Here is a 288358-nt window from a genome sequence, read left to right on the forward strand (position 1 = left end):
AAAGTGAACAGAGGGTCTATTCCCAAAATCTGCATGCAAGAGATAACATAAAGCTTACTACCACTGGACATGGTGGAGCACACAGGTGATAAAAATGAAGGAATGGAGTAACAAATAGAATAAATCGGTGAGCATGAACAAGCCTAAGCTGCCGTGATGGAACAGAAAATTAGCCTTTCTGTGAAATGCGACTCCACTGGCACCACAAGATCAACATCTCTTGCTAGAGTAGGCACTTTATGTTAGTCAGCCGCTTTACAAATGTTCACGATTATAGCATAGCTTCTCTTCTTCAGCCATTGTTGTGGTTTAATCTTTGCTCAATCGCATGGGAGGCTGAGAGGGCCTTTACATGTACTCACACTGCTGTGATTCATATATCTGACATTTATTTACAGCACACATAAAATACTGTTATATACGGTATATATTACCCATATAATCATGCTCTGTATGTATTTATATACTAGTATATATACACTGCACATACGTTATGTATGCACATATATATATATATATATATATATACACACACACATACATACTCAATATTTGTACACACATGCATACATATACTCAGTAAACCAATATACACAGCTATGCATATATAACATTATATACACACACACGTATATTATATATATATCTACAAAAAAACCAAAAACACGACTAATAACAGAACGTGTGTTTATGTAGGTGGTGTGTATATATATACACACAAACACACATTCTGTTATTAGTCGTGTTTTTGGTTTTTTTTTTGCAGTCTTCAATATCCTGTGTGCTCCACTCCTCTCCTGTAATGCAGACATTCTGCATGTATGTCTCAAGTTCTCCAAGATCACAAAATGCCACCAGACAGGCTAAGATATTCTTTGGCGATTTCTTTTTTTTACTCTCTACTGTACCTCTTTAATCTGTTTTGGACTCAGAAACCAAAATGAGGAGTTGCAAGCATCCCTTAAAATTATACTGTAGTTGTGAAAAAACACTTAGAATAAAGCCCTTCAAAATTGGTGAAAAATTATAAAACACACCTACTGTATGTATGCTTTATCATCAAGTCATACCAAAATGCAACATTTTAAAGGAATGCATGCTTGTGAAATCGCCAGTTTTTGAGTTGGTTGGATAAAACATTCATATTCAACATTTTATAGTCTAAAAGAACAGGAGATGGGTCATCTACACAGGCAACACATATTCCTAGATCCAAAAATAAAAAGTGCTGTAAAATCCTCCTATACAACTAGTAAAGATATGTGATCATGATTCAAAGCATATGTTAAATACAACAACACTTGTTTTACCTGACCTCTACAGGTAGGTACAGGTGGAAAAGATGCAGAGAAACAAAGTTCATGAGCAAAACTGATAGTCCTGCAGGATGAGGTTATTACCCAAAATGCATGATATCATACGACAGTATTATAAGCTCAAGAGAGAACTGTATTGCATGAATTGAAAAACAGTGGGAAACTACAACCATCCATTACGGTGTAAGAAAGCAGCATCAAAATGTGCTTTGGCATGGTGTTTATCAAAAGGTCCTACATATAGTGAAGCAGAATTGAGAAATGCAATAAAACAAGCCTCTCTGTAGTAAACTTGAGTGCTGCCCTGAGGACTGAAAAGTGCTAATTTTTAATAAAAAAGCTACTATAAAACAATGTCATGGTGGGGGTGTCACAAGTGACTGCGGCTCCAATGGCAACTGGGCCATTGCAATGGAAATGCAAAGGACAATAAAGTCTGCAAAAAAAAAAAAAAAGGGAAAACGAAGGACCTTAGTCTGTTGAACATGTTGCTATAAATGTCTTGCTCTGTTGCTCAGAGGTTTTGGACAACATATCCTCACCACATCCAAAGACAGCGAAAGGTTTCTGCATCCAGTTCTCATTCCAGTAGTTGTTGATCATGCTTGACACTGGGCAGCTGAAGTCATGCCATCTTGGAATAGAATACAGGATATTAAGTAGTAAAGAAAGAGAACATTTAAATAAACTGACAGCAGGATGTGACTAGACAGAACCTTTCTGCTTTGTTGAAAGTGCACAGGTTTTTGTCCATAAATTGTTTGGTTTTGTACTTACTGTAATACAACAAAATTAGATGGTAAATGGCTCTTTTTTTTTGCAAACAAGCAGGAAGGCCAATTAGAGTTTACTACTAATATCATTATTAGTGGTACAAGTCTTTTTATGGAGATGAGAAGAGAGTGACAAAATCCAATTTTTAAACTTCTAGAATGCCATTGAGGAGGTTGTGAAAGGACTGCTCAATAAACAGAGGCGGGTGTCCATGTCAGTCAGATGCTTATTTCATTATGAATCTTTCATATCAACTCAGGTTGCCTCAATCTCCTTCGACATCCTGTGGGGCAGAAACAAAGCTATAAACCAAAAGGGGAACATAATGTTTGAAAACAATTTAGTTGAAACTTGAAAAAATTCATGAGGTCACTAGCATATACAGTGCATCCGGAAAGTATTCACAGCGCATCACTTTTTACACATTTTGTTATGTTACAGCCTTATTCCAAAATGGATTAAATTCATTTTTTTCCTCAGAATTCTACACACAACACCCCATAATGACAACGTGAAAAAGTTTACTTGAGGTTTTTGCAAATTTATTAAAAATAAAAAAATTGAGAAAGCACATGTACATACGGTAAGTATTCACAGCCTTTGCCATGAAGCTCCAAATTGAGCTCAGGTGCATCCTGTTTCCCCTGATCATCCTTGAGATGTTTCTGCAGCTTCATTGGAGTCCACCTGTGGAAAATTCAGTGGATTGGACATGATTTGGAAAGGCACACACCAGGCCAATACCATCCCTACAGTGAAGCATGGTGATGGCAGCATCATGCTGTGGGGATGTTTTTCAGCGGCAGGAACTGGGAGACTAGTCAGGATAAAGGGAAAGATGACTGGAGCAATCTGATTGAACATCTCTGGAGAGATCTTAAAATGGCTGTGCACCGACGCTTCCCATCCAACCTGATGGAGCTTGAGAGGTGCTGCAAAGAGGAATGGGCAAAACTGGCCAAGGATAGATGTGCCAAGCTTGTGGCATCATATTCAAAAAGACTTGAGGCTGTAATTGCTGCCAAAGGTGCATCGACAAAGTATTGAGCAAAGGCTGTGAATACTTATGTAAATGTGATTTCTCAGTTTTTTATTTTTAATAAATTTGCAAAAACCTCAAGTAAATTTTTTTCACATTGTCATTATGGGGTGTTGTGTGTAGAATTCTGAGGAAAAAAATGAATTTAATCCATTTTGGAATAAGGCTGTAACATAACAAAATGTGGAAAAAGTGATGCGCTGTGAATACTTTCTGGATGCACTGTACAATGAAATAATAATCCAACATATTAACCTAAATTAAAAAAAAAACTGCCAGCAGTACGAGTAAAGAGAATTAGTGTGTCACATCTAAACATTCTCAAACGTACTTCAGTTCAGGGTTATGGAAGGCCTGGGAGCCATTCCTGGCAGCACAAGGCACAAGGCAGGAGCCAGCCCAGGATAAGGTACCACTCATTCACAAACCCACAAAAACACATGGGCCAATTTGGAGTTGACAATCAACCTCACCAGGACATCTTTGGGAACATGTGAGTAAAAACTATGCAAACATGAAGAGCGTGCAAGCGTCACACAGACAAATGACTAAGGAAGAGACTGAAAGCTAGGGTGCTGTACACGTGAGGTAGCAGCAATAAAGACTGCATCACCAGGCTACTCTACTCTTCAACACAGAGATCAAAATATCCTAGATGAGTATTGTTAATTCAGCAAAAAAACACAGAAATGTCTATTATTACTAATATTACAGAATACTTCAGAAACTCACTTTCTAAACATATTGTACATTCATATAAAAGTAAAAAGCATTTTATCAGTTTCCTCATGGCAAGTGTATCAGTTTCATTACCTGGAGAACAACAATGGCTGCAAGTTTCCAGAAAGTAAGGTTTTACAGTAAGTAATTTATTAACACACAAGAAGGGGAATAAGCCTGTTAATCCGGTATACTGGATGAAATTCTTCTGGTGGTAATGACTTGGAAAAAAAGGGGCAAAGGAAATGTGAAAATCTGTCAGTGTGTTAATGTCTTAAATGTCTTTGTGTGTGGATTTGAGAATGAAGTAAGCCTACCCTTGTAAGAATATTACCCTTAGTGATGGGTCCTAGGGGACTTGGGAGTGTTAGCTTTCATGGCATGATGTGTGGAGTCAGAGGAGGTTTTGCTTAAACTTTGTAACACACAAGTGAGGCCTCACCTCTAGCACTGTGTACATTTCTGGTCTTCACAGTACAAAAAACACACAAGGCTAGAAAAAATTCAGAGAAGAGCAACTAGGCTGATTCCAGGACTAAGAGGTGCAAGCTGAGAGATGAGACTGAAGGAATGGAACATTTTCAGTTAAAGTAAATGAAGATTAGGAGGGGACACAATTGAACTACGAACATAATAAACAAAATGCCAAATAGTTTGGTAGATCACAGGACTTAAGAAACCTTTGATTCTCAATTTTGTTATTTTGGAGTATCAAAGTGAACAGGATTGGTGAACCTGTTGGGCTAAATGGCCTGTTCTTATAAAAACTGTTCGCACGTTCAAGTGGGTTCATGAAATGACGCAAAAAGGGAAGGGAGGACAGGAAAAAGTCAATTTCTTGTGTGATGTTTGCTTGGCAGCGATGGCATGAGTGAGTTAGTGAGAAAGAAGGTGTTCTTTAATCAGTTCAAGAAATAGGTGAACACCTGTTATTGAATCCATTAATAACAGTAGTGCCTGTGCATTCATAAATTTATAATTTGTTAAGAAATATGTTTCAATCTAAAAATTGCAGTATATACAGTCATAGCCAAAAGTTTTGCGAATAACACAAGTATTGGTTTTCACAAAGTTTGCTGCTTCAGTGTTTTTAGATCTTTTTGTCAGATGTTTCTATGTTATACTTTAGTACAATTACAAGCATTTCAAAGTTTCAAAGGCTTTTATTGACAATTACATTAAGTTTATGAAAATAGTCAAATATTTGCAGTGTTGGCCCTTCTCTTTCAAGACCTCTGCAATTCACCCTGGCTGGCTTCACTCTGGGCCAAATCCTCACTGGCAGCAGCCCATTCTTGCATAATCAATCCTTGGCGTTTGTCAGAATTTGTGGGTTTTTGTTTGTCCACCCACCTCTTGAGGATTGACAACAAGTTCTCAATGAGATTAAGCTCGGCCATGGACCCAAAATTTCGATGTTTTGCTCCCTGAGCCACTTAGTTATGACTTTTGCCTTATGACATGGTGCTCCATCATGCTGGAAAAGGCATTGTTCATCACCAAACTGTTCAAATATTTGACTCTTTGTATAAACTTAATGTAATTGTCAATAAAAACCTTTGAAACTTATGAAATGCTTGTAATTATACTTCAGTATACCATAGAAGCATTTGACAAAAAGATCTAAAAACACAACCTGCAAACTTTTTGAAAACCAATACATGGGTCATTCTTAAAACCTTTGGCCACAACTGTACAAATGCGTGTCTACTAAAAAGTCATCATATTCATTATTAAGCACTAATAAATTTATAATCTGTTAAAAATGTTTCAATCTAAAAAGTGCAGTATACAAATTTGTATCAAATATCGCCTGAAAAAAGTGGGTAGTGAAACAGCCTTGAGCAGCAAAAGGTCAAACAATAACCACTATAAAAAAGAAAATATGTGGAAATAGTATACAAACTGAAATGTCACCTTTGCACAATTATTGGCACCCTACTGAACGATTGAATTCATTTTGGGAAGTAGATTCTCATTTCAATGACATGAATTCATCAATGAATGATGGCTTTAATACTTAAAAAGTCATCTTCATTCCCCATTCCTTACTGGCAATGCCAAAGACAAGAGAGTTGTCTGAGGCTATTAGATAGACTTACTGTATTCCCTAACATTAAAATGAAATAGGTACAAATCCTAATATGTATTGTGGTTACTGTGAATTATACAGGCCTGGACTAACATTATTAAACATTAAAACACTGTAGGCTTGTTTACTAAGAAAGAAATTTTGAAGGCCGAAAATAACATATTAGGAGTTTGGCTAGTTTGCTTATAATAAAAACTTGCAGACATGAATGTCATTTTTGAACGACTTTCTCCATAATTGTGCTCATCATACTTAAATTGCCCCTAGCTTTAAAATGATGTATTGAAATGTAAAATTTTCATTTTTATAGATGGGGGTAGAGGAAATAAAAATTAATAAGTTGCCCATAGCCTACTACCCACATGAGAAATATTACCTGAATTTTTACAGGGGATTCATGTTTTGATCTCTGAGACTCAGCTTCAGAAAGGTCTTCAGAAGTTTCATTTGGTCCATGCTGTTGCAAAGATTCTTCCATTTGTTCTCTGTGTTGAGCTAAGTCTTGCTCAGAATAGTTTGTTACTTCAGTTTCAGCAGCTTCTTCTCTTTCCAAATTTGGTTCTTCTATAGCAACTTCTTCTTCAGCACCTTCTACATTAGTCTCAGCTTGCAGTTCAGGCTCAGTCACTTCCAAATTAGCACCAGTCTCTGCCTCTTCTGCATTAACTACAGACTCTGCTGTTTCTGTGCTACCCTCAGTCTCAGGTTCTGCCTTAACTTCATTACCTTCATGCTCAGGCATGGCCCCATCTTCATTAGCCTCTGCTTCAGGCTCCTCTGTGTTTGCCTCAACATCGGGCTCAGGCTCAGCTTCCTCTTTGCTGTCAGGCTCAACCTCTTCTGTGTTAGTCTCAGACTCTTCTAAGTTAGCTTCAGACTCATCTACATTAACCTCAGATTCAGGCTCAGCCTCTGCCTCATCTGTAGTAGCCTCAGGTTCAGGCTCATCTACCTTAGCTTCAGACTCAGCTTCCTCTATGTTAGCCTCAGAATCTGGCTCCTCTATGTGAGCTTCAGCCTCGGGTTCATCTACGTGATCCTCGGCTTCATCTACATGAGCCACTGGTTTGGTCTCAGCCTCATCTATGTGAGCCTCTTCTGTATTAGTGTGGGTCTCGGGCTCATTTTCATCTAGATTAGCATCCGGCTCGTCCGCATCGGGCTCGGGCTCAGGCTCGGCCTCATCCACATTGGCCTCGGGCTCAGGCTCGGGCTCGGGATCAGCCTCGACCTCAGCCACATCAGCCTTGGGCTCAGGCTCGACCTCGTCCGCATTAGCCTCGGGCTCAGGCTCGGCCTCATCCACGTTGGCCTCGGGCTCAGGCTCGGCCTCGTCCGCATTAGCCTCGGGCTCAGGCTCGGCCTCGTCCGCAACAGCCTCAGGCTCGGCCTCGTCCGCAATAGCCTCGGGCTCAGGCTCGGCCTCGTCCGCATTAGCCTCGGGCTCAGGCTCGGCCTCGTCCGCATTAGCCTCGGGCTCAGGCTCGGCCTCGTCCGCATTAGCCTCGGGCTCAGGCTCGGCCTCGTCCGCATTAGCCTCGGCTCAGGCTCGGCCTGCGTCCGCATTAGCCTCAGGCTCGGCCTCGTCCGCATTAGCCTCAGGCTCGGGCTGGCGCATTAGCCTCGTCCGCATTAGCCTCGGGCTCAGGCTCGGCCTCGTCCGCATTAGCCTCGGGCTCATCCGCATTAGCCTCGGGCTCAGGCTCGGCCTCGTCCGCATTAGCCTCGGGCTCAGGCTCGGCCTCGTCCGCATTAGCCTCGCGTTCATCAGCATTAGCCTCAGGCTCGTCCGCATTACCATCGCATTCATCTGCATCAGCCTCGGGCTCAGCTTCAGGCTCAGCCTTAGCCACATCAGCCTCAGGATCAGCCTTGGGCTTGGCCTCATCTACCTCTGCCTGGTCTACACCCGCCTCGGGCTCAGGCTCATCCTCATTTGCAATACGCTCAGGCTCAGCCTCAACTATATTAGCCTCTGGCTCAGCCTCATTTACATCAGGGTCAGGCTGGACCTCATCTACATTTGCCTCGGACTCTGGCTCTGCCTCATTCAACTCCTCAATGTTAGCCTCAGGTTCAGCTGCTTCTAAAATAGCTTCGGCTTCTGGCTCAGCCTCATCTATGTTAACTTCAGTCTCAGCCTCTGCAACATCTTCATTAGATTCTGGCTCTGCCTCATCCACATCAGCTTCAAGTTCAGGCACAGCCATGTCTATGTTAGTTTCAAGCTCATTCTCAGCATCATGCTCTTTGGCCTGAGGTGCAGTCTCAGTCTCCTCCTCTATGTTGGCTTCATGTTCTGTCCCAGGCAGATTAGCATTTGACTGTGTTACTGGTTCAGCTTCATCTGCGTTAACCTCAGCCTCTGCCTCATGTTCACCATCTTCTACATTAGCCTCGTTCTCTGTCTCTGGCTCACCCTGTTCCACATTTGTTTCAGCATCTGCCTCAGTATTACCCTCAACCTGTGTCTCATCAATGTTAGCCTCAGGTTCTGTCTCAAGTTCTGCCTCTTCTACAGCCTCCTCTGCAACAACCTCAGGGTCACCCTCTTCTGTGTTAGCCTCAGTCTCAGCCTCTTCAATGTCAGTTTCTAATTTGTCAGCCTCAACATCATCTGAATTAGCATCAGTCCCTGCCTCTGTAGGCTCTGAACTTGCCTCAGTCTCTGCCACTATTTCATCTGTCTTAGCATTAATCTCTAATTCACCCATATCATTTTCCATCTTACCCTCAGACCCTACTTCTACTTGAGCCTCACCTTCTCCTTGAGCCTCTATCCCTGTCTTATCTTCACCAGCTTCGTTCACTTCAGAATCACCATCATCTTCAAAACTTGCATCTATTATGTATGCTTCAACCTCTGTATTCTCAAGTTGCGCTGCTTCAGACTGAGATTCCTCAGCAGTATTAGCTTCAAAATGTGCTGCCTCTGTTATAGATTCAGGTCGTTCATTTCTGTTATTACTTGGGATTTCATTCTCAGCCTGCTCTACCTCTCTCTCACACTCATGATCTGGTAGGGCATAAGCTTTAATGTCTTCATGATCTTCATCTGGCTCAGACTTCAAGCATTTGCTTTCAGAGTGTGTTTGAAGATCGGTTTCCTCCATTTTACTTTCCATGTTTGACTCCTTGTTAGTGCTTTTTGCTGACTCTGTACACACTTCAGGTTCTGCACCTATAATAAAGAGGGTGGGTGATACACTCATTGTTCTATGTTTGCTAGTATACATCTACCATGTTTTCCATAATCAAATGCGAAAATGGATAGCTGGAAACTGTACTTGGAAATATTTCTATAAACTGGCTCATAATTAAATCATGAAACATGATGTGTGACTAAATTCTGTCTCAGTTCCAAATGTTAATGCTAAAATGCTGGAATATATAATCTAAGTAATATGGTGAATTCAAATAACTATCCTAAATTTTTGAGCTCAGCATACACAATTCCAAATCAAACCCATACCATTAAACCTTTCTTCAGATGGTCTTCGCCTATTAGTGGCACTTGAATTGTCATCATCGTCATCAGAACTGGAGTCACTAGGTTCTGGCTCAGAATTGCATCTTGACTCACATAAAATAGCCTCTGAAATTTTCTCTTGAATAGATTTGGCTTAAGTAAGTGTGGAGAACATGAAAATAAACAGCAGACACAATACATCATCATTCTGAGTAAATATTTTAAACTCAATTTTTGCCTGAATTATCACTGTATTCTACAGAATATGGTGCAATGCTGCCTTTATCTTTCATTATTGGTCAAGCAGTGAAACTTCAGTATGCTGCAAAATGTTTATTGCATTTAGGCAGAGATAAAACAGAAAAAAAAAGAAAAAAAAAAAAACACCTGACCTATGAGAGCATGGAAATCCAGTACTCTGATTTTAAATTAAATTAGGATTGGGTACACAGACTATACAATTCCCTTATAGAAAAAGCATTGTAGAAATTAAGTAAATTTCTGGATGTATATGTCCATGTTATTAAAAATGGGAGACTGAGATTATAAAAAAGTCATCAATTTAAAGGCAATTTTTAATCAACTTTGTGTGACCTAACAGAAAAAAGTATTCAACTTAAAACCAAAATGTTTCCAGTTTATTCCAACTGCTCACTCATTATGTAACCCTGGCAAAGTCAATTACATGCCTGTGCACCAACATAAAAAGAATCCATGTTTCTATAAATGCAGGGAGGTTTGGGAAATTTCCAGTATGAAATGTATTTTTAAGTGTGTTTTTATTTTACTTTAAACTATGGCTAGAATATGCCTTTAGTTTAGCAATCCTGTATAAAGACTAGAAAAATCTTTGGCTCAGTTTATTTTTATACTGAACCTTTCAAAACAAATTTGGAGGGCAAAACTAAGAATTAAAAACATGTCAATGTCAATAATAATGTTAAAATAAAAATTCCATGCACAAAGAAGTTCAGTTGTTGCATTTGCTTGAACTTAGTATACTGTAAACAGTACTTCTGTATAATGCAAACAGTTCATTATAATATCTAGTATGTTTTCTCTTCTGGCACTGGAGTATAGCACTTCATGTTGTACACCTTATTTCAAACCCAAATTATGTACCACATTAAAGGGACAATTAATCTTGTTTTTTATGACATATTAAATTACATGAGAAAAATATTTCAAGATAAAAAGGGACAAAAAAACAAACATAGCAAAAAATAGAACATAATCTTTATTTGTGATTTGTGGATTGAACAACAATGACAATAACCATAAACCATTGAAATATGATTTTTTTCTTTGACAGTAAAATTTCACTATGGAGAAATATTTTTTAAAATAATTTGATAACCTTACACCCCAAACATTTGTCTTATATCAAAACAGTGGAAATATACAGCAGATTAACCTGAAGCCTAGTTTTTACTGTGGCTATGGAATCTCAGTTTAAAAATTATTTTTCTGAATAGAAAGAAAGTGAAAGCTTTACACTGAATTTTATATTTGCACTTCTCTATGTGTCCATGAAGGTTACCATTTAGCTACTTTTTTCTTAATTTACTTTGCTGTTGGCTGATGTCTACTGCCTTTGTCTATTTTTTATATGTTTTACTTTCAGCATGATTAGTGTGATCCAAGTTATTCCTGTACTTTTGCCTTAATTCATTATAAAAATCTCTATATTCGCTTATTGGCTTTCACAATCATCACTCCAAATGTATAGGCACTCTACTGATCTCTTCTATATTTTTTCTTCTGGGCCTTACTGTAAGCTATAGTTATGCAAAGTATAGCATACTGAGTGGTATTATGTAAGCTACTTTTGCAATCTCACCGCCTTAGAATCCATTTTCAAACATCCATTTCCGAGCCTGCTCAGTATTATTCAGGAGTCTCAAAACTGAAATCTATAGTATTACTAAATTAATGTAAAGTTGAAACAAGCTTCTCACTGGGAAATATTGTGGAATTACCCTATTTGATATGTTTTTCAAATGATGCTATCCTAATTATTCAAAAGAAACTGAAAAAGTATATTTATTTTGTTAAAAAACTTTTTTTTATTTAATGTTATTTCTGCATTTACTTTTTATATTATAATTTCCACATCCCTCTACTGCATTGTGAAAGAAATAAATTGAGATATTTTTGTGATTATTATAAAAAAAAATGAATAATCACACAACTACATAGAACAAGGATATAAAATTCTAATTCAGAACTCAAATGTTTAGGGAATTGTGGAAATGTATGCTGTGAAACATAACTAATCCTGGTCACTTCATATTGTTTATATACTCTACAACGTAGGGTTCCTTTGAATTTCCCATGTGGCAAGTATGCAGCCATAAAAGAAATGTCCTTAAGCTATATGGGAAGCAGATGTAAATCTATACACCCACGATAACTGTGCTACATTTCAATTATACATCGACTTTACCTGTTACATTTGACCTATAGCATGTTTTAAAACTTTTCTTTACAAGTCTGAATTTTTATTTCCTACTTTTGTGTTCCTTGTTTTCACTACTGGAGTACTTTTCCCCCCAGTGTGATTTCCATTTGTTTGTCACAGAAATGCTGGTAAGTTTGAAAGTATTGATGCACTGCAAAATATAAAAGCTATTAAAAATGCTACAGAGACAGGAGCAGAGGAAAACAATTTTAGACTAACACTGTGTGAAATTTAAAAATAAAATATTGACACATTGACTTTAAAACAAAAGATAAAGTTAGCATTGCATTTCACATTAGGCTGTCAGAAAATGCACATTTGATTTAACAGCAAAGCAGACTTATAAAAAAGTTGAAACTGGGACTTTCTATTGATTTACTAAATTCCTTCTTACTTGTTTTCTAGTTGGTAATCTGGAATGAGAATAATTTCAACTAAAATGTAAATTAAGATTTATTTCATTTAAAGAAATCAAAATCTTATTAAATTATATAGGAGTAGGGTTTTTAAGAAAAGTGACTTGCGATGATAGTCTTTAGTTGACAAGTGTGTGTTACACAGCCTAAAAAGGCACTTGGCCTTTAGTGCTACAGTCAGTGGAAAGAGAGGGTTGTGTTATTTGCTGTCTAATTAATCTGAACTTCAAAAATTAGAAATAAAGCAGCTGTATTTTACTCAGATTTATCATTTGACTATGAAACAACATCTTACTCACCTGTAATTGAGTATGGCACGAGAGGTATTATATATATATATATATATATATATATATATATATATATATATATATATATATATATATATACATATATATACACACACACATACACACACACATACACAGGGTGAGTGAAAATTATGTTAACATTTAAATGGCGGCAAAAACAAATTCACAAAACATACTTCATAAGTGAAATTTGATTTACAGGAATGTCTCAACCAGTTTGCCATCATGTTCAACACATTTAAAATACATAAATTGTCCAAAAAAATTTTATATAAGAATATACAAAGCAGCCCTGTATATATAATGACACATACATATACACACTCACAAACACATACTTTTCTATTATGTTTTTGATATTTATAATAATGTTACACAATAATGTAATATACAGTAATAAAGTAAAATTTTACAATGGGTATAATTACTCCTGTGACATATACATATATATGTGTATATATATATACATATATATATATATGTATATATATATATATATATATATATATATATATATATATATATAAATATATGTATGTATATATAAATATATATGTATGTGTATATATATAAATATATATGTATGTGTATAATAAATATATATGTATGTGTAAAATATATATGTATGTGTAAATATAAATAAAATATATATATATATATATATATAATTATATATATATAGTATTATTTACAAATGTAAGAAAGTAGTGGATATTAAATGTCTGGATTCACCTGCAAAACAAATCCCTGACAAAAAATGTAAAATACAAAAGTAATAATAAACTTGCTAATAAAAAGCTGAAATTATTTATAAATACAGTTCAGCTATTTTAAGAAGGTAAAAACAGCAATGTCTCAATTACTGGTTACAATCAAAAGAAAAAGACCACAATGTAAATATTTTTTTTTTTTTTTACAAAAATTAAAAAAATTGATTGCAATTACATGACTTGTGCAAAATTTACAATGCATAGGAAGAAATAAAACCCCCAAATTACAGCAACATTAAAAGAAACAAAAAGAAAACAAACAAAAAAGCAAGCAAGCAAGAAAATGCATAAACAAACTACATTTTTAGATGCAAGGATGATTTTACTTTTCATAGCCAGATATCAATTTCAAACAGTATGTTATTTGCACAAAACAAGCAAAAAGAAATAAAATGCCTATTGAAAGTAAAAGAAAAAATCATTTTGCGTGTCAAACAGCATGCAAGAGTCACTGCAGACCTTGGGCTTACTCACCACTACATTCAGGAGGTTCAGTTTCTTGTTGGGGCTGTGATTCTGCAGTGTCATTTTCTAATGCTGATTCCAAAGTGAATGACTCAGAATAAGCATTTTCAGGTCCTGCATCTTCAGTGTTTTCGGGTCCTGCTTCTTCAGGTGTCAGTCGGACACTTTCCAGTGTGTCAGTCGCAGCGCCCCCCTCAGTAAGTTCTTCATCAATGTCAGATACCGTTTCATGTGCTTTGTCTTCACTTAAGCCTTGATCACTACTCTGAAGATTCTCAGCCTGTTCTGGTTGTGGTGTTCCTGCTTTGTGATGTTCAGAATTTTCAGTTATTCCCTCTTCATCACATTCATGATCTTTAACTTCACTAGCAGATTCCAGGTCCCCTCCTGATGAACTGTAGGAGGCTTTGAGAGTCTCTTCCTGAACTGTATCTTTTACATCCTCGGTTTGACTCTCTGTGCCATCTTTGCTGCTACTTAATGAGTACATGGATGACATAGAAGACCTTGAACCTCTGTCACCTGTAAAAACAGAAAACAGTAATAATACAAGCAAATAATCAGTCAACATGGACCAGCAAAATATTCAGAAACATGATAAGAAAGTCTACCACTAGAATTTGTTGAAAAGTCTGTACTTGTCTGACACATGACTGCATTTACCTAACTGTTAAATTTTTTTCAAGTTATACTGAAAAGAGACTGATGCAAAAGAGACCTTATAAAAAAAAGTGATTGATGTACCAACATCACCTGACTTACTAGCAACATGCATTTCCAGATTACCTTTATTGTTAAGCACTTGTTGACTGATTATATAACTGCAAAACATTTACAAAACAAAAGGATGTGAAAATAAATCAAGACACAAAGTTTTGCTTATAATATATAGAAATCAGAGGTACATATTGTATTATTTGATCTAACACCTGGACATCCATGAATTGCACTCCCGTTTTTCAGGTAAAATAGTCTGCCTTTGTCCACTCACCTCCATTCTAAAATGAAATATAGAAATGGTTTTCAAACATTTTGTTATTGGCATAAAACTTTTTCCTTCTGACCTCCCCAGCCAAGTCCTTTATTTCCTTCAAAAGAATGTTCTTGAAAAGCCTTGGTGTTTTATCTCCTTTCCTTATTTGTAAAGAATGGTTTGTGTTAGCCCTTACAAATGTAAGATATGGCAAAGTACCACATTTATAAACTAGATGTTTTTATTCTGAGGTGACCATGTGAAATTTTATTAACAGTTTTACTTACCATTGACTGGACAGAGTATTGAGGGGTCAGAGATTTAAAAGGGTCATAACACTCTCTCCACTGTTAAATATGTGAGAAAAGCAAGCCAAAGTTGACTGATACTACAGGGTCATGTTTAAGTCATCTTTGTGACTTGTAGCCCAGCAGAATCTGTCGAATGGTATGCTTCCCCTTTTGTAATCCTGTTGATGGTGTTTTTCCTTTGGACCAAACAGACTTCTGACAGACCTGCTTTAGCACACTGTGACTTCTGCCAGAATGTTTCCCTGGGTAAGGATTCCCGTAGCATTGACAGCCCAAATGCTTATATCTACTGCAACTCTGGATCATTTCTCCTTAGCGAGCCATCCTTTTTTCCAAACAGAAACCTCACTTCCCTCCCGACCAGATCATACAAAAAAAAATAAATAAAAATTCACCAGTCCTATCAGTTACTTTTGTATACTTACTCATGTTTAAACTAGTTCCATATTGCAGTTAACACACAACTTTAAAATTTTCTCATCTCCAAAAACATGTATGAGAAAGCAGAACATACAGTTAGGTCTGGTTATTTAGCTTTTAAGTGTTGTATGAACTGAGCTGCCCTAACAATGAAAGCAAATAGCTCTATAAATAAGATGGTAAATCTGCCAAACAAATATCATGATAACAGTAATGCATCCAAATCACATATCACCTCCAGACCTGACACTTACAAATTTAAAACAGATGGAAAAAAAATTACTAAGATTCACACTATTTTGCCTCGAATGGTTTTGATTACATTAGTGCATGAGCTTGCATTTTAAAGGAACCAACACAACCATTATACTTATCAAGATGCCTATTCCTCAAATTCAAAAACATACAACAACTATCTCAAGATAGGCCCCCGGTGTGAGGAACAACAGAAACACTAAATCCTGCATGCTTCAAAACAGAGTTAAATGTAGAATTAATTTAATTTCAGAAAATTATGTAAACTATTAAGGAAATGCATTTATACAATCATTCTTATGTCTATTTCAGTAAACACTTGCAAAAAGTCAGAGCCTCAGCTATTATAAATCTTAATGGGTATTAAAAATCAAGAGTGATTACCTCCTCTATCTAAACGGCACTGCAAAATGAGAAAATTTACCTTGCATCCAAAAGAAAAAGAAACTAGAAAGTTCTCCACATATATTTAATCTTCAGCAAACAAAGCTTCGAGTTGTCACACTTTACTGGTATGCTGGCGAGAAGGTAAAACGGCTGCCAAAAAAGACAAGGGCAGAGACAAAGACAAAAAACACACAGTGCCAAGGCACAGGCATAAACTTCATCTTGTCACTAGCCTACACTTTTCAATGAAGTTCAATGTGATGCTGTTCATCTTAGTACTGGAAGCCAGCTGACAGTCCTGAGAAGTCATTTAACAATGGTGCACTGTTTTTGATTTGTCACACCAATGCAGCTGAACAGTACAGCTTATGCAAAAAGGCTATGAAAGCAGCTTAGCTGTTTTTGGAACCACTCTAGTCTGCCCCTATAGTGTTTATCATAAGGAGTGAGCCAGGAAGGCTCACTAGAAGCCATGTTCACTCATACCAGTCCAAAACCAGTACCCAAAGGAAAAAGCATACAAGTAGAGTATTAAAACTTCTAAAAGAAAGCATTCAGATAGTGATCAAGATGAACTTTATAATTAAAGAAGTGGTAATTACTGTACTACCCTCTTACAGTTTAACAAAAAACAGACCTGCAAATCATGCTAGGAGCTCATATCTTAAAAACAACATAATATGATCTAACATTAATGAGAAAATATGGACAATTAATATAACATTCTCAAACCCACTTAATCTAATGCATGGCTTTAGTGGGGCAGAGCTTATCTCGGGAGGAAACAGCCCTGCATGAGGCACACTGATACTGAATCTAGCCAGCATGTTTTTTTGGAGTCCCTTGAGGAAAACTCGCACAAACACATGAAGAATGTGCAAACTCTACAGAGAGTGTGACAGGGCATGGGATTCGAACTCAGGACATTAATTTTGTTGTACAGCTTACAAGGAGATTTGTCCATTCTGTCTGTTGAGTGTTGAACTAGGTTTGTTGGATTTTACTATTAAAGGTTTTACAGTCCCAATTCACAAATTATTGAAAATCAAACAATTAGAAATGTATGTCAGGATTCAAGAAACTGATTGTGAAATTCTCATTTTGGTTATCGCCTCTCAAAAGGAGGTTATTGTAAATTAAATGTTGGGAAAAAAATCATGTTATTACCTTATTTCTAAACATCATTGCAAAAAAATGAGAAAGTTCATCTTACATCTTTAAGAAAAGTAAACCAGAAAGTCATCCATGCACATTTCATCTTCAGCAAATACACAAGACTTCACCTTATTAATGTATTGGTGTGGAGATAAAGAACTACTAAAAAGACAAGGCTACAGACAAGCTAGACACAGGAAGAAACCTTGCCTTCTAACTAGTCTACACTCTCTAAAAGTTCAATAAGCTGCTGCTTAGCTTAGCACCGGAAGCCAGTAGACAGTCCAGGGAATTCATCCATCAAAGGGGCTGTGCTTCTGAGTTTTCACTGCAGTGCAGCTAAAACAGTACAGCTTAGGCAACAGGACTATGAAAGCAGCTTAGCTGGTTCGTGGAACAGCTCCAGAATCCAGCAGGTTCAATGTGATCCCCTTTCTGGAAAAGGGCAGTGGCACATCAGATGTTTGGGCACATTTGAAGAATTTTAAGACAGCACAGGTTTTGAGCTAGGAAGACCAGAGAAATAGATAGGAAGAAGTGTTTGCCACATGATTATCAAGTCATGCAAGAAAAAAGTGAATATAAACAGGCATTGACAAACACATTAGACTGAAGCTTTTGAATCTGTCCAAAATATTTCTAGACAGAACCTTTCATGGAGATTTGCTGTGGTGAAGCAGACGACGGCTTCATTTTTCACAGCAATAATCTATGCTTCTATTCATGTTTTTAAAATTGTCATAATAAAATTATAAAATAATTCTATTACTGTGATTTTCCTAGTCATCGGTATATTACATTTTATGATTCTTTTTAAGAAGCCATACAGATAATTTTATAAATAAAATGTACATTTCAACATAAATTAAAACATGACTAGGTAGGAGCTGAGGGAAGCATATCATTTTTTAACCACTGATTTATATTTCACTTCACAAAATCCATCTTACTAATGAGGAAACATCAGATACTGCTAAGGACATGTTTACAAATGTAAACTGGCCCTTGGGAGGAGGACAAAGCTCTGTTTGGCATTTAGTATGTGGGTTTAGAAATTAGGGTAGGCAGTGGAGTATGGGGAAAGAATAAGAGTAATTAAAAAGATTATTATAATTACATAGGTAGATTTTTCCTTCAAGATAATTAGAGGAGACTGTGGTATTATATTATTGACCTGGCATGTAATTTTATAAATCAAAAAAGATTTGTCTCACAATAAATATGTTTTGGGTTATATATATATGTACATAGGGCGATCCTGCTCAAAAGTGGGATATCACAAAAACATTTATGGTTTTTCATTATGGAAAAGAAATAGTACTATTCTATCTATACTGAAAAGTATTGACTTACGACGTAAAAACTCTTTGAAAATACTTTTTTCTGAACATGCATTAGTCACCAGAACAAAAAAATGTACATTTAAAACTTCTTATCAACTGTAAACATAAAAACTAAGCTATAATGGACGGCCAATAATTATCATTATCTGTTACTGAATTGTAAATATGAGAGAACAGATTAAAAAAGGAAACAAACCTGATTTGTCATCATACTCTGACTCAGAACCAGAATAGCTTGCCTTCTCTTCATCGCTCATTGTCTTTCCTTTATCTGAACCTGACTCATTGCTTTCAATATCCGATTCCTTTTTCACTTTGACTTCTGCATCCCCTTCAAAATCCTCTTCATATTCTAAACAATCAAGGTAGACAATAAAAGTTAGTCTAGTTTTTTTTGTATATTACTTTGTAAATATTACTATCATGCATGCTAGTCATGATTGTTACTACTGTGCACACTGTTACAAAGTTATCATTAAAAGGTTAATTTTCTTTAAGCTTTGTCTCTCACCGTCATCTTTTTGTGTCTTCTCGTCGCTCTCTTCCTTCATTCTTTTAGGAGGAGTTGGCTTTTTATCTAATCCCATTGAAATAATACACCTAAAGATATAAAATATCTTTCACAAATGGCTTTTAAAACCAAATAACTCTTTGTATGACAGATATTCATCAATGCTAAACTGTGTCATCATCAAGAAATCATAAAAAAGCACTGCTATGAGAAACAGTGTAGAATTTGAAGAAAAAAAAAAAAACAAACAAAAAAGGCATTTAAAGTCAGTGCATTTATAACTGAAACCAGACATTGAGGTACTTTGAAAGAAGCACTCATACCCATACTGCTCAATACAGTGTCCATTTTAGGACACTTATTTCTCACTTTCTTCATCAGTCATCAGGTACACATGTTACTTATCAACTTGTATTTTCCTCACCACTAATTTGACTAGAGAATCTTTCACTACTCCTGATTTATTTTTAATATCTTAAAACTTACAGCTGTTATCAAGAATTGCTGTTTATACCTTAAATTATTTTCAATTACCGGTAGGTACTTTAAGATAATTTATAAAGTGCCTACATTTTTAAATACATCTAACTACTCACAAATCACTCACTTTTCTCTCTAATCTTGGCAATTATGTTCATTTTATCAAAGAAAGATGATTTTTATTTAAAAAAAAAAAAACAGTACAGTAATAGAGGCTCAGGAGAGCTAAATAATGTTTCAAAACAAATGCTTGGATTTGGAATGCTATCCATCCAAATATGGCTACCAAATGACTATTTACTTAACAGTCACACAACAAAAGTATTATAAGGCAGGTGAAAAAACTTTTTTGTCATATTTGTTGAATCTGATTATTTATACTGTAGAAACAGAAAAAGAGATTATCTATAAATATTTCATTCAAATATATAATCTGTTCGTGAACAGTGTAATAATTATGCAGTAATTACTACGACTGCCACAAAGCTTTTTAGCCTTGAGCTTGCTTCTTGGCCTAGAGTTTGCACATTTTTCTTGTCTCTATGCGTCAATTCTAGGGGATTCTAGTTTACTTCCATATTCCAGTTATATAAAGGTCAGGTTAGGTTAGGTTTACATGCATTGATGAGTCCAGCAATAGCCTTGGGTCCCACCCCGATTCCTACTATGCATTCATAGTCATGTGAATAGATAGACTATTAAATATTTCATGAAACTTATCACTACTAAAATTTGATCATCACAATACTTCAATCTGTTTCATTTAACACTAGAATTACCAGAGCCTACGAAAAAACTCGTAAATCCGTCCCACCTTAAATCGCTTCTTAAAATCGTTCACAGCTCTCCGCCAGCATCTTTTGTCATCTAAATGTGCTGATAAAAATCAGGCTGCAAGCAGCCGGCTATTCCATCCCCCCACCGACTTTGAACGTGCACAAACTTCTCCCAGCTCATGCCTTGATTGATTTTCTGGGAGTGGAGTGGAGTTTTAGAGTGGAAATAATAGATCGTTGTTTGGAACACACTCATTTCATGTCTGTTCCGTTTCTACAGTAATCTGTGTAAACACATTGTTAAAACAAAATTTTTTATATTCTACTAGTAGATGACAAAATGTAGGCATAAACTATATAATGTATGAAGTCTGAAGTATCAATGAAATATTTTCACAAAAGATACAAATCTAACAACAACAACATCTAACAATTGCGCTTTTAATTTAAAAATATAACTGCAGAAACAAAAAGCTGCCTTAACATGCGACATTGACACCTGTTTATTATGACAGCCTCCATGGCGCAATAGAATCAGCTGCTGACTGGGAACTAAAAGGTCGCGAGTTTGATCCTGCACCACTCCGTTTTGAGAAGTAAACTGCTCTTCATCTTACTGTTTTAGAATAAAAACATACATTTGATTTCAGTCTGTAACAGCCGGTGTAATTTATGATACTTGTAAAGGTTAGCTTTGTTTTTTTTTTAAGTCAGTTTTATTATCTCAGCCGTGTTCACAAGCCCAAACACACCCCACCCCCGCATCCAACACTGCTGTTTTCAAATAGACGCGCTGTAACCATGGTAAACTCAGCTCCCTTCTACATCGGAGCAAGAATGCACATACCATTGCTTGCATACTAAAGTGTCAGCAGGCACTTTTCGTGGCATTACACACATTTTTGAGGATGCCCTCTGCACACTTTGTGACTTTTCGTGTGCCACGAAACCTGCTGACACTTTAGTATGCAAGCAATGGTATGTGCATTCTTGCTACGATGTAGAAGGGAAAAAAAAAAGCTAACCTTTACAAGTATCATAAATTACACTGGCTGTTACAGACTGAAATCAAATGTATGTTTTATTCTAAAAGAGTAGAGTGGTGCAGGATCGAACTTGCGACCTTTTGGTTCCCAATCGGCAGCTGATTCTATTGCGCCACGGAGGCTGTCATAATAAACGGGTGTCAATGTCGCATGTAAAGGCGGCTTTTTGTTTCTGCAGTTATACTTTTGAATAAAAGCGCAATTGTTGTGTTAGATTTGTATCTTTTGTGAAAATATTTCTTTGATACTTCAGGCTTCATACATTATATAGTTTATGCCTACATTTTGTCATCTACTAGTAGAATATAAAAAACGTTTCTGTTTTAACAATGTGTTTACACAGATTACTGTAGAAACGGAACAGACATGAAATGCGTGTTTTCCAAACAATGATCTACTATTTCCACTCTAAAACTCAATTTCACTCCCAGAAAATCAATCAAGGCATGAGCTGGGAGAAGTTTGTGCACGCTCTAAGTCGGTGGGGATGGAATAGCCGCTGCTTGCAGCCTGATTTTTATCAGCACATTTAGATGACAAAAGACGCTGGTGGAGAGCTATGAACAATTTTAAGAAGCAATTTAAGGTGGGACAGATTTACAAGTTTTTTCGTAGGCTCTGGTAATTCTAATGTTAAACAAAGCAATGCATACATATAAGCTATACAGTGACACAATATGAAACAATATGCTTTAACATTTATAAATTTATTATTTTATTATTTGAAACTGGCATATCCCAAATTCTATGTGTCTACACTGAAAAAATGCTGCCACTCTTCAAATGTTGAACAAAGCATTGGCTTGTCATGAAACCCCACTTGACCTTATTGCTAGAACAAATATGATCTGTTTTGTTTTGTCTTCGCAAATAGTTTGATACCTAATGTATAATTAAAATAAAACCAAAAATAATATTAGGTGCACAATCAGCAATTTCTGACCAAAGCTGTAGGTTAAAACTGTTGGCAAAATTAAATAGGGAATATTAAGTAAATATAAAACCAGAAGGTTTGGTTTAGAAACAAGGTGATGACTGCGACACACAATATGTGCTTATGCATGTGACATACTATATTTCAACCTGCTATGTAAATATTTCATCTGCATTTGTATAGTAAATTTGGGTAACACAAAAGGTAGAATGTATCTAATGCTTAAATCAGAAATGATGATAAATGTTCTTTACAAATGCTGAATGCAGTAGTCTATATTTTCAGTACATAATGTTATTTGTACTTTATAGTATGTTTTACACCAAACATAATAAAAAAAACACACTGAAGTTACAAAAAGATTGTGATATGCATCATTTTTACACATAATTGAAACTTAGCAATCTCCTACTTGTAACAGGGTGTAGCTCCTTCAATGTTGAGAAAGCCAAAAGGGCCATTTTTCCCACCAAGCCTAGATCCTCTTCGATGTTTAAATTCACAGCAAGAACTGAGCCTATCAACTAGTAACCCATCGACGTAAAAACTAAGGCTGAATGGAAAGCCATGATGTCTCTTTGAGATAAACTGAAATGTTTCTGTAATTAAAAAAAAACATTTATTTTTCAGCACAATCATTACACACAAAACAGGCAAGAATATACACTTCTCTTGAAAAGTTGAATATTGCCTTCAGGTCTTAATGCAGTCATAATGTCTATCTTAATTTCCATTGCAATGATGTAAACTATATACAAGAGTGATTGTCAGTTATTTGTCTAGTTTTTGTTTTTGATATCATGTTAGTTTACACTTTATACAGAGTGAATATTAGCACACTTTATAACCAATATATAACAGATTTCCAAAAACATCAATAAAATCCCATGCCAGCCAAGGAAATAAAAGAATTTTGATCTATCTACTGTACTCTGAAATGAAATCAATGTCCCCACATAGTTAAAATGGCAGATTATACACCATAAAGGTGCCATTTTAGTCTTCATCACACACGCACCACGTGTCTCTGCATGTGTCTTTTAACCGGTCTCTTTTCTTTTAGCATAAAAATACAAATATTTAACACACATATACCAATAACAAACAGCAAAGCACAATTTAACCCCTGCAGAGATGAATGCCTAGAAGCTGAAGAGCAGTCATTGCTTTATTATTTTGCATTGCTTGCTTTATTTATATTACGTACAGGCTGTCTATAAAAACTGACCCCTGTAAGAGATTTTGACTACTAGAGAACTAGTCTTACTCTTAAGCAGCATGATCCTTAATAAAGACAGGGAAAATACGTATACACTAGACAAAATACATGTAAATAAAAACACTCACTAAAATACATCTACAGAGAAAAACTATTGATAATTATGAGATACATTTTTCTGTCTACATGATTACTTATAAAAATGAAATATATAAATTATCCTCTTTAATAAAAGCCCTGTGTGTGTCCAGGTGTCCGTGTGTGTGTGTCTTCTGGTGAAGTGCATGCTGCGTGGCGCGCACATCACACCGTGCCCCGCCCATGCGCACGACAACTTGGGACACACACACACTGAAGCTGGGCACACAGTGAATGGCCTATCCGCGGCAGCGCATAATAAGCAAATAAAGCACACACACTGGAAGCTGGGCACACAGTGAATGGCCTTGCCGCGGCAGCGCATGATAAGCAAATAAAAGACATCATTGCTGGGGAGAGTGCTGATTAGGTAGTCGCGGCTGCGCACATAAAATCCGTTGCTGGGGAGACGCTACACATACAATAATCAGCTACACGCCAGCATAGATTAAAATACTTGCTGGGGAACTGCACAGTACTTGCTGGGGAGATGACACAGTCACAATTATCAACTGCATGCCACACATTACATCAGGTGCTGGAGACACTATGCCGATTGCCCACTGTTGTGACAGAAAATTAAAGTCATATTACGGACATCAAAGACAGTATTACTGTCAGAGAAAATTACAGGCATTTTACGGAAATACAAACCAGTATTACTGCGAGAGAAATTTAAAGGCACACAATACACTGACACATATTACAGCCACATACAAGCCAGTATTACTGTAAGAGAAAATATTACGGACATATCTACTAACAACATGCCACCCAAAAAAAAAGGACATGTCAAGTAGGACAAAAGACACAGACAATCAAATCCTATATAAGCAACATCTCCTGGAAGAACGGTCAGCTCAACAAGTAAACATCAACAAAAGAAAGGCTGAAAGACAAAGAAAAATACAAGCAAATAGATCGATTGAAGAAAAAGAAAATGAGCGTCAGAAAAACGCTAAAAGAGAAAGACTCAGAAGAGCAAACCTTACAAAAAGTTGGCATTTACTTGCCAGAACCAGTATTCAGCCATGGTCAGTTATATGTTGCATTATCAAGAGTTAGAAGTTTTCCAGATGTTGTTGTCAAGGTTGTAGATGGTCCTGAACAAGGCAAACTCTTGCCAAACTCAGACAGAATATTTACAAGAAATGTTGTCTATAATGAAATTTTATAGAAAAATTTCATGAGGTAAAAAAATAGAAAATTTTTCCTAAATATCTCCTTCAGATATTGTGTATTACAGATTGTTACAAAGTTTTACACTAAGGCAATATTAATTATACTTACTGTATTGTCATATACGTTTCTATTTTATTTTTATTATTATTTTACTTTAGGCTTCTTGCAAAAATATTTTTGACAAAAAAAAATTAAGACAAGAAACAGAATGAGGTCAAGGTCCCTTGCCATTTAATATAGACTGTTCCTACTAATGTTTATGCACTACTGTTCTAGCGCCCGTTATTGTAACGGGCTTAATGTCTAGTGAATATATAAAGCACCTATATGTTTCAGTAATTGAAATGACTGAAATCAAATCAGAATTCATTATTTATGTTCTCTTTAACCATTACTGTACTCTAAATGTTGGGATCTTTTTAACCATATGGAAATTCCTTTGCAACTCTTAAAGATTCTGCACAACAGCATCCGTTTTATATATTTAAAAGTACAAAATAACAGTTATTCTTTTTAGTGGATCTGTGGTCCAGGATATTTTCTCTCAACATCATAAATTAAACACCATTTCATTTCATTACAAACAGTTAATTAGATATCTAACAACATCTGCTGGTTCATGGCACTGGTTTATACTTGAAAGTTGACTGTTCAGTCCTCAACTCTCGTCTCACCAAGCGATCCTCACCAAGTGATTCAGGTATAAATATAGTCAAGGCCGGTGCATAGGAAAATATTGCAGGGTTCATCTGAAATTCTGAATGGGCAGTGATATTTCATTTGAAACTAAGCCACTGCAATAATCCAGGTGACTAACTCCTAGTATCAATGAGCAGAAAACTAACAAAGATTACTCACTGACAAAACTCTGTGTTGTAAAAATACAGACTAATGATGAAAGTAAAATTATTAGTACTGCAATGCACTTTACTCTATAACAAATACACATACATTGAGAAATTGCTGTAAATCATTTTGTTTGAAATGCATGTAAACTGCTTTTTTACTTCATTTTTTCATTTTACTTTTTTATTTAGTTTGTGGTGTTTTAATACAGCATGGAGTCTCATTTAATATGCATTGGACAGATGAGGAACTGCGTTGTGCTGCCATGTTGCTTTCTGAGTGAACCTTAAGTTGGTGTAGCTATCTAACCACTTATAAATTATATTTCTCTGAGTGCAAATTAAGTAAGTAATACTAGTGTTCGAAAATTATTTCATAAAAAATAAGTATTTTGACCCAAACCCCTTCACTCCCCAGCATGGTGCCAGGCCCTTAATGATTGCATCAAAAATGGAAAATTTTAAAAAACTTTTTCTATCACTGAAAGAAATATGAGCTCACTGAAAAACTGATTTTTACAAATAAAGCTTAGGACTTTTTAGCAATTCTATTAAACACAGGTATTATTTAGTTATTTGACACTGTAAGACATTAGCTTTTACCATGTTCTTAGTAGCTTTATAAAATATTAAGATTACTCAACTGATTAGACAAAAGGGCAGCATGAATCTAGTTGCAATCTTTCTGAACATTGCTTTTTTAAGATTTGATTTAGGGCACTAACCTCCTACTGATAGGTTTCCATGGTAAATGCATAGATTTTCTCCACCACAGTGCTGTTGTAGAATTTTCACTTCTTCTTTAATTAGCCCTAGAGCCTCAAACGTCAAATGGACAGTTCTTCCAAAATACACCATAGTTAATACTACATTACTGTGAATTACGTTTTTGTGATATTTGGTAGACTCCTGAAAGGCACAAAATACCCTTGTTTCTATTATGAAAGCATTTTCTTTATTATTTACTTCTATTTTTCATTAACAGCACAGACAATTAAAAAACGTCTACCTTTGTTACACCCAGCAAATTTGGTGCAGTTGTGGGCCGCAGCCTTCTACCCCCGACTGTTCCCTTTGGTTTTCCCTTTGAATTCTTTTCTTTTCTAGAAGGAGGTGGAACTGGGACCACATAATTATTTATAACTGGAAGTAGATAGGGGGAAACTTCACAGGCAAAATCCTTAGTAGAATATTTTTGATCTTCTTTGCCAAACTAAAAAAGACAAATTGTTAGAGAACAAATATTTTTTAATTCAAATTCCAGAAAAAGAAGTGACATTCAAAAACAATTAGCAGGCTTAATTTAATATTAATTTTTTATACCTTATTTTCACCTAAAATAAAAAATTGCACAAGTTTTGAACAGCAATATATAAATAAAAAATTGCACATGTTTTGAACAGCAATATATATATACTTCAAGAATTACAGTTTTCAGCTATGACCTGACTGCAGAAATAGACAACTCCATGTTATGTTTGGAACATGTGCTCATCTATAATTACATCTCTCTATTATAAAAGAAAATCTCAAGATAAGACTATTGCCAAGAGATTTTTTCAAGTCCCACCCTCTTCCCAACCATTTCAGGTTAACGGTCCACACCCACAGTCCTCTCACTCTCATTTGTGTGAATACTTTTGTCAGACACAGTTCCTGCTCTCTCAGCTCTTGTAAATTTTTAAGCTTTCCTCACTTTAAGTTCCCAATTAAAAAAATGATTTCCAAATCTTATTGAAGACTTTCATCCCCAAGTGTTATCAACAGAAGAAATGAGTAATACTAGCACAGAGAAACGATGAAGTCAAACGAATTCACGCAAAAATTGTTGCTCAGTTACACGGCATATTGGTTAAATGCATATCAATAGATTATACTGAAACAGTTGGTGGTGATGATGCAGAAAATGAAAACATCAACTTACAATATCCCGTAGGATATCTACAAATGTTAACACTGTCTGGTCTTGCGCCAGCCAAATTACTGTTGAAAGAAGGATGTATCTTAATGTTACCGTGTAATTTATGTATGAGTGATGAGCTATGCAATAGGTCAAGATTAGTTGTATTCAAAATTGGTCGAACAATTTTGACATGTACAATTTTAACAGGCGATAAGAAAAGGTAATGTAGTACATCTTCCGTGGATAACATTAGACACCAAAGGAGATCTTGAATGCTATTCGTATTAAAATGTTTACAGTTTCCCATTAGAATAGCTTTTGCTATGACAATTAACAAATCACAGGGACAAACATTTCAAAAAGTCGGTTTATTTATTAGAGAGAAAGAAACGATATTCACTCACGGGCAGTTATACGTTGTGTTACAGTGCATTGTCATGATGTAAGTCCAAACACGGAATCAAAATTCAGTGCGATATTGACAAAAAGTTAATTCCAAATATTGTTTTTGCTGAAATTTTACCGTAAAAGTGTAAGTTTAAAAAGTATTTGCATGTTAATTTCAAAGTCAAACAGAATGAAAACATATAACGCAGTGAATACCTCTAATGCAACATGAAACATTATTTTCTTTTAATTTATTACGTTTTACTATTTTTTAATTAATGTAAAATAGTTAGGTCTATTATGCATATGTAACAATTCCCATGAAAATCGCATATTTAACAATTCCCATGAAAATAACAATCTGTTTAAATTGTACATTTGCATCCCCATACGCGAGTGGCAGAGCCACAAAGTGGCTAGCGTGTAGTACCCACCTGGGGGTTGGTGAGCGATGCGAGCAGGGGGCAGAGCCCCCTAGTTTCCTAGAAAATATACATTACATATATGTACAGATATGTTTATTATTTTAAAAATTTTGTAACAGTGATTACTTTCCACAAATAAAACCCAAGTGCTATTTTTTTCTACCTGAATAATCTTAACCAATTGATTATTTAAAAATTTTAATTTATTACACAGCTATGCTTTTCTTTCATGTGATCCTGATACTCTCATTCTTTACTAAAAATAAATCTGTGGATCTGTCAACCTCTTACAAAATTAATAAGGCATTTGTATAATACTACCTGAATTTTGTGTTTTCTGTTTAAAAAAATCATTCAAGTAATCAATGCCAGAAACATCCGGCAATTCAAACACTCTCATCAAAGGCTTTAAATGAAATTCTGATTTTCACTGTTAAATCAATAGTAAATTACCAGTTCACTTTTAATTTACTTGTTAAAAGAGATTACCAACTAATCCATCATTTACTTATTAACAGAACTAAAGACAAAAACATATAAATAAAATATTTTAAACAAAATGCTATAGAGACCTCTCTGGGTGTATGTTGAGCTTCTTCGCTTTGATACTTCTTTCTTACACCTGACACAGTCCTTTTTTGAGAAGGTGCAGTGTCCTTAGTGATTGGCTCTAGACGAACCGGTCGTTGCATTTTCCCAGGTGCTGTGTATGGGCGGGGAGTAAGTAACTATGCACAGGAAAAAATATTTACTTAGACAAGCAAAATCATTGATCTCTATTAATTATTTTTATCTTTAAAAACAGCTATTTTGGCTCCCTATGAAAATCTAAAATACTGTCAACATAATGTATTACAGTATTATAAGTTTACTTCATTCCTTCTGGAAAAAAAGCAGTTCCTGGGCTGTGACATTAGCTTTTTTGGCAATAGCAATAATTTAAAGAAAATGATTTTAATTTCACTGTGGCAAAAACATTATCATAATACTTTTTTATATACAAGAACTTTTTATACTAAAGAATGGTTTATCATAATAACAATTCTTTGCATTTATATAGGGCTTTTCGCACTACTCAAAGCGCTCAGCGATTGCAGGTTAAGGGCCTTGCTTAAGGGCCCAACAGTGCAGAGTCCCTTTTGGCATTTACGGGATTCGAACTGGCAACCGGGTGCAGATCCCTAGCCTCAGAGCCACCACTCCACCATACAATCTTTTGGTTGCAGACTGGGGAAACTAAATGATCTCAAACATTAAGCAATTGACATTCACTAAATAATAATTTTTACAGATCATCAATAGTTTAGTGGCAGGTTTTCTGAATAAAAACTGTTTTCAGGAGTAAATATATATTTATGCTATCTCAATTTAAAAACACAATTAAGCAAATATTTTAACTGTACAAATCATGTAACTTCAGAACACAAAAAATGAATTCTAAGAGTGTTTTAACACCCATATACTCCAACGCATGCCAGGCTAACTTTTGAAAGTAATTGGCAGTTTATTGGTTCTCAAACTTTTTTGCATGAAGTTTTTATGGGATTTGGCATATAACCGTTCTTGCAAAAAAATAAATATTTAAAGGTTTAACAATGGACTGGGCTGTCTGTTCCCTTAAACTGCACTCTATAGTCGGTAAGAGGATTGGCAATGGTATCCTTGCATGGACAACCTCCTCTTGCATTCACTATATCAATGGCGTAATAATTAAGACTCCTATCTCTTCAGTGAAAAATCATCTTCAGGTTTTTACAGTTTCATCCAACTCCTCCATGGTACAGAGGAAAGTGAAATGCTTATATCTGCCTGTAAACTGTGAAGGCTAGCCCCAATCCCTCCCATCCTACTCACATAAATGTTAAACTTCCTTCTAAGCCATAAGAAGTCATCTTATTATACCCTTAAAACTGACAGTTTACAGCCGAGTAGTTTTATATGAAACTGATACAGTAGAAAGACAACTAGAAAAATTGTGGATTTTCACTTTAGGAAAAAAAAAATACTTCACAAGGGCTAAAATAAATCAGTCATCCTTACACCATAATAGCCATAAACATATTAGCGAAACATTAGGAATGACTAAACAGCAACTGCTTACTTATAAGATTTTATGTATAAAGTGTGCAATAAGATAAAAAGTAAACAGGCATGCCACAAAAATTCACAAAATTCATGAACATTTTATTTTATTCACAAAATTCTATACTGTAATTTTTAAATATCAAGGAAAAAGATACAAGTATGGATCAAGTCTATAAGACTTACAGAATCTGATCCCTCAGAAGGCTCTCTATCTTCCTCTGGCACTTGTGCATGTTGACTCCTTGGATAAGTTGGTGGATGTGGAGACAGCATAGGCAGTGAATCATCATGTTTCCTTAACCTCTTTGCCTTTAAATAAAAAGATATTCCATAAAGGTTTTTTGGAAGAAACGGAGAAGAATGTGAATTCCGTGTATTAACTATTTATTACTTAATGTGGGGCCTTTCATACACTTTCTCTAACCAGAAATTAAAATATTGTAATTCAATAAATAGCTCACTGCTTAGAAACTGATTACATTGGCATTGTTTGGAATGGAAAACAACAAACATGTTACGTTTTACAGCCTTATTTAAATAAACATTTACAGTTAGGTATTGGGAAAATAATTATAATTTTAAACATTCATCCATCCATCCATTTTCCAACCCGCTGAATCCGAACACAGGGTCACGGGGGTCCGCTGAAGCCAATCCCAGGGCACAAGGCAGGAACCAATCCCGGGCAGGGTGCCAACTCACCGCAGGACACACACAAACACATCCACACCCCAAGCACACACTAGGGCCAATTTACAATCGCCAATCCACCTAACCCACATGTCTTTGGACTGTGGGAGGAAACCGAAGCGCCCGGAAGAAACCCACACAGACACGGGGAGAACATACAAAGTCCACGCAGGGAGGACCCGGGAAGTGAACCCGGGACTCCTAACTGCGAGGCTGCAGTGCTACCACTGCGCCACCGTGCTGCCCAATTTTAAACATACAAGGAATTTAAATAACTTCATTTCATCTGCAAAATTTACCTTTACCTATGTTAAATTTGCTTTTTTGATGCTGTTTGTGCCTCACTGTAATTAATTACTAAAATTTTCTTCAATTTTCCAATTCTGACTGATAACTGCTAAATATTTCTTTACTAGAATCAGAGTCTTCCACAAATACAAGAAAGGCCATATTATAGAATGTGCATGTCAGCTTTATAAGGAAGTAATGTTTTATAACTTTCGTGAGAAAAAATTGATGCGAGTTCAAATTAAGCTTTCTACTTAGTCTAAAATAAACGCAAAGCAATTTGTGTATGTAATGTTATTTTACTTAATATTTTATTCAAGAAGCCTAAAAAGGAAACATGGAGGAAAAAATAAGGCTTGTAATTTTACCTTGATCTTGGAAGTTCGTCTTTTAAGTGTAATTTCTTCTAATTTCTTTCTTATTTCCAGTTTATGATGGCGCTTAATGAATGTAAGAATCAAAATATTAACAAAAACTCAATGTTGTTTCATTATTCAAATACAATATTTATATTTAAATGTTGTCATTTTTCAAACCCACTCTACATAGGAAATCAGAAATCTGAGCTTATCCTGATAGAAATGGGCAGAAGCCAACTCCAGGTGTCGGTCTATTACTGGCACTCTCATGTGCAACTCTATACTCATTTACACTGGGCATACTTATAGATTTTGTGCAAGTCCACATTCACTAACTGACTACTTACTGTATCTCACTACTCAAGTCACTATCAGTTAACCTAAAACAGGGGCTGAGAATTACTCGTCCATTTTAGCCTTCAAATCATTTGCATGATAGAAAGGGAAAGAAAATCTAGGATATGAGAATGACCTGACATAGCAGAGTTAATTTAATTTCATAGCTTGTTAGTGCTTTATTGGCAAGAATTGCTTTCTAATTAAGCAACCAGGTCAGAACAAAAACCTGCAGCCACTGCGGCTCTCCAGGACTGGGATTGAGGACCCTGACCTAAAAACATCTCTCTGGGATGTGAGAGAAACGCGAGTGAGACAAATATAAATACAAACTAAATAGCATTATAGCATTATACAGATTTATAACAACTACACTGAAAAAAGTTATTAAATGCAATATTAGAAGCAGTTTAAATGAAATCACATTCTCTGCATACAGAAAAATACAAAGAAAAGGAGAGATCAAAAATTTTGATTAAAAAGTTGTATTTTACAAACTCCTTACCTCTAAATCTAGTACTTTCTGAAAAACTGCTTGTGCAATACTTTCCCGTAAGTATCTTTCATGGTCCTTTTGCAGAAGGTTATTTTTATATTCTTTCTCTGGTACGATTCTGCCATTTTTGGTAACCTTAGGGTAAAATACAGATGAACAATTATATAAAAATTGATTAATTAAAGTGTATTTTCACAATCAGGTTGGATAATGTTGAACAATTAAAGAAAATGGGTATCACATTAACTTGAATATTTAATTTTTTTAATTTATCAGAAAAAATTGAAATTGAAGGCTTAATCAGAAAATAACACTACTTGTATAGTGATTATAGTCTTCACTTAAAGTGATAATTAACCATTCATCATTTCCACTCTCTTATTTTTTCTGAAAATGTTTGGGAGTTGAGGATTGGTGTTGAAGAATTATTATAAGAATTCAAGTAAATATCAATGAATAAAAATTACTTATCTAAAACAAATCTACTACTATACATTAGGAAAGACAGCAGTTTGTTAAGAGTAACTTGTTAATTCATTTTTAAACCTGCCAATCCAACTCTGCTAGCTACCTACATAAAAATGATCTTCATTTCAACAAGGTGAGATAATGCTCAATGAAATACAATACGTTTATTGCATGAGAATTCATACCAGTCCTGCTCTTCTTAGATGCCGTCGTACTCTTGTGTTGTTAAAGTATCCAATTAGATGCCTATCGGTTAGACTGTTGTAGGCTGCTATTAGTCTGAATTTGAAGAAAACAGAAATAAATTGTGACTATCATCCAATGATATTATCTTTTGTTTTCTTATCTAAGACTTCCTTCATTGTATTGTTCACTATTGTATACCATACATATTGATTTATAGTTCGATGAGAAAGGACATTTGTCATGCAATTCTCCATACTTTTTTCAAACAAACCTCTAACACCATCTGATTACTTTTTTATTTTTCTGGTGTTGTGCTTGATTTCAAAAGGAAATCAAATTGATTTTTATTGTTAAAAGATACTTTACACTCACCTGAAGCCTTAAAGAGTATTTTTCATAAAACAGTTTTACTCACCTGTATATTGGATTTTTATTGCACCTTCCCACACCCCGGCCCAGTGACAGGTTGATTTTCGGAACTGCTAACAACTGGTAAGAGGGGTAATGCATGTAGTGGATGGATGGACCCACGTACAAAGGAACACGCGACATAGTGCAAAGAGAAGAACTCTGAAGATGCAAATTCGTGCTCACTCTCTGCTGCAAGCTGACTCTGAGAGCCAGGGAGTACAACTGATGTGAGGTTCACAAAAGTGTTTACTAAAAAGATGCCACCACGGAATCAATACAAGGTCAATGGATTCTGGGGGCCAAAAGAAAAAAAAACAAAAAACAAAAAAACAACAAACAAAAATAATCACTCAGAACAAAAGAATATGGGCACCCCAAAGTGAAACTCAGACTCAGTTACTGAGAATGCTGCCTTGAACTGAAGCACATTTTAATAATGAAAGATTACCTTCCCTAATAGTGATGGGGAGTTAAAAGTAAAACGTGTTTTGATAATAAAATGTTTTGTTTTTATAACTAAATTAAAAAATACGAATATTGTTTGTATAAAAAATAAGCAAAGTATATAGTATAAACATGATGATAAGCTGGTCTACTTTATTTTTGGGCTGTGATTTCGAATACTGCAAGGTGCCGAATACAAATCTAACTTAAAAGCTAATACACAATTCTTTAATAAAAAAAAATTAAACCTTTATAGACATGCATAACTGGCAAAATAAGAATCAATTCAGAAGTTGAAAAAAAGAATGGATTTTATGAAAACCAGCAGCTATTAGTGAATTCCAACAATGGCAGACTGAGGTGCGACCAAAAGTACATTAAATTTTGCACTGCTCATGCAAATCAATGAAAATAAATGATAATTTTACTCAACCAACCAGCATTCTCCACAAAATTCTGGCCATGTAATGTGTGTTCTGAAAGGACAGTTTTTAAATACTCTGCATTGTCTCATGAGTTGTCAAGATGAGGCAAAAACCAACTAGATTTTTTTCACTTAAGGGGATATGTCTGCAAAGCTACAATCAGACAAGTGAAATCACCATTATGAGGACCAAAACTTGTGATAGGTACTTATCCAATATTTAAAATCCGTTCTCTTCTGGTCTATAGGACTGCTCAACTCAATGCTATCTAAAATTAATGCTCATCAATTTCTTTTGCTTCACAAGTTCTCTCAAACAATTTTCTAACGTGTTAGCAATACTTCAAATTTTTTAAGTCAAATTTGATTAGAAAAATGAACTGAAAGACAATCCTTCAATTTTTTGTTTTTAAAGTTTTTATGATGGATAAACAAAATGATACATTAATTTAATGATGCCCACACTTCCATGTTGAAAATTACATTTCTCAGTAAAACTCACCAGGCAATGTAATGTTTTTATACCTTTAAAACATCATGTCAGAGCAATTGGTGTGATAAATAATGGTTATTATTTGCTGTGGGACTTGATTGTTACATTGGATAAGTACTGCAATGTAGTTGTTGAATTCCTGAAAACGATATTCTACTATACACCAAATGATCAAATTCATTCTAGCAATAAAATGAATCTTGATTGCTCCATTAGTATATGATTTGCAAAAGAAAGGCATGTACCTGCATTGAACAGAGCAATGTGGATATATACAGTTATTAGTAAATTCTTTCAGGTATACCGCATTATTCTAATTTAATTAAAAGTATTGCAGTATTTTTAAAAGATTTTTGAAAAGTGCTTTGCAGTAAGTTGCTCCCTCTCTGAGATCTGAACACTCAACCTTGTGCTAATAAAGCTTTTGTCCCATTCTAAAAGGAAGCATTCATCCACCAAACTAAAGCAACATCTATTTTGACTCTAAAACATATAAACACGTTTGACTGTAATGCCTGTGGTTTTACTTGTTACACATAGTCATGGTATGGAATGCCCTTTAGATCTCTCAATAACACTAGTCAAAGTTTTTCAAGTATTGCTCTTTCTTATAATCATGGCAACATTTTGAATTCATGCAAAACTACATTTTACTGCTGTTAATTTAATGCATTGTCGAGCAACCGTGCGCCACGCCGTGGAATTTTCTAGGGTGCCGTGAAAACTTTTGTAAAATATTTAAAATTGCTAGTGTTTTTGAACTTTTGGTTGATTAAAAGATAACGTTTAAAAATATATACATTTTATGTTGGAAAACAGATAACGGAACACTTACAGAATGGAAATGAAGTCTAAGAAATGCGAGAGACCTCAAATGATCGACAAGGAAATGTGCGTCTGGCTTTCAAAATTGATCCTCGCATCAATCTCATATGTGCTGAAAAACAATCTCAACGTTCACATTAATTAAATTTAAGATTTATCCTTTGATTCCTTTATTAATAAAATGTCTTTCAAACTTGTAAAATTAACTGTTTTATTGGCAATTGTCCATAGACTGTGTTGTCACGACTTTATTTATGGGCAGTCCCTTAGGTGCACCAAAAGAAAATTTTTGGACTTAGTGCGCGCAACTCGAAAAAGGTTGCCTTCACAGATTTAATGCATGCTTATGTGCAGTCATTGGGGTTTAGTACTCAGCAGTCACTACGATGCAACATTAACTGTGCATTTGACTTGCATGATGATATTTTGCAATGTGACTGGACAAAATGCATGCTTATGTAGCAGTATAGCATGTCTATTTGAAGAAAAAATACTTAACATATGTTCTCTGAAACATGCATGATCCCATAAACTATTAATGCATGCATAAATATCAAGACGTGTGTTAAAATTTGTATTATATATTAGATCATCAGATATACAGTATGAATGCCAGTAAATCAGAACTCACATAAAGAAGGGTTTTCTTTTAAAATTCTTACACATTCCCCAATTTGGATGTCATCATTATTTCTTGGTATCTACTTTTATTTCCTTCATATTAACTCTTCAATTCTTTTACTTTGTGTCTACTTTCAATTACACTAAATCTATTCCATTCCCTCCCTCACTTTCCTCATCCTATCCCTTTGAATGTCTTTCACTTCTAATTAGTTTTCCTTTCATAGAGAATAAACACAGAGAGACATTTGCAATAAACACAATATTCCTATGACACAAAAAGCATTACTACAGCACAGTTTAAAATGTGTATTCTTTATGGACAGACTTTCTTGACACTTCACTTTGATAGCTAATTAGGTCTACTACAATTATGTACATTTGAGATCAAGTCAGTCAAAGTACTGATTTGAAGTGCTAGTTTATTTACTATTTTCCTCTTTATACATCCCACTCCTTTCCTTTAATGTCTTTTGATCTTTTGCTTTTGTTTTAAATATAGTATTTAAAATCTTAATTACAGAAGTAAATGTTTCTTTAAAATGTGCTAACTGATCTTTAATGGAGGCAGTTGTTCTTTCCAACATTAGCAGTTCAGTAAGAAGCTTTAACCATTCTTCAATATTATGTTTTCTCACAGTTTCTTGTTTAATAAGATAATAATATCCAGACCAATAAAAATAATTAGTGAGCTAGAGTTTAGCAAGTTAAATAATGAAAGATTAACAAAAAGGCACAGTCATTGAGAAAAATTATCCATCACTGAACATTACAAATTTCACTGGCTGCAATAGATAAGATATATACATAATGATTTTAGCATGCGCAGATTGTACATTTTAATATGTAAATTTCACTTCATGAAAATAGCATGCATTCTCAGGAACATTTGCTCATATACTGTAGTCATAGTGAAATAAAAGCAAGGAGTGGAGGTGTGTAAAAAAAAGTCTAATGTAAATAATAAAACTATGAAGATTTTTTAAAATGTATTTCCTAGCTAGCTCCCCTTCTATTAGCAACATTCAGAGAAGCTAGAAACAATAAAATTTTACCTCAAACTTTTTGTCAAACATTAATCACCGTCTTTCCTAAACAAAATAAGGACGTATTACAATGTGCATCATACAGACCAATTTCACTTCTGAATAATGATGTTAAGATACTCTCCAATGCCCTAGCTAGAAGGATGGAGAAAGTGCTGCCTTTAGTAATATCACAAGATCAAACTAGATTTAATAAAGGCCGACATTTAGCATCCAGTCTTCAAGTACTGTTTAATATAATATACTCATCCACAAAGTCAAACATCCAAGAGATTTTATTATCCTTGGATGCAGAAAAACCATTTCATATGACTGAATGGAACTACCTTTTCACTAGATTGGTGAAATTTGGGTTTGGTCCGAACATTTGTGCAGGGATCAAACTACTGTATACCAACCCAGAAGCTTCAGTTTGTATTAACAACATTAATTCAGTCTACTTTAAACTAGAATGTGGTACCAGACAAGGATGCCCCTTGTCACCACTACTTTTTGCAATTGCCATTGAGCCACAAGCAGTTCACTGTTGAAATGCTTATGAGATAAAGGGGATTATCAGAGAAGGACTTGAACAGAAATATGCAGATGATATGGTACTATATATATCAGACCCACAAAATACTGTGCCTGCAGTCCTAACAGCACTAACAGAATTTCAAAAGATTTCTGGTTTCAGAATTAATTTGACTAAAAGTGTGCTCTTTCCAGTGAATTCTCAAGCACACCATATTAGATTCGGACACCTTCCCTTTTATCATCACAGATCGGAAGCATAAAGCTCTTTATCAACAAAATTTCGCTGTCTGTATGGAAAAAATCAAGCAGGACTTAAATAGATGGTCAACCCTTCATCTCACTTTAGCTAGAAGAATTAACATTGCTAAGATGAATATCCTCCCTAAGCTTCTCTTTTTATTTCAAAATATTCCAATATACATAAATAAATCATTCTTCAAGAAATTAGATTCAACCATAAACACATTTATTTGGAATTCAAAACATCCACATATCAAAAGAGCGACCCTACAAACTCCAAAGACAGAAGGTGGAATTGCTCTACCTAACTTTCTATTTTACTACTGGGCAGCAAACATACAACATATAAAAACCTGAACATTGACACAAATAGATGAACATATACAGGCTGCAATAGAAATAAAATCCTGCTGTTCCTCTTTATATTCCATTCTTTGCGCCCCAATACACGCAAATTATCACCAATATACTAATAATCCAATAGTGCTTCACTCACTCAGAATATGGAACCAATGAAGGAAGCATTTTAAGATTGAGAATCTTTTATCGGTGGTACCTCTGCACGTTAACCACCTTTTTCAACCCTTGTAAACATATGCAGTTTTTAATGTCTGGAAAACATTTGTGATTAAATCACTTAGAATTCTGTACATAGACAACGTCGTTGCATCCTACAAACAATTACATTCTAAATTTAACTTTCCAGCAACACATTTCTTCAAATTAGAAACTTTGCTAAACAGAACCTGTCCAATTTTCCTCACCTCCCACCTCCCTCTATGCTGGAAAATATATTGATCAGTTTCAAGGACTTAGACAGCATCTCTGCAATTTATAAAACCATTTTACAGTCCCTCCCTTTCAAAGATCCAAGAGGACAATGGGAAAAGGATCTTTCCTCAACCTATCAGAAAAGGAGTGGAAGGAAGAAATGCAGAGAATTCACTCGAGCTCCATATGCGCAAAACATACAATTATTAAAATCAAAATTATATATTAAGCATATCTGTCTCGCTTAAAATTGTCCAAAATGTTTCCAGGGCAAGATCCAACCTGTGAACACTGCAATCAAGTTCCAGCCTCACTACGTCACATGTTTTGGGCCTGTACCAAATTAACATCATTCTGGACCAACATTTTTAAATGCCTTTCAGGCAGCCTTGGTGTCACAATACCTCCTAACCCAGGGGTGCCCAAGACGTCGATTGGAAAGGTAGTGCAGGTAGATTGCGTTGCATTCAAAAATAATTTTTTTTTAAACGTTAGTCTATCATGTATCCTCCCTATGGCATTTGCCACTTGATTGACATACAGGGCAGCCAGTCTGAGATCTTTTTTCTTCTAACACACTGGTCATCCCGCACGCACGATCAAACGCGCGAGCTACTGCAAAACTCTGGCTATCTAAGTGATCTAGTTAGCCTTCCAATTTATATCGACTAAAGAAGAGATTTTAAAAAAATGTGTTTGGGGAGGGTGTGGGCTGGATGTAGAATTGGAAGAGGATTTATTTTGTCACAATGTCACAATCAAAGTGCATTTGTCTGATCTGTCAATCTATCATTGCTATTCCAAAGAAGGAAAATGTGGAAAGGCACTTTCTAACTGTTCATAAAAACTACGAAACCGACGTCCTTCAAAAAAGCGATCTGAGAAACAGAAAGGAGGGGAAACTAAAATCGCAGTTAATCGGACAGCCGTCATTTTTCACTTGGCTGAATTCAAAAGTAAAGGCACACACACAGAAGCATCGTTCCAGGTGAGTCACTCGATCATTAAGCATAAGAAGTCCTTCCAAGAGCTACCTCCTTGACTGCATTATTCAGCTCTGCTTATTTATGCAAGTCAGCCTTTTCCCACATGAAGTTTATTAAATCCAAATACTGTAGTGACCATAAATGTATTGAATTGTTATTGTGCCATAAAGGTTATTCAGTTATGCAAGATATGACAATATATATTTTATGTATAAAGTATACTCAGTATATATATATACACAGTAAACCCTTGTTTATCACGGTTAATCCATTCCAGACTCTACCGCGATAAATGAATTTTCGCTAAGTAGGATTCTTTATTTATAAGTCGAATATTTTCGCAGTTAGAGCATAGAAAACCTGTTTACGACCTTCTAAATGTTTTTTTAACATTATTAGAGCCCTCTAGACATGAAATAACACCCTTTGGTCAAAAGTTTAAACTGTGCTCCATGACAAGACAGAGATGACAGTTCCGTCTCACAATTAACAGAATGCAAACATATCTTCCTCTTCAAAGGAGTGCGCGTCAGGAGCAGAGAATGTCAGAGAGAGAGAAAAGCAAACAATCAAAAATCAATACGTTCGGCTGTTCGGACAAAGGCTTTCAAGTATCAGCATTTTTTGAGGGGCGCTGTATCCTCTAGGCCGGAAGCATATGTCAGAGAGAGTATATCATTGAGGAGTTTTAATTGAGGAGTTTTATTTAATACGTACGCTCTGATTGGGTAGCTTCTTAGCCATCTGCCAAGAGCGTCCCTTGTATGAAATCAACTGGGCAAACCAACTGAGGAAGCATGTACCATAAATTAAAAGACCCACTATCCGCAGAAATCCGCAAACCACTGAAAAATCTGTGATATATATTTAGATATGCTTACATTTAAGATGAAAGAGGGGAGAAAAGGCAAAACAGGAGTGATTTTAAAAGAGAGAAGCACACACTGGCATTTGGAGAGCTTTTCTAGAATCCATACTTCAGAATTTAGGGAATTTGTAAGGTAAGAAGGAAGCCCATGGTATTGCACAGGGACAATACAATGAGGCTACTGATATCAGTAGAGTCCAAGCACACCAGATCTTGTTTGGAGATCTACTCTTTTAAACAAATAATAGTTCAAGGGTATAATTCCACCATGGATTTGTCCAGGTCACTGAGCACAAAAGGGCCTCTACGCATCAAAGGAAGGTTGGAGTCAGGCTTCAATCTAAAAGTAAAGACTGGTGTAGAAAATTAGTGCATACACCAGAATCGGAAAGGCAATTGGGAATGTGAGAATGGGCATGTTTTTGAGATACAACTAGTTAGGGAGGAAACGCTTCAATGTCAGATCAGTTACAGACTGATCCATAATAAAGGTAGGCTCAATAGGATATTTGTTTTCTGTTTATTTGAAGTTGCATTCTCTCAGTTTATTCAATGCTTCCTTTTCATACTGAAACTCTCATTTTTTTCCAAGTGGGACAACTCTTGGAATTTTTTTATTTTGTGCCAACAAAATCTTAGCAGCATGTCAATAGTGTTTCACACAGCAGATCCATTCTGAATCCACTCATTCTATACAGATGCAGTAAACAGCACAACCTACATTAATAGAAGATGTCTAAAAAGCAACATACTTTATATGCCCATTCATTTACAACATAAATATGCATCCATACAAAGATTGTATCCTATGGTATGAGTTTTACTATGAACAGCACTCTAATTAATGATGTCAATTTGTTTATGGCAATCATATTCTATAAAGATATATAATGCTAATAATTAAAACTTTTTCTAACTTGCACATTGTCCATACATCCTGTTTTAATGAGTTATAATTTACATTTAAGTCTGAAAACACATTAAATGAACATTTCTTAAGGTATATTTTCAGAACTGTTCGTCCATTTGTAGGATTACAAATGTCAGTCTGTTTATACATTTTCTGAACCCTCTTTTTTTTTAGTCACAGGATTACAAACATCCATATTCTTAGTTCACTAGCGGAGTAGTAGAGTAGCAAAATGCAAATAAAGTATCTGCCTCTGTGCAAGATGAAAATCCATTACAGGACATACTCATACAGAGCCAATTTAGAGTTGTCAGTTAACCTTAAATACTCATCTTTGAAGACACTGGAGAAAACTGGGACTCAACATTGGAAGAATGTGTGTGCTTTCCTCCACATGCTAAACATGTGCTGGCTACACTAAATACTGACTCAATATTAGTTAACATGGATGTGTGGGTTTGAGTCTGCCGTGCAAACGACAACAATGATGGTTACAAATTATCTTTGTGTTGTTCTCAGTTCTACTCAAGTAGGTTTGGGCTTCTTACAGGATTACTTTGGATAAAGCAGATTAATAAAACACATGTCTGAATGCTTAATTATGCTTAAGATGTTTTAATTTTGTTTAATAAACACCATATAAGTTATTTTGGGTAACATTAATTTTTAAGCAAACTGTATTCATTATGTGCAAAACATCTTAACAGTTTAACAATAAAAATTGTACAAGAACTCATATAATGACCTTATGATTAATTTTGTGTTCATAAGAGCAACAGAATGCAAGCACTCCAACAACAAATATCTACATAATTTAAAAAAACAGGCACACATATGATATCCCACAAAACATTGCAGTACTTTTTATATTATGTATTAAATGGATTTATAAATGGTCTTAAAATTCTAGACTAGTGCACTCCCACTTTGGATTTGCACATTCACTTATACAGTATATGGAGTCAATGTTGTGTTAATTTAAGAAACCTGACAGCAATAATTATTTCATTACTGACACACACACATGCATTGCAACATCTAAAGAGCACCACAAACTGCAAAGTCAAATGGTTCTTAGAAACCCTAGCAACAATCTCTTTTATACACCTGTAACTATTTATTTTGTTCATGATATTAAGGAGTGTCTTCCTTGAAGCTGGCTGACTCAGTGGTGTTTTGTTTCACAATAAGCAATCTTCTAACATGATTACTGGGTGAAGAACATGAGATGCAGAACATTCAAACCCATGAATCCATACATTCTTTTTGTGAACAAATTAGTACTTCATCACTACTGCACAATCCACTATTGTACAAGTTCATTGATTGTACTTTTAAACCAACTTATAGAACTGTATAATTTTTTTTTTTTTTTTATTAATTTTATTATAATCAATACATAGTAATCAAGTTTTTACAAAAAAAAAAGAATTATGCTAAGAAGAGATCGATCCCCACCCTTGAGAGAGAGAGCAAGCCAAATGGTGTAAAATTTAGAACTGTATAATTTTTGGGAATATTTTTGCAATGTTTTGGAAAAAAAATATTTTCTCACATTTTTTTCTGCTCCTTTCAGCTTAACAATTGATCATTTAAAAAAAAAAAGAGTACAGTTTTATATAGAGTTAAATACTGAAGATAAAGTTGCAAGCAGAAAATGAAAGCATTTTAATCAATTGTTTAAAAATGTATTAGAACTGATTAAAATGAGTAATCTACTGTGCTTTGATTCTAACTATAAACTTGATTATCAACAAAATTGTGACATATAGAAGTCTAGTTCTACTGTGTCCATATTTTTAATATTTGTAGAAGTTAAAATCTAAGGATGACGATTGCCCATTTTCGTAATTAGGAAAAAAAATGGCAAATAGACTTCAGCATATTTCAACCACTAAATTATTAAAAGATTTTTCATTTTCATTATAAACACTAATATACTGAAAAATACCAGCCTGGTATATATAACCTACATTTATAGTACTATACTGAGGAAGAGGGAATCTACAAAACAATTATGTCAAGGATAAGATTACTGTATCAGATAACTTGTACTGTATTAGTGAAGATAGAAGAGACACTTAACCCAACTCAACCCTGTGGGGCTTACATGTTTTTGTGTGGCAGTATTTTATCCTAACTACAAGCAACACATACCCAGGTCATATTATTGGTTTTGCAGACTCACAATGAATTGTGATTCATAGTGTACACTTCCTAAAACTGAGAAATTAATTATAATAATGTGAAAAAAATGTATTCTTATTTCCAATAACAACAATGCAGCTTACTGCAATGCTTCATACAGCACACTGTGACAACTCAAATTAAAAAAGTTGCATTATTTATTGTAAAACAAATATCTAAACACTCATTATAATGAAGGTCCACAGTTAACAAACCTGGGTTATAAAACAAACTCTAGTGTATAAACATGTCTGGACAAGCTGACACAAATCTATAAATACAGTATGTAAAAGACAACAAGAATCCATGGAAACACATGTCACAGAATCAATGTCTTGAATAGGCTGCTGGTTTAAATAGTGGTGAAAAACAAATAAGCCACTGTGATGACACAAGCTCCTAATCCATGTGGTTCATAGCACATAATCACTAAACACAAATATTTAAAATATTCATTAAACTGAACCTATGTGTATAATGTTCTCTTCATATTAATATTTGAAACTGGTTATTTTTATTGCATAGTGGCTTAGTCTGTATTAACAGAAATAACTAATTCACAAAATGTCTTTACTTTAGTAAATGAAAATTATGCTTATGCAGTTGGCTCATTATTTTATCATAAGAATTCAGATTTTTACTTCTGCCACTTACAAGGTCTCCAAATTTTACTGCAAAATGGTTAAAATGTTCCAGGCATATAAATGTGTAAATGAAAAATCATTATTGGAATTGCATTCCCTGTGAAAACCTCAATATTAAACTAGGTTTATTACCTAACTGCAAACTCTAAACTGCATTAAATTAAAAAAAAAATCATAGAAGATATTTAAATACACATTGTACCTAAGATAGCTAACAATTTTGCCTGCTACAGTGTCTTAGGTTGAAATCCCAGCTTGGGCACTGTCAAGGTGTTGATTTTACTTTCTTTCCATTTATATGTTAGTTTTTCTCCAGGTACTAGGGTTTCCTTCCACATTCCAAATATGTGTGTGTTAGGTCAAGTGGCAGTTCTAAATTTGCCAAGTTTTGTGTAGTTATTGTCTCTGTCAATGCTGCTGAGTTAGACTTCCAGCCCATGCCAGCTCTTAACTTAAATTAAAAGGGAAGGAAATGGACAGAAGTAGGATATATATACACACACATTTAAAGAAATTAATGTTTTTGCAATAGGTTTTGACTTATGTATATATTATTTACAGATTTCAAGCAGTCTGTATAAATCTATATTTCATTATTATAATATATTGATATAAGTTTGTAACTTATGCATACATTAATTACAGATCTAAAACAATTTATTCAAATCTATACCGTATGCCGATCTAAACAGTTTACTCAGAAAATACCACCAGTTTGTTAAGGTCTGTATGGAATATTATTAACATTAATTAGCCAGTCATAAAAAAATGTATTAACTGAAAAAACAAACCTCAATGACCCTCTTGGTACGTTTAAAAATGTAATCGGCAGAAGACACTGATAAACTGGTGACCATAAACACCACATACACATGTATTTTTAACAGTTACTTATATAAAGTTACTTTTATAAAGCCTTGCATAGTGAGAAATATTAGTGTAAAAAATAAAAATAAGAATTATAATAAAATGCAAAAAAACTGTAACCTACTGTTATTTAAAACGTTACTTTAAAGCTACACTTTACATAAACCAGTGGAAGCAGTGGTGTATATTTATAGAAAATAATTAGCAAAATGCTTATGTGCGTTGTTCTGATTAAAGGTTCAAGGCATATATATAGATTAAATGGTTTTACTGCCTTGTGAAAATCTTAAATTGTGGTCTGTAATTCGTGTCGCTTACCCGGAATGTGGGTGATGGCTCATTTTTCAGAAGACACAGCTTTGTCCTTCAGATTCTGATTTAAAGTCCTGAAGTATTACTTTTCCAGCTTTCCTGGTGGAGGGGAGGGGTGGCTAACATAGGGAGCACAGCGCAGCACATGTATCCATTCAGAACCCTATGCGTTCTGTACGTTCTCTGCATCTGCCGTTTTCCTATTGCTCCTGCTTACGGAGTGAAGCTAGCAACAATCGGCTGCAGAGTGAAGCTAGCAACCAGGAGCAAAGCAAGATAACTACTTCCTGTCACCGCGGCAATTCAGTGTATCAAAATAAAAGTCTCAAGAAATCAACTCTTCTGGACGCGCTTAATCCTGTTTTAGCGTTCACCTTAACGGAATTGTCCATATGTACACGTACGTGTGTTTACCCGTCATATTAGACTTTTCATGCTGTATTGTGCTAAAATTTACAACCTTAAATACATCTATTTATATATTATTATATAAGTTGTTATGATTTTTAATGTTTCAGATTTAAGAAAAAGAAAATCAATTCTTATTCCCACATTTTCGCACTTTTCGTTGCGCAGGTTGGTAAATTATTAATTTGAAAAAGAAACAAGGTGACAAAGTGCATTCATTTCAAAAATAAACAAGGTGTCAAAGTGCAATTACATGACAAATAAAATATTATAAATCACTTGAAAAGCCTACGAATGACCAGAGAAAGAAAATACATTGACAGAAATTCTTAAGCGGACAAGAATAGATAAAAATAACTGCATCAGTATTGCAGACAGTAATGGTTGATGTTTTAGATGTGCTATTTGTCTGAAATTACTTACAATTTATTATGTACATATTTAGCACTCTATACTCCAACCCATCCATCTTCCTAAACCCCTTATCCAGAGTTTACCAGACTAAAATGACGTTGTTTTGGCAGCTCGTGTATTGAACTCTTCATTACAATGTCACAGTTTCGAGCTCAAGAAGGGCTAACTCATGCAGATAAGCCATACATTGACCGGAGAGAGACAGGACGTCGACACATGTGCCATTGATTCTACTTTGGATAAAAACCAGACAAAACATTAATGCTTTGTATTTGATGGACATTAGTTGGGTACCCACAGAAAACAATTAACATTTAATAAGAATTAAGATAATACTTAATTTGTTCACAAGTATAACTAAGCAAAAGATTACTTCGCAACGGTATAAAACAAAGGCTGAAGCGTAACCTCGTTACCTGCCACGTGATACGAGACTTTTATTCTTGCGAGTAAGTAGTTCATATAAAGTAGGCGTGTCTGTTTTCTGTTGCTAGGCTAAGTTGCTACCTTAACACAACTCGAATGTTTTTACTGACTGCAGTGTTGTCAAGGAAACTTCGTGACGTACAAGTTATTGTCCAATGAGAAAGAGCTATGCGACTTATCAATATTGTATTGGCTGTACGTCGACGTCAATAATATTCTGGTTGACCAATGGAGTTTTGCATCGCTTGTTAAAGGCGTATAAATTTTGCGCAAAGACGCGCATTTGTAACCAGCCACGTGTAGTAGTCATCATTTTGGCTCCTATCAGTTTCGTTGCCTATTTCTTTTGTTTCTTATTTTTCACTGTGTAACCACAGAAAATCGAACATGATTAATTTTTACTTAAAATATAATTTTGCCTGTCATTGTTATGCTCTTGAAAATGCTATTTCTAGTTAAAGAAGACATTTTCACATATTGTAAAATCCTTTTAAAGGAGTTCTGAAGTCAAGAGAGGCTGAGTCAGAACTGTGTCCCCCACTTCGCTTCAAACTGACATAACAAATGCTGACACTGGATTATTACAATATAAATTAACACTGAATTAAAATCACACAACGTTAAAACATGAAATGTCGACGGCACATGTTGAAAGGAGACTGGGAAATCCTCGGAGAAGATACAACCTTGGAGACCGCTCTTTCATGCCTCAGTCAATACTGGCTAGCACAGATGACTTGTATACCCCGACTATAGGAAGAACAACTACTGTGAAGGGGTGGATGGCATAATGTGCTTCCTCCCTATCATTCTCTTAAGTACCAAAAGGTCAGGGAGCGGTATCCCCAAAATACTACCGCTCTATTTGGGATTCATTCATGTGGGATAAAAATCATAAATTGAATTTCTGAACTCTTCAGTCTCATGGGGCACAAGACAGGAAACATCGCCTGGAGAAATGCCATTCCATGGACTGAGCAGTTAATCCTAGGCTGTCATTTATACTTAAGTGCATGTTTTTTAAATGTGTGACTATTTCGGAAACGTACAGGCAGTTAATGCAAAATTCGCATTTTTTTTTTATTTGCTACTTGCATTCTACCATTTTTAAAAATAAAGCTTCTTTCCATAAGACTTTTAAGTCAAATGGTTGGTAAATTGTCCTGGTCTTCGCTGTTTTCCAAAACAGGGATTTAATAAAGATGTGTGTGAGGTGCAAATGACAGTATTGCAGAAGTCACACTGCATATTGTCATCACACCTGTTATTACCATGAACACCCTTTTGGTTTTAAGGAACCATTGGAGGCTGTAATACATGCGCAGCTTGCTTAGCTTTTTATGAAAATTACATTTCTTATAAAATTCCAAGAGTGCTTTCCTTTTTATAGAATTTGTAGAAATTATTTTGTAATACTTGTAAGAAAGCACATATTCTACCAAGTCAAGTTTAAAAGGATAATTCTGCTCAACTAATTTGCAGTACTGTATTCATAATGTACATTGTGCTGTACTCCCATTTCATCTTTCCTGTGCCTCAGGCACTCAGATACCATCTCTACTCATAAGAGAAGCCTTTTTTATTATATAATCAGGACCATTCATTGGGGTTAACCATCCAGCTTCCACTTCTGCAAACTGCAGAACCACTCACACGCTCAGTACTGTTCTCCTGAGAAATGAAGAACATATGTTGTCAGTACTTCCTAATGAGGAGGTTGGGAGCATGCACTGATAGAGTGCATTGCCGCAGCCGCCACATGACGAACCTCCTCAAGGATCCCAAATTAGGACCCGAATGTAGCTTTGCAACAGGTGACAATTCAGCACCACACAATGAATGGAAAGGAACAGGGTGAGTTTTTGTTTATAGTGGAGCACCAATCCTCCCACCAACCCCCCAGTTTTCCCTGCAAGTTGGAGGACCTGTTTGCAGAGCTGGGTGCAGGTTAACATTATACCCAGGACAGAGCAGTTGCAGGTTAAGGACATTGCTCAAGGGCCCAACGGAGTGGAATTACTTCTGGCATTTATAGGATTTGAACCTTCAACATGATTTTTGTTCAATTATTTATTATGTGATCGGCGGAGTTTTATGGGGGACAGGAGTGTTTTGTGGTTTTACAGAGCTTTATTACCAGGACTGGGTTCTGACTAGATGTACAGTATTTAGTATGTTCTCCATTTGTTTGTGTGAGAATCTCATATTCTCCTACATGATGTTAATTGTTTACTATAAATACATTTTTTTGTGACTTTTTGTTTGCTCTGATTTAGTGGTATGCTATCCCATTAAAAAGAGTTGCTGATGACACTGAATTTCCTTTTAGTTAGTCAATAAATTGTGTCATTTTTCTTGACTTTTTATTAAGCTTGAAAAGAAATTGAAAGATGTGTGATTTAATAGTTGCTAATATAAATGTCTGATTACACTGATGCAAAGTGACAGTGAACCTTTAAAGAGTGTCAAGGACCAGCAATGAAGTCAGAGTATCATAGATAGATAGATAGATAGATAGATAGATAGATAGATAGATAGATAGATAGATAGATAGATAGAAAGTAAATGGCACTATTAGATAGATAGATAGATAGATAGATAGATAGATAGATAGATAGATACTACTCCTCCACATTGAGAGGAGTCAGATGAAGTGATCAGGATGCCTCCTGGATGCCTCCCTGGTGAGGTGTTCTGGGCATTTCTAACCAGGAGGAGGCCCCGGGGAAGACCCATGACACGCTGGAGGGACTATGTCTCCCGGCTGGCCTAGGAACGCCTTGGGATTGTCCCGGAAGAGCTGGAAGAAGTGACAAGGGAGAGGGAAGTCTGGGCCTCTCTGCTCAAGCTGCTGCCCCCGCAACCCAAACCTGGATAAGTGGAAGAGGATGGATAGATAGATAGATAGATAGATAGATAGATAGATAGATAGATAGATAGATAGATAGATAGATAGATAGATAGATAGATAGATAGATGTTTATAAATTTTGTAAACTTTTTTTCCATTAAGGTATTATTGTAAAAGCACATCCTACATGGACTAGGCAAAAAAGTACCAAAGTTGATTGGGAAAGCACTGTCGCTATTTTGTGTCAGTTTTGAGAAGATGCCCAATCAGATTGGACCATTCTTATAATGGATGTCCCTGGAAGGAGGCATCGCAACTGGAGCCAAAACTGTTAGAATGAAAGCAGCCAGTTGTTTAAGACCTGTTTGTTTTTGTTTTTTGCAGTGCTATCAATCACTTGTATTTTTGTTTAATATTAAATGGAGTGGCCCGGTTGACTCCCCAGCTATGTCTTTGGATTCCTTTGACTTACTTGGACAATTAAATTGCTAACACCACACACATTGGGGCTGGCAATTAAAGCTAGGTGAATCACTGACACAAAATATTTTGCTTTAGGAAACCCTGCAGTATAACATTAATGATTTAAAAAAAAATTGCTTCACTTTTTATTGCAATCTAATATTACACAGGAGACTAAAATAATACAGAAAGTAAACTATACCCACAGAACCAAGGCACAATATAATTGTTTTGATTTTTTCAGGCAGGTCTTGTGAAAACCTATAAAGTTATTGTTTCTAAAATATTTGGAGGATAGCTAAAAGATCTCATGGCACACTGCACTACAAGATAGGCCTACTGGTTTAGTTGTTGATGTGAGTATATTAGTAAATGAGTAAAACTGCAGAAAACTGATTTCCCAAGAGTACTGTGTGACCCATGTCACAATTCAACTTGAAAATGCTAACAAATAATGAAAAACATATTTTGAACCAGTTAAATTTGTAAAATTTTGTCAACTTAAAAACATATATTTCTAACCAGCAAAAGAAACTGACATTGGGCCAATGTAGGCCCAGTTTTTGCAAACACATTGGCTATATGTGTGCAACCAACAATGGCCCAAACTGGATTTGCATATTGGAGGTAATGTTGGCTTGAAAACACTGGGCCAGTGTGGACAAACAAAAATGGAGCCAAATTTTGGTTATGAATCTGAAAAACGTCCATACCTTACTAGTCCATTCATCCATTTTCTATACCCGTTTATCCAGGGTAGAGTTGCTGGGTACCTGGAGCCTATTCCAGCATGCACTGGGCACACCCAAGAACAACCCCTGGACAGTGCGTTAGCCCATCAAAGGGTGAACACACTAACACACACAGCATAGGATAAATTTAGCACCACTAGCACACCTAACCTGCATAATATTGGACTGGTCCTTTCCTTGAAACATTTTTTGGTGTTAAATTGTTTTTTTTTTATCAAATAAATTATATGTGATTATGAAGATTTAGAATTGGTTAATCAATAGGAAAATGAATGAAAAAAACACAATACTATTGTGGCTTTAAACTATTTATTCTTAAAAAGCACAAAATGACTTTGTGTTTATTGGTACTATTCCAGCTTCTACTCTATTCTTTTTCTTTTTTTTTTTTGCAATGGTACAACTTTGGAAACATCACAAATATATAGAAATTGTTTATTTTTGGCCAATATAAAAATTATACAAGTTGGAAGTCATTCAAATTGTTATTTATTCTTCTACAATCAAAATCTAAAACTCACTGAAAATACTAATTCACTGCGTTTCCTATTCGGTGACAGCATTAAAAAGTGGAAAACTTTGGCCAGCATTACCAAACCGTCACTGGGGCAATGGAGGACTCATTGAACTTGCACTACCAGGAATTAACGTATCTTGGGCCACGAAGGGAACTTTGCTAAGGAGCCACTCTCTGGATGTTTGCTACGGCCCCTTGTAGTAGCCCAAATTGGGCCAGTGCTGTATTTAATTGGGTTTTCTCAAGTCCATTTTGCCCATGGTCTACCCACAGGGGGGCACTGTGTGCAGATTTGCTGAGTATTTATACTTACTAAAATCATGACATGTAAAGGAGTGGCATTGTACCCAGGTGGTAGCACTGCTGCCTCGCAATACTGAGACCAGGGCTCATGTCCATGTCCAGATGCTCCCCACGTGGACCTTGCATGTTCTCCCCATGTCTTCTGGGGTCTTTTCTTACTGAATTGTTGCTAAATTGGGTTTAGTGTGTGCATGTGAGTATGTTTGGGTGTGTGTGGTGATAATTATTAAGTATATTGTAATTAAAAATACTTTTAAATGTAAAGGAAAAGCTAATTCACCTTACTCATTGAAGTATGTTGCATCTACTTAATTTACATAACTCAAAAAGCTAGTTGCAAACTGTTGCGTAAATGTTTCTGCTGACCTAAAACATTTGTTTTTAGTGTGTACAGGGGTGAAGCCACAAGAAACGCAGAAGAAATGGGTAGTGTTGAGGAGTGGCTCATGAAAGAGTTAGCATGTTTGGCCAGCTAACATGAGTTTTGCAAAGAGTGTAAAGTCCATTCTTGCTTCTCTTGCACCCCCTGGTTCATTACAGTATGTTCAACAAGTTTGTGGTGGATATTAAAATTGGATAGCAGAAGATACTTAGCACACAGCAAAAACAATAAAAAAAAAAACCTGGACAAACTTCAGAACTGGGAGAATACTAGGAAAATGCAGTTTAATGTAAATGTGTAAAGTGATACACATGTACAAAAGGAACATCAGTTATGCTGTAAATACAAGTTGAGAGACGCTGTTCTAAAAAAAAACCTCTGAAAAGGATTTTGTAACTTATGTTGACACATTAATTTTAATAACATGTTAGGTTACATGGTTAAATAAAAATTGAAGGACATTATGCTTAGTCTATAAATTGCACTAGTGTGACTGACTCTGGAATTCTACGTGCAATTCTAGTCACCACGCTACAAGAAAGATACTGCTTCTGGCATACACCCAGAAATGTTCATATTTTTGATAGAAATTGATACTTTTAATCAAAAAAACGTTAAACTAATTTAAAATTATAGTTAAGAAATTTCTAATATTGCTAATAGCTACTACTGCTTGAAATGACAGGTTTTTAATTTGTTATTCACACTAGCTACATTACCTCTGATATCTACCTTAGATATCTCTTGCCTTAAGTGTACCCTCAGTGTTCCACCTACTGCTTTCCCTGGTATTATTGTGTGCTGCAACCTCTTTTGTCTGGCACTATTTTCAGCAGCCATTCCTCCAGTGACCTAATGGTAAATTCCCTTAGCGTATCCTTAATTAATCACGTTTAAATGTTAAATGGTTATTAGAGAAACCTTTGTAACTGCATTAGCACTGCTAAAAATGTTTATTCTGTTTACTTGGATTACAAGGTTACCGGCGTTACTAAAATTCAGTTCTTGGCTCAAAAATAGCCAAAATGAACAGCTTTCTCAAGAAACATATCGGCCTATTATTTTTTCAAAGTATTATTCCATGTGACAGACTGCCAATAAACTGACATTTTCATACAAAGGTGTATAAATGCTGCCTTGAGAGAAGAGGAAACTGGATCAAACCAGAACAGAAAAAGAAAGTGGAGGCCCAGATGCACAGATGTGTAAGAGGATAAACAAGCCAGAGTGTGTAGCTTTAGAAACATATGCCTTGCATGTTCTCAGTTAACTTTTTTCCTTAAATACATGCCAAGTACTAGTGTGTCTGCAACAGAGATAAGACGACTCCAGGTTGCTGACCATAATACACTTTTGCAGTCATCTTTCTTAAAATGTCTGTGTTCCTTTGCCCATTTTAATTTTTTATTTATATTGGCCAGGTCCAGATATGGCTTTTTCTGTTAAACTCTGACACTAAAGCCAGCATCCCAGAATGAAGCAGAGCCAGAGAGTATTGATGAGTTTAGACAGAAGTAGTCTGAAAAATCATTTAAAAAAAAGTGAAACTGAGGAGCAATAGATAACATTGTAGTAATGCATACTTCACTTGCTATTCAGACGGATAATTCAGAATACAACAGATTCAGATAAACCTAAGGAACCATTTTCCTGAGGTAATTACTGCAGCATGTGTTAATCCTGTATTTTGGAGATATTTTCTTATTGCAGACTCTTAAAGCTGGGTTGCTTGTCAACATTTAATGAAAATGTTGCTTTACATCACTATTTAATAATTTTAGAAAATATGCTAAAAACTAATCAGGCAATGCACAAAGTTAAAGTTTGTCAATAGCTTTCCACTCCAAAGTTTCACCAGTTTATACGTATGTAACTTAATTTTTCATGATAATCATTCTTGTATTGGTCATACCTGCAATTGAGTTGTTTTCACAATACAATTCACACTTGAGAAATAGAAAATACCACCTTAAATGTAATACTGGATAATACTTATTGAAACGGATAATACAGTACTTATCTTTTAAGTATTAACAGCAATCAATCTAGAAAGAATGCAAAAAAGCAAAATGTTTTAAAAAGTCACACTATTCTCTATTGACGATAATCAATAAAATATAGACATTACAATAAGATCTTGTAGAGTTAAAATCACAATATATTCAAATGTAACATAGAAGCTTCATATTTTTTGCTTAGTCATATCCATGAGTGCTGTAGTGTCTTCAGATTTGCAGTATTAGCATTCCGTTAATGGGGGAAAAACACCACAATTAAGCATTTTTACTAAATTGTATGCAACAGCGTAAGAGGTTCTGGTGTAAATGAGACCAGTAATTTTGCTCTGGAAAATGTTGGTTTGGTTACATAAACTGGGAATGGTAGTGCTAGTGGATTGGACAAAGGTGAAACATACACCATAGTAGTACAAGAAAACCTCACTTGCCCTGAGGTTGTAGGACTCATTGGGGATCATGTAAAGAAGCATTCAAGGCAAATTGCTAAGTGTAAGATAGAACCTGAGCAGGTGTCGTCTTCAGGGCATGTCGGCTTTAACACTCGGTTTGTACAGCATGCAAATGATCTGGTTACCTGGCAGCAAGTTGTGCAGCGAAAATAGGAAGCTGGATACTGTGGCTGCCGTCCTAGGCGCCAGGCTGTATGCCCAGGCAGTTTTTAAAAAAATGTCTGTTTGTCCGTGTTTTTCACACTGCGGCCCTTCGTTCCGAACCTAGTTTGCTTTTTTTCAACTCACGTCCTTATTTCAAGTTTTACCTACCATATAATTTTTAACAAACATCGGACGAATCTGCAATGGCGATTTCGTAGATCAGTGATTATCAAACAGTGGGCAGCAGCACAAAGTCCGCCGCGAACATTATGGAATTAATAACCCTCGAAGTCCAACACCCCGAACTTACATGAAGAGAAACCCCAAATCCCCGAGAAGGTCGTTATTCTATTTATGTGCTCCCTGTTTTGGCTCACAAAATACAGTAACTTTACTGTATCCCAGGGGCTGACCGACTGTAGCAGCTGCTTCGGGGAACCGTGCTCGTGAGTCTCCAGGTAGCCCCGCCCCTTCTGACACCTGAAGGGCGTGTCCCTCTTCGGTCCGGACCCAGGACGCTACAATACATTTTCTATTTCAGGGCCGTGGCAAGAGCGAAGTATATCACTCAGCTAAACAAGTGACTGTTTATATATACCTTTATAAATAGTAAAACGAAATCTAAAGATTGCATTATCCGTTTAACAAGATTAACCGGGCTTGTCACAAGAGGTCGTCAGAGCCATCCGCCAATGACAAGAAAAGATAACGGAACCAATTAAGAAGAGCCGTGTTACCTGCGGACTAGTGTAGGTGACACACGCTCAAAGTCCGAAACAGGCTTCCAAGTGTATACAGTAATTGGTTTCATGCGGCTTTTGGTGCTGTCTTTGTAGCAGGCTTATCTACAGGTGTATAAACATCAAAGCAGGTAATTATCAAGTTAAGAAATCTCGAGTAAAGAGTCGCAAAAAGTATTAGTGCAACGCGATTTATGTGCTCTCTATTGAAAAACAGGATTTACAATGTTACACTTTTAGGCGACAGTCATATTCTTGCAGTTTATTTTTGCACGTTCTTGTTAACAGCCCTTCCTTTTAGTTTGGTCAATGCTCAGTCCTCCATTACTAATTTGTATTAGATTACTAAAGAAAAGTCGACAGTGCATTTTTTTACAGCGCAAGATGACGTACTCCCTCAGTAAGTTAACAATTTAAGACTACTGTTTTATGAACATTAACTTTAAACCGTCTCTTTTGAATTTAGATTAAATTATGGCGACAGGTAGATTAATGAGAGCCATCAGAGTGTCAGAGTTTGGAGGACCGTCTGTTCTCAAGTTGCAGTCTCACATACCAATACGAGACCCAGCAGCCAATGAGGTAAAATGAATACAGAGCACACAGTTTGTTGTCATGTTCTGCCTTTAAGACGTATAATCAAGGAAACTGGACGTCTGCTTGATTGCTATTTATTGTGTTGGCATGTGTTTGCTATTGGAAAAGCAAACTAGAAACCTATTATTCAAATTGTGGCTGAGAGCTTGTGACATATGGGGCTGCTCAAAATATTTTCCATACGTATCTATTCAGGAGTAAACCCTCAAAAAATGAAGAACCTTTTTGTCAACAAACTCTGCAGAAACATTTGCAAATGGGGATTCAGTTTCTTCATTGCATATATGCAATGTAAGTTATATGTGCCACATGTGTAAACATAGAAAAATACACCATCAAAAAGTAATTGTCATCCTTTAATGTACACTGAGAATAGATTTAGAGCACTTGAATAGGTTTACAAGTACAAATTAACAACAGAAACACAAATAACCATGCGACATTTACATTCATAAGCACACACATAATTTTAATTCAGCTCTTATCGTTGGATCCACTTACTTTCACTTAACTGTTTACAGAAGGTCTAAGCAGCTTGGAATTAAGGAGAGGAAAACAAACTATGGTTAGCAACATTTGTTACAAAAAATAAATGGTGATTCTGAGTTTCTTTAAAATAAACAAAGTTGAAGTTAAAGGAGTACTCTACCCAAAATTATATATTTTTTATATGTTGCCTACCTCATGTACTTTGCAGTAGTGGCTGAGAAAAAGTTTAAAATCTCATGTTTTCATGGAGAAAGGACAAAGTTTTTGATAGAATGTGACCCAGTGGTGACCAAAACTGGAAAATGGGAAACAATATCAAAAATGTCCATGAAAAGATCTCGTGTTACTCATGTTGCATAATCCACATTTCAAGTCATCCAGTCGCATGCTCACAACATGGAAAATGCATGTATTTTTTTTACCACAATATTGTTAAATAAATGCCTCTGGAAAATGAAAACAGTGCATAAACAGGAAGCCCTTCCACACATGGTCATGCTTTTAAATTGAAGACCCACCTTTTCCTCCTCATTCATTGGCCAAGAGTCCTGTCTTCAATTCAGAAGCGCAGACTCATGTGAAAGGTCTTCCTGTTTGTGCACTTTTGTTTTCCAGAGGCATTTATTTAACAATATTTTAGCAAGAAAATACATGTGTTTTCCATTTTGAGAGCATACAACTGGATGACATGACATGTGTATTGTGCAATACAAATAATGCAAGGGTTTTTCTTCATGGAAAATTTTTTGATATTGTTTACTGTTGTTGGGCGCTGGTTGCCATTGGGTCCTGTTGTAACAGAAGCTTTATGTCTTTTCTCTATGAAATCATAAGAATAAAAATTTTTCTCGACTACCACAACAAACTACATGGGTATAAAAAATAAAAATTTTGGGGGGATAGTGTTCCTTTAAGCCAGTGCTTCTCAATTATTTTCTGTCATGCCCCCCCTAGGAAGAAGAAAACATTTCGCGCGACTATAAATAGTATCATTTATACTGTATGTATACTTTGTACTGTGTGCAAAGCACGCATGCTCAGTGCAAACAAAACCTCTACACCACCGCGAATGCTCCCTGCACACTCTGCCAATGAGGCGCCACTGCCCCTTAATGTAGGGAGTGGTATTGCACTTTATTCTAGAACAGTAAAAAATCAAAATAGAAAAATAAAAAGCATGTTCCCGAGGTCAAGCCAACATTGAGCACTGCTTTAAGCCAACATTGACAAAGCCACTACTGTCCCTTCCAAGACATCTCACAATATATTAAGCTATATGCCTGAGTCTATAAATGCAATTAATTTGATAGTTTTGTCCTGTGAGTACACAGCAGTGATGCCATAGGTTCCCAGTCACTCTCAACTCTTATTCTGTAATAGGAGTAGCAACATGGCAACAGTGCTACAGCAGGGTACCAAAGCACAGTGAGAATGGAGAAAGATTAATAACAGCTCATGGTGATTAACACAGCTCATCATTTAAGGAAAATAGTTAACAGATTTTGTTTTTTCAGATATGAACAACAACATAATCAACATCAGGGATAAGAACAACCTGTGTTGAAATAATGAGGCTTTTTGCCTGAATCTAAATACTGTGTCCAATACAATACCCCTGAACTGGCAGGCAGATCATTTTAAAGTTAAGGGTTTTGTATCTAAAAGCTGTACTTCCTACAAAAGTCCTGTGTGTCCATGGATTTTCATGGAGGTCAGCATCTTTTGATCAGAATATACACACTTAGAAGTTGTGTTAGAAGGAGGATTTTGCCATTGGCACTAAATTTAACTTGTAAGGCATTTATTTATTTTTTTGTATTTCCTAATGCAGCACAATTTGAATTGCCTGCCGGCTGTTAATACACTGCTCTCAGTGACCTACAAAAAAACATTGCTGTAGTCAGTTTTACTTGGAGTAAAAGAATAAACAAACTAGTCTGTGTTCTACATAATGAGAAAACACCTTAAATTTCCAATATTGCTTAACTGGAAGTGGAAAAAATGTATTAAATAATGCAAATACTAAAGAATTTAACGTTGTACAAAATAATGATTAAATTACATGAAAATTCAAGAAAACTAATATTCAGGCCCTCACATTTAAAAATCAACAGTATCTTTCTACCATCATCTGACCTTCATCATACTTGTAGAATGCAGAACATATGTTTTTTGTGGTTAAAAGTACACCACTGCTGAATTCAAAAACATGAGCTATGTTGCACTGAATGTCATTTTTGCCTATTTTATGTTGATCTAATTTTTTGACTTAATGTGGGAATTAAGTCTTTCAACTTGAATATTAAATTAAGTCTGAGTACTGATAAGTACATCTTGAGTGTCATCTAATTGTGAAGGTCAGGATAGCAATGCTGCTAAGCCTAGTTTCCTTTTAGTTTTCACTTCCTTTTTTCCTCAAAGGTTTGTAGAACCACATTTGATATTTTGTGTTTTTCTGGATTTGCCTTTTGTCGCACAACACGTCCTGATGAGAATATCTTTAACAGACAATACCTGTTACAAAATAGGTATTAATTCGAGTTTATGCCTGTGGAGTGAACCCAGTTGAAACATACATCCGGTCAGGAACCTATGCAAGAAAGCCAGCTCTGCCCTACACACCTGGTACAGATGTGGCTGGAGTCATTGAAGGTGTTGGGGATCGTGTAAAAATATTCAAGGTAAGTGACTTCTTATCAAGTAGTGCCTGGGCTACCTCAGTAGTGTTGAATGACCATGTTTCTAGTTTTGCGTGAAATTATATACATTCCATTTGACACTGCTCCAATTTTAGAAAGGAGAGGACACACTTGGTCAAAGTGGCATTAGCAAACAAACCAGAGAACCAGGTAAACTAAAAGAGCTACAGTTGTCTCAGACAGATAATGTAAATATGTAAGTCACTGACTGAGGTGATGGTTTTGTAACATAGCTGTACTACAATAAGGTAGAGGTAGCCTTATTAGTGTTTTCAGGTGTGTAAAAGAGGAAAATACTGTACAAAATTTTCAAGTTGGAATAACCTATTCTCAAGATAAATCTGAAACAAACCTGTATTTATCTATTTTAAGGATTGGTGACGTGCAAGTGAGAGTTTCATTGGGCAGGACAGATTAGAGCAGGGGTACTCGGCTGTGGTCCTGTGGAGTGCCACTCTCTACCCGTTGCAAGACGTTCCCTGAATAGACCTCTTACCTTCCTTGACAATGAGCTAAATGAACATTGTGGGGATGATTATGCAGCTGCATCACTTGAACCTTGTTATACCTGCACTGTTTGATGTGTTGGATGGGCATTCTGAATATTTAAAAATAAAGGCTCAATTTTGCAGATAGGCATTTTTTGTGGATCTTGTCTATAGTCCAAATATTAATTCTAAGTTAATCAAAATTATTAAAACTGTTGGTATGTATAAGACTTCTCTAGCATTTCCTCTTACGCCTTTACAATCCTACCCGTGTTTCACTTTTGACAAATATTCTCAGAGATCAAAGCCCCTTGATTATTTTGCCATATATGCCTTCTAATTAGACCCTAATTTTGTACTTATTCGTGTGTTTTAATGAAAGGATTGCTAAACATGGTGCCTATCGGATTAACGTAATGGCAAACTTGTGTGATGCAGCCTGACTGATAATCTTAAAAATAAAGTTATCTCTGTGGATTGTTATAATGAAATATGTTTTCTAAAGTACAAAATATTATTGATTTTTTTTAAACTGCATCTGCTGTCTTTCACTTTTACCTTGAAAATACAATATGCAATATTAAGTACTAGCCAACCCGCGGCGTACCATACACCGCATAATCAGGCTGGTTTTTAATGATTTTTAAGCACAGGGAGAAAATTAACATTTGAAAAATCGGTAATGTAATAAATCAGCAAGAAAAGCAACATTATAACAATGCACGGAACGAACCAACACAGTAAAACAGTTTGCTATGGTGCACGCGTCGTGCGTCGTAACCGAAAACTCGGTTTTTAAAGACTGCTTACTTCATTGTGTTTTAACCTCAGTTGTAAAGGATTGTTTTGAGGATCCCATGGGATACCCCTCGCAAACCGTTTAACACGCTGCATATGGCGATTCACCTCCGCGAGAAACATGCCTCTATGAACAGTCAACGTGGCTCGGAGGGGCCAGGAGTTGGTGGGCGTGGCTCCTTCTGCATGCGCCATAGGTGTCTTACTTGTCGATGGCTCAGTGAGTCCACGCCCCTTCCGGCGTGCTCTCCATGGTTGCCTTGCCTTATTGAATTATATATATAGATGAAGTTACTTGTTGAATTGTTATCTTTTTTCTGTTCACATTTCTTTTGGTGATTTTTTTTGTAAGTCAGGTGATCGAGTCTTTACTACTGGCACAATTACGGGAGGCTATGCTGATTACACAATTGCTTCTGAGGAATCTGTTCATCCACTACCTGATAATTTGAGCTACAAGCAAGGATGTGCCATTGGGATCCCATATTTCACGGCATATCGGGCTTTAGTCCATAAGTAAGATTAATATGTGTTACTAATCAAAAGTACGTTTAGTAGTTATTTCTTTTTACATCTTCATATGACCAAAGCATTGATGAAGGTTGTGGTGTAATTGTAGATTAAATCTTAATGTGTGTTTACCTCTAAGGTTCAATTAAGACAGGTTACAATTGAAAAGATTTTAATTAAAGTAACAGTAATATGCATTATTGAAATTCTTCAAAAATGTAGTAGTGAATCATATCCTATTAACAAATATTTAGGCAGCTTATTTTTCATGTTTGTTTGGGTTAATTAATAAGCAATGATTAAAGTTATCCATAGCATGATTAATTAAATTGTATCATGAGAATAATTCTGTAAAGACAAACTATTAAAACACAAATGTTACAGTAGTGCATCCTAAATTTAGATTTGATACGTTTTTTTGTTGCACTGTTTTATGTACTTTATTTTCTTGTTTTAGAAAGCATAATTTTTGTTGGTGGTTTTAGTAATTTAAAGATTTTTTCTTTAGAGCACATACTAAGGCAGGAGAGAGAGTGCTTATTCATGGTGGAAGTGGTGGGGTAAGTGTATGCTTGATATAACATGTATGATGGGCTAAGAAATCTCCTTCCAAATGTCAAACTTGTTATTTTATCATGTGTGTTGTCAAATCACAAAAACAAATTTTGATTAATTTGTTGTTAAATGCAAAGTAAATTATTTTTCATTATAAGATACACTCAAGTTGAGCAACAATGACCACAAAGTAATGCTTGATATTTTTAGCCATTATAGCACTGTCAATATTTCTGACTATTCTTTATAGCACAGTATGTGTTATACATGATAGCTTCTTCAAAGTCAGTCTTCCAGTTCTGTGTTAACCACAATATTGTCTGAAAGATAAATAAATACAAGTCTTAAAAAACTGAGCACACATCTCCAGTTATTTAAATCAATAATGTGCATTAGCTTTGTTCCATAACCAATATTTGATTTAAATGCAAGGATGTAACATTCATGTGTAACATTCTGTAATGATTTATTGTACTTTTTCAGGTTATATGCCAGAAAAACAAGTCTGTAAGCTTAGTTTTTATTATAGCCCATGGCACGTTGCAGTGAACAACCCATTTTTCAGAAATATTACTTGTTAGGTTGCTTGTCAATGAAACCTAAAGTCACAAATGTTTTTGTCACTTTAAATATTTTAGCCCTGCCACCTTTGCTATTGTATACAGTTAGGTCCATAAGTATTTGGACAGTGATACAATTTTCATAAATACGCCACCACAGTGGATTTGAAATGAAGCAATCAAGATGTTCCTGGCTGATGTAACTTGTCCAATGGCGTTGCAGTAGCAAGGTGCATGCAGTTGACTGCTCCGATTACATTTGGAAAACTGGACGTTGCTGCGAATTGCGCTCTGATGTTTGCCAGTTGAACAACAGTGTACGGAAATCATATAAATATGGGTGACAAGCGGATAATACCATACCATACAGCTGGCACAGTGCAACTCAGTGATGATTGTGTAATACCTGATCATCAGCAAGTTCACATTGAAAAGTTCCTATAGCTAAAAACCAGAGGGTGGACAGAAATTGCATAGGAGCAGGTAGAGTACAATTCCTCAAAGTCTGCCTTTGTAAAGCCGACAGCAGTTCAGCACACAGGTTCAAGAGGATAGCTCCTGGAAATCGAAATTGACTTAGAAGCCAGTCATTATCATCCAAAAATATGCGCTGTCTTGTATGGAATAGTTTGGCCATTCTGTGCACCATTATGTTGTTACAGAACCATTACAATGAAGTGAATTCCATTTGTAAATGATATGCAGTTAATTTTGGTGAATTTGATAAATCCCGAGTTATGGATTCAAATCTTAAATAGAAAAGGACACCGCACAGAAAAAGTAGCACTGCTTTGACACTGGGAGCGCCCGTTTACAAAACTGAGCAGAAACTTGCGTACGTACAGTACAAAGCTGCAAGGAAAATGTGTGTGGCTTTATGCCAAGTTTAGTTTTCATACATCTCGAAGTGAGCATGGAAACAGGCATACTGTTACTGCTGTCTCTCAGGTGGGTTTGTTTGTTTTCTCTGCACAATGATGGTCTGTTTTTACTTACATGGACAGCTCTTTGGACCTTATACTGAGAGTTAGCACTGATGGCCATGATGCACTAACCAGTGTGTTTCTTTTTGCTGGCCCCAAGTCCAGATAAATGGGGAGGGTTACATCAGGAAGGGCATTGATTGTAAAATTTTGTCAGTAGGAGAGTAGAAGTGAGGGTAGGAACTTTGAATGTTAGCAGTATGACTGGTAAATGGAGAGAGTTAACCAATATGATGGAGAGGAGGAAGGCTGATATATTGTGCATTCAAGAGACCAGATGGAATTCTTCTATCAGGGTATGGAGGGGAGGAAAAATTGGGTAGGGGTTATCCTGAAGGAACTAGATGTCAAGAGTGTTTTGGAGGTGAAAAGAGTGTTGGACAAAGTGATGATTATGAAGCCGGAAATTGAAGGTGTGATAATGAATGTTGTTAGTGCATATGCCCCATAAGTTGGGTGTGCAAAGGATGAGAAAGACGATTTCTGGATTGCAGTGTTGGAGAGTGTATTCAAGGGAGAGAGAGTGGTGATAGAAGCGGATTTCAATGGACATGTTGGTGATGGGAATAGAGGGGATGAGGTGGTGATGGGCATGTATGGTGTCAAGGAGAGAAATGCAGAAGGTCAGGTGATAGTGGATTTTGTGAAAAGGATGGCCATGGATGTGGTAAATATGTATTATAAGAAGAGGGAAAAATACAGTGACATACAAGAGTGGAGGAAGATACACACAGGTAGATTATATCATATGCAAGTGGGTCAATCTGAAGGAGACTGGAGACTGCAAAGTGGTGACAGGGGAAAGCGTAGTTAGGCAGCATAGGATGGTGGTCTGTAGGATGATGTTGGAGGTCACGAAGAGGAGGAGAGTGAGGACAGAGCCAAGGATCAAATGGTCGAAGTTCAAAAAGAAGGACTGTAAGCTAGAGTTCAGGGGTGAGGTAAGACAGACACTGGGTGGCAATGAAGAGTTACCAGACAGCTGGGCAACTACAGCAGAAGTAGTGAATGAGACAGCTAAAAGGGTGCTTGGTGTGATTTCTGGACAGAGGAAGAAGGACAAGAAAACATAGTAGTAGAAGGGGGAAGCACAGGAGTATATAGAGGAAGAGGTTGGCAAAGAAGTAGTGGGATAAATGGAGAGATGAAGACAGGAATACAAGGGGATAAGTGGTAAAGTGTAGAGAGAGGTGGCGAAGGCTAAAGAAAAGGCGTATGATGAGTTGTATGAGAGGTTGGACACTAAGGAGGGTGAAAGGACTTGTACCGATTAGCTGGGCAGAGGGACCGAGCTGGGAAAGATGAGTAGCAGGTTAGGGTGATAAAGGATAATGATGGAAACATACAAGTAAGGAGAGTGTGTTGAATAGATGGAAAGAGTACTTTGAGAGGTTGGTGAATAAAGAGAAAGAGAGAGAGAAGGCCGGATGATGTGCATATAGTGAACTAGGAAGTGCAATGGATTAGCAAGGAGGTAATAAGGACAGCTATGAAGAATGGGAAGGTTGTTGGTCCAAGTGGAATTTTTAACAAGATTGTTTAATGTAACCTTGGAAAAGTGAGAGGATACCAGAGCAGTGGAGAAGAAGTGTACTGGTACCAATTTTTAAGAATAAGGATGATATGCAGAGCTCTAGTAACTACAGAGGGATAAATATTGATGAGCCACAGCATGAAGTTATGGGAAAGAGTAGTGGAAGCTAGGTTAAGAAGTGAGATGATGATTAGTGAGCAGCAGTATGGTTTCATGCCAAGAAAGAGCATCAGAGATGCAATGTTTGCTCTGAAGAGTGTTGATGAAGAAGTAATACAGTCATGGCCGAAATTATCGGCACCCCTGGAACTTTCCCAGAAAATTGTTGCAATTACAAATGTTTCTGGTATACACATGTTTATTTCCTTTATGTTCATTGGAACAACACAAAAAACAGAGAAAAAAAGCCAAATCTGACATCATTTCACACAAAACTCTAAAACTGGGCTGGACAAATTTATTGGCACCCTCAACTTAATATTTGGTTGCACGCCCTTTGGAAAAAATAACTGAAATCAAGCGCTTCCTATAACCATCAACAAGCTTGTTACACCTCTCAACTGTAATTTCCAACCACTCTTCTTTTGCAGACTGCTCATGTTCTCTGATTTGAAGGGCACCAACAGCAATTTTGAGATCTCTCCATAAGTGTTCAATCGGATTTAGATCCGGACTCATTGCTGGCCACTTCAGAACTCTCCAGCGCTTTGTCTTCAACCATTTCTGGGTGCTTTTAGAGGTATGTTTGGGGTCATTGTCCTGCTGGAACACCCATGACCTCTGACGCAGACCCAGCTTTCTGACACTGGGCCCTACATTGTGCCCCAATATCTTTTGGTAGTCTTCAGATTTCATGATGCCTTGCACACAGTCAAGGCATCCAGTGCCAGAGGCAGCAAAACATCTTACAACCTCCACCATGTTTGACTGTAGGTACTGTGTTCTTTTCTTCATAGGTCTCATTCTGTTTTTTGTAAACAGTAGAATGATGAGCTTTACCAAAAAGCTCTACCTTGGTCTCATCTGTCCACAAGACGTTTGCCCAGAAGGATTTTGGCTTCCTCAAGTACATTTTGGCAAACTCCAGTCTGGCTTTTTTATGTTTCTGTGTCAGCAGTGGGGTCCTCCTGGCTCTCCTGCCATAGCGTTTCATTTCGTTCAGATGTCGACGGATAGTTCGAGCTGACACTGTTGCACCCTGAGTCTGCAGAACAGCTTGAATATGTTTTGAAGTTGATTGGGGCTGTTTATCCACCATTCGGACTATCCTTGTTGCAGTCTTTTATCAATTTTTCCAATTTTTCTTCCATCCACGTCCAGGGAGATTAGCTACAGTGCCATGTGTTGTGAACTTCTTGATTATGTTGTGCACAGTGGACAAAGGAACATGAAGATCTCTGGAGATGGACTTGTAGCCTTGAGATTGTTGATATTTTTCCACAATTTTTGTTCTCAAGTCCTCAGACAATTCTCTGCTCTTCTTTCTGTTCTCCATGCTTAGTGTGGCACACTCAGACACACAACAGAAAGGTTGAGTCAACTTTCTCCATTTTAACTGGCTTCAGGTGTGATTGCTATATTGCCAGCACCTGTTTCTTGCCACAGGTGAGTTCAAACGAGCATCATATGCTTGAAATAAAATGATTTTCCCACAATTTTGAAAAGGTGCCAATAATTTTGTCTGGCCCATTTTTGGAGTTCTGTATGACATGATGTCAGATTTGGCTTTTTTTCTCTGTTTTTAAGTGTTGTTCCAATGCACATAAAGGAAATAAACATGTGTATATCAAAACATTTGTAATTGCAACAATTTTCTGGGAGAAATGGTGCATTTTCTGGGAAAATTCCAGGGGTGCCGATAATTTTGGCCATGACTGTAGAGAAGGCAAGAAGGAGTTGCATTGTGTCTTTGTCAACTTGTAGAAAGCATATCACAGGCTGCCTAGAGAGGAGTTGTGGTATTGTATGAAGAAGTCGGGAGTGGCAGAGAAGTATGCAAGAGTGGTACAGGGTATGTACCAGGGAAGTGTGACAGAGGTGAGATCTACAGTAGAAGTGATGGATGCGTTCAAGATGTTGGTGGGGATTCACATCCGGGTTTTACTGTGAGCCCTTTCTTATTTGCAGTGATGATGGTTTAAGTTAACAGACAAAATTATACAGAAGTCTCCATGGAATATGATGATTGTGGATGGCATTGTGATCTGTAATAATATTAGGGACCTGGTTGAGGAGACCCTAGAGAGGTGGAGATATACTCTAAAGAGCAAAAAAAATGAAGGTCAGTAGGACCAAGACAGAATACATGTGTTTGAATAAGAGAGAGATCAGAGGAATGTTCAGGATACAGGGAGTAGAGTTGGTGAAGGTGGATGAGTTTAAATATTTGGAATAAACAGTATAGAGTAATGGGGACTGTGAAAGAGAGGTGAAGAAGAGGGTGCAGGCAGGATGAAATGGGTAGAGAAGAGTATCAGTGATTTGTGGCAGACAGGTACCAGCAAGAGTGAAAAGGAGGGTCTACAAGACAGTAGTGAGACCAACTATGTTATATGGGTTGGAAAGGATGGCACTAAAGAAAAGACAGGAGACAGAGCTGGAGGTGGCTGAGTTAAACATATTAAGATTTGCATTTGGTGTGACGAGGACGGACAGGATTAGAAATGAGTACATAAGAGGGTCAGCTCAGGAGGGACGGTTCGGAGACAAGGCTAGAGAAGCAAGATTGTGTTGGTTTGAACATGTGCAAAGGAGAAATGCTGAGTATATTGGGAGAAGAAAGCTAAGGACAGAGCTGCCAGGCAAGAGGAAGAGAGGAAGGTTTATGGATGTGGTGAGAGAGGACATTCAGGTGGTGGGTGTGACAGATCAAGATGCAGAGGACAGGAAAATATGGAAACAGATGATCTGCTGTGAAGACCCCTTATAGGAGCAGCCGAAAGATGAAGAACATGTTTAAAAATGGCTGTCATTCCTAAATGGCTCATACAATATTTCTGTTAAAGCCCTTGAATTAATGGTGAAAGCCTACACTTCAGTCATGTAATTATTTCTTCATTTTAAAATTCAAGATTTTTTTCAAGCATTTACTACCTTGAGTCCCACTTGGCTATACACTCTGAACATTTGACTACATTGCTACTTTCTTCCAATTTTATGATGAAACACATGCTACTGTTTAAGGAAAACATGCCACCTTTGCCAATACTGGCATGTCTCATTCTTCATATTGCTTTCTTCTAGGTTGGTGTGGCAGCTTGTCAAATAGCACGAGCCCTTGGAATGAAAGTTTTTGGCACAGCAGGAACTCAAGAAGGCATGGACCTAGTAGTAAAGAATGGTGCTCACAAGGTCTTCAACCACAGTGAAAATGGTTACACTGAGAAAATAAAGGTAAAATTTAGTATTAATTAATGTAACTATTTATTATGCTGTTTCAAAATATCAGTAAAAATGAGTTATACAAAGCTAAAATGAATATAATATTTACCATGTTTGATTGTATCTTAACATAGTGCAAAAGATGAAAAGTTACTTTTCTGTTTTATAAATATAAAAGGCATGCTTTTTTATTACAACTTTGATGCACTTTATTTTGGTTTGTTTCACAAATATTTGAAGCTATAAATGGAGCTTTTTACAGTAATTGGCAAGAAATTTGCAAAAACACAAGTGTGTTCCAAGTTACCCGAGATATTAGTGCAAACGAAATGCAGAAACAAAAGAAAAATAACTCAGAAACATACGTAATATCTAAGAAGGATCTTCTAACCCTGCACAACTTCTGTTTTTCCAATATAAGCATTTATATATTTTAAAAACAAATACTAAACATACGTGTGTTATATTCTAAAGGCTGTCTCATTCGCGACTTTCATGTGATATATATAGTCTAAAAAAGCTCAGTGCTTTTGAGAGTAAGGCATATTTTATTTTTCAGGATTCTAAATTATTATCAAACTGTTGATTATACTGAATATATGGTATTCCTAACTTCACAAGTGCATTTTACATGCCTGGCCCAACCATTCATGCAGAATTATTTTACATGTATTTAAATGCTTATTAGATATTGCTGTAATTTTTGAGACAATCTTGAAAGACCCTGAGGATAACTATTTTTTAACTCTAAAACTAAGTTTGTAGTAACTTAGGTTCCCCTTTTAGTGATTCATGAAGTTATAGTGAAGCAAAACCCAGTTTAAATAAAAAAGCACTGACAGGCACAAATCAGTGGATAAAAATAAGTCCTCATCACCTGCTAAAAAGTATAGGCATAGATACAATCTTGAGAAATAGCTGGTTAAAAAGAAAAATAATTTGACATGGTTTCACATCTATCGATAATGATTGGGCAGACTACTGAAGACTATAAAACTGCAAACAATTAGTCAAAACGGGGCATGCCATTTTCCTTGCATCGGAATACAAGGTATAAGCAGATTGAATGCAGCATAGCAAGGGAACAGATTCTACGCTGCAGACATACATCAACAGAAGAACACAATTATGAATTTGAACTGTGATACTCGCTGGATTATTGTAAAAAGATTGCAATCTTCAACAATGCCACATTGTCTCAAATTTATTAGGTCAGATTCAGTTTAATGGTAAACCTAAACATTATCTTATCCTCAGCATTGATACAAAAAATAATGTCTCTCAGGAATAATAACAACAGAAGACATGGCTATGCTCAGGACAAAGGGTTTATTGCATGTTTAATGATGACTTTTTGTTTTTTAATTTTTTGATTTTCAGTTTTTGAGATTTATTTTCTTTATAATGGTAATTGTTCTAATAAAATGATACAGTTAGACATTACAGAAATTTTGAAAAGAATATATTAGTTTACTGAGATTATATTTTTCCTACAACTTTTACCCAGAAGCACAAAAACTTTTCTGTGGATGTATATTAGCAAATGAAGTGAAGTTGACTAAACAAAACATGAAATATATTGGGTTCATAGAGTCTGCAAAGAAATAAATATTTTTTTAGCCTGCATTTTCCATACCATCCCAACTTTTTCTGATTTGGGATTATAGGTTACAGATCAGTCTATCATAAGTTACAATTTACGTCAACTTTTAATTGCCGTTTTTGTTGTGGGGTTATTGTGCAGATGTTTGACTTTTATGGAATATACCATGTCCAAAGTAGTGTCCATTGTGCAAAATGTGTGAGCTATTCTCCATATGTCCTGCCATTTGCTATAATCTGACAGTTTCCATGTCTGTTACCGACTGACAGTGCAATATTGACATACATAAAATTATAAGTGTCAGTATTTATTTGGGCATGTAAAAAAGTGTATGAAAATGCTTAAAGTTTTTTCTTTAAGTTTTACAACCTTACAGTATTTCTTCCTTTCATTGTTTGCTTCCATTTTAAGTGGTAAGTTATGATGCCCCAGGACAGGGTGATAGGGGGTGATTAATTTTCTGAGTCTAAAAATTATCCTTACCCAATCAGATGTTACCCAGACTCACCCCTTTGCAGATTCTGGCCTAACTCATGACTTATTTTATTTACAACAGTGTTTTGTTGATTAAAAAAATTAACTAAACTGAAATGAATAAATAAGATATAATAAGCAAGCAGAAGGTAAGAAACATTGAATATGGTTGAAATTACTGATACATTAACATTAAACATTGTATTCTCCTGTTTTAGCTTTTTCCACTATTAATGATTTTTGTTACATTTACTGGAAACACTGACAAGCACCTTAGACTTCACAGATTTGTGAAATGTGTATCATATATCAGTGAGATGGATGTGACTTTTTTTTCCTTTTGTATTGTCATGAATGGACTATACTAATTCTAGCTTCTGTCAACCAAAATCACATATAGCAATGTTTTTATCTTCTCTTTCAGGAAGCTACCAGTGGGGAAGGTGTGGATGTGATTATCGAAATGCTTTCTAATAAGAATCTGAATGCTGATTTACAACTCTTGAGACAAGAAGGCAGAGTGATTGTGAGTTTCTAAAAGTAAACGATAAAACAGACTTTATTGCCTCAGTTTTCATTTAATTCTTGTCAATAATATTGTCTACAGATTGTGGGATCTAGAGGGCCAATAGAAATTAACCCAAGAGATACCATGGCCAAGGAAAGCAGCATCGTTGGTGTTTCTCTTTTCAATGCAACAAATGTAAGAATTTCTAATTATTTATTCACTGGACAGTCTGACATCCCCAATGCTTTTCCCCCCTAACAGTCAATTTTCTGCAAGGATAATATAAAAACCAGATGAAGTAGAAACAATAATCTTCTAAGTACTGATTATCTTCAGATAATGGTTATACAGCCTATGTGTACCTGTTTTATTTATTGAGTATTGTTTGAATGATGGTTAACAAGTGATATTTTAACCATTTGTAGCAAAAAATAGTGATAGAAAAATAACAGTTGAAAATTAACAAAGTAATTGACACTTCTTTGAACGAAATCAACTCATTATTGCAGTAAGTGTATTAGACCTTCTTTATCCAGTTTCTGTTACTTAGAGCCATTACAAACCAAAAATCTATTCCAGTACCACCAAATCAAAAAATAATCCAGTCCTGGAGGAGAAAACGGTCCATTACAGGACATACTTAAACAATCACTGAGCCATTTAAGTTAATAGCATGTCTGAGGATTGTGGGAAAATAAATCAGAGACCCTGAAAGGAAACCCCCGAGAACAAGGGGAGAGCATGCAAAATTCTACAAGTGACTCCCCAACTAGATGTCTGTGTCAGAAATAATGCCCACTGTGTCAATGTGCAACTCACTAGCTGCTCATATATTTTACAGTATATGAAGAATTGAAATGGAACATACTATGTTATGCTATTTTAACCTGTCTTAATTAGTAAACTGTAAATATAGGAATTATTATGGTTTTGAAACCCCACTTGAGGAATTAACATTTAATTTGCCTGCCTTGTTGCTGGACAGCACTAGCTTCCTTTTCCTCCCCCAGGCACCACATGCTATTCTGGAATGATTTTTTAAGCCCAAAATATGCATAATATTTGTAACATTGCTTACAGCAATCTCATTATTTAGTGGATGAAGCCACAGTGATGTCCGGCCTTATTTGTATATCCTTTCTTCTAACAATGAAAATATATTTTAAATTCTTAGAATTGTATAAGGTGCCAGTGAAAAAAGTTTATTAAATATGAATGTATGCCTGTGCATGTAATATGGATAAATACAGAATGTGTATGAAATGTACTTAGACAAAAATGAAAACCTTTTATTATATAAAATAAGAATATAAATATTCAACTTTTCTGTAGTGTTGTTAATTTTTGAGAAATTATTTTTATGCACAAGTGTACAACAATGCCTATAAAAAAGTCACCCTTTGTTATACAACATTAAATCATGTTGGATTTAATTTATCTTTTTGATACTGATCAACAGAAAAAGACACATTAATGTCAAAAGTGAAAACAGATCTGTACAAAGTGGTTTAAATTAATCACATATTTAAAACGCAGAACAACGTATTGCATAAGTATTCACCTTCTTCAGGTCAATATTAAATAGAGGTACCTTTGGCAGTCATGACAGTCTTCAGGTCACTATCAGCTTTGTTCATCTGGACACTGCAGTTTTTCCCGATTCTTCTTTGCAAAAATGCTCAAGCTCTGGCAGGTTGCATGGGGATCACGAGTGAACAGTCTGGACTTGGACTTGGCCACTCCAGGACATTAGCATTGTTGCTAGCCATTTCTGAGTACCTTTGGCTTTATGCTTGAGATTGTTGGAAAACAAATCTTCCAAGATTCAGGTTTCTTGCTGACTGCATCAAAATTTCCTCAAGGAATCCCCCTCCCATTTTTTTCTGCTTTCTTTACACCCACCACCCTCACAAGACTTTAAGTACCAGCTGCAGTGAAATGGCCCTGCAGCATTATGTTGCCAAAACAATACTTCATGGTGGGGGTGGTGGTGGGTTTTTGATAATGTGCAGTATTTAGCTTAAGCCAAACATGGCATTTAGTCTGATGACTAGAAAGCTCAATTTTGGTCTCATCAGACCATAGAACCTTCCAGCTGATTTGAGATTATCCCACAAGTCTTCTGGCAAACTCTATCTGAGATTTCATGCGTGTGTGTTTTTTGCCATAAAGCTGTGACTGGAGCAATTGTTGTAAGGTAGTCTCCAGTCTTAGAATCTCCTTCAAAGTGTTCACAGGTCTCTTGGTTGCTTCTCTCACTTGTCTTTTTCTTGCGTGATCACTCATTGTGAAAACACCTACTCTAGACAGATTTACAGCAGTGCCATATTCTTTCCATTTCCTAATAACCAATTTATCTGGACTCCCAAGGGATATCTTCTTGATTGCATCCCTTGACTTATGCTCTTCAATCATCTTCTCACAGAGTTGCATGGAGTGGTCTTTTGTCTTCATTGTGTAGTTTAGTCCACAACATTGAGTCACCTCAAGTTGGACCTTTCAGATAAGGTGCATTTATATTACAATCAATCGAATCTCCAGACAGGTAATCTCCACTGAACTAATTCTAAAACCAGGTAGCTTCACCAGTTCGACTTAGGTTTATCATACTAATTGGAGAAAACAGGTAAAATAGTTGATCAAATATGAGTTATATTTGTAATTAAGTTAGACCACTTTGCAGAGATTTCTCTTTGATACTAAAGTCTTTTTTGTGTCAGTGTCAAAAAGTCAAATCAAATCCACTGTGATTTAAATGCAGTATAACAGTAAATTGTAAAAACTTCCTAAGGGTGAATACTTTTTATAGGTACTGTATGTCGAAATTTACTAAGTGGTGCTATCCTTGCTTTAAAAAAAGGTATTCCTTGATGGTGTATAATACACATTAACAAATTTGTTCTGCTAGTATTAGTGTAAAAGAAGTATTAAAATATATTCTGTAAAAGCTGTAAGGATGATCCATAATCTGTAACAACCTGGTATGGTTTATAATTGTTGTTTGATTTAAATAATTCCTGGAATTGATTATGACCATTATTCTGAGTCAATGTATTAGTAACTTGTTTACAAAGTAGACATCATTAGCAAAACAGTAAACTACCTCCTTAAATAAATACTTGTATTTTAGTAATTTGCTTCATTTATATAAACTTAGCTAAAATGACTGCTTAACATGTGTTCTTCATTTTTACAGAATGACAGAGCTGAGTGTGCAGCCTTCTTGTTTGCAGGAATGGAAGCTGGCTGGTTAACCCCAGTGACTGGTCCTGAATATCCACTGGAAAAGGCTGCCCAAGCACATGAAGATATTATCAACACCCCTGGGGCAACAGGAAAGATGGTGCTGATAATGTGATTCAGATTTTTTTTTTTTTTGTAGTGCAGATGGTTTAAAACAAATAAAAACCTCAATTATCTGAGTAAATTGTCATTAATAATTTTACATTGCTGATGTTTTTCCTCTGTAGCTTCTGTAAGAGCATGACCATTCTTTTTGTCTGCTGCTATCCACTGTCCTGTGCCTCTTGTTGCCATAAATGACCAAAAAAGTGAGTATAAAAATTGACTAACAGTATATAAATAATCTGTGTGGTTTTTTGGTTTGCACATTTAAAAAGTGTATGAAATTCAAACTTGGTTTCTAAAGTATTTATTGCTTCAGACTTTTATTGGTAAAGAGTTAAATGTTTGACATCTGCATACCAGTACAGCAATATGGTAACTTTAGATTTCTCAAATAGTACACCTTGGCATCCTAACCATGATAATGAAGAAGTGAGACACCGCCTTGGTGGAGATCTGTTACAACATTAATAAACTCGACACCAAATATGTGAAAATAGCTCTTACTCCACAGATGCATTAATCAAGTGGCAAAAAACCGCAGCTCCTAAACATTTTTGGAGCACTTTCCACAAAATATAATTATAAGTTCTTCCCAATCCTGTAAACAGGACTGTCAGACTCCCACAATTCTTCAGATATAAGTGCTAAGACAAAGAGGTGGTTGTCTTTTCCATGGACAGGATGTGGGCTACAGCAGTCAGATAGAGTTTCTGTTTCAGCATCTTGTCATAGACCAGGTAATGTACTTCCTCAGTACGGTTGGTAATTTGAATAATGATGGGCTTCAGAAATCTGTTGGCCTCATCACCTTGCAACTGCTTCTATTGCTAAGATCTTAAAATAAGAGTTTAATGTCCATGGACTCACCAGAGATGTAGGACAAGCTCATCTGAAGGTGACCATTTATTTTTTCTGAAAAGAGGCACCTTGCCAGTCCCTTTGAAAAGAATCTCACTGCCCATTCAAATGCTCTAGGTTTGTCCAGCTGACTCTCTGCCTATTCGAACCAACTTGGAAAACCTCTAAAATATTAACCTCAATTGTATGATTATACTTGCTTAATAATTTATCTGATTAGTGTTACTGCTTGGTTTAGGAACAGCACACAGCAAACCACAAAATTGCAGAGAGTGATATGGTCAGCTGAATGCATCACTGGGTGTGGATTCTCAAAAATTCCAGGACATCTACACCAAGCAATGTCAGACCAGGGCGAATAAAATCACCCATAACACCAGTCATTCCAACAGTGGCCTCTTTTCTGTACTGCTGTCAGGGAAACGCTACCACTGCCTGAAGAACAACAATTTTATTTTTTTGTATAGCCCAAAATCACACAAGAAATTCTGCAATGGGCTTTAACAGACCCTAGTTTTTGAAAGCCCCCCCAGCCTTGACTTCCTAAGAAGACAAGGAAAAAACTCCCAAAAATAAAAACGTTGCAGGGAAAAATAAATTAGAAGAAAACTTGGGAAAGGCAATTCAAAGAGAGACCACTGGTAGGGTGTGCAATGGATGTCAAAAAACGGGGTCAGTACAATACACAAAACAACATCTTCACAGATCTAGACGGCCAATCTATCATTGCCACCTCAGGAATACGATACAAGATTACAACAGTAATAACAATTCAGACACACTGAGGAGGAGCTTCTTTCCACAGTCCACCTGCATCTTGAATAAGAAGTGTCTAGAGCTATATGATGCCCTATTGTTAAATCTCTTACATGTTTTTTTAAGTTATTTATTTAGTTATCATTTACTACATATTTATAACTCAGTTAATGATTTGTAATATTTATAAAGTCATGTATACTTGTTATTGCCCTTTTATATTCTTATAGTCATTAGAGCTGAGTAACTAAGCATTTCGCTACTTATTGTAATGGAGGTATAATTTCTTTTAAATTTTAACTTTGATTAAAATTTGCTAACTGCTGTTTCATACTGACAACACCTAGAATGCGGAGGTTTATAAATTGCTGACCTCATTCCAAATGTTCAAGCATATGAATTGTACCTCTTCCTATTTTAATAAAAGCATGAAAGTGTTACAAATGATACCCATTAATTACATTAAACATTAAATTCTCTTTTAATGACAACAATACAATTACATCCTTTTACATTTTAAATGTATGTGTTCTCATTGTGTGCCACAATATGTGCTTGTGCATTTTACAGTTGTGACCATGTCTCCGTGGGACAAAATATATTTATATAAACAACCTTTATTTTACATATCACCTTTCTACAAAAAACACCATCCCAAGACACAATAGCTTGATATCAAATTTAGATCTGTGCTTTATCATTTTAAAACTTTTAAAACTTTTTTTTTAACTTAAGTAGAATACATACAGTAATTTTCTTTTAAACCTTCCTCATAATTTATATCATTCAGTTCTGGAATAAATGAGGTAAAACTCCTGTAGATCATTTCTTGTACTGATAAACTGTATCCACTTTGTGATGTATTACTGCACTAGCCAAAACCTGATTGCTTCAACTAAGAAGTAGGAAGTTTAAAGTGCTTTCTTGCTTGCTTTACATGACACACACAAATTAGCTTATGCATTATTTAATGCCAATGGACTACTGCACTGTTTTTTACTATGTTATATTTTAAGTTAACCAAATAAAAACAATTTTCCTTTGTTAATTGTTCATGGTAGCAGACTAAAGATCTTAATCAATAAGTGTTCTTTCCCAGACTAGTACACAGAATTTTAGGTGGCCTTAAGTGTCACTTTTGTATACTACAGCAAGTAACAATGTTTTTAAACTACTCATTAATTTACTTAACAGAGAAATAAACATACATAGATAGATAGATAGATACTTTATTAATCCATTATGCCTCTATAGTGTGCATCAAAATAATAAATATTTCACGGGGCACTGTTTTCTTCAGCGAAAAATGTTTGTCTTCTCATTGTTTCAGAATCAGTTGTATTCCTCATTCCATAAGGGCACTCATACTGACAACTGCCTGACTGTTTCTTTAACATACTGTATATCATCTGATGTTGTATTTAATGCACTATCATGGATTTATGGTCTGTTTTTGGTTTTGTATTCGTGACACAATTCTTTGAGAGACTGTAAGCAGCAGTGAAAATTCGTAATATTAAGTACATTACTGTGGCCAATGTATTTAACACATTTTGCACTCATATAAATAGCCTTCTTATGAAATACTAGCTGTGTTTTTCGAAGAAAATGGGTCTTGATTATAATGCTGTTGTTTTATTGGATGCATCAGATCAGATTTACTAGGGGCTAATATTAATAGTTCACTGGAGCTGATTACTCTTGAACATGCAACATACAAGTGCCAAAGAGTAAAACAGTAGTACAATTAATACAAATTTTAATAAAATTTGATATACAGTGGTGTGAAAAACTATTTGCCCCTTCCTGATTTCTTATTCTTTTGCATGTTTGTCACACAAAAGATCAGTTCTTGCTTTTCCTACTTGGCTTTTGTTGATGACCACTGGAAACAGTATTCTTTAGAAACCAAATAGGCAAGTAGTACAATTAATACAAATTTTAATAAAATTTGATATACCTGGTTAATCCCCCAAGGTGAAATTATCTTTTCACATGAACTTTAAAGGGTCAAAGGGCAGGGTCAACCATTGCACAGCAACCCCGGAGCAATTTTATGGTTAAGGGCATTGCTCAAGGGCCCAACGGAGTAGGATCTCTTCTGTAAGTAATGATATTTGAAACAGCAACCTTCCAATGCAGATCCTTAGCCACAGGGGTATAAATGTAATTTCACCCCGTTCCACATCCTGTAAAAAATGGTTGCTCCAATCAGAATGGAATGGAATCCTTTGATCTGTAATCTTTAAAGTTTTGGAGAGTTTAGAACAAAAGCAATATACACTGAGTTGTGGTTTGCTTTAACTTATACAGCATTGATGTTCACAGGCTGCACATTTATGTGGCCTATGCAATGTACAGAACATTATAAGCGTTGTACAGGCAACAACAGGTGAAAAGAAATAATATTGAGAACTTTGTAGAAATGTCCACCTCCTCTATGTTCAGTCCATGAAGTACTCGCTTACTGCGCTTCGCAAGCATTTAAACTGACCAGGGCATGCTGTTGCTCACAGCTCATGTTGATATGTTGTACTATCGTTTCCCCTTGAAGGATACTGATTTGTAAACCAGAGTGAAGCTGCACATTATGGCCTAATCCTTCAAGAGGATACCCCAGTTCTCCGCAATACTGCATGTATTTTACCACCAAGGGAGAAACCCCACCCAGTCTGTCCTTCAAAGTATATGCATTTTAACTTGCTCAATAATTTAAATCCTATACCACATCATCAGCAGTATGAAGAAGCTAACAGAATAGACAGCACTGTGTGTACCTGAGGACAGCACATCATCCTCTACTGCTCTCTCCTTCCCTTTTTGTGCTTCTGGAAAATCAATACCTACACTCTGTGGCGGATGGCTGGGGGCTATGCTCAGCTGAGACACCTGGAAGGACCCGGAGAGGGACTATACATCCCCTGGGCCACGAGAGGGCAGCCGCCCTGGTTTGTATGAGGGCCACGGGAACTGAGCATGGAAGCTCAATCCTGTAAAGGCCTGTGGCCACCGCCAGGGGGTGCCCGGAGAAATGTAGAGCCCTGGATGTCAGCACTTCCGCCACACTCGAAAGTGCGGATGGAAAGAATTCCAGGGATACCCGGAGTGCTTCCAGGTGCTCATGCAGCACTTCCACTACACCAGGAAGTGCCGCAGGAAGATCATCAAGGAGCACCTGGAACACATCCGGGTGCTTATAAAAGAGACCGCCTTTCTTTACTCAGGAGCCGGAGTTGGGAGGAGGAAGATGAAGCTTGAGAGGAGAGGAGAGGAGTAAAGGCGGAGAGGACTACAGATAGTAAAGGAAAGAAGGGACTGTGTTTGGGCAAACTGGAGCACTATGTTCTGTGCAGAACTTTTGTAAAATAAACCGTGTAAGTTTTTGGACATTCAGCTTCTGTCTGTTTTTTTAGATTTTGGGATGTTTAGTTTTTCTACTGTTGGGGTTGTTTTTACCCCTAAATATTGTTAAAATGTCCTTTCTTAGCAGACACCTACTGACCTTAAGGTACATTCCTGCTAAATTTAGCTTTTAACAAAATGCGATATAGTGTTCTTGTTGATGTGTGACTGAGTAAGTCAGTCAGTCAACTTTGTATTTTACAGTCATATGAAAAAGTTTGAGAACGCCTCTTAGCCTGCATAATAATTCACTCTACTTTCAACAAAAACGAAAACAGGTGTATGTCTTTCATTTCTTAGGAACATCGGAGTACTGGGGTGTTTTCCAAACAAAGAGTTTTATTGAAGCAGTAATTAGTTGTATGAAATTAAATCAAATGTAAAAAACTGGCTGTGTAATAATTTGGGTCCCCTTGTAATTTTGCTGATTTGAATGCATGTAACTGCTCAATACTGATTACATGCAACACCAAATTGGTTGGATTAGCTCGTTAAGCCTTGAACTTCATAGACAGGTGTGTCCAATCATGAGAAAAGGTATGTAAGGTGGTCAATTACAAGTTGTGCTTCCCTTTGACTCTCCTCTGAAGAGTGACAGCATGGGATCCTCAAAGCAACTCTCAAAATATCTGAAAACAAAGACTGTTCAGTATCATGGTTTAGGGTAAGGCTACAAAAAGCTATCTCAGAGGGTTAAACTGTCAGTTTCAACTGTAAGGAATATAATCAGGAAATGGAAGGCCACAGGCACAGTTGCTGTTAAACCCATGGTCTGGCAGGCCAAGAAAAATACAGGAGCGGCATATGCAGGATTGTGAGAATGGTTACAGACAACTCACAGATCACCTCCAATGACCTGCAAGAACATCTGCAGATCGTGTATCTGTACATTGTTCTACAATTCAGTGCAATTTGCACAAAGAACATCTGTATGGCAGGGTGATAAGAAAGAAGCCCTTTCTGCACTCGCGCCACAAACAGACTCACTTGTTGTATGAAAATGCTCATTTAGACAAGCCAGATTCATTTTGGAACAAAGTGCTTTGGACTGATGAGACAAAAATTGAGTTATTTGGTCATAACAAAAAGTGCTTTGCATGGCGGAAGAAAAACACCGCATTCCAAGAAAAACACCTGCTACCTACTGTCAAATTTGGTGGAGGTTCCATTGTGCTGTGTGGCTATATCAGGGACTGGGGCCCTTGTTAAAGTCAATAGTCAGATGAATTCAACCCAATATCAAGAAATTCTTCAGAATAATGTTCAAGCATCAGTCATAAAATTGAAGTTACGCAGGGGTTGAATATTCCAACAAGACAATGACCCAAAACACAGTTTGAAATCTACAAAGACATTCATGCAGAGAGAGAAGTACAATGTTCTGGAATGGCTGTCGAAAATCTATGGGATGATTTGAAGCAGGCTGTCCGTGCTCGGCAACCAACAAATTTAACTAAACTGGAGAGATTTTGTATGGAAGAATGGTCAAAAATACCTCCATCCAGAATCCAGACACTCATCAAAGGCTATAGGAGGCGTCTAGAGGCTGTTATATTTGCAAAAGGAAGCTCAACTAAGTATTGATGTAATATCTCTGCTGGGGTGCTGAAATTTATGCACCTGTTTAATTTTGTTATGGCATATTGCATATTTTCTGTTAATCCAATAAACTTAATGTCACTGCTGAAATACTACTGTTTCCAAAAGGCATGTCAGCGCCTCGCGGGGACCTTAAACATGAGACTTTGTGGCAAGAGATTGACCCAGGACCGTCTCGCGATGACATAAATGAGATTCTTGCAAGACACTCCCTACTTACAACCAAATAAGAGCACGAGCAGCAACACACTCAGTTGTGTTTTGGCTTGGAACACACACAGATCCATGGTTCTCAGCGCATATAAAGCGTATAAGAACAATGCGTTATAAATGAAACGTAGACGACTAAGCAAAAAAGAAAGCAGCATGGAGAAAAGAGACTCAAAAGCGTTGGAGAGGCAAAAAAGAATAAATAATCTAGGTGCAAATTCAGAAAATAAGGAAAGTAATTATCAGCCCGGAACAAGTGGAACTGAAAAAAAGGAACGTTCAATCTGGACGTTGACGCTATACACATGCAGAGCAGGTTAGAGATTATAAAAGCAGTGGAATTCGAAAGGCTCAAAAAAAAAACGGTGCAATAGACATGTGGAGAAAGTTAAAGAATATGAAAGTAGGAAAATTAGAAAGTATAAAGAAAAGAAAGTAAAGATTGCAGTATCGCAAATAAATGGAAATTATTATTCGAAAAAGGAAAGCAATCACCACGGACCAGGTGTCATTGAAACAACAGCAGGATAAAGCGAGGTCAAAAATAAAAGACAGAGTAGAAAACAAAGTAAAACGTCATAAAGAGATTAAAAAACAAGGGGGGCAAACACATGCAGAGCAAGTTAGAGATAATGAAAACTGGAATTCAAAAGACTCAAAAGAAAACATAGCCATGAAACACATGCAGAGCAAGATATAGAATATGAAAGCAGCAAACAACGGCAGTGTCAAAACAAAGAAAGTAAACTTTGCATTAGTGCAAAGAAAGAGAAATTATTACTCGGAGAAATAACGAAAAGGTGAATAGAGATCGAATATATGGACACAGGTGATATGTCAGAAGTATGTAAATATTGTAAGGCTTTGAAGTTTAAGTCAAGAAAATGTCAAAAACGGAGTTTAACTCACATGCATTTATTGGTTACTTTGCAAAAAACAATTATTAACTGCTGATGATGTAGATCATTTTGTCTCTGCTGAAATTCCAAACAGAGAAACCTATCCTGAATTATGGTAGAAAGTCTTTAAACACCTCATTTTAAAAGATTCAGCACATTGGGACTCGAAAGATTCCAAATATTGTTTTTACAGAAGTTCTGAAATAAAAGTGAAACTAAAGAAATAGCAACAATTCAAAGAAATAAAAAATCTTAAAAGTGTGTATCCGGAAAAACAGAAACGGTGGTTGGCGAGCGAAGCCCCCTAGTATATTAAAATGAAGTTGCTACTTTGAAAGCTCAGCCAATGATAAACAAAAATCTAAAGAATTAAAAAGCGTTCCCAAACTTTTTCATACGACGTGTATATACAATGTGGTGGTCGGCTGGGAACTGTGCCCAGCTGTGACACCTGGAAGGACCAGGAGAGGGACTGTGCCTCCCCCGGACCACAAGAGGGCAGCTGCCTTGGTTGGCATGGGGGCCATGGGAATTGAGCATGGAAGCTCAACCCTACAGGGGCCCATGGCCACTGTCAGGGGGTGCCCAGACGAGTAAGGAGCCCTGGACATCAGCACTTCTGCCACACCCGGAGGTGCTGGAGGAAGAAATACCAGGGACACCTGGAGTGCTTCCGGGTGCTCATGCGGCACTTCCACCACACCAGGAAATGACGCAGGAAGCTCATCAGGGGGCACCTGGAGCACATCTGGGTGGGAATAAAAGGGGCCGCCTCCCTCCAGTCATCAGCCGGAGTTGGGTGGAAGTGGACGGAGAGGAGAGGAGAGGAGAGGAGAGGAGAGGAGAAGAGGAGAGGAGAGGAGAGGCCCGGACTGGGATGATTGGTGAAGGAACACTGGGTTGTGTGCGGGACTTTATTTATTTGTAAATAGTGTGTAAATAAATATATGTGTAGGACTTATTGGTATCTGCCTGTCTGTGCCAGGACTGGTCTTCTGCAACAGTATATACTAAAGATGTTTTTTTTATTTCTGCTTATTCCTATTATCACTTTGCTACAGTGTTTGCTTTTCCTTTTCACTATACAATACTTGCCTTTTGTTTTAATTCTTGTGCTACATAAATCTGTCAGAAAGCATTTCTTGAGCTCTTTTTGGCGAAACAGTGAGAACGTTCTTTGTTTTGCAGATATTACAAGAAAAAGGATGGTGAATTTAGTCAGACATTAATTGGTTTATTGTACCAAAGCATTATTTTCTTAAAGTTACAAATAGTGTTACCACTCCCTTGCATTTTCAGATTCTGCATTTGTTGGACCCGACACACTGAAGCAAGACAGTCTATCCATCTATCCATCATCCATCATCGACTTTAAATTTTTGGCTCTCCATAACCTTTCACACTTTAAACTTCTGCACGCTCAGACAGCATCCGACAAGATATGTACTGGAAAAAGTACAGCAGGTCAGCCAAATTCTGAATTAATTACTGTCAACTTTTATCTGTGTCTCCCAATACAGCCTGATTATGAATTTTTAAATTATTTTTATGGCGGTTGGTTTACATTGTTTTTATTTTGTAACCGTTGCGGCATTGTAGCGGCATTTAAAGTGGAACGAATTTTCCATGTGTTATTGAACAACGCTGCATCATTCATAGAGCTAAAACACAGAGATACAAATAAGAATTCAATTGTTAATTCATCTATACAGGTGTATATTTTACATTAATTTTGCATGAAGACCATGCTCAGTTCATATTATCTAAACACATGAAATAGGTTTTCATGCATGTTCATGGATGAATCCCCATAATTACAATTGTAAAAAAAAAACTGTGAGGAAACGCCATTCAATGTAATAATTAAAAAATGCTTTGATCCTTATTGTTTATTTGCATGTACCGTCCTTATAATAAAAGAACAGAAAAAAATAAATCAATAAAAGAACAGAAAAACTTTTGCTACTTACCGGTTTGTTGCTTGGGTGCACAAGTGGAGTGGTCGTGGGGTGTCGGGCATGGAGCGGACGGGGTGGCGAAGGGCCCCCGGGTGGGGGCGCGTGCCAGTTGCCCGTCGTGCTTTGTCTCAGTGTTCTGCTAGTGCGGCTGTGGTATTTGGTGGCTGAAGAGCTACGAAGTAACAACGGCGCAGTCGGCACATAACAGTGCTGCATAACTTTTAGGCTATAGGCGCGTGACCAGGGTGCGCAAAGGGATGTTAGACCCGGGTGGTTTACTCGGGATAAAAGCTGGTGTTTACTCCAGAAACAGGGGAGTTCGGTTCAGACCAAGAACAGGTCAGTACGTGTGCTGCGGTGTGATGGATCGGCCGGGAATAGCAGGTTTTTAGATTTGCCAGGACAAGTCAGTCTTTACCCTGAATTTTCTGTAGGGGTTGGGAAAGCATGCTTTTTTTACCGAAGAGCTTATTAAAAAGACGTTTCATCCTTCCTTTTCTTGGAATATTATTTTTGGTGTGTGCCAAGTGTTGAAAACAGATTTTGGAACTTTTTTGTAATTTCTTCATGGACATTTAATTCTTGGCATCACGGTGGTGGAGTGGGTAGTGCTGCCGCCTCCCAGGTCCTCCCTGCGTGGTGTTTGTATGTTCTCCCCGTGTCTGCGTGGGTTTCCTCCTTGTACTCCGGTTTCCTCCCACAGTCCAAAGACATGCAGGTTTGGTGGATTGGCGATTCTAAATTGTCCCTAGTGTGTGCGCTGTGTGTGTATATGCCCTGCGGTGGGCTGGCGCCCTGCCAGGGTTGTTTTCTGCCTTGCGCCCTTTGTTGGCTGGGATTAGGATATTGCGGGATGGATGGACTTTTAATTCATCGTTAAAAACGCCTTTTTAGTTGTTACATCAGCTGTGTCTGCCTCCCCTATTGTTCTCGCTGACTCTCGGTCCTGATACTTCATGTACCCCAATTTCCTGCTAAAGCTGGTGATAGGGACTCTGGGGCATGACACATATCTACGGAAAAGGGGAGAATTAATGAGACTATAATGAAAAGTAGAAAGACGAATAATGAAATAAATGGTACCTTAGCAATGAAACGAAAACAATATAATGTGACAACTGAAAAGACAAAAAAAACAAAAACTTACTGAAAAGAATACAGGAAATAAGAAGAGATTAACATGTAAAAAGGTAAGACACAAAGACTAAAGAAAGCCTTGTCGCACAGTCCTTTCCTTATCTTCTCCATCCGTTAGGTAGACAGCAGTTCTGAAATCGGGCCCTTCATTGCAAGACACGCAGACAATAGACCTATCACCTGGAAATTTGAAGTCCTCGAGACTTTGGTTTCCACAGCAGAGGGGTTTAAGTATACCCTAAGAAAATTATGACGGAAGATGCTTTAGCGGGTTCTGCCTGTGAATTAGCACATTAGTTAAAAGTAAAAAGAAATACAAATATACAGGGATTGTGAGTGTGTGTGTGTTTTTTGGTGTCTGATTTTATTAGATTTATAAAAATAAATGATCAAAAAGTAACCCATTAAACGGCGATCTGTAGTCTGGTTGCCGAGGTACAGAACTCTTTCCTTTGCCTTTAGGTTCTGACAGCGAGTAAAGATGACCACTATGACACCGTCTTCCCGCAAAGTAACAGTATCTACTATTTTCCTGTACACGTGTAAACATTTTTACTTGCGTCAATGTATCCACTTTTAGAACTGCTAAATTAAATAATTGTGTTTTGGGGAAAATATCAATATGAGGTTTGGTTGTCTTGTATATTTCTATGTTTACGTATATACAACACAACAGACACACCTGCATTTAGATTCCGTTCTGTTGCAATGTCCCTCTTCACACTTGGACTTTAGTTTTTTTAAAATTAGAGCGATTGCGTCACCGACAGTGTTGCGCACGGCGCACGACTGGCTGTGTAGTTTGTCTCCAGTAAGCCGCCGTAGCTCAGTTACGACTTTTTACCTTATCTTTCTGGCTTTTGAAATCTAACATTTAACAAGTTGTTCGATTTAATAAAACAGTGAATTGAGATGTTAGAATAATTTTCGAACAATTCTGCAGAAATGGACTCTTTTAATTCTTTCAAGCAGTGGAAGGAGCAGTGTTTGAGCAAGACAGATTTAAGCAAAAAAGGCACTATTGATGAAATTATTGTTCACCTCGTTAGCTGTCTCAACAAATCAGAAAACTTTTTCAGCACCAGTTCCTGCTCCGGAAGGATAATACTAATAGACGGGGTAGGGTCGTCTCTGACTGGGCCAGGGGCTAGAATTGATTGTGTTCATGTGGATAATTCAGCAAACATGAAAAGCCTAAACACTGACACCCCATCTGTGAATTTTTCTTCAGGCGAGTGGCAGTACCGAAGTGCAGAAGCAGGGCTGTGCCTGGTTGTTTGTCACTCATCAGAAATGCGCGAAGGAAGACCTGGTGAGAGCACACGTTTTATTCACATTTTACTAGCATGGCGATTTCAGTCAGTCTTTTGTGATAATTTTCTCCGTGTCATTAGATTTCCAGCCTGCAGAAATCCCAGGGAGATGCAGTTTTCAAGTTTGAGCCGTTTGTACTTCACGTGCAGTGTCATCGGTTGGAAGATGCGCAGCTACTGGTAATGACATGGCTACTATTTCCCTAGTAGTTAACGTTTGTCGTATTTTTATAGTACATGATATGCACTGTCCATAGAATTTCTTGTTTGCATGTCTCCTCAGACCCGTGACAGTACATTAACAAGAAATGCCACCCACGCAAAGAGGGTATACATAGAATGCAATACATATGTTTATATATATATATGTATATGTCTGTAGGTATATGTATGTACAGTATATTCACACACAATTATGCACTGTATAACACGCACAGTGTTTGTTCTGTACTAATATTTGTTAATATGATTGGCTGTTCAGTAACCTTAAAACCTGTGGGTGTAAACTTTTCTACAGTCGACTGGTGCAGTACTACTTGCTTGAAAGGAGGAGTGAGGAAAGTGACCTTTCTTGGGCAGAATATGTTACATACAGTAAATTCAGAACAGAAGGCAGTATAATAGAGATCTGTCTGAGAGTCTGTAAGGTCTAACAGTAAAGTCAACACTTCCCCATTGTCTGCCTTCTTATAGATTTGAAAAAATTATTTTTGTTTTGAAAATCACGCAAAATGTATGCATATTAAGTCAGTCATTTCTCAACCTGCTATATCCTAACACAGGGTCACGGGATTAAGTATTATATTATTTAATGTGATTTATTTCTCAATGCATCGAAAGAAGCGTTAGCCATTTTTTTGTGTTCTACTAGTACCCATAACCCAATTTCATTATCAGATGCCTGATGTAATATTGGGTTGTAGGGAGCAAAGGACTTTTTCCAAAATTATTTGATCTGTTTTAGCAAAAGGAAATATATTTTTATTGTAATATGTATAGCTGCAACCCCCACCAGAAGAAACAGTTGAGAAAATGAGATGTTATATGTGTATGCACACTGAGCTTAAGAATTTTGGTGCCCCGTAACAATGATTATCAAAAATATGTAAAATGAATAGTACAAATTATAAGCCTTATTTTAGAATAAAAAAATGTCTAGGCTGTGTGTTTACTTACTAATATAATCTGTGAAACATGTACCCATTTAATGAAGCTTCTTAATCCAATTCAGGGTTTGCAAAGTGCTGAATCCTGGCCCTGTCAGGCACAAGGCAGTAATCAGCTCTGAAAAAGACACCAGTCTAATGTGGGATACAATCTCACAGATATACACACACACACACACACCTTCAGTCATATCAGACCGGTTTACTGGTGCCAGTCAACCTAACATGCACAAGAAGTGGAAAGAAAACCCATGATGGTATTGGGGGTAAGAAGAGTTGTATGCAGAGCACACAGTAACTAGGCTGATTCCTGAAGCATGGCGACCAGATTCCTAGAGCTGTGCAGCAGTAGTGCCAAGTGCCACCATGCTAGCCATATTTCAAAACATTTTTTGCATAAAAACCTCAGAACACTTGCATCTGTATTAAAAAAAAAAAAAAACTATAATACAATTTAAGTTGCATCTAGCTGGAATGTATTTTGGACTTTTCATGAGGATGTAAAAAAATAATAATACACTTTGAAAGTAAAGGAGAGAGAAGTCAAGCAAAATGACACCTTTTATTGGCTAACTAAAGAGATTACAATATGCAAGCTTTCGAGGCAACTCGGGCCCCTTTGGTGTCATTTTGCTTGACTTCTCACTACATTCATAATGGGTAACACAGTACAACACCCTAGTACTAAAGTAAAGGAGAGAAATTGTTCTGATCATCACTAATTAGTTATTGGATAGACAAAGTACATAAAAAGTTAAATATACCACTGAGCACCAACAGAATCACTAAGCCAGAAGCTATCCTACCTGGAAGGGGAGGCAAGTAAATCATGTCTTCATACACAATGAAGAAAAAGTTGAGGAATACAGAAAAGTATCTCAAGGGTTCCCGACATTATACAGTACATCCATGCCAGTGAGACACATGACAGGGTTGCTAGAAGAAAGTCCTTACTCAAAAGTCAAAATATATTGAAGCAACTGGACTTTGACAGACATCATTAGTGCTTGGATTAGAATCATTTCCTATGATTGGACCAAAACTGAAATCTTTGGCCACTCACGCTGTAAGTAATTCCTCCATCAGGAGAAGGATACACCAAAATTAATAAAACTCATACCCAGTTGTTGATGCTGTCGAATAGTTTTTTTTTCTCCTGTAGACACTGGTTCTCTGGCTTAAGTCAACAGTTTTGAGTATAATGTTCAAAGTATCAGAATATTTTGGCCAAAAACTGAGTTGATTCTGTGACTGAGCAACAACTTGGTCACAAGTTGATTTTCCACCTTGTCAATAACCGCAATTCAAAATAAATTAAAAATGGTTGAATGAAAACAAACTCATTCATTTGCAATAACCACCATACTTTGCAGACGTACAGTAAATCATTGTAATACTTGTAGGTATAAAGCTCAGTCATTTGTGTTGTCTGTTTGAATTGTTCTCCTTCATGCTATTCTTGTCCCATTATATTACTATTAAGACTGGATATTTTTGCCCTGTCACATTTTAGTTGCCACTTCCATTGTATAACTGTTTTCAAAAACACTGCTGTAAACTGAGAGCAGTAGTGCAAAAGAAGACAAGAAAGAAACTGTGAATTGAAAATAGTATGAAGTGAGTAGATGGTTCATGTCTAATCTTAACATTTGTCTGTTTTTCAGCACTCAGTGGCAATAAACTCTGGATTTAGGAACTCTGGGATAACTGTTGGCAAGAAAGGAAAAATAATAATGGTTAAGTTACTGTATAATACATTTTTTTCAGTGTAAAAATGCTATGCATCTTTAGCGTTTCTTTTGAGAAAAAATTATAGATTAGACAACATTTTGTATACATTTGTAGTATAGTTTATAGTATAGTTTTAGATAGCATGCTATAGGTTAATGCTTTAAAATCTGAAAAAAAAGCTAACTAGTACACAGATGAATGTTCATTACTTTTGTTAAAATAGCTTAAAGACTACCTATCTAGCTATTTGTGTTTTATTTTAATAAAATCTGATTTTTTTCTGTAATTTTCAATTTGTTCCACCAGGCTGTACGTAGCACTCACTGTTTGGAAGTGCCTTTAACTCGTGAGGGTCAACTACTTGTTACCGAAGAGTACATTGATTTTTTGGTTGAAGTAGCTAATCAGAAAATGGAAGAAAACCAGAAAAGAATAGAAAGGTTTGTTGTCTCAAGGCTGTTGCATGTTGTCACAAAATCAAAGAAGCCACAGAAAGGTTTGGGGCAGCCACCCGTACATTATTCCCTGGCTGCAAAATTGGTTTAATGGTTTGTACTGAGGTGTACAGGTTGGAGTCCAGCACAGAAATGAGGGGATGGAGGAAAGGTGGCAGTTTTAAAGGTCAGTATAGGAAGTGACATCAAAGGGGCAGGAACCAGGAATGATGTCATCAGGGCCAGGTGGAATTTCCCATGAACGGTCATATAAAAATGAGAGAGAGTCAGTGCACTCCGCCACCTCCCAGTTTGGCTCCGAATTATTCTCATTCAAGCCCTTTAGCTGCCTCTCATACACATGTGTGTGACAATCTCTACAAACATTAAAGCAGCACATACTGTAGTATAGAAAGAAAATTTAAAGGCAGTCCATGCACTATTCAGTACTGATCCATTCACAGTAGAATGAGATTGCTACAAATTAAAGGCAATATTTTTGTTTTCTTTTTTTTTTCTTTTATGAACAGAGGGAGCTTATTCTTGCGGCATCACTTGCAAGACAGGAGCCAGCCGAGCATGGGAGATTTTTCTATTGCAGATCATATGTATGTTCATGCACACACTTCTCAAATTTATAATCATCAGTCAGCCTAGTCGACATATTTATCTATGTGTAAAGAGACCAGAACCTGGTGAGAATGTGTATACTCCATACAGACAGCACCCAGGCCAAGGTTTTAACTCCATAGTTTTTAACTGTGAGACAGCAGTAATAACCACTGCGTTACCATGCAGTCTGTTGTTTGTTTTATGGAAGTCTGCAAATCCCACTGGGCAACAAGAACGTGTTGTAGTTGACAGTAGGACACATACAGTAAATGAGGTGAAAATCTGAGCAGCTGCTAGGAATTTTTAAATTGCACGATTCTAAAATTTACAACTGCACATATGCAAAGAAATTGGTGGTTTCATTAAATTCACTTTTTTCATTTTTATAATGTTAAAAGGTTACTGTAATCTGTTAACATATCTTTTCTTTTACTGGTAGTTTTAGTTTGCTAACCTAAACATTAGGTGAAAATATAAAAGTGATTTTCCATATTTCCTCAGATTTTTCTTAAATGTATTAGTATTGTGGTGTATAAGTGTATTTCAAATGAATATTTTATTGATGGATCAGAAAGAAGATGTTAATCAGAATGTGCCATTTTTTGAAATCTAAATTATGCACGTTACCTGCCGTGTGCCCGGTTTTGGCTGGGATTGGCTCGATATAGCGGGTTGGATAATGGATGGATGGACAACTTATATCCATAACTCTTCTTCTTAGCCTCACTGTCTGTCAAGTTTACATTCAAAAACAGGTATTGCCTTTATAACTGAAGGTGTACATTAAAAATTTGATGTATGGAGAAAGAAAATCACTGAGAAAATACTAATCTTGTGTGCTACCTTCATGGAATGGTTCTTTTATATTGTGCACCTCAGTCTGTGTGGTATGGGGTCATTATTGTCACATGTAGAGAAAACGAGTGAAATTGTTAACGTGCATGTGCTAAACAACAAGCAACACTAAGCCCCTGTCTTGGCCACCATGATTAGCGAGTGTAACTACCTTACCTCAAAATTTCTGTTTTTACCTGTAGTACTAGGTTGTTGTACCGTGTTAACCATTATGAATGTAGAGAAAAGCCAAGCAAAATAACACCTTTTATTGGCTAACTAAAAAGATTACAATATGCAAGCTTTCAAGGCAACTCAGGCCCCTTCTTCAGGCAGTTGACAGTGCTGTAACACCAGAAACAAGCAAACAAATATAAGAAATATTCATTTTGAGAGGCAGGTCACATGTTTGCTTTATATAATAATTTCGTGCAGAAAATGCAGATTTTGAGATAAATATATCATTTATCAGAACACATTTAAGCAGACAGTCCTAGAGTTTGTCTGTATTCTCCTCTTCCATTAATTGTGCTTCCCCTTTATGTCGCCTTGCTCTTTGTCCTTGATTACGTATAGATATTGATATGGTAGACAGCGAACAACATTGCTGCCTCATAGTGCTTACAAAGTAGCACGTTTTTCAGATGAAGTATCTTGGGGGTTAGGGTAGTGCATGTCTGCCAGGTGGGATTTCACAGTGATGTACACTGTATAGGTCTCTGCAGTAATTCACATCAAAAACCAAGAGCATTTTTATCAAAATTAAGTAATTGGTTCTGCCATTGCCTTTTTTTGAGTCTTGATTTTTTTAATAGTATTGAGCAGACTTTGAAAAAAATGTGCCATATATTTTGGTGAAATACAATTGTGTAGTTATGCATTTGAGCAATATAGTTCTTTCTATACATCTATTATCAGATTCCATCTCATGTATAAAACAGGGCCAGAGAGACCAGGAATCTAAACCAGCAGGTGAAATGCAAATAAAGAACCAATCCTGGGCAGACACTATCTAGCCCATCACTAACTTGAATTATCATACATTTTAATTGAAAACAATTTAAATTTAATTTCACTAAAATGTGTGTTTTAAACTTTGACATCATGATTTTTTTTTTCTTTATAACAGTAATTAATATATTGTGGTGTTTACTGTGTGTAGGTTCTTCAGCTGCTTACAGCATGCATTAACTACAGATGAAAATCCTACAAATAAAAGAGTTGAAGAAAATGAACGTGTGTACACTCGAAGACGGAGAAAGGGCCAAAACAAGACCAAATGTGTAATTACCACTGGGGAAGATGACATGCAAAGCGACGATGATGACCTTCTAGAGACTGGGCTGACTTTTTTTAAATAGAAATGTACATCAGTTTAAGCTAAGATATGTTGGAGCATTTTAGTTTATGATTCAATGGTATTGATAGTAAAACACAAGTGGCCCAAGAGTAGGCTTTCCTGTACATTTGTGTTAGCGTAGATATTAAATAATACATACAATGAGTGGAGAGTGTACAGAATGCTAGGCATTTTTTTTTGTATATGAGCAAATTTAAAGTGTTCTAAATTTTTTTTAGTAAACTTATTTATGGCTTTATATAAGTCACCTTTTTCAGTTTATTCTCTTGGTTGATATCATGAACTTTTAACAAAATGTAAGAAATTCTAAAATAGAATTAAATAAATATTTTGTACAAATATGTGCATCTTTTCATTCATTTTCTGAAGTAGTTTATTCTAAAATTGGAAATTGTGTGGAGCTGGAGCCTATTCCAACAGCCCTGAGGACAAGGCAGGACCCAACACCATATAGAGCTACTCCAACATTTATTTATTAGACATTTGTTGTCTAAGTTTGTAATATAGGGGAGTTATTTTAAATTATTACTCAGTTTATACAAATATTTTATCTTTGTTTTGAAAAAAAAATACACAGATTCAATATATGTGAAATGCAGCTGAGCTGTATACATACTTGGGCTGATGTGAAACTTGCATTTTGCTTGGTTAGTTCTAATAAAGCCCAGTTTTGCATTGGTTTTCTTTGTGTAGGGCTATCATTTATAATTCAGCAGAAAAGCATCGGAAAATGTTATTTCAAGGTTGCCTTAAAGTGTTGCTGTGTTTAAAAAATAATTTAAAAAGTGTGTGGTAATAATTGCATGTGTACCATTTTATGAAACCCATAAAGGAAATGAGAATGGGACTGCATTTCGGAGATGTGATTTTCTGACATAAGGGAGAGCAACAGCTGACATGTACATACTGTGAATTGCATGGTAATGATTATAATTTTTTTTTAATAATAATTCTTTACATTTATGTCAATGCTTAAACTTTTTAGGAAATATTATTGCCTGTCTGGTAGAAGATATGAATCTTAGTATATTGACTTGCATATATTATTTATTAGATTATTTGAATGAATTATGTTTATTCATAATGTAGTCGGTTTGAATGTATTTGACTGCAAGTTCACACCCCATATTTGACTTGCTAAACATTTATTTTAAACACTTCGTATATCAGTTTTTTTCAAATATATATTTGTTACATATAAAATAAAAGTACATACTGCCATAGTTAAATTATAATTAAGTTTCTGTGGTGAAAGTGTATACTTTATCTGGTTTATAGCAATCCTTTTATAGCTTAAATATCTACTTCAAATAGTTCTGTAATTTTTGCTAAAATAAAAAGGTTTGTTATCTGCAATGTAGACGTATGATTCATTAGGCATGCTTTCTTAAACAAAGTATCAGTTTGCAGTGGTTTATTTTTGCCATAATATATACAAATTCTGCATATCATTAATCCTTATTGTGTTGTAGATGGCCTTCTTTTCTTACAAACGTCTTTAAAGTTGATGGTCTATTAAAATTAAAGTGTACACAGTTTATCCCAAGATTAATGAAACTGGAAAACTGTATTTATATAATTATTCTTTGCCCTTGTGCCCTGCCAGATCATTAGCTTCTGCTTAGTTTAAACATGTACAATGGAAAAATATCAATATTTTGCTTGTGATAGTGAAAATTGAAGCCATCTTGTCATCAGGAGGAGATCATTTTAATGTTCTTTGCCAAAAAGCATTAGGTCAGTTTGCGTTATTCAAGTGCAGCCCTCACAGTAGCCAGAAGGTGGCGCAGTTATTCTTTAAATGTACCACAGCTAGTCACTTGCACAAAAAATGAGGTTAACATTTCACTGCATTTTGTGAATGAGAGTATCCTGAAATATGTGCCAATGCTGTGAACGTACTGTTTGTTTTGAACTGCTCATTTTTTAAAGGCATAATATATGAAAGGTAGCTTTGGTAAAATGAAAAAATTAGCAAGTCCAAAAGGTAATTGTCAGAGGAGAGAATTAAGTGTGTGCCTATATCTGAAGTATAAATCTAATAATATAAGAATGTGTTGCTTATTTTAAATTGGGTCAAGAATGGGGTAACTAGAATACTGTGTTATCTGCTGTACTTTTTCTATTTTCATCTTAGGCATTTTGGTATGACTTTTTCATGATGTCGGATGTTTTATATCGCTTTAAACACATAAGTAAATGATCATGTTTTCTTTTCTTGGGAAAATAGATATTGTATATGGAATAGACATTTAACTCTTACAAGACTATTTTTATTTTTTGATGTACACTATTGCAGACTCCTAGGACACATGATTAAGACAGAATTTAGTAAAGCAATTCTTTTTCTAAAATAGAACATTGACCATAAGTTAGGAAATCAGCTTATCTTGTAATGAATCGTATACTCCAATATACCAGAGTACCATTAACTGCTGTGATTGTACCTACTGACTGCTTACAGCATGGCTGCTTACTGATTACCGTGTTTAAATTACCTGCCTTCTTTAAAAACAAATAAATCCAAACTAAGGATTACATGATGTTCGTTTTAAAGGCACATTCTAATTTTAATCTCAGTCCTTTAATTTATTTCTTCCTGTCTTGAGTTTTTAATGTAGTCTTAAATTCCTATTTTACTCCCTGTAGTGTTCAATTTATTATTGTGTGTTGTCTATTGATACCTAAATTGCTACATTGTAATTGGCACTAATGCTCAACATTGTTAAATGGCCTATGGCATGGTGTCTCGCACATCAAGAAAATGCATTGTTATGTGCAGAGAAAATGCAAATATCAACGTTCTATGCAAACATTGTAGACAAATTATACTCAGTTATGTTTCACTGTGTGTTTAAATGATTTTAAACACAATTTTAAATAACATATGTACTGTAAAATTAAAATGGACAATCTAAATCTTCAACATTTGCTTAATGCAGAATCATTGCCATGGGTGTGGAACCAATTTAGAATTAGATTAGAAGCAGTCACAGTCTATGAGGTTTATAAACCCAGAGCTCCCTCTATAATTTCCTGAGCCATTCTTAAACATCTGTAAAATGGCAGTGTATGCAAAAGTCCAAATAGATCAATTTGTAAAGAGTCAAACATGCTTGGTTAGACGTACAATGGAAAGTTTCTCAAAGCGAACATTACATCCTGCCAGCTTTATCGACCTTTTAAGTGCCTGCTGTGATTTCATTATTGTGAAGCCAGCGGTTAACATACAGTAAGTCAGCTACAGCATCGGATCAGATTTGTATCACGTAAGTCATTTCGATTGCGTGGAACCCAACTTTTGAGATATGAAATAGGGTTTAACAATCACTTGTTACTGGTTTTTTTTTCTCATTCCTTTTCTTAATATTAAGACATATAGTCTTCCGTTTCTTAAATTGAACTCACAATGAGTTCTGCTGTGAGTGGCAGAAATTGAAATAAAGATCTATTTGATTACTTAGAATAAGGACTGAAAGAAAATAGAGAAAGCTTTCATTTTCTCAAAAAAAGTCATTTTTAGTAATTTTAACTTTCCTGTATTCATTCTTTTACAAGATTTAAAGTATCAAGACATCCATCCGTCCATTTTCAAACCCGCTTCATGAGACATGGGGAAGCTGGAGCCTATTCCAACAAGCATCAGGCACAAGGCAAGAACAATTACTGGACAGGCTTCTAGTCCAGTGCAGGGTGACACCACACACACAAATGCACTAGTGCCAGTTTAAAATCGCCAATCTACCTGGAGCCGCCAGACGAAATCCACACGAATTTGGTGAGAACATGCAAACTCCACACAGGGAGTACGCAGGACGCGCACTGAGGTCTCATTATTGCGAGGCCACAGCACCATCACTGGGCCTCCATCCTGCCCTTCATCAATGCTTGTAACTTTGTATCTATTGCACAAGTCGGTGACCAGGGCAGTGCCCCGATTTCAATATTCATTATTAGTAAATTCTAATATGATAGTTAGGTCTTGTTGGCGCCTCTGTCTTCTACCTTTAAGGCGGCCAGATACCTTTCACATTCTAAAAATGCACGATTAGGCCGGGGCTGGGTGAACTGACTGGAGGATTTTGCCATTTGATATCAACTTTAGCTTTCTGATCTGAAAACAGAGTATAATAATTATTGGAATGATAAATGGAATATTGGTAAGTTAACACAAAAAAGTTACTCCTTTTTAAATTCCAAGTGATTATGCATACATTTTGAAGGTGAATAACACCTGTAACACCCACACGTTCTCATGCTGGGGCCAATGTAGGGGAGTGAAGAAAACCCATGCAGACACCAGGAGAACAAGCAATCACAAAATGTCCAGACATGGGCTTCAAAACCAAGATGATGAATCTGTGAGGCAGCAGTGCTAGCCACAGTGCTGCCCTAAAATAAAATTAGTCAAACTTCGGTGTAGTTGCCTTAATTAAAGACACCCATTCATATTCATTTCACTTGCTTATCCAGTTAAATGTGGAAGGATTGGGCAAAAGGTGTGAGTGGATGGCAGTTCAAAGCAAGACCTACTCACACACAGATACAATTTACATACACGATGGAAGTGTGACAACATTAGTGTTTTAATGCATTTCATGATTATGAACATGTCATAATCTCATCTAAGGCCAGAATTGTGATACACAGTATTACTAAATAACACTAACAGGGAGACTTCAAATTTAGCCAAATGTGTTGTGTAACATGCTGTATGATAGCAGATTCTTGATTTATAAAGAGTCTGATGATGCTGGAGATATAAAAGTCTTAACTGAACTTTTACAAGGAGTCTGGGGTGTCAGACTGTCATATGAATGCCTGACCCTTCAGTCATTGTAAGACATCTGTGTTATCATTGAGAAATGTGCAACTCTTAGAGCAATAAAATTAGCACTCTTGTAATGAATTTTCATGAATGTGCCACTGATAAATAACATGCAATTTTTAAGTTGACTCACCTCGGAAATCACAACAGGAACCTGTACGATTTTCTCTATGGCTCCCTGACAGCGTGCTAATGGTGAAATGTTGCTGTGCAGCAGTACATTGTTTCCAAGGATTGTGCAGAATACTCTGACTTGTTCATGTGCTGCCACGTTTTATGCATGTATTGTACAGACACCAAAACATTACATCTGCCACTTTTTCTTGTTTAGAGTTTCAGGTGATGATGGTGAGATGCCAGTCCATGCCAGGCTACACTGACTTACAAACACCTGCCAATACTTATCATCAACCTGAGCTTTCACCGTCACCAATCGACCCAAACATTTTACTTTAAGGACCTGAAGGATTTCTCTCCCAGTCACACTTACTTCTATGTTCTACAAAATTAGGTCATAAATATACAGCAGGTAAGCAAACATTAACAGCAATTTAAAAGCGACTGCTTCACCACAGCCAAGTGAGTTTAATAGTTCTCTTTCTCATTTGATTGGGTCTTCAGGAAAGCAAGCATGAACAAACAATGAGGAGTTGAGGTCTCAAATAGAAAAACTCTGTTTAATTGAAGGATTTTGGAAGGGTTTAGCAAAGAATAGCTTTAGGGCAGCACACTTCAGAGGAGAGAGCGTTACAACCCTCGGCAGTGTTTGCTTCTGAGGCTGCAAGATAACAGGATGAGCAACTGCGGGAGATTTAGAGTTTAATGGGTGGAAGAGATGAGAAGATGGATGATCGCAGATATGCTTCCAAGTTAACTATTTTTGGACTTTGGAAAGAAAATGAATATGTGACTCTCTGGGTACTCACAAATGCTACACCCAGTCAAGCCCTTTAAATTGTAAAAGCACCAGAAAAATCACATTGGACACAGGGTTCTAGGTGAATAAAATCAAAGTTTGTTCCGATAAGAAGTTCTGGTTTAGGTACTGCGTCTGTTATACATCTATTATGTATTACTTGTTTACTATTATGTAACAGTATTTTATCAGGCACTTCTTGGGTTCTTCGCAACACACACAATTTCAGTAAAGTTTATTCATCTCTGCAATGTGATGGACTAACGAAACTTCACTTTGGAGTGGCTGAACTGAGACACGTTTCTCTTTGTATTGTACATTTAGTGTAAGCCCAGTGAATCCTTCTTATTAACAAGTCATTTTTACCAGATGAATAATCACTCTACTGATGTTTTGGAAGTGTTATGAAGACCCAAAGTAGCTTTTGTTAAGGTTTTGTTACATTAGATTAAATCAGTAACAGATGCATTGTTGCAGTACCTAAACCAAAGTGTTACTGCAGATTTAATAAATTAAAATTCTGAACATCTTTAAAAATTCACCATGTACTAAACAGCCCCTTGGCCAATGGAATATATAAACATGAGTTATAATTCTTTGCCTGCGGTGGGTTGGCACCCTGCCCAGGATTGGTTCCTGCCTTGTGCCCTGTGTTGGCAGGGATTGGCTCCAGCAGACTCCCATGACCCTGTATTGCATTTATATATTCTTTGCATTTATATAGCGCTTTTCTCACTACTCAAAGTGCTCAGCAATTGCAGGTTAAGAGCCTTGCTCAAGGGCCCAAAACAGCAGAGTCCCTTTTGGCATTAACGGGATTTGAACTGGTAACCTTCTGATTGGCAGTGCAGATCCCTAGCCTCAGAGCCTCTTATATCAGGACATTTTTGGACATTTCTAAAAAGAAAATAACAAAACAAATGTTTTCTTTACTGTTGAAGATTGGCTATGTATAATAATAAAACTTGCAAATGTTTTTATTCACAGGCACCATCCACGTTCATTTCAGTGCAAGGATTCACAAACATAAATCATGTCCATTTATTTTCTGAGCCCACTTTTCCATTACGGGGCCTCAAAAAGACAGCACTGGCCAAAAGACAGGAAGAATGAACAGATCTGATCGTAGACCAGTCACACATAAGCTGATGTCACATTACACGACTTCTAGTTGGAGGGGATATCCAATTTGATGACTGCAGTTGCTGATCTCGCCATCTGAGGCTCTCAATTTACATGAGAAGAATTGCTGGGGGTGTCAAATTAGATGACTGTATAAGGGACTTTACAGTACAGTTTCACTTTTACAAAGCATCGTGAGCTCACACCCTTTTTGACAGCTAACAATATGCTGCGTGATTGAATCAGGGCTGTACGAGTGATTTACAGGTATCTTGGCCTTTTTTTTCTGTTTTCCATGTGTTTGTGGCACAAGAAACATGACACATCAGACAGATAAGACTCTCTTCCATTTTACAGGTCCAAAGCATTCTTTGTGGCTGCATTATATGTATTGTACTTCCAGATGAGTGTTTTTGTTTGTCAGCACTCTCTCTCTCTCTCACACACACACATATACACACACTATGAATTAAGTCAAACCTCTTTGATTTTTTCAGGGTGTGTCACAGACTGAGTTGCTGGGTTGCTCAGACTACACGACTGCTTCTGACTGGATAAGATCATGTAAATAAAGTCTTTGACACTCAAAGATAATCCTGCCAGGGCAATTCAGAGCTGCAAGGAAACTTTTCATACACAATTTTTGAGATGCTGGGAGGAAAGTAGAGAAATGCACAAAGCAATACAGAGAATAATGCATGACAGACAATGAACTATCACAGGAAGGTATGTACATCACTCTTGTCATTTTTTCAGCAGTCAGAAAATTTGAGTCTAATTGATACATTGGTTTGCAGTCTCATGTAATGTCATGAGTTGATTTTATTCTATAAAAAACAAATCACTTATCAGTTTAGTTCACAATATATTAATAGTGCTGATGCAGAATAGCCACTCCTCTCTGATTATAAAAAATAAAACATAATATTAAAGCCCAACAAACTGCATGAGGTACGTTACGTAGGCCTGTCTTGTAAAAGTTGCTGGACTCTTTCAAAGATTTGAAATGTTGCTGGGTTACAAATGATGCACATCTTATTCCAATCAATATTCAATTTGCAAACTCATGTGGTCAAGATAAAAATTTATTAACAACAAAATGAGGTATTTGTCAGCAAATATTCTAAAGTCAAAAAGTGATGTGCAGCTTGCATAAGCATTCAGAACCCCATGCATTAAAACAAGAATAAGCCAATAATTATCCACATTTTTGTGATAATTTTATGTGGATTGGCAGTACAGTTTTCTTTACGCACATGTGGCAATATGGGGTGTCTGTGGTCAGAGTGATACAGTTTTGAAATGATCAGTCAGATTTTCTAAGAGCAAAAATGGCCACTTTGCTCTCCATTTGCACCAAAGAAGAGTAACGAGCAGTAATTTGCTTTTTATGGGATGAAGTTGTATCAGGGGCCGGAATCCTCGTCATTTCATCAGAATCCTGGTATGGATTTGCTCAATGTTAATGTAAATAGTGGATGTGGATGGATGTTCTGTTTATTCTCCATGCTTAAGACTTGTCAGATCATGTTTCAACTTCTTAATCCATTTTTTAAATGCTTTGGCATTGTAAATCAATTTCTCAATATTGTACACTATACCTTCTGTAGATTTTGGTCTCTGGTACACGTTCAGCCCATAAAAAGTGGATCAGTGCTTGATTTGGTGTAAGCAGACAGCAGAGAGGCCATGTTTACAACTAGTAGGGTGAAACTAACTGATGAAGGTCAGAACTTTACTGCAATGATCACAGGTGCACCCCATTTCCACAAGTGCATGAAGAAAGCAGTACAGCCAAGCCAAACAAAATGATCACAAACGTATGGATAATTGTTGACTTACCCTTGTATTTAGTCAGGAAACCTTTTGGGCTCACCAATAGCTTCAGGTCTTTGGTGTGTAACTTCTGTCAATTCCTCTTGACAGATCTGATCGATCTCATTCAGGTTTTTAGGACTCCAATGGTGGATCACTATTTTTAATCCAACCACACTTTTACTGTTAAAGCCACTTATGAAGACCCACATTTTGACTTTTGAGCTGCTCTTATGTTCCTTTGTCTGGGGTTCATTGTCCTGCTGAAAGATGAATCTGCTAAGAACTTTCATTATTTTAGATGATCCAAACAAGCTACGTTGCAGTATTTACAAGTGCCACACATTACCCATTTTTCCTTTAGCTCTTAACAAATTGTACAGCCCCTGCTGATGACAAGCATCCAATCAACACGATGATGCCACCCCCATACTGTGTTACAAGGAGAATGAGCAAAGTGAGACCACAAGGCCTCTTCCCAACATTTTCCATTTCCTGTTTGTATGTTTGAACCTGAAAGCCTCTTTGCTTTAACTGCCTTAAAACATCCTAATCTTGAATGATGCATACAATATAAATTAGTAAATGTATTTTTAACATAATTTGTTTTAATATGGGCGGCACGGTGGCGCAGTGGGTAGCACTGCAGCCTCGCAGTTAGGACTCCCGGGTTTGCTTCCCTGGTCCTCCCCGTGTGGGTTCATGTTATCCCGTGTCTGTGTGGGTTTCCTCCGGGTGCTCCGGTTTCCTCCCACAGTCCAAAGACATGCAGCTTAGGTGTATTGGTGATTCTAAATTGTCCCTAGTGTGTGGGTGTGCACACCCTGTGGTGGGCTGGCACCCTGCCCAGGGTTTGTTTCCTGCCTAATGCCCTGTGTTGGCTGGGATTGGCTCCAGCAGACCCCCGTGACCCTGTAGTTAGGATATAGCAGGTTGGATTATGGATGGATGGATGTTTTAATATATAGACTCATTAACAGTCATTCAACGTAGACACACTGTGTGTTTGAGCTTTGGTCATGCATTCAAAAATTGTTCTGTACCTGCTTTTCCAGTACAGTGAGTGATATAGCCAGAAAGGGAGGCTGGAGAAACATGTGGGCAATGGTCAGACAAATACTAAACTAATAAGTTTAATAGCTGCAGGGTCACCTGTCATAACAAAGTGGCCTGTCTTTTACACTTTAAAGGACACGATATTACCTTGTACAAAGCAATGAAAGTGAATCACAAAGTTGTACATGTATTTTTAAAAATATTGTGGTGAAGGCGATCAACTGAGTATGCCCACTTCAAATATTTATTCACATTCTATAAGTAATCTCTATATAACATTTCCATATATAATACATGTGCCTGTGTTAATTTGTAAGCACACGTAACACATTTATGTATTAGATTTTCTCAAACATGATGAAAGCAAAGTGAAGTTTAATAAAGGCGATATGCCAGTTTATGTCAGGAGGAATCAAAATCAGTAATAGCTTGATATTTTCCACTCATCAAAAAAAAACATTTTAAACAAATAGTGGAAAATAAAAAACCACACATTGTGAGCACTTTCTACATTTAGGCTCCTGAAGTTGCTTTTACATGTTATAATTTGTCATTTAATATGTTGCATACAACATGTTTTCTTGATATAAAAATAGACCTGCAAAATGTCTGCTGGACCTGTATTAAATTCAAAAGTCTTAAAATAACAATTAGCTTTTAAAAGGAGAGTTTGGTTATTATAATTTCTTTTCAAAATTATTACTTGAAAGGTTGGAGGGGGGAGGCAGGTTTAGCAATCAGTCATAAATGGGAGGATTTTCTGGTAAGAAGTACTTGTGTGATTGTGAAGTAGGGCCATTATTGCCTTGATTAAGCCTTTTTTCAGTTTTCTCTGATTTAGCATTGAGGGGTGCTCACACTCACTGCTCGAACTCAAGCAATCAGAGCTCTCTCCCTCTGTCATTTTTGCCAAGTGATTTTTAAAATGTTGCGTAGGCACAGTAGTGCATATTATATCCTCATAACCTTAGAATGTGTTCAATGAGCCATCTTTGCTGCTTTTGAATAAAGGTCACACATCAATAAAATAGTGCAATTGCTATTAGCGTTAAAACAACAACGGAGCCTCATTTTAATTGAACAGATTGCTAGTTAGGTTAATCGGAAGGCAAAGGTTGGTGCACTTTGACATTAACAGACACAGCTGTTCTGGAAGTGTGTAATTCACTAGACATTATCTTCAGTTTCTGCAGAGACCATATAGAACATGAATGCTGTATCTGTCTGTTCAAATAAAAATGTGTACTCTACACTGTGCACGTACCATGTGTGGAAATGTATAAATATGTCTTACTACTTTACTGTGCTGTTGTTTATATAAAGTATAGGTAAAGCATATATACAGTAGTGTGCTGACTTTGCCATAGTAGATATACAAAATATATAGTTTGTATTTGTGTGAATATGTGGTATAAAAATGTGTGTGTTGTATGTAACATAATATACATAACATAATACCTGCTACACAAATATATAAATACTAAATACATACACACTCACATCTATACAGTATGAATAAATAAATACATAGATAGATAGATAGATAGATATTGTATTTATGGATACATGTGTGTGTAAATATGTATATATATATATATATATATATATATATATGTGTGTGTGTGTGTACAGACATAGATACTACATATCTCTCTCTATCTCTCTCTCTGTATCTGTTTATATGTATATCATCTTATATTGTAAGAGAACAGACAAGACCACAAGATTTGGGGTACCACCCTGGTAACTGAATGATTTAAAGCAAAGAACATACACAACAAATACAGAAACATCTTCACAGACACAAGTTCATACCACAACTGTCTCAAGATGGTTGATCTTCTGGTTTGAAGTCCTTCTGGCAGGAAGAGGTGGGTCCAGGTGGACAAATACCAGAAGTGATGTCAGTGGTGTTATAGTCATCAATCTTCTGGTCTCATGAATTGACTGACCCTCATGTGTGTGGTTGATGGATTTGGTGCCCTTGTTCCTTCCTTGTACCCAATGCATGTGGTGTTTGGCTCAAGCTTCCCTGCTGAGGAATCAATCAATCTATCTATCTATCTATCTATCTATCTATCTATCTATCTATCTATCTATCTATCTATCTATCTATCTATCTATCTATCTATCCATACACAGAGATATATATGTGTTTGTTTGTGTATGCAAACAAAAAATGTGAATGTTATTCACAGAATCAAAGAAAAAAAGGTTATGTCTGCAGTGTTTCAGCTGTGTAACTTGTGTTTTCTTTGCATGCTGTCACAGCTCTGCACTAACTTAATTATATGTTGTGACCGGTGGCCACGGCCAATACCCAGCCAGGATGCCAGCTGCATGGAATGACCGGGGAAGAGAGCATTTGAGAGACACTACCCCTCTGCCCTGGGACACTAGAGGGCAGCCCTCTTGGACGGCTGTGGCACCACGGATTCCCACAGGGCATGTTGGGAGTTGGAGTTTAGTGCAGCCCTGTTGGGGTCTGTGGGGGCTGCCAGGAGAAGCTGCACCGCTTTACCTTGAATTTCCATCATACCTGGGAGTTATTCCAGGTAACACTAATGAGCCACCTGGAGCACTCCCAGGAGCAACATCAAAGGGGCTGCCTCACTCCATTCAGGGAGTCTGATCAGGAAGAGGTGGACGAAGCTTGCTGGAACAAGAGTGGAGGCAGAAAGAAAGAGAAGAAAAAAAGAAAATGACTGTGACTTGCACTGTGGTTCATTGTACTGTGCTGTGCTCTGGGGAGCGAGAAGAAAGAGTCTCCCCTATGTAAATAAAGGTGTGTTGCGTGCTGCATGTGTGTCTGCCTGTCTGTGTTGGGTTAGGGCAGCTGTACATGGTCTGATGGTTCACAAAGTATACTATGAATACATAACATATCATTCTCAAAACCACTTAAGGAGTAGTACCATGCTTAGAACCTATCAATGCAGTGTCAGGGGTGAAATAGGAAAAGCCAAGAACAGAGTTATAGTCCATTGTAGGCTCACCCCATAGATAGATAGATTGATATTTACATGCATCAGTACATAATAAAGCAACTAGTGTATATATTGTAAAATAAACACAAGATGGACAAGAAGGAAGAGCTGATGTGCCTGTTGGTAATCCTGTTTAAATGTCTAGTGTTTGGTGACTCTTAAGAAAAAAAGGAAGGATACGTCAATCTTGACACATTATTTTAAGTGCTCTGGAAACTTCCATTCCTACTGAGGGCTTGGTCCACAATGACAGGGACTTCCTGGATCCGGTGGTTTAAGTAGAGGCAAATAGCAGAAAGGGTGGAGCAATCATTGTCCTGGTCAGATGTGACACCGTTAGTTTCTAGATAGTTTTCCTCCATCCTAAAGCAAACAGTAACTGGGTTACAGTTAGTGCCACATCTAAATTTTTCCCTGTAATATCAGTAAACCCTGTTCCAGTGAGACACTCCCTAAACCCATGTTTCTGATAATATTTATATATACTGTATATACACATTTATATACATATATACACATTTATTTGTATATATAAAAATCTGCCACGTCCTCTTAGTTGCAAGCTCATAAATATGTGATACCTGGTTTGTAACCACATAATAATCAGATTGTGATTCTTAAACTTAAAAAGAATGTAATACTCCAATCTTCACCCTGCCAAATAAGAGAACCAGCTGTGTCAGGCACTGACATCCAAGGTTTCATCCACATAAGGGGATGAATATATATTGTGGCAGGAGACTGGAGGTCAGACCCAGCTGGGACACCTGGAAGGACTGGGAGGCAATATATACGTCCCCCGGGCCACGAGGGGGCAACCACCCTGGATAGGGGAAGGGACCATGGGGACGGAGCATAGAGGCTCAACCCCGTTGGGGCCCGTGGCTACCGCCAGGGGCAGCCCCAAGCCTCATAGAGCCCAGGAGATCTGCACTTCCACCACACCTGGGAAGGTGGAGGAAGGACCTTCCAGAGACACCCGGAGTGCTTCAGGGTGCTCATGCAGCACTTTCACCACACTAGAAGGTGCCACAGAAAGAACATCAGCGAGCACCTGGAGCACATCCGGGTGATTACAAAAGGGGCTGCCTTCCTACAGTCGGGGAGCTGGAGTCGGGTGGAAGAAGGCAGCGCTCAGGAGTAAGGAGGAAAGGCAGCCCAAGGAGGACCATTGAGAGGCTTGTTGCTGGAGCACTGTGTGTGTGCTGGACTTGTGGCTGAGGACCTTGTCATTAATTAATGTGTGCGTTTTAGAACTGACAGTGTCTGACTGGTTGTGTCTGGGCTGTCTTCTCACAATATAGATAGATAGATATATATACTCAGCAAAAAAGAAACGTCCTCTGACTTTCAACTGTTTTTACTTTCAGTAAACTTAATGTGTAAATATTTGTATGAACACTAAAAGAGTCAACACCACAAGACATAAACTAAAAATGTTTCACAATGTGTCCCTGAATGAAGGGAGGCTCAAAATCAAAAGTACCAGTCAGTATCTGGTGTGGCCACCAGCTGCTTGAAGTACTGCAGTGCATCTCCTCCTCATGGACTGGACCAGATTTGTCAGTTCTTGCTGTGAGATGTTACCCCACTCTTCCACCAAGGCACCTGCAAGTTCCTGGACATTTCTGGGGAATGGCCCTAGCCCTCACCCTGCGATCCAACAGGTCCCAGACGTGCTCAATGGGATTGAGATCCGGGCTCTTCCACTGCGAGGATGATCAGCTGTCCTTCCTGTCTCCCTGTAGCGCTGTCTTAGGCGTCTCACAGTGCGGACATGGCAATTTATTGCCCTAGCCACATCAGCAGTCCTCATGCCTCCTGCAGCATGCCTAATGCACGTTCACGCAGATGAGCAGGGACCCTGGGCATCTTTCTTTGGGTGTTTTTCACAGTCGGTAGACAAGTCTCTTTAGTGTCCTGCGTTTTAGAACTGTGACCTTAAATGCCTACTTTCTGTAAGCTGTTAAGGTCTTAACGACCATTCCACAGGTGCATGTTAATTAATTGATTATGGTTAATTGAACATGCATGGAAAACATTGTTTAAACCCTTTACAATGAAGATCTGTAAAGTTATTTGGATTTTTAAAACATTATTGTTGAAATACACAGTCCTGAAAAGGGACGTTTCTTTTTGCTGAGTATAAATATAGGTGGTACAGTATCTGCCGAATAATACAAAGAGTACAAGACACGTGTTTTGCCCTTATTGGGGCTCGTCAGTCGTATGCACTTTTGCATCCCCGTATGGAGGCAAATGTCTATGATACAGTGTGCATGTTTGTAGCTGGAATTCCACAAAGGGAGCAAAGGAATTACATATCTTAAAATATTTTTTTTTTATTTCCAAGCTTTCGATTCCTACCAGGAATCATCATCACAGGAAATTGATTAGATTTACAGAAACCCAAGGCAATACATATGAATTTAGGAGGGGAGGATAGGTGGATATGGGGGTGGGGTATTATGGGAATTGGTGAGGTGGGGTTTGGAGGGTGTTGGTCATGAAGTCTTATTTATTACTTGTATGTTCTTCTTTTTCATCCTGCATATGCTGGGTGCTGGGTTTGTGTCCAAATGTTTGTTAATGGTATTTTCATTGGATAGCTACATTTCAGCCAGTTCTATGGCACCTTTAGCAACAACCTTCATCAGACAATGCTTACATAGGAGTCGCCAGAGACCCCAGCAAATAATCAACTCCAACCTGACCACCTGGCACACACTTCCTTGTCATTAGGGAGTATTAGAAGGTACAGCATGTATCCTGTCCAGAGCAGGCATGAAAGTAGCACACAAGCCTACAAACACACTGCACACGGTCCTTGTTAATGCTAAAAGCTCTATGCATTTATTGCATTTTTTGATCATGCAGTTCTCACAATGAAAATACATTCTATCAAAATATTATGGAGTTGATTGAAGAACATGACTAAAACTGGAATAATCTGCATGCTCCAGTGGACAAAAGTCAAAGAGGATGTTTAAAGACAAAGCTGATTTGAAACAGACAATGAACTGCCTGAGCCAATAAAGGCGCAGGAGAAGGAACAACATAGAAATGAATGTTGCTCTCTATTCATTTGTATTAAAATATTGAATATAAACAGTTCAAAATGAATATGAAGGTGAAATTCATTAAAGCAATCAACTGCAATTATAAATAATGAGTAAGAAGGCAACATTTAATCTGCACTGAAATCAAAGTTTATTTTCTAGGATCATGAACGAAAGCTATATTTTAGGGGTGGATTACAAAATTACATCAAACTAAAGTTAGAGAAATGGATAAAATATAATTGCCTGTTCAGGTTTTTGCCCATGTTAATGTAAATGTATGTAATATTCACATATTGATTACCAAGATAATCAAAAATTGAATGATAAATGAACTGAAGCTACCCTGTGAACATGAAACTCTGAGCTGCTGAAGGATTCTCAGCCCACAGCAGCTTACCCAATCTTACCTCTGCTGTCAACTGCAGCATAGCAAAACTGAAGAGCAAAGGAGGCATGTTCATTATTCTTGAGGATTGGATAAATATTGTACATGTAATGAATTATCATTAAGAATATCCAAGTTTTCCATTGCTGTCATAAAACTACACCTTAAAGAAGAGCAGATGTCGAAAGAAGAAGATTTTACTGTAGTAGTGATGGGAAGCACAATGGTGTGGTGTTTAGTGTTACAGCAGAAGAAAATAAGCACTAAAAAAGATTTTATTCATTTCCCAACCAAATCATTTTCTCTGTGAAGTGTTCACATTCATCCCAGGTCAATGTGAGTTTTTTCCTTGAACTTAGATTTTTTTTTAACTTCAAATATGAGAATGTCAGGTAAATTTGTCCAGTGTAACTGAGCATTTTAGTGTGCCCTGTGGTGGACTGTTGTACCATCAACACTTAATCTCTGCCTTTTGCTTTACATTCCTGAGACAGAGTTTTGATCTCCACATCTCTGTATTGGACAAAGTTTAATAAATTTGGATAAATAAATGTTTATGCATTTATACATATGTTGCCTGGTGTTTTGTATCGTGTGGTATAATAGCAGATTGGTTGCTGCTGCTGCTACCCCAGAGTTTCTGCTTCTTCTCTTCATGTCTGTGTGGGTTTATCTTCAGGGACCCCCCCCCCCTTTTATTTCCACATTATAAAAATCAGCCTGTTAGATTAATTGAATAGCAACAGTATAAGCTGACCTGAGATGAGTGATTGTTGTTGTTTGATTAAGTGCACTCTGCAATATACTGGTGTCCTGTCCATTCAAACCTAAACTGCATAAAAGGATTAAAAAATGGATGGCTATTATTCTATGTATTATTTCCGGTCTTGATGTTTTGTATATATGCGAAGAACTCTGTTGCATGTCCACTCAGCAAAATGCAATAGAACAGTGTTTCACAATCTTTTTGGTGTTGCAACCCACCAAAGATGGTCTCCCTTTCTGAACTGAGCATGAAAATCAAAGTGGGGTGGGGAACTGATCCTGTTTGTTGGAGTGGCAGGCCACCGCAACCCACTACCAATATAAACAATAGGCAGCTCACGACACACCGGTGGCAGCCTGCGACCCAAAAGTGATTCGCCATCCAGTGGCTGAGAAACACTGCCCTAGAAAGTTAAATCTCTCTATTATATACAAAAATCTTGGGATGAGACAAGACTTTTTCAGAGAGATAAGACAAGACATTTTCAGAGAGATAATTTCATGTCACGCGAGACGAGACTTTGTGCCAAGAGATGAATTGAAAACCTAACAGGTCCAGGGTGCAGCGGAAATAAAAAATAAACAGTAGAAGAAGAAAAGACAAAGAGTAGAAGACAAAGTAGAACGTCATAAAGAAGTTCAAAAACGTTGGCGCGATACACATGCAGAGCAGGTTAGAGATTATGAAAGTACTAAAATTCAAAAGTCACAAAAACTGATAGTAAAGATCGCATTAGCGCTAACAAATGAAAATTTTTACTTGGAACAGCAAAAAGAGTTCGAATATATGGACATAGGTGATATGACAGAGCTACTACAAGTTTAATTTCAAAGAAACCACAATTCGGTCAGGTTTATATTTATGATCACGGAGAAGCCATGCAACAAAGAGTTGAAAGAGTTAAACGCTCGGACATATTAGAAATTCTACTGCCAATAATGGATACAAATCCATACTTCCAAAAGTATTGCAAAAATGACACAAAATTTATCTGAAAAACACAGACAAAGAAGTTTTCTTAGATTTCTATATGAATCCGAAAGATCACACTCACATATATAATAAACCAACATGTGATGAATTGTTAGCAATGATAGTTTCGAAAAACGGAGATATCAAAGACAGAGTTGATATTCGTGTTCATCCAAAAGCACAGCACAATTTGTCGCAAGCAGCAGATCCAGGAAATGTCTAGTGCAAAGGGCCCGCACGGGGGATGGCAAGTGAAGTGAGCAGGGGGCAAAGCCCCCTAATTACACATATATTGAAAAATAATAATTTCTTGAATTCCTAATATAAATGAAACCATTATAGAATTTGATTGTCTAATGGCAATAACAACAGCAACTAAGAAAATGTAAGCATGACATAAGCTTGAGGTGCATTTGGAGACTTTGGTAGCTGGTCTGAAAGTTGGAGGATTTTAAAATTCCCTAGTCACTCTACCAAAGAGTTTTATCAAATTTTGTTTATTACATGTTTTTCTAACACTGAATCATATTCATAAGTAACAGTGATAATAGAGTAGAGTTACATGTACTAGAATTATACATAAAATATGTTTTGTAAAGCCATATTACAATATCATGTGGCTGAAATTGCTTTCATATACAGCAAACTCCAACTCCAGTGATGAAATGATTCATGTGCTACTGGTAGCTGTTGGATGTGGAGGGTCTGCGGCTAATTGTTGTTCACATTTCTTAAACATACAATTTTTCAAACAAGTGCCTGATGGAGGTTTAAAAATCTGTGCTGAAGTCTTGAGCTAAAATTGTTGGGTGCATCTGAGCATAATAGATAGCAGATGATTGTGGTGCTTTGTAGATAAACTAAAGTGTCAGAGAAAAATTTAATCATTATAACATTTAGATTACAAAACCATGAGATATGGTGTAACAGAAATAGTGAGAACACGCATAAAGTGAGACGGTCCAATTTAGTTTAGGTATTGCAAAAATGCATCTATTACTTATTTACTGTTATGTAACAAGATCTCAAAAACAGCTCCTTTGGGTTTTCATAACATTTACATAGCATCAGCAAAGTGTTTATTTATCACTTCAATGTAAGCGTCTAACAAAACTTCACTTTGGAGTGGTCTAAGATAGCTTAACTGAGACAAATTTCTCTTGATATCACATATTTAGTATAAGGCCTGTGAATCCTTCATATTAACAAGTCATTTTACTACCCTGCCAATATGCCACACTGCAAAGAGGTGACTATCCAATTTACCTTTAAGTTTACAAGTATTATGAAGACCAAAAAAATAAGCCTTCATACTTTATTGATGCTATGTAAATGTTAGAAAAACACAAAGAAGCTGCTGTCAAAGTCTTGCTGCATAAGAGTAAATAAGTAGTAGATGTATTTTCGTAGTACCCAAACTAAAATGTTACCAGTCTGACTGAATCATCTTTCATACATTTCATAGATTTTTCACTTTTAGGGACATGAATATTATGTCATTTACCTGCTTTAATTTCTAGAATCAGGAGAAGTGTGCTGCTGTGACTAAGGTTTGCACAAGAAACCGCGCATCCTCTGAGATGAGTGTGAGGTGGGCCACATGCAGAAGTCAGACTGTTAAAATATGACTAGACTTCTGGCACATTAGGAGATGGTGCCTACCTTGTATGATAAAGAATAAATACAACAATATAATTAGTATTGTATTTAATAAATAAAGAATATCATTATTAGCAGACTGAATATATAACTAAACATCTAACCCCACGTATTTCCACAAATGCAGTTGTTTCACTATTTTCCTATCAGGACTGGCTGTTGAATGAATAAAATATATATATATATATTGTGGCAGATTGATGGGCTCATTACCTGACCGGGATGCCTGGAGGGACTGGAAAGAGACATTTATAGCTTCCGGCTCACGAAAGGGCAACCGCCCTGGATAAAAAGAGGACCACGGGAAAGGGACAAAAAGAGTTTAACCCGTTTTTACCCGTGGCCACCGTCAGAGGGCGCCGTAAACCTCATCAGACCTGAAGAATTGTCACTTCCGCCACACCAGGCAAGATGGCGGATGAACCTGCCAGGGACGCCCGGAGTGCTTCCGGGGCAAAGGGCAGCATTTCCTGGTGTGGCCGAAGTGCTGCCGGAAGATCATTTCCAGCCACCTGGAATGCATCTGGGTGGGAATAAAAGGCGCCGCCTCCGAACAGTCGAGGAGCTAGAGTCGGGAGAAGGAGCAGGACAAACCCGGAGGAGATTGGCGGCCAAGGACTGAGGAAGAGAAGGATTATTGGGGTGATTATTGTTTTGTGCATTGTGTGGTGTTTCGGGACTGTGTTTATATGTTCAATAAACGTGTGGAATTTATAAAGATGTGGTCTCCGGGCAAATATCACAATATATATCAACCTGAAGAAACTACTTGCGATGTAAAACTGAAACAATAAACTAATTCATAGGTGAAGTTGCACAGAATGCTTCTCTGTTTTAACGGTAGATACATTTTGATATTTGCACATGCATTTCAATGGGACATTTTCAAATTTCAATAATCTGTACAGCATGCTGTTTTTGAGATATTACAATGAAAATTGAACTGCCCTCACAAATTTCCATGATGAAAAAGTGTGCTAAATATCAACAAAATCTGTCTACTGGGTGGTGTCTAATGTGAATAGACTGACAAGCATGGCTATTGCAGTAGGTACTATTCACATTATATGCAAACGCACCCGTAAAATAAAGCGTAATAAAAGGACTGCTTGATGAGTTGTGTTTGTGCATTATTTAGTTAGTCAATAGCTGTTTAAAATGAGTTAATGCTGCTCTGCATTAAAAGACTTTTTCTTAAAGTACCATTACGGATAATGCAATGTGAATAATAACAGTGTGTTATATAGTGCACTGCAATCAATGTAGGTAAATGGAGGCTACTGGGAGCTACTAGCTTGTGTATATATACTGCAGCTGTCTCAGAGTATTCCAAAAAATATACAGAAATAACATAATGATTCAGTTCTATTTTTTGTATGCACTTTTGTCCAATGAAGATATAACAATATAATTTTTTTTCACAATTATGGCATGCATTCATTTTCCCTGAAAACTTGTTTTGTTAAGTGAAACATTATTTACTAATTTAAAAAAGCACATTCCCCAGCAGGTTACAATAGTAGTTCCTTGGGCAGATGTGAAACAAAAGCTTTAAAACTTACTGAATATATCCACTTCAAAATCAAGAATGTTCCTGAGTTTTGATTTGTATCATCAGATTGCACACATATGGTACTGCCATAAGAACAAATATGGCAGGATACTCTGGCAAAAATGATGGACCAAGAGCTGAACAACATCTAAATTACAAGCAAAGGTCAAATTCTGACAGTTCTAACAAATCTTTCACCAAAACAAAAACATGAGACAAAAATTGCAGCCAAAATACACTCTAGCCAGACTTCCACAATCAAAGAGAGTTTCAGAAACATCCACAGACCATTTTGAGAATTAATCCACAATCTTAGGCAAACGTTTGGACATAATGATGACTTTTAAATATAATCACGCTGATGATGTCATACATCACTTCCAATGCCACAACCCCTAGTAGTGAGACATCGCTACGTGGCAACGATTCACCAAAATGCCAAACATTGCCAAAAATGGACTTTTCATAGAATTAATGTATTATGATAATAATAATAATAATCTGAATCTCTGATATTCAAAAACTTCTGAAAAGCAGAGCTTGTGCATTAGAAAAGCATACACCAATCAGCCACAATACTAAAACCACCTGGCTAATATTGTGTAGGTCCCCCAAAACAACTCTGACCAATTGAGACGTGGACTCTACAAGAGCTCTGAAGGTGTCCTGTGGTATCTGGTACCAAGAAGTAAGCGGCAGATTCTTTAAGTCCTGTAAGTTGGGACCTCCATGGATCACACTTGTTTTTCCAGCACATCTCAAAGATGCTTGATTGGATTAAGATTTCTGGAACTTGGAGGCCAAGTCAACATCTTGAACTCTTTGTCGTGTTCCTCAAACCATTCCTAGACAATTTTTGCAGAGTGGCAGTGCACATTATCCTGCTCAAAAAGACCACTGACATCAAGGAATACTGTTGCCATGAAGGGGTGTACATGGTCTGCAACAATCTTTATGTAGGTGGTACATGACAAAGTTTCATCCACATGAATGCCAGGACCTAAGGTTTCCCAGCAGAAAATAGCCCACAGCATCACACTGCATCCACCAGCTTGTCTTCTTCCCATGGTGCACCATCTCTTCCACAGGTAAACAACATACACGCACTGGGTCATCCACATGATGTAAAAAAAGTGTGATTCATCAGAACAGGCCGCCTTCTTCTATTGTTTAATGGCCCAGTTCTGATGCTCACATGTCCATTGTAGGCGCTTTTGGCAAAGGACATGGGTCAGCTCGGGCATTCTGGTGCAAAGTCTTTTGAGCATTTGTGATGGCTAGAGAAGCATCTGCCAACTATATGAAACTGATTATTGTAGCCAGAACTGTGACCTGAGATATGAGGTAGCAGTACTCACCCCTGTACCATCGTGCCTCCCTGAACTAAAACTAATAGGATTAAATACAGTAATCCCTCGCTATATTGCACTTCGACTTTCGCGGCTTAACTCTATCGCGGATTTTATATGTAAGCATATCTAAATATATAACGTGGATTTTTCACTGCTTTGCGGGTTCTGCGGACAATGGGTCTTTTTACTTCCTGTACATGCTTCCTCAGTTGGTTTGCCCAGTTGATTTCATACAAGGGACGCTATTGGCGGATGACTGAGAAGCTAACCAATCAGAGCACACAGTTAAGTTCCTGTGTGCTGATTAGCTCAGTGACGGAGCGCCGAATTCGATTCCGCGGCGTTAACCAGGAAGTCTTGTCTCGCTCATTCAGCATCAACGTGTTTCGCTGTGTAAAGAGTTAACTTTTGTGCTCTTTTGTTTTTGTATCTTTGTGTTTAGTCAAGCCCTTTATTATGGCTCCAAAACGATCTGCTCCTGCTACTGCTTCAGGGGCCGTGCCCAAGCGTCAACGGAAGATGTTAACGATTGCCGAAAGGTAAAAGTTTTGGATATGTTGAAGGAAGGGAAAAGCTACACCGCTGTAGGACGCCATTATGGCATCAATGAGGCTACGATTCTTTTTATTTAAAAAGTAGGAAAGGAATATAAGATCTACGGCCGCAGTGTCCTTTTAACCAGGGTGCAAAACGAGTTGTAAGTGGATGTAATAAGGCAGTAGTCTGGATGGAATCTGCTTTAGGGATTTGGATTGAAGACTGCCAGAAGAAGAACAACGGCCGTGCTACACAATCGCCTGAAGAGGCTCCTTTAGAAGGGCTGTAACGCTCTCCTTTGTTGTGCAGTAAAATTAAACTCATTGATATCGGACAAGTCATCGTGTCATTGTTGGTGAGTAACCATAATTAATTTCTACTTAGTACATAGTACGTACGTACGTTTAGTGTCACTGTACACACATTTACTGTATACAATTTTTCTTGCATTGTACGTATTTATTGCTGGTGGCCTGTCTATCGTAATGGCTGTAACATATGTGATATCGGAGACATTCAATATCTTTAAAATAATATTTAGGTTTTACTTTATATTAACAGTGTGTTTACATACATAATTTCAATGAATCTTACCTAATATCTAAGAGAATACAAAGGGTTTATGCTGTATAACTGTGTGGGAGATTTTATAAGGGAATATTTATAAACTGTGTGGGAGATTTTATAAGGGCTTAAAATATATAGCAAAATAACCATACAAACATATGGTTTCTACTTTCCTTTTGACTTTCACTCTGAGTAATGCTATTAAAACTGTAGGCCCATGTATTACACACAGGGGTTCTGACATTAAGACACAAATACACCAACACGTTTCTAGTTTCCTTCTGCATGAGCGATGTTGATGTATTTGGATTTTACTGTATTAAAATGGTAAAATTTCTTACAGACAAGAAGCATGGATTCAGTAACACCCATAGATCTGATAGTAAGTGCTCGCCTATCTTGAACCATTATAAACTGCTGGAAAAGACACATTTATTTTATTAAATCATAAATAATGCTTCAGTTAACAACACAAGGTTTTCGGAAAAATAAATGTATGTCACAAATACGAAAAAATAACTTTTAAGAGAAAATACAGCTATTGCAAAACCTATCCCAAATGGTAATAGATAAGAAGAAACCAAAAATTAAATTTTAAATGTTTCTTGGAGAAATAAGCCCATATGTATCCATTTCCTTTGTAGTAAGAAAAGTCCATGTCTGCTAGATTTAGAGCAACCAAATCCCCGCCACCTACCAAGCCTACTACACTATAATGTGCCAAATGCAGGAATTCATAGTATAAACTAATGGGCCACATGAAGTGATGTCATCTTTTTCTTCCTAACCTCTAGATGGCACCAAGAATATCCAGTAGTGGCTATAATGGAGGGCAGAGAACAGGGACTTAACTCTTTCAATAAAAAAGGTCAGGACTCAGAATATCTACTCAAAGGGGATTATCAGGTGCTTTAAATGGTATAAATGGCTACCACCTGCAAGAAGTCTTCCAGTCAATTGGAAAGTCAATTAGAGTGAACTGTAGCCAGAATGGAGGTGAAAGAGAACAAGAGATGAGTAATGAATGGTTTAGGATGGGAAAGTGCGCAAGTCACACCTTACCTCTAGTAGGATTAATCATTGTGTAGGTGTTTTGGTTTATGATTGTTTATTCGATTAGATATGCTCACTATAATCATAACTCCTTTATGTTTGATGAATGAAATATTTATTTTATATATTTTGGTTTTATCTCTGGTTTGTATCTCTGTTTCAAGTCAGAGTGGCAAACAAACCTGCCCAACTGTACATTGTACATTCATTTAAATCCACACATATTAAATCATGAGATGAACAAAAAAAAAACAAAACAATTTTAGGTGCTCTAAAGAAGAAAGAGAGAGGAATGAATGAATTGATCGATCTGTGTAAGAAATGTGTCATTCTAGTGACAGAAAGCTCCAGAAGGCTTTCATTAGAGACTGAACATTATCCACATGTTGATGGTATTTGAATCCCAAAGTAAATTGCTAAATAATGTTATGATTGTTGGACAATGTGTGACATACACAAGTGCTTCATAATTTAAATGAAGAGGATGAGTGTACTGGCATAAAAGGAGTTTAGATGTAGAACTATGAAGGGAATTAGAACAAATGTTTTAGAGGATATAACATGAAGGCACTGCTACCACAGTATTCTGAGGCATCCTATTTTCTTGTATGCTTCTTCAGCTATTTCAGCCACAGATATGAGATCTGACAGCCTGGATGGAGGCCGAGCCTTAGACGTTAACAATCTGCTTTCTTTTTCCATACCAGATGAAACATATCCTGTTCTGCAGCACTTTATACCAAAGTGTTGACAAATCCCAGGTCAGGTTTGCATCTGTCGGGAAGAGACTCTACGGCACTTGTAATCCATTCACTGCATGTGAATGGATACCTCAAGCTCTCTGCTTTTGTTGGTCTCCAGTATGATGCAGAGTAGACCATGAACGGTCAGGATGTTTATATTTTTGAAGATGAATCTGATGGATTTTTCTATTGAATGTGACCTTTCATTTGATCCTTCTAACCTGGCTTGTAACCTGTTGGGCCATTTACTGTCAGCTGCTTTTTCTTTCTTCATACCATTTTATGATTTCTCCTACCTGTGTACTTAGAGGAAGTCAAGTTTTTGATGTGCTTTCTGTTATTATCTGGTAGTTCATGGCTGTATTATAACTGCAATAACTGAGAATTAAGAAAGGCCTCTTACTATTAAGTCCATCCATCCATTATCCAACCCACTATATCCTAACTACAGGGCCACGGTGGTCTTCTGGAGCCAATCCCAGCCAACACAGGGCGCAAGGAAGGAAACAAACCCCGGGCAGGGCACAAGCCCTGGGGCAGGGCATGCACACACACACACACGCACACCCACACACCAAGCACACACTAGGAACAATTTCGGATTGACAATGCACCTAACCTGCATGTCTTTGGACTGTGGGAGGAAACCCACGCAGAAACCGGGAGAACATGCAAACTCCACGCAGGGTGGAGTCTCCAAACTGCGAGGCAGCAGCGCTATCCACTGCGCCACTGTGCCGCACTACTATCAAGTCCGCCTTTGTAATTCTTGAAGGTACTTGCTGACAATTTGACATTAATGAAGAATGGTCTCATTGTGCCCATTTGCTCTATGTCTTATTTATACAGTAATAGAGGATGTCTGTTAAATGTAAAGAGCACGAAAATACAGAGACCTTCTTATTGACAACTTAAGGAGTGTCATCAGAAGAAGGAGGAGGAATGTCTGCTTAGTTTGTGGAGTGATGATGCTGGTGGCAGGAGGTTAAAGCAGGCTCTAGGTAACACTGATAAAACCGTTGTAGTAAGAATAGGTGCTTTCATGACTGTGATCTGTATTGGACTGGTGCCCTGTTCAGAACTGGTTCCTGTCTTGTGTCTGAAGCTGATGGGATAGGCTCTTCATGACTGAGAGCTTATTAAACAGGTTAGAAAAAGAATTGGCAAATGCATGGATGGGTGTTATAAAATGTGAGTGAGTGAGTATACCCTATGAAGATTGGAGTCCTATCAGGAGCTGGTTCCATCTTTGTGTGAAATGTAGTAGGGACCCTCAAGCTGAATTAAGTGGATTGAGTAAATCAATAGAAAGACGGGTGGGTGGATATTGCTTCCTATTTATTATTAAAGTTTCAATTTATTGCTAATTATTTTGCTGTATTAGCTCATTTTGGACAAAAAGTTAGTCTGGGAGCCAGAAGAGGGCTTGCTTACCCAACTGCATTTCATAATAACTTCCCTTAAATTTAGATGTGGTGGAGTATAAATATTCAGAGACAAATAAAGAGTTATGAAAACCGTAGTCTTTCCATTAGTTGTGTAGCTGAAAGAGTGAAGAGTTCAGAAGATGAGTCGACATATGGCTCTAGAGCGGAACATTCCACACCATTGTGATCCCTGATAATACACTGACCTCTTGATGTTTGTGTGCGTTTGGCGTGAGTCACAAATGGAAAGGTGTTTCTACAAAAAATATTTTGAAGCATCTGTATTGAGTAAGCTGCATATCAGTTCTTTATTGTTTAAGATTTTCTTTGACTAAATGTCTCAACAGGGTGCTTGTGTAAATTTCTTCTGGATGCACCCAGAGAAGCTCTAAAATCTTTAGATATAGGGGTTATTTGAATAACAAGAGTTTAGAAATGTCATTATCATTGCATTAACATGATAAGACAGCTTGGACTGTAAGATGGTGCAGTGATTAGCTTCCAAAACTTAGATTTGATCCCTCCTCAAATGGTTGACACGTGTGTAAGTGCTGTCCCTTTATCCCCAAGTGTTCAGTTTATCACTAAATCTCAAAGATAAGCAATAGCCTAAAGGGTGACCCTTAGTTGGCCCAATATGAGTGCACGTGAAACAATGCTCTGTGGTGGACTAGTTCCTGCCAAGCTATCAACACCACGGGTTAGCCTACATGAATGCTAAAATGGAATAGTAGCTTAAAAAAACTGCAAGCCGGTTGCTAAATCCATTCACGACCACTGTTAATAAGTCCTGCTATTCTTCCTCTGTTAATTACAGTACATCACATCTCACAGACTGACAAAATTTTAATTCAGTCCTGTTTGCTGTCATTATACTCTGCATTACAAGGGAAATATTTGTAGATGGGCAAACTAATAATGATAATTAATTAAATTTATATAGCGCTTTCAAGATATTCAAAGCGCTATAGACAGTGAGTGGGGAGTCACTTCAAGTGCCACCAATGTGCAGCATCCACCTGGATGATGCGACAGCAGCCATTTTGTGTAAGTGCAGTCATCACAAATTGCCTGTATCCAATCAGAGACAGGGGGTGATTAGGGGGCCAGAATGACCAGTTTGAAGTGGACAATTTAGGCAGGACATTGGGTTACACCCTACTCTTTACAAAGGATGCCCAGGGATCTTTAATGACCACAGAGAGGACATTGGTTTTACGTCTTATCCGAAGGACAGTGCCATTTTTACAGCACAGTGTTCCCATCACTGCACTATAGCATTGGGATACACATTCAGAAAACAGGGTAGGCGTCCACTGATGGTCTCACCAACACCTCTTCCAACACCAACTCATCTTTTTTCCTGGATGGTCTCCCATCCAAGTACTGGCAGGGCCCAAACATGCTTAGCCTCAGGTGGATGACCTGTTATGAAGTACATATGTTAAGGCTGCTGGATAAACTGCCTTAAAAACAAAATTTCCTTAGTACAATGACATTAGTGCAAATGACACAAATTCTCAAAGGGTATAAACAATAAATATCAATATTCATTTAAGAAAAAATTAACAAGGAAGTTAACAGACATTATGCTATATTATTTCAAATATATACATTCACCAAACACTTTATAAGGTACACCTGCTTGTTAATACAAATACTCCAAAAGGTCAATTGCATGGCTATTGCATGTCAGGAGTGGCAGAGAAGTATGTAAGAGTGGTACAGGATATGTACGAGAGAAGTGTGACCGTGGTGAGGTCTGCGATAGGAGTGATGGATGCATTCAAGGTGGAGGTGGGATTACATCAGGGATCGGCTCTGAGTCCTTTCTTATTTGCAATGGTGATGGACAGGTTGACAGATGAGATTAGGCAGGAGTTCCGTGGACTATGATGTTTGCTGATGACATTGTGATCTGTAACGATAGTAGGGAGCAGGTTGAGGAGACCCTGGAGAGGTGGAGATATGCTCTAGAGAGGAGAGGAATGAAGGTCAGTAGGAACAAGACAGAATACATGTGTGTAAAGGAGAGGGAGGTCAGTGGAATGGTAAGGCTGCAGGGAGTACAGTTGAAAAAGGTGGATGAGTTTAAATACTTGGAATCAACAGTACAGAGTAATGGGGATTGTGGAAGAGAGGTGAAAAAGAGAGTGCAGGCAGGGTGGAATGGGTGGAGAAGAGTGTCAGGAGTAGTTAATGACAGACGGTTATCAGCAAGGATATAGGATGGTAGTGAGACCAGCTATGTTATGGGTCGGAGACGGTGGCACTGACCAGAAAGCAGGAGACAACACAACACACAAATACTACATTTCTAAAATGAATGGTTCCTTAATGGCATTTTACTGGGCTGTGTGGTTACTCATCAGAACATTAGAACAATCTAGAAGAGAACAGGCCATTCAGCCCAACAAAGCTCACCAGTTCTATCTACTTAATTTTTCCAAAATAACTTCAAGTCTAGTTTTGAAAATCCCTAAAGTCCTACCCTCTACCACACTACTTGGTAACTTATTCCATGTGTCTGTGATTCTCTGTGTGAAGAAAAACTTTGTATGGTTTGTGCAGCACTTACCTTTAACAAGTTTCCAACTACATCCCTGTGTGTTCTTGATGAACACATTTTAAAATAACAAACACAATCCACTGGACTAATTCCCTTCAGAGCTATTGCTTGACAAAGGATCGATTATATCTGGGAAGGGTTCTTTGCATATGAAATTAGTTCATTGGGCTTTAAAATGGTTCTCATTATGTGAACAAAATCGAAATCTTTATTTACAGTAGGCTACCTAGCAGGATACAAAGAGATCAAGAAAACCTGAAATAATAAATCCATTTGTATTTCGCAAATCTGTTATCATGTATTCATTATGTTACCTGCTATGGATCTAAATAAATGGAACCTCCATGTGACTGTGTCTTTTTAGGGGAAATGGTATCACTCTGAAGAACCATTTTGACACCTTTATTTTTTAGAGTGTAGGGTGAGAATTTGTTGTGGTGATAGTATAATAGTAAGGGAAAAGCTTTTTTTTTTTTTTTGCATATTTTAGGTCTCCTAACACTAAGTGTCATTTCAATCTCCTGGTGTTCTTAAGCTCTGTCATTGTTCATGACCACTTTCTAACTTTTTTTTCAGATGACTGCTTCTAGCGCCATGTTGCAAAGCATGCTACGTCTCAAGATGGTTTCTACAACAAGACTGTGACTTTAATTTTATTTCAATGGCTTGCACAATCCCCACATCTCAATCCAACAGAGCACAACACAAATGAGAAAGGAAGCAAGATGAACGTATGGTGAAAAAAAAATGTGAAGAAACTGCATGACACTATCAAGTCAGCATAGACCCCAAGGAATGTTTCCAGCACCTTGCTGAGTCAATATCTACAAAACATGAGGCTTTTCTGGAGGTAAAAAGACAAGACCCAAAAAAGTGGAAACTATTGCACAAAATATTTAAATAAATAATGGTAGGGATTGTATGAGATAAATAAGACTTTTCAACATTTTTTCTCTGAAAGGTAGCATATCTACAGAACTCAGAATTCTGTTATTTATGACAATGGTAATTTGCAGTTTAATTTAGGAAGGTAGTGTACAGTAAGGGTTCGGGTACTTTAAACCATGAGGATGTCATTTCACTCCTGCTTCTAACTTGGTGTGTGATCCTGAACAAGCCACTTGTGCACCAAAAATAATATATTTTCATTTTATATGTTGTCTTTGGTAAAGGCGTCTGCAAAATATGCAATAGTCATTTATAAATGGTTCAACCAAGTTGCTCATGTGGGTAACATAGACAGCCATTTGATTTTATTTTGAGTGTGAGCATATTGATAGTGAGATGGAATACACTCAGTAGGAGACAGCATTTCTCAAAGAGGTTAGGTCAAAAGAAAGCCAGTCAGTTCCTTAAAATGCCTAAAAGTCTGACCCCAAAGCTGGCAGGCCAGGTATTTATAAAGTACCTTGAGATTGACCTCACCAGCGAAAGGAGCTCTATAAAATCAAGTTGTTCATTTGACCTTTCACCACCATACTAATTCTAACACACTGATGAGCAATGGCCTGCCAAACTGCTGTTGCTCTTTAACACATGACAACATATAGAGGCAACCTGGGAAAAGTCCTCTTCAAATGTAAACATTGTAGGCTTGAAATGTTTCCTGTGAAATATCAGAAGCAGCTCTGCAAAGTTCTGAGCCTCATTGGAGTTGAGAGGCCCTTAGGGTATACTAGCATTAGCCCCAGTTGACCAGGCTGCAGGTCTGCTATCAATGGAATGGCCTCCTTCTACCGGGAGGTATTATGTCACATGTCTCTGACAGGAAGCATGTTTTTTTTTCCCCCTACCACTCCGACATGGATAAATTAATTACATAAGTGGGTAGTGGTGGTCTTTTCATGCAGGTTCCCTTTTGTCTCTGACTTACAGTAAAATTACCAGCAGCAGTTTACAATTAAAGGGGGTGGGGAGGTGGGGGTAAAGAAAAACTCTGTTTGCTTTCATCTGAAGTAGTAACAATTCCATTTAGCCATATGCTTTGATAGGATTCTTGAATATCTGAGTTTGACCCATGGAAAGGAAAATAAACAGTTAGGCCCGGAATACTGTATCATTATCACAACAAAGGCAAGCTCGTGAAATCTGAGGATTTAAACATCTGGAGGAAGTTAATCGCTACAGAATGACGGATGCTTTTTATTTCACCTTATGACAGATATGTCGCCCATAGAGATCCTGACTTGATAAATTACATCACCTGTGTGACAGGTTTGAAATGGCTACAAAGCTGTGACAAAAATATCCAGGCGACCTCGAGGTCCGCCTTTCATCTTGATTCTAATTCTCTTTGCCTACCTGGAAATGCAAACCAAGCGTACTCTGATCTGCTGCTAGTGGAAAAGACCACCGCAGGTGCTTTTTCGGCAGCCACAGGACTACCGCACACATCACACTGTTCAAGGGCATGTAGGCTTCAGAACGAGGTGATAATTAAATGAAATTTGGTGTCAACGATGTGTCATCGATCATAATTCAGAGCCTGCAATGAGGCATGCAGCTGCTGGTCATATGTGGTGGACGTATTTTGACGAAGCAACTGCCACTTTGTTGGCCTCCACATTAGTCTTCGGTTGTTTTTTTCTATTTCTTTATTTAACATGAACTTTTAAAATAAAGCTGGATTTGTTGAAAGTTCTTATTCACCCAATCCATCACAGGATTTTATTGATTTCAAAGTTCATTCAATCCCATTTGGGTTGGAGTCAGTAACCGACCATATTGGAAAATGTCAGCCCATTGCAGGGGGTATGTCTGTCCAGCTGGCTTCATTTATTAAATGGTCACAGGGATATACCATACAACTCAACGGCATCAGCTATAATGTAGGAGCTAATCCAGTCCACTAGAGTGCACCTTCATATTAGGCCATCAGACCTATTAGGATATTAGGAAATCAGACATGTTATCAAGATATTGTGGCATCCTAAATGTTAATAGAGGTTCAGAATTCTTTATGGCCAACATTACTAAATACCTGGTATATTTTTATGTATATTGATGGTATTATTTCCCCTACTGTCTATGTAAAGTACTTTGAGCAGCTAGAAAAGCACTATAAAAATGAAATGAAATAATTACTTAATATTAAGTAAATAGAACATTTTTGTACTGTGTTATGTTAGGTGGGTTAGCTTAGTAAGATAATGTGACATGCTAGCAATGTAATATAAATTACTATAATGGGTAGTTCATTAAGCGGTGATGTTTCACTGAGTGTTACTCTGAAAAGTGCGTTAGAGGGTTAGAAATTGTGATGAAGGAAAGTCTGAGCTTAAACATCTCCAAAACACACAATCCTATGAAACAGGTGCCTGATGACATTGTCAGGACATCTTAAACTTGCTAATCAAATTAGTAAGTATTCCTCATCAATAGTACTGGACACAGAATTGCTAGAAAACCAGGCCTATAGGGGATGCGATATGAGGAAAGATTAACAGAGTGAAACCTTTTCAGTTTAAACAAAAGGAAACATGATTGAAGTGTTTAAAATTATAAAGGCAATTACTACAGTGGATAGAGACTGCTATTTTAAAACGATTCCAATAAGAACATGGGTACACAGTTCAAAACTGTTAAGGGTAACGTCGCACAAACTTTAGGAAGTTTTTCTTTATAAGAGAATCACAGACACATAGTTACCAAGTAGTGTGGTAGACAGAAGGACTTTAGGAACTTTCAAAGCTAGACTTGAAGTTATTTTGGAAGAATTAAGTGGATAGGACTGGGCTGAATGGCCTGTTCTCATCTAGACTGTTCTAATGTTTATGGGATGCGATAGGAAAATAGATAGTGACTCAGTAACAGTGCCTGTTACAGAAAATGGAATATACTGGAGGACCCCACAAACCAAATCAAGTGGAGAACCTCCTGTTCAAATTTAATCTTTCTCTCCCACAGTGAATTTGGATTAATCCCCTTTTACAAGTTGAAAACCGCACAGCCAATGTACAGTTTAATTAACAATGAGTTGGTGTTGTTGTAAACCACACAATAAGGAAAATAAAAGGAGACAACTCCGCTAAAACCAGAGCTGGGGGTCCACAGTCACAGTCACAGTCCTGGAGACCTCAACCCATTGGCCACCTACTCCCTTCTGGACATTCTACATTTGAGTCTATGCTGGGCTGCCTAGTATGATCAATACATAGAATATTCTAAATTCAATTTTACTTGTTCTATTAATATTTTATTATCAACCTTTGATAATTGTTAACATTGATAGGAATTATTATCTTTTTATTATTAATTGATATACTGGAGCAGGAGCATCACTCGCTGTAAGTTTAGACTGAAACATCTCCACTGGTTGCGTATTTTGCCACCTCTGAAACCTCTGTTGTTCTGTCGCATTAGAAAGTTCAAATGCTCATGATGCCATCATATTAATTCTGTGTCTCCTGAGTCAGTTCCCAGCCTTGCTGACCTGACATGGTTTATAGAGAGCACCATCCAGTGTGGCACCATTTATGCTGGTAGAATAAGAACCATCATCCATCCCTGTAGCCAGCTGAAGCTTTTCAGCCACCTTCCGAGGGCCCCTCAGTCCATCCTTGCCGCATGGACCCTCTCATGTGGTTACCCTTCACTCTGTCCCACGTTTCTGTACTTTTCCTTTCCTTTATGCTTGCCATTCTTGATCTTTTATACTGGAATTTGACCTTTGGTCATTTCCCCAATTACTGTAGTTAAATGAGACCATTAATTTTACCATTTAAACACACAAGTGACAAATGCAAATACGCTAGTGCTAAACAAAAATACATAAAACAACATGAAAAAATAATTAAAAATAATTAGAGAAACAGAGTGTCAAACCTGTCTGTTGTGAGACACATTAACCACTGGTGACCCCCCACGTCATGAGTGTGGAAAATAAATAAAAAAGACATTTTTTGTAAAGGTGCTCCATATTAGAATTTTCCAGATTTAAGTGACTCTCTTTAAGTTAAACTTCAGTGCTGAGATGGACCCAAATAATCACTTTAACCATAACCAGATCCTGGGGTTCCAGCACTCCAATGCACAGCACTACTGATTACAAGGCGTCTTTAATTTTTGTAAGTGAGACAGATGCAGACTTGAAAGGCCACAGTGAAACACTGTTGAATTTGTCTTCCCTGTAATATACTTTTGACAGCATCTTATCTTATAAATTAATTAGCTGACTTTCTTCCATTCAACCATTTACTGAACTCATTCATTCAAATATTCTATCATTTATGAACATGGTAAATCCATATGGAGGGCATGAAGGCCAAAGCCTTTCTGGTCCAAGGTAGCAATGAACTATGGACAAGATGGCAGTCTATGGCAGAGCACACTCACACATGCATCCACTCTTAGTTATAAAGGATCAATTTACAGTTAACAATGATTCTAATATGCTGACATGTTCATACCAATTACAGTTGCCATTTGTTTCTTCTTTTCTCCAACAGTATGGATGCAGCATTGACAAGTTATGGACTTACACAGAGTCACTCAGGAAGGCAGTGTTTGGGATTAAGCTGGCCATTTTGTGATTCCCAGCACTTTATCACCCTATCCATTGGGCCACTCTGTGCTGTGGCCTTTATAGAGTATTGTAAGTCATACCACCACCCTGTTTTATAAAGGGGTGGCCTGCATTCCTTCATTGTGCCACTGACGGGTGGCGTGCTGCTTCCTACTGGTTGGTAGACGTCACATAATTTATCTGATCTTTTGCAATTTCCTGGTGCTCTGTGAAGTGGTTAGTGGGCTGACCCTTCCCTGTTTATCTTCCTGTAGAAATGAAAGGGAAGTTATTATGTAGCAGAAGAGGGCAAATTGTCTTAAAACAACAGCATATGGACGGGAACAGACAACCCCTGACCTGGGCGCACTGAAGCAGTTGCAAATGCTGCTTTGAAGACCTGCCTATATCAGCTCCCCAGAAATAACTGCATACAGCCAAACAGGCGCAGTGCTGTGATCATGAACTCAAGTTGATAACAAAGAAAAGCAGCAAATGGAGATTGATAATGTGTCATTAGGAAGTAGAGACAAAAGAGCACTAGGGGCTTCAAGTTCAAATTCATTGGTAAAAGAGTTCTCAGAAAGTGACATATTACTTTAATCATATAACTATCGTTACTTTATTTTGGAAAATGGAGGCTGAAATCCATTGTTCAAAAATAAATTGACACCTTCTGCCATGTGGATTCATTTGAAGTATTAGGAGGGTCACTGTCAATAACCCAAACTATTTCTGTACCTGTTGTTTATATGGAAAGGCAGGCTTTAACGTGTTTATAACACCCCCATCCACTCCTCATAGGCACCCATTCAGTGATAAAACCAACCTCATAAACACACACCTCCCCTTCTGTTGGCTGCAGTAGTCCTTATAAATGGAGTGCAAGTACAATTTTCTTTCACATACAGTATATATATCATGAGTTCAATAGTTAAGTTATTTTTTGCATGCAGTATGAAATATAAGAAGTAACAATATACTGATGTGCAACTTCTGATTTTTGTGTGACCAGTCACTGCCTAAAATAAGACTGAAAGTGAACAGACAAACATGATATTGGGGATTAAAGTCCTTCTGACTTTACCTTTGGTGATTAATTACTTGCCTCATTAACCCAACACAAACAGGCAATGATACCAGTTCAGTCTAAAACAAAGCCTTGTATTTAGGGAAAGGCACCCCGACCCAGAGCAGTATCCAAGGACTGATACCAACAGTCACAAGCACAGTAAAACTCCATCCCTTTCCTCCAGAGCCTAGCAGCCTCTTTCTTTATCCACAGACAAGCTTCACAAACGTTGTCCTCCAACACTGGCTTCTCCCTGTAAGGCAGCCGGCTCCTTTTTAAGCCACACCCGGGAGCACTCCAGGGGATTCATTAGGGAGGTCTGGAATTGCTCCCAGGTGTGGCTGAAGCCCAAAGTTGGACTCTGCAGCTTCCACAGCTGCCCCTTAAGGCATCCACGGAAACCAACAGGGCTATGCCAGCAAGTAGTAATTCCCATACAACCCTGTGGGAATGCGAGGCGTGGTTGCAACTCGGGGGGGCTGCCAAGTAACAGTTCAGGGGAGATAGCACCCATCAGAAATCCTCCAAGCCCGTCCTTTTATTTCAGAGACACCCCAGCTGGGAAATGGCACCGGGTGCCATCTGTCACAGCATATTCAATATATTGCTAAACTCCTCTTCTATTGTACATTTCTGTTCACTGCTTTATAAATTACTTCATGAGCCAATCAATATCAAAAGCACTATTTAAAATAAAATTTAACTGATAATTTATGTTATGTTAATAAAATAAAATGTGTACTTGCATTAACTTAGTCTGTCTATTCCTTGATTCTTAAACTATCCTCATTCACTCTGTTTAAACTAAAACAATGGAGAACTCCTTTAGTCAGCCCTGCAGAGCCAGTCTCTGAACACTGTGAGCGGTGCGCCTCCTGGTGACATCAGCTAATCTCTCTCTGTGTTAGCCCCCACCATGTTGCGCAGTGTCACCTTAACATCAAGCCCGGTTGTGCAAAGGGAGCATAGCGGCCACCCTCAACAAAACGCAGGCTCGGTGTGGGACTCGTCTTTTCCTGTCGAATGTCGATAACTTGCTTCAAAGAAAAACGGGCAATTCACAACACGTGAATTGTGGCAGCTAAAGTACGGAGCACATCAATTAAAAGTTCTTTGTAGTGTTAATCAGAATTTTACTGATGAATTAATTAAACGTTAAATGCGTAAGTCAAGTTTTCTTCTACCTACAAAGAAATTTTCTTTAACTTTTTTGACATTAAAGAAATTGCGAAAATGTTTAATTTTAAATACATTGGTTTAGAAAATGAGTGAAGGTATTATAGGGTGAGGGGGCGGCTGGAATTAAATGGCACGATGGCGGCTTCACCTCTAGAACCGAGCCTGACTACACTACACCCCACCCGTCCACAGTGCAAATTCAACCCATTTATTGTGGTGAGCAGTCAGGGGCAGTTGTGCATGGTAAGTTTCCCACGTCACGTGACTGTTGTACAAGGGAGAGGAATCTCCCTCAATGTAGTTGACACCTGTATGGAAGAAGAAGATCTGCAGGCCCTGCAGGAGTCATTAGAGATGTCTCTCAACCTTTTAATAACTGTTATGGCTAGGTCTTCATTTTAGCAAGGGTTGAATCACAAAGCACAATATGTTAGGGGTTTTTCATTTAACATTCTGTACAGAAAATGGATGACATACTCGTTTACAGTTTCATGTCACTTTTGTCCTGCCTTGCAATGGATCCCCTTTAAAAGCCTAAGTTAAATGTTCATTTCTTCAGAACAAATTAGATCTAGTGATGATGAAGTGCCATTTAATGTAGCACCTCACTGGAACTTCATAATGCCATTTCTAACTACTGGGTCAGCATCTTCCTTGAGCTTCTCTGAACTTTCTCCTTCCATTTTACACCTGAGTGTCATCTGTCCACCCTATTGGTTTGACGTTCAGAATTTCATGCAGTGCCGGATGATTTTCTTCATAATCCTGCATGGATTTTTCTGTGCATTAACTGCCAATTCTGTGCTCTTGTACTCAGCTTTTATTTCATTTATGATTTTAGGCATGATCCGCTTCAGCTCCTGTGTCACTGAAATTAGAGTAACTGTAAGTGAGTTCAGGCAATCAATGCATTTACATGCACACAGGTAACTGAATAATTCAGTTTAACAAACCTGGTTTCTTAAAAATCCACTTTTACTTAGGCAAATGTTCTCCTTTGTCAAAACGCTCTGACATTTTCAAAATGCACAAAGAGACTTGAATGTCATCATTGGCCATTGAGAATCTAATATAGAGTGTCACTCATGACACCTGTGATAGTTTGCTTTTGTTTTTATAAATTTGTTTAGTCAAATTGATGGATTATTTATTGCTTTCTGTTACCAGATTGGACACAGCACATTCTTTTCTTGGCTATGCAATTGAGTCCTTCAAAAGACCCAGAATGTGTGATTCTTGCCTTACACCCAATGCTGCCATGATAATAATAGTGCAGGTATTTTTACTTCAATAGAGAAGCATTGTGTTAAGTGACTCGTTACTTTAAAAAGTAATCAGACTAGGTAACTCATGTTACTTTTAATTTGTTACCCTACTGGCTTAAAGATTGTGTTGCTGAGCTTAGCACTATACGTTCAGCTCATCAACATAAATTTATCAATTTCTGAAATATTGAAACAGATTACTTCAGCCAGCCATAACGTGATCGCCTGAATATTTGACTTTGGAAATATATTTTGAGGACACTTCTATCCATGGCTGCTAAAAATGTATGTAAACCAAACACATATGCAGGCTAAGACAGTGCACAGACTATAAAATCCTTAACAGTAACCTGGTTAACAGTTTACATGGCCACATAATCGGGTTGTTCATTGAGAAATCCACCTCGGTTAACTAGATTTCTCAGGAGCCAAGATTTCTAAGAAACCAGATTTCTGAATTCGCTGGATTTCTCTATGCAGAATAAGAGTTTATATGGGATTTTAGAGATCAGGTTTCTGTGATTAACCAGGTTATTGAAACACATGTAAACACACTGAATGAAAGAACAGGTGAACAGATATTCATTTTTGCATAATATTGTGGTCTATCACGACACGTTTTTGTGCTGAGATGACTCATAAAAGGCTATTTGAGATGGCTGGTGTCTGAGTCAAAAGAGAAGAGGAATCCATATCAACAGAAATCGATGCAGCCTGAGTAGCCTGAGCTGGACCTTAACAGATCATGGAAACACACATTACTGCATTTGGAGAATTACAAAATAACAGTCTGATAAGAGAATAGTCATATAAAATATATATATATATATATATATATATATATATATATATATATATATATATATATAATATATATATATATATATGTGGACTCTAGAAGGCATCCATGCCAGTTTAAATTCAATTTCCAAGAGATGTGAGATTGTAACAGTCAGGGGTTTTCTACCACAAATTGTAAAAGGCAGAGTGAAAATCTTTCTTTAAAAACTAGGAAATAAGAGAAAGAAAGGTCAAAAACTTCACTAAACAAAACCAATATTAATTTATTCAAAATGCTAACTGGAATTTGCAGTTAGAAAATGCAGAAAAGTTCTTTTTGCCCCAACCTTTTAAAACCTTATAAAATCCAAAATCTTGGATGCCAGGAGGAACGCGTTATTGTTTTTTATACTTCTTGGTTTTGTGAATGTCTGTATTTTTAAAATTATCATATCACTACTTTGTTTTTTGATGCACATAGCAATTTTGTGAATCAGTAAGAAGATTTTATTCCCGGATCCCTGGGTATGTTTATGTGCAACACGCTGTTTGACGACATTATATACGGGCGCAGTGTGTATTTTGTTATCAGTGTTTGGTTGAAAAAAAAACAACTTTTCAATGAATCATGCTATTTCATTCTGATTTTATGACTTTGATTTTCTTTCCTATTCAACTACAAGAATGGTTAACTAATTTTTTGGCTTTGTAATTTTTGATATCTTAATTCTTGATAATGGCTTTCACATTGATCTGCAAGTTGTTTTCATATACTGGTCACAATTCTCTCCTTATTGCTCATGTTTGACTTAGCCTTAAAACACGGCTGTGGCTTCACACGACAGCAATGGAGCATGTTGCAATCAACAATTTGTGTCATGTCAAGAAATCGGCAGGTGATTTATTTATTGAGCTAAACAAATAGTAAGTGTGTAAAAATTAAACCATTCCAAAAAAAAAATGTACCTACTTACCAAATCCTAATGAGAGACAAGAATTGAAGTAAAAAAAACAGGCAAAGAGATCAAACCAAGCAAAACTCGTGAGAAGCACAATAGCAAAGGATTTTTATTTTATTAGGAGGTTTTTATCAATCGCAGATCGCATGACACAGATCGGATAACGAAAGGAAACCCCAGCTAACTTTTTAATCCTTCATGTTGATTACTCTTGGGTCACGACCCTAAAAGACACACCCTTAGCAACGCAGGAAGTGGCACCAAGTGATAGTAGGACCTACAAAACAACATTCAAGACATTAGGAAATACCAAATGAATTCAGACTTAATCGTGACAATGTGGTGGTGACAACAAAAGCCAAGATGGTAGCCAAAACCAATAACAAATCAACAAAAAGACTAACAAAGAATTTCTGGTGATCATTTTGCTATGAAAAAATCTTGCAGAATCACACAAGGAAAGCCCATGTTTGTTTATTACAGTATTAGGTTGGCTAATTCTAGAGCTCCCAAAATAACAGTGTCTTCTAATTAAAATTTACTAAACCCTGATTAAATATAAAATTTAACACATTTTTAATAATTCATTAATTACTCTAATTGACACAGTGGTGCTGCAGATTGTGCGACTCTGCATTGGAACCCTGGACAGTTCTCAGTTGGGGTAGCTTCTATAAAAGACCTTTAGTTTGTATAGCTCCTATCCACGTTGAACATTATACAACATTCCATACCAGTATACAGTTATAATATGGATATGATGTGATATTAACATGTTTGTCCTGTGTTCTTATGGATTTTAATTCAATATCATGCTGCTAAAAGGAACAGATTCTAAGGTGAACTAGACAGTGTGTGTGTGTATGTGTAAGTAGAACCTATTGCATGTCGACGGGCATCTTGCCCAGGACTGGCCTCTACTTTATGCCAGTTGTGCAGACTCTTGCCAGGAGTGGATGGTTAGAGACTACAACTCAATAACAAAAATAAAAAATGGCAACAAAGCTTGCAACTTGCACTTGCTAATCACTTTGCTGTTTGATTTTTTTCATTGTTTGACAGAATGCATATCCTTCTTTTCTCGACAGGTCAATAAGTATTCCTCTAAGTGTTATCTTTAATAAGTGGTCAATTCCTTCGAAATTGTATCTTGTACTGCTGTCACTTACTGAAGATTTGAAAAGGTAACCAATCCACAAGCCCTGTATCTACTTTCTCCCACCACCACATTTCAGCCTTATTATCGTAAAAGGTTTCTGGTTTTCAGTTTTTCACAACAATAAGGGCTCGCCTTTCCTGACTTTCTTTTATTTTTTTATCAGCAGGGTTTCAGTGTTATTAACATGGTTTCAGCTCTTCAAAATAAGAGTTCTCCACCATTTTCACCCTCTTTACTTGGGTTTAAGTTCTTGAAGGACAAGCCACAATGACCTAATATGTGCCATTTTGCGCGGCACATTTATATTAGAACTCCTTTAAATGATTGCTATTATTATGGCAGCTGCAGGAAGCAAGATACTTTCACACCAGGTGAAAAGGAAAGCGGCTGGCTCTTTAAAAATATGCATTTGAGAAAATGCTAAACCAAAGCGAGGTAAAGTGAGCATCATTTATTAGCATTTTGGATGGTAAATAATCCATTATTTTTAATGTTTGAAAATGTAAGATGATTAATTAGAAACCTTTAAATCGACAAAATGTGTCATTATGGTGCAAGGCAATGTGTGCTGAAATGAAGGTTAATATGTTCAGCCTTGCGTGGTATGTAGAAACTTCTGACCTCTCAGTATGCTCCACAGCAGACTGGTTCCTGCTTTACACCCATTTCTGCTCAGTTAGTCTCTGGCACCCCGCAACCTCTCTTAGGAAAATGAATGTGGACCAAAATGTAATAATCACACTATTCATTTGTCTTTTCATTTTCTGAACCTGCTTTCTCCTTCTCATTGTAGCGACTGTCGGCTTAATCTTAGTGTAATATTCATGAAACGAGGGTCCTGATAAGCCACATTTTGATTGGAGGAATGAATACAGGCCTCTTCTTGCAGTCAGGTGCTCAGACTAAACTTCTCATACACTATACTGCCCAGAATGATTGTCTCAAACAATGCATGGGCCTTTTTGGGGGTAAGTGCTCAAAGTTCATAAAAAAGCAGCACTTGCTTAATCACTAGTATATTCACTTTGCCCATCCCCATTTCAATCTTTCTTTAACATACATAAACTAAGACAAGAATAAGCTAAAAAAAAGCAGTAATGGTTCTTTGTTTCATTTGCAAGAAAACAGTAAAGTTTTGTTGCTCAACAGCTGGCAGTGACCCATGAAACAGTAAAAACTAATGTGAATGAGAAGAATGATAATAAGTGAGGTGTATAGCCATGTTCATTTAGAAATCCTCTGCAAAACATCTTTACTGACATTCAGCATAAGTTGAATTAGCATTCAACTTATACATATAGCTATATGTATTACAAGACAAATAAAGACTTCAAGGTTAATCTGGAGAAATTATACATTCAACATACAAACTGTGCAAAGTTAAAATTGCTTGAATATACAGTAATTCAATTTTATTTTAAAAATATATAATACTGCAAATGTATCTGTATGTTAAGTATCAGAAAATCTGTCTATTTAAGTTGTGATTCCATTTCAATCCACCACAACATTAAAACCAGCTGCCTAATATTGTATCATGTATGTCCCTCTTGTGCCAACAAAACAGCTCTGACCCATCTAGGCATTAAGTCATTTAAGTTATGAGGTAAGTCCTCCGTGGATCACACTTGTTTTACCAGCACATCCCACAGATGCTCGATCAGATTGAGATCTGGGGAATTTGGAGACCAAGTCAACACCTTGAGCTCTTTGTCATCTTCCTCAAACCATTCCTGAATAAAGTTTGAAATGTGGCAGGGCACATTATCTGGTTGGAAGAAGCCACTGCCATCAGGTAGTATAGTTGCCATGAAGGGACAAGACAAGAAAAAACTCCCTTGTAGGTAAAAAAATGAAGAAACCTTGGGAAAGGCAGTTCAAAGAGAGACCCCTTTCCAGGTAGGTTGGGCGTGCAGTGGGTGTCAAAAAGAAGGGGGTCAATACATTACAGTACAATACGCAGAACAAAAATACTCAATACTGTATAAAAATAAAAATTTTACAAGTACGGAGTAGAATTGAACAGTATATGATATCACATAATATGATTTGGATTTGTTTAGAGTCCTAAATGCCAGGACCTAAAGTTTCCCAAGAGAACATTGCCCAGAGCATCACAGTGCTTCCAACATCTGTTCTTCTTCCCATAGTGCATCCTTATGCCATCTCATCCCCAGGTAAACGATGCACACATACTCAGTCTTCCACATGATCTAAAAAGAAGGGGATTCATCAGACCAGGTCACCTTCTTCCACTGCTCCATGGTCCATTTTTAACACTTTCGGCGGTGTATAAGGGTAAGCATGGGCACTGTAATCTTTCTACAGCTACACAGCCCATACACAGCAAGCTGCAAAACACTCTTTGTTCTGACACCTTTCTGTTATGACCAACATTAAGTTTTTTTTAGCAATTTGTGTTATAGTATCTCTTCTGTGGGATTGGACCAGACAGGCTAGCATTTGCTCCCCATGTGCATCCATAGCCCTTGGGTGCTTATGTTGCTGGTTCACATGATGTTTTCCCATGGACCACTTTTGTAGGTACTAATCACTGCATACTGGGTACAAGATCTGCCATTTTGGAGATGCTCCGAAGAAGTCATCTAACCATCAAAATTTAGCCCTTGTCAAAGTTGCTCAGTTTGTCCATTATTCCTGCTTCCAACATATCACCTTCAGGAACTGACTGTTCACTTTCTGCCTTATATATCCCACTCTTTGACAGATGCCATTGTAATGAGATAATCAATGTTGTTCACTTCATGTGTCAATGGTTTTAAAGTTGTGGATGATCGGTGTAAGCGATGCCATGGGCAGCATGTCCAAATGATGTACAAGTATGCTTAAAGTAGAGGAAACGCCTATAAACTTGGATGTACATATAGTAAAGAAAAGATTTTGGTTGTATTGGAAAATAAAGTCAGAAGATAGAGAGGAAAATTCTCCAAATTTTTGATATGATCAGTGAAACTCCAGCAAAAGTTCCAAAAGAAACAAAACCAGAGGACTAGTCCAATTAAACCTGTTTATTCCTTGGTACTAGTTAGTCTGTGTCAGCATACTTTTAACAGGCTTCCTTTTCCAAATCTTCTTCTTCTTTTGCCATATCTCAGTGTTGTAATTACATGTCGACGTGGGCTCTAGCATGAGGAGACATCAAACGCCACAGATCTCTGTCTTTCCGTTATATCTTGCAATCCCATGTCATGTCTTGAGACATGGGATTGCAAGATATAACGCGGACGGCGTTTTCCAAATACCCTGCATAAATAGAACATTTACATTTCCTTTTCCTATTCTCTCTCCCAGCTCTGCTCCGCCAGGCCAAGTGGAGGGCACTCCTTTAAATTCAGACCCGAGAATACTTCCGGTTCTCAGTCTTTTGCTCCTGGGAGGCACTTCCAGGTTAAGCAGAACCACAATGATTCTTGTGCCATCAATACCTGACAGCTCCTCCTGACAGCACCCAAAGTACCTGACAGGGCAGCCCTATCATAACTTACATCTTGCCTTGCAGGCATTCATACTGGGGATCGCCATATGAGATGCTGACACCCAGAGTATGGGGCGATGCTGTGCCCATAACAGGATGTCACCCACTGTCTAGTCCTTCCAGGCTCTCAGACCGATCCAGTGTGTACTTCTGTGGCTGCTGGGAGGTCAGCCCAAGTGTAGGTGCTGCAGCAATGTTCATTCATCACCACATCCTGGTGCAGAAGGGGAATATCGCAGTTCACTCGCTCACCTTCCTTTGACAAGGCCTCCCCACCAGCCAAGGGAGCAGGGTTGCTCAGTTCAACCTTCGGTATCTGCATGACATCAGATCCATCCTGGCTGGAATTCCAATATGCCCATCACACAGCCAATAATGTGCCACCTGGCATAGCCAGTGCTGCATGAAGGGTAAAGAGCTACAGTGAGTTCAGCTGCAATTTTGGCCTGTTCTTTTCTTTTTCCATTCTGTTCAACATGAGACTTTAGACTGATGAGCTTTTCTTCTGCTTGTAAGGTCCAAAACACTTGCGTCCCTTAATTCTTGTCTCTGCATTATATGAATTGTACTTCTGGATGAGCATTCATTGGTTGTTAGCTCTCATGCATACAGAGCCACTCCTATGACTAAAGACAAAATTAAGCTTATTGGATTTAGTCTGGGCGAGTCATGGACTGGATGGAGTGAGTAGCTGGGGATGTCACATTACATACTGTAACTGGCCTCATAGTAGCACATTGCTGACTACCTCTGACTGTCTAGGATAATGTAAATGAGGGCTACACCTGAAAATCAATGGAAAAGTGGTGTAATGTGGCATGGCCTTTACAAATAAACCCATACAGTATTTGTTTATATGGGCCAATTTAGAGTTGACAATAAACCTAACATACTCATGTTAGTAATATTGAACGAAAACTAGAGTTCCTGTGGAAACCCATGCAACCACAAGGAAAACAGAAAACACACTGTATCAAGGAGTCCAGAGTTTTGAGATCAGTGTGTCACCCATTAAAATATGGTATGTTATAATAATATAATTTAGCAATACAGTATGTAGAATGACTTAATACATATTTATTAAAGTAAATATACCGTACCATTTTGTAAGCCTGCTCAATCCTAAAATGGATTGCGGGGGATCTGGAGACTCCCAGAAAGCATAAGGCGCAAGGCTGGACCAATCCCTGGAGAGCAGCTCGTCACAGGGTGAAGACACACACACCAGGGTCAATTTAGCACTGCCAATCCATCCATCCTGCATGACTTTGAACTGTGGGAGGAAACCCACAGAGACAAAGGGAGATCATGCAATCTCCAAGCAGGAAATACTCAGGACATCAACCTTGGTCTTCTTACTGTGAGGCAGCAGCACTACAACTACACCACCATGCTGCCCTTAATTAAATGTGAGTTTAAAAAATATAAAAAGCCTTTTCAAATAATTTTTTGTTCTTGCTTTGTCATCTACTCACACATATGTCAACTGTAATAAATCATTCAACATATCAGGCTTTATGTGGTTTACTATTGTATGTACTATGAGTTTTGCACCACTGTGGAACACAGAAAAACTGGGAGATGGCTACAGTGCAACAGTGATATAATTCCACAATAATGTAAGAAATCCCACAAAGCAACTGTTCCTAAAATGACATAATAGGCGGTAGATTAGAATTACCTCAAACCTGGGGGCTGGAGACTTTAATTTTGTTTTAAATCCACTCTTAGATAGGTCTCCTGTCACAGGGGGAATGACATCTAACACTGCAAAGACAATTACACAGTTTTTAACTGTTCACAACCTATCAGACCCCTGGAGGTTTCTAAACCCAAACTCAATAACATATTCCTTCTACTCACCAGTGCATCATTGCTACTCAAGAATTGATTATTTCTTTATAGATAATCATTTCTTGCCTACGATTGAAGCTTGCAAGTACGGCACTATTGTTATTTCCGACCATGCCCCTCTGATCTTGGAGCTAAAATCATTATGCCCCACATACTCATCTCACAGAAGGCATCTTAACCCACTTCTATTGGCAGACGAGAACTGTACAGAATTTATATCAAAACAAATCAGTTTCTTGCTAGAGAAAAATATGTCCTTAGAATTCTGCATGAATACTCTGGGAAACTCTAAAGGCCTTCTTAAGAAGACAAATTATCTCATATCTTTCCCACAGAAATAAATTTGAAACCAATAATATATCAGAGCTAACCAGCGAAATTACTAGAATAGATCAAGAACATGCCAGGTGTCCAAGTGAGGCTCTTCATAGGAAAATACATGCTCTGCATTCAGAGCTCAACCCCTTAACAACCAAAGAAACTGAACAACTCATTTTTAAATCTAGATATAATTACTATGAACACGGAGAGAAAGCTAATAAGCTTTTAGCTCAACAAATCCACAAGCAAGAAGTTCGCAATGCAATCCCAGTAATCACCAACATGAACAGAGATAAAATCATTGACCATAAAAATATAATGCACTCATTTAGAGACTACTATAAATCCTTATATTTTACTGAGTTTAAAGAAGACAACACACAATCTAAAGCATTTCTGGATACATTACAGATACTACTAATAGATACTTTTATTGCAGAGGAACTGGTTAAACCTCTGGCATTATCAGAATTACTAGATGCTATAAAGTCACTTCAGAGCGGGAAAGCAGCAGGCCCTGATGGCTATCCTGTCGAATTTTATAAGAAATTTTCCACTCAGTTACCTTCTTAACCTGCATTATTACTAAAGTATACTAGGAATAAAACACATAATGTATAAAAAGAAAAGACACAGCATCCCAAGTCTATTCTCAGGTTGTATGCAAATAATTTTGCTTGTTTTTATTTAGTAATATTTAGTTTCTAATAGTATTACTTAGCACTGCATTGAATTGCTTCTGTGATTACACGTCATGAGTATTTTGAATGCTTATAGTTGTCTATTAAAAGAAGACCCTTTATAATTGAGGCAACTGTTGTTACATTACAGGTTTAGGCACCACAGCGTTCTCAACCTTTTTGATGCATTGTTTGGAGAAGTGATCACTTCAGGCTTACCAGAGCTCATGTTCTCCACAAAATTTCACATCGTTGATTATCCTGGACAGGAGGTGTCAATTTTTGGTCACCTCTTTGTTATACCTTGTAATGCCATTCCTGTAGCCTTTATCTTGCTGTTCAGCAATACCAAGGCTGTCAAAGAAATTAGCCTCATGTTATTGTTTAGATGACTGCGGCTACTTTCATGCCGCTTGCATTTTTCAGAAAGATGTTTTAGATCTCGTACCCACATCATTGTCATAAAGTTTTGTTACCAACACTTTGAAACAGTAAGCAGGGAAAGCAAAAATGGCATTACTTACACCACATCCAGTTAGCCAACTCTGTTTGTCATAATAAGAGCTAGAAAAAGTTTGAGTGTAAGCTCATCATTGTTCACTGCTGCTGAATTTTTAAGTCAGATCAGTCTGGTCCAAGCTCCTTCCACAGAAAGCAGAGTCCCCAGAAAAATTTGAAAGCACTCAATTAATGGGCACCCTCAGGCCACTTGCTTGCCAAAAGATCAAGGGCCTACATAGACTCTCATTTGGCCGGCGTCCTGCCTAAATATAGGCATTTTTTTTTATTTATTCACACAGAAATTAAACAAATACAAGCTGAAACCAATTTTTAATTGATGGTGACACGCGCTGAAACCAGACACGTTGTGCAAATAAACACATTTATTTCATGATTATTTCACATTACCTAACTAATTTAAGTGGAGTTTTTAAAATATTTTGGGGGGTGGTGCCCCAGCGCCCCGCATTATAAACTGCCACTTCCCCATTTAGATCTCACATGGGCCTCCTCCTACATAATGCACCAATCAGGCCTATATAGGGTGGTGTGGACCATTTAACACAGTTGAGGGATCAAGACTCATTGCTGGAATACTACAATGGTGGAGGAGTTCTAATAGGACATTTTACAGGGCATTCCTAACTGCAGAAATGGTTTAAAACTGGAACCTGGGAGTAGTCCATGATGTAAGCTTTTAAGTATTTTCGAATCAGAGCTCAAACAAATGGAAATGGGATTGGATCGGGGCATCTTATGAATACCACCTACAGACCACAAGATATATTTACAGCAAGAAATAGATAGTTCTTATCAAGGTAAAAAGATCATTATTCAAACTCTTAATAAAATATGTTCACTGTTGATTTAGAAATGCATACATTTTCATAAGTTCTAACTGAAAATATTTTAAATGAAAAGTTTTACAAATTTGAAATAATGCAAAATATAACTGCATGAAAAAATACTCAGTTTAAAGCTGAAATCCTAGTAAAATGAGTAAAGGTCAGCCTCATATACATCTTCTGGCCTTCCATATTACTGGAATTATAAGGATACTTACTGGACAATTGTGTCTGCCATTTTATAGCAGCAGAACCTCCACATCTCATTTTGTCTCACTTAAATCATAAATAAATTGATGGTAAGCCTGAAAAAGACAAACAAAATATAAACTTGTGATTATTATACTAAGGTGTGAGTATTCTGTATTACTGCAATCATTGGTTACAAACATGATCATATAGCGCCTACAGATCAATTAGAGGAAACACACACAGCCATTTTCAGTCACATGCATAATAAAGTCACATTGGCACCCTTGCCCCATTGACACCTCTCCTCAATAAAACACCATACATTCTGTTCTTTTTGGACTCAGGAGTTCCTCATAGGACACACAGATTTTCTCATAGAGTATCTTGTTTATTTAATTTATGAAAACCAGGTATACATTTCTGAAAAATCCTTACAATGTAATACGATTTATAAACAGGACAAGGTCATTCAGTCCATCAAACCCAGGAGATTAGATGATTTATAAGATGACCAAATATCTCATTCAAATAGATTTTAAAATCTGTCAGCTTCTCTAGCTCAACCCCATGACCTAGCAATTGAATGTTGTCCCATGGCTCTACGATGGATTACAGTTGGAAGGCATGTTCTCTTAATTTTCATTTGTGTTCATAATGATGCGATTCATTATTTAAATGAAGAAATTGAACTGAATCAGCTTCTTCAATACCTTTTTTTTTTTTTTACCGTGTCCTGTTCGGCTGTGAAGCAATCAGAATTGATGTCTGAATGCTGGCGACTAGCCTTACAGTTTTTCTCTCAGGTGGAGCGTTACAGCTTCTGCTGACGTCACGCCTGATACCAAAACTTTATTAAAAAATATTTTTAGATGTTTTTAAGATTCGAACCGGACACGGAGACAAAAGTGAAAGAAAAAGAAGAGAGAGAAGGAAGAGATGGAGGTAAAGGGGGAGGGGGGAGTTTCGTATAGAATAAACAATAAATGAACCAGAATCCGCTTCTAGACCTGCAGAAAGAGAGGGGGGGGGGAAACAAAAAAAACCACAAGACAAAAACATTGCTGCATCAGCTACATGAAGATATATAAAAGTAAAAATGTTTGCTGACAATCATACAGTAATTATTACTGAGGCATTTAAGGCCACCACAACCTTAGATCATGTGCTGAAGATGTCCAAGTCATACTTATGAAATCACCATGTGAGCACCTGTGTGCGTACGCATGCTTGTATGTGTAAGGTTTCTCTATAGGAGCATCCAATAGTGAGTGTGAAGGGCCACAGACCTGCCCCCAAAAAGTGCGGAAGATGGAGGGAGTTCCAAGCCCAGAGATCCAGAGGTCACCCCAGAGCGCGGAGACCCCAGGGAGGCCGTCACCAGAGAAGCCCCAACCCCACCCGAGAGGGCAGAGGATCACCCGGGGGTCACAACCAGCAGCCGGCAGAGTCCCGGGAGATATCAACGGCAAGCCCTCAGGCCCCCCGCAGCCGCTCTCCCCCGAGTCGGCCGGGCCGGAACCCAGCAGCCCGGGACCCGAGGCGACCCACCCGCCGAGGATCCAACAGAGCCCAGGGAACCAGATCCCACCAGGCAGCCACCGGGAGCGACCAGACAGATGCTTAAGGCAGGGGGAGGGTAGGCAAAGATGTTGTAGTATTGCCAGATGTCCCAGGAGAGGGGAGGAGTCCAAAACCCCACCTGACATATACAGTCACACACAAACACAGTCATACACTCCCTCCCTCATGCTCTCACATACACATACAACCCAAGACTTACAAGGATGTACGCCAGACACCCATTCACACTCCCCACACACACCCTACCTAACTCTGGTCCCGGTGCTGCCGTACCTGAGGTACAGCCATTCCTGGACGTCAGAGTTAGCCCCGTTCCGCAGGGGTAATAGTGAGCAGGCACCCCATCCAACGTAGAGCAAAGCAACCCACCACTCCAGACCACAGGCAGACGGCCAGCTCCCACTCCTAGCCTCCAGCCCCGGGCAGCTAACTGAGAACAGAAGTGTGATAAGACCTCTAGTCTCCCTCCGCCTGCTCTAATGTAGTGTTGGTGTGTGCTGATAAGGTGCATTTTGTGGTTGGGGCGCAGGCAGTGGCGGCACCATGTGGCCTACACCAGCTGATGCCAACACACAGCCCCACCTCCCCCCCAAAACTCTCCGTGACTAGGTGCAGTTTAAAATTGGAAGTGGACACCGGCACTCGGAGTGAGGCTGAAATTTCCCCCCACCGGATGCCGTTGAGTGTGCCCACTCCCAAGGCCCTAAGTGTGCATTTGTGTGGAATGTTTTTTGTGGAAGTGTTTAATGTGCAAATAAAATTGGGGTGTAGGCTGCCACAGGACTGTGGAAACGGGATCCATACCCGCACCCCCTGACTTACCCACACCCCAAGGCCCTATGTGCATGTTTGTGTGTCTTCAATACCTTTGAGAATTTTGAAGACCTGATTCAGATCCCCAATCGGCTTCTCTATTCAACATTAAAGTGATTTAATTCTCTCAGCAGATCAGGCCATTTAGTCTTGGGATGCTCATGGCTGCTGTTCTCTGCATCTGTTCTAGAGCTGCTATATCCCTTTTGTAGTGCGATCACTAGAACTGCATGCAATAATCCAAATGGGATCTTCTTAAACATGATGAAAAACTAAAGTCAACAGAGGACAATATTAGATCCAAGTCAAGTCTAGTTGAGGAGCATGCACCCACCACACAACAAAACAGCTCGGGATACTGCTTGGCAACCCTCCAGGCAGACACACGGTCCAGTCCCACCCTCCTGAAATGACCCTCTATCTGCTGCAGCTAGGTGTTACGTACCTTGGCCTGGTACAGCCACTCGGATCCCCAACAATGTCACATGTCACAAGTAGTGCCATAACTGATGCTCCCTCACAATGCAGGTAATGTGCATCATTCGGGACTCCATGAGCAACCGCTCATTTGACAAAAAGTCAAACCAACAGTACCCAAGGATTTACAGGAAAGACGCAGTACCAAAGTAGTCTAGTCTTCTTCTCATGTCACTGGATAGCATCCATGTTTCACAACCGTATAGCAGGACAGGATGCACCAGGACTCTAAAGACTTGGACCTTCGTCCTTTTGCATAGATATCGGGAGTGCCACACACCCCTTTCTAGTGACCTCATGACCCCTCATGCTCTCTCAATCCGTCTACTGACTTCATAGGATGAGTCACCAGAGACATGAATGTCACTGCCAAGGTAAGTAAACCTCTCGACAAGGTAAACAGACACACTGCTGATGGCTGTGCAAAGAGGTCATCAAAAGCCTGTATCTTGGTAATATTAAACCACTAGCAAAATACCCACGCTTCGCAGCGGCGAAGTACTGCCTTAAAATTTTTATTAAGAAGAAAAGTAAACCTTTTTAAACTGAGGAAAAATATACCAATAATTATTTGTTAAGGATCTCTTTGTATACCACATTGTGAGTTCGGCCCTCCGGTTGTAATATGACCAAGCTGTGCGCTAAGCTTATTCTTGAGCATGCAACGTACAGTTGGCCATGTGAACAGTAATCTTTTTTCAAATCTCACAGCTTGGATTGCTGCTGGCATAATCGGTTTGAGTTTCATGGTTTGTTTCAATTACGACAGTATTTGTAGGACTTGTGTTGAAAAGATATTCGGCATCTGTCAAGTGTTGTAAGTATACAACTGGTTTCATTGATAACTTCACATCCAGCTTTTGAGAGTTTAAACATTCATAAACATCAAAGTGTCCACTACTGAAATCGTCACCTGTGAATCTAAGATGTTTAAGAGGCACTGCCAGTTGTCGAAAGGTGTAAAATATTTGGCCATTTCGGTACACTTGAAAGTGACAACCGAACAATTCAGCGGCAGCCATCAACGAGTATGCCAAATTTCAGCCTTCTACCTACACGGGAAGTTGGAGAATTAGCGATGTTGGAAAGTTCAATATGGTGGCTGACAGTGGCGTAATACCACCGAAATAAGTATGTACATCGGTTTCGGTTAGCACAGCGAAGCCGCCTACCAAATCTTGTGAAGATGGGGTCAGCCTTCTACCTACACGGGAAGTTGGAGAATTAGTGACGTTGGAAAGTTCAATATGGCGGCCAACAGTGGCGCCATACCATCGAAATAATTACGTACATCAGTTTTGGTTAGCGCAGGGAAGCCGCCTACCAAATTTCGTGAAGATGGGGCTGTAAATAAGAAAGTTCCACATGGCGGATGTTGTCGACCGTTATGACCATTATGTGTAGAATTTCAAAATGAAATCTGCTTAACTTTTATAAGTAAGCTGTAAGGAATAAGCCTGCCAAATTTCAGCCTTCTATCTACACAGGAAGTTGGAGAATTAGTAATGAGTGAGTCAGTGAGTGAGTGAGTAAAAGAGTCAGTGAGGGCTTTGCCTTTTATTAGTATAGATTAATATGTAAATCATAAATAGTCTGATATTTTTCATGTTAGGAAGACAGAAACATTCAGAGAAGGCTGCTATACTCACGGATCATTGTGCTGGTGACGTGTTGTATGTTAATTAGTACATGCAAGTTAGAATTTCATTGTCCTTTGTACACGTGACAATAAGGACCCTATAAACTTGATGTTCAATGGAGTCTCAGCATAACCTTATGTCATTTATATTCAACTGTTTTTCAAAATGTGCTACATTTTTATTAACATTTTTTAACTATGTAAATGCATTCCCAAAAATTCCCAAATTCTTTTCAGGATTTATTGTTTCTGGGACAGTTTTACCATCCTGTTTTAAATCAAACAAGCTACCTTGGGGGGGCGGTGTATGCCCCCCAATTGAGAATCCTGGCCCCCCTAACATCTATATCTGATTCACCCCTTCCAAAATAATAGATCAACTGTCAACTGTCAACAGCTGCTCTAACCTACAAGGTGGAACCTCAGATCGAGCATTGTAAAACCGAGCCTCTAAGACCTTCAAGGGGCTTATTGTTTGCCCACCCACTTCTTTCCAGTCCCACTCACTTTGCAATTTCTGGATTTATATTATTAGTTTTGAAGATTATTCATGTTATTTAGAGTTCCTTTACGTGTCCTTGATATTTATTACCCTTTTAAATGTTAGTGGTATCCAAATTGGCCATGCTCATTTAGAATTTTAGTGTTTAGCTTCAGATATAAAGAGAACACCAGTCTAACAATTAATCATTTAAAACAACCATTTGCTGTTACCCATTTTACATTTCTTTTGATTGCCAGTGAATGTATAGATAACCGAAAAGAATGAAGAAAAAAAAATTATATAAATTGTCTCACAAAGGGCTTGGCCACCACAAATCACCAGAATAGCTTAAAATCACATTAATGTAGATTTTACAAGTGTCTGGAATTCTGCTCAAGGAACCATAATGAATTGAAAGCACCAAGCCAGAATTCATTGTTCATAAATCGAAATTAAAGCAAAGCTTGCAAAAGGTTTTGTTTTTGAATCCACAAACTTGGACAAAGCCTGTTGTATGTTGCCAGCTTAAATAAAATTACAATTGCGACATCATATGTCACAATGTTTGGAAAAAAACAACCTTGGCAACAGACAACAGTCACCTTAGTGACAGAACCACAAAATGAAAAACAAGATGGTGACTCCATGGAGTAAAAATATAATGATAACATTTAACTATAAGTTTCAAAACAAAACCACAAAATAAAAGCAAAATTAAAATCAGAATAGCTTTAGACTCAAAGAAAAAAATGCAAAGTGTGAAAGAAAAATGTATTTACCGTAAAGAAAAAATAAGGTAACAGCAACTCACAACAATTTCCAAGTTGCATTCCTTGCAAAAGGCTTTTGTACCCTTGTGATGTGAGAGCTTTAATGAAATGGACATTTTGGAAGGCAGGTAGGAGTGGAGTTTGGCTTTTCATCCATTTAGACAGTCAGGAATCAAAGATGAATTCCAGCTGTTTTCCATTTTTAAAAAGTGTAAGGCAGATGCAACATATTCACTAAGAAGCTGGATAACTGGGAGTCAAGCAGTCATCTCAGCCCCAGTCTCTTTGCCTCTGTTTGACAAAAGCTAGAAATAATCTATCAAACCAGGGACAACATACTATGTACGTCACCTTAACGGTTTACGGGCCACAGGTCAGAGCTTGCTTGTCTACTTCAATTCTACCTGAGGATCACAGGCTTTGCATTTGCTGGATCAGCCAGTAACCCCTGACTCTGGAAATGACCCTTGGTAGTATTAATGGCCACCACCTGCTTGGAGTCAGGAAAACAGTAGACACAACAGCTCTCAGGCATGAGAGCTAGATAGCTAGAGAGGAGAAGAGACGTGTGATGGGATTAGGGAGGGAGGCCAATAATAATATCAGGGCTGGTGGGCAGCTCCAGCTAACTCATGGGATTCTGTTTATAATAAGTGCACCATCAAGCCTTTGTACTGCTGTTCACTCCCTTTGTAAACTCTTTATTCTTTGTGTCAGTCAACACTTTTTGCTTCATTCATAGCATTCTGCTGTTTGTCAATTAGAAGCATGTTGTACATTTACTCTCAATTATACAATACACAAAGAAACTGTCATACTGGACATGTAGATGAAAAAGTTTTAACCACCAACACTAACAATCAAAAAGCATGTTCAGTTAATCTAAAAAACAGGCAGTGCATTCATTTAAGATAGATAGATAGATAGATAGATAGATAGATAGATAGATAGATAGATAGATAGATAGATAGATAGATAGATAGATAGAATAGATAGATAGATAGATAGAAATGTTTTTGTCCCCAGGGGGAATACACTAGCATTACACATTTCTGGACAGTTGGAGCAGATTTGGGCACCAGGAATGAACCAAACCTGAACGTGATGCCAGCCCCTTTGTAAGACACGATTTCACTCTTGATAAGGTCAATCAAATTATTTATTGCAAATTACGTTAAACAACTTTTTTTGATGTGTTAGGAATCTGGAATACCTGGAAAAAAAGCCATGTGGACACAAAGAAAACTCAACAAACATAATGAGATGTGAACCTTGGTCCCTCGAATGGTGAGCCAGCACTGCTACCTGTGTTTAAGTATATAATGTATATAACATCTGTATATAATATTAATGCACAAACATCTATTCAATGTTTAAATCTGAATCTGATGCAAGGCAAGTTGCCAGTCCTTGACAGGTGGTACAAAGATGTCCACAGACTGTTAGAAAGAGCAGCAGTAACCTGAGTGGCTGGCCATAAAAGGAGCCAGTGTGTGCGTATATGTGTGTATGTGTGTGTGTGTGTGTGTGTGGGTGTGCGTGTGTGTGTGTGTGTGTGTGTAATAGAGTAAAGCAGATGCCACATTGCGCAACTTCTAGTTGACTTCTAGTTGAGTATGATAGACTTGGGACTGCTTGTCTATTTATATGAATGAAAATTGCTGGTCATATCACATTTACTAACAGCATGCCTGCTTCCCAGCACAATCGTGTTCATCCCCACTTTTCTGACAGCCAATAGTGCCCAGCCAGTGGACACAATGGAGCCAGTGCCGTATGTAGGGATAACGGGTATGATGAATTCAGTCGTGCCCTTTGTTTTAATTTTCCAATTCTGTCATAGTATGTAATACACAAGACATCAGACAGACAAGCTTCTCTTCTGTTTGTGATGTCCTAAATGCCTGCATTCCTTATTGCTCATCACTGCATTCTGTGCTTTGTACATCCAGATGAGCATTCATGGGCTGTCAGCTCTCTCACACACACACGCAGAGCCCACCCCTACAACTAAAGACAAAATCTTTGATTTTATTAGAGCAACTCCCAGACTAGTTGGTGTGAGTTGCAGGGCATGTCACATTATGCAACTGGCTTCACAGGAGTGTATTGCCAACTGCCTCTGACTCTCTAAGATTATATAAATGAAGGCTACACATAGAAAATAGAATATCAGGTTTGTTTATCTTTGCATTTTGTTTTGAGCTTTGCAGATTGTGGTCTACAAGGGATGCACAAGGGGTCTCACTTATAAACAGTGTATGCACAAAAATGTTGCATATGCCCAGTTCCCTGCTCAGTTCGAGATGTATAAAAACTAAACTTGGTGTAAAGCTGCACACGGCAGCCTCCACCCTTGTGTATGCAAGTTTCTGCTCGGTTTTGCAGTGATACTGTTTCTGCGGTCTGCTTTTCTTTTTCAGATTCATATCTGTGATGCAGGTTTTATCAAATACACCAAAATGAATTGTGTATTGTTTACAAATTTAATTAACTTGATTGTAATCATTTTGTAACAATATAATGGTGCACAGAATGCCCAAACTATTCTAACTACCATGGCTCCTTTAGCATTGTTAGAAGACATTGCAGATAATGATCTCTGGCTTCTAAGTCAGTTTCGATTTCCAAGAGCTTCTTGGAGCTGTGTGTAGACATTGAAGAATTGTGCTCTACCTGCTCCTTTGCAAGTTCTGTCCACTCTTGGGTTTTTAGCCACAGGTGCTTTTCAACATGAAATTACTGACTGATCGGGTATTTCTCAGTTATCGCTGAGTCGCTCCATGCCAGCTGTATAAGATGATATTATCCATGTGTCATCCAGATATATAAGATTTCCTTATACTGTGGTTGAACTGGGAAACATGAAAGCACAATTCGCAGCAACATCTGGTTTTCCAGACGTAATTGGAGCAGTCAACTGCATACACATTGCTATTGCAACAACGCTAGGCAAGTTACATCAGCCAGGGATGAATCACCAAAAGAATAAGTAGCTATTACATCATATATAGATGGAGAACCTATAAAAACAGCAACTCCGCACAGTCGCGGGTGCTTCTCCAACTAGTGCGGCAAAAGGCAAGCAGTCCTTTTAAGGATAAAGAGCAGAGAATCGACCCGTTGTTGCGCTCGGTGTTGATGCTACACTATAAAGGCACCTTCAGAGAATGAATTTGCTTATTTAAATAGAATGCATTTCCACTCTATTAATGTGCTGCTCTATAGTGCACAGAACGTATGTCACATTGTGCAAGTATGTAGTGTGCCTCATGTATAATGTGGCACACAATCATGGCTTGCCTGTTCCTGAAGAGATGTGGTATGATTAACCTGACCCAAATGATCAGCCAAATCGGACAGCGTTACAACTTTGTTTGAGTGTAATCTGCAGAATGTAAAAACAGGTAATCAGATGCAGCAATTATTTTTAACCAATTCATTTACTTTGTGGTCAATATCACATAGTACAGCCCTTATATTCTTTAGTTTGTTGGCCACATCTCTTACAGCATCCACTATTGCATTTTGTGATTCAGAACAGCATCTGTCAGCACCCAGCCAGATGGTCGCCCAGCGGTTTCGGAGGCAGAGGTGTGTGTGCAGCCAAAGCCTGAAGACATGCTCAGGACAGCTGTACCATAATGGCCTGACCATCGCACGGGGGGCAGCTTTTGTAATATTCTCTGAAACAGAATAAACAGATGGTGGGCTGTGACTCACCCTTTCACGTCAACTGTGCTTTCTGACCACTTTTGTTTCATTTCGGGCACTGTGCGACTTTCTGAACTTGAACTTTTGAGTGTCTTTGCCATGCTTTTGTTGCTTATACTGCTGCATGAGTCAAGAAATAGTAAGTTTTTCCTTGCCTCCACTTTGTATTCACTGAAATTCTACTTTTTTCATGTGCTTTTGCCATTGTCTTTTAACCAAACACTGAACGGAAGGTCATATTTGTATTGATTTGCATATTAAAATATGTGAAATTCTGGGAGGAGTTACCGTGGGGCCACAAGTGTGTGCACGTGCTTTACATTTCACGCTGACTGGGATTTATGGAGCAGAAGTGTGTGGAAGATGGCTTACACACGGTTTTCTGCATCTGAATTTTCTTTGTGTGTATTCACATTTCCACTTTTGTCTGAACACCATGTTTTAGTCTGAATTCTATGCACGCTGTTGTACATGAGGCCCCAGCTCCCCAAACCCAACACAGACAGACACCAGGCACAACTTCAGCAACACACAGAGGCTTTATTCAGCGGGAAACAATCCCAAACTGTTTCCCACAGCACAGCACAAAGCACCAATAATAAGAAAGTACACATCACTCATCTTCTTCTTTTCTCTCCTTCCTCTATCTGTCTCCTCTGCCTCCACTACTCCCAGCAAGCTTCGTCTTCTCTCTCCCAACTCTGGCTCCTTGAATGAAGATAGGCAGTCCCTTTTATGCTACATCTGGGAGCACTTCTGGGTGTGGGAACTACTCAAGTGTGTGATGGAAGCCCAACATAGTCGGGTTCCACAGCCTCCACAGCACCCCATGGCAGCACCCATGGAGCCCAATAGGGCTGTGCTGAACTCCAACTCCCATGAAGCCCTGTGGGAATCCAAGGCACCACTGCAACTCAGGGGGGCTGCCATCTAGCACTCCTAGCAAGGGCCTTCCGCTATTGGGGTGTCCCAGCTGGGGAAGAGCCCCGGCCCTCTGCCACAAGATTTATTTTGGCTTCTGATTCTGCCTTCTATTTGACTATGAGTGAATGACTTTGAGAGAATTTTAACATCTGGTCACATTCACCATCATTATACATTCATCAACTCTGTGAACTCTTTGGAACTGCCGTAGTGGAAGCATGATAGCAGCTCATTCCAGTTGGACTTCCAGTCTATTTCACTTCAAGCACACACACATTTTTCATCAAATTACAAAAACAAAAGCAGCTAAATACATATTATTAAACAGTAGAAAAAATAAAGCAAAAGAACCTTGGATGTCACAAACTATCCTTTCTCTCTGAAATGTTCCACTCAAACCATCAGTTTTGGTCATTTGTGAATTTCCCCTTGGGATTAATAAACTATCTATCTATCTATCTATCTATCTATCTATCTATCTATCTATCTATCTATCTATCTATCTATCTATACTTGCCCAACTGAGAATGAAAATTAAGTCTCTGATTAGATTGAGCTGTTCCATTAGTCTGAGCGAATATTTGAGATTGGCACTGCTTCTCATACTGGGCTTATCCATATACTGTAAGGGCAGGGACTACAAATGAATATGAGGAGAACTGACAAACGCAGAACTTATAACATTCTGTTTGAATGAGGTGTTAACAGTGACTGGGAACTAAACTTACTAATTTGTAATTTTTTTATGTGCAAAGCAGGTTAATATTGGACTGTTTGCCAAGTGATTACATTCCTTTTGCTCTTCACCATTTCCTCAACTAGAATTTGTTTCTAAAAACAGTTATTGCTTGGATTCTAGTCAAAAAGGCAGAAAGACAATCTGTAAAGGTATGCATGTCTAAGGCATACTTTTGATCGTGCTCTCCCAGCTTGTTTAGCCCGAGGAGCCAAATAAAAAGAGCTGTTCTGCTTCTGTACTATAATTTTCCATTTATCTTGTTTGAATTGGAGACATTGCCAAAGAAAGACAAAGCTGGTTGTGTTTCATTTGACACCGATACAAACATTAGGCTTTTGAGAGTCACTCAGGCATATGCGATCAGGGTTTTTCTAACATGATAAAATAAGAAGAAATAAGAACAAGAGCCCCTGGCCCATGTGGTATAGTCAAGTTTTAGACATCGAGTTAATAAGATAAGGAACGACACTTGAGATAAGGAAGGGCACTTGATGCAGCACGTCTCGAGAATTAAGAGGATAATCAAAATGGGTGCATGAAAAAATTAATTCACTTTTGTTTTGAATTTAATTGGGACCCTTAAGGAACAACCACAGGTCTAAGCCAAAGAGGTTTTTGATTCAACTGATGCTATGCCTTTCAATAATATTCCATGTCAAAGGAGCTATATAGAATAAAGCCTATTCGACTGATATTAATTTACATGCCTATCTACTGGTTGAGGGCTTTCCTTCAATTACTCATTACTGGGTTTTAACGCACACCTGTTAGCTCACTAGAAGATATATTATGGAGTAAGGAGGCTGACTGTACCAATGACAGCTTCAATTAAATTCAAACGCAGACCAATCCGCTAATTTAAGCTAAATTCCTTAGAATTAAACAAACAACGTCAGCTATACTTCTCTGTTCCCAATTAAATAACTGATTATTAGACTTGTGATTCTAGGCCATGCTGCTTCTATTACTGCCAGCCATCATCTCTACCATTAAGACTATGGATGGACTATATATTTGAGGTCAATGACACACCATTTTTTTGGGGGGAACTCTTCCCACCCACAATCATTGACTATTCACAGAGATAAGTTCAACCAGGTAAGGCGTCTATAATATATGAAATCTCATCTAAAACCATTTGTTACAGTTATGTTAGATTTGCTTCTGCCCTTGGTATTTATTTTTCATATTCAGGTAATCTTTCTGATATGTCTAGTTAAGTAGTCCTCAAAAGGACACTTGTGATTATTAACTTCTACGTGTGTTAATAGCCAGGAGATCCTAGGATTGTCTACTACTCAGGAGCTCAAGCTCTTTAGTGTTAACCAGGGTGTACCATATGGAGGCAAGCTAGAGTTGCACGTCACAAATCTGTAGTAACCACAGAGCAAGTTTTAGAAGCAGATCTTGAAATTTTCTGAGAATATTACCACAGGTAGAGACAGACTCTGAACACAAGCAAAATCAAATGTGCATGTTTTCACAATAAAAAGGCCAGTTGAGAACTTCAGGCATACTGGAATGACACTCTAATCAAGTATAACCTAACACCCAATTACCTGGGAATCACATTTGATAAGACTTTGACCTATAAGCAGCATTTGAACAATAATGCTGTTAAAATTCAAACACAGATCAACATAACAGAAAAAACTTTGTGGTGCTATATGGGGTGCATCTGCTGCAACACTTAGCAATGGGTCTTGTTTATGGTACAGCAGAATATGGAGCACCAGTATGACTGAATAATCACCATGTTACTATAGATGACACCCAGCTTAACAGAACCATGCACATTGTTACTGACTACCTTAAATCTACTCCCATCTTCTGGGTCCCAATTCTTTGTCATATTCCTCCATTGCAATTTCACAGACAAGGTGCCCTTTTTTGAGAATATGAGAAAATAATGGAAGATCCACATTCACCAATCCATGAAGACATTCAGAGTGCCTGCTGCAACAGACCGAAATTCAGATGACCAGCAGTCAACACCACCCAAACACTTCACAAAGAGAGCTTCGATATGTTTGAGAGATGGGAGGAACAATAGTCATGATCTCAATCTGCTCCACCATTAAAACATAATCTCATAAATGTCCATCCAAAACCAGTGGGATTCAGTTTTCTGTGACAAATCTGGGAAACCGCTAATAGAATATGGACAGGACATGGTACATGTGCGGACTCTACATTGGGACAAGCAAACTACCCCATTTTGTGACTCTTCTTCATATTGTCAAAAATGTGAAAGAACAGCATACCAAAGGGACTTGGCAGATACGTTTACCCTTCATTCAACAATGATTTGCTGGATTAAAAACTTAAATGTTAATTTGTCTCTTTTATACTGTAAATGTTTCATTTCACAAACCTCATATGTATGTATAGAATCTGAAATGTTAGCTGAATGTTTGTACTGTTTGCTCTTTATCCCGTTAACTGTTTATATTGACATTTACTCTCTGTTTGTAATTTTTTGTATCAACCATGTGTGTTTGCCATATGACAAATATATAATTAAATACATAACAGTTATGTTGCAGACATGCTTCAGTGACTCGCTTGGAGTATATGGTCAGTCATCCTTTGCAATACACCCAGCTGCCTTGCGGTTTCAAACAGCCCTGCTTAAAGGACCCAGGGTTGCTTAAACTCCAATACACTGCCATTCACATACTCATGAAAATTTGCCCACTTCTATTTTAAGTTTCACTCCTGGAGAATCTCATACTGTACATTCTACTCTGCACAAAGAGAAAGAGAAAGCACCTAGAAATATGGAAATGGTTTGGTTTTCTTTTTGTCATATTTAAGTAAATACAGTTTTAGAAAACTTTTACTATTCACCTGTGCCAAAAATGTTAAGCATAACAAGAACATGTAAGGTGCATTTAAGGCTGAATTCCTTTTTATCCTATATATATAAGTAGGGACTATGGCCTTGTTTTCCTCTTTTCTATCTGTAGAGTTAGGGGGCTGAAGTGGGTAAAGTATACAATACTATTTTCAGCTTCCTAACAAACAAAAATGTAAAAAATATGTTATAATTACTCACAGCTCCAGGCCTGGTCACTGCCTGTGTGGGTTTTCCTCAGGTGCTCCAGTTTTCCTCCCACATTCTAGAGACAGACATGCTGGAGTGATTAGGCAGACTAACTTGACACATATGAGTTAATGTGGGTGTGTGCATTAGTGTGCCCTGAAAGGGACTGGCACATCTGTCCAGGTTTTGTCCCAGTGAAGTAGCCAATGTTGTCAGGCCATACTCTGGCTCCCCTACAACCTTATAAGTGGATCTAGAAGGTTCAGTAAATGGTTGCATTGGTGGGTTTAATGCCCGGTTCAGTTATAACCAGTGTGAGGCTTACAGTTTCTCCCACTGTCTCCAGTATTTCTTCCCCATCACAAAAAACTTTAACTGCAAAGAGTCCCAGTAGGAGTGAGCGTGTAAGTATGAGGACACAAATGTTTCCATCTTTTGTTAGTTCCTCTATGCATCTCTTTACTAGAAGAAGTAGATTCAGAAAACTGAGGAAAGGTTTAGCCTGCCCCAGTTTAATTTTATAGTCAAATATGAAATGAAAATAAACACTTAATGATATCTCATCTAACTGTGCATTGTTATGAAGTGTAACTGATGTATTAATACAGGTAAGTATACACCTCTTGGAATTATTCTGTATCTGATTTTGTCAATGTTCATGATCACACACATTATTACATATCAGTGCTAATGAGTAAATAAATGTAACAAATTATTAATTGGTGACCCTAAATAGGCCTGGTGTCAATTGGTGTCTCTGCTTTAAGGGCAGATAAGAGAGATGGTACTGGTGCTGAAGGGTGGCCGAGATGGTGACAACTTCCAGTTAACCTTATGTGAGGGGATGAAGGAAAGTCACTGCCCTTGATAATGAATTAGGCTATTAGAACCTGTGATGATAAAATGTCAGTTGACTAATACCATAAAAGAGTCACAGAATTAATATGAAATAAATTAAATCAACATATTATCATACAGTGCAGCCACCAAAAGACAGAAATCTCAGTATCAACATGAAATATTCAACATCTAAAGCAGAAATATGATGAATACTACTACTAGTTTTCCAATTTTTGTTTAATGGACAAAGTTCTAGATCACATCATAGACATGTTATTGAAGTTATTCATAATAATGATGATGACTACTCCAAAATATTGGGATGTAAGTTTGTTCACCCTTTAAATTGAATTACAAAAAATAAACCAATAGGTTCCTTAAAACATGCTCCAGCTTTCAAGCCCCAAGCCCCAAGGCTGAAACGTTCAGATTGTACATTCACGCAAATAAACAAATGTATGTCCAGAATAATAATAATTCTTTGCATTTATATAGCGCTTTTCTCACTACTCAAAGCGCTCAGCGATTGCAGGTTAAGGGCCATGCTTAAGGGCCCAGCAGAGCAGAGTCCCTTTTGGCATTTACGGGATTCGAACCGCAGCCTTCCAAACTTTTCTCTAAATGAGGGGTTGATGGTGGTAATCAACTGTAAATTGTGACAAAACCGTTATGTTGTTGTTGGATTCTCTTTGCTAGAAGTAAAGTTAGCTTCAATTGTTTGACCAAGATTCCCTGTGCTCACTTGAGTAGCTAAGAACAAACAACAGAAAAAACTGCATCGACATCTGGTGAGAGATTAAAGCGAATGCATAAAGCAAATTACTCCGTGGGCAACACTTTGCATATTATTGGACTCTGATTTGTCAGACTCCGATTTTGACACAAGTGATCGAAAATGAATGTGAGGTCCCCAGCTGCTTGTGGTACTGAACAGGTTTGTGTAGCTGACCTGAGGTCAACACCACTTGCAGTGACAAGAGGTACAAACCAGATTGCGATGCACTGTGATACATCCATGACCACGTTGCTGCCCGCCCCCATATCCCTGGCAAACTGGTAGCCAGAATGCAGCAACAGACGTTTTATTTTGCTTTCTGAGTGAACCATTGCTTTGTTTGCTTTTCAGAAAACTGTATTTTGAAAAAAATATTCAGCCCTCAAAGAAATACATTTCTGAGAAGTGTTTACTATTTATTTAATATTTTGCAGAACAGTGCCATCTGCTGGGGGAAGGAGTTAGTGCCTCACCTACCCTTAATGCAAAGGCACAACTGTACTGTATATAAATACTCAGATTGTCATTTAGTGAACTGGTCTGTCAATACTTAATACTGCATACTCTGAAACTACTAGGTGACTGTATAGAATCAGAAAACTAGGTAGAAACTACAGTAGGTCAAATTCTAAATTAGAAATCAGGACGGACATAAAGGAATCCAATCTCTCACAAAAACGGCAGAGTTACTGGATTAAAAAAAAATGGCTGCCTTGCATGCCTAGACGAAAACAGAAACTGTTTGGCAGAATGTGGCTAAATGCAATAATAAGTAGTGCTGTGCCAAATTTTATAAAAACAGAGCAAGTAAACTGACATACCGCAAATATTCCTACTGTACACCTCTGCAAGGCTGAACGGTAGAAATGCTGAAGATGTTTAATGGAAATTGCTGTAGGTATATGTAGATTCAACAAGTTGAAACAAACCAACCAACATGCCACAGATGATAATAGCACTCAAAGCCAGTCAAGTCACTTTAGTTATGACTAGACAATATTTTGTGGCAGCCAATTAAATCCAGCAACATTCTGTTTTCCCATTCATCACGCCTTCTGCCACACCTCAAGTATGCATTTACATTTCTCCACTGCTTCTGCTGGTAAGCTTCATTTGAGTTTATTTGACTGTTTTATAAAGGCAAGCGTCTGAACCTGAATGAAAACTCCATCACTGAGTCAAAACCTTTGTTCTTAGTGTGTAGTACTTTTTTGTCTTACAAGTCAATGATTCTTGATTTTGGAAACTCCTCTTTATTTTGCTTAACTTGCTTCTTGTTTTGATCAATCAGCTTATTTACCTTTATTGCATAAAGCTCAGTTTTTATTAAATGTTGCTTCGTCGAATCCTACCTGAAGTGAGCAGCTTTTGGGATTTCTCTCTAGCAAAACACTCAATGGTCATTTAACTCCAAAGACTCAATTTGCAGGAAAGGATAAGTAAGTCAAAATAGGAGTGTAACGTCAGCCACATGTTGATGACATGAGTGTGCTTCAATGTAGAATGCTAAACAAAGCACTGTTGAAACCCTCAAGAGACATTGATGAATGTTATACAGAAATATGTTTAGGATAAACAATGAAACACACATTTGAGGACATACCAATAGACATTAAAGAGAAGTACATTCAAGCTGGAAATCAAACTGCTGTGTTTCACACTAAAGATTTGTCTGGTGGGATGTTGGCACAATTTTAGCATTGGGCAACCAAGCAAGGCTGAGGGCTTAAAGGGTCTTCTTGCATTTTCACAATTTATTAAAATTATTTAATAGGATGATTGTGCATCTGTGCCATAAAGTCAATAAAGATGCAGCTCATTCAGAGTGTCTGACAGCTAAGACTTGTAGACTCCATTTGTCGATGGAGAATGACAATGATAAGGTGACATATGTACTGTATTATGTGATGGAGGACCAACACAAATATTCTGCATCACTCTGAAATAGCTTTGTCTACTTTATGAAATTTTGCATCTAGGAAATTTCAATTATGGGCTTTATGGTATTTTTAGAATTTCATTGGGAAGTTGAAATGAGAGGACTAACACCACAAAAAACTACACACCACCCCAGGGGTCTTATTGAAAAAAACTATGTGTACATTTTATTGAAGTATTAAAAGCAAATATTATTCCATACAAGCAAGTCAAATTTTACAAAGCTAATTTTACAAAGCTGTTCAAAACTGTGTGTATTTGAATGTGAAAATATTCATAAGCCAAAAAACAGGAAAATGTGTACATCAAAAAAGAAAAGTCCAATTTGTAAAACTTACAATAAAAATAAAAATACTTAAAACATTTCAATGCAATTTACCCCTTGTCAGGGATGCCAGGGGCCATGACCCGGCCGGGACGCCAGGAGGGACCGGAAGAGGGTCAGAGCCCTGCCTGGATCACGTGGGGTTTGCCTTTCGGGTTGCTTTGGGGCCACGGGTCAAGGGCATGGAAGCCTTTCCCTGTAGGGGCCCGTGGTCACCGCCAGGAGGCGCCCCAGTGCCTTGGGGACCTGTTACCCCAGCACTTCCGCCACACCAGGAAGTGCTGGGGGGAAGAGTTATGAAGGCGCCCGGAGAGCAGCCAGGAGGACAGCCGACACTTCCGCCACGCTGGGGCGTGGCCAATAGAAGATTGCCGGGAATACCTGGGGCTCATCCGGGTCCTCTATAAAAGGGGCCGTCTCCATTCATTCGGGGCTAGAGTCGGGTGGAAGAAGGACGCGGCAAGAGGAGTTGTGGAGGCGGCCCGAAGACAAGGCATTGTGGCCAGGACTTTGTATTTGGGGTTTGTGCACGTGACTGAGGTCTGAGTGACCATTGGCTGGGGTCTTAGTGACCTATTATTGTAAATATTTTGTATAATAAACGTGTGGTGGTGTTTTAAACAAGATGTCCGCCTGTCTGTGTCCGGGTCAAGTTCACACCCTATAAATCATAATCATCTTGTAACTGCGCAAATGTGAATGCACCTCAAACCCGGCCCAGTTGCTACCCTAAAACAACCATGTATAGACTATGCTAATCTACCTTATAGTGTACATGTGCAATCACGATGCTGCATTCAACTTCATTGGCTAGTAGAGCAGCCTCCCTCCTGACACATCGAGTGCTGTGGTGCACAGTACAACTGAACACTCGAGAGAATACATGGCTCTATTACATCTGTCAAAGCTACAATATCTCAAAATAAATGACTCGTGGAATGAACCAGGTCACCGAGCCACAATGTTTGCCATGCAGTCTCATCTTGACATTAAAGATGACTTGTGCATTAATGGGATGTTACTGCTTACAGTTAACAAAAGCAGCTTCATTCTCACTAGGTGCACTTCTTGCAATGTGAGTGCAGTAAAATGCTCTGAATATGTTAGGAAAATGACACTGTTATGTTATGTTGGCAAAAACATGTCGTATTTAATTTATATACACTCACACCATACAAAAGCTGGATGTAGTGCTTCGACAGTGGGTTAATGGCTTCCAGCACTGCGGGCATAATGGAGTGAAGCTTGGCTAAGATATTCCTGACCTGTCAGCCAGTTCTTTGTGATGTAGCGAGAAATAGCTGATATAAACTGCTGAAGAACCAAAAAAGCTCTTCTGTGCAGATACACAGCACTGACTCTCTTAACAAGGAACTAAAATAGAGTCTGTTCATCATGTTCATCACTTTTAAAATAAAAATTATAATAACAGCTTGGTGATATGAATTATTATACACTTGAGTCAGCATTTAGCTGGTTTTCCTGAATTCTCCTACTTGATCGAGGGTGCCATCATTTCCCAGTTTTTCTAATGAGTAACATGTTCTGTACGGATGGGTCAGAATTGCTGTAAATATACACAAGTCATCTCATCAAGTTTCCATCCATCCATTCTCCAACCCGCTATATCCTAACACAGGGTCACGGGGGTCTGCTGGAGCCAATCCCAGCCAACACAGGGCACAAGGTAGGACCAAATCCCGGGCAGGGCGGCAGCCCACCACAGGGCACACACACACACAAACGCAGGACAATTTAGGATAGCCAGTGCACCTAACCTGCATGTCTTTGGACTGTGGGAGGAAACCCACGCAGACACAGGAAGAACATGCAAACTCCACGCAGGGAGGACCCAGGAAGCGAACCCGGGTCTCCTTACTGCGAGGCAGCAGCGCTACAACTGTGTCACCGTGCCGCCCCCCCCCCCATCAAGTTTTCTTTAAAAATAAAAAAAATTTGTGTGGAAAATGTATAAATCTGACCCCAGATGTTCATGAATATTTCTACATTTATCACAGTTAATCCAACTTAACATACAGAGTTTATGGAGTTTTAAAAGTTTCATCATGAATAGGGATTGAATAGAGCAAACAACACAAGAAACAGCTGTTTTGCCCAACTAGTATCAGTTATTCAGCTGTTCAGCAATCCATCCAGTTTATCAATGTGGGATTATACATCTATTCATGAAGCCAGACAATGCAAACAAGTAGTGTTCATGGTTTCAACCTAGTAACTAACCACAATTATATAATCCCATCATACACAGAAGAACAGGTTCTTGACTCATGAGCGCAGACTAATTGATAGTTATCAGATAGGTACCATGATGGATGGGATGTTAGCATTACAAAAGGGTCAACATTTAAAAAACATATACATCATTTTATACCAATACACCAGGCTATTGGTGTTAGGTATTTTGGCAACTATATTTTAATTTAATTAACATTATATTTAAAAGAACATTTTCACCATTCGTGATAAGTATAAAGTGTTTTTTTGGGGGTCCTTAGGGTTTTCTCACATCCCAAACCCACAACACACCTACTTAGACAAGGCCTCACGTTCACGTGACCCCTTATTTTTCCAATTACCTTCACACATACAGGCTCAGTCTTCACAAAATACTTACTGTCTTCCTCCTTTTTTTACTCCAGTTCAGCTTTGTCTCTAAACCACTACAGTGACTGAGGAGAAAGGGGGGCTTCTTTTAAAGCCAGACTTGGGGGTATTTCCAGTATATCAGAGGAGTACAAAGAAACACTTATAGACTGTACAGCATAGGAGAGGGAAGTTGCCTTCCAGCAGCTCCCTCTAGTGGTTTTGAAGGTCCTCAACAAGGCTTCCCACCACAACTACATTTCCCACACAGCCCAAGTTGATTCCAAACAGGAACAATACCAGAGGTGTGCTGCCACAGAGCATACTGGGGGGAACATATTATTCCTGCAAGCTGTCTTTCGCCCCTTCACCCCTTCACCCCTTCACCCCTCCATTATGTTGACTTCCAATCTGGGAAGAGTACTACTAGCCATCCAAGCTGGGTATCCAGTTCATACACAACTTTCTTTGGAATATATAGGTAAAACATAAAAGAGAACTGAAAATGTTTGGGGTCAATAAAAGGAAATATTTACATGTCAAGAAAATGCATGCTGAAGGAGGAAAAAGGCTTTCTCTTCCCCTGGGTAATAAAAGACAGGACATGATAACTGGAATCATTAAAAGAGTACAGATAATGATAGTTCAGAATCCAGAAAGGCAGGCGGAGTCACCTGGGGGTCACTGGTCTTCTTCTGTGCTGCTGACTTTAGGACCGATGTGGAGCAGACAGACATATGACCTTCTAGCCAGTTCTGAGGTACAATTAGGTAATCGTAGTCTTCATGGTATATACTGTAAATATATATATATACTGTATATATATATTATTTATAAAATGTAAATTTAAAATTTAATTTAAATGTAGTGAGATCATCATTATGGAAAAAAATCATTTTTATTTAATCACAGCTAACAACAATGCAATGACAATAAAAGCATTAAAATTTATATTTGTCTTTAATTGTTTTTCATTTATTGTGAATATATTTTAAATGATTATTACAAGCTGCTAATGCATTTTAATTTATTCCTAGTTAGAATAAGAACTGCCAGCATTTCAATGTATTTTACATAAAAGACCAGCTCCAGTGAAAGAATGCATCTAATCAAGACAGCTAATCAGAAAAGACGAAGGAAAAAAGTTGGAAAGAGTCGTCAGCCGCCAGTCATCAAGAATTAAAAGCAAAAACAGAATATTTTTGCTAATCACAAAACAATTGGGCAGTTAAACAATTTTGATCCTTCAGCTATTGTCATGCCGTGTGAAATGTACTCGCTGCTCAGCCGCTTTGATTAACAAGCTGCGCCGTACATGCATTGAACATTCTATATTTACCCAGGAGCTTTCCTGTATGTACAAAGAAATAACGATGCTGTACTGATTTTAAAGAATAGCCAAAAAGAAACATGAAAAGGGTAACATATAAGGAAAAGAAATGAAAATGAAAGCTGGTAGAGTATTTATTGGTGCCTGTGCACCCTTATATAAAGCTCCCTTATTGTCTTTGTCACGTAAATGTTTTTGTGGTTTTTTTTTCTTGTGTTATCTTTCAAAGTTAAGTCCGTCTAAGAATTTAGACCAATCTCGCAATTTTCATTTTCATGGCTGTAAATTAAGTATCGTCATTTGGAAGCTTTGAATATCATTCAAATCATTTCTTGCCATTTGGCTAATATTATGTCTTCATTTTAATTTACAGTGTTAACCTCTGGCCCTTTTCAGTGCCTCACAATTATTGATCAAAGAGATAGGCTGTTTTATATTTATAGGAATAGTATCTATAGGAACAATATATAGAAAATTACACATTTATAATTATTTTAGAATGTTTACTGCTTTGTTTTTTTTCTGTAAAATGCCAATTAAACTACAAGCAGATCTACAAGACACAAAAATCTAATCCCCCATATGTACAATATGTATGGCAATGATGAGTTACTTTTTTTAATATATTTTTCTATTACACAAAATGAAGACAATTATTTTTTAAAATGAAGATTAAGTTATACTGTCCAGTGTAACAGTTTAGTCCACATTGTAAACGGAACAAACAGTCAATTCAAACACCTTAATGGCTACTGAGGTGCTAAAAGAGGAATGTGAGGTGACCCCTTTTTTCTGCGTATTTTGATGTAGCAGACTTTTTGGTCAAAGGATGAGGAGATGAAACAGAAATAAAAGCAAAAAAAAACAAACGGGGTCCAATTCCAGAAATTCTACAATAAACCGATGACAAATCAAAAAATGAAAATCTTAGTCCAGAGGTCACCCTGAAGACCTAATACTCTGAAAAGCTTTCAGAATCACCTAGTAATGCTGAAAAAGTCTTAATTTGAATCAAATAACTTGGGTACAGATGACCATATGCCACTGACTTAAATACTGCTGCAGTGCTGATGGCACACGTGGAGGCTTCAAATCATCAGGAGCCAAAATTGACGATTCAAAAAAGGCGGCACCCTGCTTTAAATGCCAAAAATGTTGTGGCAGAAAAATAATAAACACAATGAGAAAATATAAATACAGTGCTATAAGAATTATAACTTGAAAACATCTACACAGACTAACAAAATCTTTCAAACACCTTTCCATTTATGTTCCTCATTTATAGTGGGACATGCTGCTGACAGTTGGACAGTTTGTTGTCAATCAATGAAGATGTAGAACATCTGTCCAAAAGGTCAGCCTACTCTCTACTCCAGGAGAAGTAGTGAGACTGAGATTGAACTGTGGTCCATTACATATTCACATTCTCTATTCAAATACTCACATCTCATACCATCATTAAACAGAGTTACCAGGCTGGTACCCCAGCTCTTTGGCTGATTTGCTCTCCTTTATTCTTACACCATCTATTTATCCACTTTCTGAAACTGTTTGTCTAGTATGGTTTGCAGGGAGCACCAGAAGGTACCTCCAGGCTGGAATAGCTACTAGTTTCTTCCATTATTAGCAATTGTTTACATTTATATAGGACGTTTCTCAAAATCCACACAGGAAGGACACGGGAACCATGATCTCCATACTGCAAGGCAGCAGCACTACCACTGCGCCACAGGGCACCATTACCATTGATTGTAAAAGTCCACCTTCATGTGTACAATTTGTATATCACAGGTTCTTAGGTGAATATCAGAAAATTCAGAAAGATTTAAGGTTTTTGTTTCATGTTTGGTCTGATGTCCTATTGGCTAAAACTGTGGGCTATCCAGGAGATGTACATTTCCATAAAATTTCTAAATACAGCTTCACTTAACAAAGCAAGTCTTTGGAGAAAATAAAGGGAAACTAAAACAGTGGAAAAAATTAGTTACAGAATTCCAAATGTATCTTTTATGACTGAGAACATATGAACTGGGTTAAACAGCACAATGGTGCTGAGCCAACCAAGCAGTGTCCAGAAACACATTTCACTGGTAACAGAGTGGTCAAGAGGAGCAGAGCAGCCGAGCGGAACTGTAAGGTTAAAGAAAGCTCAGGCTTCAATAGCAATGGTAAGAAAACGATTTCAGCCTCTACTTTTGAAAGACAATGGGTGCCAAATGTCTTAGACTTTGGAAGGAAGAACGTGCAGCACTGTTGAGATGACAATTTACAGGGAAAGTTTCAATTAGGCAATAAAAAGCTAATTGCGCAAAAAGTCACTTTCATCATTGTTGAGTGAAATGCCTAGTGTGTGCATATATTTTAAGTAGCAATAGCTGTCATTTTTCTGGTCTTCCTACACAGTATAATGCATGGTGCAGAATCTTCTTCTCCCATTCGGTGTTCAGGTCATCTTATTGCTGGCTTCTACACTTGTCTGTTTCATGTAAAACCTGTCTGTCCAAAACAGAATCCTGTCAAAATCCTTACAGTCCAACAGTGATCTCTGTTACGTGGTCAGGAGAATCAGGACTGACTGAGATATTAGTGATGTGTCAATCAGCTTCACCAGATACAACTTCATTGTTCTTTCCTTCCAAGATGTGTGCTGTTACAGCCTACCAAAAGGCCCAGGGGTAAATAAATAGGCCGCACACAAATGAGAGAGAGAGGGGGAGTTAAAACAAAGAAAAAAACTAAACCAGCTAAATAAAAACAGACTCCATTTATTGTCAAAAAGAAACAAAAAACGTATAAAATATGGAGAAAGTTACAGAAAACAGAAACAAAGCAGGAGGACAACACTAACTTAGCTATCTAGCTACACAAGGTTTACACAGCTAGATACATACCATCCACATTTATAATACAGATGGCTACTTTACAACAATTACATAAGAAAACAAAAACCCAAAGCCAGGCCATCCAACCCTAACTCTCCATACCTTGCTCTGTCCTTCTCCTCTCACACTCTCTCTCTCTAACCTAAAAGCCAAACAGCTTCCTTTATAATCTACACCCCACCCACAACCCAGGTGATTTATTAACAACGGGCAAATCAATAGGTGGGCAGGACTCAATTAAGCCATCAGCACCAAATTAGAGTAGAATTTAACAAAAAGATCTAGAGTAGGTCGTAGCAGTGCTGCTCTGTCCTGCTGATGGTGCTCTTTGTGGAGGTGTATAAGTAACTTATGGTCTGTAGAAGAAGTCCATGAAATAATGAGACCAATCAGCAATTTGAAGGTTCGGCTGTGGAGCTTACTGTAACTGATGTACAGGATCATAGTGGTGAAGCAGGATGTGTGTTTTCATGCAGTTTATCTGGTGTTTGAGATCACTGTCAACACATCTGGTCACAAACTGTGAGCAGTGCCTAGAAGTATAAAGAGGTAAGTGGTTTTGTCTCAGGATTGCTGTATTTATTCTGTGTGACAAGGAGAGGATCTCAGCAAGTCAGAAGGAGCTCAGAGTACAGCTGCTGCTCATCTGACTTCAGAGACAACGGTCGAGCTTGTCTGGCATCCGGTGAGGATACCCCCAGGTGAAACCCACTATAGGTGCACCAGACAAGACATGCTGTGTGGAGACACTGGGGTAGACTCAACCCACCCTTGGGGAATTAAATACCTCACTGGCTTGACAGCTGGAGGCTGTTTCTTCTCTACGCAGCATGTTGCTACGATGAGTTAGTTGAATGTATAATATAAATAAATGTGTATACCAGCTTTGTACATACTGTATCTCCTCCATATTGCAGTCGCTTGTAGTTTAGGAATTAGCTGCCCATAAAGTCCATCTTTTCATGGCGTCAGGTGAGCACAGTAAGTGGGAGGCACTGCTCTGAAAAGCTTGTATATCTTGAGTGTAGCAATAAACATAAAGAATGAACAAGACAAATGATTTTGTTGCTTCTTCATATAATTCCACCCCAGCTATGACACACTTCTTTGTCTAAATGTGCGCTAGATAGCTTTTTAATCCATCATGAATCTGTAAATAACTTAAGTAAGGGACTTCAGAGGGTGAGATATTATCTTCTTTTTTTATGTAAACTCTAATGACTATTCACAGACAGTAATCAAAAGTAACAAAATGCTGATGGCTTAGTATACAGTATATGATCCATCACTTCTTTCAAGACAATACTACTGCTTTCTTACTATCACTATAAACCAGATGGAGCCAACCTGTCTTATTTCTGCTAAACTGTTTCAGAAATTAATATCTGCATGTTTGACCAACATGGAACAGACCACCACTGCCTGACTCTTGCTCTGTTTGTTACCCACCTTAATAAAAGGATAAGTGTCCAAGTGTCTGTGTCTGTGTCCATCTGGATGCTATGTTTCTGTCATTCCAAAAGATGGCGCATCACAAATATTGTTAGTACTAAATGCACTACATTTGTCATTCCAATATATGGTGCATCCCAAACAACACTGCCATTATGAATTCAAAACCAAATGGCATAAAACAAGAGACAAATGTAATGCGCAATGTGCAGTGACAAACGTATATGGTGCACTGCAAGCGTTAATGCTGAGGTCTGAGTTGATTATTTAGATTTTCTCAGAAGAGGGTCTAGATGAAAATAAATGTACTTTTAAACAAAAGCTGTTTTCCAGTGACACAAATAAAATTGTTTAATCAAATCAGGTGAACGGAAAGTTCTGTACCTGTGGTCTTAGAAGAGATTCTCCTTTGGCCACTACAAATGTTTGTGTGAACTGATAACAGCGTCCCTCCATCAGCCCCAGGGACTGATGAGAATTGTAATCTCTATGCTGGCACTGAGTTTTGCATCTTTCCATTACAACCCAGTCAGCCATCTTCTGAACCTGCTTTATCCTGAGAAGCTGGAGCCTATGCTCCATTACAACCTGTCTCTCCAATAAGCCATATATAGTCCATATTTTAAGTTGTACTAACAGCTACACACATGCAAAATGTAATAAAAATTGATTCAGTTATTTTTATGTGAATGCTTAATAAACAAGCAGCATACATTTTTATATACACTACCGGTGAAAAGTTTTAGTAACCCTTAGTTTTTTTCAGTTTTTATGGAAATGTGCGCAGTTTATTAATGTTCCATGAAGTCAAGGCATAGAACATATAAAGCATGGCAAATATAAAATATAAGTCAAGTAATCATTAAGTGTACAAAGTTTTATTCAAAGTTTGATTCATCAAAGTAGCCACAATTTGCTGATGTAACAACCAAACTGTGGAAACCCTTTTGATTCAGAATAACAGTCACTCTGTGCAAGTCACCAACTCTGTCTCAAGCAAAAGAACCCCAGACCATCACACCTTCCTCCTTCCATATATACAGCTGCTGTCACACACTGAGGAATGATCCTTTCATTGACTCCATAGCATACAAATATTTTGCTTGATTTTGATTCATAGGTCCAAAAGAATTTGTTCAGCTCTGCACTAGTTCAAGGTCCTATTTTGTCTTTTAAGGAATGTCTTTCTTACTGCCTATCGCCCTGTCAAACCGTGCGCATCTTAAAGTCTCCTCTTCACAGTAGAAACTGAGAATTGCTTTTTTCAGCCATTATTAAGCTGTGTATAGATAGATAGATAGATAGATAGATAGATAGATAGATAGATAGATAGATAGATAGATAGATAGATAGATAGATAGATAGAATGAACAAATCCAAAACTGTAGCAGACAAGATGAACAAAATACAAGAGATCCTAAAGAAGAATGCTAATGACAGAAACAAAGTTTTAATACTGTTACACTAAGCAGGGAGGAAAACCGGGATCCATAAATACCTTATTCTATGCTAAAGTTGCCAAAGACAGAGAACAATGCCTTTTCAATTCATTGTGCACCTTTAATTTTCCTGTCTTATGTAATTACTGCATAATTAATGTTCTTTTAGATGGACAAGATTAGGGGCAAACACCACATGAAAGGAGAGGGACAAAGGTAGAACCCAGGCCCGGCTTTACACTCCTAAGAACTTACAAGAACTATCAATTTGCCCCGTTCATGTTGTGGAGTGTTTACTGTACCTTTCTCCATATCTGCTTAGAATTTACTTTTTATAGATAATGCTTTCATTTTTTGCTTTAGTTGGTTACAACTATGTATTTGGCAGACCACAATTTGCGAGACTCAAGGACTGTGTCTCTGCTATGGATGTGAGCAACACTGGAGCACCACAATGAACAGTCCTGTTTCCTTTTCTCTTCTGTCTCCTGCATAATCATCAGTCATGACTTTGTTGGCAATTTGTAAGCGTTTGCCATTACATAGGCTTTATTTGTCTACTGCTAACACACAACTGAACTACAGGGTGGTCCAGATCTAATTATGCAGATCCAGATCGTCTGGATGACTTTGATTTACTCGGGGATGATTCCAGTTCGGCACGAAGACGATTCTACATGTTGTCAGTTTGCACACTTCTCGATGGTCTGGTATTTTTCGGGTGATTTTCTATGTAATAAACTTAATAAGTTATAGCGTAATAAAAATTGCATAATTAGATCTGGACCATCCAATACTTTCTGCTCTTAGCAGAGTGGATGTATATAAGGTATTTTGTTTGACGTATGTCTTTTAAATTGGTTGTATTGACATGAAAGTATCACTGTTGTATTCTTCTAATGAAGACGAAAAGAAATGATATATAAATCTGTATTACATGATGTATGGTTTTGAAGAAAAATGAGTGTTGCATGAAAATATTGCACAATTTCACCAGTCTTTTTATATATTGAGAATAGATGAAGACAGGCTTCCTTTTTTGTTGCTGATTCTAATCATAAAATCACATTAGGATGTCTTATGTCCAGTTTTAACCGGCCTCAGTGTTAGTGGTTTTTATTTTATATAGGTATGTGGCTTGACTACTTCTCTTTTTATAAACAAGATAAATCCATGTTTTTTTATGGTTCGTTTTCTATGGATTAATACATTTTAGTAAAAGAATGGATGGGTTAATTTAGTTATAGTACTGTAGTAATGTCATAATTATTTGGTGCTTTAGTACAAAATATACTTCTTGCTTTTCCCACTGGTCCTTGTCTTTATTAGCATACTGTAAATTTTAGTTTGATTTTCTATTTACAGTGTATTTAGTTTTACCCACATTAAATGATATTAAGATTCAGGTTCATTTTTGAACTATTACAAATAGTTAAAAAAAAACAAGCAAAAACAAGACAGAGCCTCGTGTTTGTGTATTATTTGTGTTTGCTGAGTGGTATACACTCAGGCACAATCAAAGGCACTTGCTCAGTGCTCTCACAATGCAGCCGATTTAAACAGATTTGGCATATTATGTTGTTTGCAGGGTTGGTTTAGATTTATAATATTCCACGGTGGGGTGTTTCTAGAGTTGTAAGCTATATCCCTATTTAACTGCTTCAGTTGGGATACATTATACAGTATAATTTTATTCAGAATCAATTATTTTCTTTGGGGTAGCATTTCAAAATCATATTTGAGAACACTTCTAAACCAAAAAAAGCACAAGTTTATTTTTCTGATGCAAATGCAGTAATACAAACCACACATTTAGATCACATACAGAAATAAATCTCTTTCTAATAATTTCAAGAAGTCACTTGTGGATGTGTAAGTATACTTCACAATGCATTTCATTTCTAAAAAGCATATTTTGATTATCAGAATTCACTGAAGGAAAGGCAGTAATCAGTACAGAAATTAGATTGCACTGTAGAATATGAAGTTTGAGTAGGTTAAACAAAACTAGGAGCCTTGATCTGTACCACTTCCAGGACTGTGAAATTTTCATATTCACAACACATCCCAGGGGTGTTCAGCAGGGTAACAATAGCCTCCTGGGTGCTTGTACTCTTACCCTGTGGATTTCACAGTAAGAATATGAGCTGACTATAATCATCATTATAATCATTATGGAAATAAGGGAATGTCTAATCATATTCTTAAATGATATAAATTGCAATTAATTATGCCAGCAGAATGCTGAAATATCCTGTACTACACAAAGAAAAAAGATAACTATGCTAATAGGTTAGTGATGTCATTTAAAAGCTATGCTCCCATCTTCTCCTATTTCCAGTATTATTAAAGTAAAGAATAATGCTGAATGGTTGGAGTTCTTCTTTCTTCAACCATGGCCAGATATTTGGGTCAATTAATAACCCCCTTTGGCTCAATTAAACATGAACTGGTAGAATTCCTCTGTTCTGTCTGATTACACATTTCTTAAATGAATCTTTTTTTTTTCCCCTCAAATATGCACTGTGTGGTTTCCTTACCATAATTTTTCCACAGTGTCCAGATGAGTTTCCATATTAAGAAAATGACATCTGTCATCTATTTTAAAAGGTAAATAGAGATTGGAGAGTTTTATTTGTCCTCTTGGATCGTTTAATGTTTGTAAGTGGAGTAATGCATTTGTTTCTGCTGTCTTATATTGGGCAATCATTCTTTGTAATGCTAGATAGATAGATAGATAGATAGATAGATAGATAGATAGATAGATAGATAGATAGATAGATAGATAGATAGATAGATAGATAGATAGATAGATAGATAGATAGATAGATAGATACTGATGTGTTCAAAATTATGAAGGGAATTAGTAAAGTGGGTTGACACTGTCACTCTAAAATGAGTTTAACAAGAACACAGGGACACAGTTGGAAACTTATTAAGAGTAAATTTCTAACAAACATTAGGAAGTTGTTCTTCACACAGAGAACCACAGCCACACAGAATACGTTAACAAGTAGAGTGGTGGACAGTAGGACTTTGGGGCCTTCAAACATTGATGTTATTTTGGAGAAATTAAGCGGATAGGACTGGTGAGCTTTGCTGGGCTGAACAGCATGTTCTAACTTTTTCTAATGTTCAAATATTCTAAAGTAATATTAGAGGGAGGGGGTAAGCTTTGTACTGTGCTGTGTCTCTAGGTGGAAATTATGCTGCATATAATTAGTTAAAATTAAGATTAAGATTAGTTAAAAATGCACTGCACCTCGGTGATGATTTAAATTATTTAGGCCAGACTCCTTGGGCACAGCATAAAACGAGATGGAACAATTACAAAACAAATGAACAAAATTAAAACTGAAAATAAAATAACAAAATAGTAAAGAAACAACAATGAAAAGCAACTGAACATTTAAAGCATTAACACTAAACTAAAGCCCGGGACAAAGCCCCAGCAAAACCATTTTGCTATGGTGCAGTCTCGATTTATACCCCTACTGATATAACATCAAGGAAGTCAAAAACTATGAAAAAGACAAAGTGTTTATTATAAAATAAACCACACAAGGAAGACTGAAAAACAAAGAGAAACACAATGTGAAAAGACAGGAGTCAACAGATAACCTACTGGTCCCAAAAGGCCTTAGTAAGTATTTGCTCTCCTGTCTGCCAAGTGGTGTGCCTTTTGCACTTTAACACCAAAGTATACAAAAATCAGTCCACTAACAAAACTTACACCCCACTCTAAATCCAAACCGTCTGAGCCTTCAGCAAACGTCATCCTCATGACTCCAAGCTCAAATGCTTTCATGCTTTTAAGCTATGGCTAGGGACAATTGGCACTAGTGTTCTAAGGTAAGGACCACCCTGTTGAGAAGGGGTCTCCAACTCTGGTCCTAGAGTGCTACTGTGGCTGCAGGTTTAAATTTTAACACTTTTCTTATTTCTTAATTTTTTTTTTTAATTTTAATTGACCAGATATTTAAGACTCAGACCCCTGTAATTATTTATTATTCTTTAATTAGCAGCCAAACAATAATGTGATACAAAACAAGCCAACATGTGACCTGCTAACATTTGTCCATTATGCAATATCTGAAAATAAAGAATGGTGAATACCTCCGTAATGCTAATCTGCTCTGGTCAGTGTTAGGGGTAACATGTTAAAAGTAATGTGTGCTACATAGTTAGATTACTTTTTAAAGTAACCTAATGCAATACTTTTGTTTTAAATAAAACTACCTGCATTACTTAAAAAACAGATATGCATTGCTTTGTTACTACAGAGGCTTATTTCAGCTGAAAAGGGACAACATCCCCTGGGTTATTGTAAGTTTAAGGATTTCCAGGAGATTGAGAACGCTTTGCCAGAAAATAGCAAAAGGAATGAAGAAGAATTCAGAGGCCAGAAAGACAGATGAATAATGAGCGACTGAAACAAAAATGAGGAAACCATGACACATAAACCAAAAAACAAAAGGAGAGTCAAGAAACCAAAAGAACTCATCACCACCTAACTTAACTGCCCAGTTTTCACACTGAATTCACTATTAAGTAATGAACAACGGTTTGTTTTTATCCACTTAGGGATACTGCACATTGCAGACACGTTGTAGAGGTAATTGGCTTGACCCCTGGGATGGCCTATAGCTGTGCAATTACACCAACTGGACAGAGCGAAGCACTGAGTAGCAGCGACTATAACCGCGAGGCAAAGCTGGGTAATATGCACATTTTCCCAATTCTGTGCATTCCACGTAAATGCTGAAAAATCAAATGAAAAACAAAAATTTTAATAAAAAACCCCAGGAACCATAATACTTGCCATTCTAATAAAACAAAATTGCAGCACCATTTTGTAGAACTATTACATGTTTTTTGCAAAGATGTTGCCTACTGCTGTCTGTGTAGCATTGCCACAGCCAGTGGGGATGAAGTTAAGCACACGTGTAGCGTGTAATTAAGTGAAGAGAACTGAACAAAAGTTATAAGTGTAGATCTAATCCTGCATGTGCTGAAGGGTAAATTCTTTTTTATCTTTTATTAAATTTCTTAAAAGCATGTAATTATCCATACAATCAAGTCAAACTTAACAAAACTAAATTCAGTTCAACCTCCACCCATGAGAAAGAGAGGAAGACCAACAGCCCGAGTAAAACTTTAAGAGTAGAAAAAAGGGAAAGTATTCTTCTCCCAAATATGAATGCTTATTCTAAAATGTTATTGATTAGGTCCTGCCAGGTTTTAAAAATGTTTTGAACAGATCCTCTATGTGATTCCAATTTCAAATGGCATATAACATCAGTTACCCACTGCCTTAAAAGAGGTGGGTTAGGATCCTTCCAGCTGAGCAAGACAAGTCTGTTGTGCTAGTAGTGAAGTAAAGGCAATTACAGTTTTTTGTCCTTCTCCACTTTAAGTCCATCTGGGAGTCCACCAAACACAGCATTTAATGGGTTAAGAGAGACTGTACCACCAAGGCTGATAGGCACTTCAATTTTTTTGTCCAGAATGATGTTACTGTGGTACCCAAAACATGTGGCCCAGCGAGGCTGGAACTCGATTGCAATGTTTGCAGGCTGGATCTTGCTTTGAAAACATTTTAGACAATTTTAAAAGAGATAGAGATGGAGCTTGACTGAATTCAGTGCATGGCTGCCTTCCACTCCTTTTCTGAAATGTTGAGTAAGAGATCCTTTTCCCACTGAACTCTGGGATCTTTGAAAGGAAGGATCTTTAAAACGGTTTTATGTATTATAGAAATGCTGTGTGAGTTCTCAAGACTGATCAGTATTTCATCTTGAATAGAAATAGGTGGGAGGTGAGGAAAATTGGGCAGATTTCATTTAGCAAAATTTGGAGATAGTGAAAAAATTGTGTTGATGTGAAACTAAATTTGGAGTGTAATTGTTCACAGGATGCAAAGAAATGATTAAATGATTTAATCCTATACGTTTTCCAAACATTAAAAACTAGTTTGAGTGGGTTGGAAAATGTGGTTATCATGTAGAGGTGCCACAGATATAATTTTCTCTAATTTGAAGTGCTTCCTACATTGGTTCCATATTCTGAGTGAATGAAGGACAATTGAGTTATTAGTACATTGTGATGAAACAGTCCTCTTTGGATTTAGGGTTCTCACGTAAGGACTTGATGATGATGGTCATGTAGACTTCTGGCTTTCAGTCCATCAATGTTGGAGCATCATGATGCTTTGAGTAGGAGGTGGTGGCACAGGCCGCCACCACAAGAAGTACTGCAGGATTTCATTTCTATTGCAGACCAAGCTAGTGTGTGTTCGTCTGTTTGTGTCAATGTCCAGGTTTTGCTGAAGGGTAAATTTAATCAGCCCAGTTTAGGATCACAGGGAGCCAGTGATTATCACTGCAGCACTGACAGTAAGGCAAGAAGAAAATGTGGGATGCCAGTACTTTGCAGGGCTCAATTGTACAGCCAAGCAGAAAAGAATGTTTTGCGTGCAACCCAGTAACAGAAACCGATAAATAAAGCATCGGTTTAGTTTTAATTTGTCTATTTGCTATATTTAAGATGAAACAGTGTGATTGGTGTACAGCAGCTAGTGTTCATACTGCAAAGCTCACGTTGGGGATGGAAGAAAATGAATGGATGTTATTTACTTCACTGCACATGAAAAACTAAATACATGTATAAAACGCAAGAAAATTTCTGGTCATTTTCATGAAGGTTCTTCTATGGGCTTAGGATTTAATTAAAAATGCTGGCCAGTGAAATGAGCAATTTTTCAACAAATGAAGAAAAAGTAACATAAAAGTAACACACTGTTCATAACACATTGCATTTTGCAACAAACTAGCCATGCTACCTGTCAAAGATAGATAAGAGAATAATATAAAAATATTTGCAATGTCTTGCCCTACATGTGCCTTCATCACCTTTCCACCTTTCCACTGTGTGTGCGCCTGAACCTCTCTTCACTGGTGCTCCCTTTCTCGAGCGCATTCCCATAAAATCTGCTTCTCAGACTCTGCCATTATGTTCCAGGTGCTTTGCTCACCTCCTGTCCAGTTTCATACTTGCTGCCTTTGAAGAGGACTCTCTGCATGCTTCCCATGCCGTTTCTCCTCCTCGTGTGTCTCACACTTGTACTTCCACTTCTGTCTTGTCACCAAAGCCAGGCTAACAAATCACACCAAAGCCAAAATGACCAATCAGATTGCTCAGAAGGAATGGACACACAGACTTTAGTGTTTTATTATACCTGTATAGTAGATAGATAACTAATGAACATATTTTATTACTTTTTTGTAAGTAATAAGTAATGAGTAATGTAATTATGTTACTTTTGCAAGTAAAAGTAACATACACCAGTAGTAGTAGTGGTGGTATTGTGACATGTACTTACTTGATTGTCTGACCAACATGCAACATGCTGCCTCTCTCCAGGGCCACAATATACAAGAATGCATTAAAATACATAATTTCACTTAAATCACTAGAAAACAAAATGATCTCCCTTAATGCACTCTAAGTGTACCATATTTTACAAGTATGGCTAGCATAACGCATGCTAAGCATTATAGTAAATTAGTGTATATTCACAAAACAATTTTGTTTCACTAATAATCTATTTTTTCTTAACTGCATAACAAAGCATGAGGCATTTCTTTCTTTCTTTTTTTTTTTTTTTACACATTCTGACAAGTATAATTGCCATGCAAGAAAGTCACATGAAAAAGCACTGGTTGTCTCTGGCCTATTTTGACAAGAGATAAGATCAATTCATTCCCATTCAGTTGAACAAGGCCCACAACGATCAAGGCACGCTAGGTCTTTTATATTTCATGTCTGTTTACAGACTAAATTTCATGTCAGTGCAGGTATCAAAGAGCTTTGTTACTTCTGCCATCAAAGGGAATCAACAACACTTTCTTAGGACTGCACATTTCTTGCTTCTTGTGAAATTTGATTTTTCTGTATGTTTTAATATATTAGTTTCATATATACTGCAAATTAACAGTTAACTAAGCTACATTTGAAAGGCAAGCCAGTTTTGAAATGTTCTCTTATCATATTTTTCCTTTGTTAAATTGAAAAACGTTTTTTTCTTTTAAAGGAGAATTATATCTGTATAGATCTGCTATCTACTGTACATTCAAGAAAACAAAGCAGGCTCTGACCAGCACTTTAAAATCCACAGCTTTGAATGCATAAAACTTTGTCTTTTAGAATATTGAAGCAGTTTTATATTTCCCTGTTGAAATAATGGAATGTCTTAACCAAACAAAGTTTGAATATCTCTATCAATTATTTGGTGTTATACAAAAAGCACATAAAATTCCATTGAAGTCAACTGTTGCTGTTCATGGTTATGACCATTTGCATTGCTGTTACCAGTAACAGAGGAGGCACAATGAATGGAGAAGAACGAGGAAGAGCCTTATTAGAGTACTAACAGGGTGACACTAGGGGGCACCAAGGAGAGAGGAATGTCACGGGAAACTGGCACAGTGCTGTACTAAATCATAAAGCGATAAAGAAACTGTGTATCCCCTAATGAGGGCCAGACAGCTGTGCAGCACTTACGAGTGTCAGACATTTCTGCTGTAGTCCTTCATGCTTGATATGACATTAACTGACTCTCAAAGGGCCTTCAGGTTTGGACTGGAATGGGACACCAATTGGGGGGCAAAATACCTCAGTGCATGATAAGTAGTGCTGCCAGAGATTTGGAAAAGGACAACTGGAAGAAGAGAGCGAGAAATTAGTGTTATTGTTGTGAAGGTGTTGATGTCTTGTGGCGAAGACTTTGGAGTGCGGGACACATGGGTAATGATTCAAACTCCACTTCTGACTTAGACCACAACCCCTAAACAAGTCACTTAACCTGCCTGAACAGCCACTAAATATGTAGACATTTCTATTAAAGCTCCAAATTTACAAAGTGTCTTGACATTGTGTTACCTACAGAAAAGCAGTATACAAAGTAAATATTTTTATTTGGGTGGATGCTACACTATCATATACAGTAGACAGGGATGAGCACCTGTAGAGTCAAATCCTTTAGGTTGGCAACATAATGATTACTCTTTTATCTGTAAAGTATTTATTCATACAATGAATGTGATTGTTCCTTACATAAATCAGTATTTAACTGGAGCTTATATTTTTTGTGATCAATTTTGTTACATTTACAGTAAATGTCAAATACAGAAGAAGATGAAACAATACCATATTTGAGAAAAAATAAAAGAAGCTAAATTATAAAATCCAAATTTATTGATGTCCACAGCCTCCCCTTCACCAAATCAACCCAGGCATGTAAAGAAATAGATCAGGTAGATTGAGATTACCTAAGCTACAAAAGAGAAGGAATAGTCGCCACAGATAAGAAAGAAAAGAGAATCCATTCATAAGAGAAAAATTGGACATTACGAGTAAGGTCAGTCCAACTGGATACCCTTCATCTGATCTTGAACCAGCTTCACTGCTGACTCCCACATTTCAATACTGGGGTGAGATGACAAATTGATTTGTGTTGTGGAGAGTCTGAGTGAGAGTAAATTATACAACAAAGATATCCAAAAGGTAAAGAGAGTCCGAAATTTCTAGCAGAAGCCTAACATACAACAATTGTTCCTTAAGAGAATGACCTCTGCTGGATAACAGTAAGAGGAAGAGAAGAAAGGTCTAGCAAAAGGAATATTTGAGTTGCTAAAGGAAAATTAGTAGCAAGAATGGAGGACTGAAAGTTGAAAATAGCAGACCAGAAGGCATGAACCGGTGACACTGAACGTCCAAAATGACGTCCAGGAGCTACAAAGATGACAGTTAAGATCGACAGTCAGACTCATGGAATTTAAATGGTGTACATACTGTATTAGAACAACGAGCTTTTATTTTGAGATTTTTTCGGGCAGTTTATTGTTAGATAGGAGACACTCTATTGTAACAATGTTTGCTTTAACACCCCGTTGATTTTCAAATGAATGTTAAATTCATTTCTGAACATATAAAATGATTGCAAAAACAGTCATTATTTTACAGTATGTAACAGCATTCAGGATGAAAATCATGCTAAGTAATTTTGTAGATCTTCCATACAAAGATTTTCCATTATTTATGTAGGATACAGGTAATTAACTGCCATATTCTGGATCACTCATTGAGTCAGTGGAGGGACTGACAACTTATTTGACCTTTATGGTTTTGAGATTAATTCCTTTTCTAGACAGTTTGGATGTGAGGCAAAATGCAAGAGAAACACACTGTTTTCATTAAAAGCCATCTTTATATTATATAGCACCCTTCCAAAGTGAATAACACACCAAACTGTATACAGCAATTTTATTTCCATAATTCCTAATTCGGAGTATATGCCAGTGGAATGACCCTCTAAAGCAGAGCCTTTTGATTGTAAGGACATCCATAACTAGCAGACCACATTGCCAACTCAAAGAGAACCTAAGGTGTAACATTTTAGTTTTAAAATTAAAACTAAAATGAATTTTAATTCGGAGCTCTGTGGAAAACCCTGCCATCTAATAAGGAATAGATCTAGCGTATGCTTCATAGCAGAATTAAAGGGCACTAATTATTTTAAGAAGCGGGCAGCACAGTGGCACAGTGGTAGCGCTGCTGCCTTGCAGTTAGGCGACCTGGGTTAGCTTCCCGGGTCCTCCCTGTGTGGAGTTTGCATGTTCTCCCAGTGTCTGTGTGGGTTTGCTCTGGTTTTCTCCCACAGTCAAAAGACATGCAGGTGAGGTGCATTGGCAATCCTAAATTGTCCCTAGTGTGTGCTTGGTGGGTGGGTGTGTGTGTGCCCTGCGGTGGATTGGCGCCCTGCCTGGGGTTTGTTTCCTGCATTGCGCCCTGTGTTGGTTGGGATTGGCTCTCTGTGACCCTGAAGCAGTTTTATATTTCCCTGTTGAAATAATGGAATGTCTTAACCAAACAAAGTTTGAATATCTCTGTCAATTATTTGGTGTTATACAAAAGCACATAAAATTCCATTTAAGTCAACTGTTGCTGTTCATGGTTATGACCATTTGCATTGCTGTTACCAGTAACAGAGGAGGCACAATGAATGGAGAAGAACGAGGAAGAGCCTTATTAGAATACTAACAGGGTGACACTAGGGGCACCAAGGAGAGAGGAATGTCACGGGAAACTGGCACAGTGCTGTACTAAATCATAAAGCGATGAAGAAACTGTGTATCCCCTAATGAGGGCCAGACAGCTGTGCAGCACTTACGAGTGTCAGACATTTCTGCTGTAGTCCTTCATGCTTGATATGACATTAACTGACTCTCAAAGGGCCTTCAGGTTTGGACTGGAATGGGACACCAATTGGGGGCAAAATACCTCAGTGCGTGATAAGTAGTGCTGCCAGAGATTTGGAAAAGGACAACTGGAAGAAGAGAGCGAGAAATTAGTGTTATTGTTGTGAAGGTGTTGATGTCTTGTGGCGAAGACTTTGGAGTGCGGGACACATGGGTAATGATTCAAACTCCACTTCTGACTTAGACCACAACCCCTAAACAAGTCACTTAACCTGCCTGAACAGCCACTAGATATGTAGACAGTTCTATTAAAGCTCCAAATTTACAAAGTGTCTTGACATTGTGTTACCTACAGAAAAGCAGTATACAAAGTAAATATTTTTATTTGGGTGGATGATGCTACACTATCATATACAGTAGACAGGGATGAGCACCTGTAGAGTCAAATCCTTTAGGTTGGCAACATAATGATTACTCTTTTATCTGTAAAGTATTTATTCATACAATGAATGTGATTGTTCCTTACATAAATCAGTATTTAACTGGAGCTTATATTTTTTGTGATCAATTTTGTTACATTTACAGTAAATGTCAAATACAGAAGAAGATGAAACAATACCATATTTGAGAAAAAATAAAAGAAGCTAAATTATAAAATCCCCCAATTCCCCCAGATTGATGTCCACAGCCTCCCCTTCCCCAAATCAACCCAGGCATGTAAAGAAATAGATCAGGTAGATTGAGATTACCTAAGCTACAAAAGAGAAGGAATAGTCACCACAGATAAGAAAGAAAAGAGAATCCATTCATAAGAGAAAAATTGGACATTACGAGTAAGGTCAGTCCAACTGGATACCCTTCATCTGATCTTGAACCAGCTTCACTGCTGACTCCCACATTTCAATACTGGGGTGAGATGACAAATTGATTTGTGTTGTGGAGAGTCTGAGTGAGAGTAAATTATAGAACCAAGTTATCCAAAAGGTAAAGAGAGTCCGAAATTTCTAGCAGAAGCCTAACATACAACAATTGTTCCTTAAGAGAATGACCTCTGCTGGATAACAGTAAGAGGAAGAGAAGAAAGGTCTAGCAAAAGGAATATTTGAGTTGCTAAAGGAAAATTAGTAGCAAGAATGGAGGACTGAAAGTTGAAAATAGCAGACCAGAAGGCATGAACCGGTGACACTGAACGTCCAAAATGACGTCCAGGAGCTACAAAGATGACAGTTAAGATCGACAGTCAGACTCATGGAATTTAAATGGTGTACATACTGTATTAGAACAACGAGCTTTTATTTTGAGATTTTTTCGGGCAGTTTATTGTTAGATAGGAGACACTCTATTGTAACAATGTTTGCTTTAACACCCCGTTGATTTTCAAATGAATGTTAAATTCATTTCTGAACATATAAAATGATTGCAAAACAGTCATTATTTTACAGTATGTAACAGCATTCAGGATGAAAATCATGCTAAGTAATTTTGTAGATCTTCCGTACAAAGATTTTCCATTATTTATGTAGGATTGAGGTAATTAACTGCCATATTCTGGATCACTCATTGAGTCAGTGGAGGGACTGACAACTTATTTGACCTTTATGGTTTTGAGATTAATTCCTTTTCTAGACAGTTTGGATGTGAGGCAAAATGCAAGAGAAACACACTGTTTTCATTAAAAGCCATCTTTATATTATATAGCACCCTTCCAAAGTGAATAACACACCAAACTGTATACAGCAATTTTATTTCCATAATTCCTAATTCGGAGTATATGCCAGTGGAATGACCCTCTAAAGCAGAGCCTTTTGATTGTAAGGACATCCATAACTAGCAGACCACATTGCCAACTCAAAGAGAACCTAAGGTGTAACATTTTAGTTTTAAAATTAAAACTAAAATGAATTTTAATTCGGAGCTCTGTGGAAAACCCTGCCATCTAATAAGGAATAGATCTAGCGTATGCTTCATAGCAGAATTAAAGGGCACTAATTATTTTAAGAAGCGGGCAGCACAGTGGCACAGTGGTAGCGCTGCTGCCTTGCAGTTAGGCGACCTGGGTTAGCTTCCCGTGTGGAGTTTGCATGTTCTCCCAGTGTCTGTGTGGGTTTGCTCGGTGCTCGGTTTTCTCCCACAGTCAAAAGACATGCAGGTGAGGTGCATTGGCAATCCTAAATTGTCCCTAGTGTGTGCTTGGTGGGTGGGTGTGTGTGTGCCCTGCGGTGGGTTGGCGCCCTGCCTGGGGTTTGTTTCCTGCCTTGCGCCCTGTGTTGGTTGGGATTGGCTCTCTGTGACCCTGTAGTTAGGATATTGCGGGTTGGTTGATGGATGGATATTTTAAGAAGCAGTCTGGGTTTATGCTTTCACAAGGGTTTTTGGAAGTAGAAAGGATTTCTTATAATGGGGGAATGGTGAACAGATGAACAGAATAATAAATAGAGAGCCAGCAGGGACACGATCTGTCATGATGAATAAACAAATAAAAGCACCTTCATTTAAAGGATATTGGCAAAACTCAAAATTACTTAAACAGACAAATGGTCAGACTCTGAAATCCTCTTTGAAAAGCCAAAGAAATATATTTTAATGAATCCTTCCCTTTATTATTTAAAACGGTTAAAATAAGTTTTAGGAGCCCTGGACTGCAGCAATTCTGCCACACCCAGAAGTGCCGAGGGGAAGAGGATTGGGGGCACCCAGAGTGCTTCCGAGTACACAGCCGGTGCTTCCGGGTACACAGCCGGTGCTTCCACCACACAGGGGTGTGTCAGCGGAAAGTTACTGGAGGACACCTGGAGACATCCGGGTGACTATAAAAGGGACCGCCTCCCTCCATATGATGGGTGGAATCGGAAGGAGAAGGACAGAGCTTGGTGGAGGAGGCAAGGAGAAGGCCTGAAGAAGAGTGAGGCATTGTTGTGGCCAGGACTTTGGGGACTTTTGGGGATTGCAGCACTTGTAAATAATGGACTTTGTGAATAAACGTGTGTTGGGTGACATTAATGTGTCCACCTGTCTGTGTCCGGACCAGCTTCCACAACAGATAAACTGGCGATGTCATTAGTGTCATCAAAATGAAGTCAAGGAAAACCAAACACAAGTAACATTAGTCACATCTTGATTCTAACAGCACTATTCTGTCAGTCCCTGCCTCTTTTAGTTTTCTGATCTGACACTCACTCACAGTCAGCTTAAATAATATCACACTGTACAATCAACCGCTGTCCTCATAAAAGGTCACTGCATTTGTAAAACAGGTTCTATCCTGCCAACTTCGGACTGTGTTCTTTTTTTTAAGTAAACCCTAGTTTCAGAACATCCTGGTTTACTGTATTTTACCCTTTGATATTCCTATTGTCATTATTGTAATTCATTGTTATGACTTTGTATGGTTATTGTTTGCATCATTTTAATTGAAACTGACATTTTTTTGATGGCAATGACACCATGTTCTCATGCTCAAATTTTGGATCATTTAAATAAAACTTCATAGTCATTTGCGTAGAACTGAGCTTACCGTTACATTACTGTAATGATTTATTATGCATTTGTTTGTTATTTCTACAATTAAAGCAGTTTTTGACTTTTATTAATTCTAATCTTGCATTTTCTATATTGGCAAGTAAATTCAACAGATTTCTGTACTTGAATTTTGTGAAGAGTAGCACCACTTTAGTAAATATATAGCGATGATTACATGGAGAACGAAAATGATCAAATCAACACAAAAATTAAGCACATTTAAGCTATCCCATTAGGCCTGGCTATACAGTTCAGGTTTTTTACCCTGACAATAAGAAAATAAAACATTTGACAAATGAAAGGAGTCAATTCAGTCCATCAAGCTTGAGTGTTTAGCTAATAGCTAAGCTGCCCCAAAATCTCATCCAGACACTTCTTAAAGGTTGTCAAGGTTTCTGTTTGAACTACATGTCCCAGTGGTTTGTGTCATATTCCCACAACTGTTTGAGTAAAGAAGTGATTCCTTTCCTCTGTCCTAAATGGCTTTTCTCTAAATTTTCACTCATGTCCTTGACTAGATGATTCTCTTAAGTTGAAAGAATTTGGCTTGCTGTACTTTATCAATGCCTTTGAGAATTTTGAAGACCTGGATTAGGTCCCCACAGTCTTCTCAGCTCGAGACTAAACAGATTTAATTCTCTGAGTTTGTCGGAGTACAACATGTCCTTAAGTCCTGGGATGCAATTGGTTGCTCTCCACTGCACAGCTTCAAATGCTGCTATGTCTTACTTGTAGGGTGGTGACCAGAATTGCGGTCTCATTAGTTCATTATCTAGTCCCTTGATTTATATTCAACAGTTTTTATAATATAACTTAACATTTTATTTGCTTTATTAATAGATTCTGTTCATTACTTAGATGATAAAAACATCCTGTCAACATAAACCCCTAAATCCAAGGTTAGGTTTCATGTCTACATTTCCACTTCAAACAGCATCTGAGCACCAGAAATACTCTTCTGCTAATCTCCCAATCTGTCTCTTTCTCTCTTGATCTCCAAAGGTCAAATACATCCCTGGTAGGTCAGCCTTCGCCCCACATAAGTTATGACCCTGTGCTCAATGAGCCACTAGCAAGAAGTTTTCTGCAGGTCCAAACCAAAGGTCAGAGACAGTGGTTACATGTTGCATGTTGGTCTGACAAGCAAGTAATAATGTCACTGTATTCTGCACATGTGACGACATTACTACTGCTACCACTACTACCTGTACTATTACTATTTCTACTACAGCTTCATGGAGATGTTCTGGAATCATCTCCAGGATCTCAAATGTCTTTCAAAAATGCTAGAGCTCTGTGACCAGAGCTTGTACTGGTGGCTTCTGGTACTTCTATATTGTGAGCCCAAAGTCCTAGTTAAAAGATCAGTATCCCTGGTGAATGCTAGGCTTCCCTGAAACAGACATCAGTTATTGTGGGTTTAGCCTGTTCATTATGAAGGAATTCTGGCATTCATCTAAACCCTCATTGTCTCTGTTCCACTGACTTTCAATTACTTTCTGTGACTTGTGGAGATATTTCTTCCTGGGCACTACTTAAACACATAGGGTACATCAACTATGATGCCCTCTGTTTATCTGCAATGGCATTTGGAAGGGCTCATAAAGCACAGCGTGGCTTTGTGTTTTAAACAGCTCTTATCATACATTCCTTCCTACCTATGCACATTCTGCCTTTGGCAATCTCTGCCAGCTAAAAAACCTATTTAGCTTCAATCCTTCAGTGACCCTCATGTTAGAACATTATTTTCCATATAATGCCCAACTGTTCCATAAACCAAAGTCTCTCTGTTCTACACCAAAATCTAGATATCAGCCTTCTGGCCTGTTTTCCCAGGGTCCATAATGGCTTTCATTCCCTAGAATGAAGGCACTTTGCCAGTGCATTGGGTTCCTCTCTTGTGTTTATTGCTACTGAAGCAGGCCCCATTTCTTCATAACACTTCCCAGTGGAAGTGGGATTGGAAAACATATGCATGATGTTTATGGCATTAGAAGTACCATTAAGCAATTTTATTTAAACAAATTGCTTTATGAAATTTGCTTTAAGAATTAATTGCCTAATCACCGCACAGATAGATAGATAGATAGATAGATAGATAGATAGATAGACAGATAGATAGATAGATAGATAGATAGATAGATAGATAGATAGATAGATAGATAGATAGATAGATAGATAGTATAAACATTAGGGGGTGTTGCAGCTCCCTAAATGCCAAATACAACTGCACTGACACAAGTCCTGGGTTCAAGTAAAAGGTTTATTGTCATAATTCAGTACCTTAACAAAGGATTCTTTTGATATAATAATCCCAAGAAAAGCACAATAATAACCACTATTCTTTTTCTGTTTCCATTCTTCCCAAGTGAGATTTGTACTCTTCCACCTGAGTCTAACTTGCCTGGGTGAGGCAGAGCAGCTCCTTTTATGGAAGACCAGGGAGTACTTCCGTGCTGGGGCATTGACCATAGGAAAAAATTACAGGTCAGGCAGTAGTTACTCAAAGTAGGGGCCACAGATTCCTGCAGTACTTCCTGGCGACTAACATGGCACCCAACAGGGCTTCCCCATGGGGCAACAATTCCCTGCAGGTATCTGTATGGGTACCATATCCCAGTGCTGCTGTGATTTAGCACGTTGGGGGAGTAAATAGCCTGAACAGATGGTCTCCCCTTGTCCCTCTGTTACGCTGGCCTCCCAAACAGATAAGGATCTTCAGTCCATCCCTGCCAGGACACCAGCATATTCACTCTAAGGCTGGCACCTCTTCCCAACCTCCTGACAAAGGCAGAGAACAGCCTGCTTTTCTTCTCGGCCATTCAGTACAGCGGCCTCACTGCCAGGTAAGAAATTAAGCAACATCCCAGTTTGGATGCCAGGCCATGCCTGTCATCCATCACAATAGATAGATACCAGGGGGGAATTGTAGTTTTACAGCAGCCCACACAAATTAAATGCATTCAGATATGCTCAGAATAAATAACTGAGAAAGATAAAATAGTAATCAAAAACAATTAAAAGAGTGCAAAGCAAAACACAGGCGTACGTTTAACATCTTGTACAGTAATGTGTTTCAGGTTTGGCAGTCAGTTGAATAATGTCTCGGCCAGCTGTGGTGTAATTGCTGTTTGGAGAAAGCTCAACTGGGTTATCCAGGAGCCGTTGCTGTTTATAGACAACACATCATCAAAAATAAACAGGAGCCACATGGAATGAGACACTGCAAGTGGGTGGGGAGATTCACACATCCTGAATGCAGAAAGTAAAGCAAAGCAGCAGACATTAGTGTTTCACTTAGGAAGCACAGGTATTCTGGGATGTTGCTGTTAACATCTTTGCAACTTAATACAAAAGTTTAGTTGATGAAACTACATCTCACATGAAAGTTTGTTTAGTTATACCAGAAATACAGTTAATATTCAAACTGGGGTTTGAGGTCATCAGTACAGGCCAACAGTCATTGCAGTTCTAGGACTGTTACTCTGTCTAATGCAGATGTAGGATATCAGTTCAGATATTGTAAATAAAACTGAAATTTGCAGTAGGTACCTAGAAAGGAGTAACAGAAAGTCAATCTGGAAAGGCCTGGATAATCACGAAATCTGGAAACGCAATTCATTGTAAAGAAACACTGTAAAGAGTGGTGTTACTGTTCATACTTTGAACCTTACTTAACATATGGTATCTCCATGGTTAAACAAAGGAGGGGTGTTCAAAATGACAAAAAATGAGCCTTGGCATGTTGAAAAACTTAATCAGTGTCAATAATAAAGTTAGATGTAAGTTAGTGGTGACAAAAAGGCACACTTAAGTACCAAAAATACACGTTAGAGAGAAGTTAAAAGAATTCTGCTCTATAATTTGGGATCAGACTGGATGCAATAAAGAGAGAATTTAACAGTTAGCTCACTAGAAGAGTAAAACTTACTCTTTTTTGCATTCTAATTGTATACTATATTTAGTTGATGACATTCTAATATAAAGTAATCAACTTGCTATTAATCCGGTTTGTCAGAATTTTGCTAGCTCAGCTCTATGCATAGATATTTGTGAATCTCACTTTTCATTAGCACACATACCCTACATGGCATCACGTTCAGGTACATGGTTGTGGCCATACTGATCAATCAATCATTGCCCAGTTTTTATACAAATACAGTAGGTGATTCTAAGTCAAGGGAATTGTTGTAGAAGTGTTTTTTGGCAAAGCCAGTAGAGCTACCAAAGCAGGACTCCTATTTACTTCTTGTACTGGATGTATGTTATTACTGATCACACTAAGTTGCAATTGTGAACTTTAGTTTCCAGTATCTGGATTCTATAGATAGATAGATAGATAAGGCACTATATAAAGTATATAGATAGATAGATAGATAGATAGATAGATAGATAGATAGATAGATAGATAGATAGATAGATAGATAGATAGATAGATAGATAGATAGATAGATAGATTTTTGCTTTATATTCATAACAAATGAACATAGACAATAAAAACATGTAAAAACTACATTTGCTTACAGCTCTTCCCCATATTAGCTATTCTAGATAATTCTAAGCCAGTAAATTGGTACCTGGCTAGTGCCAATGATTTTTTTTTTTTTTTTGGGAGGGGAGCACTAAAAAAATTATTTCTGTTGTCGGTTCCGCTAACAAAATTAACTGAGTTTTGTATTTTCCATTTTTTCTACTAGCACTGTCTTCATGCATACAGTACATCTTGCATTTCTTGTTTGCTTCTTGTTGTTGACATCTTCATCTTTCTCTTCTTTGTGTTGACTTCTTCCGCTTGAGGCGTAACAAAGAATTGCTCAAAAAATAATATTTCTTATTTTTTATCCTGTTGGAAATTGCCCAGCCTCAGTTGCTTTGGAGTAAAGCACTCAGGCACGCAATGGTAGGAAATCAGTTCTAAGCAAGTGTTAAGTGATGGGCTATTCTGAGATCTGCCTTTGGTCTAAACAAAGTGCAACATGGTCAGCATCCGGGTTAGTCATCCGAAAAGGTTTTTAAGTGTTAAGTGCAGAGACACAAAGAAGCCATTCTAGATATATATATTGTTGCTGTTGTCCTCATCTCGGAATGTCCTTCCGAGAAATGTTAACACCGGATTCTGAGGGTTATGTAATCTGTTTCATTTAAAACACTTTAGTCTGAATTTATGCCTAAGTTAAACCTTAGTTAGGGACCTCATAATATGGGGCGCAGCTTTTATAGTGTTTGCGATTTTAGAGAACTGCATTATTACAATGTCAACAGCAATTAGCAGCATAAAGCCATTTTTACAGCACCAAATGTATTTAAACTGTAAAATGTCTGTCAACAATAGTAAGGGATGTTCAACATGGCCAAATGACAATAAAAAAACTGAAATGAAACTGCAAGGTTAAAGGCCCAAATCTGACTGCTTCATGTTTGATTGAGGGGAAGTCTACATTACAAATATAAGAATCATGGCTGTATCAAAATTCCTGTAATACAGACACTTGGACATACTGTATCTGCCAGCACAAATATGCTATTTAAATATATTTAGAAAATGAGTTATAGTGTCATTGCATGGCATTGTGATGCTGTGATGTGCTCTGTTGCCTTGTGGATCTGACATGCTGGATTCAAATCTGTCGTGCAATGACTTTACAGTATGGATTCACATGTCTCCTTTTCTGGGTACTTTGTGTTTCCTCTCACATCCCAAAGACTTGAATTTTAGGTTAACTGGAACTTCTAATCTGGCCCAGCAGAGACACATACTGTATGACGCCACCTTGTCCTTTGTGAGTGTGAGGTGTGGCTGTGTGTTTTGGTCTTGTGATGAAATAAACCCTCCTGTCCAGGGTTAGTCTCCACCCTGTGTCCAGTTCTGCTGGGATAGACATTGTCCCCCTGCACTGCATAACTGGATTTTGGAGGTTTGAGAGTGTAATGGCTATTTAAATCCAAACATGTTGCCATAAGTAAACAAATAACATTAAGATAAACTTACACAGAGCAGATCTTAAACTAATGATAAATAAACACCCAATCTTCACTTTATGCACCTTTCTTTATCCGTTCTAAGATGATTTTTAAGTACAGGTCTATGGTCCGGTGGCTCAGGTTGAAGGAGAGTGTTCAGTGAACTAGCATGTTTTTAAGGAAAAAAGTCAAGGTATACAAATGAACAAAATCAAAGTGCTAATCTAAAAACAAGATGAAAAATGCACAGAAAAGGAGGTCCTAAAGCAAAGTTGAAAAGTTTCTATCCAGAATCACTTATTTTTGATTATTTTTGTAAGAAATTCAAAAACCATTACTCAGTGCTATCTTTTGTAGTCTTTATTACCAATCATATCATGGCATCATTTTGAGGTAGTAATTAACTGTGAGATACGGTCCGGAACAGGCTGAGAGAGCTCAGTTATATTTAATGTGGCTTTGACACAAAACATTACTGAATATACAGTACTTTTGCTTAGCATTATAATCATGCTTTGTTTTTACATTTTTGGTGACTTCCTTTTGTTGTTTTTAGTTCATTCTGAGGCTTCTGTATTGCTGATTTCAAATATGCTACTAGTTTTACTTTTGAATTGATTTTGGAGGTGTTAAAATAGTTTAGCGTATTCCTAAGAATACATTGTGTGCTCATTTGTTTATCATTGCTATGGAACTACTAGGTAGGTCAACTGATAATGTGTCGCACGTGACATTGTCAGGTCAAAGATATAAAGGGCAGCATCATGCACTTCCTGGTTGTCCAAGATTGTGGATAACAAACATTTTCTGCACATGTTTTTTATATTTCATTCTATTGTTTAAGTGGCAATGAACTAGAATTTTGATTTAAGTTAGCATTTTGAACTTATCAACTTATTTTTTGATTTTGTCACTTGCCTGTCATGTAATTATGTTCCTTTCTTCTGATTCACTTTTACCTTTGCCTGTGTTTCTCAAGGCTGTCCCTGTTTGTAAATCTCTTGATCTCATTTTTTAGAGGAGTTACATGTTCTGTAAACTACCCTAAAGTGGAGTATGCAATAAATGAGATATCAAATTTAGAATTTTTTTAGTGTTCATTTTATTGTAAATCAGTGGTTTGCAGATAAGGGTACCGCAGTTACATGGGAGATACTGCTGGACTTGCATCTGAATAATTCCAGGCTGTTAATAGTCTGTGGGAAGTTTGCAGTGTTCTCCCTGAGACTGTGTAGTTTCCCTTTAGGTCCTCTGATTTCATCCCACATGCCAAAGATGTGGATGTTCAGTTGGTTTGTAATTATAAACTGTCCCAGTTTAGGTGAGTGACAGCATTTGTGACAAAATATTCTGTATTTTCAGGTGAGTCCAGTATATTAACCCTTGTATATGTGCCCTGACATTCTTAAATACTGTTCTTTTTCCTCAAGTTTTGGTGTGACTAATATCTCACTGCATTAACTTACTTAGACATTGCACTGTACACTTTAATAATAATAATTCTTTATGTTTATATAGCACTTTTCTAACTGCTCAAAGTGCTTTACACAGTGAGTGGGGAGCCACTTCAACCACCAGCAAATGTGTAGCATTCACCTGGATGATGCAACAGCAGCCATTTTTGCGCCAGTACACTCACCACACATTTGCTGCTAGGGGGTGAAGTATTGAGAAAAAGATTTCTTAGAGACAGGGGATGATTAGAGGACCAGAATAAGTAGGCCATGGAGGGCAATTTAGCCTGGGCATCAAGAAACACCCTACTTTTTACAAAGGATGCCCAAGTCCTTGAATGGGATGTTACCCTCACATGGGTCCATCTACACCTGTGCTGAAATGAACTGCTATATCCAGTATGCTCATTCCATACTAAAATTTATTTAGTTAGTATTTAAATACATTCACATTGCCCAGACATGTGTAAGGCAAATCTTTGATGATACAACATGTAATGTGTTAACAGACGCCCATAATCCCTCAGGTGCCCAGTGCTAAAAGTGCTTTAAATGCTAAAATTGAATCAACAAGCAGTATTTTATTGCTGTTAATGTGTTTTTAAAATAAAACTAATATTCAATACTATAACAATCAAATATAAGAAATGTGATGAAAGCACAAATGACACATATTTAGATGGTACAAGAGAGTATGAGATACAGTCTCCAGTTATGATTAATTATTAATTATTGCTGTCCAATTCAGTGCCAAATTCTTGATTAGGACAAAGGCACAAGTAAGAGCAAATTCTGATGAGTTAAGTGAGACAGCCTGAAAATAACAGAACAAAGGCTGTTTTACAGACTTGATTCAATTAAAATAATTCATTTTATTAGGAAATGTAGCCTTAAAGTAAAGTGATACATGTATCAAATTAAAGCATTAGGACTTTTAAACTTTAATTTGACTAAATCTCACAACAGCAAATATTACAAAGTGATTTTCTGACAAACCTGATTTGGTAAGTGTGCAGTTTTAAAACCATCTTTAAAGAGTTTGCGTAAATGAAAATATTCTGAACTATTTTGGTATTTACTAATTCACATGCCAATGGCATAATCATTTTTACTTTTCAGTTAATAGAAGCTGAAAGTAAATACATTTAGTATGTGCATATGGTAAGATGGAAATCAGTCAGTGAAAGTTTGGAGGAACTGCATTTAAAAGTGAAGCCAGGAAGAATTTTTTAGGCAAACTATTGAGATATGTAGATCAGGTAGAAACCCTGACAACCTTTAAGAAGAATCTGGATAAGATATTGCGGCAGCTTGGCTATTAACTAAACCAAAGGGCTTGATGGACTGAATGGTCTGCTGTCATTTGTCAGATTTCTATGTTCCTATGTTTCTATGTTCCAAGATGAATCAGGTTGTCCATGATGATCATGTCATTCTTAATAAACCCCATGCTGAAATCTCCCAAAGCCAATAGAATCTCACTTTGTTGTTACTCTGGGGAGAAATCTCCCCTGTCAGACATACATGGTTTTTAAATTTAAAAGCATTTACATTTTAGTTTTTTGAATTATTCCATATCAAACCACACTATTATTCATACATTAATGCATTAAAGACCATTAAGTGAACATAAGGAAAATTAAAACGCACACACACATGCACAAAAACATCCATAATATTTATTACCACTACATATAAAAATATATATATATCCTTTAGTTTTATCTAATAAGAGTTTAGCACTTAACAATTTAAGACCAAAAAATGGCACTACTATAAAACATATTCATTCCTTGGGGAGGTAAACCAAAAAAAAGGTCAAGAACACCCAATACAGATAACATTGTGTGAGTGTCCATGAACGGAGCTCTAGTTTAGTGGAGTATTGTGCTTTTCTGATAACAAAATTATAGTAAAGAATTAGGAAAATGCTATATTTAAAAAGAGATACAATTACACATAACATTTATGATAATTTACAAGCTAGCCAGTCTCAACTGGTTCCAGAAGAATTTGGTTATTCTAACTTCAGTGTGATCCGTGACAGACGAGTGTCTGTTTCAGAACTGGTGGCTCTGCGTTACTGCGGTAGCTATTAAGATTATATTATTAATAACGTGGTAGCTACTGCCCCACTTTTAATGGACAGGGCAGACCTGAAATGTGACTGAATGGCTTTAATGGGTGGGAAACACCAAAGAATAGGACTAGAAATTAATATATAAAGATTTTGATATACTGTAATTATGAAGGGATTTGAAGGGATGTGAAGAGGAGTTAAACAAAGTAAATCACTGTATGAGTCAAGGCATTTTTTTTAAAGACACAGCAATAGAAGAAATTGGGTGGACAGTACATCCTGTGAACTTTGTACGTTATTAAGAACTGTGATTTCCAAGAGATTCACAACATAACAATACAATACATTGTGCAAAAATAAATAATAATAATAATAACAATAAAGAAAACAATGAAGTAGATAATTTATGAAGAAGGGAAACATAAGAATTATCAGTACAATAATAATAACAATAATAGAAATAAAATCAACAGCTTCCATTACATTGTTTGCCTGGGAGGCTATCCTGTTTTATTTTACCTATTAATTAGGCTGTGGTTATCCCCAGAAAAGATGTCTTCCTATAACTCAATTTTTATAGATTAATAATTTTTTTTGCAGTAGTAATGTACAGCAGTCCTGCAGCTGCAAAAAAAAGTCTAGTGAATTAGCATTTTAAATCAAAGGCATTATTAGGAGGTCATTTGAAGCAAAGTAATGTTATGGGCCCTTCCTCTCCAATCACCATTAGGAACTGGATCTAGAAGAGAAGAGGCACTTTAGTGATTGTCAATTGGAAGCTATTATTCATTTGATGAAACTTCTGGCAAAGTGCCATCGATTTGGATGTAGAGCCTCTGGTTGTTCTCCGCGCTCCATGCAATCAAGGTTGTTCCTGTCTGCTCTGTTATTTATAGAGTGCAGAGTCTAAAGAAGGTTATGCTTTTCTGATTAGCCCCCTAACTTTCAATAAAAAGACTTTATTCAAAAAATGACTTCTCCTTACACAGGTGCACGTGTGTGCTCCCTCCAGTATAGCCATTCTCTTCTTGTTTTGCTATCAAAAGCATTGCATGCATACTGTTTATACATATATATATATATATATGTGTGTGTGTGTGTGTGTGTGTGTATTCTGCTACATACCTTACAGACTGCATAAAAATGAGCATTGATAGAAGTTAAGATGAGAAAGTTATGTGACTTGAATAGCTCCATGAGCCCACTAGATTAATGGAGTTTTTCATATTTAACATTATTTATTTATTTAGAAAATGACCTTCTTCGTGCATCTGGGTTTATTGTTCCCCCTGGCACTACCTGTGTTGAGTCTGTGCACATTTGTGGGGCTTTTCTACCTGGTATTCTGGTTTTCATTGCACTTTCAACATAGACCAGCAGATCTGGACAATCAGCAGCTTTAAACTCACCTCACATGAGTGAGTCTGGGTTGGCGTCTTATTGTGTCCAGTGATGTACTGATGTCTGCTCCAAGGCTGGCTCCGGCCTTGTGTTCAGTTTGGGTAACCATGGTTTTGAATTGTATAAGCATGTTAAAAATGGATGATTGAATTATGTACATAATATTTAATTATGTGGTTATTCCATCAATCCATTTCCTATGCCTGGTTATCCAACTCTGGGTTTTAGGGGGCTGAAACCTATACAAGTATCACAAGGCACAAAAAAGAGTAACTCTTGAATGAGATGTCAGTGCATCACAAGGTAAACTAATTTGCAATGGACCAATAAACTAACATGAACAGCTAGGCAGTGCAAAGAATGACCAGTAGATGAAAAATAGTACATCTGGAAAAATAACATGCAGAGATTAAAGTTAGAATATACAAATGAACCAAAATATCAAATGTCATAGTCAAAAAGCAAGTGCAATCCTTCCATCCATCCATTATCCAACCCGTTTTATCCTAACTACAGGATCAAGGGGGTCTGCTGGAGCCAATCTCAGCCAACACAGGCCGCAAGGCCTGGGACCCCAGGCAGGGCACCAGCCCACCGCAGGGCACACACACATACCATGCACATACCAGGGACAATTTAGGATCGCCAATGCACATAACCTGCATGTCTTTGGACTATGGGAGGAAACCGCAGTACCCAGAGGAAACCCACGCAGACACGGGAAGAACATGCAAACTCCATGCAGGGGGGACCAAGTGCAATCCTTACTCCTTAAAATATTTTTTTTAGAGTGAAAAGGGTTTTTATTTCAGAATCCAAAACCTTGGACATTAGACTCAGCACATTTCTATTTTAAGTACAAATCCAGGTGATGAAGTAATGCATCACAACTTCAAGAATTTATGTATAAAACAGAAAGGCTACTGATCTTGGGAATAAGCCCAAAACTGCAGCATCGACAAAAAAAACAAATGGAAATGAGTAATTAAATAAGAATGTTGTTAAAAAATGTTAAGATATGGAAAAATGGAATAAAATTAGCCTAATTAGTAAAAAATGAAAACTACAGTGGCCAGAACTCCTTGGCGTTATGACATGACCCTCCTGGTTCCCTGGGTACTTTACAAGGGACTGGATATCACTTATAATAACGAGAAGTAGCACAGATAACGAGTTGGGGCGTCAAAGTTATCTTTTTATAACTGGCAGTTAAATAAATCATAAGAAAATTAAGTTTTAGTCTTTGCAGACGTGAGTCAATTGGGAGAACTGGAAGAGGCAGCTTCAGGTGGTCTGGAACTGGAAGTGAGATCATTAGGGGGGGATCAACTGTCAATCTCTGCTTTTGCTGAGGGAGAAAGAGAAGAGGCATTAGGCAACAGCACCAACTTCTGCTTGGGAGTGTAATTACATTTATCTGAGCCTTGATGTTGTCTCCCAAGCGCATATGTGTGAACCAAGTAAAGCATTAAGAATTCTGGCAGGCCGTTTTTTGGGACAAAGCCCTTAACTGGATGTTTCGCTTTGTAAGACACATCTTCTACCCAACCTGGAGCTCCAGGACAGCTCAGTGTTTACTGTTGACAAGCCATTTGGCAGAGGTTCCCACTATAAATAGGGTCTACTGAATATGCCAACAGATTTCTTTTAGAAGAGAAAAATACTTAAAGCCATAGGAGCATTCCAAGGGACAGACATTTATAAAACAACTGCACAGAACATTTCTTGCAAATTCTGCTAAAGGTAACATTACACACCTATCAGACTGTTAAGAATTCCCTGATTATACCATGATTGAAGCTGGACGGAGCGATATAACATGGGACATGCCTGTACAGTAAAGTATTCATCATGAAATAAAATCATACAATTTGAGTAGAGCTATGCTGTAATGCTTGTGTAGGTATTTAATAACATATAGACACAATGGTTTGATGTCAGATGCCTACTCAGTCGCATGGTTTGGGAGCATGAGCTGATACAGGACATATCATTAGTACTGATGAGCAGTTACTCCCAATGAAATTTTGATGACCTTTCACTTAGTACACGTCAAGTAAATCTTAAGCATGGCAAAACATTTTGTAAAGCTGCTCATGTACACAGCAAATACATGATGACTGCTATCCTCAATTTAAAGAAATATTTCATTTGATCACTAGGGTGTTGTGATTTAATCTAACAAGTGACCAAAAGTGGTGTGAGGGCTTCAAAAATACTCCAAGGAGCAGGTCTGAATGCCACTAGCCTGGTCAGAAAAGGTGCACACAAAAGGCAGCCTTGTTTAAATTTGAGGAGTTAGCATCAGTCTACATCGGGCCAAAATGCAATTCATTTACAAAATTCAAAAAATATTTTCTGTAAAGTCCATAAACACTCTCAAAATGGTGTCCCTAGCTTGTATAGAGTGAGACTTCACATCATCTTTATAAAAGCAGTATTTATTGACAGAAACAAGAATATATAAGAGAAGAGAGAAATGAGAGCCAAACCAAAATCCTCAATAATTCCAGCAAATAAATAAATAAAAACAATACCATGAACTCTGGCTAAATCCACCAGAGTGCATCCCATATGATTCACACTGATCTTCAACTCCCAGTCTGCTTGGTGCCTTAGCACACATAAGATGGAAGTACCACTATTTATAAGGAACTCTCTAACAATTTGAACTGCAAACTAATCATTTAAACTCACAATGAGAACAAGAAAGCTTTTTCTCTTTTCTTTCATGCTACTCACAATGCTCCACTCAGTGAAAGGCAGCATCTAAGTCTCTCGTCCTGATGACTTAACTCCACCTTTCAGACACTGATGGACTATTTAAATTCACATTTCTCTAATTTTACAAATAAATTATTCTTTCTGAGTCTCAATATAACCCCCTTGAAAGTGACGAATTTGCTTAATCATGTCTATGTGACTGCGGTGAGCTGGCGCCCTGCCCGGGGTTTGTTTCCTGCCTTGCACCCTGTGTTGGCGGTGATCGGCTCCAGCAGGCCCCCGTGACCCTGTAGTTAGGATATAGTGGGTTGGATAATGGATGGATGTCTATATGAAAAAATGAAAATGTCTATGGGGTAAAACCTAAATTTCCAGAATGTCTGAAAAATTGTAATTCACAAATGGCTGATAGACTGCCTAGGTATTATTTACTCTATAAGGCATAACTGGATACTCACAATTCCCATTTGTTTAATTGAAAGCAGTTTTTCATTTGCCCTTATACATACAGATTATATGAGCTTCTTTAATATACATTAGTTCACTAAAGTTGGTCAACCCATTAACTTGATTCAATGATGAAGAAATTAATGGAAGGATGTAGTTATTTTTAATAGTAAAATGTGTTTACTCTGTGGCCATCAATGCAAGAACAAAGATGTCCATCATTTTTCTGGGTCCAATAAGGCTGCTAACATGTCTAATAAAACCATTAAGTATTTTCTTGAATGTAAGACTTGGGGCAAAACATATCAATATTCATTAGATAAAGGCATTCCAGATAACCGTGCTGTAACAATGTCATACTTCTGCTTACTAAAAATATCTTTTAAACATTCATACTGATGATGAAAGTCTACACTAAAAGAAACTGAATTACAGGAGGATTGATTCTTTTAAGCAATTTTACATTCAGTATAAAGGTTTCCTAACATTCAATTCAATTTATTCTGGGGTTGTGTTTTTTCGAACATGAGAGCCCCAGGAATCATCCTGCTTAGAACGTTATTTTGTCTTCAAGCAAACTGTTCAGTAATAGTGATGGAGTGATAAATTCAGTAAATAAACTTTCCAATGTCTCCACTGTCTGTCCAGCCGACTCTTAATTTTTATTTTATGGAAATTATTTGACAGCTAATTTGCTCTAATAAGCCCAAATTAACAACATTTTCTGTTGACCCAAACTCAGTAAATGCTACCATCTTGAGAAAAACATTTATCATAATAAGCACCAGAAAAGAACTTTTAAATAATTCTTGAGTCTGCCAGTCTCTCATGCGCCAGCCTGAGTTATACTGTGTTCCTTAATCAGTAACATTTGTCATATATTTAAGAAATGCTACCAATTTCCACAATAAGGCACAGTCTATTCCTTTTCTCTTTCACTTAATTCTCTGTTATTAATTTTCTTCAGATCACTTTTTTCTATACAAGGAGTTTGAGGAGAAGTTTTTATATCTGTAAGATTTGGAAAGTCTCTCCAATACCAAGAAATATGTCCCTTTCAAGTTTTTAAATTAAGACTAAATCAACTTGGAGTTTTTCATTTTCAAATGTTGCTGGGCTCCATTTATGTTAAACAATTCTGAACCAGTTTCTTTCCTGTCTGTTTATAGAAATCTGTGCCTAATGTGTTCTTATTATGTAATTAGTAATTTGAAGAGTTTTTATTTGTATCTACCTGTGAACTTGTCACAGCCTTCTGTGCCTGCATTTGATGAAGACTGCCGTATAATTATAAACTGAATTAAATTGAACTGAAGTGTCCAAAACCAATGAATCATGACACAAAGATGACATGCTGAATATTTTTTCTATAGGGCATGACTGGTACCAATAATGTAATTCCAGTTTCAACAACAAAGAGAAAACCTGAAGAGATGTCTAAGTCTACAGAATTGAAATGTTCATTCATCCTCTGGCCCAGGAAATCACCTGTGCAAAGTCTTTACATAGATAGATAGATAGATAGATAGATAGATAGATAGATAGATAGATAGATAGATAGATAGATAGAGCACTATATACAGAAGATAGATAGATAGATAGATAGATAGATAGATAGATAGATAGATAGATAGATAGATAGATAGATAGATAGATAGATAGATAGATAGATAGATAGATAGATAGAGCACTATATACAGAAGATAGATAGATAGATAGATAGATAGATAGATAGATAGATAGATAGATAGATAGATAGATGCTTTATTAATCCCAAGGGGAAATTCACATACTCCAACAGCAGCATAATGATAAAAAAAACTAAATTAAATTAAAGATTTTATTACTTGGAGTCTCCAAATTTGGAAGCTAAATATTAATCTTCTCAGGTAGTCAGACAGGATGACTCCCAATAATACAACACAAACTTAAAGACAGCATTTAATTCTGAGGCCTGATGACCTAAAATTTGGAATACTATTCATAACTTTGTTGTTTTGACTATAATTTTATTAAAGGGCATTTCACAAACCAAAGCACCATCATTGCTAGTTTTGATCACATTTTAAATACTGAAATGTTATATGACTTGGTAACAAATATGTACAAACTACATACCTACTTTTTCCATAATTCCTAGAACGGAGGATGTTAAACTAACTGATTTCCATGTTTCCTGTTCAATTTCTGCAAAAACTGTTGCCTGTTTGGAATCTGCGCGTGTAGTGTTGTGTAACTGCTCTCTGTTCTGCTCATACCTCAAAGACATGAAGGTCAGGGCAGTAATAGGTGAACATTCATTGGCTCTTTTTGAATGGACATGAGTGGAATGAGTGTGTGCTTGTGTGTGGTCCAGAGCTGATGTATGTGAATGTCTCAGCTTGGCCATTTTCAGATTCCATCTGAAATAAGATCAGGCTCCTGGCCAACCAGTACTAAAGAGAGTGCATGAGAAATCAATAGATGGATAAAATAAAGTATCCAAACCATCCATTTATTTTATGTACCTGTCCATTTCAGGGTAAAAGACATTCAATCCTATTCCAGCAGTATCAAGTACAAGACAGGAACTAAACCTGGACAGGGTGCCAGTCCATCACAGGGCATACTAACATAAACATTCATAATGATACTAAGTCCACACTACTATATTTTCTTTAAAAAAACTGTCTTATTTCCTACTTCCACAGAAACATTCTTCACTTGATTTACAAATGTATATGAAAACGCATATGACTTGCACATTTGCCTACACTGGGCATGTGCAACTCAGCAGGAACAGGAAGAGGAAGAGCCTTTGTAGGGATGGTTGTGCTACCAGCCCTGGGATTTATCATAAAACTGAAGCATTATCATTTGTCTTTTGCAAATGTATGAAGCATTCAAGCCTTGCAAATTCCAAAATGTCTTCTATGTCCACTGTGTTTTGAATATGGTTTTCTTCTGTGAAGGGTGACCAATTAAGTACTGAGACATTATAATGAATTAGATCCAATTAGGGAAGGGCCACATAATTATTCTGCCTGAAAGCGTGAAGAGGAGCAGGAGATGAAATGTTTATCAGCCAGAGACAAATTGAAACCGTAAGGCAAATCCTAATACACCAACGCCTAATCGTAAACTAGGAATCAAGGTCAGAGAGAGATACTATAGAACTGGAAACCAGGAAGTTGAGAAAGAATACATGTTTCACTTGTTGGAGTATTTATGCAAATCATGGAAGATTCTTGCACCAGATTTACAGGGTTGGTCTGATGATGCAAGACACCGCATGGTGCTATGCAATTTCCACGGCAAGCAGGAGCCACATGCCGGTGATGGGAATAACAACATTTCAGCGCCCAAATGTAAAACTAAATAATGTCATGGCACAGTGAATGATTAATCATTACGTTCAGGAAACATATACCTGTGAAGAAACCACAGAGAACAGTGCTAGAGAAAAAGCAGTCAAAATACCCACATAGAATATTGTTCTAAAAAAAATTTTAAATGAGAAAATAAAAATTCTTAAAGTGCACAATTCATAACAATAATAATTACAAACCAATCAGAGTGTGTTTAGAGTCTACGTTTAAAACTTTGTTTTCACACATTCACACTGCAGTTTTTTAGAAATACGCACCTCAGGAGAACGTTTTTCAATGTCTTCAGTTTAAAAACAGCAAGGTATGTGGACAAAAGGTGAAAACAGAGGCTGATGTCTGGTTTTTTAAAACAAAAACGTAGCAGTGTGGACATAGCCTTACTCATACGGGATCAGCTAACCAAAACACACATCTCTGGGATGTGGGAGAAAAACTGCCATCCCTGGACAAAAACCCACACATACAAGGAAGTAACTTGCAAATTCCATGTAGGACGAAATTAAGATTCAAGTGGCTGAAGCCTATCCTGTGCGCTTGGTGGAAATAAAAATTATTTTAACAATCAATGGCAAATGTATGTTTCAAGAAAATAATGTATTTCTCAGGTAATAATATTTAGGTGTTATCCTTTGTTTATTTAAATTTAGAATAAATTATAAAGAGAGCTACTAGAATATTTTCAGGACTGGATTCTCGAGTTCTATGGAAAGGTGGGATGAGATGAATCTTTTTGCCTTACACGAATGGCGATTAAGTGGAGAAATGATTGAAGTTTTTAAAATTATGAAAGAAGTAAAGCTAATCCAAGGCCGGTTCCGGACTCACACCCAATACCATCTTGCTGTGCTCTGGATCACTGCTACTCCATCATGGAGAATACAAATTTGGAAGACAGATGAATGAAAACTAAGGTGGATGACAGCTGCTGCTTTATTATAACCTTTTTAGTAGGGACATAGGAGCACGGATGGAAGCTGATTTAGAGATAATTTTGTATAAATAGCGGAAACGTTTTTGTCACACTGGATTAGTTTCCTTGTAATATTGGTGAAAGAATCATCTTAAACACTTTCAAATCTCAATCGTACTTTAAACACGACCATTTTCTTCTGGTGGAGTTTCTTTTTGTCATCAGAATTTTTGAAAGCAATTGCATATATTTAAATATTAAATTAATCCTCCCCATGTATTTTATATTCAACCAAATGTTGTCTTAATTTGTCAATTGTGACTTTCATCCCCCATGATTTGAAATCAGTCAGAAAGTTCCAAGCATTTTCTGTTGTTGGCCTATTTGCTCTGTGGAGCTTTTCAAAGTCCTCACTATTCTTTAAATACATCCTGGTGAGCTTCCTTCTGGGATTGCTTTAATGAGGTACACAAACTTGTTTTCTGTCTGTTATGACACCCTTTTCCTCTTGAGCTAATGTAAGCTAAATAGTGAATGAACTTTAAAATGACCTGTGGCCTGCTGGGGCGGCCGAGCACAAACTAAGGGGAGCTTCTTGAAAAGTTACTCTACTTTGTTCCACTGCACAGTAGGACAGCATATTTTCTGTATAATTATTTAATTAGCATACATGCAACATTTATATTTATTTAAAAATGACAAAAATAAAAGTTTTACTAAAAAACTGCAAATGGTGGCATCTCTAACTCTGTTTATTTAAATTTATTTGTATATGATACCCCATTGATGTAGGCCGTGCTATGTTCATTTTTCAAAGCGAACAAATGTGATTTGCAATTAACTAAAAAAATTGCTTCAATAACATTAGGTAGGGTGGTCTAGTAGTTAAAGAAGACTTTAAACCCACTTTAGCCCACACCTCTGACCCACTGTGTGAACCGGGGCAAGTTACTTAACCTGCCATCAGTTAAATGTTCATACTACGTGCGTAAAATTGTGAGTGCCTTCGGATATTGCTGGATATTGCCATATTAAACAATGGTTGTTTTTTTTAAAATGGCTCACTTTTTATATTCCCCTAAGCTGAAATCACGATGCCATTGACCATATATTACTCATACAAAACACACAAAAAACCTGAAATAGTCAGCAATTTCCATTCTGTACAGAGTTTACAATAAAAAGAACACAAGTTAAGGTATAGTTTAGCATTATTATGTCCTGTGGTGCCAATCACAGCGGGGATGGAGGTCTCAGGTTGCTGAATAATGCATGAGCTCATCTGAATGGATCAATCTGGGAATTTTGAATGTAGTGGTGTTAGAAGTGGGATAGAACTGATTAATGACCCCATTACGGAGTACTAGTTCAGCACTAACACTGTAGGATCCTTCATCCATGTTTACGACAGCTCCATTCAGACTAGGTCGCCTTGCACCCTTCAAGTACCCTGGGGGTAGAGGTCATGTTACCCTTGAGGAGACAAGAGTTCTGGGAGGAGGGCACTGTAATGACCCTGGATCAAGACCTGAGAGTGGCAGACTCTTTGGGAGGCCTCTGGCTATCAGATGTGTGGTGATACCCAGAGAAGCCAGCTATATAAGCAGCCCACTGAATAGTGTCCTGCTGCTGAGGGCTATTAGCCTGTGTGTGTGTCTGCCAGCGAGCCTTGAATGCGGACCCTGACCCTGGCTTGGCTCATGGAACTGGAGGACCGAGTGCCAGCCCGGGTCATGAGGCACTGTAGAAGACCTGGTAGCAAGGTGGAGGTATCACTAAAGAAGCCAAAGGTCCTTTTAAGGGTCAGATGAGCAGTGGGGTGGCTGAATCCATTTTTCTGTCTCTCTCACACACTAAGTCATTAGATAATACTGTAAACATAATTTTTAATAAACATAAATAGATTTTTTTCAGTTTAACCTAAATTACTGATTCAATTATGTTAGTTGTTAATTGGCTATTGTGATGTCAACAATGTCTTCCTGGTACAGTTTAAAGCAGGCCATCAGCTGTCTACTTTTAGGCACCAGCATGTACACCAAAGACAACTGGGCCCAGGGCCCCTGTAGTCACTCTGAGTGTAAAGTAAGGCAAATAGCAATTTAATATCAGCATAAAGGTGCTGAGCTTCAGTGATCAGTAACCCTATACATTTATTGGAGGTTAAACAGGTGTAACCCCCAGCCGAACTCATAAAATGTTTTGTAAAGTGCCCAAAAAAGGTTCATTCTAACCAAGAAGCTGAAAATATGGTGCCCTATCAAAAACATTCATTTTTGCACATGAACTTAATATCAACAATGAGGACAATTACATCTTGACTATCATTTGATTTTCTGCATGTTGTGCATACTCAGTTCAGCACAAAGTAGTGCTGTGTTTAGTGGTGGTGTATCACTGTTGGAAAGACCTTAGTTTGAGTCTCGCCTGGTCACACACCGTACAGAATCTGACATTCTCCTCGCATCCATGTGTGTTTTTTACTGGTTATTCCAATTTCTCTCTCTATCCAAAAGATCTTCTTATATATTATGCTACCGTGGCTGCTTCCGGGGTGATGATTGACCTCCAAGGTAATTCATCTTTTTATTTTTATTTTATTGTATTGTAGAATCAACTCTCAGCAGCAGCCAGCAGGGCGGCCGTGCGGTGCATGCATACAGGTGCCGTTCTCATCTCCACCACCTTTGCTGTTACTTCACCTACCTCTTCATATCTTAAATCATTCTTGAGGCAGATTGAAGACTTAAGTTCCAGCTTAAGTGAAAAATTAAGGAAAACGTACTAAGTAATTGCAACGCAAATACTGACTTAATCAGTTTTAACACAAAAAGATGCCATTGAAAGAAGAAAAGAAGCGGCCCGCCAGTGTGGAGAGAAGAAGAGCTGCTCAGGAAGAAGTAAGTGCATCAACTTCTGAGCAAATAAATGCTAAACATACAGAGAAAGAAAGAGTATGAAAACTAGGAATGCTCAAGTCAAGTGTATTCACTGCATGCTATCATGCAGTCTGCCGTTAATGGTATATTTATATATATATATTGTGAACAATGCCCTGGAAACAGACAGGCTGACACGCTCATGTCACCAAACACACGTTTATTTTTGATCTCTGTTTTACAAAAGTCCATGCTCACCAGCCCCAATACCCCTCAGTCCAGGCCAACACAATGCCCTCTCTCTTCTTGTTTCTTCAGGCCGCCTCCTGCCTTCTCCAGACCTTGTCCAATCTTCCACCCGACTCTTGTCCCTTCTGCAGGGAGGCGGCCCCTTTAAATAAGCACCCAGATGTGCTCCAGGTGGGTTTTCCGGCAATCTCCCACCGACACGCCCCAGTGTGACGGAAGTGCCAGCTGTCTCCTTGAAAGCACTCCGGGTGTCCCGCGAAAGGTGTAAAATATCTTCCCCCCAGCACTTCCGGGTGTGGCGGAAGTGCTGAGGTCTAGGGTCTTCCTGGTATTGGGGTCCCCCTGGCGGTAACCCCGGGTCCCTACAGGGTCGAGCTTCCCAGCTCTTTACCCGAGACCTCCAGGGCGGTTGATCCCTCGAGGTCTGGAGGAGGCACCAGCCCTCCTGTCTTCTCAGGCGTCCCAGCTGGGTACCACCTCCATCCGGTTGTGACAATATATATATAGTATTTAAATGGGCAATGTAAATGTGAGTATGTGCATAATCATGTCCTGCACTGGACTAACTTCAGAGATTTTATTTAAACACGCTGCAAAAGAAAAATAAACTTTCCTTGCCATCACTTGCTGCCTGGGATCACCAAGCACAGGACTAACACAAACAAAGGGCGTGCCTTCCGTCACTGCCTATTGTCACTTTTTCTCTGTGGCTTTATGTCCCATTTTTTAAAATCTCCCCTCCTTCTGTCCCTTGCACCTCTTTGAGGTGTTTTGTACACTTTAACTTTTACTCAAAACAATCCTTGCTCCTTTTATTACTCCAGCCTTGTTTGTACCATCTTTTTGAATTATTTCAAATAAAGCATTTAAAAGTTAAAGGAATTTTTTTTTGGTTTTGGGGTCATAGGTCTTTTCTTCTCTTCCTTTTTTGAACATTTTGCATATTTAAGCCTGTAAGGCTTATGGCTGTAAACCTGCCTTTTGAATTTGAGGCCAGGGTACCTGAGATGGGAAGGTCTATGGAAAACTGGGTCAGTCGTGTGCAAAGTGCAGGTCTGGCTTTTGGTTTTTGTGAAGTCTGCACTATTTTTGAGCTTGTGAGGGAGCAGAATCATTACAATAAGAAAGCTATGAGCTATGAGGAGTGATTGAAGGTTTAAGCAAATGGAATTTAAGCAGTAATATGATTGAAGAGTTTCAAATCATGAAATGAAATTAGTCTCGTGGATCCCAATTTTTCAAAAAGAATCCAAGGACACGGTTGGGATCTTCTTAAGGATCAATTTCACACAAATATTAGAAGTTTTTCTTCCCACAAAGAACCATAGACACATGTAATAAATTATTATGTAGTGTGGTGGAGAGTAGGAATTTAGGGATCCTCAAATCTCTAATTGATGTTATTTTGGACAATCTAGGTGAACAGGATGGACAAGCTTTTGTTCTTGTCACAGTTGTTCTAATGTTCTAACTTGGGAGGAAATTGATAATGTTTCCTCAGGCTGCATCAGGTGTAAATGACCCAGTATTTGATAACTTGCTCTACACAAAAGAAACCTAAGTCTAATTTATACAATGATTGTATGAACAAATTTTATCTTAATTTAAAACTGACATAAAACTAGACTTTATTAAACCCTAAACTGATATGAAAACATTTGTAATGTGTACTCAAACTGGAAAGTGTGCATACAGTATAAACCTAATTCTCTGTCACTTTTTTGTTGATGGTGTTTTGCCACTAAAAGCAGCACAGAATACTAATGAAAAGCAGACTGGGAAATCAGCGTAGATAAAAGTCAGGCAGGAGTTGAAACCTTGGAGATCAAGCATATTTTTTTCAAAGCAAAAGGTGAATTCAAAATCGAAATCAAATGTGTAAGCTTAAGATCCAGTTCGTTAGGGAATATTTAACACATTCACAATGCATTCGTTCTCAGAGAATTTACACGAACCTGTACAACGTGTCATACATGCTGAATGTTTATAAATGTCTGAATTGATGATACAACTCTAGCAACCCAGTAGAGCATCAAAATGACGACTTCCTTATAACAAAATGGCACAACAGTAAAATGAACAAAAAATGTCAAAATTAATTACCAAAAGAAAATAAATTATACTAAGAAAATGGTGAAATAGTTCAAATCTTGATGATTTGAAGTGCACACTAGTATTAAAGATGAGCCAAACAAAATTTATAAGGCTCAAAGTACATTTTTCACATTTCGAATTAAATTACAACAGATGGAAGATTAACTTATAATGGCATAAAAGCAATAACAAACATACAAACAAAAATAATAAATGTATTGATGCGGAGTGCTAGACATGGCAATAAAGGTGTGAGATCTCAAACAATACCCCAAAAACTAGGCTGGTGCCCTCCCTAGCATACCTAGAATAGACCTCACCCCAGACTCCAAAATCTATTTGCCGGCTTCAGCTACGCAGGCCTAAAAAGGGATTTGGGCTTCAAAAGTTAAAAAATGCCTTTAAAGTCACAAAATATCTTAGATGCCTCTAAGGGATGAGAAACTACTTGCTTGAAAAGACAGATTTCACCAATAGAATTTTTATTAATGAGAATATTTACAAGGGCTGTTGAATAATCTATCTAAGTGATTGTGTCAACTCATTAGGCGACATAGGTGGCCGTCATCTGAGGGGTGCCCTTTAGGTATGTTAAAGGGTGAAATACCTTAACAGCACACTATGGACACCAAGGGGGAAACCACTCCATTCCTGGATGGTCTTCGATGATCATTAAGGTTAACTCTGTGCTCCAATCACCAAGGGGAAGGGCCTTCCCCCCACACACACCACCTAAAGTGTCAAATGAACTTCAACCATTACTGAACCTGACTATGACAATAAAATCTGATGATCAGACACACCTCATTACTTTTCAATGAAATCCCCTTTGACTTCAACACACTTGGTCTACTTCATCTCCAGTGACTTAATCCCTTTGAAATAGAAGGATTTATTTTGGTCCTTTAGCAACCTGTGAACCCTCCCTGAGGTAATTATCACTATAAATTGCCATCCACCTAAGATTAATCACTGGGGGACAGGTCTGGAATATATGGCTGATGGTTAAGCTTTTTGAAGCCACATTTCTTGATAGGAGGCTTTGATTATGGGATTGATGGGACAGTGTATTGTCATGAAGCAACAACATGCCTGCTAATAGTTTCCCATAATGTTTCTGTTTGATGGCCTCATATAGTGACATCAATGTGGAAGTATACGCTTCTCCAGTGATGGTTGACTTGTGCGGCATAACTTCCAATGGCAGAACACCTTTTGTCTCCCATGACTTTTCATTCCAGCTACTGTGCGTAAAATTTGTTGTTGGTCAGGGCCCCCTTATGCTTCCATTCCTCTTGTTTGGTTTCAGGGTTATGGTGGAGAACCTACTTTTCATTCCCACTAACAATCTGTGAAAATAAATAAGTGGGATTTTCTCTAAGAAGCTCCACATTCTCATGACTGAATTCCTGGTGTATGTTTTCTGAACAGGTGTCAACATTCAGGAAACCCATCGGAAACTGACCTTCACCATCAAATCGTTATAGATGATAGTGGAAATTATGCCAGCTGTAATGGCTAGTTCAAGAGCTATAACACTAACCCCTTAATACAATAATTTTCCATAATCATGGCTTCCAGTTTTAGGCATATTTCCTGTGAATATGCTTTCACAGGATGTCCTGTGTGGGATCACATTCAGTTGACTCCTCACTACATTTAAATTGCTTGGCCAAAAACCTCATCATACACAGTATTTAGTCTCTCATGGCTCCTTTGGCTTCTTCCCTTTCTTTCTAAGGAAATTAATAACAGAACCTGTGCACCTTTTCTTAGACTCACAGGCTAATGTGTTTGCCATCTTCTGTGTCTGGTTGCATTAGGGACCACGGGTGCAGGGCTTGGAAGCCAACCCTGTAGGTGCCCGTGGTCACCGCCAGGGGGCACCCTGGTGCCTGGAGTGCTTGCTGTGAAATTACCTCAAACTGCATGTGTGGCATGCAAAGATATAAAGATATTACTGAACACCCCTAGTATGCACAAAAGAAAATATAACAAAGGCAATCCAAGTGAACAAGTGCCAAAGCCTGATCCAAAGCCATAAACAAATCACTGGAGCAAAAGTAGATAAAAAACAAAAATCTGTAAATCCAACGCAAAAAGCATTACTTTCAAATGAGTCATAAAACTTAATGTTTTTAAAACTCCTGGGATCTTTCTTTCCTGGTCCTTAAATAGCCAAAGGAAAGTCTCAGTAGTGGTAATGTCAGGATAACCCTGCTTGTTAGAATATCACCCACAGAAAACAAGGAATAGGATCACATTCAAAGATACAGTAATGGAGTTTGTAGTCATTTTGAAGTAAATGGGTGTTATTAGTATAAGTTTGATTGAGTAGAATGACACTGTAATGTTCATTTCTTGGAAATAAATAAAATATTATCCATCCATCCATTATCCAACCCACTATATCCTAACTACAGGGTCACAAGGGTCTGCTGGAGCCAATCCCAGGGCACAAGGCAGGAAACAAACCCCGGGCAGGACACCAGCCCACCGCAGGGCACACACACACACCAAGCACACACTAGTGGATAATTTAGAATCGCCAATCCACCTAACCTGCATGTCTTTGGACTGTGGGAGGAAACTGGAGTACCTGGAGGAAACCCACGCTGACACGGGGAGAACATGCAAACTCTATGCAGGGTGGACCCAGGAAGCGAACCCGGGTCTCCTAAATGTGAGGCAGCAGCACTACCACTGCGCCACCGTGCCACCCTATAAAATATTATAAAAATAAATAAACTTTAGGCAGTACAACATTAATTAAAAATAAACAAAACCAATAGTAATAACATTCAATCTAAAATATGATGGTAAACAGCACCCATCAAGGGATGGGATATATTAGGCAGAAAGTGAAAAGTCAGCTCTTGTAGATGATGTGTTGGAAGCAGGAAAAAATGGCAATTGTGTGACTTTGATAAGGGCCGGATTGTAATGGCTAGATGACTGGGTCAGAGCATCTCCAAAGTGACAGGTCTTGTGGGGTTTTTCTGTTATGCAGTGGTTAGTACCGACCAAAAGTGGGCCAAGAAAGGACACCTGGTAAAAACAGCAACAGGATCATTGGTGTCCAAGGTTCTTTGCTGCATGTGGGGCACAAAGGCTATCTTGTCTGGTCCAGTCGCACAGAAGGGCTACTGTAGCACAAATTGCTGAAGAACGTAATGCTGGCCATGAGAGAATGGTGTCAGAACACACAGTGCATTGCATCTTGTTGTTTATGGGGCTGCGTAGCCATACACTGGATAGAGTGCACATGCTGACCTCTGTCTATTGTCAAAAGAGCCTACAATGGGCTTGTGAGCATCAGAACTGGACCATGGAGCAATGGAAGAAGGTGACAGGGTTTGATGATTCAAATTTTCTTTTAGACCAAGTGGTTGGCCGGGCGTGTATGCGTCATTTACCAGGGGAAGGAGACCACATGTACCCTTTCATGGCAACTGTATTTTCTGATTGCAGTGGTCTCATACAGGAGGATAAGGCACCTTGCCATAGTGCAAAAAATTTTCAGGAATGATTTGAAGAACATGACAAAGAGTTGAAGGTGCTGACCTTTTTTCTAAATCCCCCAGATCTCAATTTGATCACGCATCAGTGGGAAGTGCTGAAAAAACATGTCCGATCCATGGAAGCTCCAACCTCACAACTTACAGGACTTAAAGGATCTGCTTAGTTGAAATCTTTATGTCAGATACCGCAGGACACCTTCAGAGGTCTTGTGGAGTCCATGCCATGATAGGCCAGAGCTGTTTTGGAGGAGAACCTAAACAATATTAGGCAGGTGGTTTTCATGCTGTGACTGATTGGTGTATAGAATCCAATTCTGTTAACTGTTTCTTCATTTGGATTTTATTTAATGCACATGAATTATTATTTTTGAACAACATTTTTGTTGTTTAGGAAACGGCCGGGAAATTAGGGTGCATAACATCATCAAAATGTTGGTATAAAATTACTTTGTAAACTTCCAAAATGATCCAAGTTTATAGAGAGAAAAACACAAAACGTTAGCGCATGTTTCTTTAGTTAGTGTTCTTGGCTAACACATTTAGTGATTTTTGACTTTCTGACTATGAATTTTACTTTTGTTTCGATGCTTACACGTTCTCTCACTTCCTGGTTACAAATTCTTGCCAGGTTTCTGGGGAACTGTCTATCTTCTGGTCCTTACCAAAATAATTCTTACCTCTCTTTCATTCTGATAATATACAGGATGTCCCTTAGTGCAGGGAGGTTGATAGTTAGACATTTTCAAACACAGACTTAGCAAGAGCTTGATGGTACAATACAGAGCACAAAAAAAACAGGGCTGTAATACGAAATAGCGGGACAACCACAAAAAATGAGATGATAGATAGATAGATAGATAGATAGATAGATAGATAGATAGATAGATAGATAGATAGATAGATAGATAGATAGATAGATAGATAGATAGATAGATAGATCATCTTTAGCCCTCACAGTGGCCCATTCCTGATGTGAAATTTCACTTAAGTAGATACTGTAAGTACTGTATGTAAAATATTTGTAAATGCTATTTTGCTGAATATTTCATTTGTTAAGATGGCAGTTACTAGGAAAGAAGCCTACAAAATTAAAGGTTATCTAATGAACTAAGTGATTTTACTAACTTATGTGAAAGCAAAGATCACAAACAGGTGTTTTCTCAGAAAAGAGTTACATTTTCACATACAGTACTGTACTTTTTGCCCAGACACTTTGCATAATAAATATCTTTCATTTTTTAGTTTATCTGCTGTATGCATCAGAAAGGATGAAGCAAGAAAAACATACACCTTCATGGCTGAGTTCTTGTTACAACAAGTTGCCATACTTTGCGTTTTATGCTTCATCTTGATAAGTAACATAGTGTATCAGTTTGTTATTCAGTGATCTCGTGTTTAGTTATTTCAGACAGGGTGACATGATGAGGACGAGCGCTCGCTGTTTTTTTAGTTTTGGTTTTAGGCTTTTCACTGACACTCGGTAGATGAGAGATGTCTTCTAAATTGGTTCAGGATGACACAGCTCAATGCTTTAGAATCTAGCAGAAATGCAATTTTTATATTTTGTTAAATTTATTTGGTTAATTTGTAGTATTTTTTTGTTTAAAAGTTCTGCCCATCACCTTTTTGAAGTTTTGTATAATATATTATAAATGGCTTCTAGAAATACTTGCACTGTCAGAAGAAGAAGAGATGAAGAATTCTGACCTGCTCTAGTTCTGAATAATCTTACTAGCTTCATTTTGAAGTCTGGAATCACACACAGTTTCATGGTCAAAATCCTCCCCAGTAGTTTCAGACTAGCTGTGGTACCCATCTAAGATTGTTTGAAATTTAAGTAATCAACATAGACCTCAGTATTAGCATTTTCAGCGCACCTTTTTATACAATGTATTTTGCCTGTAGTAGTAAAATGTTTTGCATTTCTCATTAGAACAAATGGCGCATCATAAACATTTGTAGTAATAAAATGCATTACTACAAATGCTGGTGATGATAGATAGATAGATAGATAGATAGATAGATAGATAGATAGATAGATAGATAGATAGATAGATAGATAGTGTGGCATCCGGCTGGGGGTGGTGCCCAGCCGGGACACCCGAGAGGACCGGAGGAGGGCTTGCGCCTCCTCCAGACCACGAGGGGGTGACCACCCTGGTTGCGTTGGGGACCACGGGTGCAGGGCTTGGAAGCTCAACCCTGTAGGGGCCCGTGGTCACCGCCGGGGGCACCCTGGTGCCTGGAGAGCACTGGACCTCAGCACTTCCGCCACACCCGGAAGTGCTGGGGGGAAGAAGACCGGGAACACCATGAGTGCTTCCAGGTGCACAGCGGGCACTTCCGCCACACAGGAGAGTGTCGGGGAGCACCTGGAGCCCATCCGGGCATGTATAAAAGGGGCCGCCTCCCTCCATATGATGACTGGAGTCGGGTGGAAGTGGACAAGAGTCTAGCTGGAGAGGAGTGGAGGCGGCGTAAAGAAGGCAGGCACTGGAGAGAGAGGCCTGGACTTTGGGAGATTGGTGCTGGAGGCACTGGGTTGTGCACCTAACTTGTAAATATATTAGACAAATAAATGTGTGTGTTGGGTGACCAAACGTTGTCTGTCTGTCTGTGTCCGGGGCTTGTTCCACAATAGATACTTTATTAATCCCAAGGGGAAATTCACATACTCCAGCAGCAGCATACTGATAAAGAACAATATTAAATTAAAGAGTAATAAAATGAAGGTATAACAGACAGACAATAACTTTGTATAATGTTAGCATTTACTCCCCGGTGGAATTGAAGAGTCGCATAGTGTGGAGGAGGAACGATCTCCTCAGTCTGTTAGTGGAGCAGGACGGTGACAGCAGTCCGTCGCTGAAGCTGCTCCTCTGCCTGGAGATGATCCTGTTCAGTGGATGCAGTGGATTCTCCATGACTGACAGGAGCCTGCTCAGTGCCCATCGCTCTGCCACGGATGTCAAACTGTCCAGCTCCGTGCCTACAATAGAGCCTGCCTTCCTCACCAGTTTGTCCAAGCGTGAAGCGTCCTTCTTCTTCATACTGCCTCCCCAGCACACCACCGCGTAGAAGAGGGCGCTCATCACACTGTCTGCAGTATCTTATTGCAGATGTTGAAGGACGCCAGCCTTCTAAGGAAGTATAGTCAACTTTGTGCCATCTGTTGGAATGATAAGTGCAATGCACATATTTCTTTCAAATGCCATTTACAGTAGCATGGGGCTTATAAAAGCAGTGTTTGTGATGTGCCATTAGAGACATAGCAGTCGGACGCACACACATACATTTATCCTTTTATTAAGATGGATAGCATAGTGGGCCACTGGGTAATATTATTTGATGGCTGATAAATCCAGAGTTAAATGCCTGGCTTGGTCATCCGCCATATTGTTGCTATATACGTTTGCATAAGATGGGGCAATTTAAACAGCATTTGAAAACAGCAGTCTAAGGGCATGCAATACAATGAGTTAAAAGTGATATAAACCAGCCTTCCCTGACACAGAAAGGCACAAAATACAGCAATAGTGACACAGAATTCAATATGATGCTACCTTCACACAGCTGGTCTTAGATAATGCCACCCTCGTCAAGTTAGGGCATGCAATGAGACAAAAAAATGTTTTGACAGATGGTGAGTCATGATACTCATGGATTTATAACTGTTAAAAGTAAATATTCCTCACCACTATAAAAATAACTTTGACATTTTAATTTTTTTAAGATTGTTTTAAATTAATTTTTCTAAATGTTATTAAGAACTCCAATAATGTTTCACTAGCAGGTGAAATAAATAACTTTAGTGAAAGCCGCAAATGCCTGTCAGTCCTTCTAAAAGGACTTATCAAGTCTGGCGGATTAGTACAACAGTTTTTGGAAGTGTTGCTTAGATTGCACACACTAAAAACTGAGTATGCCCCCTGCTTGTATCCCCACAGGACAATGAAACACAGTCTGCTCTAACATTGTCCATTACCTGATGTGATTCCAAGAAGTGAAAGAGTCTTCTAGATGAGTGACGAGATAAGTGTTATGAATAGGATCTCCAGGAAGAGAGATACATAGGAGTAACTTGGAAGTGGAGTACATAAGGGGGAGGCAATAATGAGGTCTGAAAACCGGCCAGGGTCGCAAACCAAAGACTCGTAGTTTCAGTTTCATTTACACTAACACTACAAAATACCTGTTGAGAACAACATATACTCAGTCAAGGTGTCAGTGAATGAGTGCCATCATTTTCTATAAGTGGAGAGTGATCACTCAATATGTCATGCGCATGCCAATGGGAATAGCAACCATAAACAACACAACTGAGACAATGCAGAAACAAAACCAAAATGGTAATACAAAAAACCAGAACACAAAATGGTGGCATCAAAATAGCTATACAACTTTTTTCATAAGTCATTCATGGATCTATAACTCAGCTCATAATAGTAAGAATCCAGTCTGGACAATGAACCCTCAGTGTGTTATGCCCGAAGATGACAGGCAGGCTGTTGGTGCTTTTATATTTTTTAAAATAGTGAATTGGGAAATACATAGCTTCTTTGGGGGCAACAAACTGGCTCTATGCCAAAATAACTCTGTTGTGTTTTTTGCACTAAAACAGAAGTTATAGAAGTCAGAGACAATAAAGTCCTAAATCTAGTCTAGAAATCCTTTGCAAGACTTGACAGAATTCTTTTTATTGTCAAGCCCAATATACTGACACATATCAACACACACCTCTATCTCGTGCAGCCACAAGAAAAAGATGTCATGAACTATGTCAATGTGACATCACACATCATGCCCACATAGGCTCCAGAGAGGAAGGACAGGCATCCTGGCCAGGATAAATAAAAGATTTATACCCGGCCAGGAAGTCATAATGGATGGACTGGGCAGGTCACTCCCCTACACGACAGGTGGCAGTGTTCCTCTGGGCTAAACTTGATCTGGACACCCGCAGGGTGGCATAGGAGTTGAAGTCCAGCCCCATCAGGGTTTTTAGGCACTGCCAGAGAGAGGACTGCCCTGATTTCTGCATGAGCCAGAAGTGCTTCAGACAGCTTGGACAGGATATCGGAAGCAATTTCAGGGTCTAGTTTAAAAAAGAGCCCGCTGCCTCACTCAAATCGAGGCAGTAGGCAGTAGGCAACACACACTTGGCAGAGAAATGAGGATTGGGAATAGTGTATTTGTGCTGGTGTTCTTATGAAAAGGTTTTTTTGTCCAAAAAAAATTATTTATTTCAACCTGCAATTGTGTTGGGCACTTCTGTGTCCATTGTTGAGGGTTCAGTGGCGCCCCCTAGTGGCTACATCAGTAACTGGCATATATTCATGTCAAAACAAAAAAATAATGGTGCTGTCCAATGAGCAAAACAGTAACTTATAAAATAATGAATATAGCCTTAATAAGCACACACATGAATATTAAACAGCACCTCAAAAGGTTTAATTACTGGTATATGCTCCTGACACCCTGGTGAAGAACTGAATTCCTCACTAGGGTGCAGCAGTTCATCCCTGTACTCTCCATAAAGGGAGGGCTTATGCTGCGATCAAGTGCTATCAACCAGCCAGTAAAATTCCATATGAACACGCTACCAGTTTGGAGCTCTAAGCTGGACATTTTAGAGAAAACAAATGTAGATGGGCTAGAGGGAATCCCAGGAAAAAAAGAAATAAAATATCAGTCATAACAGTAACACTCAACAGGGACGTTGTGTTTCTCCAAATAGTTCAAAAGTCCAAAATTCATTCAAACGCTCTTGGGAACTAGGAAGCTGAAAACATCACAACCCAGAGATCTAAATACTCTGATAGCATGTGAACACAGCATTAGATCAGGTTTTGAGTTAGATTTCTTTTGGAGGCTGACACAAGAACATACAATGTTTCACAGATGAATGGAGAACGTTCAGTCTAAGAAGTCTAATCACCTAATATTTAACTTGTCCCAGTACTTCTTCCAGATATTTTTTAAAAGCAGTCAGGGTATCAACTCCAATTGCATGACCTGGTAAGCTGGTGCATTCCTGCTACCCCAAGCGAGATGCGTCTTATGGTTTCTATCATATACAAGGAATTCTCTCTCGGTGGTGTGATTTATCGAAGCCAACAGGCCAGAATGCTGTTATGTGAATTCCTGCAGATGTAACGGACAGCCTCATTCCAGTCCAATTGAACTATCGGGTTTAAAGGTATCAGCTCCTTCTATGTACCCCAACTGCCAAGTCTAACAGCATATAATTCAGTTTAATTTTTGTGTATTTTCTTCAGTTTTAGTATAAAACTCTTACATTAAGTGCCTTTTTTATTAACCTTAAACATTTTAGCATCTTGTTTTTCCGAGTCACTGAGTCCTGTTCCTGTCATGTAACTGAAAGTGATGTGCTGCATGACACCATGGGGGTTCTACTATAAAATGGCCATGCCCAGCTTCTTCAGTTTCTGAAAACATCCTTATCTTCAGGTAGTTAAAAAAGAATTCTACTTAATGCCAAGTTCTTTCTGCTTTCACTGTTTGTTTAGTCCTTTCGTCTATGAGTTTTGTTTGCCCCTTTTGATTTTTTGACTCTTCTTAAACATAGGATATCCAGCTACACTGCGCAGGGAGTACTCTATGGTGACCAAAGGCCATTTAAGGTACATTTTGATGGAAACAGGGCCTTCTGGTCTGACACTGCTGATTAAATAACAGCCGTCTAGAATATTTGCAGATAACATCAAGCCAAAATTCAAAAGTATCCAAAGTATAAAGATTTGTTTCTTATAAAGAATGTTAGCCTCAGCGAGGGGTACAAATTGGTACACAAGGAGGTGACTCTTTTTTATATGTTGGCTCATTGTAGCACTTGGTGGCTTCTATGTTAATACTTAATTTATATTTGTTACTATTTGTTATTTTTTTAATAATTTCCACCAAAAGGCTCACTTAAAGGCATATCAAACCATCTTCTTAACCCACTTGTCTAGAGCAGGGTCCTGGGGCAGCTGGAGCCTATCCTAGCAATCAACACCTGGACAGAGCTCCAGTGCATCACAGGACAGACAGACACACGCACACACACACACACACACACTCCAATAAACACTCTACAGTCCAGTTCTAGTGTTTACCACTACTGTACATTGTATTTAGGCACGTGTTACATATGGCAGAACAACCACATTTATTTCTAATGCACATTTTCATACAAATAATGTAGCTCAAAGTGCTTTACATGATGAAGAAAGAGAAAAAAGACAAAATAAATTAGAAAATAGAATTAGGGAACACTAATTACCATAAAATAAAAATAAGGTCAGATTGACAGGGAGACGGCTGGAGAAATAAATAAAATCTGCAGGGGTTCTGAGGCCACTCTAGGCATTCTACCTAACATAAATGACCTCAATCAGTCCTCATGGTATTCAGGGTTCACATGGAAGAACTTAATGATGACGGTCATGTGGACTTCTGGCCTTTAATCTATCAATGTAGGGACATCACTGTGTTTGATCAGGTGGTGGTGGCATAGATCGCCACCACAGAAAACCAGAAAAAGAACAGAAGAGAAAGTAGGGGTTAGAAGGGATTATGGAGCCACCAGGAATGATAATGATAATTAAATGCATATACAGAGTATCAGGATTAAACTAAAATGTAGCTATGAGAAAGCCATATTAAAATAATGAGTTTTCAGCAGTGTTTTAAAGTGCTCCACTGTATTAGCCTTTTGAATTTCTATCGGTAAACTATTCCAGATTTTAGGTGTGTAACAGCAGAAGGCCGCCTCACCACTTCTTTTAAGTTTAGCTCTTGGAATTCTAAGCAGACACTCATTTAAAGATCTAAGGTTACGATTTGGAGTGTAAGGTGACAGGCATTCTGAAATATAGGATGGAGCGAGATTATTTAAGGCTTTGTAAACCATAAGCAGTATTTTAAAGTCAATTCTAAATGACACAGGTAACCAGTGTAGTGACATCAAAACTACATGATGATGTGCTCGGATTTTCTTTTCTTAGTTAAGACCATCCAGTCTCTCCAGCTCAATTTGGATGGCTAATAGCTAACTGCTTCAATATCCTAACCATTTTTAAAGTTGGCTAAAATATCCATAACAGCTATTTGAGTCAGTAATTTGTTCCAGATTTATATTACAAATGATAAAAAGAATTTAAACCATGAATGTGCTTCACCTTTGCTCCTATGCTTCATCTCTTAAGTGTTAAGAATTTTGCACAAACAAGAAAAACAAGACTGACAACATAAACAACAGGTTTGCACAATCAAGACTGACAACATAAAATAAGTCTCTCAAGCCCCATTAATACAATTTACAATCAAAAGGGATGAAGCTTTAATTGTCAGCGTCAAGCGTACAAGAGGAGGTTCTTGCTGATGTCTTTGAGAATTGTGAAGCGCCCCCTTGTCACATTCTCTGTTCTGCTCAAGATATTCCACTCTTTTGCTGTTCTTTAGTTGTTCATAGTGAGGGCCCACTCAGCTTCTTTTCTCTGTAACTGCCTGAGATTAATCTTGGATCTCTGCAATATTCCACTTTCCTGGTGCGTTTTGTCGCTCAGTAGCATTAAGTCACATTGTGTTTATTTTGCCAAGTGATTTACAGAGTACACACTATCATGAAGATGTCTGCTGTTAAGAGCATATCAAAAAGGAAGAAAGCAGGGTGGGGTTTGAATCATTTCTGTGTGAACGTGAATATGAATGAGTCACTATCACCTTGTGAACCCTAAACAAAGTCAAAAACAATTGTTAAAATTATTTTTTGTTTTGCTTAAGGTAGTGTGACAAAAGTTCACTAAACAATAAATCCTATATGTCTCCTTTGGTGTGAGCTCTTTAAACACAATTGCTTGTCTCAGTTGCTACACAGAGATCAGCCAGTTAGTCTACATTTACACTGAGACTTTAATGTGAACCGATTCCGGGTTTTTTTCATATATCTGATTGGATTTTGGGGCAAATACCCCAATCCCTATATCATCTGATATGCTTTCATATGTGCTGAATTCGGATTCAATTCTGATCACCTTTATCTAATAAGAGTTTAAACAATCACACAGGATTTATGTCTGATGTGAGATGGTGACACACACAAGGTGAAAGGGTGCGTGGCCTCCAAAAGAACAACAGGTCTTAAAATAGGCCTTACCCCCTGGCATCCCCACCCCAAACTCCACAGGCATCCTTTGGCTCACACAGACTAAAGGAGAACAGGCTTTAAAAGTTCAAAATACTTTAAATGTTCAAAAATATACACAAAAATGCCAGTCAAATGTGAGTATAACTGCATACCTGTTTTTAAAAGAGAAGTTCAACCAAGTAATCCATATAAATTCAGAATTTAAATTAAAAAAAGCAAAAACATGTCCAAAAACGGGTAAAAAGGGTTAAAACAGAGGCAAAAGGTTTTGCTGAAAGACACAATCAAGAGCAAGCAAATCCCAACACAAAATCCACCCATCAAGGATCAAATACAGAAGCAAGTAAATTCAGAAACCAAATAAACAAAACTCATAAAACTGCAGTCTTTGAACTACAATGAACCACCGAAGAAGCAGCTAGTGATGGGCAATTTGTTCTTTTTGAACAACTCCTTTCTGTGAATCATGGGAACTGATTCATGAGCAGAAGCGAATCCGTTCAGTAGCGCTGAGAGGGAGTGCTAAAACACATGTGTGATGCCATTAAACTCTTTTGTTTAGTGGTTTAAAGTCCACACATAATGCTGTCAGCCTATTTTATTTAAAAGTTTCAAGCACATGTGTGATGCTGTCAGCCACTTTCGTTTTGAAATGTAAAGGGCACATGCATGCACTGCCCATCTGATTCGTAATTATTTCTAGTAAGAACTAAATCACCATTGGCGAATGAGAACTCTGTCATTGATTATTCTCTAGTTTATCATACAAATAAAATACATTAGCCATATTAGATTAGAATGTACTAATTGTTTGTTTTGTACAATTCATTATTGGAATTGCTTTGAATAGAATATATGAACACAATATTAAACTTACACATTTATTTCACTTTGTGCATTCAACAAATTAGTCACACAAAATGGAGCATCATAAAAATAACACTTTCATTTCTAAAAATTATTTCATTTCAACTTTACTTTAGTGCACAGATTTCTCTCATTTACTGTACTTGCGATTCTGTAACGTGACGTTTTACTTTAATTCTGAGTTTGTATGTCGATACATGTGTTATCATGCTTCAGGACAAAGTCATATGAAGTATCATCATATTAAATATCTAAATAATGATATATATACTGTATATACACAATATAATGTACAAATTATATAAGATTATACATTTTTGATGCAATCAGAGGGGACCAATCAACCCCCTCTACACACCCCTCCTGGACTTCACATTCACGAGCCTTTAATCCTATAAACGAATCAAACGACTCAAATGAATCAAAGGAATCAATTCACTTAAACAGGCAGTTTGAAAGAATTGAAAGAACTGAATCAGTAAAGTGAATCAAAATGCCCATCACTAGGACATTCCCCTGCCTCACAGATAAAGACTGGGGGGCAATCATGCAGCAGTGACATCAGGGTGGCTCTCAAAACACAAGGAACAAATACATAATACATAATGTGAAATCATGAATAGGTATATCACTATTTATGGAAACTACACTGAAAACATGAAAAATAACAAAAACAACAATAGAAAGGAAAATATATATAGAACCTGGCTTTAATGTAACAGTGTCATTTATTGGCATCATGAGACACAGTCATGGTGAATGATGCAGTGAGAAAGCAAAATTATTTATAAATTTATTGGTTAATAAAGCGGTTCAAGCTAAATTAGATGGTTCTTACAGAAACTGCACAGTATTTAAATAAATAACTATTTCAGTGAGCGAGAAATGATATCGATGAATGTGGCTCCAATGCCAAAGAAAAATAAAAGCCACTAGGATATTCGAATGGATAAGCTTCATTAATTGAAAGACACACAGCAACACACAGCAACAGAAATATAAAACCAGTGACTTACAGGAAAAAATAATAAAGCCAGTTAATCAATCATTCAACCGATAAATAAATAAAACATAAATAAATCAATTTTGTGCAGAAAAACATAAATAAATCAATTTTGTGCAGAAATTTCAAAATAAACTTAAAGTATGTTGGTAGGAAGCATCGAATTGCCTAATAGCAGTGAACGGAAAAAATCCTCAGAGGTTGTTCATAGCATACCATGGTGGAATGAGCCTGTGCCTGAAAGAGCTCCAAGGGAGCGCCTCCTGGAGGGGATGGAGGGGATATTTTGTGACGGTATCCAGTTTTATCTCCATTCTCTTTTCTACAACAGCTTCCAGTTTCTCCAGGGTTCACTCTGTGATAAAGCAATCTTTCCTGATAAGTTTCTTCAGGCATTGTGCATCTTTTGAATTTAAAGAGCATCAGTAGAAAAACACACTGGGATTTATCTTAACATAACATATTGGGATTTTGACTTATCTATGTCATTGTGTCACAACACATGTTCAGTGCAAAACCAGTCTTATGATCGCATTTTATATAAGATTTACTTTCAGGACTTTCTTCACTTAATAATAATGAGGCTCAATGTGTAGTAAACCAGTCTTATGAATAATAATAATAATAATAATAATAATAATAATGTTACATTTATTTCACAAACCTAAAGTCGTTTTACATACAGAGTAAAAGAAAAACAATTACACAGATGACAAAGGTTCATAGAAGAGGAAAGTTTTCAGTTGAGATTTAAAAGTGCAGAAAGAGGCGAGACTGAGGAAGAGAGTTCCAGAGTTGAGGGGCTACAGCACTGAACAACCTGCCTCCCAAGATGGAGAGTCTGGAGCGTGGGACAGTAAGGAGATTACTGCTCGAGGACCTGAGAGAGTGACAAGGAGTGTAAGGAGCAAGTAGCTGAGTGAGGTAGACGGGGGCAAGGTTATGTTGGGCTTTGAAGGTGAGAAGCAGAATCTTGTCTAAGTGGACTTAAATGACTAGTAACCCAAATATCATTGGCTGCATGGCACTGACACCACCATAAGATGCGATTAGTGCCTTGACTCAGTTTACCAATGTCTACACTTCTGGCACACTGGCCATGGATTATAGCACTAATGCTCTGTTGAAGTCACTCACTAAGTCTGAACATAAGGAGTCCCCTCCTCATTGTATAACTAACTGTCATTGTCCTGTTCTCATTTCGTGCTTAACCCAAGTGGTTTTATGTTCAGCCAAGGTTCCTCCCCTGGCTTGTATTCAGTCTTATGTTTTTTTTGTTCATATTTGATCCTTTGGTTTAAGTTAATATTGTTACTTATGTTTATTAATTGCATTCTATGTTTTTATTGGCTTTGTGCATTTAATTTCTATGTGTCTATTCTTCTTCCCTGCTGCTTGTATTTTGTGGGTGGTTCCCCAAGAGAAAGGACCACCTGTCCATCACCACCAAGGGACAGTTCCTGCCGGTATATTGCATGTGCTGGATGTTGGTGGGTTCTCTTTGATTTGCTTTTTTGTTGTTATTTTTTTGTTTGTTTGGTTTTTGTTGAACCACTGGATTTTAACCTGTTTGCTCTGTTCGTTAACTCCTTCTGTGCCTTTTGTGCTCCTCAGAGCTTGTTTTATAAAGAATTCTTCATTTGTCCGTTCTGCTATACAAGCCGGAGGTTAATAGACGTTCCTCTTTTGAGGCTTTTTACAACAGTTTTTGGGACTTTAAAGTGTATTGGCCAGATACCCCATTTTTAGGGCCTGTTCCCTGTTACTTTAGAGGCCCAATTTGGTGGTTTTGTCTGGAGCAATTTCCAACATTGTGACATTTATTTTGTATAGTGTCTTTAATAGTGAGACCAATGACACCGTCAAGCAGATGAAAAGAGACATTCTGCTGAGTTTTGTTTGATAGTGGGGTCAGGAGTGTAGCAGAAGAATGTAGGGCCAACAGGAAAATCCAAAAAGCATGTCAGGACCTTCACAGACCTGCCATGATATGGCCTTACCTCAGGCAGCCATCTCGTCCACCCCCAACTATTACCTGCAGGCTTTGGCATAGGCACACCTAAAAATGGAGAGTTCAAAATGAAATAAAAGTTCCAACATTTACCAAAATTCCCTGCAATGGAGATGGGAACTGTAAACCTCTGTATCTGTATCAATTAAGAACTTATTAACAAAAATAGCCAGAAGGCAAATCTACAACATGAAAAAGATTTGCCTAAAAGGTAATTCAGATCGAACAAGTCCTAAAACGCAATCCAGAAATCAGAGTTCAAAAACAGAAGCAAAATCCACAAAAATAAGAATATCGAAAGAAAAGCAAATACTTAAAAAGTCCAAACAACAACCTGTGGGAGATGATCTCATCCTGCAGAATATAAAGGTGGATGGCAGCCCCTCAGTTGTGATGTCATGTTGGCCCTGCCTCTTGAGGCCATGCCATGCAACCATCCACTATCCACTAGGCTATATCCTAACTACAGGGTCACCTGGAGCCAAACAAACCCTGGGCAGGGTGCCAACCCACCGCAGGGCACACGCACACACAAACCCACACACCAAGGACAATTTAGGATCGCCAATGCACCTAACCTGTGGGAGGAAACCGGAGGAAACCCATGCAGACACGGGGAGAACATGCAAACTCCACACAGGGAGAGAACTGGAAAGCGAATCCGGGTCTCATAACTGCAAGGCACCCACTGCACCACCGTGCTGACCGTAAGAAACATACAGTGGTGTGAAAAACTATTTGCCCCTTCCTGATTTCTTATTCTTTTGCATGTTTGTCACACAAAATGTTTCTGATCATCAAACACATTTAACCATTAGTCAAATATAACACAAGTAAACACAAAATGCAGTTTTTAAATGATGGTTTTTATTATTTAGGGAGAAAAAAAATCCAAACCTGTGTGAAAAAGTAATTGCCCCCTGAACCTAATAACTGGTTGGGCCACCCTTAGCAGCAATAACTGCAATCAAGCGCTTGCGATAACTTGCAATGAGTCTTTTACAGCTCTGGAGGAATTTTGGCCCACTCATCTTTGCAGAATTGTTGTAATTCAGCTTTATTTGAGGGTTTTCTAGCATGAACCGCCTTTTAAGGTCATGCCATAGCATCTCAATTGGATTCAGGTCAGGACTTTGACTAGGCCACTCCAAAGTCTTCATTTTGTTTTTCTTCAGCCATTCAGAGGTGGATTTGCTGGTGTGTTTTGGGTCATTGTCCTGTTGCAGCACCCAAGATCGCTTCAGCTTGAGTTGACGAACAGATGGCCGGACATTCTCCTTCAGGATTTTTTGGTAGACAGTAGAATTCATGGTTCCATCTATCACAGCAAGCCTTCCAGGTCCTGAAGCAGCAAAACAACCCCAGACCATCACACTACCACCACCATATTTTACTGTTGGTATGATGTTCTTTTCTGAAATGCTGTGTTCCTTTTACGCCAGATGTAACGGGACATTTGCCTTCCAAAAGTTCAACTTTTGTCTCATCAGTCCACAAGGTATTTTCCCAAAAGTCTTGGCAATCATTGAGATGTTTCTTAGCAAAATTGAGACGAGCCCTAATGTTCTTTTTGCTTAACAGTGGTTTGCGCCTTGGAAATCTGCCATGCAGGCCGTTTTGCCCAGTCTCTTTCTTATGGTGGAGTCGTGAACACTGACCTTAATTGAGGCAAGTGAGGCCTGCAGTTCTTTAGACGTTGTCCTGGGGTCTTTGTGACCTCTCGGATGAGTCGTCTCTGCGCTCTTGGGGTAATTTTGGTCGGCCGCCACTCCTGGGAAGGTTCACCACTGTTCCATGTTTTTGCCATTTGTGGATAATGGCTCTCACTGTGGTTCGCTGGAGTCCCAAAGCTTTAGAAATGGCTTTATAACCTTTACCAGACTGATAGATCTCAATTACTTCTGTTCTCATTTGTTCCTGAATTTCTTTGGATCTTGGCATGATGTCTAGCTTTTGAGGTGCTTTTGGTCTACTTCTCTGTGTCAGGCAGCTCCTATTTAAGTGATTTCTTGATTGAAACAGGTGTGGCAGTAATCAGGCCTGGGGTGGCTACGGAAATTGAACTCAGGTGTGATACACCACAGTTAGGTTATTTTTAACAAGGGGCAATTACTTTTTCACACAGGGCCATGTAGGTTTGGATTTTTTTCTCCCTAAATAATAAAACCATCATTTAAAAACTGCATTTTGTGTTTACTTGTGTTATATTTGACTAATGGTTAAATGTGTTTGATGATCAGAAACATTTTGTGTGACAAACATGCAAAAGAATAAGAAATCAGGAAGGGGCAAATAGTTTTCACACCACTGTATATAAACTTTGCAATCACTAAATAGTAAACAAACATTACATAAATAAATAAAAACATGAAAAATAATAATTAAAAAAACAACAAAAAAACCCAGAAAATACAATGAACCATTGCAGAAAACATAACTAGTTCTAATTTAAGCATTAGTATTTTTTTTAATCAATTCTTCAAACACATTGCCAAGATGTGTACTCTGGCCAGCTGTACTTAACCTGCTTATGTTGCAAAGTGCTTTCTAGAGTTGATTGTTTGACAGCACATACTGTACATAAAATCCACACTGACCAGTGGAGTGATGCATGGGCGTCATTGCTTAAGAGAACAATATGCACTGCAGCAGTAGCAGTAGTACAGAGAAATTCTCAGTGTCATAATACTGCACCCACTATATCATTTGTTAAAAGTATTGTCACAGAGATTGTGGTGCATAAAACACATTAATTGCCATATTATCAGAATGACATATTTTTAACGTCAGATTTAAAAAGAGGTTTCTGTCTTCTGAAAGTTGACAGCTCGCTTTATTCCCCAAGGCCTTCAGTTAGTTCAGGTAGGCAGCAGCTCCCTGCAGTGGATCAAAGAGGATGTTTCCATTCAAGGAGTTCAGATCTGGAAACAAGACCAATTGGGATTGACTCTGCTTGTTTAATTTGACAATGTGCTTTTAGATGAATGTTATATTTTGTTTCTTTCCTGTGGGCAGCTCTTTGAGAAAGACAGGACGTTCCTGTTATAATTTGATTGGTTGTAATAGGAACTGTCAACCTGACACACAGTTGGGGTCGTGTTCAATTTTCTTTTAAAACAATGTTGATGGTTTGTGCTTACCAAACACTGTAATGTTCTAAATCTTCTGGCCAACAATGGTGTTTCATTACGATAATTGTGCATGTTTGTTGATTTTGTGCTTCCAGATTGTTTAAGCATGACTCGGAGATCTCCCTTTGAACGTGGAGCTTGAACTGAGCCATAAAATGTGGCCAGTAGCCAGAATTTGATCACACACAGGCGCCCGTCCTACAGCAGACTGAAGTGCTTTCCTTGGTGAGTTTTATTGATCTTGAGAGAAAACAGCTTGCCTTCAGAGGCCAGGACTTGTTTGCCTGCCTACATCCTTCATCACCAGGGCCTGAACTTACTGATAAACTGGACAATGGTCTGTAGCACAAACCAGTCATAAAGAAATAAGGAAACTTCACTTTAGTTTACGAATTCCCAGTGATAGTTCATGCTTTACAAATAAAGTCTACAATCAAAAAACTAAACTTTGAACATTACCGTTCTCAAACAAGGGTGGTCCAGTATTATATCACAGTTTCAAAATCCATGGTTCGAATCCCAGCCTGGACAATGTTGGTGTAGAACTTGCAACACTTCTCATGTTACAGTGAATTTATCTATGGTCACATTTTTTTTCCTGACATTCTAAAAACATGCATTTTAGGCTAATTGGCAGCTCCAGTTTGGTTCCTAATATATAAGCGTGTGTGTGTGTGAGATTAGAAGATTACATGTTATGCCCAGTGCTGCCAGTATATGCTTTGGCACCTCCGACCCTGAACTGTATTAAAGATTTTGAAAATGAATGCCTGAATATTCAAACAACACACAGGAAAGTATTCATTATCTTAAATAGAGTGTTTGATTAAAATGAAGGAACTAAGCAATCATCCACTTTTTGAGTAGCACTTCTTGTTCTGTGCTACCACAAAATGCCTTGCAGTGTAACTCTGAAATCCAAAAAGTTCACAATGAAGCTTGTGCCATCTGGACCTTGAATGGTCAACTATCACTGATGTGCCTTGTCAATAGTGATGAAAAACGGCACGGATAGAGATTACCGTTGGACTGCTAAGATTTACCTAAAGATGGATTTGCCCAGTTGCACATGGCATGCAAGTGGTGGGTTGCACAATTGTCAGATGTCATGCTTGGCCTGATGAGGAGGTCTCTACCTCAGGCTGTTTATATATGACCTAGCAGGATTTCCTGCAACATGATGAAGTGATTAGAGGCCCAGAGCAGGGCAACATGATGCCAGTAATAAGGAGCAGGAAAAAAATTAAGAGTTTTATGACAAAAACTTCATTTTTGGGTGGGCTTATATTGTACTTAAATAGTAGAAGTGGAACATATTACATAAAACCTAAAAACCCTGTTTCAATGGTATTGGATAGCAAAATTTATATGATGCTAGAATGTATAAATTTATGTATTTAAAATAATATACAGAATACACTGCCTAAACATTCAGACAGGCATACAGATGAGCACTTATGTATAAGCATTGAAGCATTTTTATATCAATTTGTTTTCTGAACCTGCTATTTTCCTTTATATAAAATGATACATTTTTCTCTCAGTGTATATTATCATGTATGTGTGGCCATGGGTCACCTTCCAGGCTCATCAGAGGTAATCACTACCACACTGGGACACAAGGGAACACTGTTGCTAACAGTATTGTCTCTTTTTCCACCTATAAAGCTCTGAGAAGATGCCCAATGAGGGCAACTGACTCTGCCCCATCTGGGCCAAGGACTGTAAAACCAAGACACTCCTAGAAGGTGTCTCGTTTGTGAAAGAGCAGCGTTACCACCCATCCAATCCCTTAAACACCAGAGAATGTGCAACATGTAACAACACCAGTGTTATAAAGATCCATGTGTGGATGTCCAGCATACTTTGGTGTTCAATTATTTTGTCTTTTATATTTGTAATTACTGCGGTGGGTTGGCGCCCTGCCCGGGATTGGTTCCTGCCTTGCGTCCTGTGTTGGCTGGGATTGGCTCCAGCAGACCCCCGTGACCCTGTGTTCGGATTCAATGGGTTGAAAAATGGATGGATGGATATTTGTAATTAATTTATATCATTTTGCAGTAATCTGTTTTCACTTTGATATTACACGGTCTTTTTTGGTTGAACAATGGCAAAAAAGCCAAACTAAATCCACTGTGATTCAACATAGTATAATGACAAAATATGAAAACTTCCAAGAGGGTTAATACTTTTTACTGCCACTGCAGACAGACAGATAGATAGATAGATAGATAGATAGATAGATAGATAGATAGATAGATAGATAGATAGATAGATAGCACTATGTACAGAAGACAGATAGATAGATAGATAGATAGATAGATAGATAGATAGATAGCTGCACTATGTACAGAAGACAGATAGATAGATAGATAGATAGATAGATAGATAGATAGATAGATAGATAGATAGATAGATAGATAGATAGAGCACTATATACAGAAGACAGATAGATAGAATTGTACTGGTATAACAAAGTTAAATGTCTTCAATGACATCTAAAAAGAAACCTGTCATAGGTGGACATTAAACTAGCTTCTTGGATTAAGCCAAATAGACAGACTGATGGAAATGAAAACCTGACTATGCTGTCACTTTTATGTATAAATGAAATATTCAGACATGCAGTAATGTGTCTGTGAAAAATGTAAATTGTCCTTGTTAGTTGATTCGATTTGCATACAGTATATGAAGTGAACTGCCAACAGCATTTGGATTTTACTGTTTAAAAAGGTACAGAACTAGATGCTCTTTACAGATGCAGAGCACACCTTCCATAGCACTATTTTATTGTAATACACTATCTCAAAACAAATGACAAGGATATGCGCAAAATGAAGATTGCAGTTCATCTACTTAAGTCCTGTATGACATAGAAATGTTACACGTATAAAATTCTGAAAGATAATGGAGAAAGAAAGCAGCAAACACACCAGTGTCTCATTCTACAGCCTCCATCTACAGTCTGAGAAGAGTGAGCACCTCTTGTTGCAAAATGCCTGATTAAATGTGAGCTCTTCCTTAACAGATGTGCCACCCCACTGAACAATTCAGGCTTTACAGTCCGGAACAATCTTTTCAGTCAAATTCCTTTGTGAATGAACTCCTTCTATCAGTATTGAAGTCAAAGGTGACAAGGCTGTACCCTAGAAAGCTTTTCTGGCAGGCATCGATTTGTCATAGTCACCTCAGTCGGAACTGTCTTTTTCTTACAGCCCATAAGCCTCGCTTCTCTTGACTCTCCAAAGTGATGTCGTGAGCCAATCCCCTTTGGCCTTTCAGTAGACTTTTAGCCTCATTTGTCGTCTCTTTACATTTGCAGTGGAGTGAAACTCCCCTGTTGCAAGACGCTGCTGCAGATGCGCACAGGTGAAACATCAGGCTTATTTCACCACCTCGGCTTGTTTTCATTGTTTGCATAATTCTCCAGATTACTGTCATCACCTGTGCTACATGCCAGCTTCACGCTTATTTTCCCATATGAGAAAATATTTACCCTTTCCTTATTTCAGGCTTTGCTTTCATTTGTGAAGAGCCATCAGAAGCTCAGCAGCTTTGGTCAAACATTTATAAGTAAGTTACACTTTTCTCACATTTCACTCAAGCATTCCATGTGACAGCTTAAAAAAATTATTGTTGCGTGAAAAATATGACACCAGATGCACATATTATGGGGCTTGTTGGCTCCTCCCATTTTGAAAGCAATTCAGCTGGATTTTTGTAAGAAGCTGCCAGGCAAATGGTGCATTATAAAATAACTGTTATGTTGAACGTGGCCTCCCTCTTCTCTCCATTCCTTAATCAGTTGTACTGTAAAGTTGCTTACATCTTTAGATTAGATAAGATAAACATAAAAGCATACAGCAGCTGAAACATAAAAGAGGATACAGACTCATAGGACAAATAATAAAGTCAATAAATCAATCAATCAATAAATAAATAGATGTATGTTGTGCAAAAATTTCAAAATAAACTTAAAGAGTATGTTGGGAGAAATCATTAAATTGCCTGACAGCATTAGGAAAAAAAAGACCCCCCCAGAGGCTCTTCTTTGCATGCCGTGGTGTAATGTGCCTGTGGCTGAAAGTTCTCCAAGACAGCGCCCCCTTGTAGGGGGTGGTGGGGATTTTTCATGATGGTATCCAGTGTTGCCACCATCTTCTTTTGCTCAACAGCTACCAGTGTCTGCAGGGTTCGCTCTGTAATGGAGCAAGCTTTCCTGATAACTTGGTTCAGGTGTTGTGCTTTCAAGCGCAAATTGCATCCCCAGGAGACTGCAGGTTAGAATACCACACTGGCTACAATGGATGGATAGAACATTTCCAGCAGCATGCTACATACAGTACATCAAAATACCCAAATCTTTCTCTGAGACCTACAGTCTACTCTGATTCTTCTTGTAGATAGATAGATAGATAGATAGATAGATAGATAGATAGATAGATAGATAGATAGATAGATACTTTAATAATCCCAAGGAGAAATTCACAAATGTACAGCACAACTGTGTGGTCAGACCAGTCCAGCTTGTTGTTTATGTGAACCCCCAGGTACTTGTAGCACTGTGCCTCTTTCATGTCCTCCCCCCAAATGGTGACCGGTCTCAGCGGCTTCTTGGCATGCCAGAAGTCCACCAGCAGCTCTTTTGGATTGCTCATGTTGAGTTACAGGTTGTTATTCCTGCACCACAAGACAAAGTTCTCCATAACTTTCCTGTACTCTGATTCATCTCCATTATTAATGCAGCCTATGATGGATGAGTCGTCTGAACATTTCTGTAGATGGCAAGCGCTGGTATTATGCAAGGAGTTGGTTGTGTAGAGGGTAAACACTAAGGGAGGTAGAACAATTCCTTAAGGTGCTCCAGCATTACACCCCACCATTTCTGACAAAAAATTCCCCGCCCTTACAAACTGTTGTCTGTAGGTCAGGTAGTCCATGATCCAGGAAATTGTGGGGGCATCAAGATTCAAAGCCTTGAGCATTCTCCCCAGTCAATAAGGCAAAATGGTGCTGAAGGCACTGGAAAAATCTAAGGACATTATCCTGACTGTGGTGCCGGTATTATCCAGGTGGGAGTAGGCTATCCTCTATGTGTGTCTGAGAGGCAAACTGCAGAGGATCCAGATGTTCTGAAAGCAGAGGTTGTAGCTGTTTTAGGACCAGTCTCTCAAGATCTTCATGATGTTTAGTCAGTTTCCTTACTACTACTAGCATTTCCCAAAGAATTTTGTTGCCATATTATTTCAATCACGTCATTCAATCTCAAAGCATGTCTAACTGATTTGTCTTTTTCATGTGACAAATACAATAATGCCATGTGCAGTATTTTGCCAAAATGTTGCCAGCTTTCTTTGTCATTACAATGTCAAATTTCTAAAAGCTGCAATGAGGCTTAAAGGAAGCATTTACAACATGGAAGCCAAGAAGCATTTCTTTTCACAAAAACTAACAGGAGTCATAATGCTGAGCTGGATATCCTGCTATTATTTGTGAATTGGTTAGGTAAGTCACTAGGGCAGCTGTGGCCTTTAGATAACCAAAGGAGTGTATATTTGTCTCCTTTATTTTGTGTTCACCTTATCTAAATATGAGGGCCTTTCTCTTTGAATATTAAAACAACTTAAACTATAAGTTTGGTAATTGCTCTGCAAAAAAAAAAAACGAGGAAGATGAGCAATGTGACTAATTGGAACTGTAAATTCTGCAAAATCAAAATGATTTCAATATCCAAAAACTATGGCTGTCTGTGACACAGCACTTGATGACACCTAGACTGCACACTCACATATATCTGAGACATTATTAAAAGTTGTATATTATTACTATTTTAATTACTTCTTGCAATTTCAGCTTTCATTATAAATCAAGCTACTCTAATGAGATATAGTTATAGGGCCTTCTAACTCTAACAGATCATATTCCTAATAGCAGAATAAACACCACACTCTTCAAGGATTAAGTCCCATTATTTTAACATAGTCTTATTCAAGCCACTACAGTGTTATGTTAGCCAAATCATTCTTATTACTGGCCTTGGAGTGGGACCCTCAACTGGACAGGAGGGAATGGCATAACTGTTAACAGACTCAGGGTTAGGCCTGCCAGATGGTCCACAACAGGTCACAAGAACTGGAAGTTACTTTCTAAGAAATCCATTTCAGTTGTAAATTTGTTGTCATCCTTAGTGTACCTTACTTTATGTAACATTATTGTGTGCTTTTATTACTAATGTTAGAACTTTATATTGTGTAATAATCTAAAGGTAAATTATTTGTAAATGTTTTCAGTGTTCTGAATACGTCTAATGGAAAGTGTATATGTATATCTATTGATTTGGTAGACTTGTTGTTTGTGCTTGAGAATTGCAGGACCTCACCGTTGTCAGGGGTAAGACTGTACCCATGTCTGGGAGGAACACAAGTTCATTTAGTTCATTTCAGGGCTCACGTTCACCCATATTGAGCCAATTTAATGTTGTGAATTTAATGATCCTGTATGTCTGTGACATGTGATCTAAAAATGGAAAACATGTAGCATATCTTTGCAACTGCAGGGCAAACTCAACACATTCACAAAGTATTTGAACCCAGCTTACTGGAGCATGTTTGAGAAATAATGACATTGTAAAAAATTCGTATTTTATGTTTGAAATGTAAGGTTAGATTTTTGTCATTTTAGGACTTTGGTGAGGATTGGCTGATAAAGAAACTAATTACCTTCCTCAAAACTATATATAAAATATATATATATATATACAGTATACACATCCGCACTTAATAGTGTTGACCTTTTATCAAGGTACCGTTAAATTGTTTTATAATTATAGCCAAGATGTTAATATGGTCATTGCCACTTGAAATGATTGATTTATAATATATCATTCACATTATGACTGCAAAGCCCCATTTTCAGCAGCCATCACTCAGTGTTCTAATGGTAAACTGATTTTTGATCATCCTTAATTAACTCTGTACAAATGCTAATTGTTCATTACAAAAACTATTATTAGGGAAATCAAAAATCTGTTGTTCTGTTCAATAACACAAGTAAATTGTCCTTCTTTGTGTTGCAATGTACTGACATTCCCAAAATTCAGTTTTGAGGTTAAACACTTGCAGTGAACAAAAAAATTTAAGTCATTCATTTAAAATAGAAATAGACATTTGAAACATTGTAATGTCTTAATTTAAATGAGGTCTTACTAAAAAAGCACCAACTGCTATGAAAAATGTGAAACTTTCTTGGGGAGTCCAAAATTTTGAATGTTAGTAAATACATATGTTTACAGTATATTGTAATACATACATATCATAAATTTGCTAGACGAACCAGTAGAGTGGACACCTTACACAATACAATTCTAAACATGTTTATTCCTGCTGGGTCCAATTATTCAAAGTTTTTTGGGTGTAGTTTGCCATTTTATGCTCTGTGAAGGACACATATATTACACAAATTCTACCTCCTCCTGCCCAGTGCTGCTGGGATAGGTGTCAGCTGTCCTGAACCCAAGTAATGGAAAAAGTGAGTTCAGAAAGGACGTCATCTCATTTACTGAAAAGGCCTACAAACATAATAACAACTACTTTGCTTACCAAGTACATAAAGGTTAGGTTTATTGATTTGTTTTCCTCGTAGACACAATCCTTCCTTCTAACATCCATCTACTGCTATGTTTCTTGAAGAATTCAAATCTGGATCACTGCTTGCCTTTAATGAGACAGCATTGCTATGCCATCTGACAATCCGTGTGATCTTACAGACTAACCTTCTGCCATGATGCCTTCCCTTACAGTTAACCAATTTACTGTAAGTTCTACAACACCAATGCTACCGTAACAAGAAAACACAGGAATGCGTAAATATAGTCATAACAAGCATCTTGTACCCACTCAAGGCAATCATTTTAATAATATGGTATTTGATAATCTTGGAGCTTCGTGATGAGACAAGTTAGGCTCAAGTTTCGTTATGTCACACTGGTGCATGTGTTCATATATTGTTTGCATCTTGAAAGTCATGTTTCACTCACACTGTGTACCAGTCAGCATTATGGCCGTCCAGAGCCTATACTGGAAACAAAGCTCATAAGATGGGGATTTATTGGAGAAAAACATTCTTCATAATGTGGTAACAATAATAAATCTGTTGTGTTGGATTGTTTTGAAATTTGAGGTGTAAAGAATACAATGATGATCTCACTAAAAACACAGAATATAAAGTGTAATGTTATGCATATTTCTGGCTTAAAAAATTATTTTTTGATTAAAAATCAAAAACCAATATTGCAAAGGGAAATCTGTCTGTAACTGTAAGTTTCCTTTTTGTTTCTGTTCTTGTTTTTTGCGTCCCCTGTGAAAGTTTTAAAATTCCTGGGTTCAGTTATACGGCCTTCAATACAAAGGGCCTGAGGCCACAAACCGAGTATTACAGGCATTTATAAAGTTCAAATCTTTGCAGCTAGGAAAAAACAAAAACATTCCAAGAAATGCAGATGACTGGCTGACCACAAACTAGTCTGCTGTGCCACAGGGTCTCATCTCACGAAGATGCTGTCAAATATATGACATTTTTCACCTGAGGAAATGCAGAGAAGGAAGACTTATATCTGAAATATACACAGACGATCTGAGTATTGTGTGCCACATGATTCATTGTGATTTAAGTGAGAGCTTCCACTTCAAGAATACTTCTTTGTGTGAATAGCTCTTCAGTATCATTACTAGGAATGCAAGAGGTGATGTACACTATTTAATGCCTTATCTATTCAGGTAATTAAATTGGTTTGCTGCAGAAAAAAGATGAGAAAATCATTGGCTGCCCATTGGCTGTGGCATGTTTGGACTTTGAACCTTCATACCATCATAGCTCTCAGACTACTCGTGAAATGTCTAACCCCTCAGGAGGGACCCATCAGGAAACTCCCATGCGGTGACACTGAACATTTGTCTTTCCATTGAGAATTCCAGCTCTCTGTTTTTTTTTGTGCATATTTGTCCCACTACTTACATTTCACAGAATGGTGTTGTGGCATAATTATTAAAATAAGAATAAAAAAAGTAATTCCATGGGTATTAAAATTCCATAAATGATGTATAAAGTAACCCAGGCATTTCAAGGTGGTGCTAGAAAAATTAAATAAAGACCCAAATCAAAACAAGCAAAAAAACAAGGTGGAAGTCGTTGTGAAATAAAACAGGAGCAAAGGTCCAAAACATATCAAAATATTAATTTCCCCAACTAAATAATTTCCAAATCTTCATCAAACAGTTTAGTGTTTAATCCAAAGGTGGGATACTATGTGCCTTGTGCCAGCATCTTATACAGCATGACTGCTATGATATCACAGGTCACATGACCCTTATATGCCTAATAACGGCCATAGCAACTGTAAACAACATGGTGGTATGCATGATAAAAACCTTTTAAATGGTGGATCTGAAGATATGAAAAATATCAAAACAAATTTAAAAGATAATAATTTTATGGAATATTCTGAAAAATAAATGTGCACATTTGTAAAATGACTTAGACATAAATTGCAATACTGCAATATCTTCATAGTTTATGTTTAATTATTCCATCCATCTATCCATTCACTCCCAGCAATCAAACAGTGCAAGGCAGGACCAATCCCTGGACTGGGAGCCAGTTCATCACCACTGCTGCTCCACCATGCCCAAACATTTAATTATTAAAAATTTAAATAATGAAGTAAAAAATTTATATTTATAACGTAACATACATGCTTTATTGCATTTCATCTTAAAAATGATATCAAGAGCTCCAAGAAGATAGCTGTTGTAAATCTAAATCGATTTAGAAGCCATTCGTCGTCATCTGTAAATACGCATGCGCTCTCTTCTATTAAATTGAATGCCTTTGTTATTGTATGGTACAATGATATTCAATATGCAAATCCTCCATAAACCTATTTTATTATAAAATGATAAAATAATACTAATAAGAAGAAGATGGAAAACAATGAAAATATATAATATGAAAGCATAAGTACAACATACATGTACATATTGTGCAGACAATGCAAATGGTTCATAAAGTAGCTCAGGTTGTGCACAACTGTAGTGCAAGTTTACAGTTAGGTAATTGCAATTCTAAGTTGTGATGTATGGCCGGCTGTTCATCCCGGCCAATACCCCCAAGCTGCCAGGTGGAGCCCTCCCTGCAGTATGGAGGTGACCAGCAGGGCATTATGGGAGTCTTTATTCACAGCCCAGCTGGATACCGTGGGGGCCGCTAGGAGACGCTGCAGGGAGGAACAGTGTTTATTTTCCCTACGCCCCGGAAGTATGTCTGAGTCACATCGACAAGGGGAATGATGTGCTTCTGGGGTCAAGAAATGGACTTTTTATCTAACCCGGAAGTGATAGGAGATCACATGGATTGGGGATTGGAACACTTCTGGGTCAGGGAATATAAAAGGATTATGGGAGCTCCCAGACGGCGAGCTGAATTGGGAGGCAGGGTGGCTAAGCGTCTGGATGTGGAGGATTGTTTATTTGATTATTGATTTGTTCATTGAGTATTTGGAAGTGGAGGGTGCTTTGGGCACATTATTATTATAATAAATAATAATTGGACTTTTTTATCTGGTGTCTGACGAGTGGTCTGAGGGTACAAGGGTGCGAGAAAGCCCTAATCTGTCACAAAGTACAAACAGTTCTACTGGGAGCACCCGATAGAATGACTCAGTCATTTATAGCTCTTAGGATGAAATTGTTTCTGAACCTCAAGATTCATGCAGGAAACTCTCTGAAGCATTTGCCGAATGGGCGAGGTACAAATAGACTGTGTGCAAGGCTGAGGCAGCATGTGCTATAAATGTTTTCCAGGGCAGATGCTGTATCCTGATAATCCTCTGTGCTCCCGACACAGCCTGCCATAGAGCTTTCCAATCAGCTGCTGTAGAGCTGTGATACCGCACTCAGATACAGTGGGTTAAAATACTGTGAGTGGTGCAGTGAGAGTAACAATGCTAAAGCAGCTAAGGTATTCTGACTAGTTTGGCCATTCCATGGACCATTATATTGTTACAAGTTGATTACAATCAGATTTATTAAATTTATTAACAATATGTGGTTAATTTCAATGTATTTGATAAAGCCGCATCAGGGATGTGAATCTAAAAAAGAATTGGAAACCACACAGGAACAGTAGAACACTGTTTTGATGCTGGGTGCTGTCAGCTTGCAAAACAGAGTGGAAATTTGTATATGCACAGGGTAAAGCTGGCATGAGAATGTGACTGACTTTACGCCAAGTTTAGTTTTTATATATCTCGAAGTGAGCATGGAAACGGGTGTACACATGGGGCCCCAGAACTGCTTACAATTACCATAATACACCATCACTAGTGCAATGATGAATGGCTACATTATGTTCTTGCTTTATATTGTGCAGTTCTTGTAATACTGTATAATACAACTGTTTATTTGTGTCAACATGGACTGCTAGATCTTTTTTTAGCAAAGACATAATTTATTCTAATGACATTAGAACAGTGTTTCTTAAACTATTAGGTCATGGACATTGCATGGGCCTATTCCCTGTTGTTCCATACACTGAATCTATGATAGTGGTACAAAGAAGATATTTGTATTAAGTTTAATGTGCTTCATTGTGGAAGGATTCCTTGTCTTGAAATTATTTAAAAGTGAGTTGATAAATTTCAGTCTACTGGTAATGGACATGTTTGTAACACTGAGAACCGTAAGAACGCTAGAAAATATCAAAAGGCTGAGACAAGCTGTAGATATTCAGCACAATGTTAATTAATTAGCATTAAAGATTAGAAACTGGACTGTTCACTTAAGTAATTATCAAGATAATGTAGCTACCTTTTTACTTTGCTTATTAAACTCTCAAATGAAATTAATGATAAGGATTTGGGAACTAATTTATAAAATATACAGTATTGAAATATTAAAAATGTAATTGAAAAAAATGTTATTTAAGAAAAAGCAAACAAATGGCATTCATTAATTTTTGACTGCTTTATTCCTTATTCTGCATTATAGGTTAAATGACAATTCCTACTCTTCTTCCAAAAATCATCACATCCTCAAATTGTACCCCAAGAATTTCTTTCCCTCGGCTTTACTGAAGCTGCACCAATTATTTACAATGTGATATACCTCAGGAATCTATTCCCAGTTTTAAGTGATAATTATTTTATTAACAATATGGGAAAGGGCTATATAAATAAAATGTATTGCTATTACCAGTACATTTGGTTTATAATTTTCTCTTTTAGTGATATTCATGTCCTTAGTTTGCATGCGTGGGTTTCCTCCGGCGCTCCGGTTTCCTCCCACAATCCAAAGACATGCAGGTTAGGTGGATTGGCGGTTCTAAATTGGCCCTAGTGTGTGCTTAGTGTGTGGGTGTGTTTGTGTGTGTCCTGCGGTGGGTTGGCACCCTGCCCGGGATTGGTTCCTGCCTTGTGCCCTGTGTTGGCTGGGATTGGCTCCAGCAGACCCCGACCCTGTATTCGGATTCACGGGTTAGAAAATGGATGGATGATATTCATGTGAGATAAATGGATAAAAGAAACAAAAATGTGTACTGTTTTATATTAAATAGCCATTATCATTTGTTTATTTATGGCTCCACTGTCATTATGATAATAATCCTATTCTTGCTCCCCAGTATGGTACTGATTTTCTTTTTTGAGTCCTCCGGTTAAAAGGTTTAAGAACCCCTGCATTAGAAACATAGGGAAGAAGTGTTTGGCACTGCTGCCTCTAAGTTCTAGTGTCTTTTGAACTTAGTCATTTTCTGTATGGACTTTGCACATCCCCTTTCTTGCGGTTTTCCTCCTGTTTCCCTAAAGACATAAAGGTAGATTAACTGGTGATTCCAAACTGGATCTGAGGTGTAGTGTAAGCATGGGAAGATCACAATCTGGACTGGTGCCTTATCCAGGCCTAGTTTCTGCCTAGTGTTTTGTTGGAATGGGCTCCTGCCCCTGATAGTGAATTCGAGAATGTTAAATTACGTTAGAAACATACCTCTGTCAAGATTTGGAAAGAGAGTGTTAGGAATCTGTATTTCAGAAAATTACTGTACTTTTATTTGCACAAATTGAGAATTCTTACACTTGTTTTAAGTTTTTTTCCTAGTTCAAAAATCCAGCTTTTTCAGCTCCTTTATTTCATCTTGCATTGTCTGTATTTCACGGAAAATATTCCTCACTTCAAAGTCACATAATGATCCGAACTACTGTTATGCTGGGCACGCTAGCAAGGAGTATTTTGTGATGTTGACCGGTGAAAAAAGCTACAGTCAAAAGCCAAAATAGAAGTTGAAACCAAGATGTCAGTCAACACTGAAAGCAAAGCCAAAACAAGAGACAAAAATCATAGTCAAAGTCAAAGCCAGAAAACTTCTAATGAAAAAGAGTTTTGAAATGGTCAAAAGGACGTTTGAAAAAGGGCTTTGTTATCCTAAAATTTGGATGAGGAAGTGCTGTGAAAGAAGAGCTTTAAACCCGTCATGCTATACCAAGAGGTCATGACCTCCAGGGACACAACCCTATCAATGTGAGTCACAGTCCTAACGACGGGTTTAAAAAAACGGCAGAGCACGTAACTAACCAAAATGATGATGAAAATGACCTAAAAAACATCACAACAAATTAAAAAAAGCTTACTTTCAAAAAACGATTGCATCAGATTCTTGGGCTAGAAAATAAAAAAGAAAAAAGTGTAAGAACATCTGATTTGTTCAAATTAAAGGCACAGGAGTTTTCCGAAATAACATTCCTAACAGAGTGAGGTTAATTTAAAAAAATGTACATACTTATTTTCATGTTAAAATATTGTGCCACATTCAGACCCAGTTTCTTGATAGCACACCAGTTGATAGCACACACCGCTTAAGGATACCTGCCTGTTTCAGCTTTCCTAAGGTTTCTCAGTTTTGAAGAGTGTTTAGGTCTTTTAATGGTGTCTGCTCCCCAGTGTATATGTACTTTATGTTTGCTTAATATTCACATTTCACAAATATATTTACCTTACCTGAAACTATAGCTTTAATCTAACTTAGGAAGGTTAAGTTATATATATATATATATATATATATATATATACATATATTGTGAACTTGAACCCGGACACAGGCAGATGGACAACATAGTTCCACCACACACACCGTTTATTTATAATAATATTTACAAATAGTGCTCATGTGCACCCCCAGTGCCTCTTGCACCGTTCCCCCAACTGTCCAGGCCACACAAATCTAATGCCTCTCTCGTCCCGTCCTCTTCCAGCTCTGTCCTCTTCCACCTGACATCCACCTCTGACTGGAGGTAAACCCGGATGGGCTCCAGCTGCTTCCGGCAATCAGTCCTAGCCACTCCCCACAAGCCCTCCTCTGGTCCTCCACAAATACAATATATATATATATATATATATAGTGATAATAATACTATAAAGACATTATATATAGTGATAATAATACTATAAAGACATCTTTATCCCGGCTTCAAAAGTTAAATTTTTAAGCATGAGGTGTGTAGAACAGAGTCCAAAACAGAACTGACCACAATAGACCAAGATGGAGGCTTTAAAGGCCCAGAAGAAATGATGTCATCAAACGGGCCGGAACCAGAAGTGATGTCAGCAAAGGGGCTGGCTTCGTAAGTGACGTCAGCAAAGGGGCCGGCTCCGGAAGTGATGTCTTCTGAGGCGCTGGAACCTTGCAGTATTTCACGGGAAAGGTCTGTAGGGAACTGAGAAAAACAGTCACCGCACTCCGCTGCCCCCAGTGCAATGTTTTATAACAATTACTCAGACCCTTTAGCTGCCTCCTACTCGCACGTGTGTGACAATATATATTTATATTTATGTCACACGTGTATATATAGGCGGTATCCTCAGGTAAGCAGTACTATCACTGGAATGAAAGGGGGCACACTTACTGATGCTATATCTTTTAACTCCACAGTTCACAGAAGTGTTAGTGGGATGATGAATAACATCACTTTCAGTTCTCTGTCAATTAGCCCTGCCTCTACTGCAAACCAGCACCGGAAGGAGACACTAAGCATTCAATTGAACCATTTCTAAGGAGTTACATTTAAAAGCACACCTTTCGTTTGTGTTTTAGCACTCGTGAGTGCTGTTTATTTTTCTCTTTTTGCTGTTAACACCTCCTGGCATCAAACAGGTACCCACTGGTTCCCCAACACTTTGTTTGTGTCCTGCATATACTGTATATAATGATACATAATTCCATCATCCTGTTGAGTATCCTTCTTGTGCATTTTGGAGAATAGGCTTAATAATTTAATATTAATTTGAGTTAATGCTTATTAGCTTTGGCCATCCATGCATGGGAACAACAGTTACATTTGCAGCTTTTCAACAATGCCCATCTCATTGCAAGAGTGTGCTGGAGGAGGATTTTAAATGGTTCTAATGTTTCTAGCATTTCTTTTTTAAAATATTAGTAATCTCCTGTTAGGGTAATTGAGTTAAAATTCTTTAAACCCATAATTTGTTCTTAATTTACACACTGGAGTTCCATTTGTTTCTTTTTGCCCTAATGCATAACATAATTATTGCTATCTGGTCGAATTCAATTCCTGTGTCTTTATTGTGAAAAGCCAATAAAGACACCCTGACCTGGATCTAGTTTGGGACTACTACTACTAAGTGTATTGTGGGCTATATCAGAATGGGTGAAGCAGGACTTTTATTTCGGAGTTATCTGGTGTTAAAACGGAACTGTGGGAAGGCTGAGGCTTAGTGTGTGAGCGGAAGACTCAATCATATTATAGAAATATAGAGCAAAGTAAAATGAATCTGAGCTTGTTGATTAAAGCCCCCTTGCACACTAGAGGCAACGACAAAGAGTCGACCGTAGGATTATCGAGAGGAAGCAAGAAAGCGATGTGAGCCATTCTGAATTGTAACCACAAGACAGGTCTTATTGCAAACAGAACATAGCTGCAGGAAGGCGGCCACATTGTGGAGCACCCAGCCTCTAAAGGTTATCAAGGCTACCCAATGTTATGAAATAGTGTCATTTCTTTGTGCTTCGGGTTTTAAAACAAAAATGGAAATCAGAGGTACTATTAAAAACAGATTTGTTTTTTCTTTTTGCTTCGGGGAAAGTTGATGGAGGCTTCGGAAACAGATGACTCCAGAGATACATGGCTTAAGCGTTTTCAGTAATGAAGTGGGTCGTAATGTGCCTCCGACAAAGCTGACAAAGTGAGATGCTGCAATTCTAAACAAAAATCATGTTTTTTTTTTTTTTTTTGCTCTGAATTTTCTAAGTTGTCTCCTTTTTCATTCCCTTTGGATCTACTTTTTGTCAAGTTTTACCTGTTACGGAAATAAAGAAAAAAGTCTCTTGTTAAGATGTTTTTCACCCCCTCTCTCTCCTTTCCCTATTGAGAATAATCAGCACATTCCCTGGACTGTCTCTCCTGAGCAGCAGCTGCTGTGGAAAGCGGCCCAAAACACATTGAGATGACAAATCACTACCATATGAAGCTATGAGTTTTACATAGGGTATTTCCTTTATTCCGGGGAACAGTTTGAGGCCCTGTTAAATCACTGCAGTGAATCAGAATAACAATGAGATCAATCTCAAACACACAGCTTTGTCGTGTTCCCATTTTCCATCTCTAATATATGCAAATTCCCTTAAACTGCGAACAAGGTGATCAGAATAATAAAGTAATGAACTGCTCAGATCTCCAGATAGAATAATCATATGCAGTAAAGTGACATTTAGGTCACTGAATAGATTGCACAAGGTACTGTGGGACGTGAAATGCATCATTACAATGCCTTTTAGTTGAGAGGCGAATGAAAATTTCAGACCTGCCTTGTACATAAGAGTTTATATACAAATGTTTAACTTGTGCGGATAAACAGCCCAACAATTAGATTAATGTTAATTATAGGAGCTTATTTGCAGTTAGTGCAAAGTGTGTGTACAAATATGACCAAAATAAACAAGCTGAATAATAATAATTCTTTACACTTATATAGAGCTTTTTCTCAGTATTCAAAGTGCTCTCAATGCAGAGAGGACCCAGAAGGGAACCCACAATCTCCTTACTGCAAAGCAGCAGTGCTACAACTGAGCCTATTTCAGCATTAGCATCAAGAATCACACTTGATAAATATATGTAAATAACAATTATTTAATGAATTTGTTAATAATGGTAGGTAGGGTAGTGTCTGCCATGTCGTGCAGTCTTCCATTCTTGGTGATTCACTTTATACAACATTCACAAGATCTGACTGTATGTGATAGACTATGCAGCTCAACTCCTGGTCCAGCCTTTGCTCTTATCACGTCTGGACTACTGGAGCTCTCTGCTGGATGAAGTACGGGCATGTGTGACCAAGCAGCTGCAGATGATTCAAAATACAATGGCGCAGCAGGTGATCAATCAGCTGGGGTGAGGGGAGCTCATGTCACTCCTCTTTTTAGCATCATGTGATAAGTTCAAATCCTTGATGCTTGCCTAAAGAGTAGTCAACAGGTCAACAGCAACATGCTATAGACTGTTATGAAGTGCTATGCTCCTTCACATCCACTCAGGTCTGCTGCAGTACTGCTTTTAGTGATATCACCCGCTTGTAGCATAAAGTTCAGTGCCAACTCTTTTACAAATATGTAGTTGAGAGCAGGCCATTTAGTATCAACATTAGAACAGTCAAGACGAGAACAGGCCATTCAGCCCAATAAAGCTCGCCAGTCCTATCCACCTAATCCTTCTAAAAAAATGCCAAGTCTAGTTTTGAAATTCCCTAAAGTCTTACTGTCTACCACACCATTTGGCAGCATCTATTGTTCTCTGTGTGAAGAAAAACTTCCTAATATTTGTGTGAAATTTACCCTCAGCAAGTTTCCAACTGTGTCCCCTTATTCTTGATGAACTCATTTTAAAGTCACTATCTCGATCCACAGTACTAATTGCCTTCATAATTTTAAACACTTCAATCATGTCACCTCTTAATCTTCTTTTGCTTAAACTGTAAAGGCTCAGCTCTTTAATCCTCCTCATAATTCAACCCCTGTAGTCCTGGAATCAGCCTAGTCGCTCTTCTCTGGACCTTTTCTAGTGCTGCTATGTCCTTTTTGTAGCCTGGAGACCAAAACTACACAGAGTACTCAAGATGAGGCCTCACCAGTGCATTATACAGGTTGAGCATAACCTTCTTAGACTTGTACTATATACATTGTGCTATAACCTAACATTCAATTTGAATGGCTCCTGCCTTGTATGTGACACTACTGGGATAAATTCAGGCTCCCAGTGGCTCAGTAGGGGGGAAAAGAAGCAGGTGGAGGAGTATAAAGAGGGTGGCTGTCTCTTTTGAGAATACTTCTGCAGTTTGTCGCAGGCTGTGCCAGTGTTCCATGCTCTCAGCCATCTCTAGTGTACCATGGTCCATATGTTACAAAAAGTCCCTGCACAGGTTAAAACACCAATGACCCAATTCAAGTAAGTGATTGATGAATGATCTCAACATTTACATCATTGTTTAAAAACAGCAAGCTGTTTGCTGAACATTGATATATATTAATTATTGATGCAGCATTGCAGTAATGAAAACATTTTAAATCTCAAAATTAAATGAAAAAACACGTAGACAGGAGCACAATATCGGTATCACAGCGGGGCGAGAAGGGGCATCCAGACACGTTTACCCTTCAGGTTATATGATTTATTTGCCACATTTTCTTTTGTCATTTGAATTATTTTATAAAATATCTTTCTAGTAAATAACATAGTGCTAAATTTGGTACTATCGAGATGCTTATATACCATAACTTAAATTTTATTATGTGTACTGACTAAGGGATATACTATTATAGTTACTTTCCCTAAAGTATTTCACTAGTACTGAGCAGTTTTGCTTCACTTGCTTTTGTTTGTGTGTCGCAATTGACATGGTGTAACTTGCAATATGCTTCAATTTTTAGACAACTCAGTTTTATCTCTTCAAAAAGACAGTTTCAGTGGTTTAAGAATATATTTATATGTTTATGGTTTGGTTTGTTATGTGGCTAAACTGTGGCTTGGCATTGGGCAGAACGAAGGTCTGTATCCTGTAATCTGTTGTAGTTTTTTCTTCTTAACAACCTTGTTTAAGGTTCTCATGTCTCTAATGACTTTAATGCAGTCAAACTTATCAATCTTCTACCTGTATACTGGCGTAGATGCACACAAAAAGTAGCAGAACCTTTACACATGCAACAACTGCATCAACAGTATAGTGTCAAAAAGTTGACGTGTAGAAAAATAGAAACACCAGCTGCATCAATACGTATGCGTCAAAAAGACACACACAACCAAATGGATTAAATTAGGCCTCTGGCTTCCCAGATTAAATTAGGCCTCTGGCTTCCCAGGTTTTTAGTTCGAATAGCCTCACAATAGAAGTTTTTTTTATCTGTCATTTAGTAGACATGAGTTATGTTTAAGCACTTTAGTGTAAAACACTATTTTATATAATGCCTTGGATCTAAACATCATTTCTTATCCTTTAACAACAGCATTTGGAAAAATAACAGGTGGGATAAAAATATGTTCTAATGTTCAATACCACAGTATACCCTGTAAAAATAATGGCATAATAGCATTTGACTGGGTCGTGTGAGTCCTCATAGCACCATTACTTAACAAAGAACCATTTCATTCTGGAAAGAGTTCTTTGGGCTTTAAAAAAGATTTAGAATATGTAGACAAAACAGAAATCTTTAATGGAGTATAGCAGGCTGCTTAGCAGGATATAACAGATCAAGAAAACCTGGACTCGGCCTGTGTCATTGTATGTAACGACAGCTCTTTAAAATTAGGAACCTACTGGTAATTCACAAATCTGTTCTCATCTATTCATGGGGATTTATGAATTGTCATGGATCTAAATAAAACGTTCTTTTAGGATCCTTCATTAAAATGGTTCTTTTGGGAGCAAAAATAACGTCCTTAATTGCACTGCTTGGAAACACCAATTTTGCACCTTTATTTGTTAATATACTTGCACCGAGAGTTATTTTACTCACCTGGAAGAATCGTAATCTTTCTATACTTCTACTTTTTATCAACCTGAAAAAAAAAATATTTCCAGAATATATTATTGCACGCATTATGTTTTTTGTGTGCTTTATTGTTCAATTTGTTTGATAAATAAATACATTTTAAAATATAAAAAAAGTATTTTGACTTTCATGACACACCTGTTCTACACTCTGTTGTAACAAAAACTAAAAGGAGTCACTAAGTTCTACTGTAAGAACTTAACTTTGACTTGCAGGTTATTTATATGGCAGTGCCATTTTGGAACTGGAGCACTGTTAGAATTGTATTCCTGAATGTGAAAAGGTTGCTCTGTGATAGACTGTTCAACACTGACTCCTGTCTTTTGTCTGATGCTGCTGACCCAGAAATTACATTAAGCAGATCTGATAATGGGAAAACAGACAGATGTTCAAATGTTTAAAGGTGAAGGAGTTTTTAACAAGCAGAAATCCTGCAGAAAACTTACACCAAGCTGGAAACTGAGTACAAGTCCCAGGAGCTATAAGGCAGCACACTAACTACTTCCTCACTGTGCCATTCACTATTTGGAAAAATACTGAAGAAAAAACACACACACAAACACTGCCTTACCCCCAATTTATTTTTACATACAAACTATTTAGGTGTCTGCTGTTTATCTGTAGGAAAGCTACAGTGTAAATTGCTAACACGCAGTGCATGTCAGCCACTATAATCATCTGCTCACATCAGAGATACATGTTTGAGAATATGAGAGGGTCTTTCATCATCTCTTCATGACAATCAAAACAGACTCATTATCAAAATATCTGCGTCTACTAGTGCCATGCACATGGACATTGTGCAGAAGATAAAAAACAAAGCTAAAAGCCATGCAATGGAAAGTAAAGCAAGGGTTCATATGGAATGAGTAGCAACCTTCTGCCACATGAATTGGCATGCAATTCACTGTGCCACCAAGCTATCCTTCTGTATGTAATAAAGTACTACAATAAACATAACATTTTAAGGATGAATCACATCACTAATAGACCAGTTTGTGGTCCAATATTAAGTAAATAAAATTTTTTCATGGCCTCTTAAAGCATATCACAGCCATTTCTCCAAATTCAAAATAGTGAATTATAAAAATAACATGTGACTTTTCCATTTCAAATTTCTTTCTATTAGTAATTACCCCCCTGTTGGTGAGCAAAGCGAGCAGGGGGCAAAGCCCCCTTGTAATTACTAGGCCCCAGGGGGGCCTGTGCTACGTGTCAGCCACTTCGCGTCTCTGCTGCTCGTGTATGTGGATTTCACTTTCACCAAACAACAAATCTTTTAATTCTCATGGATACGCCTCTTCATTGGGAAGAAACACTTCTTTTCCGTGATGGCAATATGAATTAGACAATCTAAGTTTCTGACTCAAAGTTCAAATCCAAACAATATATTTGATCTCTTTTCACTGCTCCGTTATTTCACCAAGTAATAATTTCCGTTTGTTTAAGCTAATGCGATTTTTACTATAATTTTTCTGACACTTTCGAATTTTAGTACTGTACTTTCATTATCTCTAACCTGCTCTGCATGTGTATCACACCAACGTTTTTCAATTCTTTACGATGTTCTACTTTGCCATCTACTCTTTGTCTTTTATTTCCGTCCCCAGGCATGGTTAAATCTCTTGGCACAAAGTCTCTTCTCACGGGACATGAACATATTTCTCTGAAAAAGTCTTGTCTTGTCCCAGGATTTTTAGTATAATAGAGATTTAAGTTCCAATATGCTAAGTGTAGCAGGATGGCACATTAGAAGATGCTATTACCCCACAGATATACTACTCTAAATTTCTGGTGTTATGTCTGCATGAAATTGTGTTACTCCTCACACTCTGCTTCTCAGTTTATTAGCAGCCCCAAATTGTGAGTTTAGCTGTGTGGCGGTACTCACAAATGGACTGGTGCCCCATCCATGGTTGGTTCTTGCGTTGTGTCCAGTGCTGCCAGTTCTCTGGCTCTTTGAAACCCTGAACTGGATTAGACAGGTTTAAAATGTTACATTTTAATTAGTGTCGCGGAACCAGACATATGCTGTAATATATAGGTATGGAGACAACTCTGAGTGAATTTTGCTTAAAAATGGATGGGAACAAAATTTCTCACCCAAACCAACTCCTCTTGAAGGCATTGCTGAAACTACTAGCAGTGATATTGAACTGCAAAGATAAGTGGTTCTTGTGAACCTGGTCCATCATACAGCATACTTCTGATTACAACGAAAGTCTCCTAAAAAAACGTATTGCACATATATATGTGTGCTGCGTGTGCAAAGAACACATTACACATTTTAAAAATAAATACAACCTAAGCAAGGGAAAAGCCTTTCTGTAGCATCAGATTATACATTGGCATTCAACAGCATCAATGGATGAATTGTAAACATGAACAATACGCTGTTGTAAGAGCAGTGTGTCCTCTCTGTTGTTCAGCATCATGACGATAGTGTAGGAGTCAATATAAGCTTGAAAGAACTGGCAGCTATATTAATGAAAAAATGAACCGTAAAATATGTATTTGAAGTAAACAATGTGTCACACTCCATGAAAAGGGACTGCCATTTAGTGAGATGATAAATGAAGAGCCACAGGAGATGCAGATGTTAGTACTCAGAACACCCAAATGAACAAATCTGCCTAAAAACACCAGTAATTGAGGCTGCACAACATCCACCTTCTGACTGTAAATCTTTACAAGTAATTTAAAAAATGTAACTTACTGTCTATTTGGAAAATACAAACATGGCATGACAAAATAGCCATAGCCTTTTAACTGGCTATATATAGTGTGGCCAGTGGAGGTGGGATGCAGAGGGTTTGTAGCCAGTTCCACCACGAGGCTATTGAAGAAAGTAGGGATCAGAGGGCAGGCTCAACAGAAGGCAATCAAAGAGCTTGCCACTGTAGCAGAACGGAGCAGTCACTGGCTGTGGCTGAAACGTAGGGACTTAACATGGGCTGCCAATTGTCACCATGCTACACACACCCGGGTCTGATCAACCAGGGGTGGGCCAACCCCGGCGGATGGTGTCTTGAGATAAGCGGCCGAAACACCCAATGAAGTCGGGGCACACAACTGAAGATGTGTCGCATTGGTTTCACCACGCAATCTGTGGCAAATTTCACTCTACTCAAGGTGACCTCTCCTTTCAACGGTTGAGCTGAAAAATTAGGGATTTTAACATCTAGTCCTAGTAAGAATCCTATCCATAAACCACAATGCTTATTTAAAATCTATTTGTTGTTCTTATGTGATACTAGCTGTCCCCCGTGGCTCCACCCGTGTAGTAGTGAAACAGGACAAACTTTAAAAATTAATAAACAAACAGGTATTGATACTGTAGCTAAGCAGAGGCAAGGTACGCTCCAAAACGTGGCTGGCCGGAAGTGGACTGATTTAAACGAAGGCCAGCACATGAGTGAGGAGGACCCTGCCCGGCTCCCCAATCCTGACGTCATGCTTCCCCCTCCACTCAGCCCACAGCCTCTGTCTCGGATTAGCACGAAAATATCTCTCCTGCAAGCAAACTATGATACTTAGTATGATGACAGAAGTCACAAAATCAACTAGAATGTTCAAGCAAATTATAGAAGAAAACCCAATTTAAATCCGTTAAGTAGTTCCCTCATTCGCTAGCTAAGCAGAGGCAAGGTACGCTCCAAGGCTGGAGGGTGAGGAGGGCCTCGTCCCACCCGGCTCCCACTCCTGACATCAAGCTTCTCCGTCCCCTCGGCTCACAGCCTCTGTCTCGGATTAGCATGAATAAATCGCTCCCGCAAGCAAATTATGATACTTAGCACGATGAGAGAAGTTGCAAAATCAACCGGAATGTTCAAGAAAATTTTAGAAAAAAACCTGATTGAAATCTGTTAAGTAGTTCTCTCTTGAAAAGCAGACAGACATACATATTGTCAGGGATGCCAGGGGCGACGACCCGGCCAGGATGCCCTGAAGGACCGGAAGAGGGTCTACGCCCGCCCTGGATCATGTGGGGGCTGCCACCCTGGTTGCTTTGGGGGCCACGGGTAGAAGGCTTGGAAGTCCAACCCTGTAGGGGCCTGTGGTCACTGCCAGGGGGCGCCCCAATGCCTTGGGAACCCTGAACCTCAGCACTTCCGCCACACCAGGAAGTGCTGGGGGAAAGAGAAGCAGGGACACCCGAAGAGCTTCCGGGAGTACAGCCGGCACTTCCGCCACACAGGGGCGTGTCGGCGGGTGATTGCCGGAATCCACCTAGAGCACATCCGGGTGCTAATAAAAGGGGCCGCCTCTCCCTTCATTCAAGGCTGGAGTCGGGTGGAAGAAGGACTAAGCAGAGGAGAGTGGAGGCGCCCTGAAGAGTGGAGGCATTGTGTGTTGGCCAGGACTTTGGGGACTTGGGGTTTGTGTGCACTTTGAACTTTGTAAATAGTAGTTGTAAATAAACGTGTGGTGGTGGAAAAACAACATGTCTGCCTGTCTGTGTCCGGGCCACGTTCACAATATAAACAGACAGATTTTGTATTTAATTATAGAGATAGTGATGCAATAGTTAAAATGACAAAAAGATACTGTAGCTACAGGGGTCTATGTGTGTCTGTCTGTCTGTTTATCTCCACCGTTCCAGAGCTCATTACACTGTGAAGATTAATTATTAACCTTCAGTTACTTTGCACTTCTGAGCTCGTGAACTGATAACAGCAATTTTAACTTTTTATTTTCTCTCAGCTTCTAGTGCTTAATTCAGTATCTTTTGCTCCCTTCCTGAAACCCAGACAGCACTTTAAAATGCATGGACTGGAGAAATTGGAGGTGGATTTTTTATGAAGAAGCCCTGTGTTGTAGCCTTTCCAGAGCAGGATTTTGTTGCTATTCATTACATACCTTTTAAGAGAATGGCTGCCGATGTGTATTCTTGCTTGAAAATCACTTTTAGTCCCATGAGACTTCATTTCAATAAACTAGGCTTTTCATTTCACTTAGTTCTGATATAGAAACTACTGTTTTCAATAAACGTAATGCACATGAAAATGAAAGAATTGCAGGGATTCATTTTACAAACTGCAGTCTCCTTTGACTCCCATTGTGACCCACTACTCTCAGAAAGTAAAGGCTAACAAGAGAAGTGAGTACTTGGCTGACTGGGTGGCTGAAAAACAGAACTCCAAATGTTTAAAATACACTTAATGGGACTTGCAAGGTAAAGCACACTTCAAAAGAGTTGCGTCTAGACGACACCTTCCTGTCTCATGGCATTGCGTGCAGCATCATTTGAGGGCCAGGACAGAGAGAAAGAATGGCTGTCAAAACTCATTGCGCACAGGTGACGATGTGCAATAATTCCTAGTGATATCGTCAGAAGAAAAGGAAATCCTGCAGACTAAGCCTATTAGCTTCCCGAGAGACCTTCATGTGCGAGTTTCTATTTTCTTGTGCAACAGCATAAAATGAACTGAACAATGAAAGTGGAGAAGCTATGCAACTTTTATAATTCTATAAAAAAAAAGAAAAAAGTTGACTCTTTTAAGACAAATGTGATGAAATCTGAGAACAGATCAAAAAGAATAATTCTTTACATTTATATAGCGCTTTTCTCACTATTCACAGCACTCTTCACATAGGAAGGACCTAAGACACCAACCTATGATCTCCTTACTGTGAGGCAGCAGTGCTACCACTACGCCACGTACACACACACACACACACACACACACACACACAAAACAATGCACATGATGGCTGTTTTAGTGTCTTTTAATGTTTATTTTAGAATAATAAAGATAAGTCATATGGAGGCACAGAGGCTGGCACTAATGCCTCACAGCTCTAGTAGATTATGCCCGACTCCCAGCTCAGCCACTCCATGACAGGATGTTCACACATCCTCAATGTGCACTCATTGGATTTTTCCTGGGATTCAGGCCTTTCTCCAAAACATATATAGGTTAAGGTTATATGGCCTCGTATGAGTGAATGCAGATGTGTATATTTGAGCGAGCCCTATGATGGACTGCAACCCCATCAGAAGTTGCAGCCTGCCATGCTATTGATTCTGTCAGAACAGACTTCACTCTTCAGTGTCCTAAACCTGAAATAAGCACATCAAGAAGTTAAAAAAAACTAAAATGCACCAATTTTATGAGAAAGCATTGACTCTTAAGTATGACCTCATAGGCCAGCAGATAATAGGAAAAGGCATTCATTTTATCAGATTAATGAAAATATACCAGATGGGGCAATTATTCCACCTTTGGCAGTAATAGTTAAATCACTCAAGCACTGTTCAAACATCTTGCCTGAGTTCTTTGAATTTATATCTATTATTTTCAATGAACCAAATATATCTTCATTGGGAAGACGATTTAGATAACAGCACAACTCATTTCCAAAACTATTGCTTTGTACATGGATATCATAGCCTTGATTTAGTTTTCTGTTTTTGGTGTTGATGTACAGTATCATTTTGAAGCAATGTTATGTACCCCAGGAAATGCTTATACTTGTATCATTCAATCAAAAATGTTTATCAACACATCACTACTTTTAATGTTTTCTGATAAAGCCAATATTGTATATGCATTTATAACCTGGTCAGTGCAAAATACTGTCATTAACGTTAATAATAAAAATAATAATTACTGTACATTTATATGCCGTTCAGCAACCACCAATGTGTAGCATTCACCAAGAAGATGTGACATCAGCCATTTTTGCACCAGTACTCTCACCACACATTAGGTACAGTATAAGGTGGTGAAGGGGTGAGAGATATATTTAGCCAATTAGAGAAAGGCGATGATGAGAAGGCAGAAGAAACAAGACCATGGTGGGCAGTTTAGCTAGGACATCGGAAAACACCCTACTCTTTTCGAAAGATGTCTATTGAACTTTCATGCCCGCAGAGAGTCAGAATCTTAATCTGAAGGAAGGAACAATTTCTTCAACACAATTTTCCTTGTCACTGCACAGGGGGTTTGGGCTCCACAACCAGACTATAGGGTAAGCAAGCCCTGATGGCCTCTCCAACACCTCTTCCAGCAGCAACCCAAGCTTTTTCTAGATGGTCTCCCATCCTAGTACTGGCCAGGCCTGAACATGCTTAGATGCAGGTGGATCAGCTGTCCTGAAGGTCATTAATGAAAGACCAAAAGATGCTGTTGATAACTGTAACTCCTAATGATGTTAATAGAAGTATCACATTCTGAAGATAACTTAGGGAAAGCAGTACCTACCAATCAGAGAAGAACAAAATCCCTGTGCTTTTGCTACATTTTAGCAAAACTGCACAGCAAGGCAAGCTCATTTCTTTAAACATATTATTATTTACAACAGAACTATCACTTGAATACTTTTGCAACTGCCAATCTCCTACTTAATCTTTTTTCAACAAATTAATCAAGTACCTGCCTCCTAGTGAGAGGGATTCACATCATTTTTCAAAGCCATTAATATTCAAGCGTGTATAACTGCCTCAACATACTCATCCTCTGTCAACCCCTAAATCTGTCAACATATTTTTTATTTTCACAAGATCAACATAGACATGCCACTTAAAATTTTTATAAGTCTAAACTTTCAACCTGCCTCCTTGACCCAATGTTGATTTGAATAATTAAGAAAACATTTGGAACCCTGTTAGAACAGATACTTGATAAAGTAAATCTATGTGGTTAAGAGATCAGCCACTAAAGCAACACTTGCTGTTAATAACTATTACCAAATTCTAATCTACATTTCATCAGCAGAAATTAGAGAACATCAATTTTTTTCATGGGTGGTGGTGCAGTGGTATAAAGTTGTTGCTTCACAAGGAGGACAGGGTTCACATCTCTGGTCCTCCCTCTGCTCGCAAGGGTTTCCTCTCACAGTCCAAAGACATGCAGGTTAGATGGATTGGCAATGCTAAATTGGCCCTAGTGTGTGCGTGTGCTTGTGTGTGTACACCCTGCGATGGACCTGCACCCTTTCTGGTGATTATTCCTGCCTTTTGCCCCATGCTTGCTGGGATAGGCTCCCACAGCCCTGCTCAGGATTTGGAAAATGAATGCTTTTTCATGCAGGTGGTGCAGTAGTACCGTGGTTAGCACAGCTGCCTGTCATGCCAGTTTGCTGACTATATTGAATTTATATTATCACAAACGTGTGCAAGGGAGACACTAAACAGCTTGAATGAGGACAATTCCGAATCTGATAGGGATGTGGCAGAGTGCACTCTTTTTCTCGCTTTGCTGCAGAACATTCACGGGAAGTTCCATCTGGCCCTGTTGACGTCACTTCCGGGTCCGGACCAATAGATGAAGGCTTTGCCGGCTCTGGCCCCCTTGATGTCACTTCCGGACTCGAGCCTATGGCTGAAGACCTTTCCGCATCCCGGCCCCCTTGGCGTCACTTCCTACGCTGACCTTTAAAGCCTCCACCTTTTCCCAATTCCCTCAGTTCAGTTTTGGTCTCTAGTTTGTACACATCAGTGCTGTCATTTATCTGCAATTTGCAGCGAGGAAAATAATATACGGGTAGCTGCCCCAAACCTTGCTATGGCTCTTTGTGGAGTTTGTGACAGTATATTTTCCCAGGTTTTTTTCCACACTCCTTTGATCTGCATGTTAGATTAGTTGACACCATTTCTGTCTTAGTTCCACGGTTGATTCCTATCTTGTGGCCAGTACTCCATCTCTCTGTTAATGTATTCTGTCAATTGGCATCATTACATTGGCCCAGTGTGAGTTGGTGTGGGTGCATGTGTCAGCATGCCCTTTGATGCGTTGGCACACAGTCCTGTTTCAGTTACTGCCTTGAACCCTTGCTGCCAAGATATACACTGGCTTCTATGACTCTGATCTGAACAAATAAGTTAGGAAAAGGATGGAAGATTGTTTTATTGACTGTAAAATCAAATTGACTAAATTAATCTTAAAAATGTGCTTTTTAAAGTTTATTCTGTTTTATGCTTGTGTTTGTTACATACCCCTCTGTATCCGACATACTTTTAGAGACCTGTAATGTTTACATTGCCAGAATTATAAGAGATTGTCCCGGGTACAGCCTGATTATAGTTGGAATATTTCTCATCGGTCATCAATTCTCCTTCAGCCTTTCCATGTTACTCACATTCAAGATGATCTGCTTCAGGTTAGAATATTACAGTGTGTGTTGACAGTTTCTGACAAAGAAGCTAGATAAGAAACATAGAGCATGTCAGAAATGTTCACATGCTATACTCGCAGATGCTTCATGTGGCTGGTTTATCAACAAGATACGGTTGCAATCTCCAATCTTATTTTGTCTTAGGCAGAGGATTCCCCATCTTACAAGTACAGTAGAGCCCTGACACAGAGCACAATGAGTAAACTGTACATTGTTAGCCATGGGAAGTGAAACAGTACCTATGGTGTGGCATGTAATCATGTCTCCAGAGAAAATGCAACCTCTTTTTTAAGTTTCTGCAATCCTGGTAATAAAAAAATTATAGAAAGACCCATTAACCCCATTAATTCTGCTCAAAACATGATAGACTACTTAGTACAGAATTACGTTCTCTAAGTTTAGGACTATGCCACTACAACTGGATCACCCCTTCAATTTCCAGCTAGGATACCCTTTGTGATGAGCCTTCCTTGTGTCCACAGCCATTTCCTTGAGTCCAGATAGACATGCCCTCTGCTAAGCTTTGCTGAGAAATAGAAATTTCTTAGCCATCACCAGAGACACAATGTTTAGCCATAATTTAAACCCTTCCCATCCAAATAGGTCTCAATAGCTGATTATATCAATGTACTGACTCCACTGGACAACAACAGTGTTTAAATCAGAGTGGAATCACGAGAAAGATTGGGTTTTTATTAACAGGCAAAGGTAAATAAAGGGAAGGCAATACTCAGAGCCCAGGAGGTGAAACCAAAACCATAAATCAAATAACATAGCAGAGGAGCTGATAACCAAAATAATTTCAAGTAGCCACAGCCAAAACGTAAGCTGAAAGTCATAATGCATCCATATCAAAAACAAAACATACTTACTTACAAATAATAACAAAAACATATCTAAACAAATACATTGTGTTTCTTGGTCTCTTAAACCCCCAAGCTGACGATCTTGATTATTTTTAAAGCTCGAAATACAACTGAGAATTTGACAGTCAATCTTTTACTCCCATTGTACTTTCTTCAGTCTTTTGGACTTTTTCTTATTCTTTCACTCATGAGTTTTTTGTTGAAATTACTTAATTACTTTATTATTATTTATTAACTCGCTACATTAAATTTTGACTGCTTAGCTAAGGTTAATAAGTTCCAAGTGACCATCCATCCATTACCAATCCTTCTCAGTCCATCTCAGGGTCAAGTGGACCAGAAACCTGCACTGGTTGGGCCAACAGTCCATTTCAGCTTACTGAGGGGGGGTCATCAATGAGAAGAACTGAATCCATCAATTATTTTTTTTTAAATTTATAATTGAAAAGGTTCTAATGGATATACTTCCCTTTTTGTAATACAATAGAAGACAGTCCAAATTAAATGATTTAGAATTTAAACTTCAATAATTAAATATAAAAAAAAATATTTAGGAGGATGAATATTTCTTAATAGCACTGCATCAACTTATTTAAAAACTTCTGGTTGCAATAATTGGTGTAATTGTGCCTTTCTGAGGAGTTAGAGTTAAAATGCTAAATAACATAAGGCCATCATGACTTCTTCTGACACTTATTTGTTTTTCAATGGGTGACTAAGGTGACCTAATTAGTCCCAATACCACCAGTCCGTGTCTAAACTTCTCTGAGAAAAGGAAATGATGGGTTACCGCCTTCAGGCATCCAGGAAAACAAAAGTCAATTAATTTCTCAAAACTTCTTAAACCAGCACTTGTTTACTGCTTGGAGGTTCCACTATAAAGGAAAAAGTCCTTGCATGTTTTGAGTATCACTTCCAGGTCACAGCAATGTTATCATCTCTGTTTCCTGCTTTTAGACTGACCATCTCAATCTTTCAAGCTGATCCATTTACACATCCTAATGCAGGCTGGGGCTCCACCAGCTTCCGCCATTCAAGGCACACGGTCTTCCTTTTAGCACCAAAAACATCCACCAAACAGTACAAAATATTTTCAGCATCCAGGCATTTAACAGGTTCAAGACAAAGTAACACAACACTTAGCTGTCAATAATTCTGTAAAATAATGCTTGGGATGATAAACATTTTATCATTGTCGTAAGACATTAACTTTAACCTCCTCTTCAATTAATGCTTCTATTTTCTGATCTAAATTTTTATTATACAACTAGAGGCCAATTAAAGCTTGTAGCCAGTACTGCAGGAAAAGGCTCCAGCCCATGGACCTGGGGATAGATTGAGTGGCTGGATAGAGATGGACTTTTCCGTTAGAATGGTGAAGGACCTAAAGGATGTTCTGAGAACAGGACCAAGGCAGAAACCAACCCTGGATGGGAACAAACTGGTGTGCCATGTTGTCTTATTTCAATAACACTCAGCACAAACAGAAAGATCTGCCAAAGGTCTGGACTACAAACAACTTCTCACCCATACCTAGACCTCCTCAGAATAATAAGATGCATGATATTAAAATATTTATATGAACGAGATGCTAAAGTGCAGTATGTTTATTCTCACTTCTCTGCTAGCAGAACAGCAGCTGAACAAAATGATTGAATCTCCTAAGTATACAAAATAGAAACCAGCCAGCCAGAAAATTTAATAGAAGGAGTCAGTGTCATTACAAAAGGGTACACCTGTGGAACCATTCAATCCTGAACCTATTCTGAACTTTGTGCCTGCTGGGTTGCTCCAAGTTATTTCTCATTGCTGGAAGAGTATTGCTTTGACATCTTGTCCAGAATTTTTGTTATTGAAAACGCATTCTTAGAAGGACATACTTGCATCAGGTGCTTTCCTTCTGCTGCTCCTCATCTTGTTTTTCCTTAGACCAGTTTTAGTAGGTACTAACCACTGCATACAAGGAACACCCCACAAGATCTACTATTTTGGAGATGCTCTGACCCAGTCGTTTAGCCATCATAAATTGTCCCTTGTCAGAGTCGCTCATATCCTTACAATTGCCCATTTCTCCTGCTTTGAACACATCACTTTCAAGTACTGACTGTTCACTTGCTGCCTCATTTATCCCACCCCTTGAGAGGTGCCATTGTAACAAAATAATCAATGTTATTCACAGTGGAAGTTGTAGGTAATTGATGTCTGTGTGGATAAGAATCATATAGACTAAAAAGTCAGGTTAAGATAGCACAAGATGTTTGACATTAATACATACACATAAAAATACACTAAGAAATAGATGTCAGCGATATTATGAAATAAATCACAGAAAAGTAACAAACCTGAAAGCAGAAGTGGCTTTCAAGTAAAAGCATACAAGGAGGAGAAATGATGCAACAATATGACTGTCACTAAAACAAATTGTGAAAATGATCATCATAATAGGCTAACATCTCATGAATGTTTGACGTTAAATCCCTCAACAACAACCATGAATTGAAACAAGTAGTTAGCCCTTCTGGCTTCAGAGTCTAGGGTTCAAATCTTGTGTCTTAAGTAAATTGGTTAATAGAATGATTATTTAATCTCCATATGGCACCATCTTAACAAAAAGCTACAACTAGTCTGATTTAAACAATCATCATCTGATTCCTAGTTCACCTGCTGACTCTTCAGTATGGCAATAACCTTTAACTCCCTCGCTTTCTGTATATACTGTATGTATGTATGTATGTATGTATGTATAGATAGATAGATAGATAGATAGATAGATAGATAGATAGATAGATAGATAGATGTAATTCTTTAGAAGCCATTATATTTTCCAGCACAGTGTTACTCAGGCTCTGATAGAAGAGTGAGATTAATGAAAAGCAGGATTACAAATCTGGAAAACTCTGCTTTACATTTTATCCTTTATTTCACCAAATTTGATCTCGGTTCACATGCCAGGAAAAACAAGTCTGCCCTTCCGTGATTAAAATGTTAGATTAAACTTGTATTGATAATCATTTTCATAAGCATTCAAGGAACATCAAAAACATTTCTAGCACATTGTAACTTGTCATCACTTCTCACACACCAAAAGATGAATGTTATATTTTCTTATTCTTAAATTTCTAGTAATTTCCTATTTGCAGGTCTCAACAATAGTTCTTTTGCCAACTACAGAATGATTCAAAATGATGCAATAATTTTATACTCGCCAGAAATCACCGCTGACCTCGATTGTAGTTTCCATTTACAGTAATATTATCCAGTTTACTTGAACTTGAAATTACTGCCCAGAATGCTGGCAAAAGACACTTTTTTCAAAGTAAAAATTGGTTAATATTCCATCCATTTATTATCAGACCTGCTCAATCCAGTTCAGTGCAAACCAGGCAAATTTAGATTCTCCAATTAACCTTACACTTGTGTTCTTGAGATGTAGAGGAGGAAACAAGAGAATGATGAGAAAGATCCCAAAAAGGCAGACATGCCCTACTTAGACGGGGCCATCTCAGTGATTAGAAATCAGGACACTGGAGATGTTAGGCAGCTGAGCAGACCTCTTCACCACCATGCTGCCCACAGTTAATGTCATTCTTTTTTATTATACTCATTGTCAATATGCTTAATGGGACATATTTTTATAATTTAAACTTTTATTACTTTTTTGTAATCCAGAATTCATTGTTAAAAAAATGTTAACATTTTTCATGTTATTAACAGTGCTGTTATTAGAAAAGACTGATACCTAATTACCTTCTCAGAACAGAAATTGAAAGCAAACAAATATACTTTGCAATATATTACTCGTTAAGGGAGGAAGAAAAATGAATTTTAATTTTAACATATTTCATAAATACATGTATGTATTTATATAATATATATATAAATATTATATAAATATATTATATTAATATAAATACAGTATGGTAGCAGATTCCCACACTTTCCATACACTTCATTTTGTAAGAATTGCAAGGGCAACAGGCTAAGCCTTCTACTGAATACCTGTATGGATTTATGTGGTTATTATTGTCCTGTGTGCAGAGTACAGTGAAATTGTAACTTGCATGTACTAATCAGAACACAGCAGTCTTCGGCTGCTCTCAAACACCAGAGAGAAGGGCATGCTGTTGTGTCTTTATATTCTCTGAACCTCACAGCCCTGCCAGTGCAGCCAGTCTAAGCCACCAAAATTAGCAGAGATAAGAGACTTACTTACACAGACCCGCTAATAAGTTTTGAGGCACTGCTGCTCATCGGTAGCGTTTAGGAGTTACACAAAGACCTCAAGAATTGATGAATTCTTGGCCAGAACATCTTTAGTGCCTGATCAATCTTTTTCCACACACACTCCTTCACTTTTTCCACCACTACAGCTGCAGTTTTATTTACCTATTGGGGCAGTCAAATTTAGACCCCTAGTTTCAAATACTACAAAACATTTCTTTTAACTTGACACCGTTTCCCCAATATTGGTGTCCACCAATAGAAACGTTTTCTTTTCTCCCATTCACCTTCACTCATAACTCCTGTCACACATGTGCGAGTGGGAGGCAGCTAAAGGGCCTGAATAACAGTAGTTCCATGTCAGACCAGTGGGTGGCGAGCTGCACTGACTTTCTCTCTCAATCCTCTGCAAACCATCCATGGGAAATCCTGCACGGTTCCAGGCCCATGGATGACATCACTTCTGGTCATGGCCATTAAAGCTGCCATATTTACAGCCTTTAAGTCAGTTCTGTTTTGGTCTCAGACCTGTAAACATCTCAATACAAATTACCCATTTGCAGCCAGGGCACAATATACGGGTGGCTGCCCCAAACCTTTTTCGATGTCTTTGGATTGTTCTTGTGACACTCCTTAAAGCTGTATCCTCTGGTCAAAGCCTGAAGAAGGTTTATTCCAACTCCATATTATCAACCTTAGAGATGTGGGTGAAAGCCTTCTAAAGGAATACATCATAATATTTTCTGGGCACTCCCAGGATACAGTGCAACTGATAAATCTGTTCAGCCGATACTCCAGCAGTCTAAACCTACTCACTGCCGGAGAAGAATCAGTTGACAGTTCTCTTTACTCAAGAGATCACAACAGTCCAATGTTTGGACTAAGGGTTTGTTAAGACAATACTTGCCTAGCTCAAAACTCCTAAGATACTTGACCATTTGTATTTACGTCAGTCAGGCCTTTTATCCCAACATACTAGTCCAGCTAACTCCATCACTCCCTGAGTGATCATTGAAGCCTTCCAGTATGACTTCTGGTTCAATAGGAGCAACACATTTGAAAAGCAAATCTACTTTTTCTAAAAAAAAAAATGTAATGTTCTGAAGAGTCGTTTACTTACAGATGGTCAAACATTTCCTCACAATAATTCAAGGTTGCATTGTAGAGTCTCCTGGGTAAATGTCAGCTGAAGTACTTCCACACTAACTCAGGTTTTTTGATTCGGGACAAATCTGGTATAAGATGGACCAGGCCACATCAGGATATCTGTTTCCAGATCATAGGCAGAGAAGAGAGACAAGACTGACTATAAACACCTAGTATGTTTCTACTGTATAAGTTCTAGCTTCTCTACACCAGTGACCTGATATTTCAGTCACAAGACCCACTTTCCATCACTACATACTTGCCTGAATCTGTTTTCCTTTTGGCCCCATGGACGTGGCACATAATATCAACACTTTGCTTTGCAGGAGGTGAGCACATCCTGCAGCTCTACAGTGTTTATTTAGTCAGGCTGATGCCATCCAGATTATATAAGTCAGATGGGCACCACCTTTTTTAGTGAACACCTTCTCAAAGGTTTATTCCAGGCATGGAATTTATGTATTTACGAGGTGTGGCAGAAAAGTAATGAGACTGATTTTTATTTACCAAAGATTTTTCAAACATCAATGTTATCCCCTTCAAAGCAGTTCCTTGGGCAGCTACACACGATGGAGACGTTGTTCCCACTGTTGGTAGACCGAAGTCTTCAACCGGTATGGTCTTCAGCATGTCCATTACACTCTTTTGGATGTTTTCTAAACAAATGACTCCTTTGAGGACATTTTCAGTTTAGGAAAAGAAAAAGTCACACGGACTGAGGTCAGGTGAATAAGGGGCTGGGGAATCACAGGAATGCGTTTTTCGATTGTCCTTCTGCTCAATTGTGAGGTTTTTCAACACCATTTTGGCACGTTGCAAATGTTCAGTCAAAATTTGATCAGTAAATCTGTTCAAATTTAATTGTTCACTCGACATTCTTAATGTTGACGGTCTGATCTCACAAGAGTGTTCACACTCGATGTTTTCATTGGTTTTCAAGTTGAAGGCCTCCCTGAAAAACTTGAGCTCGGGATAAAGAATGTTCCCCATAGGCCTGTTTTAACTTTTCAAACGTCACACTTGCCGATTCTCCAAGCTTAACACAAAATTTAATGGCACAACGTTGCTCCAAATTCTGCTGTTCCATTTTGCGTGACGCACAACCAAAACACAACTTCGCTAATAGCAGTCACAAAAATCACGTAGTTAACGGAAGGAGTTGAAACTCGCACTGAGCTATGGGAGGGTACTGATACACGTGCTCTATCAAGGACAACAGCGCAGCGTTGCCAGATCGCTTGCAGTGTTGCCAGTCTGATTACTTTTCTGCCACACCTCGTATTACGTCAGATTTACCACCACAGAGTCTACTGATAGAATGCTATCTGCCTGAGCATCAGTTTAGACCAGTTTTCCAAGGGTAATCCCTAAAGGAGCACAAAGCTCTTGAAAACATAACATTAGAGAACACAATACAAATTTAAACACACCAATGTAACTATGCTAGGTGTGGAGGTCTACGTTAAACGACATTCTCAGAGATGATTTCATTTCACACAGGGTGGGATAAAGAAACAGCAGTCTTGTCTGGAAGCATTGGGTATCAATTAGAAAAATTCCTGGACGGGAAACAAGTCCATTAACACACACACACACACACACACGGACACAAAAGGTTCATTTAAAGTTTCCAATTAACCTAATGCAGATTTCTTTCAAATGTGGGAAAAGCAGATGTAGACACAGGAAGAACATCCAAACCGCACACAGACAATGACTGGGACAGGATTCAAACCCCAAACCACTGGAGCTATTAGGCGATACCATTTACTATTAGCCACCATGCTGCTACCCCCAAAAATAAAATAATGAAAAAAAATATTAAAAGAAATGATATTTCTGTTACAGTTATATTTTATGCTGTTTCCATTATTATAGTGAGCAAACTGATCATTTGTTATTTGGCTTTTTAAGGAATAAAACAATTCAGGCAAATGAAAGAAAAACCATACAATGGTGGATGTCAGAATCAAATGCAGCTTGTCCTTTGTACAGCTCATAAATAAATTACACTACACTATGAAGCTGTAAAGACCCCCATTACTACATTCAAGCATCATTCCTCACCAGATTAGTTTGTTTCCTATAAACTTCTGTCTGGTAGGTATTTATCCACTCCTGATATTCAAAATACTGAAATATTTCTAAAATGTGAGTAGGTAACCTCCATTCTAGGAAAATCTACTCTGGAGGGCTCTGCCTCTTTTACTGTAGAAGCTGAATTAGTGACAAAGATGGCCATGTGCAAACTCAGAAGCTTATCACAATAAACTTAGCAAGCAGATATATAAATTCAAGAGACATTTTCAAAAGTATGATGCATTTACAATAAAGACTTAAGCTTTAGCCTTCTAAGACTTTAACATATCTGTATTAAAATGACTTATTAGAAAAGAATGATGACTTAAATATATTTATTTGGAAAATGTAAACAGTGAGACATTTAGTAAAGTACTAACCTTGTAATTGGTTTCTTTTCTTATCCATTTGTTCATAAAAAAATGATTCAGGACCTAGAAGAAGAGAGAATTGAACAAAGCTGTTAAGTGCTATAAAACAGACATGGCTGGAGCCCTTTGCCACCTAACAAACATTCATAAAGGAGCTGCTCTGCAGCCCATGTGTAGAAAGCGTGCAGAACTGTCAGCTGGTTGTGCTGAGACAGCAGACCTGAAAAGTGCCAAATCATAAAAAAGACGCAAGTCCAAATTGATGACTGAGTAACAGCTGAAGTGGTACAAATTGTTAATATCGGTGTGAATTAAAAGGTTACAACTGTGGGAGCACTTCCTTGCATGATCTGCATTCTTGGTTATTTATCAAAGTGGAAAATAAGCAATTAAAAAGCCTGCACACACTTGTCTCACATTTTCAAGGGAGAAAAAACAATTATGCTGTCTATATAAATCATAGAAAGGCAGATTAATAAAGATGGGTGTTTGGCTGTCAAGTAAGTTCAATGTACTTTATCAGATTTGCATTTTCAGGCCACTTATATTTATACAGACTTAATAAAAGGTTATTTTATGAACATTATTTTTAAAAGAAGCAAAACATGGTAATTCCAGGCATTATTTATGTCTTCTGAAAATATAAGAAATAGACACTGGATTTGGTGGTTTGGATTCACCTGTGAAGGGTGGTTTCCGTAAATAAAGCTCCTGAGGCACTGAGAAGAAAATTATAATTCTTTATTTAGTAGATGATTTTATCTAAGTCATTGTCAAAAAAATCATTATACTTGCAATACATTTAAATAATTACAATATAAACATTTAAAATGCGGTAAACAACAGAATTTAAAGTAAAACACTGTGTAAATGAAGAGAGGAACAAGGGTTCAAACACTGGGGCACCTCCTTGGTGAGCCTGTTCAAAAAAGTTAAAGAACATAAATAAACAGCCGGCTGAAGGAGCTCGGTCTCTGCCTGTTGCAGGTCCAAAAATGAACCTCCATTTCCTATGAGTGGTTGAAATTTATAGGAGTTCTCCTGGAAGTGCGGGGCTACTGGCGCAAAATGGAAAGTGTACTTTGTACCTTAGAAGTGCAAACAGAAAAAAATGGAACACAGCACCCTCTCTCATCTTGGGGTGGTATCATTTGCCTAGCATGAGACATTAAAGTGACCCCTGAACGCATGTGCCTGACAATGGACACACTCAAGGCTGGAGGAATCCTATCTATTCAATTTCTCCCCCACTTTATGCAATTCAGGGTCGTGAACAGGCATAGGCCAGCCTGACTGCAGTAGGCGCCACTTGAGAACAAACTCCGGATGGCATATTCTTCCATTCCAGGCCATATTTATGCATATGCTCACATAAGGCTAAGTCAAAGTAGCAAGTAATCTAATGAATAAAAAATGCGAGAGAAAAAATGGAATACCCAAAAGAAAAACATGCAGACACAGAGAAAATATGCCAGCTCCACAGAGGCATTGCCAGGTCTAGGTTTGAACCAGGGGCTCTGATAATGACAGGCACCAGTACCACTCAGGAGAATCACTGGCACTTTACAAAATCAAGGCTGCTTGACAGTTGAAAGAAAATCTCAAACATGCTGAGCACCTGCTAGGAGAAAATGAATGTGAGGCCTGTGATGGCAACAGTGCAGGCCAGTTAGAGGACTGCCAGTCACGGAGTCATACAGTTAAAGAAGGTGGCTTATGTCAGAATGTGTGCCCAAGAAATATGAAAACATTTTCTTTAATAATAAACAATCCTTACAAGATTTTTAATTTTATTATACTTTACAACAAACAGCCCTAAATCCAAAACCAACTTTCTGCTATGAATGATGTAAATATTCCGTACATACGGCACCCATACAGTTACTTTCATGGGACATTCAGTTTACTGGAGGTATGCACAGTTGCTGTATTTCCAGTCCCCAAAAATTGCTTACTTGGCTTACTTGCTGCCATCTACTGGTTTTGAGAGATATTAATCTCCAAATAAGCCACCCCCCGACACACCATGAAGTGTACCCTACTGTAACGGAGGCTCCACCTGTAGCTAATACCTCAACTACCCCACCAGATGCCATTTTTCTCACATATATCCTGTTTAGGTCTTTTGATGTCCCATGCCATTCTACAGGCATCCTACTGCCATCACAGAGGATATGTTTTTTGTTTTCTTTTTCAGCAGAAGAAACTTTAAAAATGTTGCTACAGAAATGGATTTAAACAATCAGGGAAACTTTACATCATTAAAATTTCAACGGGTCCAAAAAGTTTTACTTAAGCCTGTCTGAGAAGATATCAGAGCCTAAAGATTAACAGAACACTACCAGGAGCATTTTAGGGTTAGAAAAATCAGTAAGGGAAACTACATAAATGGATCCATCCCCATTTAAACCACCTTAGTCCAAGTCAGGATCAGAAAAGATTAACCAGATAGGAACCAATCTGGATGGTACAGTCACCCATCACAATCATAAATACACCCACATGGGGCCACTTGAATGTCACCAATTCTTCTGCACGTCTTTATATTGCTCAGCATATTTCCTCGGCTCATTTTTTCCATTTCCCAGTTGTAGGTTGCTGAAGACTATCACAGCACTGGCACGAGGCTGGAATCAATTCTGGAACTGAATGCCAGTCCATTACAGGATGCACACACAGTCTTACACACACAAAGTCACAATTAACAATACCAGCTTATCTAACATGTATGTTTTTGAGATGCGGAGGGAAAACCTGAGTAGCACCTCAGAATCTCACATGTATGCAAACATTCCACACAAAGAGTGAAGGGGCCGGGATTCAAGAGCGGTAAGGCCATGGTGGTAATCACAATGCCACCATGACACTCTTATGTCAATATCCTTCCATTTATTTTCAAACATTTTTGGCCTTTAGGGGATGCCACCAAGCCCCAAACAGTAGACACAACTACACAACACAGTCTCAGGTTCAAACACAAGGAGCTTTAGTTAAGCCAATACCTTCACATATGTCCAGTTTCCTCCTTTTTGGACAATACAAGCTCTTTTTCCTCCTTCCTCGCCTCCAACATAGTCTCCTTAACATCCTCCCAACTCCAAGAGTACTACCAGTACCACAGCAGAACATTTTGAAAGTAGTTCTGGGTCAGGTGAAACCCCTTCAAAGAAAGGACAGTGCCCCCTCAGGCACCCAAGAACTCCAACAGGACTGTCCCACAGGACTACAATTTCCATCCTGCCCTGTTGGTATCCATAAGGGGATTCAACCAGTGGGATACTGCCATTTTGTGTTTGGGGATGGGTACTATGACACAGAAAGTAACTACCATCTGTACTGGCCTCCCTTCTGGGAAAAGTACACATAGCCATACCAATAGGACACCTGTCCATCCCTATGCTTCCATTCTGGCCTCCCTTCCTGGAAAGGAACCAGCCACCATTCCAGTCGGGATGCCAGAGCACTAAGCATGGCACTCACAGGTTCTTATTCCTTTTGGGGTCAAAGGTAGCTGGTGCCTATTCCTACAGCATTGGGTGCAACTATGGGAATCTACTATGGTCGAGGTGTTAGTCCTTATATGTAAACAATTCTTTTACTTAAATGCAGGACCCAGTTTGGATAAGTTTAGCTTTTGAAAATGTTTACTGAAATTCAAGATAACATTTGTACAGACTAGACATCAGTTAATGAGAGCCGAGCAAATAAAGAAATATGTAGCCTCTAGCAGTCATCATACTAAACTATCTTACATTTAGAAAAATAATTCTTGTCATTATCTTAAGAAAGTTACTGCCAATTTTATTTTTCTGCCAGCTATTTGTAAGAATGAAGAAAATGTAAACAAATGTATTTGTTACTTTATCTTGCAAAGTAAACAGTGTGAAGCCTGATTGTAAACATTATTATCACATTTCTGATTGATCCTAGAAATATAATAATATTAATAATAATAAATTCTATTACTAGATAAAGCACTCAATGTGTAACTGTGTCTGTCATGATATTTTGTGTTTTGTAACCAGGGTGGCATTGTGGCCCAGTGGTTAGCGCTTCCGTCTAACACCACCCAAGTCCTGTGTTTGAATTCCAGCCCAGATGTATTCTTTACAATTTACACATTCTCTTTGTGTTTACATGGGATGTCCTGGCATATCCCAAAGATGTGTATGCCAACCTAATTAGCTACTCTGCATTAACCACAGATGAGTGATTAGCATTTTGTTCATGAGTGCATCCTGTAATGAAGTGATATTCTGGCCAGTGTCGGTTCCTGCTTTGTGGCCATTGATTCCAGGATAGGCTGTACTCTTTATGCATAATACAGAAGTGAAAATAAAACTGTATACTTACTTAAAAATATCATCACATAAATTAGAAATTATTGATTTTATAACTAACATGTGTATCACGTGCTGCACAGTGGTGTCATGCTTATCTCTGCTGCCACAAGGAATTGTATCCCGAAGTGTGAATTCCGTACCTGGCTGCTAACTGTGTGGAGTTTGAATATTCCCCTTGTTCCTGTGTGGCTTTTCTCCCAAAGAATTACAACTTAGGTTGATTGCAAATTGACTCAGTGTAAGTGTGGTCAAGCACACGAGTAGGTCCTGCGATGGATTTGGTCCTCCGAACATGGCTAGTTTCTGCCTTGCCCTTGATGTTTCCAGCAATGGCTCTGGCTCTCTGTGTGAGTCTGAACTGCATTAAGCAGAGTTGAGAATGTCACATTTGTACATGTATACCAGTTGCCATCGTAATTTAATAAATAATAATTGTACACACAAGCAAAGCACCAGCATTGTTAGGAGTACACTTCGTTGCAGATATCAGAACCTGAAGTGGTAAGGTTATCAATAAAATGAGATAGGTGCCATCTGCCAGTTTCATAGCTGTTAACAAACTGATGCATGCTATGAATATGGACATGCATCTCCTCCCTTTTTGTGCTAGGTAGGTTTTTAAAATGGGTGATTGATACTCTAACATAAGCGCCATCTCCTTCCATACTTAGTTTGGGGAGTTCTAATATTGCCTAAATGGTTCAGTTACTCTTTATTGCATTAAAAAAAACCCAGAAATTGCACTCTCAGGTAAAACTACTTATACACAGTTTTGCCAGGGACATGTCAGGATACCACAGTTTGCTTCAGTCTTTAAAACTTTTCATTTCTATATACTAGACTTTCATAGTAGATATAACTTTCGTCAAAATAAGGTCTGGTCACTTCCTGATGTATATTTCTTTCCTGTTTGTCTATGAAGACATTTGTTGTATATGTTTGGCTTGATAATAAGCAATGTTATTTACTTCAAACAAAATAAATACATTTTGTATTTATTACATAAATTATGGTTGGTCTCTTCCACCTTTAGTTGAAGGCGATCATGTAAAATTGAGGGATGTATTTAAACACTAGGAGATACAGGGTTATGCCTTATTGATTTCTAAGGCATGCAAGATAATGAAACCTGAAATTCCATAAGCTAACATAAAACAGTAAAAAGGTCAGATCTTAAAATATAATGTTAATGTTTTCTGCTCACTCCATGAGGGTGTGAAAAGTGGATTTCTTTTTAATCAAACAATCCCAAACACACAGCAGAAATGGCGCAAAATCAAAACCCAAGGCTTAATCATGCTGGCAGTAAGATGATTCCCAGTCAATATGCTGCTCAGAAGCAAATCATTTCACAAACACATCTAATGTCAGCAGGCTATGTGGTGCAGAGTTTAAGCCCTGTTGTCTCCGCGATCCAGGATTTTCTCTTGGAATTCTGGTTTTCAACTCCACGCCAGTAATGTCACTTGGAAAACTCTAAACTGGCTTTTTGTGTGTGAGTGAGCCCAGCATTGAACTAGTCTCTCAGATCCAGATGTTGACAGTCATGTCTGACACCGCAAAAATACAAGGTGGTCCAGATCTATTTATGCAATTATGAAAAGGTGAACACATCGCACCTGCTGTTCGACTGACAACTGTCTCCCCGCCATTTTGGAATGCAGGGGAGGTGCTATCATCTATCGGCAACAAAAATCATTTTTTGTGAATTCTCTATGTAATAAACTTAATAAGTTATAGCGTAATGGAAATTGCATATTTAGATCTGGACCACCCTCTAGTGATGAACTAGCACCTTGTCCAGAATTGTCTCCTGCCTTGCATGCAATGGTTCCAGGACAAGTACTGGCCTCTGCAAAGCAAATTAATAGAGCCTTAAAATGATATACAGTATGTGTACAGTAATTATAAATCTAGGACTTCCTGTATCAAGTACATACTATATGAAATAAAGTCTTGTTAATCACACCAGATTTTCTTCTTCTTTCAGCTGCTCCTGTTAGGGGAAGCCACATGCCTCTTTCTCTGTTACACCCATCACCTGCATGTCCTCTCTCACCACATCCATAAGCCTCTTAGGCCTTCCTCTTTTCTTTTTTCCTGGCAGCTCTATTGTTAACATCCTTCTCTCAATATATCCGGCATCTCTCCTCTGCACATGTCCAAACCAATGAAATCTTGCCTCTCTGGCTTTGTCTCCAAACCGTCCAACCTAAGCTGACCCTCTAATGTACTCATTTCTAATCCTGTGTGTCCTCGGCACACCCAATGCAAATCTTCACATCTTTAACTCTGCCACCTGCTTTCTGGCCAGTGCCACCGTCCCCAGCCCATATAACATAGCTGGTCTCATACCATCCTATAGACCTTCCCTCTCACTCTTGCTGATACCATCTGTCACAAATCACTCCTGACACTCTTCTCCACTCATTTTACCCTACCTGCACTCTCTTCTTCACTTCTCTTCCATAATCCCAATTACTATGTATTAAAGTATTTAAACTAATCCACCTTCGCCAACTCTACTTCTTCCATCGTCACCATTCCACTGACCTCCCCCTCATTTACACACTTGTATTCTGTCTTGTTCCTACTGATCTTCATTCTTCTCCTCTCTAGAGCATATATATCTCCACCTCTCCAGCATCTCCTCAACCTGCTCCCTACTCTTGTTACAGATTACAATGTCATCAGCAAACACCATAGTTCAAGGGGACTCTTGTCTAATCTTGTCTGTCAACCTGTCCTTCACCATTGCAAATAAGAAAGGGCTCAGAGCCGATCCCTGATGTAATCCCACCCCCATGTTGAATGCATCCGTCACTCCTACCCTCGTACATATCCTGTAGAACTCTTACATACTACTCTGCCACTCCCGACTTCCTCATGCAATACAACTCCTCCTCTCGGGGCACCCTATCATATGGTTTCTCCAGGTCCACAACGATGCAATGCAGCTCCTACAGGCCTTAACTGTATTAAATACAATTTTCTATTCTGAAAGCTAAAATGTCTGCTGTTATATAATCTACTAACCAGAAAGTTAGCATTAAATATAAAGTGGCTATGATTATTATCCTTTGTTTCACACTTACTGCTGCACACAATCACTTCTTATTTAGTAATCATATTGCTTACAGACCCATTTGTTGATCCATTATTAAATCTGCTTAATCTGTTTTAAAGCCATGTTGAATGGAGTTTACCTGGTGTGTATGCCAGTCCACTATGATTAACAATCATGCCCACATGAGTGTATTTGAAATATGGAAGGAAAACTAAATTAACTAGAGAAAGAGATAGGAAAAATAGAGATAGAATGTGGGCTGAGATTTGAACTCAGTCTCCTACAGTGACTTCCACTAACCACTGGACCACTGTGCCACTCACTTATAAGAGCTTGGCTCATTGTCAGTATGGTATTACTTTCTGCTGGCTAACATTTGTATATTCGACTCAAGTACTGTATATCATTGATAACACAATAGAGAGTGCTGTACACAAATCCAAAACAGATGTCTATGTAATTGGAAAAGCAAAACAAAAAACAGAAAGAAACAAACACAGGGTGTACATTTAAGGTCATTTCCACAGCTAGAAGGAAAAAAGTCATGAAAGAATAAATGCAATTGCTTCACATAAGTGCACATTACTGGAATATACTGCATGTTCATTCTGGCAAAACATTTTTCCATTGTTATCTTGAATGATGGCTATTGAAATATAAAGAAAAAACCTATGGTAGTAATCCCATAAGAAAAAATGTGTATGATGCAGTAATGCAAAACACACAGTTGGCATTAATCAGGATTGTTTGGCAAAGTTAAAAGCTCATCCTGGTATGAAAAAAGAAATATTTAAAATGTCAATAGAAATTCAAAATGTTTTCCGTTATAAATAAGAGAGAGAAATTGGCTGGAATAATTGCAATTGTCTGGTATGGCATTAACATTCTGACTAAGTAAAATCACCGGCATTTTACATGATTATTTATTCTTGGAAGACCCTGCCTTAATCTCATCATGCACTGAAGGGTAACGAGACTTATATAAACAATCTTCTCGATACACATGACATCATAAACAGCCCACTTAAGTACAACAAAGGTTTCCTATTCCAGTATTTCAAAGGATTCACATTGAGTTAATTCTACTGTTGTCATTCATCTTCTGCCCAGGTAGAACATCACAATTTTAACAACTTGCATTGTTATTACAAATGCTGGATTAATGCAAGCAGAAAATTAAACTGTTTTAAAATTATGCAAATACAATTATTTTAACTCTATGGAAATACATTTAGTTTAATTATACTGTTCTGTAAAATCTATAAATGGGTCTGCAGAGATTTTTCAAATTAAGGTTTTGTTAATGTACAAAAATGATGGTAGGACAGCCCATTGTACATTTAATAGATCAGCCAATACAAAATGAAGCATACTAGAGACTTCAAATAATGATAGAGCATTGCTGCTTTACACGACTGCAGTTTCAGGACTAAATATATGCAGAGGCTTCTTGTCAAGCATGTTTCCCGTGTGTGTAAGGGATTTCTTCAAACAGTCCTGTACAACAAGTCTGAAGATGTTCTCATAGAGCGCAAAATAAACAAAAACAAGTGCAAAATTTACCAAAAGAAATATAGTCATTGTGTAGTTCAAACACAAAAAGGAGTGAGGAGCACAGGGAAGCAAAGAAAAAACATTAAAAGTAACCCAATCATTGTCGTTATGGTGGGATGTATCACCTACTTGCTTTCCATATGTTTTTCCCGGTTTCTCTAGCTTATACATTCTACTCCTCCCAACATTTGCCCAGTTACTCTCTCAACTCTGCAGTAAATGAGCCTCTAGCTATGGGGGCGCCTTGACTCCAACACAGGGTCACTTCCAGCCAATCCCCATAATTTCTTCTTATTTTAGAGAAAGCCTTGCAATAGCTTCATGAACATCAAGCTAGAACTCCCTCAAGTGGCTCCTGCTGTCCCTGCACCTCTGCACATTTATCAGTCCTTTAACAGCAGCTTTATGAGACTATGAGTAATATGAGAGCAATCCCTTAAAAGATTTGACACAAATGGCAATAAAGAATGCAAAATTCACAATTTTGCAATACAACCCCCATTTTCAAAACAGTTTTTGCAGCACTTCACAAGTTTATGCATACATAATAAAAAAGAAAATGTCTTAAATCATTGGAGGTATAAAAAACATTAATGGAGCAAGGTTGAATACTGTAATGGATGTTTTAAAGATGTAATGTATATTACGCACTGTTGTATGTGTGCAACAATGTGTTGATCAGCATGAAACCTTGTAGCTTATTAGAAATGCAAATTATAGATTCTAGTGGTTCTTTCTTATTGGAGGCAATTAAACTGAGGTTTGGTGTTAAGCACAGAGTGAGAGAGTGGGGAATGTAGCAGCATTTAGGTCAAAATTTCAAATCACATCATAAATTTTTATCTGGAACTCACAAGTTAATACAGACCTGGATTATTTTTTATTTTCAGCAGCATCTGTCTCAGATGACAACATGAAATCCATACAGAAGACATGTCTCTAACACTCCCCACAAACATCTAACATAAAAACATACAATTAACTGAATAAAGGTCACTGCAAATCAAACCAAGTAGTGAAGAAACACTAAGGGGTTTGGCAGGGTATGCCAATGAAGTGCCTTGAAAGCAGCATGAAACTGTTTAGGGTAGATGTCTTTCTACTTTAACCTAATTCATAACTTTGTAATTTTTTTAGGATTTAATCTCTAAGGGAGCAGGGACTCTGTACAATACAATATTGCAGTACTTTTTGTCACATTATTATTATGGACATAACAAAACTGCACTACATTTACATTCCCATAGATACTGTACAGCCAACATTGGCTCTACAACAGAAGACACCTCTGCTGCTCCCATTTGGCTGCAGTGCACAAACTTTGCTCTTCCAGTGTTAATTACCCAAATAAATGTAAACTCATATTAAATACATTCAAACAATACATTTTAAATATTAAACATTTAAACTGCAACTATTGCTTCACAGCTCTATAACAAACATAAAAACTCACCTTGGGTCAAATCACTCAATGATAAGGTTAGATGAGACACTGGTGCTTTTTACTTTAACAGCAGCCTTACTATAGAAATTGCTCTGTAAATTTCAAATCCTTTTCCTTGGAAAAAAAGATTTATGTGTAATTAATTGACAAAAGGGTGCTTTATTATTAGATGTAACAGACACATTTTTAGAATTAGAATTAGAATTAGAACAATCTAGACGAGAACAGGCCATTCAGCCCAACAAAGCTCGCCAGTCCTATCCACTTGCTTCCTCCAAGAAAACATCAAGTCGAGTTTTGAAAGTCCCTAACGTCTTACTGTCTACCACACTACTTGGTAGCTTATTCCAAGTGTCTATCGTTCTTTGTGTAAAGAAAAACTTCCTAATGTTTGTGCGAAATTTACCCTTAACAAGTTTCCAACTGTGTCCCGTGTTCTTGATGAGCTCATTTTAAAATACAAGTCTCGATCCACTGTACTAATTCCCTTCATAATTTTAAACCTTCAATCATGTCACCTCTTAATCTTCTTTTGCTTAAACTGTAAAGGCTCAGCTCTTTTAATCTTTCCTCATAATTCAACCCCTGTAGACCTGGAATCAGCCTAGTCGCTCTTCTCTGGACTTTTCTTGTGCTGCTATTTCCTTTTTGTAGCCTGGAGACCAAAACTGCACACAGTACTCAAGATGAGGCCTCACCAGTGCATTATAAAGGTTGAGCATAACCTCCTTGGACTTGTACTCCACAGATCGTGCTATATAACCTAACATTCTGTTAGCCTTCTTAATGGCTTCTGAACACTGTTTGAAGTTGATAGCTTGGAGTCCACTATGACTCCTAAATCCTTCTCATAAGGTGTACTCTCGATTTTTCGACCGCCCATTGTGTATTCAAACCTAATATTTTTACTTCCTATGTGTAATACTTTACATTTACTGACATTAAATTTCATCTGCCACAAATCTGCCCAAGCCTGTATGCTATTCAAGTCCTTCTGTAATGATATAACGGATTCCAAATTATCTGCTAATCCACCTATCTTGGTATCATCTGCAAACTTAACCAGCTTGTTACTTATATTCCTATCTAAATCATTTATATATATTAAAAATAGCAGCGGCCCTAGCACTGACCCCTGTGGAACACCACTCTTAACATCGGCCAGTTCTGATGAGGTTCCTCGCACCATCACCCTCTGCTTCCTGTGTCTGAGCCAATTCTGCACCCATCTAAAAACATCACCCTGAATTCCCACTTCTTTTAACTTGATGCCCAACCTCTCATGTGGCACCTTATCAAATGCTTTCTGAAAGTCCAGATAAATAATATCATAAGCTCCACTTTGATCGCATCCTTTTGTTGCCTCCTCATAGAATTCCAACATGTTAGTAAAACACGACCTCCCCCTTCTGAACCCATGCTGACTGTTCAGAATAACTCCTGTCCTTGTCATGTGTTGCTCAATCTTATCCTTAATAATTCCTTCCATTAATTTTCCTGTGATGCTTGTTAAACTTACTGGCCTATAGTTGCTTGGATCTGCCCTGTCACCCTTTTTATATAATGGGATGATATTTGCCATTTTCCAGTCCTTTGGAATCTCTCCAGTGCACAGTGACTTCCTAAAAATATGTGTCAAGGGTTTATATATGTACTCACTAGCCTCCTTAAGAACACGAGGATAAATATTATCTGGTCCTGGTGATTTGATATTTGATTTGATGTGATTTTTCTGATATTGAAAAAAAACTATTCCTATTTACTTTAGTCAAATAAAAAAAGGAATAAATTGTCATGTATAAGGTAATTGAATCATAATACTAAACCCAACAAAATGCACTATTATTTTACCATTGTGTCCTTGACAATTTGCACCTCTAGTAACACAAATAATAGTGGGCACATACTGTAGTTAAAATAGAAATCTGCTACAGAGAAAAAGATGTACGGTGCTTCTGCACTCAGCCTGCTACACAAGTGGGAATGGGTTTCAGGTCATCGTTAGTGTGCAGTTTACTGACATCTTGCGTAGGTTGTTATTTTAGTGCATACCCATTGTCCTGTGGTCCCTCTGCTCTAATAGATTACTTCTGACTAAATGATGTGCTACAGGACAAAAGCACAGTTGCCATTGTTGGAGCAGAATTAGAGAATCTTCCTTGGAGATAGCAAGAGAAAAAACCTGTGTATCTGAAATGAAGCCAAGGCTTTTTAGGATGAAGGATGGCATATACATTTCAAGAGTGTGCAAAGTGGACATAAGACTCTAATGCCTCTTCTCACTTTAAAACCAGGCTGTCAAATTCAGATCCTGGATGGCTGCAGTATTTGTTATGGCCACATTCTTAAATTTCTTAACAGTTGCAAACCCATTGATTTCATTCTTTCTGCAATGTAATTTAAAAATATTTAAACAAGAGCAGACTGATCTTAGACCTTCGCTTTCTCCTTTTCAGATTTTTTTAAATAGATACCTTTAGTAGATGCAAATGGGATCAAATTACCTGGTAAACCCCAGTAAACTCCAATGCTTGTTATCAAAGCTAATGCAATTAAATTGCAATGCTATGGATCTCAACAAAAAACTGCATTGGGTGCTGGAAATGTCCAAGTCCCTGTGACTTTTTTTGTTGGGATTCACTGCAATTGGACAAGAATTTCAAGATTCTAATTTAACCATCCTGTTATTTACCATAAAAAAGATGCATGCTTAACACTACTAGTTTTTTTTTTATATAATTCATGTTCATTGAAAGGCTTCAGGCAGTATTCTATACTGAAAAAAATAAAATGTTGGAATTCCTTAATCTAGTTATGTCAACCAGTTCCACATAACTAACATAATTCATTTGAAAGAAACCTTTTGTTGCAGTTTTCCACATAAACTTACATTAGCCCAAGTTTGTGTTCTTGTACAGCAGCAAAATGCTTTGACTTACTCAAACCTATGGACTAAGGTTATTTCCAATTAACTGTACGTGTTCTTATACTAATCCACTAAAAAACAAAACAACACGCACACATTATATTAAACACAAGCGATAAAACATGTAAATTACATTAAAACTGCAATAGTGCACACAATATTGTGTAAGGTAAACATGATTAACTTCCATTGATTGATTGTACCTTCACTAAAATCCTACAATTAATGCCTTGCTGTAGTGAATAGAAGAAAAGGATGATTTAGTGATGGAGGGTGGGTGACAAGTTTACCAGTATAATAAAAAAAAGTATAATACGTCAGTTCCCACTACCAGACAAAACCCAGAGTATTCAGAAGAAAATCAACTTGCAGAAACTTTCCAACTATGAAAGGTATGAGGATCTTCTCTTGGGCTAAAAAGTAACTTAAAGGGCAGTTCTTTATGTAAACATATTTTATGTAAAAATAGCAGAGTCATGCACAGTATATAAAACTTGTTTAAATTAAATCAACTTAATGTGACTGTGTATACTGAAAAAGGGCATACCATGTGTTAACTTTAAATTAACATAAAGAAGCAAACAATGACAACAGTTACTTATCCAGACAGATTATGCCTCGGTTAAAAAAAAAAATCATCTAAAGCTTTGTTTCAACATGAATTGTGTTAATTTGACACTTAAGAGATTTATGTCAACATAACTACAAATAGCTACATGTTACCACCATACACAATTATTTTAAGGTAAATTAACTTGAATTAGATAAAGTAAATATTCCCTTTAGTTATTTTTTCAGTGTATGAGATTGATGCTAAAGTATAACACCACACTTACCCTTTTTGCTAAGGAATTACTCTTCCTTGCATGACATCCTACTAATAACCTGATTACTTTTCATATTGGAACTTACTTTAGAAAACTGCTTAAGTACACAATAAACAAGAGGCAGATAACAGACTGAACTGTGATTACAAAGCCTGTTATACCTTATAAACCTTTAATGACATGGATGTAAGCACACTCAGAAAATCTAAGAGGAACACTTCTATATCAAAAGTACCAAGCCACACTTTTTTTTTGGGAGCAGCCAATTTTGTGGTATGGTTCAATTAGCAAGTATATGCATTTCATTACCAAAGAAACTCACTTTCTACAGAACATGTCAATTATGTATTGCAAGGCAGGCCATAACAGAAGCTTTATTTTTTCCACAAAGCTGTAAGCCACAGTGTGTACTTCATGTGCCAGCACCTGCTGTGGAGTCGTAACCAGTGAACTGATTAACAAGTCAACAGGGCTTTTATGCAATAGGAATGATTAGGACCCTTTGGACACCAAAATGGTCTCTTGTGAACGAGAATATAATACAATTACCACAACAATTAAAAACAATCTTGTAAATTAATTTAAAAATTCAATCATATTCAAAAAGTATGTAAACGATTAAATTAACTTTCATACTTACACTGGGTTAACATCCACATTATGTTTTAGTGACTATAGTAATATGTAAAGGTGCTACAGCAGTCACCAAGGATCAAGGCTCTTGTTGAGTTATTGTCTGTATGGAATTTGTGTGGCCATCCCCATAGCCATGTGGTTTTCTGCAGGTTTTCTTTATTCCTCCGAAATCCTAATGAACACAGTGGTTCCTGCCTTTCACCCCATACTGCTGGAACAGGCCGGCTCTGGCTATCTGAGAGTAACGGCAGAGTTCTAAAAATGGGGAAAAAAACTTAATGCAGTATTAAATAACACAGTGCAAATGAATACATCAACAGCGTGCAGGATCAAAACAACAAAGTGAAACACCAGGTAGTCATTACAGTGTTTGATAGCAGAAAGCAATATCTCACAAGGGAGACTGATTATGCAAAATTTCTTGAACAAGATTAACAACTGTTTGAGCCTGTCAGACAGAAGGGGACCACTTACTTTCATACAGGGATGACAAGACACTGTATGAATGCACTTTTGCTGCATTAACAAATATGAAACTATTACTATTAATGAACATTTTTAAAGCTCAACTTTCCTTATATTGTATTTAACAGGGGTCATTCCGTCACTGAAATAAATAGTCTCTTTTATTTAATACCTAATTGCAAGCCCACAAACACACTCACACACACACACATTTAAACAGGCAATGAATGGCAAAACACACAAACATTAGTGGGTTGGGGGAAAGCATGAGGCTTTAATTCGGGTAACATACAAGTAGCTTTACAGAGAAACAGCATATCATTGCCGAGTTCTTATTAGCTCTATTTACATGACTTGATTTTCAGAAAAGACATGAAAAGGCTGGATGAAATTTTCTGATAAGAAGCACTACATTAAAAAATCTATACTATACTATATATATATATATATATATATATATATATATATATATATACACACATATATACACACAGTATATATATACTGTACACACCCACACTGTATATATATTTATAGATTTATATATATATATATATATATATATATTATATATAAAAACGCAGCAGTGGGTTACTGAGGCTGCTCATTACAGATTCTTAAAAAATAAAAAATAAAAAAACAAATAGTATACTAAGTGATTCAGGACCCAGCATCACCTATATATCACCCTTTGATCTGTCTTCTTTAGTAACCAGAACACCCTTGAAAATTCTTGGTCAGCCTTCAGCTTGGTCTTGTTTTTTTAATTTCTCACTGAAGGTTTACATTTGAAAAGGGCATTGTCTTAAGCTTGAAAGATATTGTTAAATATGCTCAAATTTTCAAAAAGTACAAACTAAAATATTTTTATACTGTATATACAGTAAATGTAAATTAAAACAAAATGTGTAAATATAGCAAAACATTTGCACAACAATTTAAAGCTTAAAATACAACAACAGTTTGCTTACATTTATTAAACTGCCATATCCAAAAAATGTCACCTTTTATTCTGATGGATCCAGATATGCATTTGTATTTTGTGGCAGAGGTACAAATGATTTAATGATGAATGTGCTTCACAAAATTCAATAGGCATAATTTGGCACCAAAGTAAATACATTTAAGGCAGTAAGTGTTTGGCCAAATAATGCCTACCTGCAAAACTCTGAGAAAGTGAGGGATGTGAATTGTCTTTGGAATGAAAAGGTTAAGCATTAACCATTAGAAACCTATAAATGTTAAGAACTACTCAGTACAGCTAATGCTTCATCAACAGTTGTTCACTAGCATTTACCAACAATGTATTCTAAGGGGCAGAAACAATTGCTAATGATAATTAAAAATAAAGATATTCAGTTATAATGGTACTATTTCTATGTAAATAACTTCAGATTTTGGTGTGCACTGGGTTATTACCTTGTCCAGAGTCGTTCCTAACCACTTTTATTCCCAGCAATCATAAACTAGAACATGTGTGTTTAAAAATAAATGGGTGTGTATCCTTTGGATTACATTCACTCTGAATTGAATAAAATATCAGTTATTAATGATATCAAAGAACATTCAAATATTAAACAAAACAGATGTATGTGGACACATGCATGCGTGACAGAATCAGAAATTGGTGATGCCTTCCAATATCAAAGTTAAGACTGGGTAGACCAAGAGAAGGTCTGTAGGTTTCAGAAAATGTAGAGAAAGCCTGTTCGGGACTACAGACAAATGAAACTGTAGCAGCAAATACAAATAACATTTAAAATTAGATTAATATAACCCTCACCAGAACAAAACAAATAAAACACAAAACAAATCCTACTAAATAAAATGAACCTCAGAACACTGCATATACAGAAATCTTGACAGGCTTTGCTTATTTCTGACTCCCCTCCTATGTCCATATCACCCAAAAAGACAGGACCCAATAGTGTATTCAATGCAACTCATTACATTAAGTCTAACAAAAGTGTCCAATTGGGCAAAACACCACAAGACAAAAAGAATTCCAAGCCACCAATTGCATTGAATTAATTACTCTCAGTTGTTTAAATTCAGGGAGCATGACAGAAAAATGTAGCATCTTGGAAAATGAAAACATGTAAAGAAAAGAACAAAAACAAACCCAGCACACACTATATAGTCTCTATAAACCAGTAAAAGCATGTAAACATTGAACCCTCATCAGAACTAAAACTACCAAAACAAACTTGTGCAGTAATCCATGTAGTTAATGAAGTGGTTAGCACGGCTGCAGTAATGCAGGGTAGGGTTTGCATAATACCCCTTTGTGTTTGTGGGTTTTCTGTGGATATTTCAGTTTCCTCCTTCTTTCCAAAGAAGTACAAATTAAGATGAATATGCACTCCACTTGGCCCAGCATGCATGAATAAATCCCGTGATGGACTGACATTCTGCCTAGGGTTGGTCCCCACCTTGTGCCGCCCTGCACTGGCTCCAACTCTCCACGATCTAAGGAAGGAAAGGTGGGCAGATGCAAACGTTTTTAAAGAGGTAGTTTTTAAACATCACCCTATAATAAAGACAGCCAAGCTGTTATGCACCCTTACCTTCCCAGTTCCATCATACACGCCACTCTCTGCTCCCACTCAAAATCTGAATATGGAGTACAGGGGGCAGCTTGCTGTTGAAAGAATGTAAAGACTTGCCAAATACGTTTTTAAAATAAATACATTTTATTATATGCTCGCCTAATAAAAACAATGTTTAATTATAATATTACTATTGTCTTTATTTTCAGGTTTTCTAATCCAGAGTTACAATTCTCTCAGAAGAGAGTGCATAACATTTTAATCCCAAAGTACATTCTTAAAAATAAAGGTGCCAAAGTAGTTCTTCAAAGCGGTGCAATAAGGGAACAATTTTTGGTTACCCAATGAACCATCCATATAAAAGTTCCAGAAAAAAGATATATTCAGATCCCTATACAGGTTTCATAAAATCACCATAAACAGATGATAAAAGATCTGTAAAGAATTGATGGGTTTCTGATTTTAAAAGGACTCCTGCCGCATACGGTAACACCGCCTCAGCTCAGCTTTTTTGATCTGTCAGCATCATATTAGGCAGGCAGCCTAATGGAAATTATAAATGTTTCTAATATGTGGACAAAGCAGAAATTTTTTAATGCCCAAAGAACCAAAATTCGTATGCAAAGAATCCTTCTTAGAATAAATGGCTCTTTGTCAAGCAAAGGTTCTACTAGGAACCACACAACCCAGTAAAGTGTCATTACAGAACCGTCTTTGAGATTGTGCTTACTGTAGGATTAGGAGGTTAAAACACTTGCTTCAAGTTTACCTTCAAACTGAGTGACTAAAATAAAAATATCAGGCACATTTTTTAAAGTAGCTTCCAGCATAATAGGAAATGTTGTATACACTAAATTAAAGTTGCCGGATACCAGATTCAACTGAGATATTAACTGTTCACATGCACATTTGTATTGCAAATTTTTTTAGCATTTGAAAGTTCCCTAGACAATAGGATCTAAATTGATTAATAGAATTTTAATTTTCAATACAAGGAAAATTAATTGACATTATACTGTAATTAACTGCAGGTATGATAGGAATAATTGGACAAAGGATGCCATTATCTAGTGAATTATCTATCAAAGCATATTGCAGCCCCCACCAAGAAAAGTTGTAAATGGAAGTGTTATTGGGGGGGCAATAGCGTAACAATTTTACCAATCACATTCTTCTGCCAGGAATGGAAATACCCATTCAGACTTCGATACCAGCCATTTAACACGGCCATACCATTAATGCAGTTAGAGGACTGTCCTCAAGCATTTCAATGACAATGACTTAGTGACGAACTTAACAAAGCTGGGACACTGACATAATGCTAATAATAACTGGCCTGTGAATCAACAGTGACTTAACTTGAAAAATAATTCCATGAGAAATAAAACGCAACCCTTTTTGGATTTTCAAGTAATGTCCCTCAGCATTAATCCAGGGCAGTAATTAATAAAAGTAGCAGAGCACTACATTATTAAAACTTAGCACAACTTGATGTGTTCTATCATTTGCCTTTTCCTGTTTTGGACTGCTTTAATAAACAACCTTCAAAGAGACATTATCATTTACAGGTTTGGCAATTCTATTAATAAAATAATTAAAATGACACCTTTAAAAGGGAATAGCTAATATGAACGATTAAAGTTTAAAGTCAATAAATCACTTTCTTTGAGGTTTTGATTTCTGATAGATGACATTGTTTCAAGTTATGGTTTGCATGAACATTTAAAATGGAACACAAAAGCACTTGTCACACTCCACCTTGATGCTTAGTGACATCAGGCAATCTAATGGGATGAGGACACCGTGGAATTTAAGCCCAGTACGTGCACATATTCATAATTATAGATGTTGCACTTCTTTCTGCATTCAAGCAAGGTGATGAGAAATAGGGTTCGATACAGATTTGTTCAAATTCACGGTTTATGCTATATTAAAAATACTGTAACAGCTTCCATTACTCGCGTTCAGCGTGTAGGAGAAGAATATGCTATGGTATCAGTTAATTACAAATGCTGTAAGAATTAATAATACAAAAGCCACGACCATTTGTTTTTAAAAAACATGCTATTGCTATTACCTTTAAATCAGGGCTAACATTCCAGCCAAGGCTGATTATAAGCAGCCTTTACATTTTTCAAACGAACTTTCAGCCCACCCAGGTAGTAGACAGACCTTAAAATATGACAGTCTTTCATTTATGAAAGTGTTTCTCCTCCTCTCTTATATAAACAGCACATCACTGCTATTATCTTGGCGGAGAGAATAATAAAATTCTCGCAGTTCATCCGTATTATTTTTTAACGGTGAAATTCGGTGTATTGTGCTTAGTCGCTGTATTATTATCTGTACAAATGTAGCGGAAAACTACGGACAGCAGTGTCAGTATTCCTGGATTACTTTTACAGACAGTGCTCTACATGAGAAGCAGGGGAATATTTTGAAACTTCGGCGTGCCCATTGTCGAAATTATTTTTGCTGCATAGTCCAGATTTTGTTACGGGAATATTCTGCCTTATCAGACATTAAAAGGTACTTTTACATATCAAGGTAAATTAATCTTCTTAAATTTAAATTCCAATTATGTTAGGTTACCTGTGACATCAACAAAACATCCATCCATTCTCTGAACCTGCTTCTTCCATTACAGGGTGGGCGTTGTGCGGGAGCCAAAATTAAATAGTTTCTACTGGCGGCTCTCCCCGTCTTGCTCCAAAACACCTTTCTGGTGGCTCTCGGTAGCTTGACGCACAGAAGAGAGCGAGGATATCGGCTGGCATTTGAACATTGTGCGACGGACGCAGATGTCCAACAGGTGCACACGCCCGTCGTCGACTCGACGCGATGCCGCAGCTGCCTGTGAGGAGTGAGGGAGAGGCGCGCGACCTCAGCCCGGAGACGCCGTCTCTCGCGCGCGCGTTCCAAACGGGGCACACCGAGGGACACGCAGAAGAGGTGCCGCGTTGGAGAAGCTTTCGACAGTGAATGGAAGTTGTGAAAGTTTTACATTTTAAGAGGCACTCTCAATTCCAAAGAATGAAATGAAGGAAATGGGTACCTACAGTATGTAAAGAGGACGGAATTCTGGTAATAAATCACAATGCATTAATTATGGCATAGCCTACTCCAAATGGTATCACCAACAAACCGTGCAATACGGGTGTTGCGAAACAGGGGAATTTTATTAAACTCAAACGTACGGTGTTCATTAAAGCGCTAGTCTTACAGTGTTTGCCAGAAAGTACCTCATTTTTAATGGGCCTCAAAATGTAAGACCCCACGGGACGTGTCCGATAGACTGAATATTAATTACGTCGGCAAAACAGAAGGCGGCTCAGTGAATTTAATGTACAGTATGCGTGGATTGATTTGTAAATACACACTATATGGCAATGTGGCAGGATACTGAGACGACGATCAAACTGAATCGTTACATATACACTCAGTTTCAAAGAATGCTAAATAAAATGCTTTATCAAAATATTCTCTACAATATTTTATATCATAATTTACCAGGTACCATTATGGGGTAAAGGAAATGATCATAGCTGAGTCGTTTATTACAACAAACCTGATGGGGTTTTCTCATATTTTATACGTATATGTCGTTTGTATATATAAAGAATAAACATTTTAAAAATAAATAAAATGCAATATTATTAAGAAATGTTATTTATTGCAAGAACCTACACTTTCATTCGACTGCGAAGTGATAGCAAAGGAGCAGACATCAACGACCAAAAACAAAAAGCTGAAATTTATTTACGAAAATACACCACACCAAACATTAAACTGGCCAATACACAGAAATACGAGTTTTTGCAGGCATGACAAAATTAATAGTGTGCCTTGTGTGCCTTTGTCATATATTTATTTATTCATTTTAGTAATTTAGCCTCGGTATTTTACAACACTTTAACAGAAACATTCATAACGTTTAAGTGGTCGAATTATAGAACCCATCATTTCAAAACCAATCTGTTTGTTACGGTGTCCGACCTCGTATATTTTCGTAGTTTATCCACTATGGAGGAATTAAAAAGGGTTTAAATAACGGAGTTAAATACCGTTAGAAACCTAAGGAAAAATATGAGCTCAGCGCTATTAACAATAGAGATCCTGTTGACTGAAAAAACATGTCGTCATCCTTTTAAAAATAAAATTATTTTTGATATAAAATATAACCCATTGTGTCATAAGCATTCCTTATAACCTTTAAACAACATCACTTCGAGTTCAATTTTATGGTGATTAACTATTTCACTTAACGCGATTGAAGATTAATCTTTAGTGTACTAGTTCTAGAAAAAAAATCTAAAAAGTCTGGATGCACATTAGACATTGTTCATTATCTGTCTTAGCGTGCCTTTTCATTTTACTTCTGGATAGGATGCGAAAGCTGGCAGCTACTCTTTTGCTGTACCAGTATAATTATTCTATTAAAATAATTGAATTGTAAATACAGAGTTCGATACTAAGTCGACTGAAAAAAATGTGCCGCAGAGTTGAATTAAATGATTTCAGCACTGGTACTGCATTTGCACACACATATATATATATATATATATATATATATATATATATATATATATATACACACACATAAATATATGTTCAGTCGCTGCATAAAAAAAAACAAAACATTAAAGGCGTTAAAAGTATCATTAATATCAGAAACATAAACAGTATTTTGAGGGTACAACGTGCATCATTTTGGAAAGGCTCGTTTATACTGAAGAGTCGCGGACAGATTGTCTTGGGAGGGATGTTAAATAATTTATTGGACTCAGTCTGTAAGTAATAATTACTAAACTTAATCATAATTGTCCCCAGTCTTAGCTACCATTAACTGGATAACAATTACTAGATCGCTGACAATCCTGTGTGTAATTTCAAACAGAAAAACAAATTCATTTACTGCTTTTTTCCCCTAAATAATAAAAGTGTCCAATGATTTAATAGCTATTAAGACTGGATTATTTTAGCAGAGTACTCCTTATTCTATCCCCTGGAATA

The 288358-nt window shown here is 37.7% G+C and overlaps 4 protein-coding genes and 1 long non-coding RNA gene across 7 annotated transcripts; 2 read left to right on the forward strand and 3 right to left on the reverse strand.

The window, feature by feature from the left end:
* Positions 1–745: 745 nt before the first annotated feature.
* Positions 746–7484, reverse strand: LOC120514335 (protein TsetseEP-like; the record flags this gene model as incomplete). The annotated part of the gene is made up of 2 exons (XM_039734656.1): positions 746–2373; positions 6318–7484. Coding segments are annotated over 2 exons (1185 nt in total), but the record flags the coding sequence as incomplete, so codon positions are not given.
* Positions 7485–7539: 55 nt separating this feature from the next.
* Positions 7540–158547, reverse strand: erich3 (glutamate-rich 3). Its single transcript, XM_039734657.1, has 15 exons — positions 158455–158547; positions 141858–141944; positions 33431–33524; positions 32787–32912; positions 31955–32026; positions 30792–30917; positions 29096–29251; positions 26818–27021; positions 26534–26717; positions 22837–23023; positions 19189–19277; positions 18874–19029; positions 13837–14355; positions 9414–9563; positions 7540–9122 (listed from the first exon to the last, which is right to left on the reverse strand). The coding sequence occupies exons 2-15, from the start codon at positions 141899–141901 to the stop codon at positions 7540–7542; spliced, it is 3690 nt and encodes a 1229-aa protein (XP_039590591.1). The 5' UTR covers positions 141902–141944; positions 158455–158547.
* Positions 55656–78699, forward strand: cryz (crystallin, zeta (quinone reductase)). 3 transcript variants are annotated; one of them, XM_039735924.1, is made up of 11 exons: positions 55656–55992; positions 56328–56443; positions 59476–59628; positions 61285–61448; positions 61951–62002; positions 68318–68467; positions 70957–71058; positions 71140–71235; positions 74237–74394; positions 74511–74591; positions 78557–78699. In XM_039735924.1, the coding sequence occupies exons 2-10, from the start codon at positions 56336–56338 to the stop codon at positions 74581–74583; spliced, it is 1056 nt and encodes a 351-aa protein (XP_039591858.1). In that variant the 5' UTR covers positions 55656–55992; positions 56328–56335; the 3' UTR covers positions 74584–74591; positions 78557–78699. The 3 variants fall into 3 exon arrangements, with proteins under 3 accessions (XP_039591858.1, XP_039591859.1, XP_039591860.1); XM_039735925.1 differs by lacking the exon at positions 78557–78699 and having other exon boundaries at positions 74511–74623; XM_039735926.1 differs by lacking the exons at positions 74511–74591; positions 78557–78699 and having other exon boundaries at positions 55658–55992; positions 74237–74459.
* On the forward strand, positions 86007–92795 carry tyw3 (tRNA-yW synthesizing protein 3 homolog (S. cerevisiae)). The gene is made up of 6 exons (XM_039735927.1): positions 86007–86326; positions 86439–86519; positions 86602–86700; positions 89351–89422; positions 89724–89857; positions 92460–92795. The coding sequence occupies exons 1-6, from the start codon at positions 86153–86155 to the stop codon at positions 92656–92658; spliced, it is 759 nt and encodes a 252-aa protein (XP_039591861.1). The 5' UTR covers positions 86007–86152; the 3' UTR covers positions 92659–92795.
* A 122876-nt stretch (positions 158548–281423) lies between the features above and the next one.
* LOC120514752 lies at positions 281424–286409 on the reverse strand. Its single transcript, XR_005630511.1, has 3 exons — positions 285938–286409; positions 283364–283437; positions 281424–283265 (listed from the first exon to the last, which is right to left on the reverse strand). It is a non-coding gene; the product is annotated as an uncharacterized LOC120514752 (long non-coding RNA).
* Between the last annotated feature and the right edge of the window lie 1949 nt (positions 286410–288358).

The sequence above is a fragment of the Polypterus senegalus genome, chromosome 14, assembly GCF_016835505.1.
Source record: "Polypterus senegalus isolate Bchr_013 chromosome 14, ASM1683550v1, whole genome shotgun sequence".
In the NCBI taxonomy this organism is placed as follows: domain Eukaryota; kingdom Metazoa; phylum Chordata; class Cladistia; order Polypteriformes; family Polypteridae; genus Polypterus; species Polypterus senegalus.

Coding starts and splice junctions, on each gene's coding strand:
- cryz (XM_039735924.1), top strand. CDS start 56,336: ATGGCGACAGGTAGATTAATGAGAGCCATCAGAGTGTCAGAGTTTGGA. Junction 61,449..61,950: donor TATCGGGCTTTAGTCCATAA/GTAAGATTAATA, acceptor TTTTTTCTTTAG/AGCACATACTAAGGCAGGAG. Junction 71,059..71,139: donor GACAAGAAGGCAGAGTGATT/GTGAGTTTCTAA, acceptor TATTGTCTACAG/ATTGTGGGATCTAGAGGGCC.
- tyw3 (XM_039735927.1), top strand. CDS start 86,153: ATGGACTCTTTTAATTCTTTCAAGCAGTGGAAGGAGCAGTGTTTGAGC. Junction 86,520..86,601: donor AATGCGCGAAGGAAGACCTG/GTGAGAGCACAC, acceptor CCGTGTCATTAG/ATTTCCAGCCTGCAGAAATC. Junction 86,701..89,350: donor TGGAAGATGCGCAGCTACTG/GTAATGACATGG, acceptor TCTGTTTTTCAG/CACTCAGTGGCAATAAACTC.
- erich3 (XM_039734657.1), bottom strand. CDS start 141,901: ATGTGGAGGTTCTGCTGCTATAAAATGGCAGACACAATTGTCCA. Junction 33,525..141,857: donor ATGGCAGACACAATTGTCCA/GTAAGTATCCTT, acceptor CTTCAAATTCAG/ACTAATAGCAGCCTACAACA. Junction 9,123..9,413: donor ATCTGAAGAAAGGTTTAATG/GTATGGGTTTGA, acceptor TCTTTATTATAG/GTGCAGAACCTGAAGTGTGT.